The sequence below is a fragment of the Anastrepha obliqua genome, chromosome 3 (genome assembly GCF_027943255.1).
Source record: "Anastrepha obliqua isolate idAnaObli1 chromosome 3, idAnaObli1_1.0, whole genome shotgun sequence".
Classification (NCBI taxonomy): Eukaryota; Metazoa; Arthropoda; class Insecta; order Diptera; family Tephritidae; genus Anastrepha; species Anastrepha obliqua.
Genome location: NC_072894.1, coordinates 101,196,383 through 101,484,740, shown reverse-complemented (window position 1 = coordinate 101,484,740; position 288,358 = coordinate 101,196,383). Strand labels below are relative to the sequence as shown.

At 35.8% G+C, this 288,358-nt stretch overlaps 14 protein-coding genes across 21 annotated transcripts; 6 read left to right on the top strand and 8 right to left on the bottom strand.

Annotated features, from left to right (window-relative positions):
* Positions 1-58,914: 58,914 nt before the first annotated feature.
* On the bottom strand, positions 58,915-133,308 carry LOC129242136 (F-box/LRR-repeat protein 16). The gene is made up of 5 exons (XM_054878696.1): positions 132,753-133,308; positions 132,524-132,688; positions 102,335-104,324; positions 60,783-60,956; positions 58,915-59,040 (listed from the first exon to the last, which is right to left on the bottom strand). Exons 3-5 carry the CDS (start codon positions 103,640-103,642, stop codon positions 58,915-58,917), a joined length of 1,608 nt encoding a protein of 535 aa, XP_054734671.1. The 5' UTR covers positions 103,643-104,324; positions 132,524-132,688; positions 132,753-133,308.
* Positions 133,309-138,758: 5,450 nt separating this feature from the next.
* LOC129242527 (general transcription factor IIE subunit 1) lies at positions 138,759-140,820 on the top strand. The gene is made up of 4 exons (XM_054879214.1): positions 138,759-138,870; positions 139,250-139,944; positions 140,020-140,456; positions 140,530-140,820. The coding sequence occupies exons 2-4, from the start codon at positions 139,289-139,291 to the stop codon at positions 140,721-140,723; spliced, it is 1,287 nt and encodes a 428-aa protein (XP_054735189.1). The 5' UTR covers positions 138,759-138,870; positions 139,250-139,288; the 3' UTR covers positions 140,724-140,820.
* Positions 140,821-141,299: 479 nt separating this feature from the next.
* Positions 141,300-151,921, top strand: LOC129242525 (major facilitator superfamily domain-containing protein 6). 4 transcript variants are annotated; one of them, XM_054879212.1, is made up of 9 exons: positions 141,300-141,506; positions 141,956-142,201; positions 142,257-142,418; positions 142,495-142,664; positions 143,888-144,026; positions 145,674-146,523; positions 146,709-147,176; positions 147,252-147,444; positions 151,053-151,921. In XM_054879212.1, exons 4-9 carry the CDS (start codon positions 142,601-142,603, stop codon positions 151,124-151,126), a joined length of 1,788 nt encoding a protein of 595 aa, XP_054735187.1. In that variant the 5' UTR covers positions 141,300-141,506; positions 141,956-142,201; positions 142,257-142,418; positions 142,495-142,600; the 3' UTR covers positions 151,127-151,921. The 4 variants fall into 4 exon arrangements, with proteins under 4 accessions (XP_054735187.1, XP_054735186.1, XP_054735184.1 ...); XM_054879211.1 differs by lacking the exon at positions 151,053-151,921 and having other exon boundaries at positions 141,992-142,201; positions 147,252-148,472; XM_054879209.1 differs by lacking the exon at positions 151,053-151,921 and having other exon boundaries at positions 147,252-148,472.
* Positions 151,922-152,105: 184 nt separating this feature from the next.
* On the bottom strand, positions 152,106-157,014 carry LOC129242526 (biogenesis of lysosome-related organelles complex 1 subunit 6). Its single transcript, XM_054879213.1, has 5 exons — positions 156,861-157,014; positions 156,327-156,632; positions 156,181-156,265; positions 152,595-152,681; positions 152,106-152,461 (listed from the first exon to the last, which is right to left on the bottom strand). The coding sequence occupies exons 1-5, from the start codon at positions 156,884-156,886 to the stop codon at positions 152,315-152,317; spliced, it is 651 nt and encodes a 216-aa protein (XP_054735188.1). The 5' UTR covers positions 156,887-157,014; the 3' UTR covers positions 152,106-152,314.
* Positions 157,015-160,726: 3,712 nt separating this feature from the next.
* Positions 160,727-171,091, bottom strand: LOC129241403 (2-(3-amino-3-carboxypropyl)histidine synthase subunit 1). Of its 2 annotated transcripts, XM_054877692.1 has the most exons (3): positions 170,636-171,091; positions 170,191-170,387; positions 160,727-162,477 (listed from the first exon to the last, which is right to left on the bottom strand). In XM_054877692.1, exon 3 carries the CDS (start codon positions 162,471-162,473, stop codon positions 161,076-161,078), a length of 1,398 nt encoding a protein of 465 aa, XP_054733667.1. In that variant the 5' UTR covers positions 162,474-162,477; positions 170,191-170,387; positions 170,636-171,091; the 3' UTR covers positions 160,727-161,075. The 2 variants fall into 2 exon arrangements, with proteins under 2 accessions (XP_054733667.1, XP_054733666.1); XM_054877691.1 differs by having other exon boundaries at positions 170,191-171,091.
* A 2,580-nt stretch (positions 171,092-173,671) lies between these two features.
* Positions 173,672-176,347, bottom strand: LOC129241731 (dynein intermediate chain 3, ciliary). The gene is made up of 5 exons (XM_054878214.1): positions 175,277-176,347; positions 175,046-175,224; positions 174,683-174,920; positions 174,241-174,460; positions 173,672-174,162 (listed from the first exon to the last, which is right to left on the bottom strand). The coding sequence occupies exons 1-5, from the start codon at positions 176,345-176,347 to the stop codon at positions 174,113-174,115; spliced, it is 1,758 nt and encodes a 585-aa protein (XP_054734189.1). The 3' UTR covers positions 173,672-174,112.
* A 272-nt stretch (positions 176,348-176,619) lies between these two features.
* LOC129242516 (protein hold'em) lies at positions 176,620-180,835 on the top strand. The gene is made up of 3 exons (XM_054879195.1): positions 176,620-177,514; positions 180,176-180,329; positions 180,397-180,835. The coding sequence occupies exons 1-3, from the start codon at positions 176,620-176,622 to the stop codon at positions 180,782-180,784; spliced, it is 1,437 nt and encodes a 478-aa protein (XP_054735170.1). The 3' UTR covers positions 180,785-180,835.
* Positions 180,758-183,745, bottom strand: LOC129242515 (dynein intermediate chain 3, ciliary). Its single transcript, XM_054879194.1, has 2 exons — positions 182,037-183,745; positions 180,758-181,372 (listed from the first exon to the last, which is right to left on the bottom strand). The coding sequence occupies exons 1-2, from the start codon at positions 183,576-183,578 to the stop codon at positions 180,869-180,871; spliced, it is 2,046 nt and encodes a 681-aa protein (XP_054735169.1). The 5' UTR covers positions 183,579-183,745; the 3' UTR covers positions 180,758-180,868.
* Positions 183,746-197,229: 13,484 nt separating this feature from the next.
* LOC129241805 (F-box only protein 32) lies at positions 197,230-238,285 on the bottom strand. 3 transcript variants are annotated; one of them, XM_054878315.1, is made up of 6 exons: positions 237,978-238,285; positions 232,617-233,080; positions 204,293-204,576; positions 203,669-203,850; positions 198,253-198,345; positions 197,230-198,184 (listed from the first exon to the last, which is right to left on the bottom strand). In XM_054878315.1, the coding sequence occupies exons 2-6, from the start codon at positions 232,718-232,720 to the stop codon at positions 197,795-197,797; spliced, it is 1,053 nt and encodes a 350-aa protein (XP_054734290.1). In that variant the 5' UTR covers positions 232,721-233,080; positions 237,978-238,285; the 3' UTR covers positions 197,230-197,794. The 3 variants fall into 3 exon arrangements, with proteins under 3 accessions (XP_054734290.1, XP_054734293.1, XP_054734292.1); XM_054878318.1 differs by having other exon boundaries at positions 232,617-233,051; XM_054878317.1 differs by lacking the exon at positions 237,978-238,285 and adding an exon at positions 237,863-237,963.
* Positions 238,286-239,969: 1,684 nt separating this feature from the next.
* Positions 239,970-240,358, top strand: LOC129241124 (cytochrome c oxidase assembly factor 3, mitochondrial). Its single transcript, XM_054877304.1, has one exon. The coding sequence runs from the start codon at positions 240,084-240,086 to the stop codon at positions 240,354-240,356; it is 273 nt and encodes a 90-aa protein (XP_054733279.1). The 5' UTR covers positions 239,970-240,083; the 3' UTR covers positions 240,357-240,358.
* Positions 240,354-241,685, top strand: LOC129241121 (dimethyladenosine transferase 1, mitochondrial). 2 transcript variants are annotated; one of them, XM_054877301.1, is made up of 2 exons: positions 240,354-240,470; positions 240,531-241,685. In XM_054877301.1, the coding sequence occupies exon 2, from the start codon at positions 240,546-240,548 to the stop codon at positions 241,545-241,547; it is 1,002 nt and encodes a 333-aa protein (XP_054733276.1). In that variant the 5' UTR covers positions 240,354-240,470; positions 240,531-240,545; the 3' UTR covers positions 241,548-241,685. The 2 variants fall into 2 exon arrangements, with proteins under 2 accessions (XP_054733276.1, XP_054733277.1); XM_054877302.1 differs by having other exon boundaries at positions 240,358-240,470; positions 240,536-241,685.
* Positions 241,674-246,148, bottom strand: LOC129241123 (uncharacterized). Its single transcript, XM_054877303.1, has 3 exons — positions 246,000-246,148; positions 242,474-242,614; positions 241,674-242,419 (listed from the first exon to the last, which is right to left on the bottom strand). The coding sequence occupies exons 1-3, from the start codon at positions 246,046-246,048 to the stop codon at positions 242,109-242,111; spliced, it is 501 nt and encodes a 166-aa protein (XP_054733278.1). The 5' UTR covers positions 246,049-246,148; the 3' UTR covers positions 241,674-242,108.
* Positions 246,149-247,647: 1,499 nt separating this feature from the next.
* Positions 247,648-248,497, top strand: LOC129241186 (ribonuclease P protein subunit p29). Its single transcript, XM_054877394.1, has one exon. The coding sequence runs from the start codon at positions 247,756-247,758 to the stop codon at positions 248,380-248,382; it is 627 nt and encodes a 208-aa protein (XP_054733369.1). The 5' UTR covers positions 247,648-247,755; the 3' UTR covers positions 248,383-248,497.
* A 23,409-nt stretch (positions 248,498-271,906) lies between these two features.
* On the bottom strand, positions 271,907-277,382 carry LOC129242854 (uncharacterized). Its single transcript, XM_054879736.1, has 2 exons — positions 276,989-277,382; positions 271,907-272,595 (listed from the first exon to the last, which is right to left on the bottom strand). Exons 1-2 carry the CDS (start codon positions 277,095-277,097, stop codon positions 272,339-272,341), a joined length of 366 nt encoding a protein of 121 aa, XP_054735711.1. The 5' UTR covers positions 277,098-277,382; the 3' UTR covers positions 271,907-272,338.
* Positions 277,383-288,358: the final 10,976 nt, after the last annotated feature.

The following is a 288,358-nucleotide window of genomic DNA, read 5'->3' as shown; positions in this document are numbered from 1 at the left end:
AAGAAAGTCATTTATGAGTTTAATGCTAGGGTGATGAGAGATAGGTAATGTATATGTATGTATGTATGTAGCTGAATGATGATTGGATGTCGTGTGTAACCCATTAGCTCATTATTTTAATGAATCTTAACGACGACCACGTTTAAGCCATAAATGTATGGTAAAATGTGAAGTGTGTGTGAGAGATGGGATGTGTGTGTGTGGCCAGGCGTGGGAAAATGTAAAAGAAGTAAGACATGAAAGGTGCCTGAAGGGCAGGCGCAGTTAGATAATTCAATTGGATTTTATATGTAGGTGGAACATTTCTTAATAAAGCGATGTCAGAAAGGAGAAAAGAGGGGTAGTGTATGCGTGGTATGGAAGTGGGAGAGAAAGCTTATTATCTTATTATACAAATTAGTATTTAACAGGAAATTATCACATGTGCAGATAATAAAGTTGGCGACCATGCGAGGTTGTAATATAGGGTGGGCTATGTAAAATTTGCTTTTTGAATCGGCTATAAAACAAAAAACTAATCAATATTTTTTCAAACTTTTTCTTTTATTTTGAAGATTGAAACATTGTCATTTATGAATGAAAAATAATTCAAATAACTGCCACGACTGGCTTTACAGTAGGCTATTCGATCAACCCAATTTTAAGCACATTTTCGATTGTTTGGGCTCCAATTTTATGAATGCAACTTCGATTTCGTGTTTTAAAGCATCCATTGTCTCTGGATGGTTCGCATAGCATTTGTCCTTAACGGCTTCCCACAAAAAATAGGCCGCTCCGAGGCGGCCAATTGATATCGGAATTTCGGCTGATTATTCGGTTTTCAAAAACGGTAGCCAAAAGTTCAAGTGTAACTTTGGCAGTGTGAGAAGTTGCACCGTCCTGTTGAAACCAAATGTCGTCCATGTCATCCTCTTGAATTTTTGAAAACAACTCGTTGAGAATGTCACGGTAACGCTCGCCATTTACTGTAACCACAGCTCCTCGCTCATTTTCGAAAAAAAATGGCCCGATGATGCCGCCAGACCAAGAACCGCACCAAACAGTGAGTCGTTGTGGATGCATTTGCTTCTCTACAGTAACGTGTGGATTTTCTGAGCCCTAAATCCCACAATTTTGCTTATTGATGTAGCCATCGATGTGAAAATCAGAAAAGAAGAAGAAGACTTACCACTTTGGAAATAGGTTTTCAATATTTCCCAATTTTGTTCAAGCGTATGGCGTCCCATTTCGTAAATGTCAAACCTTTAAGTAAATTATAAACACATTTGACATGTCATTTGTGTTACCATTCTCAAAATAATAGGTGGTTCAAAAAGCAAACGCTATATGGCCCACCCTGTACATACATATTTATCAATGTGTGTATAGTAAATAAGTTTGCATGGGAAGTAAAGGAAGGGCCTGAGGTTATAAATTACTGCAAAGAAATTTAGTCGAGTGTGCTTTTGCATAAGGACGTAGGTTGATTGTTGCGTATCTATATATGTATATCGAAAAGTTTTTTTCCAACAACGGTGGTGACACTTGATTGGCATTGTCGAACTTTCAGTGGATCATAAAATTGGAATTTACCATTCAGGGGAAGCACAAAATTTGAGTAAAATTTAATATTACTCAGACAAAATTTTAATGTGCTCTACCATTAATATTAAAACTATGTTGAAAAACATTTAAAGTGAGGCGCATTTTAGAACATTTTTTTAGATATGTTTTTTTTTGTTTTTTCCCGAATTTTCAGAATTTGAACAATCGAATTTCTCGAATTTTTCTGAGCCTATTGAGCCAATTTTATAGCCCATTAAATTTTAACAAAATTAAAAAAGTGCAAGTTTCAATGACTATAAATCCTGTTAATTTTTTAAATTTTTGTTGCGCTGAGTTGTCAAGCATTTGCTTCCATACGAAGTCAAGTATGATACATGCCTGAATTTTTTTTGTGGAGGAAAAAGCCTAGCACCGTAAAAAAAATTACCAAAAATTAACAATATTAACAATACTCACTTGGAATTTGCACTTTGTTATATTAAACTTCAATGAACTATAAAACTGCGTATCCAAAAAAGTTCTAAAACCTTCAGATGATAGCAAAATGATAGAACAAGTTTATTTTCTTGGAAAACCTATTTTTATTTGGAAAACCTCCGAGTGTATTTCTGCTTGAAAAAGCTTCTCATAAAAAACCATATGCCGCTCGGAGGCGGCAAAAAACTGTAGGGCCCTCTATTTGAGGAACAACATCAAGACGCATTAAATTTTGAAGTGTACACTGCATTCATACCACAATCATATTGCGCGCAAGAGAGCATTGCTTCGAGAAGCATTTTCCAATAAGACTGACTTTACGAATTACCCAGCCGCAGGGCTCAATAAATTCATTCAAAAGTGTTTAGCCGCACCACACTGAGTGCGCTAACAAACCATATGAGCTACCAAGTTCCAATAAATAAAACGAAGGTAAACAAATCCACCCAGGTAACACTCACTCAAGCCTCGGTTTCCCCACTATCTCTAAACTAAGTTACCGTCACTACAGCAGCATTCCCAAAACATTTATGGGGGAAGTTTTTTCTGCTACATTATTTGAAATCTCTTTGAAGCTCAAGTAATTCTCCTCCAATATTTCTCCACTGTGCTGTCGCTTATTTAAATATATGGCACGAAATTTAAGTGCAATTCACGCCTTAATGACCTCTATATTGTGTAAAATATAAATAAGGATGAAGAAATAGGGCACTAAAGTGATGATAATACCATAAAAAACAGCCACACAATAAATTGTAAAGGAAGTTCAAAGAGCGGCATGGCACTTTTTGTCGGTCGTTAAATTTCAATTAAAATTCAATGAATTTTAAATGCAGTATCCAAAAGAAAAAAGAAAAAGCAGCCATGTGAAAAGAGCCACAAGTGCAGGAAACTACAAGTATATATAAGAGTAGATATAACAAATACATATAAACTATTTGCTACTGAAATATGCATGGGTACGCGCATACATTTGTACAAGCAATTGTAAAAAAATACAATCAAAATACTTTTACTTGTATTTAGCACAGCTGAAGAGACAAACTTGTATGGTGTCTGGCTTTAAGTTTTGACTATTACACTTTTGCCTTTGGCTTTTACACTCATACTTTTTTACACACTGTACAGGGTACTTCAAGTTCGAGTCTCTTTTTTCAGTACAAACTGGGAATTAATTATTTTATTTATTAATTTATATGAAATATAAATATAAAGAATTCCATTACAGTAGTAAGGCAACTAGCAGCTGGGGCTAGCGGCCAGCGGAATTCATTCTATTAGTGGACTTTTGGCAAAACCACTTCTGTGACTTTAACATGTTTTGCGTTAAGGTCAATAAATTCTGATTTGTCGTAGAAAAATTGTGTATTCTATTCAACTTTCATTACGAAATCCTTTATTTTTGTGTAAAATTTGTGCGCAAATGGATTAAAATGGATTTATGGTCGTACTTTAGCTCCTGGGCGATGCTACGACTACTAACTTGCAGGTACACTTCGATTATTTCTGTGATTTTATCGACATTATCGACATTTTCTTTAACATAAAAAATGCGTGAGCGGAACCGTCGATACCAAAACTGTTGTATGCTTTAATATTGACACTCAATTAAATACACGTGTTAAGCAGCGGTTTAAGTATAACATTTAGTTTAAGATTAATGTAAGAATGTAGGTAAATTTGAATATGTACACTTGTGTTCATAATAAAAGCAGCGGCACGAATTACGAAGATGTAGCTAATTTTTATTTATTTTTTACTTTAATTAACCAATTAGTTAATTTGTTTGTTTATGTTTTTCTATAAATGTACGGCATTTCATATCAAATATTATATAACTCGAAGTCCCAAATTGTATACAAAATTCAAAAAAAAGTTAAACGAAAAAATTTCAAAAAAGTAAGATATCTTTAAATGCTTAGGTTTCAGTAGAATCAACGGCGAGAGATTTTTGAAAGCAATAAAATAATGATCCAGGCATAATTTCTTAATAAAGTTTGAGGTAATCGTTAGCGAAAATTTAAAATTTTCAATGAAAAGTAGTTGTAACAAAAAGTTGTTGTACATCGACAATAAATTGTTTCATTTGAAAGTCATCAAATTAAAATTTTACGTTAAAAACGAGATAAATATTCTAGTTTTTCAATTAAAATGTATTTGTTTAATTTTAATTAATTTTTTAAAACTAATTTTTAATTATGTGGGGTTTTTAAAAATGGTTTAAAATATTTTTTTTTAATACTGCGCGTTTGTGAAGGGAAATCGAATCAGGAGATCAAATATCATCGACCAGTAAACATTGTGTATAAAATTTACAGAAAAGTGAATTTTTCGTATTTTGAAATACTAAAAATAAATACAATATAAAAAGAAGTATTAAACAAAATAATAGCTCCATTTTTTTGGCAATATAACAAATCTAGGACAGCGGCATCAAGAAAAAAATTAATTTGGGCCGTTCTAATAAATATGTAAATACAAATTTTTATTTCGAAATAAATGGTCTAAGCACAAGTATTTTAAAATTAAATAAATAAATGGCGCGAGCACTTCTGTTAGGCACTACGAGCTCCTCCTCCTATTTGTGGCGTTAGTGTGGTTGTTGTTGTTCCACAAATGGAAAAACCTACAGTTTCAAGCCGACTCCGAACGGCAAATATTTTTTTGTGAGAAGTGTTTTCATGGTGGAAATACGATCGAAAGTTTGTCATTGCCTGTCGAGTGGCTAACAAAATTAGAGAAAATAAATTCTCTATCATTTGATGTTTCATGCGCAAAGTGTATTTCAACTCCGGGATCTACCAAATGGTATTTATTCGGCGTTAATGAACGTCATATTCTATCAATTTTGTTAAATTATTTATTAGATTAAATTTTTAGGTGGCAACCTTATTCCTTAAACTATTCTGAAATATTTTAATTTTTCCCTCATAATATCATAACTTACTTTAACTGTTTATTATTTTAATTTTTCGGATAGGTGGCAACTCTACGTTTAAAAAAATTTTATTTTAATTTTTTATGTAAATTTTATAAATTTTAATTGTTCACTCATATTTCACATAAATTGTTAATTATTTGAAATTTTGTATTATTTTTATTTTTAAATATGTGGCAACGCCATTCAAAAATATGTATGGAGTAAAGCTTTCTCAAACTCCTCTCGATTCATGACAAAGTATTGGCCGCCAATTATTTATATATAATTATTTATTTCGTATTAAATGGAGTATAAAACCGCGGATTTTTTTCATTCCACCTGTGGCGCTCATATTCAGTTTTTCATCGAAAGTGAGACCCTACAGTTTCATCCCAACTCCGTGCTTTTTAGATGCCCCCTTTCCCTTGCATGTGCATAATTTTTTAGCTTCATATCCGTCATGTTGACATAGTGACCCTAGACCTGGGGGTTAATTGCCTGTACGTCACCTTTAACCTCCCTAGTTAGCGGCGGTCAACTCCTCCCTGAATAATAGTGATAAATAAGCTTTTGTACACAGCTCATATTGCAACTTCGCAATAGATATCAATAGCAATTATCAGCTCCACGTCACATAGGCAGAGCTTGGAGGAGACTAACAGGCGGTACGTTGTTGATAGTATCCAGACAAAATGAAAAACAAACACTAACCCACAACTAATACACATACATCAGGGACAGACAATGTAGCCAATATGTTGTAGGCAATTAAATATTATCCAAGTGCTGGAAGCACAACTTATCATCGTACACAATTTAGTTCATTTTATTACGCAACTTAAACTACTAACACACATAAATTGATACATTATAATGCCAAGGGATAAATATTGATATTTTTAACAACTCCTTGTTATTTACTTAGTTGAATGTCTTGCACGCACACACTGAGCTGTGCCTATACACGCGCTTCTGTTGCTTGCTATTTGTTGCATTCCATTAGCAGCGCAGCGAAACTTTACTACCATAGAATATACAAATGTATGTGCACACACACAGATGTGTCATTCATTATGGCTGCGCCTGTATGCGCGAGTATGTGTATTCATTAACAATTGCAATTCCGCTTGTTATGTACTTCACGTACTCAATTGCGCTCTAAGGCATGCACAGTTGTAGGTATTAAGTTTCAGCTAGTTAGTGTGCTTTTAGGCGTTACCTGCGTTGCAAAGTGACATGTGTGTACTTCCGCATAAGCCATGTTGAGTTTTGTACAATTTACATCCGTTTCCGACACAAATTGCGCTAACTACTGAGTCGGGAATTGGCTGACAGATTGAGTGAATGCATGCGTCGCCAGGCATTGAACGAACCAGTGGGAATTATGGGGGGAGAATAATATCTAAACAATGTTGGCGGAGTTTGACAGCATGTAGAGGCAGTTTCATTATATGAATGTGTGTGAAGGTATGTATGGATATGGATATTTGTGTATAGTAAGGATTGTGGAACAACATCAAGACGCATGCCACAAATAGGAGGAGGGGGAGTTTGACCAAACAGCAGTGCACGCAATTGTATGTTTTTTTTAAGGATTGAGTATATAAAAACAATGAAAATATTTGTTAATTCCTTGGAAAAAAGGCATATTTTAAAAATAGTTTTTGGCAATACTGGTAGTTTTAGTTTATTCAGTCACTTTTCACATATAGAAAATCAACATTTGAGCAAGCAACATTTGGCACTTTAGAAATGAAATGCCTCGTTACTTTGCTGAATGCACTTGAATAATTTCTCATTTGTTAATTCCAGTTGATCTCAACTACTACTACTACACTATTTTTTATATTTTCTTTAATACTTTGTACCATCACCATTTTTTTACTAAAAAACAAAAAAAAAGAAAAGTAATTGGCGCGTACACTTCTATTATGTTTTTGGTCGAGCTTCTCTTCCTATTTGTGGCGTGCGTCTTAATGTTGTTCCAAAAATGGAGGAAATAACACTTTTAAGCCGACTCCAAGCGGTTGATGGTTTTTTATGAGGAGCCTTTTCATGGCAGAAATACACTCGGAGGAGTGCCATTGTCTGCCTAGGGGCGACCGCTATTAGAAAAAACTTGTTCTTCATTTTGGTGTTTCACTGCGATTCGAACTTACGTTCTCTCTGAACTCCGAATGGTAGTCACGCACCAACCCGTATGGCTACTGTGGCCGCCGCAAATGAAGCTATACCAAATCAAAATAGAACAGTGAGCTATTTGAAACTTCGCCGTACTTCAAGCAAAGCTGACATTTGGCCTGATTTCATATATTTCAGTATTGCTCTATTCATATTTAGCCGTTATCGAAGACAAGCAAGTCCGCCTTGCGCCAGCAAAGTAACTTCTTAAAATTACGATGGCTGCATAGAGGGAGATTGGCCAGCTCTACTATAGCTGGAATGAACGGCATTTTCATAGTTGTGATATTCTAACAAAAATTTGCTTCCCAACCTAACTTTACTCTGTGTTACCTCACACCAAAAATGTAAAAAAAATAATTAAGTTATGAAAATTTGTTTTACCTATTTTAGTGTGCTGTTCCTTAATATCCTTTTTTACCTCTCGTATGATTTATATGCAGAAAGCAGCCCTTTCGTCGCCACTACGCTTTTGAGACTATAGCAATCACATACATTTCATGCACACGTATGTATGTATGAATAAATCTCCAACCACTTTACCGTGTATGTACACACACATTAACATATATAAAAATATGCATATACTTCTAGCATAATCCTATGAGGCCAACTCACACAATACTACGTGAGCTGGCTTAATTTCACTACATCCCTTTACTAAGTGTTACAAAAATAGAACACAAGCATCGAGTGACGCGCTTTGATTAAAAGTCGAGCCACATGTGTCCAAAGGCTGTAAGCAACGGAATGCATATATTTTATATATCATATAAATACATACATGCACATATATACATACATATATACACATATATTATATGTATAATTCACATGTAATTTCAGCAGCTGAAAGGCTTGTAGGTGTGAAAGTTTTTCACTTAAAAAATAGGTCCTGCCACGCGCCAGAGATTTACTATATTTACCCTACAAAAAATATCTTTCTGCAACAAGGCTGTTGAAAGTAAAAGCGAGTGCGAATAAAAGTGCGAAAGTGCAACGCAGCGTTTAACCTACAAATTCAAGTGCTGCGACATAAATATGGTAATATATATACATCTATATATATGTATATATGTATATGTATGTATGCATGTAAGTAGAAAGCCTGTCAGATTTAAACGCAGAGAGGGCTTCGCGGAATTCGTTTGATATGTGGCAGCTGTGTTCCCACTGCATACGCCTTAAAATTAAAAGTGAATTCTTGCTAAAATTTTTCCCAAAAAAAATAAGAAAAAATGTTTTGGTACCTAATTTCAGCAACTTCTTCGAATATTAAATCACAGAAAAGAGATGTCTGCTCAAGATGGGGTAATTTGTTCCGATGCCTAAGATTTGTGACCGTCAGATAGAGGTGTCCGTGAGGAGAGGTTACACTGTATATACCTATATGTAATTAGCGCTTACACCCTCTGTTGCGTGGTTCGAGCTCCTCCTCATCCTCCTATCTGTGTAATTGTAATGAAACAACTTGGGTCGACTTAACACTGTTTTTCGGCAAAGAACTAAATTGTTTGATTTTGTCGAAACATTTAATCAAATAATCAGTCCTAGGCGTAGCTTGGGTAACCAGCTTAATAAAAAAGCAACAAAACACCAAACATTTCGATGATAAACTAGAATTTATTGACAAAACCTGTGAAAGTCACATGAGTGAAAGTCCACAAATATTTATAATAATATATTTTTTTTTAATTATACCTCAGTAATTGTCTATGATATATGAGCTACACTTTTCGCGTAGCCATTAGATGCTGACTCGATGCGGACCAGCAAAAGTTTGACCCCGTTCCGTTCACGAGAAGACACAAACCGAGCGGGACATTAATTGAGTAGTTGACGAGGTTAAGTATTCACGCCAGAAGCTCGCTCCATTAACTGACTGACGAGCTCCGACGTAGACATAACAGCCATAGGACCGTACAGTACGCCCTTAGGTAGATTATTAACGACACTCACCCTGCATGCCGTTCTCGGAATTCAACCATCATTCAGAGCTGACCAAGACCTTCAGCTATCTCCATAAAGCTGCATTACCGTGCATTTTGATATTAAAGTAAGTTAAACTCTTACTTAATCAGAAATGATCTAGATATACCTAGCATAAGCGCGGCATGTGAAGGTACTCCGCATGACATCAACACCCTCTTCACATAAACACTTACCCCTATTCATCTAGCACATCTTTAACTTTGATCCCATTCTGTCGGAATAGCCTATTTCCTGGGTCTATCGTTAGCTGATATAATCGACGGCTGGTGGCTGCACCGTACTGGGCAGAGATTTGTAAACAGCTGCAAGCTCAACTGCAATAAGATAAAATATATGCACTTATGACACTCCGTTGGATTTCCTATCTCCATGTAAGTAAAGCCACATGAACCGTTTGGATCTACAGAAGGCAGGAAATGGGGTCTCAACTGAAAGTTGATAATAAAAATACTGCCATACTTCGGCTGAGCAAAGGAGGTTTGAGAGGTTAGTTTTTCTCCTTCATAAACTCGATGATAAATCTGCTCAAAGGTAAATGGCAAACGAGTATTCCTGAGTTAAAAGACGCCAATTTTGTGGTTCAATTACTAAAAAATCTGCTTTGCCAGAAGTTTTCTAGGTAGATTCTTAGACCGAGGTTGGAGATATGGATAAAAAAAAATTCTCAGAAATGCTGTATAAGTCACTTGACTACGGCGGTATTACCGGAAAGCAGTTTGCCGCAAAACTGGAGAAGCTGTTCTTCCTACAAGCAAAACAAAAAACACATTTTATGTGAATGTCCGATCGTGGCTGAGGCTAGAAGAGTATTAATAAACAAAAAAATAAACAAAGTGTAACTGATTCCATAAGCCGGTTAAGAATACGGCCACCGAGCGGCTCTTAACCTTTATTACCGAATATGAAGCTGCTTTGAGTACCGTTGGTTAGCGGTGAGATATCAGGACCCGAGAGATCGTCTGAGTCACTGTGTACATCTCAGATTACAGCGGTTGTCCACTATGAGATGCACTCAGGCTCATGGTCCTTTTCGAATATCTGATATTCACCTTGACAAATATAGGCCTGGTCATATTTCTACTCAATAGTAGTAACGTAGGCTTAGGTAAGATTAGGTTTTTGCGGCAGTCGATTTAGAATAGCCAACTCACTTAGACTATGTACACAGGTCCGTTGTGGTACCAGTGTCTAACAAGGGAACATCAGTGTTTATTCATCATTGGAAGCATTTAGATGCTCTTATGAAGCGTAGGATAGGTTTTAACCTAACACCAGATAGTTTCATAAGAGAATCAAATGAGTGTTTTCCTAAGAAACTTGCTCTATTCCTAGTTAAAGCTACACAATTGCAGAGGAAGTGCTCCACTATTTCTTCCTCTTCCTCGTCTCTACAACTTCTGCATGCACTCCTAGCCTAGAAGAGTGCCTACCTTCTAGACGTTCTCTCTCGAGAGGTTATGCAATTCGCTTGACCGTTTCTTATCTATTTGCCGCCAAATTAGCCTGATTATATTTTCTTCTCTCCATGACCTATTGGCCTTCTGGAGCAGTTTATTTTTTATCCCTAATTTGCAAGTTGCCATGGGAATTAAAACATTGCCTATGTTCTTAACCAGTAGAAGATTAGTACCGTTCCTGACTAGCTCATCGGTCTTGCAATTTCCTTTTATATTTGTATGTCCCGGAATTGCCTCCATTGATTTGAGGCCGCCTGGCTATCCGATAAGATATTTATCGTAGTTTTTGTTATGGCTTGCAAACAGATTTATTTTTCATAAATATGTGCATCTATATTTACATAAGTGGATATACGTATAAAAAGCGCTGTGATAATATACAAGGGCATTCGGTTTGTTTGAGTTGCTGCTTTTTGTTTTACTGCTGATGACGTGAAGTGAAGACAGTATAATTATAGTGATATCATAGAAACTGCTATGCGTTCTGTACTATACTCAAATGTACATTAGGGCATCAAAAGAAAAAAAACATAAAATTATTAAAATTATGCGCGTGGAAGCTGTAAAAGAGCAGAGGAAATAAATGTGAAATGAAAAAAGGGCAGCAAAAAATATTTATTGCTTTTTTTAATATAAGTATTCATATGTAGTGCCGACATTTTGTTCGTAATAAATATTTTATTGTAGTTAAAAAAAATGTCCATGAACGAGTCGAACTTGGCAATCACAGTCAAGTACCAAAGCGTGCAGCAAAGCACTTGTGTAGTACTCCGTCACGATGTTTCCGCATTGCAATAAGGGAAGCTGTGAAGCACAAGAAAAACATAATCGTGCAGAGTGGTACAAAATTAATCACCCTATCGGAAGCCTTATAATTTTTATAAGTGGCGTTGTCCGTTTTTCCATCACTCAAAATCATTTTTTTTTGTTTTTATTTAGTAAACAAGTTTTTCAAAAACAAAATTGGATGATTAATTTTGCTCCACCTTGTATATGGTTTTATATAGATATCAGCATAACCCTTTATAGAATAGTGACGTTTTGATCCAGAGACTAGGAATTGACTGAATTCTGACAGATTGAAACCGCCGATTGAATTACCGATCTTAGTTAAGTCAATGAGCCTTGCAAATTATAGTAGAATAGTTTTGTTACTGAATTTGAGGTTAAGTTTTAATTTCCAAATTTGCTTGTGGATATCTTAATAATAATATTTAAGAAATTTAAGCAATACGGCCGCCATAGCCGAATGGGTTGGTGCATTGTTTCGAATCTCCGTGCATGAAACAGAACAATGATAGAACAAGTTGTTTCTAATAGTGGTCGCCCTCGGCTGGTAATGGCAAATCGCGGGGGTATTTCTGCTATGAAAAAGCTTGACCGCTCGGAGTCGGCTTGAAATTGTAGGACCCTCCATTTATGGAACAACATCAAGACGCACGCCACAAATAGGTCGAGGAGCTCGGCAAAAAACCCAGAAAGGATATGCGCGCCAATTATATATATATATGGGGCATTCTTTCTGAACGTGAGACCCCCTGCCCCCAGAATAGATTTTGACGAAAAGAGGTCTATGAGGGCTTAAAATGTAGGTAATTATGTTTACTTTCGAAAGCAAAGTGGCACTTCTTGAAATTCAAAATGGCGGATCCAATATGGCGGATTCAATATGGCGCAATTTTGCAGTTCGTGCATCAGATTTATGCTATTTCGTGTTTTCTTTATTTATTTTTAAGTAAAATTGTTGCATTGGATTTAATTTTACATATTTCCAAGTTAATTATTTATTTTTATTGGTCACTGATTATTCATCACATTTTTTATCATCAGTTCATAGCATAAATCTGATGCACGAACTGCAAAATTGCGCCATATTGAATCCGCCATATTGGATCCGCCATTTTGAATTTCAAGAAGTGCCACTTTGCTTTCGAAAGTAAACATAATTACCTACATTTTAAGCCCTCATAGACCTCTTTTCGTCAAAATCTATTCTGGGGGCAGGGGGTCTCACGTTCAGAAAGAATGCCCCATATACATATATATATATGAATATATGTAGCTTCACTTGTGAATTTTAGGTAGATTAGAGAGAATGATTATTTACATTGCTTTTCAAAAATGTTTGAAAAAAATTTTTATAAATGCCATTTAAAAGTATAGATATATAAATCATTTCTGAATTCTTCCTTCAATAATTTAGTTATAGTAGTGATCCACTACGTTTTCAACAATAAGTTAAGTGAGCGTCGTTCATGAACGTTCATATGGGTGAAATTCTAGAATTAGAATTCTGATGGTGGCTGGCACCTAGTCGTCACCATTGAGGAAGTGAGTGTGACTGAAGTGGCTTCCTTGCCATTTGGAATAAATTAAACGTTTAGAACAGGCGGTCATTCCCATTAATGGCGCAAATGCATCCTATCATTCGAGCCTACTACAATTGCACGTACATTTTGAGGATTTAAATATTTAGGTATCCCAATCATTGAGCTCGCGAACGAACATAGTTTTTGTGTCTTCACATGTTGATGGCAATTTATGGTCATGCTTGGCAAGTGCAATTCGTAAGACCCATGCAATGCTGAATTTGTTGGATTCGATGAAGCTGGTTCTGTTCGTTCACTACGTGGATATTTTTGAAAAAATATCTTAGCTTACATCCTTGTAAGAATCAAATATTCCACAAATTCCAGAATTCCATTTATTGAATCATTTGCCTCGCATGTTGTGTAAGTGGATTGAAGCTGGATTGCGACTAAGTAAAACAGACGTATTTTAAATGCGAATAATCCTCGTGAGTCTCATATTACATCCCAGCAAAAAGTACTGTCTGATGTGGCTTATATGGCAAAAGTATATTACCACTGCGCCAAACATTGTCAAAATTGAAGCTGGAGCCAATTTAACGTTACTGGTAAGCACTACCCAAGCGTTTCATTGAGGTTTTAAGTTGTATTTGAAAAAAATATATGTATAAAAGTCTGCCGCCCCTGGCATTAATAAATTTAGGGAAATCTAAATTTGAAGGTAGATTTATTCTGACTCAGTGGAAAATATTTTAAAATACATTGCAGTTGCAGGCAAATTTCAAAAAAACAAAAAGAAAAAAATTGTTTGCCGGCCTACGTGGCGTATGATTTATGTGCTTCCTTTATGTAGGGAAATGTGTACAAATGCTGACGACATCTTTTTGAATCAATAGAAAAATGACCTACTAACATAATAACAATAAATTTTGCGATTTCTAACTGTTCAATGTGGGAAAAATTGAATTGATTGAGTGGCTTTTGTATTGAAAATGAAAAGGGAAGTGTGCGAGCTTAGAGCTGGGTGTGTAAATAAAGAAGAAGTGGTCTACTCGGTAATGCGATGCGAACAGAAATTTAGTATTTTGTATAGCAAAATCGCATTTAAATAAATTGTATGTAATATTTTTTTAGAAATATTGTATAAAAGAAGCTTAAATATATTGTCAATGTTTAGTTCGAATCCAGACAACTAATGTTTTTTGTTATACAAATTTCTTTCCCGTGGCATTGCCGAGTAGACCCCCTGAGGTGAGAGGTGAATGGAAATTGTGTAGGAAATGCTGAATGATATATGGAATTAGTGAAACTAGAATATGTAGGTGGTTGACTGAGTTACAGTGTTGAATTGGATAAGTAAGTGAAGCAGTTACTTTAAAAAACCTTACATTTTTAAAAGAGGCCACTGACTGGAAGGCTACGAAAATAGGAAAAATTATACACATTTTTGAAAAGATAAAAGTTGAAAGAAACAAAATACATTACGAAGAGAATCAATCAACCGCACATTGCAGTTAAACTATAAAAATTATTGGCAATAAAGTAGGTCAGGAACATACATTCGCAAATCTATTTGTGAAAGGTAACTTATGTAAATATGTCTCGACAGGAAATAAAAGATGGTTGCGTTGATTGGTTGATTTTATTTTGTTGAACAAAAAAGTGGTCTAGAAAAAATGGAGCATTTCCGCACCAATTACGCCAAAGCGCATACAAATTTAGGTTTTTCAAATATACTAGCACAAATTCTCTCGGCTTTCACGCGCTTGTATGTATGTGTGAGTATACAAAAAATGCGCAAAATGTTTGATGTAAAGTAAATTGCCGACTACACTAGGGAATATAGCAAATAGGGACACAAGAAGTAAACAATAGCGCATGAAAGAATGGCAAATCACTTGTACAGTTACTCAAAGCACTGATCGAGTGTGCGTGAAAAACGTGGCTTTTGCCACGGTGTACTGAATGCAGAGGTGTGGCCAACATCAGACACTTAACTGGCTCTTAGCGATTTTGAAGGAATCAGCTGATTAGCTGATAGAACCGTGCTTTCACAGTTGGCAGCGGTTTGGTTACCAAAAATAAAAACTGAAATTGTGTTGGTGAAATAAGAAAAAATCAACGTAGCCATCGCTCATGGCTCGGATCAATGCAAAGTTCATCTTTGTCCTTGTACCTGTGCAGTATAGTTACAAATAAGAGTGGCGCCGACGAAGACGTTTCTTCCCTAATTGTTAAGGCCAAAGGCACGTTTAGTATGGGCAGTACACGGCAGTCACGTCAAACCAGTCAATCTTCGAAAACCTGAAAATCTTCAAAATCTATTGATCCTTGTAAACAAGTGCTTGAGACGAATTCCAAAAATATGGTGGCTGTTCATACAACAAACGAAGAGCTCTAGGAGCGATCAAGCAATCAAGTATGTGCAAGCAATGAAATCAAGAACCGAAAATGGCAAAAGGCAAACACTTCGCAAAGGAAGAAACTATAATATATTGCACTAAAGTGGAACACGCAAGGATCCCTTCAGCTAGATGGTCCTGCTAAAACCGGGCGAGGAAATGTCAATAGCGAACTGAATGGCAATTTGTATCTATTCGCAGATAAGCAAAAATCATAGTTAGATTTAAGGGGACTCTCGTGCCCACTATGCTTCACTGGGAAAAGGGGATAGCAGTGAGAAAGTAAGTAAGTAGTACGAGCAACGACTGATTGGACGAGTGTATGCATATATGGGAAATGAGTGGGGCGAAATTCTGTTGCCGAATAACCGATGGCGTGGCAACCGAAGTTATTCTCCCAGTTTTGCTTCGGATGGCTATTCCCACAAGAATGATAGAAACAAGATTGCGCCCATCAGAGAGTGCGTGACGTCACATTAGTTGAGGTGTGCAGTGTTGCCAACCATTTGCTACTCGCAACAAATTTAGTGCTTTTTCATATATCAAAATGCGAACATTTTTAAGTTTGGTGTTTGTTTCTTATTTTTAATTTAAAGCTACCGATACTTCAAGTTAAAAAAAAATCTATATTATTAAATAAAAGAAATTTAAAAAAGGTCACTCTGAGAAGATTTTAGTGTTAATGAAAAATTGTTGGTTCTGAAAATTTAATTTTTTGCTTGTCTTAAGGTTATGCAAGAATATTAAATGTCCTTCTCTCAACTCTTCTTATTATTGAAAACCTTTTTACACATTTTAAAAAGCGTTTGAATTTACTGAATTAAAACCTTCAAGGTGTAATCGTTTATTCCGGTCTTCAGTCCTTAGTGGAGCATAGGACATCAAGAGGTGCATTCATAGTAAAAATAAGCAACAAAATACTACTGAAGAAACTATAACGGCATTTTTACAAAAGGAGTACCTTATCGTGTTACATAACCTCAAATATAGCAAAAAAGTAGTTCTCTTAACGAAAAACTCGTAAATTACATTAAACTCACACATACAAAGTTCTTTAAGTAATTCAATAAAAATTTGGTATTTTATTTTCTTTAAATGGGCATTTTAGTGCGTTTTTATATCCAAAGCTAGGCAACACTGCAGTGGCGAAAGAGAGATTTGACTACTGAAAGGAGAAGAACACCAACAATAACAATTAAAATTAGTAAAGCTAAATAAAACTGAGCGAATTACTGAACTAATTTAAAAAAAATGTATATTTTACAAAATTATAAACATTACATTTTAATTATCATAGAATAGGCTAGAAAAATGTCATGAAGAAAGAACGAAAACTCCGAGACTAAATAACAAAAAAGTACTCAATCAAGTTACGAAAATGGCAATCTGGTCATACTGGTACTAATACGACGTCACTCATTGCCAAATTCACTGAGAGCAAAGTAACGATACCACGATAGGCACCACATCATTATTCTTAAGTTTGTTCTTTTTACGTATGTTCTCCTTAATTTTTCATTTAAATAAGCGATTTTTTAGATTTTACCATTTTGAGGTATTGTGACCTCATGCGATCAATTTTATGGGTTAGTGATGCATCAACTGGTAAGCAGAAATAAGCAACTATTTGGTGTGAAAATGTCGTATTACATTTCAACAATTATTTGGAATTTTGAAGGTCAGATACTTTTTCCACTCTCTTATGAACTTATAAAAATTAATAATATTCTTATTTTAGATGAGGTTCGATTTCTACTACAAATTTAATAAAAAAGTTGGAATGTGATGCTGAAACGGTTGTGCTACTACCCCAGTAAGTATTTCTTGAAGAAAATTAGAAAATCTGTTATTACAAATTTTTGTTAGAAACATAGAAATAGCGCTGAGGGCAAAAAAGTGTTTTGAATCGACGAAAAGTAAAATAGTCAGCCATTTTAAGTTAGGTTTGTGTGAGAATGCTCATAAAATTTCTAGAACCACCGCTTTAAAATTATATTTGCAGTTAATTATCAACTTTATAAATATTAATTTCTTTTTGGTTCTTTAAAATGTTTCTGATTGTATTTCGGGATCACTCTTTTCCCTATTGACTATTTTCTTTTACTTGGAATTTAAAAATATATTTGCTTTCTACCAACTCTCGATAAATAATTTAAGCAACTATGCAAGTACACAATAGTAGCGCGACCTATGCAAACAAAGGTAACTAAGCAGCGAAAAACAAAAGCAAACAATAAAGAAGATAAAAACAAGCAGCGACTCAATGGGGTTTTGGATGTTTTCTGATTGCGCGTGGGCGAAAAAAGAAAATCCTTATTGAAAATTGCAGATTGTAAGCGAATGAATAGCACAATCGCACACACACATACATATAGAAGTACACACAAATATTAGCACAAGACTGAGCATCCGATTACTGAGCAAAGGATGCGTAAAAAACAAGGAAACTAAAAACGAACATAAAAGAATAAGAAAGAAAGGAAATCACAGATATGGTAGGTTTCTGGGCGTTTGATGGAAAAATAAAACGAAAGAAGCAAACAAAAAAAAATGTAAAAAAAACTAGGCACATGAAAGAGATTTCACAATAAAAATCGTCACCGCTGACGTATGAAATTGCAGTTGTCGCCATTGTGCGGCGTCGCTGAAGAAGAAAATTACAGGTTCACAATACCCAGTTATACTGACACATTTTTAACTATGCTTGCACATGTAAAGATTTTGAGTAGGCGGCTAACGATGCAAATGCCAGAATTTAGATAAAAAGCAGAAAAAACGTGAAAAGACTGTTCAATTATGTATGTATGAGAGGATATTCAACTAGGCAGGTAGTTGCAAACACTTTGAATGGAAGCAGCTGTGAGCAAATGGCGGTATATTTACTTTTTTGTTTTTTACTTTTTATACCCAATGGATAAATGCAGAAGGGCACTACAAATTTATTTGTGTATAGTTGCAAGTTTTTTTTTTATGGCTAGTATATATTAACATTTATATAAGTGCATATATTGCAGCAGTCTGCCAGCTCGAAAATTACGCTTGCATATCTTACTTTTCGAAATTTCCTCTGAGACAAGAACACGATTTTAATAAGCTGGGTATTAGGGCCAGGCCAGCCAGGCCAGTCTGGCTATTATTGATATTTGTATGTGGCATTGTCTTCAGCCTCTTCGACCAATCTTTTTCCCAATTTGGCGATTTGAAAGTCACTGCCATCTGTGAAACCTTTATGCTTTTCCATTTTGTTAGAATTAAAAAGTTTCCGATCAAACGGAATGATTGCTTAAAGAAACGATCTCTTTTCACAGCGCGAATAATGAAGGCTAACTGAGCGCCTCTATTCAAGTGAACCAAAAATCACGCACAATATTACAACTGCTTAAGCTTTACTGCTGCGAAATACTGTTAGATGGAATAATACGTTCACTTGAATTATCAGAAACCCTTGTGTTATTCGATCAAATACGATTGCTTTAATTACTGAACGCTAGGGATGCATCAACTTATTCGATTACGGTGGCCAATACGATAATATTAAGCCAAGAAAACTTTATTTATAATTATGTACTGGGCGCATCTGGCTAGCAAATTAACCTTGCTCAAAATAGGTGTCATTTGGAGTTTCACCACACATTTTGAGGACCAGAACTCAGCCGTTAACATCTGCCTCTCTCTCTTACAAACTCAATGACATGCAAGCAAGGAGCTTTTTCATAACAGAAATACACTCGGAGGTTTGCCATTGCCTGCCGAGGAGCGACCGCTATTAGAAAAATGTTTTTCTTAATTTTGGTGTTTAACCGAGATTCGAACCTACTTTCTCTCTGTGAATTTCGAATGGTAGTCACGCACCAACCCATTCAACTACGGCGGCTGATATAATCACAGTATAGCAAAACTTGTTATGGTTGATGGAATTTGTCGAAAGCTTCTGGTACGTCCGCTGTACTATCAATGGCTGCGTTCAGGTTAATGCATACAGTATGGGCGAGTTCGTAAATCTCCAAGAGCTCTCAAACATGGCCATCACAATCTTTCGTCAACAAATATCTCGCACCATCTGTAGAATATTCTGGCCGAGCACCATCAGCCACGAAGCGGCCATCGAATGGGAAACTCATCCTAATGCATAAGGTGGCGATGGACAGGAAACACGTTTAGAAAATCGCCAGACAGCATCACGAGTATGGCTCTGCACTGGAACCTACAAGAGAGCAGAAGTTGCGGTTGGCCAAAGAATACTTGCAGAAGGCCGATTCTGTGCGTGCCAGCAGATGCCGACATCTCATGGGACGGCGCAAAAACAACAGCCTAGAACCGGTGGAAGAGACTTGTCAAGGCCCTATGCGATGAGCGCAATGAGCACTTAAATCTCAACTATTGATCTACAAAGAATTCACACCGCTCCAGTTTCTGTCGTACGACTTTGAGTACTGGGTTAATGGAAGAAAAGAATGAAGTAAGTAAGTATTCTACATATTATTCTTTCTCGCTAGCAAACATTATATACGCTCTATAACTAAATATAATAGGTCTTTCAGACAAATTATAACCGAAACAGGGTATCCGATATGTCTGTCTGATGGCATCACATATACACCAAACTCTCTAAGAGGGAGCAAGGAAGTTGAGGTAGGGAGTGCGAAGATCTTTCTCTTTTTCTTTTATGAGTGGCTGCTATGCAAAAGTAGTTGCAACTGGTGCAGGCTTTTATAGCGCACTAACTCATGCCAGCAAGACGAGTAGATACACATTTTTTAGGGCATCGTACTTCAATTTTGGCACTAACGATTTTTCAACGAAATCAAAACTCATTAAGCAAGTCGTGTTAAGTAGCAACATCAATCAGTGTCCGATAGACATCATTTGAGTTATGGACTGTGGAAAGGTTTGCAAAAATTAAGTCGCCGCACGAGCAACCGGAGAGAATTCCGTGATGTTTGCTATAATTTCTTAATAGAATTAATAAACACGAGCAGTTATCACGCCTTTAGAATTTGAATTGGGCATAAATTTATAAAATAGTGAAATTCAGTCGCCTCGCATGCGATCTTCAGGTGATGACCAATAAGAGAGATAATGACAAGAGAGTATGTGAGCACTCAAAAGATAGAATTAATGGGTCATAATGGGCCTTACAGCTCTAATTTGGCAATTAATGATTTATTTTTGTTTCCGAACATCAAAAATAAAACGCGAAGTAAATGCCTGAAGAAGCTATTGAAGCCTAGAAACAGCTCGTTTTTGAGTTACCCACTTCTAAGTGGCAAAAGAGCTTTGAAAATTACTTCAAGCGCAGGCAGAAGTGTATTGCCATCCAAGGATAATATTTTGAAAAATAACAAAGCCATTTTTATGCATATTTTACAGTGTTTTCATTACTGGGCGCAAAAAACCGACCCTCGTGCTGTGCATACATCGATTTTCTCATGTGTAAGAAAAAATAGTTAAAATTTGTCGCACTCCGCTATGCAAACTAGCTAGCATTTTAACGTATCGAGAAAACATCTCAGCAGACAGTCATTCCTGGCAAATCTTAAACTTTTCAATAATAATTGAAATTTAAAAATAATAAAACCACAAACATATAAGTAATTTTCAAAACTGACTAATGGACCTAAGCACAAAACATCCGTACATTTTTCTTGCCAATAATTTAAATACATTTTTTTTAAACACAAGAGATTAAAGCGAAAATCAACTGCGGTGCGCCTGAGTAGAAATCAAGCAAGCGTGTTAGTCGCATTGACGAAAGACTCATCACTCACTGAAATTGCTGCTGCATCACTTTCAAACAGCTGATTAACATCCCACTCTGGCAGACAGACGAGCGTGCCACAATCTATTTTTATACGAGAAATACTATTTTCTCAAAATATTTATTTATTTATTCTCATTTGGCTTTTGTTGTTGCCAATTTGCAATTAAGACACATTTTTTTCAGCAACGACAGCGGGCGTAAGCTATCGCACTGAATAGGACACTGCACTGGTGCATTAATAGCAGCAGCAGACACCTCTGGCTCGACTATCACAGATGGTCTGGTTGAGTGATTGCGTTTGCTCGTCTTTCACTGTTCGTTTGATATACTTATCTTCATATATATATATATATATGTATATATATATATGTATTTTATAGTACGTGTGTGTATTTCTGTATATATATAAATGTAAACATGTGCGCCTTATCTTCGGGCAACAAGCTGCCCGTATCAAGGTGTGCGACATGTTTGCACATCTTTTACCCTTGAACTTATGCGCTCAGCTGAGTGGGTTGCGAAAAATATATTTTAATGGTTAGTTCGCTGACAGCAAATTAAATTATATACTATTGTATGAATTTACTAACTTGAAAGAAGCGTCTGATTTTGCGAGTATTTGTGTGGGAGTTAAGGCAGTTAAATTAGTGGGCTGATGATTTTGATTACTTAATTTGATTTATGAAAGTATTCCTTTAATTACAAGGCAAACAGTTGGGCTTAACTCTGATTATTAGTTGTTTATTTCCATTATTTGAACAAAAGTCCCGCATCTTCTTTTGTTTTGCTTCGCTTCTGCTAAGTAATTAGAAGTCGTTATTGAAAGCAATTTACTCTTTCGCAATAATACTAATGCACCCACTGATTGCTGTTAACATACATTAGGGCAGGTACAGTTTTTTTTTCGACAAAAATTCTATAAGTATAGTAAGAAAAAATGTTCTAAAGCTAATTTTTGAGTTAATATGAAGTCTTGGACAAAGTTAGTTTAAGTTGAGGCATAGATAGCCTGGGGTCTGAACGAGCATTTACAAGACCTGAACTACGCGGATAATGTATGCCTGATGGCGCACAAACATTCGTATATATCTTGAAAGTTGCAGGTGGTCAGCGCTTTTGCAGCTCAAACAGGGCTAAAAATCAATATTACCAAAAAAAAGAATGTATGTACATTAACACCAACAGAACGCAAGCTATTCAGTAGAAGTTATGAATTCTTCTGCCTCGGCAGTATTATCACAAAAAATGGTGGATCAGCAACAGATATTCGCAAACGCATATCAAAAGGACGTTCTGCCTTTGGTATGCTGCTATACTATATGGTTGTGAGACGTGGAACCTGAACATGTGCGACTTGCAAACATTGTAAACCTTTTTTAATCGCTGTCTACGCAAAATCATGCGGATATTCTGGCTTAAAATCATAAGTAACACTGACCCATGGGTTATTACTAAACAAATATCCATCGTCCCTGAAGCATAATGTCGCAAATGAAGGTGGATCGGCCATACACTGTGTAAGCCTCTGGACGGCATCACAAGAGCTGCGTTGGATTGGAGTCCCCAAGGGAGTCGCAGATGCGAAAGACCAGTCACACCTGGAGGCGAGATGTGGATGCAGAAGCGCAAAAAGCAGGCTATTCGTGGAGAGAAATGAAATTTTTAACTTCAATTAAATTATAATTTATTTTTTAAGGCCCTATGCACCACCTCGCAATCACGGGAAAATATAATTATGAGATGAAGAATAATATTGACCAAATTAGGAATATACATACAATAACTATGTATCCGCTTACATACAGGGTATCCAGTGGCAAGGTTGGGAATTAAAAGTTAATTAAAAAAGAATTACTAATGTGAAAAGTTTACTTCAATAACTATTTCAAAGAAGACAAGTGTAGATTTTATTCTTTTTATTTATTTCCTCTAAATGTGGACCATTACGTAGCACTTGGATTCGTTAGATACACTCTTCTAAGCTGGTCTCTGTACTCCATGCCACTCGCTGGAGAAGCTATGTCGGAATGCTCTTAACCTTGCAAATGCTGAGTTTATTTCATAGACTTTATTTTTGAGATATTCCCGTAGTGGTAAGATCAGGTGACGTGGTGAGATTGAGCGACGCCAGGATTTGCCACCGAAACGGCTTATTACTTTGTTAGGGAAGAAATAGGCAGTAACGCCATAACCAGCTTGGCCATGTATGGCGTGACACCACCTGCTGAGTACTGAAGGCAGGATGATATAACGCGGTTCTCTCTCCGCTCATACTGTCTGTGTTTAGAGGGAAACTTTAAACTTAAAACCGAATTGTGTCGCCGGACTTCCTGTATAAAATGTCTATGTACGTCATCTTTTTAAATGTAAATAAAAAAAACTTATAAAAGATATTTAAATTTTACATTGTTTAAAAAAATTACTTTAACTTTATTTCTAATCATAAATTTTTGATCTCTTTGCTTACTTACAATTAAAAACTTTTTTACAATTAGTTTGGTTTTAGTTTCGTCTTAACATCAATATAAGTTTTTCTGTAATTTGTATCTCTATCTCTATCCGTACTCGTATTTTATCTTTATTTCGTAATAATCAATGATATCTTCTTTTAAAGTGTGAGCGGCCGGGGCTCGATTTTGATGTTAGAGCCAGTGTATTTTTTTCTTAAAATTCTATATAGAATCCGAATCCCCTAAGAACGATGTCAAGAAAATTCATTCCATACAAGTTGGCCTCCCCTACTGTTCACGTCTATCCGACTAATACCACTTCATTACTTTAACAGTCTACATGCATTTGCAATTAGCCTTCTTTTCTATTCTTTACATAATCAATACAAATTTTTTCACTCATTTGTGTGATTGCTTGCTACTCTGCATTAATTCTTCTCGCAAATTGATTTTGTTTTCACCTGCAGTTGAAATTAAAAACAATACCAAAGTAGAGCACATGTCTGCCGATTTTTCTGAAAGCAGTCGAACTACTTTAATTAAAAGCGAAACAATTAATGTATTTGTAACTAAGAGGATGCAAGGAAAATTAGTTCAAAGTGATTCTATCGATTTAGCTCAATGAAAAGCTTTCCAACTTTACACTTTTTCACTGCTGTGACTCAGAACTATATATACTTCATGTAATTTTGTAATAGGTTACAGAACTAGTTACGAATATGACTAGAAAAAACCAGGGACCCAAAACAGTTGTAACATTTTTAAAAAGAAAAAGTTTAAGGAGAAACAAGTTTGATTACTTTCATAATAGGTTACCGAACTAGTTTTGAATGTGAGTACAAAAAACTAGAGACTCATATTTTTAAAAAGAAAATCATCAAGGCACATTTGTAGTAAGTTCACAAAAAGTTACCGTACTAGTTATGATTTTGAGTGGAGAAACGAAGGACCCAAATTAACCATTATCACATTTTAAAAAAGAAAAAAGTCAGAGACAAAATATGTTTGTAATTTAATAACAGATTACCGAACTAGGTTTGAATGTGGCTAGAAAAAACCAAGACCAAAAAAAAGAAGTTATAACATTTTTTATAAAAAAAATTTGTGGTGATTTCATAGCAAATTACCGAACTACTTATGAATGTCTCTAGAAGCATCAGGGCCTCAAAATAAACGTTATCACATTTCTGAAACAGAAAAATGTCAAAGACAAAAATTTGTGGTGATTTCAAAACAGGTTACCGAGTTAGTTATGAATGTGACTAGAAAAAACAATGGTTTCAAAATAAAAGTTATGACATTTTTTTAACAGAAAAAATTCAAAGTCAAAAAATTTGTTGTAATTTCACAACCAGTTACTGAACTAGTTTTGAAGGTGTCTAGAAAAAACCAGGTACCCTATATAACAGTTATCACTTTTTAAAAAGAAAAAAATTCAAAGGCAAAAAATTTGTTGTAATTTCTAACAGGTTACCGGACTAGTTATTAAAAGGACTAGAAAAAACCAGGTCCTCAAAATAAAAGTTATCACATTTCCCAATCAGAAAAAAGTCAAAGGCAAAAAATTTGTAGTTACAAATATGACTAGAAAAAATTAGGGGCTCAAAATAAGGGTTGTCACATTTTCCAAAAAATAAAACGCCATAGACAATTATATATTTCCGAAATCCAGAATTTAGAACGAATGTATTGGTACCAAATTTATTTAATATTGAACTGGAGGTCATTTTGTAAATTATTCAAGCCTTTTTATTTTCGCTGAAAAATATAAAATACATATTTTAACCGTTATTATTCGCCTAAAAAAATTAAAGTGAATTTTTAGTAGTAATTTGTTTTCAAATAAATTAAAGGTTAAAATATAAATTTTTTTTCTCGAAATTTTCACTATGAAAGTCACTGGAAAAAATGGTATTTAAAATGAAAAATAATGATGAATTTAATTTATTTTTATTCAAGTTTTTTTTCTTTTTTAATGTGATAAAAGAAAAACAAAAAATTGTGCACTGATTAAGCTTCAAGCAAAATATTTTTTAAATAATCGATAGATTTTTTTTGTATTTTTACGACTTTTTGCAATTCAATGATGGCTGAAATGCTGGCTTTGCAAAAAGATTTGCAATTCAATCAAAACTCATGCGGCAGAATTTTAATTTTTTTACTCTAACTCGCTTTTATGTTATGCGCGTGAATTAATTAAAAATGCAATTAGTAATACAAACTATATTCGAGGCATATGGACAAAATAAATATTACGCTTTTATATTTGTGACGAATGTAAGGCGGTATGTAAATACAAACACGAATATGAGGGTTGTGTATTCTTGAACTGCCTAACGTATGGACATTAAAAATAATTTTCAAAGCTTGCCAATGGAGCCAATAATGTCTTAAGATCAGAAAAATCACAATAAGCTCAGTTTTGTTAGATTGTCTCTTAAGTGTAATTTGAGAGTACTAAAGTAAGGAATTAGCCGCTGTTGATTTTTGTTTTTCAAATCATACGTTGTTTCACACTATTAACTATTTTATGTGCAAAACGTAGTTAGAGCGCAGAATTCCAATACCAAAATTCAACTTAAACGCCTAAAATAAGTCAAAACGGGAAGTGTCATGCGGTTTCATCCGTTTTGAGTGGTTTTGACCAAAACTTCTCCTACCAGTTGTGGTGTGGGATGTATGATTCATTTGAAGTTTTCCATAAATGAAGGCACCTACAGTTATATGCCCCCTCCGAACGGCAGATCATTTTTTATGTGAAACTTTTTCATACGCCTCCATGGCGTATGATGAACAATTTCTGCAAAGTCTTAATTCCCTATATATAAAATGTATACATAGCTTCCGCTGCCGTTGTGTGTATTTATGCGGAAGAGAAGTAACTGTTGAAGAATTATTTACAAAAAAATAAAAGTAAAAATTCTTGCTGCGAGTATACTTAGCATTATATGAGTTTTAAATAAACTTTTAATGAATTTCTGGAATGCAAGTGTGCTCGTGAAGCATGCTCGTAATGTTTCAACTGCCATGATTTGTGAATATAGTGAAAGGAAATGCGTAAAATTCAACTTAAAAAGAAGGCAAAGTATATGGGAAGAATAAAAGAAAAATATTCGCAAGAGTTATTATAGAGAAATGAGTTAACGAAAATTTAAATATAATGTGATGCAATTAGACTCTCCATGGAATGTATTTCTTTTTGACATTTTATATATTTTTAATTTAAATTTTTTTCTAAATTTATACTCCGTTATTTATCTTTATTACTCGAGTTATCTTCCCAACATTGTTGCCTACTTTAGCACTCGAAGTGCTTTAATTACTTAGTGATAATAATTTCGAAATCCAGGCTATAAGCCATGCAGTTGACATAGACATTATCATTTTAGTTCGAAGCTTACTTTCGAAATAAGAATAGGTGTCGCCCATTTGGGGCCCAATTTATAACAGCAGTGGCTCGAAAATTGAACGAGTTCAAACAAAATTCCTACGATTCGCTCTTCAGCCTTTTAATTTTTACGATTCGCTTCCGTCTTATGCTGCTATCACTAGGGAGAAGAGAAACCATTCAGTTGCAGAAGTTCATCTTTAAGTTGGTTTATGGATACACAGATTATGTTGAATTATTGAGCACACAAGTTTCAATGTCTCTTGCAAAATCTTACGTTTTCAGCTGTCATTTTATCTTAACACAGTTAAAGTTAGTTGTTAATCATTAGATTCAATCTTTAGAACATTTTCGGAATTTAATATCATCTTACCATCTCAAAAAGAATTGGTATTGAACTTTCATCATCAATTTAAGTATGATACATGAATGAACCATTTTATTCCTACGCTAAGTCACGTTATGGAACAACATCAAGATGCACGCCACAAATAGGAGGAGGAGCTCGGCCAAACACCCAAAAAGGGTGTAGGCACCAATTATATACATAAGTAATCAAGTAATGTATATATAACTTCTGCTCAAATATGAACGAGACGTTATCAATAAAACGGTCCGCAGATGACATATGGCAAAAATAAATTTTTAGTTTTTTGGTAGGATTGTTATAAGCTTACATGGCAAATTTCAGCGTGATATGTCACATAGTTTGTTTTCTGTGCTACTGTAAACAAGTCAAGCTCGAGTGTGTTCTTCGAATTCTCTTTTATGACTTCAATTGTCTCAAAATGTTTTCCACAGAGGGGCAACTTGAGCTTGGGAAACAGGAAAAACTCACATGGAGCCATATCAGGCGAATACGGTGCTTGCGGAACGATATTAACATTATTTTTGTTCAAATAATCGCGAACAAGACGTGATGTGTGAGCTGGTGCATTATCGTGATGCAAGAACCATGACTTGTTGTCCCACAATTCCTTCCTTTCAAGACGAATGTTCTTGCGCAAACGCTTTAAAACGTCTAAACAATATTCAGCGTTAACCGATCGGCCTTGCGGAAGGAACTCTGAGTGCACCTTCGTAATCGAAAAAAACAGTCAGCATAACCTTAATTTTTGAGCGACTTTGTCGTGGTTTTTTGGGTTAATGTACGGCCCTCTTTGAACGATTTGTACCACTGGAAAACACGTGCACGCGATAGAGCAGAGTCCCCATAGGTTGTCTGCAACATTTTTAAGGCGTCTGAAGCCGAAATTTTGGTTGGAATAACAAAATTTCAAACAAATTCTTTGTTCAACTTGAATTTCCATCGTTAAATTCGAAGAACCCACTCGAGCTTGACTTGTTTACAGTAGCACAGAAAACAAACTACGTGACATATCACGCTAAAATTTGCCATGAAAGCTTATAACAATCGTACCAAAAAACAAAAAAATTATTTTTGCCATATGTCATCCGCGGACTGTTTTATTGATAACGACTCGTTCATATTTGAGTAGAAGGTATATTTGTAATCTAAACTGTAATATACAGCCACCCTAAGTTATTAAGTATATCTGTAATCTTACGAATTGATTTTTATATCATAGAGGGAAATAAAGTAGAAATGAAGATTACTTTCCCATGCAACTTGGTTACTCAATGAGGATAAGAAACAATTTTAATTTTAATTTTAATTTTCATTTTAATTTTATTTTTAATTTTATTTTTAATTTTAATTTTAAGTTTAATTTTAATTTTAATTTTAATTTTAATTTTAATTTTAATTTTAATTTTAATTTTAATTTTAATTTTAATTTTAATTTTAATTTTAATTTTAATTTTAATTTTAAAAGCATACCTTGGCGCAAAATCTAATCATCATCCAATTTTGTTTTTGAATAACGTTTTTACTAAACAAAAAAAATTATAAGTTTGAATGATGGAAATCTTTATTCTAACCCATTTAGCGCTCCATTACTTGTCTTTTTGTATGCTGCAGCTGTCTAGTTCACAAGTATCAAATATGATTGACGTACACAGCTATTTGGAAATCTTATAAATCTTCCCATATTGTGATTAATTTTGCATCATCTTGTACAATCAGTCCGTGGTATCGAGGAAGAGGCCTGTGGTAAAAGAAATAAACTCCTATTTACTAGCACAAAATCATCAATTTCTCGCATAACTGTTTGAATGGATATATCCTTCTTTCATTTCCTGCCAACATATCTTACAATTTTTTAATTTAGTGCTTCATTTATTTTTTCTCCAATATATACATGCATAAATATATATATAATGATTTATTTCGCTCACTTTTTCATTTTCAAAATTTTGCATGGACTTGTGCCATAACATACATCTATAAGTATATAAGCATAATAAATCATATTGCGTTGACACTCATCAATTTTCCCACCAATTGTGCTTAACAGGCAAGCCAAATGTTGGTGAGGGGTAATAGGAAGTATAAGTTCATTGCCATGAACATTGTTCTACGATTACTCATCTTCCCACCTTTTTTCATACCTAAGCTGCTGTGGTTCTTGCCATGATTTGTTTAATTAAAAGCTTTACCGAGGTTGGCACAAACGAATAATGAGTGTGCATCTCACCTCACTGTTAATATTCTCTATTTCTTTCATTGTACTCTGCATTCATTTATTTTTTATTTTAGTTAAGTATGCGTGTTTCCCGCTAACTCTCTGCCTCTTTCTATCTCTCTCTGCTTACCGCACTGTAAACAAGCAGTCGACTCGCATTTGTCTGTACTTCCTTGATGTGCTATGATTAACATTAATTAATTCTGGTATTGCGCTGCTGAGTGCTTTGCATTGAGATTTCATTTTGTTTATTTGCTTTGACATTTCTTTTGTTTGCCTTTCTTCTTAAATGATGATATAAATTTCGGTTTTAATATTTGCCATCACTTTGATGTGCGCTCACAAATTTATTCACATGGCTTTAATTTGTTGTGAAGTTTTCGTAGAAAGGAAATGTTATTTACTTTTGTAACCGCATTTGTTATTTATATTGTAAATGTAATATAATTTAGTCATTAAATTCTTCAAATTTATGCAAGTTGCTCATGAGTTAGTAGTTTGTATGTTGATTGTATGTATCAACAAATAGGAGAATCGATTGATAGTTATCTCTCTAGACGGCGGCGTTATAAAGTTTGTTGACTATTTTACTGAGGCGAACCTATGAACAGATGCATTCCTGTTACAGTCGGTGTATGTATGTCACCAGAATGAACATAATTTATAACCAATTATGGATTGTAACTTCAGAAGTATTTGAATGCTTCACTTGTCAAATCGATTAGCTCCATTTTTTTAGTATTATTAAATTTTAATATCAAACACTTGATTAGCTTCTAACTGAACATATTGAAGCAAAATTTCTCTAATAATAAGTATTAACACCATTAAATGCCAAAAACTGTTTAACCATTCAGAAGTTAATCTGATTAATACCATACTTTACTTTGTTTAGATCATAATAAAAATCTACTTAATCCACTGCATTAGTTTTCCTATCCTAAGGAGACATCTGTAAGTTGTTCGTTTAAAAGCAATTTTTGTTGGCTGTTTGCTAATGTTATTTTGCGTAACCTTAACATTTAGCAACACTAAAAAAATAAGAAAATTATGTAATTTGTAAACATGAAGACCAGATTCAAAGTGAGCTTTTCTGAACCTAACACAAGGGTGCGCAAAATTAATCATCCAAATTTTCTTAATAAATTTTTTACTACTATACATAAAAAGAAATGATTTTGAGTAATGGAAAACGTTATTGGAAAACTGTTTGTATACCTTGAATGTCTAGTTCACAAGTATCAAATATGAATGACGTACGACGACATTTGCAAAAATTATAAATCTTGCGATAGGGTGATTAATTTTGCGCCACCTTGCACATGTGACACTGAGGCGGGATGATGCTAAAATTTCAATTCAGGAGCTTGAGCAGAGCTCTCCCGCCAATTCTCCTGCTTCCTTAGGCGGGGGAAAAATTATTATCTTTACATAGCCAGCAAACTGAGTTTGGCCAGCAAACACTAAGCTTCGATTTTTACTAAAAACCGTTACTGATACTGACAATTCAATTTTCACAATGAAATGCAGCCAAAAAATATTTCATTTGAGTACAAGAGCAATTACAAAGAAAATGTGCATGTAGAAATATTTTTGTTGTGAACTACTGAAAAACAATTGAAAGCAGAAAGTACTAAAAAATATCAAAAAATTTCGTTTATTAAAAACACCGAAGAGCAAAAACCAAAAAACAAAAAAAAAAACCGAATTGAGGAGGTTTGCATGTCCTATCAAAACAGCTAAGCTGCAGTGCAGTAGGGCTGACAGGGTGGTACGATTTTTGGCGCTGTCAGCTGCCAATTTGCAATGATTTTACTTTGTTTTGTGTTTTATTTATGTTTTACCTTTCCCCCACTTACATACTCGTATATTCTATTTGCAAATATCGAACATCAGATTTTGCCAGTTGATTACTGAGTGCCAACGCACTCGGCGGTCGCCTGCCAAATAACGTGACAAAACTCACAACGAAGATTTGCGCAAAGTAGTAAAAATTGTGCAATAGAGTGTTTTGGCATATGGCCAGCTCTCATTACAGCAAAGGTATGTGTGCATATGTATGAGAGTGTATATAAAAAAGATAGTTGATAGTTAGAAACTTTTGGTGGTATGAGTGTAAGTAAAATATTTGTTAAGGTTCTCTGAAGCCTAATTGAAATTGACTGCAGAATGCAAATAGAGAATAGAAAAATTTAATTTGAGAATGGAACTGAGTATGAAAAGTAAATAATGAGAAATATAAAATTTGTTCATTACTTTGTTGATAGTATGAAACTAGAATTTTACATTTATACTAATATTGTCTTTTTCGAGTAATTCCAAAATTCACTGTACATATAAGTACAAGGTGGCGCAAAATTAAGCTTCCGAAGTTGATTCTGAATTTAATGAATTTTTTGTAAATAATACTCGTTTTTTAAAATATTTCTTCTAAAAAATCACCTCAGATGATACAAGGTGGTACAAAATTAATAATTTGTAAATTAATTAAAAAAAAAAATTATAATTTTATATAAAATATATATTTTGATACAAGGATGATATAAGGTGGCGCAAAATTAATCATCCAAATTTGTTTAATAACTTTTTTTACTAAATAACAGCAAATGATTTTGAGTCAAATAATTATCCAATTTTATTTTTGAATAACAAACTTGATTTTGAGTGATGAAAATGTTTTTTTGACCTCTTCCCGCTTCATGGCTTATCTGCTTAAATAAATACTGCAGCTATGTAGTATAAAAATGCGAAATATGATTGACGTACGACGCTATTTGCAAAAATTATAAGTCTTCCGATGGGATGATTAATTTTGCGCCACCATATTTCCGCTGATTAAATTTGCTTTGGTTTGGTCCACAAAAAAACACAAAACAAATTCTTGATGCCATCCTCTAAATTGAATCTAAGGCTAAAAAAAAATGAGACACTTACTTTTTTATTTATTTTATTTAATATGTACACGCGCTACGAGAGCTTTGAAAATTGCCATTGAACTCCAAAGGGAAAAATACACTTTCCTTGAACTTTTTTTTAAAGTGTTTCTTGATCATCTTTTGGCACTACAGCTTTTTGTTAGCTTTGGTCTGCTGCACGTGGGATCTCCATACATCTCGATTGTTTGCGATTTCTTTTCGTCGGCCCATTTTGTTCCCAGTCTTTCTCTTGTTCTATTGTTGAACGCTCTGGCTACTACAATATTCTTCTGTGACCTCGTACCGTCCATTCTTGTTATATGTCCCAGCCGTCTTAATCGGTGCGCTTTGATGAAACGTATAACATTTTCACCATTTATAAGCTGGACTAGCTTGTTGTTCCACCATAACATCACCGCGACCTTTGATTGCTTCAAAACTTTTTCTGAGTATTTTTCGTTCGAAGGTTTGCAGTTTTGCTTTATCTGCTTCAATTAGCGTCCACGGTGCAGCTCTATAGCATAAGATGCTTCACAAATGTCTAAAAAATTATACCCATTGTTTTTTTCAATAAAATTAACTCTTTTTTTAATTTTCCTTCACAATTTTCTATGTTTCTTTAAAAAAAGTAACTATCTTTTATAAGAACTCCAAAACACCCGCCCGCATGGATAAATATTAAATAAAAAAATTAAAAAATTTATACTTAATTATTGTGCCCTTAAAACAAATTTTGGCGGTAACGTCAAGAAAAAAATAATGTTTTTGGTCCTTACTTGTCTATATATGTTTTCTACTTATTTCTTATATTTTACTTTTTTATGCAAATTCTTATGGTCTAAATTAGGTAAGCTAAGGTACGTAGGTAGGTGGAAGTGGCAGTCGATTTTTAAAGCAGTTCACTTAGACCAATGCCAATCCATTATGAAACCACAGTAGCAGTTTACCCCCTCCTCCACGTTAAAATATATTATTTTAAGTGCAAATCCATTGGTCTGGTAGACACTTATTTTCCTAAAGTCACCCAAGAACGATGAGCCAAAGTATCTAAACCTACCGATTTACGACGCAGAACAGTGACAGTGAAGATGTCTGACAAACTCTTTCTCCTCATCATAATTGCAGCTTCTGCAATAGTCGAAATGGTGCATTCAATCTTTGAGAATGTTGATTTATCTCAATAATTTATCTGCCTTACAATTCCCTGGTAGGCCACTATGCCCTGGGACCCATATCAAATGGATGTGGAAATATTCCACCATTTGTTAAAATATGTGCGGCATTTGTGAGTCTTGAGGGAATTAGTGCGAACCTCACCAATAGAGTTAAGGGGGTAGTATGGTTAATTCGGTGTAAAACAAGCATATTTTTCGAAATTTTTTTTGTCGACACAGTTGATTTATTCAAAATTTTAAAATTACTTCATTATAAAGTCATATTTAAAGAATATTGTGTGAAATTTTCATTGATTTTTATGAAGAAATGAGTTGGTGGCAGCGAATCTTCGCGGACGTCTCATAAAAAAGTTTTATTGCGGTGTCCCTCAGAACTCATTACTGGATCAACTAAAATCAAAAAACCAAATTGATTTCATCAGCTAATAAAGTTTCGCAGGTAACAACGTCGAATTTTTTTTTTTTTTTTTTTGTTTAATTTTTTAAAGCGCTTTGAAGTCAAAACACCGATTTTTCATAAAAAAAACTTGAAAACTTTGTTGTTTTAAAATATGACAAAATTTAAAAAAAAAAAACTCGACGTCATTACCTCGTGAATAAAGTAAAGAAACAAAAAAACCAAATTTGAAAAGAATCGGTGCAGTAGATATGAATCTACAGTGGACACCGACCGTAAAAAAGGCAAGTGTGAGAAAAACGCGTTTAAAGATTTTCGGCAGCGTGAAATCCGGTTGGAGAGGTAGATACTTAATCCTTTGTGTCTTTGTCAATTTTACTCTAATGCACTTCAAACTTTCACACAATAATCTTAAGATGTTATAGAATAATTAAAAAAAAAAAAAAAATGAAAAAAAAAAAAATACCATACTACCCCCTTAATCCCCGCTTGGCTATCAGAATAAATATAGTCATAGTTTTGCCTAACCAGGCATCTACCTGTGTGTGTACCAAATTATCAAAAGAGGATTTAAATTGCACTCAATGCAACTACTATAAATTGTGTTCCTCTCTGAAAGCCGATAGTTGAAAAATATAAAACAAAAACAATGCGTGAAATTTGTTTTTAATTACTGCCAGCAACTACTCAAGCCACCTCTTCACTATCAAATGCGTTTGTAACACTTATGGCATTTTAATTATTTACACGCTTCATTTCCTCGTAAATACTTCAGCGTTGAGTTCATTATGAGTCAAAAACAGAGCACATGCACATATTTGCCATTTACAAATGTACATTAGGGTGCATCACTTTCCGTGCCAAAAAAATTGGTACTGTTTTTCTAGCGGAATTATATGCAACATTTATTATACTGAAAGGCTACCGCTAAAATGTTTTGAAAAAATATTAAAATTTGAGCTGGATCGAATTGGAAGCACCACCAAAATTCCATTTTATTGATGCGGCTGATAAATTTTTTTAAACATTTTTATGTATTTCTTGTAAATTTAAGCTGTTCTACTAGGTAGCGCAAAATTAATACCCCTATCCGAAAATTTATAATTTTTGCTAATGACGTCATACCATTATAGTACAAACAGAGAAAAAATGAAACGCGCAAAAGACAAAATAAGGATTTTTATCACTCAAAATTATTTTATTTTTTGTCGTAATGAAAGTTATTCAAAAACATAATTGGGGACTCAGTTTACGCCACCTTGTATAATATGAGGTGATGGTTCAGGAAAAATATTTTATTTACGAAAAATTCGTTTTCTGTGAATGTCTTTACATCAGCCCAGCTCACGTATATCTTAGTGCGTTTGGGAAATATTTTGGCAAAGGCCTTAAAATATGTTAGATTTCAGGTGGCTAGATAGGTGAAATGGTTGAAGTACAAGTCTGGAACTCCCTGAGTAGCACTAAAGCGCCGTTTTGATATCATTATGAACTGTAGATGTAATGGAGAAAACTAATGGGACTTAAGTTGGCGTACTGTTTCAAGCTGTCGAAGAAAGGAGCGCCCAGTGACCTTAATAGTCTAGCTGCCAAATCTGGATATTTACAGAGAAAATGCTCAGCAGTCTCCTTCACTGAAAAATCCACACAGCTTCTGCAATGGTGGTTAAAAGGTCAACTTAGCTATTCCGCGTGTGCGCCAATCATCCAGTGACCGATAAACAGAGCTATGAGTTTGGAAATTGAATAGCGTGGAGTTCCGAAGACTTTTTGAGTCCTCCGTCTGTTGAACTGGGATCCACAGAGTTTTTGAAATAAATGAGAAAATGAAAAAATGGAGCTTCTGCCATCTTTTCTGCGCATTCCTGATAAAAAAGTTGTGCAATTCCCATTTAACAACCGTCAGGAGTATGCCGATGACTGGATAGGTGGTCCTAATCTGAGACCAATTCAGATTAGATTTCATGATTTGTGGTAGAAAAACAGCAATTATGTTTTTTGTAAAGCACCCAAATGTACACATATGGCTTGTTTGCCGGAAGAACTTCATAAAATAAAAATATATTGTAATAGAATGTTTAGCTAGGCATGCAGAAATGACAGTGGCTATTTACTTTGTTTTTGAGTGTAAAGTTCAAAAATATTTATTAGCTTTCATAAGAAAAACTACGTCTTTTTTACTAATCGAAAATATAAAATTTAAAACTTGCTTTTATCTAATTTTTAGTTTTTTTTTTTTGAGTTATGCCGCTCTTCCAATAAACGAGCGCTATGTAAATTTGTATGTATGTATGTACGTGCCTCCATTATCTGTATATACAAATGAAGGTTAACGTTTGCATGCAAAGTGTTGCTTAATTTTAATTTATTTACAAATATGCATTCATTTACAGTTAATTGCTGCCAAAATACATGCACACCTTTTGCCAGAAATAGCTGTATATGTATATACATACATACATAGAATGCAGTGTAACTCTTTGCAAGTCAACAGATTACTCATAATATGAGAAGATACACATGTACGTGTGTGCTCACTTATATTTCATGTAATTAATCGAAGGCAACCTCAGTTCATACATACATATGTTTACACTACTGCTCATTGCCATATATGCCGTTATATGCGAATTTTTGGGTATTTTATGCACGCCTGATTAATTAATGTGTATTACTCAATTTATTTCTGTGTGCATAATTACTATTAAATCACTTTCCTCACTTTAGCATTTTTTGCTTGCTTCAATTCCATTAAAATGCATTTAATGATGCATTTCTGCGCATACGGCAAGCGTAGATATTTCGTAGAGTATCACAAGGATTATTTCTGCATAAAACTCAATCACCTGACACACACTTATGTACGTGTTTATTGTATGTATACATGCATATATATCGAAGATTGGGTTGGCTACTAAAGAATTGCGGAGTTTGTTTAGAAAAAAAAAAACTTTATTCTGTAATGTATTGGCCATTTTCATCAATGATCTTTTGCCATCTGTCAGGCACCATCATAATCCCACGTTCATAAAACTTCTGGTTTTTATTAGCGAAAAACTGAATCAGGTACGATTTGACACCATCATCAGTATTGAAATTTTTACCATTCAAGGGGTTTTGTAAAGATCGAAACCAAAAGTAATCAGATGGTGCAAAGTCAGAACCATATGGTTGATGTGGCAAAACATCCCAACCGAGCTCCAATAATTTTTGCTGAGTGGCCAAAGATGTATGTGGCGTTGCATTGTCATAATAAAATACAATAATTTTTCGATTTGTCAATTCGGGCCGCTTTTCTTCAACTGCATTGTTTAATTTCATTAGTTGTTCAATGTAGACATCAGAATCGACCATTCGGTTGGGTGGTAAAAGTTCAAAGTAGACAATTCCTTTGCAATCCCACCAAACTGATAACAAAACGTTCTTTTTGTGTATATCAGCTTTTGATGTTGTTTGAGTTGGTTCACCTGGCCTGCTTCACGATCATTCCCGCTTGATATTGTTGTAAATAACCAATTTTTCATCGCCAGTTATCAGTCATTTTAAAAATGGATAATTTTCATTACGTTTCTTTAGCAAATCGCAGCTGTTAATACATTGCATTAAATGCGTTTCTTTCAGTTTGTGAGGAACCTATGTGTCGAGTAGCCAAGTTGTTTTAAGTGAATGCATCTGTGTGATACATGAAGCTTCTCTGCAATCTCACGTGTTGCACTGTGACGATCCGAATCAATTATTGCTTTGATTGGGGCGCCATCAATTTCAACAGAACGACTAGAGCGTTTTTCATCTTTGAGTGAAAAATCACCAAAATGAAATTTGGCAAACCAATTTCGACACTGCCGTTCTTTTAAGGCTTCGTCACTATAAACAGCACATAACTTTTTATGAGCTTGCGATGCGGTTTTCCCGTTGCGGAATTAAAAAAGCAAAATATGACGAAAATGTTCCTTTTGATTTTCCATTTTTCAATGAACGCCAAACGAAAACTAAGCAACCGACAAACAAATTTTTTTTACTGATTGACAGCTGAATTGCCAACTATCAAATAACAAAATGTGTTTTACTTCATTTTTCAACTGAAGCCATCTATGAGTGAAATGCGCAGTTACTTAGTTGCCAACCCAATAATTGACCAACCGTCTTTTGCTAGATGTCTTGGCCAAGGAGTGGCTCCAAATTTCGGTGTATGCCTTGATTTTTTCTAAAATAAAGGCTCTCACAGTTTTATGCCGCCTTCGAATGGTAGCTGGTTTTTATGAGAAGTTTATTCATAGCAGAAATGCACTCGGAGGTTTGCCATTGCAATAGCCCACTAAAGGGTGATCGCTACTAAAAAATACTACGTCCACGTGTATTGAACTCTGGACACAGCGCTTGGTAGTCGCGTACAAATACAACGCACAGACGACTATTTTAAGGTATACTTACATATGTATATAAATATAAATGACAATATGGCTATGAATTCATATATATAAGTTTTTATAAATTGCTTTTACGAGTCATTGCAGGCATTATAATGCATTTTATCATTCATTTACATACGGACAACAAATATCTGCACACAAATATATTCGTAATTACATTCTCACTACTAACAAATTACCAACCGCATTGCTGCCTTGCAGACCTGAGTTTATCTACCCGATTTATTTAATTGCAAAAGGTTGTAATCATCTTGCTTATGACATACAATTTGTATAATAATTTTTTATACACAAAAACAAATTGTTTAATGGGAGATAAAGGCAGTTTTTGTTAAAGATGGTATTATTTTAAGTTGCATTGCAATTAATTACGAAAAGTGAATGGGTTTTTTTTGTGCATTTAAACTCGTAGTGGTGTAAGCGAATTTCACCATTGCAGCATTACAGCGAAGCGTACAAGTTCAGAGGGGTACTTGTTGATGGGATTTTTTTAAGAGCCCATAGATGTATGTATATATATTAATCATCCAGAAATGCCCATCGTAGTGAGTGAAGGATACGCAAAGATAATAGATTTACCAGGTTTGACCAATCACTTTAGTGAGGACCAAATCACGAGGGGTTCGCCAGCCGCATTCTCATCAGATTAGTCAGATAACAACAAGATGAATGGATAATCAGAAAGCACAGGAAAACAGATACTATCTAACCCAGGTTCTCAGCGGACATGGTGGCTTTCTTGCATGCCTCCACCGTTTTAATATAGCAGACAATTCCACCTACGAGTAGATCAGAATGCCGAACACATTCCTTTTCATTACGCCAGATTTTATGAAGAGCGCTTTGAGCTCGCAAAAGTCTTCGGCGTCGTCCCTACACTATGTAGATATCTTTGTAATGCAAATGATGAACTCTAAAGAGAAAGGGAAGCAGTAAAAAGTTTGTCACAAGGATAAGAATAACACTCCCTCCACTGGTGTGACACAGGTGCTGTTTCTGACATTCTCGTTTAATCTGCCTTTGAAAAAAAAATCAGATGGCAACGAAAAATGGGCTGGCTGGCGAAGGCTGCGTTGATGTTTTTTTTTTGTATATCACTAACACAATCTTAGCACCACCCAAAATCTACAGTATAATTTCACACACTCTTCCAAATGCATATTTACATACTCGTCTAATGCAATACAGGAACTGCGGAAAAAAGAATGACAACGCCGTAAAGAAAAGAGACAAGTGACTACTCTTCAGAAGCTTTGCTCTGCAAAGCAATGCTTAAATGACGGTACCACAGGGCAAAATGAAAACTACAGAGGTTCGGAGTTCAGGGTTTAGTACGTAGGTGTACTGCTCTGCAAGTCTAGTTTAGTAAGATAATACTGACTGTGCGTGGTCACAAATGAGGTGTACCGTTAGTGAGCAGTATGAATGGGGCATGCCGTCTATGTTGACGGTATCTATGTTAGATTCCCCTCCAAAAAAAAAAAAATAAATAAAACAAACATACTCGTCCAATCATTTGTTATTCAAAAGGCAACGAGGTGACATTGTGTTGATTCATTGGATATGGGAATAACTTTCCGCCCTCGTAAAATAGGTGTTGCTGCTGATACTATTTTTGTGTGCGCTCTAGTAATATACTGATAACCTGAAGGTATATATATGAGGTCTCAATCGCAGTTGTTGACATTTGTATTAAACATAAATATCATTTTTTATCTGACGTCAAAACTGTCTACGTTCGTCCCGAAAACTTTTGTTTTCAGCATTTGCAGGAAGCCATGCTTCATTATTTCCTTTTAAAGAAAAGTGCAGCTGAAACGTGTCGTATATTAATTACATTTTTTTGTAATCTCGCTCCATCAAATAGAACTTGGTTTCGACGCTTCAAAAGTGGCAATTTCGACGTGATAAAGATCGCGAAGGAGCACCGAAAAAGTTCGAAGATACTCAACTACAACAATTATTGGATGAAGACTCATGTCGAATCCTTGATGATGTGTCTAAAGAGTTGAATGTTGGCAGATCAACCGTCAGTAAATGTTTGCACGCGATAGGAATGGTCCAGAAAGCAGGTAACTAGGTGCCACATCAATTGAAGGAAAGGGATATCGTTTGGTGACGCGTGAAATGCTTCTTGAACGGCAGAAAAGCAAAGGTTTTCTGCATCGCATCGTCACTGGTGATGAAAAGTGAATGTATTATGATAACCCTAAGCCTTCAAAATGTTGAAGCCTGACTGGGGGACCAGGCCCATCGACAGCGAAAAAAAAATCATGCTTCAAAGGTTATGTTGTGCATCTGATGGGGTCAGAAGGGTGTCTTCTATCATATTATGAACTCTTTAAACCATCTGCAACCATCAGTGGCGATCGTTACCGACTGCAGCTAATGCGTTTGAATCGAGTTCTCAAAGAAAAGCGTCCAAAATGGGACGGTAGCGATGACAAACTGATTTTGCTGCGTTGCTAAATCGGCCCAGAAACATTACCATCTGTTCCGATCAATGCAGTCAGCCCTTATTGGAGAGCGGTTAACTTCTTACGAGAGCATCGCAAACTGACTCAATGAATGGACCAAGTCAAAAGAGCTTGAATTTTTCGACAGAGGAATCCGTATGCTGCCTGAAAGATGGAGTAAAGTTGTAGCTTCTAATGGCACATACTTCACATAATATCAAGTATTATTTAATTACTTAAATAATGCATAACTTTGGCTAAAAAAGGACGGAAACTTATTCCCAATCCCCATTAAAAAAAAAAGCTTTTCCAATCACTTGCTGTTCAGACCGCAACGAAGCAACATTTCGAATATCACTAACACATTCTTAGTTTTTTCATAAACAAAGCGATTCACAATCCCTGCTCTGTCAGCCCAGCAGCTAATTCTGTCAAATGTGCTGAGAGCCGTCTGATATTGACTACACCATTAAAAATCGTTTCGCCATGGGTGATACCAGTCTCTCTATTACTCTGCTTCATGCATTTTTAGAACAAAACGAGACTCTGCTCAATTGTCACCCTTCATGTTGGAGTAGTTAGAAAATCGCAAAAGAATCACGTCATCTGAGATAACAGACATTCGGTATTTATGTATATTTATTCATCGAAAGGTTGGTACGAATATTACTCGGATATAAAGAGCATTTTTAAGATTAACAAAATTAAAAAAAATATTAGAATATGGTTTTTTAATAATCAGTGAAGAAAAATTGCTAAAATTCGGTAAAAGAGACAATTTGCGACCTTCCCCTACGAGTGAGAAATCCAAAGAACTTATTTATGTTTACGCAAATGAAAAAAATATATTGCATCTTAAATCATTTTAACTGATTTTTCCGCTCCTTGTACCGACTTTTTCCTATATTCAAATACCAAAACTCGTAAAAATCTTCTCCTTTAGTACCAGCAAAAACATTACTTAACTGAGCGTATAAGAGAAATAACTGTGTAAGGAATACAATCATCATTACAGAACTTCGCCCTTCTTGTGCTATCAAGCCGAACACACTCATGCCATCACTCATTTCTCATGTATATTCCATATGGCACGTGTGAATTCTCACCGTTATACAGTACGGATATCTAACAACACTGTCAACGACCTCTTGTTTTTAATTAACCTAAAAATCCACATTCGCCTCGAAATGCGAACGCACTCTCTTAACCTACCGAGGTATCCGCACACATGCTACGTATATATGCATGTATACTTGTACAAAGCCACAAAGCAATTCAAGAAGCCGACGGCAATCGAAACAGGTAGGCCTTACAAATGACCTGGGCTTGCAATGCTTCTATGTAAATATATGATTACAAATGTATGAATATGCGACAATCATTCTAGAATGCATATAAGTGTGTAACATTGTCTATTGCACGGCAAGGCAATTTTTATCACCCCAATGAGCAAAGCGATGTAACGCAAATTTAAGAGCTGCGTAATGAGTGAATGTTGCTCATACGCCATGTGGGCTTGCGAAACGACGAACGCCATGACAACATCTCCAGCGCCTGGCTGAGTATAAGAATTGTACACATTTTCATGTATGTGCATACACGCATATATACACATATAAATATAGGTAATTACATACACATTTTATGTTTTTTTTTTTTGCTTTTAGTTGCGTGTCACATTCAATCGCGGCGAATCAACACCAAAAAAGTTAAATTAATCAGTCAGTTCCTGTACTGTCTTTCTCTTTTGTTGCGCTGGTTGTTGGCAATTTTACGTCTTTCCTGTATTGTTCTTTCATGTGTTTTCATTTTTGCGCTGTTTATATATATAATATATACACAAGGAAACTATTTAAATACTCGTGACATAAGATAACAAAAGATAAGAAAAAAGACAGAATAAAATTTGCCATGAAAAAAACACAATTTGCTTAACGCCGGTACGTGTGCTTTGCATGACACCTTAGCTCAGCATACTAAATAGTTGACGACTAGCAAGCTCAATGACTCACTGACAGAATGACTGACTGGCTGAGTGCCTTGATGAGATATCGCGCAGCGTTGTAGTCACGCATTTTGCGGACGTTAACGTTCTAACAAAGCATCTGCTTGAGAATTTTCATTGCTTTTGAAGACAAACAAAGGTTTATTAGACGTTTTTCCCTCGCATAATCATTACAGTAAGTTGAGCAACATTTCCAGCCGTGATTTTTGTAAACATTTAATGACACTTTTATGATGACAAAGACATTTCGACTTGCGGCAAGGCGAGCGGATTGTAAGGGATTTTTAGGAATGTTAAAATCATGAATTTATAAGAAAATATGTAATGTGTCTTCAACTTTGTGTAAATCAACATTTTACAAAGCCACCAAAAGAATTTTTAGTACATACATATACACGAGTATGGATGTGTTGGTGTTTGCATGAAAAATTAATGAGCTTATGAACTGTACAAAGCGGAACGCATAATCCACATACAACAATTTGTTGAGTACTGTTATTTATTACTCGCAAAAACTTAGCATACTTTGTAGCGCAGCCGCTGATAAGAGCCATGCATTAAGCTCATAAATATATATTATTGTAGAATTTAGAAAGCTTTGCGAAATGCAAACATATTCACACAGGTAAAGAAAGTTTAAAGTGAAATATGCTTCATTCAGTAATAATTTAAAAGCATCAAATTTATAACCAATAAATCAAGCACAGTATTACGACTGCTGCACCTTTACTGCTACGAAAGACAGTTAGATGGAATGATATTTTGATGCATGTTTATTTTCGAGCAAAGTAGAGTCTTAACTTGAATTAGCAGAAAATCTTATATAACTAGATAAAATGCAGATGCCTTAAAAACCATTTCCTTCAATAAAAATTATTGCCTCTAATCAAATGAACTGTATATTAACAATATAACAGTGTACATTAATGCATAAATCAAAGGTGGCGCAAAATTAATACTCCAATTCTATTTTTGAATAATATTTTTATTGAGTAAAAGCGGTGGAAGTTTGTATTTTGACCTTTTGACCTTTTGGAACGATTGCTTGTCTATTTGTATCTGCAGCTGCCTATTTCTCAAGTCTTAAATAAAGGGTGTTCTGAATGGAGATACTTGGATTGGAGGTCAAACTAAATACATAATTGTTTTCAGTACACATTGACATTTCATCATGGAAAGTCTTACGCCTCAACAAAGTTTCCAAACAAAATGTATACGAAAATCGACTCTTTGTGGAAAAGTGTTCATCGCCCGCTCAGGCCAACTAGCAATGAGACCCAAATTTGGCTTTATGGCTATGTCAATAAACAAAATTCCATATTTGCGCTGAAGAGCAGCCCAAAGCCATTCAAGAATAGCCAAAACCACCGTTTGGGGCGGCTCATGGGCTGGAGGAATTATCGCACAGTGCGGCCGATTGCCGAAAAGCTGGCCAAAACTCAAAAAATTATGTAATTGATTCAAAATTTATTACTCGGGGGTTGTCGGGGTGGCTGATTAGGAATTTGATCTTAAAATTTTGAAAATCCACCCCCTTCCACCATTATTGGCCACCCCCTCACGTGAAATAGCGTATATTCTAGAACATTATCAAGATGCATGTTAATATATATGTTTTCGGGGTCGCTGATTACGAATTTGATCTTAAAATTTTGAAAATCCACCCCCTTCCACCCTTATTGGCCACCCCCTCACGTGAAATAGCGTATATTCTAGAACATAATCAAGATGCATATTAATTTATATGTTTTCGGGGTCGCTGATTACGAATTTGATCTTAAAATTTTGAAAATCCACCCCCTTCCACCCTTATTGGCCACCCCCTCACGTCAAATAGCGTATATTCTAGAACATAATCAAGATGCATGTAAATTTATATGTTTTCGGGGTCGCAAGGTAGCAAGTGGTAGCAGCTGAATCTTGTTTTATTCAGTAACCATTACTTTTTTGAGTAACCTTTAATAGGTTTCAAAGCAACATATGACGGCGTTGTATTATATTACTATACAGTTTGAAAACTCAAATTTTGTAAAAAAAATTGCAAAAAATGTATCTACGTATTGCTGCAGCTAAAAATTTTGTGTCGAGGTATTGATATGTACTAAAGATTTCTCGTATTTTACTAACCTTCCGAAGATGATCCATTTGGTTTTGTTCAATTTACTCCATTACAAAATCTTTCAAATGTGTACAACTTTCACTATTCATCGACAGTAATACGATGCTCGAACGAAGGCCACGTTGCGACTGAAAATACAGAGGATACTTAGGGTATAGGACGTTGCTATGAACGGTTTTCACTACTCAAGGCATTACTGTAGCCAGCCCAAAGACAAAAAAACTCTATCTAGAAACTTTTTTTTTCGACTTTTGGCCAGCTTTTTGGGAATCGGCCGCACTGTGTATCGGTCCATATTTCTTCAAAGACGAGGCTGGCGCCAATGTAACAGTGAATGACAAACGCAACCGGGCCATGATAAACCACTTTTTGATGCCAGATGCCAGAAATTGAATTCAGTGATCGCACAACATTTGCTTCCAACAAGACGACGCTACTTACCATACATCCCGTGAATTAACTGCGTCGTCGTTTCGGTGAGTAATTTATCTCTCGTTTCGGACCAGTGGATCGGCCACCAAGATTTTTATTTGTAAAGTCTAAATGCTTTGTAGATAAACCAGCCTCGATTGAATCATTGGAAGCTAAAATTACTAAAGTTATTCGCGAGATACCGACCGAAGTCATTCAAAACTGGTGTTTACGACGTAGTTACGGCCAACATTTGAAAGGCATTAACTTTAAAAAATAAGTGTTATGAATGGTCCTACACAAAAATAATAAAGATTGCCCAATCAATTTCAATTTTCGTTGTTTTATTTCAATTCAAAATTCGATAGCTCTCAATTGTTCACCCTTTTAAAGCAGTGTGCTTAATAACTATAACAGAGTGACTTACTGCCAAGTTTTGTCAATTTACTTTATATAACTGTCAACTTATTTTTTATAACTTAATCTGCGAAGTACTGTCTAAAGTAGGATTTTGCAATTCAAGGTGTGTGTGAAAATAAATATTTTTAGGAGACTGTCAAGTTTTTAAAATGCAAATGTTGAAATTTCGAAATTCTTGGATGTTTAAACCAAACTAGAATGTCAACAGGCCGTTTAAAAAGTTCGTGCAAAAACAAATTGGTTAATTGTTTGTGGTAAACCTCTTTTATTTTTCGACATAGTCTACTTTTAGGCAGGCAAATGAATGCAAAAAAAAAAATATGAACCGATTTGACTGAAAGTCGTTGTTTGTTCTTCCAAGCGATGCTACTAATTAAACATAACCCCAATACGTGCCAGTAGTGCTATCATTCTGACTTTTCACGGACTTTTCAAATGACTCTCGTATATAAATTAGATATTGTTTTAGTGCCTATCAGTATTTATACTAGACAACATTTCGATATAGAATAAAGCCAATGAGCAACCTTATGTTTGATTCCTCAGGTCTTACCTAAAGCTCTCTTACAGGCATAGAATGTTAGGTTCGCTTTCCTAACTCTTTCTAGATGTTTGACTTCCAAGTCAATTTCCTAGCTATGTTTAGTCCACAGTACTTGGTTTCTCCCGAAATCACAAGAGCTTCCCCCTTGAGCATAACTGGACTTAACTGAGCGATTCTGTTTATTTCTAGTGAACAATATGAGTTGCGTTTTGCTTGGATTCACTCCTAGACCACATTTTTCTGCCCAGCTAGAAAGTATATCTAGAGCATTTTGTATTAGGTCTCTTAATGTAGATACAAATTTACCAGAGACAGCAATAACAACATCATCGGCGTAAGCTATCACCTTACAGCCCACCGATTCCAGTATTAACAGAAGTTTATTTACAAGTGCGTTCTATAAAAATGGTGAGATCTTGCAATACACCTCTTTTACCTTGCGGTGTACCTCTACTCACCAATCTCCTGAGCACCGATTCTCCTAAATTCGCTTCAATGATTCTGTTATTTAGCATTTTATCAATGAAGCTTACCAACCCCAGTTCTAATCCAAAATCAGTGAGTTCTTCAGTGATGTCAGTTAGTTCAAATAAAATTCATTGATTTTCTTAATTCCACGAAAACTTTTCTGTCAGCTTGTGAATGACACAAGACCTTAACACAAAAATAATGCAGAGAATGCAAAAAAATATCATAACACAATAACCCGTAAAAAGTCAATCTATTTGTAAACCAACAACGTTACCAACATCCTTGAACTGGATTTTCTTGTTCAACTAAACTAATGCCACATGCCTATTTCGACTTCAACACCCATAATAGTAAACTATTTCAATCAATTGTGCTTGAAATACTCAAACAAGTATGAAATACAGAGGCTAAATGCAAATGAAAATACTTGAAATTTTGCGAGCTTCAAATTGGGCCAACGCCATTTCACAAAATTAATCGCTTTACGATGCACTTTGAATAAAAGCCAAATAGTTGGGTGCATGCAACTGACGCACACGTGCGCGCACAGATATTTGTTAGTTTGTAAATAATGAGTATGTGTGTGTAAGTATGTGTGCAAAAGCCATAAGCAGTTCAATAAACGAAGAAAGTGAATGACGCAAGTTGCGCACACGGAAATTTTAGTGGTAGGTATGAGAAAGAATTCTAGATTTCATTCTAGCTGCACTTTTATAAGTGGGGGCTTACGATGCGATAGCTATAAAGCATACACTTATGGTTTTATTAATTATGTGAAGTAAATGAACACAGGCTGCTTACGGTAGTTGAGGACATGCATACACTCTGTGGCTATAACTTTTCGACCCATTTTTTTTATTTTTGTCCTTTTCCAGATAAGTCATGGAGGACTAAACTTAACTAAAGAAATGAGTGCAGTTATGCAGTTATCGTCGCACACAGATGTAGAAATTTCTAATTTTCTTAAGTGCGCCTGTTCACGCATTCATAAGGATTGCCGCGCATTTTAAGCGTCAGTCGGTGATGCAGAATCTGTTGAAAGCACACTAAAAACACGAGCAAAGTTCTGACACTGTCCGTCCTGCAGAATTTATGCAACAAATACAAGCGAGCATTGATGAGGACCCTTCAAAATCTATGAGGGCTCTTGCGAAGAAACTTAATGCTTCTTATCCGCAGAGTTGCCCACGAAGATCTCCAATATAAGTCCTACGTTATGCGCAGAAAACAGTTTGAGTCGGAGCAAACATGATAACCGCGAGTTATCGAATCAAAACGCCTTCTAAATTAAGCACCCTGAAGCGCCTGAGATGTTATGGTTTTTCTGACGAAAAAAAAATTTACTAAGACGAAAAGACCAACGAGTGCAAGGAAAAGCTCTGAGCTTGACCTTCAGCGAGTTATAAAGGATATTAGTACTTCTCCAAACGAACTCTACACTGCGATTGGTGGTCTGCGAAGGTGGTCTCTGCCTATTAACTGCAGGGTCTCCAAAGCACTCTGACCAAAACTAAATCTTAAAAACACGAAATGTCTGCTTGGATTCAACAGATCAACAACCAGCGCCTACACAATTGTTATAACGGGTCACTGCATAATTGACACTCTAGCCAGTAGAATGGGTGTACCTCACAATGATTTCTGCAGGAGTTGTGGAGATGAAGAAGAAATTGTCCTGCAGTTCAAAGAAGTCGTGCCCGATATCTTGATAATTATTTCTTTTTTCTTTGAAGATCTGGGAAATTTGCAAAATGTTTTACTGGAGCGACTAGTTATCTTCTTAAGAAGGTCTAAGTGGTTTAGTCAGAAGATAAAAATCAAATGCAGATGCCACAATGGGTTTTAACGAAACCCAGTGCCTTGTGTTAGACAAACAACCTGGCTAATCTATCCTAAAAAACCAACCGCAGAAATAACAGATGGCTATGTACCAATCTTACAGAGATTTCTGTTGTCATGCCCACGATATTTCCAGCCACTGTTATGGTTGTTGTGAGCAACAAAGAACATGTCATGCCACCGCACTGCTTTACTCAAGGATTTCGAGTGAATTCTGCTACATATATCGAGGGTCTAGAGGTAGTAGTGAGACCCTGGATTGATAGTGTACGCGGTGACAGCCCATATCTGTTTCAACAAGACTCTGCTCCTTCACATAAAGTGAAGGCGATACAAGATTGGTTGGCTGGAAATTTCCATGGCCACATAACACCGAACTTTTGGCCGTCTAATTTCTTCGTATCCTTTGTTTGGCGCAATAATCACTTAAGCGATATATCCCAAGCTTAACAAAATGCATCAGTCGCTTCTTTCCTCTCCTTCTTCCTTTACTACCACCAGCTAATACCGCATAAAATTCTCTTAGAGATGGAGCATTTGTATCCATTCGGATGATATGACACAGCCAAGAAAGCTGCTGTATCTTTTTTCGCTGCACTATGTCTATGTCGTCGTAAAACTCATACAGCGCATCGTTCTTTCGCCTACGGTATCGCCGTCGCTAACGTGAAAAGTTTCCAAAAATCTTTCGCAGAATCTTTCTCTCAAACACTTTAACGGTCGCTTCACCGGATGCTGTCATCGTCCACGTTTCTGCGCCATGCGTTAGGACGGGCATGATGAGAGCCTTGCAGAGTATTAGTTTTGTTCGTCGAGGGAGGACTTTACTACTCACTTGTCTTCTTAGTCCAAAGTAGCACTTATTTGCAAGAGAGATTCTACGTTGGACTTCAAGGCTGACATTGTTATCGGTGTTAATGCTGGTTCCTAAATAAACGAAGTCTCGTACAACCTCGAGATCCTAACTGTCAACAGGGACGTATTTGATACTTATCCTTGAAAATTTCGACCTTTGCAACTTTAAAGCCCTTCCAAAAATTGAATGGAAAAGAAAATTAATAACGATCGTTTATCGCTAGAGCAATAACTTCAATTACGTAAACAGAACATTGGTGCTGTTTTGTTTTTGTAGCAGCACAAACATTCCCCATACAAGTACGGGAAATGCTGTTGGAGTGACAGCCCTTAGCCGGATATAAATCCTCGCCGTTCCGTTAACGTAGAATCGAGTATCGTGTGAATGAAACATTCGACGTCCTTTGTGCTGTTACAACCACACCAACTTTGAATAAATCAGTAGCTCCATGGTGAAGAATTCACACAATAACATTGTTTATCAACGGAACTTTTGCCCATTTAGAGTTCGTTGTAAAGTTCAAAAACCTCTATTGAAAATCCCCACCTGTTTCTGGGTGCAACAATTCACAGTTGCATGAGTAAAATTATAATCCCTTCAAGCACTTTTACATTGGACATAAAACTAGATGCATAGAAATCACAACAAACGACTCAATCACTATGTACGCATTTGGCAGAGTGCCTGTAATTATGCAATCAACAACTAAACACCCCTATAAATGAATTGGAGCTCTCGCTCCCAAACACACGGAAGCACTCGTGTTCGATTAGTTGCACTCGCTTGGCAGCTCTGTTGGCCATGATGCCGTCATCATCGGCAGCAGCAGTAGCAGTGGAAGCGGTAGTGGTGGCAACAAACCAACTACAACAACAACAATCATCACTTTCATGTTATACATGGTTAACCTTGCATACTTTTGTGCTGCAAAATAAATTGCAAAAAGTCAACGAATGGAAAAGGACAGCAGTGAAAAATGGTAAACAGGAAATGCGTTCGGTTGTCGGTTGTGTGTGTGTGTGTGTGTGTGTGAGGGCTGCTGCTGACGTGCATTATTGCATAGAATGATGTAGTCGGTTTGGAGTTGCTGCAACAGCGGGTGGTAAGTTGAGGTTTATGCAGGCGTGTCCAACTGTTAGAAGGAATACGTAGTGACAAAGAAGAGAAAGTGACTGAAAAAAACAACAAAATAAATAGAAAAATTGCTGCTGAATACGAGCATGTGTTGGCAAGCAAAGCGTTAACAACTTCATGGCGCAAGGTTAGCCATGTATTGCGCTTGTAAGTGTGTCATGCGCTGTCATCACGCCGACATGTCAGTTCAGGGAAATATGCATGCATATTAATATGGGCAAGTGCATGTGTGTGTGCGACAGGCGTTTGTGTATGGCGTTGTGCTTTGACTAATGCAAAATAAAGCTGTTACCCTTCATTTCTTCAATGTATGCATGCGTTGCTTTTCGAGCTTTCGATAAATTTGCCTCAATAATTTCTTAAATTCTCCGCACATGAGCGCGGGCGCCTTAAAGGCTGCTTGTTTTTTCGAATTTAGTTTTAATTGCACAAACTGCTTGATTGCAATTTTTACCTCACTTGACATGAGATGGTAAACAGAGGCGGTGCATAAGTAGGGAAGTTTGAGTGCAAAAGTGAGTAGTCCGACGAGTAGTCTAACGGAATATACCGGTAAGCTGTATACTGGATATACTTTTTTATAAGACCTCAATCGATGTTAAAGATATTAAAAAATAAATATTTAAATAATAACGGCGCAAAATTAATCACCCTATCAGAAGATTTATAATTTTTGCAAATGGCGTCATACGCCAATCATTTTTAGCACTTGTGAATGAGACAGCTGCAGTATGCAAACATATTAGCAATAGACCGCTTAAAGGTAAAAATAAAAATTACCACTACTCAAACTCATTTCTTTTACTTAGCAAAAAAATTATTACACCACTTTGTATATGATAAATCCAAATTTTAAATTTCGTGAAAAAAGTCAGCCAAATTTTATAGAAATTCATTATTTTTAATTGTAATTTCTAGCAAAAAATTTTGGTATGCTATTTTATAGCTTATTACATTTATGGAAAAAGTGGACAACACCGCTAGCAAGTAAAAGTTATCAAATATTTCACATTTTTTATAGATTTTTAAATATCGCATAAAAATCGAGACAAAGGTTTTCAGGTTTTGCCTTTTATGTAGTTATATGATGTACAATTTTTTTTTGTTCTTAGGTCAAATGCTTGGTAAATTACCCGAAGAAAATAAAGAAAAATTCGCTGAATTACCATTCTTCATTACCGGCTATTTTCATACTAATTACGAGGATATTTACAAAACCTGCTTTTCTGAATTAGTCACAGCCAAAAGTATTCTAAGAAACCTATCCATTCCTATGGCAGCCAGAACTATGTACATGCTTGAATGACGCGGGTTTTTCCGTACCAAGAGCTGCCACTCAAGTTAACTAACCTTGTCTAGTGCGCTGAACCTCAGCAAGAAACAAATCACAAAATTCGACTTCAATAATAAATTAATATTAATCATGTTATGGATTCACTATTATTGTTATTTTTTGCCTGTTTTTTTTAACATAAATTTATGAAACTTTTTTTTCAGAAACCCACTTTAGGACCTAAACTATTTTAATGAACTACAAGTAGTTTTATATTGAGCTCACGAAGTAAAAATACGAGAGTCTTAATTTATTTGCTATTTGAAAAATTCTTATAATAAATCATTTCAGCATACCCTCAAGCAAGTTTTCACATCCGCCAGCGAATACGCGCAGAAACGTAATATTTTTTGTGGCTTCTTTGTGCAACGAATAAACAACACTCAATCACGTAAATGCAATTACACATGCAATAATAACAATAAAAATTGTGTAATGTTTTTTTCAATTTCAGCCCTTTGATGCCCACCACTCATCAGGTCCCCACTCAACTGCACTCACCCACCCCATTCCCTTGAACAAACTCGATTTTTTGCACTTGATTCCCACTCCGTTCAGATAAGGCAGGTATTTCACAAGCTTTCCCCTCCACGAGATCGCCTCACTGTAATCATCTTTGTAACAATATTTTCCCCTTTTGATGGTTGCTTTGTTTCTGTTCCACCCTTCACCAATCCTTTTCATCCTTCTAATTGCATACAAACCTTGCGTGTTCATGATTTGCTGCCGCTTCTGCTATTCCTTCACATTCGAGACTTTTATTGCAGCTCAAAAGGCTGAGTAATTAAATTGATTACGCCTCTTTGAGTGCGAGTTTAATGCACTTTGCAGCCGCATTTGTCGCTCATCAGGCGCTTGACGGTCGGTACTCGTCAGCTTGTGTAGGCTGCTGAATGTCCGGCTCTTGGCGCCGCCTATGGTCTTAAGTGCAAGTTTGTTTGTGTGTATCGAGGTTTTTTAGTGTTTATTTTCAATACAATTCTACTTATACGAGTGTACTTTGTTTTTAGCTAATTTATTATATTTTTTATGTAACTAAAAGGAAATTGAATTTACCGCATAGTGGCATATGGACAGAATATGCAAGTAAATACGCAGCTAGTGGAACAGAGCGGAAGGTAATGCGGAAATATATTTCATATTCACACTTATTTACATTGAAGAGGAGGAGTTAATGGCTTAATGTTAGGATTACCCTGGAATATTTTAGTTATTTAAAGTCCAAGTTCGGCAGTACCAACGGTGATTTGAGGTTGGTTTTGTCCAGGATAATGCCCAAAGTAAGGTAAAAAAATAAATAATTCCGCTGAAAATTAAAAAGAACTGGTTTGGTGATGAATTTGAGGGATGACGATTTCTTTTCTGGAAATTAGAAAAAAAATATCAACTTCAACACCGTACAGTTACACTCTTCTTGGCCACTATTTTTTATTATTATTGGCTCTGCTCTAAAGTTATCGATATCTTAAAGAACAGTCGTAAATCAAACAAGGACTTGCCCAACGAGAAAGTGCCTTTTTCCGGAAGATTTTGCGCAGAAATAATCACTTTTACCTGCTTATTTAAGAAATTTTTGATTAAAAGAGCATTTTTTGTTTTGACAAAATATTAACATTTCTATAGAAATTCTGTAAAATAATTCTTCAAATAAAGTTAGGCTCATCCTGTTGTAGAAAACAGGTATATAAGTAAAAAAAAATATGAAAGCGGATTTACCGATTTCCTAATAACGATTAGTTTTACTTTATGATTTCCAGCAGGATTTGTACAAGCAAGGAACGTTATTCTCTTCTTACTCTTCTAATACCACAGAGCCGAAGTTTTTTTGGAGGGCTCAAGAGTTTTGGTGATGAATTTGAGGGACCAAAATAAACTAAATTCATCGGCATTGCATGTCTGCTATTTTTTCAAACGTAAATCCATAAATATTTTGTTAAATTTTACTAAAAATGGGTTGATCGAGTCACACTTTTTTAATAATTTTTCCCCGAAAATCTTCTCAAATCTCCGCCATCGTATTCCATGCCGAGTCCTGTTGAAACGTCCATGGCCTGCCACTTAAATATTTGTCTACCCACGGCTTCAAAGCAAGCTCCATAATACTTTCCCGCTAATATTTTGCATTTAGCAGACGATAAAAACGATTGGAGAACGCCCATCTGCGGTTACAGCGGCCCAAATCATTACCTGTGGCGGGTGCTGCCTCCTGGTGGTCAATCGATGACTAAAATTTTTGCATCAACGGTCGGTCAAATAAACCCTATCGTTTTGGGAGTTTACGAATTTCTCAGTTTGGAAAAATTTCTCGTCAGAAAACACAATGCTTGGAAATTGACCGATTTCGGCCAAGCAAAGCAACTCCTTCGCTCTCTCAAGTCTGACTTGTTGCTGCTTTGGTGTGAGATCATGCGCCTTTTGGATCTCGTAAAGTTTGACTTTGAGATCATTTTTCAGTATGCGGCGGATGCTGTGGTGGGATAATTTCAATTCTATCGCCGTTTGATTGACACTTCGTCAAGGATTTTGCTCAAGTCGCTCCTTCACTTTTTGAACCATTTCACGTAACGTTGCAGTCTTTTGATGACCACCTCCATGATGTTTTGCGATGCTACCAGTATCATTGTAACGAGTAATGGTGCGATAAACAAAAACTTTATTGACTTTAAGGTGCTCGACCTCACGAGCAATCAATGGTTGTGATTTTTTTGCTCATGCATCAGCTGCGCGAGCGGTCTAAAGTTGGTTACACTTCGAGTGTCCAATCCTGTCCAATATCGAGTTTCTTATATAATACATGATTATAGCCAAAACATCCAAGGAACTTTTTGCAAAACGATGTTTGTAAGTGTTTTCTGTGTGAGCTCTTTAATATGTTACACAAGATTTTGTAGTATATCACCAAAGACAGACCGGCATGATTAAACAACTGAAGTGCCCATATTTGCGAGGTCCAGAATCGAGGCAGCGCACTGGACTGTGGAGAAAATCGCGATAACAGCGAATAGAACTCTATAGGTTTATTTGACCCATCGAATTGCTCTCATGCACTATCAACCAGCTATAGTGGACACCTCTGCACAATTTTATCGCATCTTTTTCATTATTATTCATTTTCTTTATTATTAATTTTCCTTACTTTAGTATTCATTGGTTGACAACCTGACAACTGTTCAGAGTTCATAATCTACCGTGAAAGAAACTCACTATCGGGATTTGCAATAACTCCATTCAAATTAAAAGTTACAGTTACAACCAAATTGAAAAGCAAAACTCATATAAAATACATATTTACTTTACATTGCCTGCCAATTGCCAAAGCTGCAACTCACTGCCAGAAAGCCAGCCAAGTGCAAGTACAGGCGTTTGCTCTGGTAAGCGCTCCCCAGTTGCCAGTTACCCGTTACTAGTTGGCCCACCAGACGCCTTCCACATGCATTTCTTATACTTTTATACGCTAACGGCCGAAAGTGAATTTCTCGAATTTTGAGTTACTATTTTCGCTATTTTCGTATTGCTTTCACCATTTTGAAATTTACGAAGGAAAACTCTAATAAAAATTGCGGCAAACGGTGGCCACTGAAACATTGCGCCTGGGAATGCAGTTGCAGTAACTTTTATAAATTTATAATGCCTGCGATTGCATGGCATATACGAATGGGGTGTTTTTATGAGAGTGGTTTCATGGGCTTGCCGTTTTTGTCTCATCATCAACTGCACCAACAACTAACATCCGAAATTATTTTGTATTGCTTCATTTCAGTGTTGGAAATATTATATGAAAGTATGATGCAGCTTTTTTAAATCCCCTGCTGCTGCAACACTTGCGAAACTTTTCCTACATTTATTGTTGGGGTGAAAGTTTGTAGTTATGTAAATATGTGTGGATGTGTGTATGTGTAAGATTGTGTTTTCTTCTCGCTTTCTCAGTAGACGGATGAAGGCATTTTATTGGGCTTTGCAGTACATTTCTTCCTGACATGATTGTACATTTTAGTTATAAATATTCACTGACTTCCGCATATAAAATTTGATTTTCATTTTTTGCCAGGATTTGCAAAAGTTGCAAGTTGTTCTACCGGATTATGTAGCTTACTTAATTTCTTTGAGGCGAGTAAAAGCTTGAGTTAAACTTAAATTGAATAAAAAAGTTTTGTAGAAATGTATATCACAAATTAACCCTGACTGCATTTGAACTTGCAGTCAAAAGATATCTTTGGCACAGTTTCAATCCGCCAGTTTTGATGCCAGCATTTCGTTTTAGAGAAACTTGCTGAGGCTGCTGTAGTCGAGTGGGTTCAGGTATGACTACCCCGGCCATGAACACGAAGTTTTCTTTTTTGTTTTTTCTTTTTCGTAACCATTGCTATTCATTTTGAGAAGCGTTGCACAATTACCCCAAAATTAAGGTATACAAATGAGAGAACTGAACACCAAATGAAAGAAAACATTGTTTAACAGCGATCGCTTCTCGGGAGGCAATTTCAAACCTCTAAGTATAATTCTGCCAAGAAAAAGCTCCTCATAAAAAATATTTGCTGTTCAGAGTCTGCTTAAAACTGTAGGTCCCTCCATATGTAGAATAACATCATACGCACACCGAAGCAGGAGGGGAAGATTGGCCAAACACTCAAAAAGAGTGTAAGCGTCAATTATATATTTATTTATTATATATATTGGGTTCCAGAAAGCTGTGTGCACTATGGCTGCCGCATTAGCTAACAATGGGACAAATACACATTCGAATGCGACTTTCTCAGCAACATTTAGAGCGTTTTCGAAAGGATAAAGTAGATTTTGTGCGTTGCTTTACCACTATGGATGAGACTTGGGTCTGTCACCATGATCCTAAATCATAACAAGAAACTAAAGAGTGGTGTGAGCCAGGTTCTTCTGCTCCGAAACGAGTTCGTGTCCAGAAATCGGTCAAGAAGATGTTAACATCAGTGTTTTTGGGATGCGAAAGGAATTTAGTTTGTGGGTTATTTGCAAACTGGTAAAATAGTAAATTCTGAATATTATTTATACCTTTTGGACCAGTTGAAGGAAAAAATTGTAAAAAAGGCTCAGTTCGCAAAAGAGAAATAATATTTTTCATCAAGACAAAGGACACTATCACAAGATAATTTTGGCAATGGCTAAACTCCAAAGTTAGAATTGTTGTTGTCCCCAGTGACTTCCATATGTTTCTATACTTACAAAAAATTATGCACGGAAAGCTTTTTTTTATCAAATGACGAGGTCATAACAGCTGTGGAAGAGTATTTTGCAGATGGATGGGACATATTCTCACTTCAGAAATTATACTGAATATTAGTGCATTTCAAATCATAAAATTGTGTTTTCTTATCAAAACGTAAAACTTATTGAACAACCTAGTGAATTGAAAAAAATTTGTCAAAAATCAAAGCGATTTTTTAGTCACTTCGAGCTTGCACCTTGCTGTATTGAATATCAATGGGATAAAAAACTGCTTACTCGAAATTTTTCTAAAAATTCTGATTAAAACGTTTGAAAATTGATGATAGTTCATTGAGGCTTGTTTTTTTTTGGCTTGCACAATGTTTCAAATATAAATTCAAATAAGATAAAATAAATTTTCAAAACTTGTCAACAAGTCCCTGTGTTATACAGGGTTCTCCAATTAGAGGTGTTAGTTTACTATCAAAGAAAAATTATATTTTTTAATATAAATGATCGGATGTTTATTTCAGTATAAAGAGGAAGGTATGCCGTTAATAGTGGAAAATAACATCAAGCAAATAACCACCACGACCACGCTTACAGGACAATATCCTTTTCATGAAATTTTCCATAACCAAATTGCAAAGTGGCTGCTCTATGTCCTCGATAGCTTCGCGAATTCCATCTTTGAGGTCTTGAATCGACCCTGGGCTGTTGGCGTAGACCTTCTCTTTCATGTAACCCCAAAGAAAACAGTCACAAGGTGCTAAGTCGCAAGATCTCGGTGGTCAATTGTGATCACCTCTTCGAGAGATAACACGGCTCGGAAACTTTTGCCGTAAAAGATCAATGGTTTCGTTGCTTGTGTGGCACGTAGCGCCGTCTTGTTGAAAATAAACCTTGTCCAGATCAATACCATCCAATTCCGACCATAAAAAATCGTTAATCATCTCTCGATAGAGCAAACCACTCACCAATAACACCTGTTATTGGAAAACCCTTTAGTAATGAAACGCATACAGGATAACCGTCGAGTGCGGAACAAAGCAGATAAATAACATTGCACCAATGAGTGAATGTCTAATTTGTCACGTACAACTATAGGATCGCGTAGATCCATTTAGTGCTGCCAGCTCCAGCATTTTAAAATCATGCTGTGCACTTTAGGGTTTACAAGGAAGGAATCCTTGGTTTTGCAGTCAATACACTCAAAGTATACACGAAAAAGTATGAAAAATTGGCTTAGACGATGCAAAAGGTTTTAGCTGGAGACACGGCTCACTTTCTTAGGTCCAAAATAGCGGCTCCTCACTCCATAAAAAACCGAATTGTGCACATGATTTGCCTTTTCGAACAGATTATAAAGTTTTATAAGATTTCCTGAAAATGTCTTCAAAACTTCAAGATCTCACATAGCCTATATATTGTAAAATACTTAACCGATTCCATAAGTATCAATCCACAGGTAATTAAAAAACCTTTCGTTTGCTAATGCTTAATTGGATATATATATTTAATCTGATCTGTATGTTTTTATTTAATCTTTTAGGACCAAATACTCGACAGCCAAAATATGATTTTAAGATAACTAAAAATTCGTGCAAAGATGTCTTTAAGAAATAGCTAAAAAAGTCAGGATATTCATTCTTTTTATGAATGATCATGAACTCCAGCAGTAAAGAGGAAAATCATTAAACCAGGAAATTCTCATTAATTTTAAATTTTAATTTAACCTTTAATATTTTTATTTATTTAAAAATTTCACTCACCAATATTAACGATGCCGTGATTGGTTAATTCCCAACACGACTGCAGGCGGAGTATACTCAGGCTATGGCTTTGTTTCGGCGAGAAATAGCCCAGAGCCGCATCAGTGACGTGATAAGCCTGCGATGAGAAATTATGTGAATAAAAAAATTAGACTGAATTAAATTTTTTTTTATAAGATAAGCATAAGAAAATCAAGTTGTATGGCACAACTCATTTATTTGAAACAGGACTCCTTTTCAGACGAGTTATATCGAAACACTTAAGTGTTATATTGAAACATTGATGCAGTGGCGAGCATAACTAAGTACATTGAATTTTGTCATAATAAAGGGTATGTTTTAGGGTAACATAAATTCAATTAAGTGAACTAAATTCAATAGTATTGGTGGGCAACTAAGTTCCCGCTGTTTGTCAATAGATGCCGCCAGCATTGTGTGCTAGTCGATTCTAACATAACTTAAACGTCATAAACCAAGCTTAGACAGTTGGTAAACAAACTGCTTCGACACATTAGTGATTTTGTTTTGGTATCATTTACTTTTAGTTTTGAGAAAATGTCCGATTTTGTGCCGAATAATCGTCTTTTGCGGGAAGTGTTGATTTTCCTCTTTCATTCGAAAAAAACGGCGGCTGAAGCACATCGAGGGCTACAAAATTTTTATGGAGATGCTGCTTTAAGTGAAACAACATGCCGAGATTGGTGCCGTCACTTCAAAGACGGTGATTTTAATGCTGACGACCGTCCACGTGAAGGAAGGCCAAAAACCTCCGAAGACGCTGAATTGGGGACATTGATCAATAGGATCCGCGTCAAACGCAAGAATAGCTCGCCAATCCATTTCCAAGCGATTGCATGCTTTGGTAATGATTCAGAAACAAGGGAGTTGGGTTCCCTATGAGTTAAAACCAAGGGATGCTGAACGTCGTTTTTTCGCCTGTGAACAACTGCTCCAGCTGCAAAAAAGGAAGTGTTTTCTTCATCGCATCGTGACGGGTGATGAAAAATGGATTCATTACAGCAATTCAAAGAAAATAAAGTCATGGGGACTACCCGGTCATGCTTTTACGTCGTCGCCTCGGCCGAATATTCACTCTGCGAAGGTTATGCTATGTATTTGGTGGGACCAAGTTGATGTTATTTATTATGAACTGTTAAAACCAAGCGAAACCATCACTGGGGATCGATATCGACTTCAGTTGATGCGATTGAGCCGAGCACTGCGCGAGAAGCGGCCGCAATACGCGGAGAGGCATGAAAAAGTGATTCTACAGCATGACAACGCACGGCCTTATGTTGGCAAACCCGTTAAAACCTACTTGGATACACTGAAATGGGAAATCCTACCCCACCCGTCATATTCTCCAGATATTGAGATTCCGATTATTACCTGTTCCGATCGATGGTATACGGTCTAGCCGACCAGCAGTTCCATTCATATAAAGACATCAAAAAATGGCTTGATCCGTGGATAGCCTGAAAAGATGAACAGTTTTACCGCGACGGCATACGAGATCTACCAGAAATATGGGAAAAAGTAGTGACCAGCGATGGGCAATACTTTCTAGGATTCACTTGTAACCATTTTTTCAGAATAAAGTTGTATTTTCATTGAAAAAAAAAAAACAAGAACTTAGTTGCGCACCTAATAATTTTATTCGTTATTTGCTTAATTCGCTTAAATTTCATAAAAGTTGTACTACTCTTCGGCTTGCCAATATATAGCTTCACTTCCCCACTTTTCTAAAATTACTTTTTAGTTTGGCAAGTCACTGCATCATGTCTATCATGTCTAATAAGCTCACAACGTAATATTTTCATTAGCACTGATTTACAAAACTATTAATTTTTCATTGCTCACCTGCAGCGAAAATTCATACAGCGATGGCAGCAATTGCGCCACAGCACCCACTGCCTCATCGGCAATATTAATGCAATCCGCCAGCGATAGTGAGACAATGCGCGGCGTTAGGCAAGCCCACAGGCCAGCCTCGGTAACCTCATTGCAGCCGGCAAGCTCGAGTTCGAAGAGACTCTGTAAATAGATACGGACATACATAAAGATATATATATAAATATATATAAATAAATAAACAAGTGAGTATAGAAATGTATCAAATGCATGTAAAGGGTCTTTCAAAAGATGGGCCTAAGCGTTGGTTTAAAAAAAAAAACATGAAAAAATTTAGATTATTTCAAGTTTCGCTGGTCAGTGCCAGTCTTTTTTCTATCATCGAAAGAACCAGTTTCGTGAAATTTTTCACCAACCTTGCCAACTCATTCTTATGATTTTTTACACCAAAAGAATCACGAATTTCGTGATAAGTTGTACTTAAAGATCGAGCATTTTCATAATAAGTTTCAATAATTTTAATGAGTATTCTATAGTGTAAAATTTACTTGACAAATGCCAAAGATTACATAAAAACGTGTTCATTTTCGAAAAAATTTATAAATTATAGTTGGAATATTTTACGGTACTGCGTGATGAAAGGCGATCGCACTGCTTTTACAATGATATGAGGGAGAAATAATGAAATACATTCCCTTCCAACGATTTTTAAAGAAGTTGTTCGCATGCGCAATTCTAGGCAAGTATTTTTAAGGTAACAAAGAACTTTCACTACCACCTATTTCGAGTAGTTTGCGGCCCCGGTAGTCTAGCATAAGTGGAATAGCCTGCCATACCAGAGGTTGTGGGTTCGAATCTCACGTAAAGCGCGGTCCTCGCACTTTACCGAAAGTTTACCTACTTTCCCAGTTTCTTAAAAAAAAAAAACCAAAAAAATCTCACTCCTCAACCCCAAAAACCTTATCCTTCCAATCTTTACTCCGCGATATAGGCAGTGCATTAGTTGCATTGTGGCTGCTAAAACAAGCAAAAAACAACGAAAAAAGACACAGCAAGATGAAGCGGGCAGTCGTGGTAATAGCGCAGACACACCAAATTTAGCGAAGTCCTCAACCATCTGTGTGATCCTTCTACCTGAAAAATGTGAAACACAGATGGCGCTCTACACAATTAGAAGGCATTGTTCCTAAGCAACGACAGGTGGGCATTCGCACTATTAGCGGCAGGCTAATCACCTGCCAGAAAACAAAATAGATTTACGAAACCCATGCGAAACTGAGTCTTGTCGAGATCCTATGCTCCCGAGTGGAGTGAACACGGAAAAAAAATGTTAAGGGAGCTAAGAACATTCACTACCAGCTACTTCGAGTAGTAAATCTTAGACGCAGTCAAAGACAACAATGGCGAATGCCGCAGAAAACGGAACCATGAACTGCCCTAACTAATAAAAGGAGAGAATGTTTTGCGCTTTATCAAAGCCCTAAGAAACAGATGGCTAGGTGATGTCACGAAAATGGAGCCAACGAGAACTCAACGAAATATAATTGACGCTCAAGATCGAAATGAATTAATAAACTGGAAGATGATATGAGGAAACTCACATTAAAAAAATGGAAGGAATCAACCAAAGATTGAGTCAAATGGAGACATTTTGTTCAGCAGGTTGTAGCGCCAAACGATGATGATGACATTAAGCGTAAGCGAGAGCACGCCAACATATTTACATTTAATTAGCACAATTAATGTATTCTTAATTAACAAATTAATTACAAAGCTACAATTAAGGCACATAGAATTCCCTAGAAAAAATTGCGCTTTACGATATGAGCGGGGGTGTGAGTGGCTGCGAGTAATGAAAGGGTCATTAAAAGAGATAGCCTACGGCGGTAACCGACAGCCACATAAACTTGTGTGCACCAAGATTAATTAAAAAGCATTTATCTGCTCCACGATAGTGTTAATGTGCGGGTTTAAACAAAGTAGTACTACGCAAAGTTGTGCTACTAGCAAAGTCAGTGGCAAAAATCTAAGTAAAAAAATTAAACGCGAAAACCCCGCACTAAACAATTAAAGCATAAAAATAATGTTCTACCCAATTTCAGCATCAATTAACCTTAACCTAATTTTTTTTTATTTCACTAAGAAAAACTTTAAGCAAAACCACCAGCAGTAAGTAGTTACAATCACAACAACAACTGCACCACCATGGCAGCGCATTAGCATGTAATGCACGCAATTGAAAATTTTCACCGCGCTCGCAAGCACTGACCACCAATTGCTGTACCTGTATACCTGTTCATCTGTCTGTCTGCTGCTTCGTTTGGCTGTCAGCATGTTTGTGAAGCATCGATTAATGGTGCTTGCGTAGGAGTACGAGTGCCCCATGGCGTATACGCGCTACAAATTGTTCAACAAATTATTACTTACGCGCGTGCAAGCTAAGGAACAACCAAAACAAAGAAAGGAAGGTGAGTGCGGGTAAGCGTACGTGTAATAAACGAAACAAATTACCAAGTGAGGTCAGAGGCAAGCAGGCCAGGAAAGAGGCGTTAAAGTAACACAGGTGCACGCAAAATGGCAGGTAAAAGTATTTAGCGCAGACATTTCACATTCAAGCTTTTCCTCAGACTGAATATTTTTGAACGAAATGTGCTTATTGTAAACTAATTACATACATACTTCATATATTTTGAAAAATATTTTGGGGCCAAGGCACACGCAAATTTAAGTACAGTTTTGTCTGGATATAGTGAATGCATTGATATAGTCAACACTGAATTTTTTTACATGGAATACCTCTAAATAGTGAATGAAATGAAAAAAACAAACATTAAGCAGAAAGGAGCAAAGAATAGGCAAAATAATCAGAAATTAAATTAATTCTAATCTGGCATTAGCGTGAGTGTTTGGTTTTTTGTGAGTTCACACTACCTGGGGGTGGAAGTGTGCTATTTGACGTATTTAAAAAAATGCATAATGCTAATAAATGAATAGTTATTATGCTTAGGAATTTTTTTGTTTTTTTTTTAAAGGAAAAATCTGAAGTCAATGAAAAAATTGGAAAGTGCGGTAGTGTCTCATCTTTGGTAAACAATTTTTTGATAAAAGAGTCGTAATATTACATCTAATCAGACGATTTCAACATATAAGAAGAAGGCTCGTAGGAAAAGCAAGTATTTATTCCAATGACCTAATGGTCTCTTCCATTTATGTATACACACATTATTATTTTTGATTGGATGTTTGTGCACTGCGACCTGAATAGATCTATTGTGCAGCCATGTAGACTACTCGAACAGTTATAGGCTATTAGTAAATCCTAAAATGCTGTAGGCTTAATTTCTATCAGGAGGTTTGGATTTATGCCTCATTTTCCAGGTAATTTAGTCTGCGTCGTGCCACTGCTGGACAGTCGCATAGCACGTGTTTTGCTGTTTCTTGTGCCTCTTTGCTGAGTCTACAAGAATCGTTTTCTATCACACCTATCTTTTTCGTGGGATAATTAAGCTTACAATGTCCTGTTAGTAGTTCAGTGAACAAGTTTTATGTTCTTTCTGCTTAGGTTAAGGATTGCTTCTAATTAGCTTTATCCGTTCTGGATTTATGAGTCTTTTCGACTGCCGCATGCCCGATTGGGCTCTCCCGTAATCGATTAGGCCTCGTTGTTCCTGCTCACGTAGAAAGGCATTTTTGAAACTGTTATTTACCCCGCTGAAAGGTTCAGGACCTATGAAGGGAGTATTTGCCCCCTTTTTCGCAATTTCATCCCCTTCGTGCTCCTTATGTCCTGGAACCCCCATCAGGGTAACAAAGTTTCTTGAGGGTAGGGTGTTGAGGATTTTAAAACATGGAAAATTGAAGTGGTTCTTCCCGTTGCAACGGCTTTTTTTAAATGTGGTCCCACAACTCCAGTCCCGGCACTACCGTCTTCCATGTTGGACCCATCAGTAAACCACACCTGTGCGCCCTATTTTAGGAATATTTCATAACTTCTCCACTCACATTACATTTTAGGCAAATAAAACGAGTTTTTGAGTAAACAATATTAACCTCATTACAGTGAACAATCTGAAAGTATTGCATCTGAAATCTGCCGTAAGTAGTGCATTATATCCAGACGCGACTGTATATTATATGTGTATATGTATACATCTCAACTTATGTACTATATTCGGGTGCATCACCCTCCATACATAAAAAAAAAAAAACTGCTATCTTTTTCCATCGAAATTATAAAATCTATATATATAAATGTGAAAATCTGTCCCTATATTCGCTTAAAACTCGCGAACGGGCTCACCTATCCAAACCAAATTTTTAGGCTTTGTTTGGACTATTCAGTAGATGGTTTGTGTTTTAAAATTTTAAGAATCGGATACCAGGGCCTCGAGAAATAGGCCAAAACGTGAACCCGGGTAACCCTACAATATGGGTAGCAAATGGAAGCTGCTGATGATTCTATAGTATAGAGTATTTTTAATGCCCCTCCGTAACTAGGGTCTCGAGATATAGACCAAAACGTGGACCTGGATAACCCTAGGATGTGTTTGTACAATATGGGTAGCAAATGGAAGCTGCTGATGATTCTATAGTATAGAGTATTTTTAATGCCCCTCCGTAACTAGGGTCTCGAGATATAGACCAAAACGTGAACCTGGATAACCCTAGGATGTGTTTGAACCGGTACCTTACCTGTATATAGGTGACCACCACAATCAAATTTTAAAAAAGTACAGAAAAGGCTACTGTGACATCTTTAGAAAGTATGTTGAATGAAAAAAATCAACTAATTCAACTGTTTAAACATTTTACGAGTTCTATAAAGAAAACTTAATATGAAAAATTTCTTGCGATATAAAACAAACATTTTATGTATGGTGGTGCGAAGCCCACTGGGTGATGCTAGTTTTATATATAAAATAAAGTTAACTTTTTGTGTGTGTTCGCTAACCGGCCGTGTCTTTGCACCGAATTAAACCAAACTTACACACATTGTTAAGTAGGTATTGAAGATGGTTTACGTATAGTTTGGATGCCTATTGGTGGATAGGGCTCGAGATATAGGTCAAAACGTGGAACCGGGTAACCTTCGCATGTGTATGTACAATACGGGTATCAAATGGAAGCTGTTGGTGAATGCTTTAGTTCAGAGTATTTTTCATGCCGGTCCGTGACTAGGGTCTCGAGATAGAGAGCAACACGTGGACCCTAGAATGTGTTTGTACAATATGTATATCAAATGGAAGCTGTTGGTGAATGCTTTAGTTCAGAGTATCTTTCGTGCCGCTCCGTGACTAGGGTCTCCAGACAGAGACCAAAACGTGGACCCCAGAATGTGTTTGTACAATATGGATATCAAATTGAAGCTGTTGGTGAATGCTTTAGTTCAGAGTATTTTTCATGCCGCTCCGTGACTAGGGTGTCGAGATAGAGACCACAACGTGGACCTTAGAATGTGTTTGTACAATATGTATATCAAATGGAAGCTGTTGGTGAATGCTTTAGTTCAGAGTATTTTTCGTGCCGCTCCGTGACTGGGGTCGAGATAGACACCAAAATGTGGACCCGGGTAACCTCTTTGGTTGTGTATGTACAATATGGGTATCAAATGAAAGCTGTTGATAAGTGCTTTGATACGGGGTAATTTTCATACCTATTGATGACTAGGGTCTCGAAATATATGCCAAACTTTTTGTGTGTGTTCGCTAACCGGCTGTGTCTTTGCACCGAATTAAACCAAACTTACACACATTGCTAAGAAGGTATTGAAGATGGTTTCCGTATAGGGTTTGGTTTAATTCGGTTTTTAATGAACAAATGCTTTAGTTCAGAGTATTTTTCATGCCGCTCCGTGACTAGGGTCTCGAGATAGAGACCAAAACGTGGTATGAATAAAGAAATAAATAATGTGAGAATAAAGACATACATAATATGAAAACCATATCTTTTCTGTTCTAAACCATATCTATTCTATTTTAGTGTGCCCACCGAAGCGGGCCGGGTTTGCTAATTTATTATATTTATTTTAAGACATTCGCTAAGATATTTCAGAAAAAGCTGGGTCGGTTTCAAAAAATCAAAATCTCATTTTTATATATTAAAATAAAATACTTTTTAAAAATATTTTATTTTTGTAAAAGTCACCACAGATATTAGAAGAGTTCGAGCTTAAAAGGTCTGCATGAAAATATATAAAAATTGCAACGTGAGTATTAAAAGAATGCAATTTTCGAAAAAAATATCTTGAAGGAATGAAAACACCTCTCCAATTGGCGTATGCTGACTGATTATTTTCTGCCAATAATGAGAGAGCATTCTTTCTTCAGTTCATCCAGAGTGTATCCAAAAAAAATTTCTAAACCAAAAATCCGCATTTGGCTTCTTTGTAACTGCTATTGAAATAAACTTTTGTCACTAGAAGTTTTTTTTTAATTCTTAATTCTGTCTATATATATATAAATGTGTTCGTATTCTCTATTAATATTTTTTTGTAGGATTTTGCCGGACTCGACAATGCAAGAAAATCAGACAGCTCAAATCAGTTCTTTTAAAAACTAAAGATAATATATTCGAATAGAGCATTTTTTAGCGTAATAACAAAACCATAATGTGAACATTTCTACTCTGTTTAATCACAAACTAAAAAGTGTAAACAGAATGCAAGAAGTATTTAAAGCTAAAGTTTTGGAAAAACGATGGAAATGTATATAGGGAGTGGCGCTTAAAACCAACGGTATGCACAAGCTAACATACATACTAACATACCCATAAATTGTATAACTGTACAAAATAATAAAATATTACAGGTGTGCAAGTGTGTTACGAAATTTTATGAGAAAACGCCCCACACGTAATCCGCTTAAATAAAAGCTGAAAAAACTTTAGTTGAAAGCAATGGCAGCAGCTGATAATACTAATGGGCATTCGAAAGTTGAAATAAAACACAATATTTATGTTTAAAGTTGCAAATATGTTTCGTATTATAGTCTCAGTGGGACGTGCGATAGTTTTAATATGGACGGAACTCAGCATACCAGAGGTGATCACACTGAATTCGTTGCTTTTCTATTCGTTAATCGGTATTTTTATACCGCATATTTTGTTTTTATATAAAACTTTCACGCTACAAAATTATCAAGTATTAAATTTTATTGTTTGCTAGCTTGAAAATGTGCATGATCATATATTTTTTTTTATATAATGAGTCCGATTTTAATTTTTTCATATTTATTTAAATTTCTTAATAACAGTATTTTTATTATTGTAAATATTACATACATGCACTACTTCGCACAGTGGCAAAGAAAAATGATAGACGGCAGAATATTTTTCACCCCAAAAACAATACCCCTCAAAGGATCCACCAATACCAAGATTCGGTTATTGACTAATGAGTCGTGAACGACTTAATATAAACCAGTGCACCCAATTCAACATACTCGCAATACTTTTTACACGCGTGTTTAACATTTGCTAGTACTAGGCTATCGCTACCGGAACATTATAATGAAGATAGCAAAATACATGCAGGGGGATAATCGCCACCTCTGCATTACATGTCACCTGTCTTTCGTCAGTCGTTCAGAGATAGCTAAATACATGCAAGGGGGACTAAAATTAAGTAATTAAGAACGGAGAATAAATTTAATTATTTTTATATTATATTTATAAGGAAATACTTTTAGAAAAATTATTTAGGTTATTTGGGTAGGGCTATAACGGTAGGGTTCCTAACGTTACCTCTCATTTTTGGGCTATAAAAGAAAATATTAATTTTTTTGCTGTTTTTGGAGGACTCTAAAATAAATTGAGTATCATTTTAATACAAATCAATGTTAATAAAAAAACAAGCTTTGAACGATAAAATTATAATCTTACTACTTCAGTGATTACAAAAGAACTGAAAAATATAAAAAAAAACAATGCGCGAAAATAAAATAACCGATGATCTATTAAAGTTGTTCTCCAATTTTAAAATAAAATCTGGATGCAAGCTCAATCAAGTCGCATTGCATTCCACTCGTCTCCTATTCTTTGTACGGAAAGAAACAAATATGAACTAGCACAGGACAGACCCCTAGGACCTATTTTGGTATCTACAATGTAATGCTGCGGTGGCGATAGACTCCAGTTTGCAGTAAATACTACTTACAAAAAGACATTCACTAACGCGTGTAATGGAAATGGAAATGGGCGTAGGTAATACTTCTATATGGCGCAAAATGATTCATCCAATTTTCTGTTTAAACTAACTTAAAAATATTTTGAGTGATGTAAATCTTTATTGTAACTTTTACGCGGCTGTCTAGTTCACAAGTGAGAAATATGATTGCCGTGCGATGTCATTTGCAAAAATTATACATCTTGCCAAAACATTACCCGAAGGCAAGAATAGCTTTAACTCAAGTATTTTTCAGATGCTAAGTTAAAAGTATTAAATGCCCCTATGCCACAAAGAGTCTAGTGAATCGTACGAGTTTGCATTAGCCACATTAGCACAATACTCAATGAGGCAATGAGGTTTCTGATCACATGGACAATATGGAAAAGCAGTATGGCGTATGAGCTTCGAGAATAGGAAAACTTGAAAGTAGCTCGTTTCTTGGTAATCAACATCTACCAAATACAATGAAATACACGGTCGCTCCTCTTCAATAAAGGATAACAAACGAAACTCTGCGACCCGATTACATAGACATATTATATCTAAGTCAAATAACAAAAGCTGCACGGTTGTACTATACTTAGAATAAAAATTGTTCGCCTTCCGAACAGCTCTAAGGATTTCCGGGCTGAGTGCGTGACACTATGTACAAACAGCTCTCATACCTTATGACTAGCTGCTGCTCAAACGAATAGCATTGGTATATTTCCCAATTAGTTCGAGAACCGAAGACAATTTCATAATTCCGCGATTGAGGAAGTCCTCCACAGGCAATCAATAAAAAACGAAACTCATTTGCACAAACCTCTCTTGAGGCTGTTTCCCTACGATCAGTACAACTTTGCAAATGTTTTAAAAGATCATAAGTCTGGGTTTCCCGCTGAGTGCGATAGAACTTTCCATCCAAGATTGCCGAAAAAGCTGAGAAAGACCTAGAATTTTTTGATATTACACGATAGACTCCCTCTTCGCCTATTCTGGCCGATCCTGGTTGGTCGTCTACTTCAATCAGGCCAATAATGTGTGTAGATATTCGAATTGAGTGTTTGATCTGATGATTGGTGTTGGGTGGTTTCTTGCTCATTAAAAAAATTTTAAGCATTCGTTGCATGAAGAAAATGTACAAGGCCAAAACAATAATTGTCAAAAATCAAACCGATTTTTAATTATCGGAAACTTGCTCTTTATTATATCAAAATGCAATGGGCTATCTAACTGCATACTCGAAATTTTCCTAGAAACTCTAAATCGTTTGAAATTTTGATGAAAATTAGTAGATTTAAATTAAAGAAAATTTGCACAAATTTGAAACATCGATTTATATGGTTTTTATGGGGAATTAATTTTAATTTTATAAATTATTATTATTATTAATATTTCTTTATTAGTTATATATAACTTTTACATTTATAATTCATTTTACATTATTATTTTACATGATATAAAATTCCAAATTCATTTAATTTATATTTAATTTTATAAAATCCACTACAAGTTTTCTAAAGTGAAGCAAATTATTTTCATTTTTTATTACATCAGTTTTATCAGTTATATAAAAAATAAAGTCTCTGTGCTGTAGTTATGAAGCGCATAGTATGGTGAAAATTAATTATTTAATTTAAAAATATTTCTGCGCAAATGATCAGAATTTTTTGATTGACCAAATACAATTATTTTGATTTATTTTAAAATTTTGGAGGTTAGTGAGGCTAGTTTTATGAAAGTTTTTTAATTTGTCATATTATGGCGGTATAATTATGACGGGATGATCTGAGTATCATTTCATAATAATTTTAAAGTAATCATGGCCAATATTGAGGCATTTTAAGTGAAAATAACAACTTCGAAGGCTTGTGTAGGTGGGTTGATAGTTTATAAAGGGTGTTTTTTTTAGAGGTTAGGTTTTCAAGTTGGCACTACTTTTTTCGTAGATGGTCCTTTTGACAGCTGTCACTTGATTTATACTCAGTTTGGTTTGCCATTTCATAATGAATAGACTTACACCTGAACAACGTTTCCGAATCGTGCAAATTTATTACGAAAATAATGGTTCGGTTCGCGCGACGCATCGAAGAAAATTTTGTTCAGCGATGAAGCTCACTTTTGGTTGAATGCGTATGTCAATAAGCAAAATTGTCGCATTTGGAGTGAACATAATCCACAAGCCATTGCTGAGACGCCGTTACATCCTCAAAAAGTCACTGTTTGGTGTGCTCTATGGGCAGAGGGAATCATTGGTCCATATTTCTTTAAAAATGAAGCCGGCCATAATGTTACAGTCAATGGAGAGCGCTATAGAGCCATGATTAATGACTTTTTCGTGCCTGAATTGGACGATGTTGATGTGGCCACCTTTGGTTCCAACAATACGGCGCTACATGCCACACAGCCAACGCAACAATCGATTTATTGAAGGAAACTTTTGGTGAGCGCATTATCTCGCGCCGTGGACCTGTGGCGTGGCCTCCAAGATCGTGCGATATAACACCGCTGGACTATTTCTTGTGGGGCTATGTGAAGTCGCTTGTCTACGCAGATAAACCCGAGACGATTGACGTCTTGGAAGAGAATATGCGGCGCGTTATTGCTGACATACGGCCCCAATTGCTGCAAAAAGTGGTCGAAAATTTGGCCTCTCGGCTGGAATTTATTCGAGCCAGCCGCGGCGGCCACTTGCCCGAAATCACTTTTAAAACATAATGGCAAACCCTTATCTTTATAATAAAGCTAAATTCTTGGCCATAACATTAAATTATATACGTTTTATTTTATCTTGATAACCTAACCTCTAAAAAAAACACCCCTTAGCACTTAATTTACTCCTATTCTTCTTCTTCTTGATGGCGCCGCTTATGAGATTTTAGACGAGTTTAACAAAGCGCGCCAGTCGTTTCTCGTTGTGCTAACCGATGACAGTTGCACATACCAAGTGAAGTCAAATCTTTCTCCCATCTTTCCATAGCCGACCTTTTCAATTGTTACCACCAGCTGATACCGCATCAAATACTTTTAGAGCTGGAGCGTTTGTATCCATTTTGACTCCTCTACATTCTAATAAAGCGCATGCATGGTCTTCTGCACACCATAATAAAATCAAACCATGCATTTAAACAGCGACTTTAGGATTTTCCTTTATTGTTTCTATTTATTTTAAAATTTCTCTACTATTTTTAATATTTTTGTGTCATTAGTTTTATTCAATTTTTTACATTGAATTTCCCTTTTACGTGGGCAAGCGTTAAGCGTAAAAAACTATTTTTAAATTATATGTTCGTGTAAGTATGTAAGTATGCACATTCAAACAAACATTTGTTTGTTTTTATTATTATTTTTTTTTTTGTTACTTTATTTATCTATTTTCTGTGAATCTTTTGGCACTCACTTGATCGCTGACTTTTTAAAGATCATTAACATTTAATTTTGGCACAAATCGAATGTTAATTTCAAACTAATCAGCTGAATCACTCAAACACCCCCGATGCTGCCTCTAACATTCTCAACGTAATTTGGCATTTCTTCTGTGCGTTTGCCAATAAACGCACGGCTCATTAAAGCAACCCAAATGGTTGCACTCAAAGTGCATGAAATAATGGCAAAGCATCGGAATGTGAATAAATGAGCTACTTTTATGTGTGGTAATGTGTTTGAGAATCTATTTGAATTGGAGAGACTTTGCAGAATTTTTGACATTGTGGGTGTTAAGGGATTTCAACTATTTTCGACCTAAACAAAAAAAAATGCATGCTTGAAGAAGTTTATAACTCTATGAGAAAATTTTTGTTGTCACTTCATCTCAAGTTGAAAATTAGCTCTTTTTCAAATAATAATAACTATGCCGAGAATGCTCCGATTTGCACACGGTTTTTTTTGTATTTTGAAGCCAGTCTGATGAGGATGGCTTTTTTCAGCATAAAATGTGTTAAAAAATCGCGAAATTTATTTTCAAATTGCAACTAATCAAAAATGACTCAACAAATTGTAATACTGTTTTTTCGCTATAACACTTGGATATATTTAGAATCACTGCGCAATTACTAAATTTATTCATTTCTCCGTATTACTATAAACATTTTGAAAACAACCTTTTGAAAGTATAGGCTGGGCCTAATCAATATAAAATGGCATAAAATGTATTTAAATTCTTATTTTAATTTTTAATATATTTTCTTCCATAAAAAAATTATACATTTCTCATAATTTTAAAGAGTTCTACTTTAAGTTATTGTTTTCAATAAATCTGTAGTTATTATTTTCATTGAAAATTCTCTTGATTTCATCACTGTACAATTTTTCAATTTCCACTTTGACCGCAATACACTTCACCGCAGATTTATTTCGCTCAAATTTGCCAAATTTTGCGTTAAGCAGGGTAGGGCGGTCCACTTTATTTACTTGGCGAGAAAGACAACGAAGTCTACAAATTATTTGGTTCATATCGAATTGTCCCAAAAGCAGTGACCTTCTTGGCGCCTCCTTACGCATTGGCCAAGTTTAATATTTATAAGCCTTTAGAGTTGATGCCAACAGATTTGAGTGTGCACCAGTGTTGTTCCACATTTAATAATAAAGTGGCGATTTTCCGGGTAAATGCAGAAGCCATTGCTTCTTGAGTCGATTGGGTGGCAAATTAGGCAAAACATAGCATTGCATAGCAGAAAAGCGAAAGGAAAATTCCAATAGGCTTGTGGAGGGTCATTTAAAGCGTTTTAAATTTATAAGAGGTGTGTTTTTAGGGGTATGAAACTTTGTAAAGAAGTAAAGCGCATAAATATGATGCTAGGGGCTATGGGTTTATTTCATATTATTGGTACTAAAAAATGATTTCCGCCTGTAAGGAAAAGTAATATAGAATTCCAATTCACGACCATATCAGGTGCCATATATTAGCGGCAATAGCCCGGCGAATGTGGGCTCCCAGAGGGGTCAACTTAGATGGCTTATCGACGGAAGCGGTTTCACATATCTCCGTAGAAAATATTCTATTAGTATGTCACGACATTTTTGGAGAGGTGCATTAACAACTCAATTTATGCGAAATTATGCAGGATCAAGTGATGGAAAGCACTCGCTCTCAAAAAACCATTATAGATCATACGCTGTTAGAGGAGAGAAAAAGGAGAATACCGCGCAAAAGATGATCTGAAAACAATAGGAGTGAGAAACGGGCGGTCTTTAGCAAATGATAGAGAAGCCCGGAAGAGATTAATGGAGCAAGCCAAAACCCACCCTTGGTTGTAGCGCTGACTGATGATGATGACGAAATGTTTTGTCCAAAAAAATGCATCTATTTCCAAGTTTTATATTCGAGGGAAAAAATGAGCTGCTGGTTTCAACAAACGGGAGACAAATAATAATGTTTGTGGATTACAAATTCAAAAGCAACCAATAACTTTTTTTCGCAAAATTTAAAATAGAAAATATAACTTTTTCTGACATAAATACTAGTTTTAACCTAAATAATTAGAAAAAAATATTTAAAAAAATATGAGAAAAATATATAAATTAAATATAAATATTAAATTTTATTTTTATTAAATTTTTTTTATTTATTTGGTTTTTACTAAAAATTTTATTTTTATTTGAATTTAACTTAATTTTTTTTTTTTCATTTTATATTTTTATAAATTTTTATTTTTATTTATTTAATTTTTATTAAAAATTTTATTTTTATTTTAATTTAATTTGGTTTTTTTTTTGTTTTTACTTATATACACTTTTATTTTTATTTAAATTTGTTCTTTTTTAAATATATAAATTTTTATTATTTTTATTTAATTGGTTTTTATTAAATATTATATTTTTATTTAATTTATTTTTATCAAAAATTTTATTTTTATTTTAATTTAATTTTAATTTTTTTTCATTTATACCATTATTCCCAACATCGAATAAATTCCAGAATTTTTAAAATTAAAAAAAAAAATCAGTTTACTTCTTCTTCTTTTTACTTCAAATTACATCTGTTCACACAAATCATTATCGCAAATATAATGAACCCTCTCCACAGCATAATTTTACATATCAACGCCAACCAAAAAAATTTTATACATATGCAAGTGGCCAAACTGCTCACCTTAAATTTCCATCCCCACATGTATAGCCTTACAATTTCTCTGTGATATAAAACATTTTGCTGCAATCAATCACTGTAGTAAATACATTTACTTCAAATGTATGTGTATGTATATACACATATATATTGTGTATATTGACATACTATTTATGTGAATAGATTGATTTCGGCGGTGGGGTACACGTGGCGTATGCGTAACATGCAATTCTCCGCCACATGTCCGATATAAAAGAGATTTATGAAGTAAGTAAGTGAATTTTTTACTAGTTTTATTGCTTAATTATCTCGCTCATCGTTTCATTAAAAGCAAAAAAAAAAAACATATTAAAAGGCTCGTATATAAGTTTGGCGAGCAAATTTGTTGCTTGTGCAAACAATTTGTTGTCTTCGTGTTGATTACTTTACCCACAAATTGTGCTCTCCATATAATTACGTTGGCGCTGAAGGACGGAAAGGTTTTGCGAGCAATTTATTCAAGGTAGAGATATATTTACGCAGTTTCTCACTTCTCGAGTGACGATAGCTATGAAAAAATTGTTTTGGTTTGGAATTAAATTTCGAGCCACCGACCTTTTTAGTTACTAACCCTATTTAAATTAGTTACATGAAAGTATTTATTCAGCTATGCATATACAAAAGACATTCTTTTATCAGGGCTGACAATAAATCTGTTGATATCTGATAGTCCCAAAGTTTATTCGGTCAATGGTGCAAGCAAAAAGAAGTTTTTAACACAATTAAAGTTTTTTTCTTCATTTTCTTCTTAAGTTATTTAATTTTCATATATTTCTGAAGTTCGTTTTATTTATGATTTCCTCTACCTTTTCTATCTGAGTTTAATTTAGTTATGAAATTTGTTTGCAGTACTAATTTTAATGGTTCATTTATTGTGTTGCTCAATTTTTACAATTTTAAACGGTCAACAAAATATATACGGACATCAGGGAAAATACTCGTATATAAATTTATGCTACCAATCCCCCAAAAAAGTGCGCCGCGAAAATGTTTGAGATGAATCGATATATATAATATTAAAGCAAGAATACTTCCGAAACAATGCAAACGTTTCAGCAGAGCAGCAATTATGTTGTGGTGAGTATTTGAAATCTAATAGAAAGATAGTTGACTGTCGAGCAACAAACATAACAATAGTTAGTTGCGAAAAAGGCGAAAATTAGAAAGAGAATCAAAATTGATAGCAAAACTATTCAAGTCAAGGGGAAAAATAAAAAAAGTAGACAGGCGAAATGTCACCCAAAATCGTTGCTTGAATATGGGGTAACAATGCTGACAGTTGAAAATAACGCAAATGAGGAAATTAGTGATTTTGTGCGCTGAGAGCCAAGCTTTAACCGAAGCATATTACGCAATTTTATCTCTAAGGAAGTAGCCCCAGTTGGAAAAAGATTTTTGGTATTTGCTTTCAGAAATGTGTGTATATATTTTGTAGTTGATTGGATAAAAGTAGAAGGAGATTTATTTATTCATATTAAAGTAAGTTGACAGTTTAAATACTTTTGCCCAAAGTTTATTGAGCAGATGGTCTTGAGTATGCTTGTCCGGAAGATCTCACTTTGTTCGCTTACAAGTTATCCTTCTTTTCACTTTCTACACTTTTTTCTGAAACTTTTTATATAAACATATCTAATAATTCATGAAAACTTCAAGGATTTTTTTGTGATACAACTCGGTGTGCCTCCTTAAGAGAAACGCTTTTTTAATTTTTATGCAATTTGGCTTTACTTGCATTCCGATATTTTCCTGGCAAATTAAAACTTTATAAAATACTTGAAAACCAATATTTTTCTATAGTTTTGGATGATTTATATCGAAGTAACAGTCAATATGCTACGCCCAGAAATTTCATAATACAGCAGCCATCATTATCTATGCGATACATCTAATTAATTCCAATCCGATGCATTTAAGACCACTTCAACTACTAATGGTGTGTTTTACCATTCACCATCACCATCATTTGTACCTTTAATCCTGACATTTGTTTCGCTTGGCAAAAGCAATTTCACTTCTTCCTGTTTCCATTTAATTTCGAGTCATTTGCATTTACATTTTTATTCCGCACTCGGTTACGTTCTCTTTCGCCACCACATCGATATGGTTCTTCCCCTTTTCCGCACCTCACTTGTAATTCATTTCAGAACCACAGTTTTGTACAATGCAACTTGTGGAAAATACTTTTCGATGCAATGCATTTTGCGTCAGCTACTGAACTTATTATGTATTCATAGTACACACACATACGTATACACATTTGCGTCAATATTTTTTACTGCCTTCAATTTTTATTTGTTTCGCTATATTCCATTTTCGTATTTGCTCTTGCAGCCAATCGGAATTTCGATTCTGATTTTCAATTTCCAGTTTCGTTTTGCGTATAATAGAGATTTCCATTCGCTTTGTTTAGATGGCCCCTATTTGTAGGCCACACATTTTTTCCATTCTTTGGCTGGACACATATTCAGGTGCTCCATACAGATGTATGTGTGTATGAATGCGCTGACTCGGAGGATAACCCAGAAAAGCAACATATGGAAATTGAAATTTGAAAACAGGCGAGCCAAGAAGCACCGGAAGGATGGCAACTCCTAAAACACTCAGGCCTAAGAGCCCATTGTATTCGAAGCTCTGGGTTGAAGAACGGGCAAGGAGGAAAGGAGAGAGCTGACAGAGAGAAAGAGAGCTGACATAGATAGAATAGAGACAGATACAGAAATAGCTAGTCCTGTGAGAATTTTAGAGATTCTTTGGCAAATCTGTAAATAACTTACTGTTTGAAAGAACGAATTTTACTTATTCTCATGGCATTGGAACAAAAAATTCGTAGACTTACTTTAGCAAAGGCAGGACACTCACAGAGAAAATACTTAGTGCTATCCGGGTACTCTAAGTAAGACAGGCAAATATGTAGTCCTCATGGCTTATTCTGTGACAATACCGAGCATCTCCTGAACGTTTTCTACCAAATTTTAGAAGAAAGTTCGACAGTTGTCTGTTTCGGGTTTGTCACAAAACACTTTGCAGTTCTGCAGCGTTCTATACCGGATCATCGCTCTTTATGTTCTTTAATCGCTGATCCCGTTCATGATTCCTGTAGAACTGATTCCGATTATTGCAAATTCATCGACAATTTCATTTCCGTGAACACTGCGGGGTATTGGAACCCATATAAGTACAATCCTATTCCATCTTGCAACAGAATTAAGCTTTTTTTACATTCTTAAACATCTTCGAAACTTGATTTGCGTTCTCCAAAACCTTTCGTGCAGCCTGACTTTCATTAAAGAGTCCAATATCGTTTAAGTACCATACGTCTCCAGAACCTATTTCATTCTTGGGCACATCGGTAAATAAATTATGCGGCAAACCTCTTTGAATGCACTCTGGATTACTCTATTGCGTGAAAAAATTACCTTCCAAAAAGGGGGCGAAGAAATTTAAATATTGAACTTGGTTTGCTCACCTTCTCTTTTTTATTGAAATTCTTTAATTTAACTTCCTTTCACATCAAATTTCGATATTTCATAAATTGCCTGTTATTTGCTGCAAAGCTTTAGATATGTACATACATACGAGGACGTACGCATTGTTTGCATGTTACTAAGAAACATAGAACCTAAGCAATTATTTCGAGGAGCTTTTGTTTAAGCCTCTTACGTAAAGCACAAATTTGCAGGTAGTTAATTGGCATTTGCACAGCTTAATTGTTTTCTTAATGGTTCACAGATTTCAAATTTTTACTTTTACCTTTACAGCAACAAATATTAATTTCAACTAAAATGCAAAATTGCCAATTGAAGCGATGAAGAACAAATGTGTATGGACGACATCAGCAGTCTTCATATGAGCACACAAACAAACCTAGTAAAAAATTATTAGAAAAATAAAAATAAAAAAATGAAATTATTCTGCTAAGACGTAAGCCAATGCGAAGTGAAAATCCTAAAGTAATCTGGAGTGGTGGTTATGTCACGTTTGTACGTCTTTATGTTTTTAAAAGCCTTTTAATTTACTCCTTAAGTAAATAAATAAAAAAAATAAATAATTGGCGCGTACACTTCTCTTAGGTGTTTGGCCGAGCTCCTCCTCTTATTTGTGGTGTGTGTCTTGATGTTGTTCCACAAATGGAGGGACCTACAGTTTCAAGCCGACTACGAACGGCAGATATTTTTATGAGGAGATTTTTCATGGCAGAAATACACTCAGAGGTTTGCCATTGCCTGCCGAGGGGCGACCGCTGTTAGAAACACGTTTTTATTAATTTTGCTTTCACCGAGATTCGAACCAACGACCTCTCTGTGAATTCCGAATGGTAATCACGCACCAACCCATTCGGCTATGGCGGCCTACTCCTTAAGTAGTTTTATATAAAAGGTAAAGCGTCTTTCAAAAGACCGACATAGAAGTTGTTTTAAAATAAAACATGTAAAAATTTAGATTTTTTCAGGTTTCACTTGATAGATAGATAGATACTTTTTTTATTATGGAAATATATATAAATATCTTAAAAACCAATTTTAAAGAATATACGACAATGACCCGATTGTTTGTCTGTCGAAAAAACGCAATTAAATTGACATTGAAATCCTCATTTGTCCCAAATTCACCTGTCTATTTGTTAACTCTCTATGGCAAACCAAACAAGACTATTTCATGCGCCTGAACCAATTCTATACAATTTATTATTAAGGGGTTAGGGGTAGTCAGGGTTCCAAAAAACTATGATTTTCAATAATTTTTTGTTGCTAGTAAGTTGCTTTATTTTACAAAAATAAAAACATAGCATTAATACATCGAGTTTCGACTTGAATTTAGCGAAATTTCAACAAAAACAATTGATAACTGTAAAATTTATCGCTGCTTGTGTGGAGCCCGTTTCTCCAGATGTCCATTGCGGTAATCATCTGAAGCCTTTGGAGACTCATCTACAATCAATCGGACAAGAGAAATTAGTCTTATTAATAGACAATATTGTGTCTGATCGAAGCTTTTTTTTGTTCCAAAATTCAATGTGGTGACCTCAGGAAATATTTTTCAGATTTTCGAGAAAAAAAAAACGTGAATTAATTACAAAAAAAATCGAAATAAAAAAAATGCGTGTAGCGTAGTACATATAACAGAAGTGAAACTTTCAAGGCAGTCAAAGAAGGAGGGAGAGACCCGAGAGAGAATGAGAGAGAGAGAGATGAAGAAAGAATATATATCTAAATAAATTCACAACATTTGCAAAGGATAGAAATAGGCAACATTTACAAAAAAACGGAGAAGGGTCGACCGGAGTAGGTAAACGCCGGACACAAACCGTGGCAACCACGCGCACTGCTACGAGCGTTTATCACCCGCACAAACGCAGCGATTCCAGTACCGCAGCAATGGCACATATTACCACAAGGCAATACGAATAAGTCCGACGCCAGAATGGGTCGCACTTTATAGTACGCACAAGCACTGGCTAGTGGCAAACGGAAATAAGCGCCAAAAAATAGGCACCAAAAAACCGACAAAAAATTGGGACCAAAAAACGCCCCAAACAGTAGGCACCAAGGAAATATAATACCAAAAAGTAGGCACCAAAAATATATTTCCTACAAATTTGCACCAACAAACAAGCGGCAAAAAGTAGGCAGTGTTATTTCTCATTAGAAAAATAGCCTAAAGCGTATCTAAGATATATATAAGGTATTGCTCTCTCTCTGCTTTTCCTCTACGTTACATCTTTTTTCTCTCTCGCGGAACGAAAATGCCCAAAACGTTGCATGGCCTTGAAATTTTACTCCCCATTCTCGCTCGTCCATCGACGCCTAAGAAGGTTCACTTGAAAAATGCTTCGATCAGGAACGAGTGTTTTATGTTTTTCAAAAGCAGTATAAATGTTATTGAAATCTACTAAACGGGTTTTAAGTCTCAGTGATCACCAATTCAAAAAACATATAATAGTTTCGAGAAAAACGCATTTCAAGTTTTGCTATCGAGCTCCGGAGCGCCCGAGCGCCCTTTGTTAATTGTTGGATAACTCGGAAAGTACTTGTCGGATTCACTTGAAATTTTCACACAATATTTTTAAGATATTATACTTTAGGACATTTTTTAAAAATCTCTTAACTTCATCTTGGTCTAAGTAGAATTGCCCAAAGTACCGATATCTGATTTGTTTCAAAATAGGGCAACTCCTAAGAAGTGTGCTATGTTTAATTGGTTTATGTTACAAAGAGAGCAGTTTAAATTTTTTTGGCCTCCGAGATAAATTATCGCAGAGATTTTTTAATTTTGAACTAAGGCCTTATGAATATGTCTTAGGTGAAGTTGTAATGTATACAAATGACAATTTGGAAAGCCAGTTTCAAAAAGAACACAATAAGACGTTGTATTTGTAGGTAAGTTCAATATACATTTTAAAAAATGCAGCTGAGTGTTCTCTACTTCCTCAAATAGGTTTGGAACCCAAACTTGAGCGGCATAACCTTGTATTGCTCTTGTTATGCCAAAAAATATTCCATTTTGTTGATAATTTTATTTTATCTTTGGCCAGAAAAGTTCACCATGTATCGTTTATACTATTTTTTGCTACGCTGCTTCTATTTAAAACATGTTTTTTAAAGCTTAACTTTGGAGTCAAATTTCAATATTTTTATTCAATTAGCAAATATACGTGAAAAATTACATCATTTATATGCCCACCGCGTGTAAGTCTGCAGGTGACATCCGCCAAACAGTCGATTCATGAATGCGTAATTGGTGAGAAGGTTCTTCAGCAACACTTTGGGCTACAGCAGCAATATTCTCATTTCAGTTATCGGTCTGGCAGTCCTTTCTCTAACCTCGACAGCACCAGTTTCTTGCAATTTATTCACCAACTTTGGAAATTTCGACTCATTCGGACGATTATTTCTACTAAAAAAATCAGAAATTTTGTGATATTTTGTTCTTAAAGATCGACCATTTTCCCCTTGAAATTCGGCCTCGGAAGTAGAAATGGATTGGCCACACTCTACGTAAACCAAATGGAGACATTACCAAGGCAGCTTTAGGCTGGAGCCCGCAAGGAAGTCGCAGATGTGGCCGACCATCGAACACATGAAGGCGACTAGTAGAAACAGAAGAGCAACAGGCAGGCGGCAAGTAAAATTTCTAGCTTTACATAAATTTAATTGTAATTTGTTTATTGAGACCCTATACTCCGCCTTGGAACGGCAGGAATATATATATATGTATATATATGTAGAACAGGATTTAAATTAGGTTAGGTAGAAGGGTTTTGACGGTTTTTCCAGCAAATATAGATCTAAAATTAGCCTTATTGTAATACAATACGGATCCTATACTTTAATCCATCTTAAAGCAGATCTTTAAGTGAGCAAATTTGAGCCACATTAAGATCTCCAACGCTACAGCGCATTACGTTTCCGTAATTTTGTGTCACAATTTCAAGCAAATCAGTGGAAAACTGAAAGAATTTAGCGAAGGCAACTTGGAACTAGTGAGGCTTTAGGCTCATTCGACCAATTTTTTTTAACCGATTTTAGTGTGATATTGAATTTAGTATATTATTTGAACCTACTATACATATTTTTCCAAATATGCTTTAAAATATTTTCTTTTTTTTTGCAAATTGTTAAAAATTTGTTCCCCTGAAATACAGTTCAAAATACTAAAATATTTCGATCTCCTCTTTTTAGCAAAAGTTGTTTTTATTTTGCAAACTTAGAATCAAAGGTTTCCTTCGCAACGCCTGATTCGTACAGTTTTTTTTTTTTTTTGCCATAATTGGATGCTGTTGTACACATCGCACCATGTTGTTGTTGTGGCTGTATGACCAACATACATGCTGCAGACACAATCCTTGCCTGGATATAAATCCGAGTCGTTGGGTAACGCAGACCCGACTGCCATGGAAACGATTACATGATGATCTTTGTGCATGCATTTGTTAACTGGAAACTATTTCACTGAATTTTCAAGCTCCGTTAATTAGTGAAAAAATATTTTGTTTTCAGGTTTATTTAATTGTAATATATATATATATATATTTTTATAAATATAATATAATAATTTTGACAAGCCAATTTCCTAGTCACGTAAGAAATTAAAAAAAAGGTGGGAAATCACACTCACACGCGGATAAACAGCAGTGCGTTGACAATAGCGCAAGCAAGAGGCGAAAAAAAATTAAAAAAAAGATCTAAGCAACAAAATCAAGAAGCATAAAAAAATTTTTTTTTGGGTCATCCTAATATACATACATACATATACAATGACTAAGCGCGCGAAAGCTGTTGACAGCATAGCGTGCTCGTTCATTCCACTAATTTAGCCACAGCTCGCTTTTTTGTTGCTTTTATTGTTCTTTGCCCACGCGTGCCAGGCGAAAGTGAAAAAATCGTACACCACCAAATTCCACTTAAAATTTCCTATTGCTTACGTTGTTGCTATTCGATTTTTTGATTAAATTATTTTGTATTTTATTTTTCATTATTTTAAGTCTTTTTTTCTGTCACAAATCTGACAATAAATTGTGGCGGGCGTATGCACACACTAAATTCGCTGCAGTGTTGAGAATAGTCGTAGCACCAAATAAAAGAAAAATGAATTAGAAAGCGCAAAACACAATAACGAATTTCAAATGTAATTTCACGAATAAAATCACAATAAAACTCATACAATTAAGCGAAGAGTCAAAATGTGCATTCACGTTGACACATTTTTGCTACAAATGAAATATTTACGTACAAGGGTGGCTCACTGAGTTCCTGAATCGTTAAGCAAAAAACAGTCTATGCGGCAAAAAAGGGATTGAATTTAAGAAATATCTTCATTTTAGCTCGATACGCATCATCTTTCGTATATTAAATTTTAATATGAAATCCAAATAATGCAATTTTTTTAATAATTATGTTTCATCGGTGATGCCTCCTTTCGATCCAAAGCGGTTGCCGGCTTCACATGTAGGAAGTAGTAGCAGAGAACTTCTTCTGGAGTAGATGCTGAATGAGACTGTACTTCGTAATCTATAATAATTCATGCACTTTTTTTTTGCGACTGCGAATTGGTACACCGTGCCGTTGTCCATGTGGAAGAAAACATTTTTTTCGCCAAATGGGGCAAATTTTTGATTTAAATATGCATATATTCGATCTCTTCACTGTATAATAAATATGTAGATATGCGCCAGTGATGGTTTAACCCTTTTGAAGGGAATCGATGTCAAAGATGTTGGTTGTTGGTTGCATACCCAAAAACTGACCTAACCTTGTTGGTCGACAAAACCTCATTGGTTGTTGTTTCTGTTGTCGTAGCAGCTCATCAAGCCCTGCTAGTACGGTGTACTCAACGGTCATCATCGTCTATCTCATCTAACGGTAGGTCCTGAAAACGTGTTGCTTCAAAATGTTGAGTCCAGAGTGAGAGGGGTATTAGGTGAGTGAGTTTAAGAGGGAATGCGAATGGATGGTTAGTGTTATGCTGGGCACTTCCACATTCCGGACATATATTTAGTACATCGGGGGGTTTTTTCCGATACTCTTACTTTCGCAATATTTGAAGCCGTTGAACTGCCACTTGTGTTTCTTGGGAACGAAGTTTTAAAAATCTAATCTAAATTATTTTAAAGTATAATTGGAAATATGTACATGTAAAGCAGGCTCAAAAAAATATAATACTAAAATTTAAAAATCAGTTTAAGAAAACAATCAGTCAGATCAGCTTAAAGCCTCACTACTACCCAATTGCTTTGGCTAAATTCATGCAGTCAAAGTTGTTCATGCAAAAAAATGTGGTAAATGAGCCTAAAGCCCCACTAGTACCAAGATGCAAATATTCAAATGCTTATCTTCTTTATTTTGAATGAATTGGGTTTCTGTCCAGTAATCGATATCTGGTCGTTGTAAAACAAAAATAAAAAACTTGTTGATTTAACGCGTTGCGCTGTTACCTGTTCTAATTTTCATTGATTTAATAATCACCCTCGTACATAGTTGTATTTGTATACGATCAGGTGAAAACTCATTTTCATTTCATATTTCTATGGAATTTTCACAAAACGAATTAAGTGACTTTAATTGGTTTCCTTTTTAAGGTCAATAAATTCTGATCTACCATAGAACAATTTACAATTTTATTCAAATTGTATTCTAATAGTTCCCTAAGCTGGGGCTATGATGGGATATTCCCTGCCATGCTGTGGAACACTCGAGAAACGAACGATTCCGTGGCTGGAGATCTTTTTCAAAAAAAGTCTTATGCTAGGGCACATTCCAAAAAGCTGGAGGAGGGTTAAGCGGATTAATTGATTAAATATTTCGGTGAAAGCAAGCAGTTTGGTGTTATGCATAAAAAATGTACTAAGTTGATTTAAGTTGTTTTATCAGTAATTCACAGATATAGGTATATGTTTTGTTGATTTATTTGCTGTCTGTTTGAAATTTTGTTTTTGTGCTATTTTTAACGCATCGTAAATATTTTAGTACGCGCTACTAAAATTAAGAATTATAAATTTGAACTATTTTTTCAAGGGTGGCGAAATTCTTTGATTTAATATTATACGTACATATATACCTGAATATATAGAAATATCTACTAACTGTGTGTTCGTTTGGGACCATTTCTGAAAATAAAATTATTTTGTTACTTTTATTTATTTATTAATAAAGTTTTTGAATTGCCAGATTCTTACAGCAGCAATTAGTGGTGAGAAAAGGCATGAGATGGTTTACTAAGATGTCATACAGCCAGGAAATATCAACGTCTAAAGAATTGAAAATAAATTTAATTCAGCGCATGCAGCGTGATAGGACCATTCACACCATAGTTAGAGCTGGGGCAACCACTATTTATGGTTTTAAATTGTCGAAGATTCTTGTAACGAACAATAAATTTTATTTTATTAAGAGAGGATAATTAATAGTGCCAGAAATGATGCTAACAACAAATCAACAAGAGAGGATAGATCGTCTACTTTCAGGTATTTTAATTTAATCAGTGAACATCGAGAATCTTACGGCAATCGACGGCAACTCAATTTTCCCAAGCCTATAAGAAATGTTTTTTTGATGATTAGGTATAAGAAATTAAATAATTTTTTTTTTTTAATATTTCTTCTTTATTTTTCACAAACAACACAACAATCCATTATAACCTCATCGTTTTTTCTTTGAATATATCTTTTTATTGTAAAGGGCCTTCCAAAAAACACGCCTGGAAGCTGTTTTATAGAGTTACATACGACCAGATTTTTTTAAAAACTCGATCTTTTTTTTGATATTTCAAAGGTAGAATATCTTAAGAATATACTGTGAAATTTTCAAAATTCCCAATATTATGGCTTCTACAGCCCATTAACCAGGTCCGCGTGCTCCTGTACTTAAAACTTTAAACTCGTTTTTCTCGAAACTACTTTTTCCGGGACGGTCTGCATGATAACTCAAACAGTTTTTAATATGCGGTTTTTTAAATATTCGAAAGTATTTTCTCTATAAATTTGATTTTTGATATTTTTATTAAAAAATGTTATTAAAATAATTAAAGTGTGACATTTATGACGTAAATGCCGTAAATTGCAAAATTTTCGAAATTCAAAAATCCGGCTCGACAAACTATAACTACAACTTTATTTTACAAGAATTTTTTTTACTTTTTACAGATCCATCAAGATTTGAAGGAGAAATAATACAGACCGTGGGGAAATTTTTTTCATTGTTCTTTGAGTTATTTGATTTTTTGTATAATAATTTTTGTAAAGAAAAATTAAAATACATCTTATATACAAAATAAAGTCAACTTTTTGTGTGTGTTCGCTAACCGGCCATGTCTTTGCACCGAATTAAACCAAACTTACACACATTGTTAAGTAGGTATTGAAGATGGTTTACGTATAGTTTGGATGCCTATTGGTGGATAGGGCTCGAGATATAGGTCAAAACGTGGACCCGGGTAACCTTCGGATGTGTATGTACAATATGGGTATCAAATGGAAGCTGTTGGTGAATGCTTTAGTACAGAGTATTTTTCATGCCGCTCCGTGACTAGGGCCTCGAGATAGAGACCAAAACGTGGAGCCTAGAATGTGTTTGTACAATATGGATATCAAATTGAAGCTGTTGGTGAATGCTTTAGTTCAGAGTATTTTTCATGCCGCTCCGTGACTGAGGTCTCGAGATATAGGTCAAAATGTGGACCCAGGTAACCTTCGGATGTGTATGTACAATATGGGTATCAAATGGAAGCTGTTGGTGAATGCTTTAGTTCAGAGTATTTTTCATGCCGCTTCGTGACTGAGGTCTCGAGATATAGGTCAACACGTGGACCCAGGTAACCTTCGGATGTGTATGTACAATATGGGTATCAAATGGAAGCTGTTGGTGAATGCTTTAGTTCAGAGTATTTTTCATGCCGCTCCGTGACTAGGGTCTCGAGATAGAGACCAAAACGTGGTATTGAATAAAGAAATAAATAATATGAGAATTAAAAATAAATAATATGAAAACCATATCTTTTCTGTTCTAAACCATATCTATTCTATTTTAGTGTGCCCAGCGAAGCGGACCGGGTTTGCTAGTTTTTTTATAAAGTTTAAGTACTAATATTTATAATAAATACTGTATACAATTTTTTTATATTTATTTCTATTGTTATTCTTTCCAAACAAAAAAATCATGTAAAATTTAGATTCTGTCGGATTTCACTACTCTTTTTCAAAATGTGAAAGATTACATCATTTTAATGTCCACCTTGAGCACGTCTACAGGTGAATGTCGAGTTATAGATGTTGAAAATTGTTCAGCAACGCTTTTCGCTACAGCAGCGATTTTCTCAACAGAACATCTAGGTATGGTTCTGTCAGTCCTTTTTCTGTACTCGACAGAACCAGCTGTTTGAAATCTTTCTTTGACACAGAACCAGCTTTTTGAAAGTAATCTTTGAATTGTCGACTCATTCGGACACTACTATTGACATCTAGGTATGACTTTTGAAAGGCCTTCGCTATTCAGCACATCTCTTCGAAAAGCCATATAAGTAATCCTCTTGAAAGCGGCACAGACGTAAGGAAAATGTGACACAATCTCATACTCCGCAAGTGACATTCAAGGAAGTTTGTGTATGTCACTCACATTCTGCTGCTTGAGACATAACAAATTAGCAGTCAGCAATTGCAGTTTGTTTCTCACAATTCCAGCTGCCCAATTGGAGTTGACAACTTGCCAGATCATCTGAGGTTGAGCGCAGATTGAATTTGGCCCACCCGCACCGCCTAGTTACCCTAAAGTTATCATTTCGTTTATTTCAAGCCTAAAATATAATTCCCGTTTTTACAGACCATTTAGAGCTAATATGAGCTACAGATGATTATTAATCCTCTATCCAGCAGACTATAAATAATCGTCAAAAAATCATGTAAAATTCATATAACGTTAATTGTGGTACGCTAAAAACGAAGTCTATTTTACATTACCTGTCTTTGTTCACTCGCCAGGTAACAAAAACGGTAGACCGTCTACAGACGGTCTTTCTGGATTAAGAGTAAAAATTAAAGCAAAGTAATTTTAAATTCAATACAATAAGAGGAAGTTTTTATTGTTCATTTCACGGTATAATGCTAGATACCATCTAAAATTAAATGTGAATGATTATTTCACTGTGATGAAGAATTGAATTTTTGAAGAAATTTCTGCAATGTTTGGTCACTTTTTCACAAACGAAAAGATGAAATTTTTCAACTGTAATTTTTTCGACTGATATCAATGACGTCCATTACTAAACTGACGATAAACATCAAAATGAAACAAATGAACACTATAAATGATTTGGAATGGTTCCGTCATAGCCGTTTCAAGGCAGCCATGCCAGCTCACACGAAAAAGAAAATTCCATATAGAACCAAGGAGGGTTTCATGATGACCGTCTGTAAACGGTCTTACTGGATATAGGGTTAAATAAATTAAAAAAAAGAGTTTAGAAATTTATAAAATTCATTCTTTGCAACCGAAAAGTCAAGCAGGATAGAACTCGAGACATCATTGAATGCTCTTAGAGCGCGGGCAATCATTAATTGAACTGTTCACCCATTTTTTGACCGTTGCATAGATTGCAGAAGGAAAGACGGCTATAACTGGTTGAAGTCTAAAGAAAAGAAAGGCTGGCCTTCTCTGGTCAAAAGATTAGATATTTTATTTCCAGGATCTATTATGTGAGCTGGTGCCAGAAGTCAAAAAGTTTTACTATGTGTACCAATTATGATAGCCTGCAACTAAATTTCGAACTACTTCTTTTGCATCTTTACACATTGGCGACGGCGTGTATCGCGGGCCATGGAACGATGAGCTGTAAGAGCTTTTTGACGACGTAGAGAAGTGCAGCGAATGAAGATCCAGTTGGCTAGGTCATGCTGTTGGAATGGATATAAATGCTCCGTCTCTGAAAGTATTCGATGCGGTGCCAGCTGATGGTAGCAGAGAAAGAGAAAAACCTTCTTTGGGTTGGAAAAATCAGGGGCAGAAATACTTGGTCTCACTTGGTGTGTCAACTAGCGTCGGTTAATACGAAAAAGAAATGACTGGCGCGCTTTGTTAAATATTAAATAAATAATTGGCGCCCACACTTCTGTTAGGTGTTTGGCCGAGCTCCACCTCCTATTTGTGGCGTGCGGTAGATTGAGATTGATAGCAGAGGTTGAGGGGTCTACAGTTTCAGCCAACTCCGAACGGCAAATGGTTTTTTGTGAGTAGCTTTTTCATGACAAAAATACATTCGGAGGCTTACCATTGTTTGTCAAGGGTCGACCGCTTTTAGAATACAAGTATTGACTATTATTGTATAAAAATATAGTTTATTAAGGCCATATTAATACCGGTTACAAACTTTGTGATTTGTGAGAATTCGATAAATTTGCATAAAAATTCCAAACTTTTTTATCAGTATTTGAAATGAAAAATAGATATAGCTTATTACATTTTAGTATGACTCACTCTTCTCGTTGATTTATCACAATTTTTTGCTTTGATGGTGTTGCGTTTTTTCTCCATATAACGAATAAACGAAATTATCTCACAAATTTGCAATGGAATATATACAATTTTTTAATTTAATAAATTAATAAATCGCTGTTAATGGCTCAATTACTGCTTTGCTTTCACTGTAGGTACTTAAAATTATGTCACGATGTAGTAGTGACAACATAAAGCTTTTCCCATAAATGTCGGGGAGCTATTGCTGAATTAACAATTCTTGGCCAAAGAAATCTATAATTTTAAGTATTCTGTATACCTTGGCTTGGAATACTTTGACTTTTGAATACTCTAAAAGAAAAGTGAAGATTTTCACTAATATCATCAAAATATTCTCATCTCTTGAACCGGACAAAATTGTGATGCCATCAGTAAAGATTTTGAAATTTATAATACTCGATGACAGCAAACTTTGCAATAACTTACATATCACTGAGCAATGCAAGATTAATGCAAACAGACAAAAATGTGTCGCTTTCATCAAAATAAGTCAACTCAAATCTAGTTTCCACAAAAAAAAAATATAAAAAAACAACATTAAGAAGTCCAAAACAAAAAAGTGCCAAGCTTTCAATATTTTCGCAAGCCAAATATTGCTGTTGAATTCATACTTATGAAACAAACAAAAAAAAAAAATCAATGAAAAGCCATCCTCACCGCACGCAACAACTGCTCTCCCCCACAACGAATGTAACAAAAAATAGAAATATCGAAGTATTTGTAACAGGCATATGAATGTTGCAAATCCTTGTAAACACATTTCAAATTCACAAGCAAACATGTTAGCGCAAAGTGGGCTTACACAAAAGTGAAGAAAGGAAAAAAGTGGGTATGTGAAGTGGAAAAAAGAATATTGCTGGAAAGAACTGATTCCGTCATATTGCCTGACATTTTGCAATTTCAGTTTGAATTTGAATTTTGCTGACTGTTGCTGGGCTAAATAAAGCTTTACTATTTTTTCAACGCAACCTCATATTTCTGTTGCTGGCTGCCATTTGAGTGCCCAGCGAACAACCTTCTATTTCGCCTACTAATACTCCCTAAGCCTTGATTTGTCAACTAATTTACATTTTGTGACATTTTCTTCAATTATGGCTGTTATTATTGGGTATATATGTACTTACTTCTACTGCCATGAACCACTCGTCCCGCCCGAAATTATTCTCAGCCGTCGCTCCAAACTCATTGTTGGTTGAGAATTTTTTTATTTCACTTATTTTGTACTAAAAGATGGTAGTGAAAAAGTGTGCGGAACAGCCCACATGAGAATCGTGCGTTGCTGTACTGAGCAAAAACAAAAAAAGTATAGAAAAATATCAACTTTGTGAGTTTTTATGTGCTTGAGTTTTCAGTTCATTTGCTATTCTGCTGACACTTAAGATCGAAAATCGATTTCACTTTTGGTTGCTCTTTAAATTTGCCGTTTAAATTATTTTCTCTTCTTTGTGTACTTTCTTATATCTATCTAAGCGTAGATGACATCTTTCGTTGCGCATAATTACATGTCTGTCTTTCATAATAAAAGTAGGTGCCTTTCAGATGATTGCGAAATATCAAAGTTTATTTTATTACTAAAATAAAATTTGCATTTTAAACAATTCAACAACGAATAAACCCATCTTTTATGCCTTTAGGAAGCATTCAAGTGGAGATTGACATTGCTGTTTGACGCGCTGCGACGTAAAAAAAAAATTAAAGGTAATAAAGGAGAACTTTCGTGAAAAAATAATGAATAAGTAGATGCACAATTAGCGCTTAAACCCTTTTTGTGCGTGTTTTTCCTTCTTCTGGTGTGCGTTTTGATGTTGTTTCAGTTGCAAGGTGATGGTTTTCTATGAAGAGCTTTTCAGGGCAAAAATATACTCGCAGGTGTGTTATTACCTACCGAGGGGCCATCGCTTTTAGAAAAAAATTGTTTCTATCATTTCATATTTCATACCCGAAGATTGGAGTCCAGGCAAATCGAATGGTAGTCATACACGAACCCAGAGAGGGGGTGCTCCGTTGGTACTTTCTGACAATGTGAAGTACCTAGGTCTGATCCTTGACAGTTTTTTTTTTGGCGGTAAGGTTGGGTTAAAAATTCCTTCGCACCACATAGTAACCGTCGCTACTACGTGTGTGGTGATTCCACTAAAAATATCCTCCTCTTCTCTTGGATTTTTCCCTCCACCCCGGGACTGCTTGCGCATTGCTTCGAGGTAGAGGGCCAAGACGGCGTCCTAAGAAGGACTCACCCTGCGTCCAGGGTCGCCTGTTTTTAGAAGCCTATACTCAATGCTCTTCGGCATAACTTTCCATTTCGTGCATCTTTTTTCGGATAATATCCTCCACAAAATTTGCATCGGCATTCCATTTTTCTTCGTCTATCATCATTTTCTCGATAATTTCTTCAGATGTAAGTACACCAATAGCTCGTTACAGACCTGTTCTCTCTACGTTCCACCTCTCGCATTTAAAGAAGGTGTGCTCCGCATCATCATACTCAGTATCTCCATACATGCAGTTTAGTTGGCTCACTTTTCCCATTCGCCACAGATACTTGCGAAAGGACCCATGTCCGGACAAAAACTGTGTGAGGTAATAGTTAACCTCGCCATGCTTTCTTTCTACCTACTTTTTTAGATCGGATATTAGTCTCGCTGTCCATCTACCACACCGTTTAGAGTTCCATCTTGCCTGCCAAAGTGTGAGCGTTTGAACTCTAATATCGGAGAAATGTGGTACTGGAATTCCTGTGTCTTTTGCCTCCCATCGCCGTTTGCGCTCTTGCGCTAGAATATCTATAGGGATGGTTCCGCTGATAACTAACCCCGCTGCTTCAGATACTGTTCTGTATGACGAAGCCACTTTGAGAGCGCAGGTGCGTTGCACAGATTGCAGAGTTTTCCGCCGGCATTGCACCCGAGTGGATGACATCAATTAAAAAGGTCTGCACTCATTGGAATCAGTGAGGCGCTTCGAACTACTCCTACTCTAACGCTTAATGTAATGTTAAATGTGGTACCTGGAGACATCGCCGGCAGATCGCAGGCATCGCAGATATGGGCACTCAAGCATCCTTAAAAACTTTGAGTTCATCCCCCGTCGACGGATCAGTGTGCGCCCTCGCTTAGTCCAAGCGGAACTTTCTCCACCCATATTCCATCAAGGGAGGAGTGGACCGGGGGCAGCACCTGGGGACAGGGCCTCCGTAACCTATTCACGGATGGTTCGAAATTGGACGGTAGGGTTGGAGGAGGAGTATTCTGCAAAGGCTCCCCTCAAACTCAAATTCAGGTTACCGGATCTCTGTAGTGTTTTCCAAGCGGAGGTATCCGCAAATAAGGAAGCAGTGGATTGGTTGCTTAGTTGAAATTACCGTTAAGTAAGTAAATATTTGCTCCGATAGCCAAGCGGCAATTAGGGCCCTAGGCTCTATTATGGTACACTTCAAACTGGTCCGGGATTGCCTGGTCTCACTTTCGATTGTATCAGAATTCTTCGACATAAGGATAATATGGATACCTGGCATTCCTGGGACCTGAAAGGTAGTGTGCCCGCAAAAGGAGAGGATCGGGATCCTCTCGACAACCTGCGCTCCACTCCTGGAAGAATGTGTATTGCACCAACTCAGCGAGCTGGACAAGTACACGAACGTGTGAGGTCTGGCCACGTTTGGATCGGAGGCGTTCGAGGGATGTTTTGCGGATGACAAAATCTCAGCTCTCAAATTTTGTGGGCATCCTCACGGAGCACTATCCGCGGGGCATACATGCCGTGAGACTCGAAATTACTTCGAGTCCTTTTTGCGTCAGCTGTATGGAGGATGAAGTGGAATCATCTGGTTACGTAGCCCCGCTCTCGCGGGACTAAGATTTAAGTATCTTGCGGACATAGCAGGGCTTTATATCAAAAATCTGATGAACTTCAACAGCAACATGAAACGGCTAACACAGCCGCAAATTAGTCACCGTTCATAGTCCGCATATGGGCTAGTGTACTCAAAGATTTTGATTCATTATGAAATAATCTCCAATTCAGCTACTAAATCAGGTAATAGGTTTTGAAATTTTTTTCCGACCCTTCCAAAGTAAAAAAAACATGTACTAAAGCCATCTTAAGAAAAAATCTTCATTATAATTCAACAAAACCTCAATTAGCACATTATAAGCTCAATCAAAAATTATCAATGGGTTATGCATGAATATAGTCGCATAAATTACGTTGACATTTAAAAAAATATATACGAATTAGTGAGTTGGGCGCCAATAAATTATAAAAAATCAATCCCCAGTCAAATTGCAATAAATGTTACTCATACGCCCTGTCGTGTTATACATATATTATAAGCTGCCACAAAATTGAATATAAGAAAGAGTTTTAATTGTAATATATATATATAGTTTTAATTGTACATTGGAGTGCGCAAGTCTCTTAAAAATAAACGGCTATGAATCTGCAATGTAAACTCTATTTATATGCCAAATACCAAGTGAATTTATAACAGTTTATTTGTTTATTTATCTATCATCTATGATATATAATATGAAGAATTTAACGTCGTAATTTCCCTGCCTTGCGGCACCAACCATCAATGGAACTGTCAACTAATTGCGTGAATGATGAGCTAACTGACAGGATGTTTGACATAACGCTACTTACATTCCTACTTACGTTAGTATGACATATCAAACACTGCAAACAAATGAGCAGAAAACTGCTGTTATTGTATAAATGCAAGCGCAAAAGTAATCATGCATATCCGAACAGATGCCCTTCATTTATGAGGAGCTGTGTGCGTATGTTTTTGCACGCCAAGTAGTTATTTGACAAATTGCTGCCTGCGGCACTAATACTTATCACAACTTACAAACACATAAGCGCATATGTACTTGTATTAGTTTGCATGGATATTCACCGAGCCTAGTATCTACATAAATATTTATATGCATTGCATTCATTGCTCTTTGAACCGGAGCGTATCTTCCGGGCGTTCATATGTTCATGTTAGTATATGTTTGGGGCACATTTTGTGCAAATATGTATGTTTGTGCAGAGATAAGGCCAATGTCAGAGCTGCTTGTTTTGTTGACAGATATTGTGCATACATAGAGCAGCTTGTCATTAAGTACAAATTTTCCTGAAACTTTCTAATGCCAACTTAGGCTGACAATTTAAGCTGCTTTTCAGTTTTGTGTAAAGGTTGAGCGTTGAAGGCAACTAAGTGCCATTGTTACTGAAAAAAAAAATTATATGAAAAACAAACAGCCGCTTATGTGCGAAAAATTGGATATAAAAGGAAATGAAAGAATACATTGCACCTTCTTGTATCTGTACCCTCTTCTCAGTGGCCTACTCTTATCATCCTGTCAGGGAAAGTAAACTCTAAGCTTAGAACAAATTTGTTGTTTTACTAATTTCTATTTTTTCTAAATATCAATTGTTACAAAAGAGCTTGGATTTTCGAGTTTTTTTAATTAAATTTTTGTACGAGGAGAATTTTTAATACCAAGACTGATGACGGCAGCTGCTTCTGATAACGATGGATTCTGGTGACTGGTGTCAGAGTACTATAGGATGTGACAGCGATTCAGCGACACAGCCATAGTTGCTCGCACAATTTATTTTAAAACCGTTCAATTGCCGGCATGTGTCGATGATATTTACTATACATCATCGGCCTTAGCCATCGCGCTGTTAGTTCTGCCTTTCCTAAACTAAAGAAAGAATTAAAGCGAATGGGCCTCGTGGTGAACGAGGACGAGGCGAAATTAAAGGATGAGAGATTACCAGGTTTGGCAAATCTGCTATGGTGATAAACAAAATTGTGAGAACAACTTCGGCTGCCACGTCACCAAGGATTCGGCAGTAGAATTCCATCCGCTCTTTTCTCACGTATTCATACACTCGTCCAATAAGTATATCACCAACACAATCCCCAAAACAAACCGCTGTCATGACCCTGGCGACGTCAGCCAATCAGCTGATTCTTTCAAATTCGCTGAGAGCCGGTTAACGGTCTGATATTGGACACACCTTCTGGTTTCTTTTCACAATAGACGAAGTACGTTCAACGTTCCGGTAACGTAGAACCGATTACCGAGGGATCATCCAGTCACTATTGAGAGATATGATTTTGAGGTTGCAAAAATTTTGTTTATCCAGGATCCAGCATAAATACCGATAATAATGCCAGCCTTGAAGTCTCTTGTGTAGTAGAGTCCTCTCTCGACGAACAAAACTAAAGCTTTATATGTCTCCCATTATGCCCAAGCTGGTGTATGCCGCAAACACTTCCACGATGATAATATTCGAAGAAACGTCCGTTGGAGAGCTTGAGCGAAATATTCTTTGAAAGATTTTTGAACGTTGCACGTTGACGATGGCGAGTATCGTAGGCGATGGAATAGTGAGCCGTAGAACTTAACGACCATATAGATATAGTGCAGCAAATAAAGATCAAATAGCTTTGTTGGCTCCGAATGGATGCAAACGCTCCGGCTGTGAAAGTATTCAATGTGTTACCAGCTGATGGTAATAGAGGAAGAGGAGCAGAGAAGGGCCTGGGTTCACTTGGTGTGTCCAACTGATGCCGACTTGCATGAGAAAGAATGGACTGGTGTACTTCGTTAAACTCTGCCAATATCGCTTAAGCGGCTATTGCATCAAACAAGGAGAAGAAGAATAATATATTTGGTTTTTTTTTTAACAAATAATTATATTCAACCTTATCTGGAATTCTATGTAAATAAATCATTCCTACATATTTCAATATATTACAGAAATAAAATTGGAACATTTTTGGATTGCGTTAAAATTTATGTGAATAATTCATTCACGATAAATCTGATTTACTCTTATCCAGATTAGGTTTTTATTCTCACTTAGCGTAAACAACTTTTTGCGAATAAACTATGCCCGGGAGCTTTCGTTATTATTTCCCTTTTTAATATATTTAACAATTATAATTTTTTTAGCCCATTGTAGCATCTGAAGTCTGAGACTAAATGAACTAAAAAATCATGCGATGTATTGAGCGTTTCGTGGAAAGGTGCATACAAAGCAGAAAATTTTCTTTTACCGAATACACCTTGCAATCTCAAACTACAAACTAACCATAAAATCTCTATAAGTTAGTATCAGGACTCTCATGCACACTCTGTGTGTGTGTCTTAAAAGGATGAAAGGAAAATTACTGCAGCACAAACTCGTACCACTAAACAACAAAAAATCTGTACAACATTTAGCGGCGTCCGGAAATGCTGGCCTTCGCTCGAGCGTTGCTGCCATCCAACCGTCCAAGGGGGTTTCCGGTACATTTGCAGTATATTGGTGCTGTTTTTGAAGGCCCCTTAGTTGCTGTTATTATTACAGTGATTGTGAGTAATATCCAGTGGTGGCTTCCGGTGATATTGTGAGTAAAATTTCAATGCGTATTATTGTAAAATGCAGTAATGTCTATGTATGTTTTTGTGAGTATTTGCAAGTGTACACTCAAGTGGGCACACAAGAATACAAACTAATATTTGGTTAAAACTGTTGATACGCAAATATTTACAAGCTCGCTGGTTTCTGCGTCAATCGTTGTTGGCGACTTGTATTTACTGTATATTCGTGTGCATACAGATGTCCATGTGTTTATGTGGGTGTGTGTCTGCTTGTTAATGTTGTAGTGTTAGCATTTGGTGGTCGATGGCTCGACCTCGCGGCCAAAGTAGCGCGTGACAGGCCGCCAAACATGTTGACCTATTAAATTATGCGCCGACATGCCATGAAGCAGCGCAGACACACATACATATAATTGTATGTACATATCTATTCGCAATTATATGAACGATTGACGTTAAATATGCATTTCGCTAAGTAAGACGACCCAGTCAGTAGTTAGGAAATTACACTTTGCAGCAAACAAAAAACGACAAGAATGCGCTGTAACTATTGTATTTAGAATGCGGAAGAGCTGTAGATTGGATTGGTACAATTGCGGTTTTAATTCTAAAAGTAAATTTTTTTTTGTAGTGTATTTGAAGTTTTCCTCATTTTATCTCAATTTATAGGAAAGAAACTCATATAAAACTAATATACTTCATAATCAGTGTTGTTAGCCCAACAACCCGGTCCGGGTCTTCGCTTGCTGTAACATTTGTCTCCAGTTTGATTTATACTTCGCTTGAGTTCTCCAACAACGTATACCCAATAACTCAGCGTCCCAATTTACGCCATTCAACCATCGGAGTTTTAGTCTTCTTTGACCTCTACTTCTTCCGGACGTACCCAGTAGGATTTTCTTCGTTGGGTATGCTTCGTCTGCCCCCATAATGTAACTAGCTCATCGTAGACGGTTAAGCTTTATTGTCGTGACAGATGTTTATACAGCCTTTGAAGCTCGTGATTGAATCCTATTCTGCAAATGCCGTTTTCGCAAACAGCACCAAATATTTTTCGTAGGATTTTATGCTCAAAAACGTTGAGTTTTGCTTATCGGCCTTGTTGAGTGCCCAAATTTCTCAGGAATCCCAGTACCACGCCTCTTCGATATTAGAATTCAAACGCTCACACTTTGGTCGACAAGATAGAACTCTAAACGGTAGGGTAGATGGACAGTGAGACTAATACCCGATCTAAAAAAGTGGGCAGAAAGAAAGCACGGTGGGGTTAACTAACACCTCACACGGTTTTTGTCCGAAAGAGGTGGAACATAGAGAGAACAACTCTGCAACGAGCTATTGGCATATTTACAACTGAAGAAATAATCGAGAAAATGATGATAGACGAAGAAAAATGGAATGCCGTCGCAAATTTCGTGGAAGATATTATCCGAAAAAAGAAGCGTGAAATAGAAACTTATGCTGAAGAGCATTGAACATAGATTTCTCAAAACAGGCGACCCTGGACGTAGCAGCGACGGTTACTATATGGCGCGAAGACCGTTTTAACCCAACCTCACCGCAAAAAAAAAAGTTTCACTAGCGTACATAAATAATTATGCGATAAGTGTCTTCCAAGAATGCGGCGTTTTAGGTGTTTTTGTAACGCAAAGTAGCATTAGTTCGCTGAAGCTATTTTTTGATCAATTTCAGTCGTTATGTTGTTTTTATTGTCAATTTTGATGCCGAGATATTTGAATTCCTACACAATTTAAAAAATGTAGGGTCCTATTTTAAGACTTTGGCCGATGTTTTGTACTGCTTGTCCTTGTGGTGATGACACCATTGCCTTCGTCTTGGCAAGTGATAATCTCTTGGTAAGTGATAATCCCATTCTTCTTCTTCCGATCCACGCTCTTTCACATTTAACTTGCCATTAAAAATCTTTTTTACTATTTCGTACCACATCCCTACTTCCTTGGTGATCGATAAATATATATTATGATATCGAACTTTTGGATTTCTTAGATTTCTTCAGTCACGGCGGGCAAGAAATCTGCATTCGCCTCAACAAAAGCATATGTACGGCCTTAGTATGTCAAATTATGCATTAAACTAATATTTCAGGGAAACTCTACAGGTGGAAGGAAACAGGGAAAACTCGTAATGTGTTTAATATAATTGACCTTTTAATAAGAACTAAAGCATGAATTAGTCTGAAATTTTATTTGAAGTTGTGTGATGGTTCATAGTACAATTTCGGTGAATGTGAATTTCATCAAAAAAGTCAAGTGTTATCACAAATATTTTCTCATTGACCGACCCTCGTATAAACGCATAAAACACCATATATACTTGTATATAAGTATATGGCCACCGGCACTGAATTATTTCAAGTTGATGGCACATACTCGTGATTCAGCCAAATAAGCAGCAAGTAATTATGTACTTCAAATTGCAGCAGGCTCATAGAGTGCCTGAAAATATACATAGGTACATTTGCTTGTCCCGTCTGTCGAAAGGTCAAAGAACTATGATAGCTGCCATGCGGCAAATATTTCGGGAACTTTACGATTAACTTCTCCCAACCCATTCCACACTCATTTCCAGCACACTTCAGCTCAACAACTACTTTAAAACACGCATTCGCATTATTAGTTTACCTACGCAAATACTAAATACTTTTTGAAGCAAACAGAAGAAGAATCTAAGGTAAAATCCAATCTGTTTTGACGTTTGCGGCCCTTTGTAATAATTGACGCCCACTCTCAATCATCCTTGAGTGGATTGAATTTTATCTTAGCCATAAATATTTTGTAGTCTTCTAATTTTGTCTTCTGAGTAATTTATTGGGACTCCTGCCATTTCTCAAGGAAGCATATAGGAACCTCTGCTGCTTGTCATCATCTACATATCTATTATATGCGAACGACCTCAAGATATACTTTGCAATTAGAGGTTTGCAGGATTTCATTGTTCTTCAAGCTGAGCGAGATAAGCTGCGGACCTGGTGCACTCGAAATCATTTGTTTCAGAATGTGTATAAATTATCCCATATTGCTTAAATAATACCATTATGGTTATGGGCGTAGGAGTATATTTTGGCACGAAACTAAGCTTGATCACGAACATTAGTGGCACTGTGGCAGTTCTAGCTATGTGCCACTTAACAGCCGATCTGTTTCTAGCAATTTGATGATTTAATAGATGTCCTTAGTCAGACATAAACTTGATTATGCCGCCTTTATTTGGAGACCGACTCATACTACTCAGATTAGATGCATGAAATGAATTCTCCCTATTCGAATAAGAATCTCGATGCCTTAGATATTAAACTTAAAACCTTTGCATAGTGGATTTTCCTTTCTTGCGTGCAGTTGCGTACTTCGTCTGTGTCCCAGTATTTGATGTACGAGTAAAATTCTGCCAAATTTGATCCTTTGAGTGGAGTCCAATCTACATAAATGATGTTCCTGATTTGGACCATTCCTTGGACCTTATAAAGCTGCCCATAGCTTTCATGAGATTATTTTTAGATATCAATTAAGAAGATTTGTCTTATAATCAGCAAAATTTTATTCATTTGACTTCATAAATAAATAAATTTGGCAAAAAACGCCTTTCTAACCTTTTTTTCTCTGGAGTTTATATTTCTTCACAATTCCTCAATGGTTGACAAAGAGGTTATCGTGAAACAGGATTCAGAGACGAGAGGCAGATGGATAGCGAGACTTATACCAAACATAGAGAAATGGTATGACAGGCAGTTGGGAAACTTTTAAATTACTTACACGCTATCTGGACACGGGTATTTTCGAAAATAACTAAACAAAATAAGGAAAACGGAAACCACTGAACGCATCTACGGAGATGTACTTATTGGTGATGGAAACTAGATCGCGAAGCTGTCAAAGGCAGTCGGATCTCTTAAGAGCAGACAACATCATCGATAAAACGGTAAAAAGCGGAAAATTGGCAACTTGAGAACTTGAGCGAATCCAGCGCGCCAAAAAACTTGGTATGGACAGAGATGCTTAACCGACATGCTAACCTTAGCATACCTATCTAATCAGAATATGCCCCAATAGCATGATTTTGGCCTCAAAACTGGCTATCCTGAACACAGGGTGCATTCGCTGAAACGCTACCGTAGTTCCGGGGCAGCGGGAACATCCAGAAGACGCAGCACATGATGTACTTGGAAGTGCGAAGGCGTTTAAAACCCTACCTCACCGACACGAAAACAAAACAAAAAACAAAAAAAGTAAAATGACATACAAAAAAATAAACAACGGTAACTAAATTCAAATTAAAAAATGGACTCATACTCTTCATATTTTTTAATACCTATGGAAACTTCAAGAAAAGTCGTAGAAGTTATTCTTTCCAGGCACAAATTAAAGTTAAGTTTTTCGGTGCTTAGTCTTTTGAACAAATAGTATCTTGCCTACCACTACAGACATGTCGACTTGGGTATCCAGATGATACTATTCCTAGCTTCTAGGCATAGACTTGGAAACTGGCCTGGATCCAAATGGCTTTAAGTCTCTTCTGCCCCACGATACGCTCACGCCCACTTCGAATTTTTAAGCTCATATTGAAGATTCATAGAGTTTAACCGAACTAGGAATATCATTAACGGCTACAGTCAAGGAACACTCGATCTGAGAACAAATCTGACAACGATTCAGTCTCAACACGTCATAAGCCATGTACTTTAGATGTAAAAATTGGGAATGCTTATCTCGTTGTCGCAGATTGAGATAATATAAATTTTATATTGCTTTATTGCTAACCTGCTGGAAGAATTCGATGGCTAAAGTAGGTATGAGCAAGCATCAGACCTTATAGTCTACTGAACTCAAATTTACTTAGAAGTAAAGTCTTATTTATCACTTTCAACTTCAAGAACCCTGCTTTAACTCAATTAATAACATAATTTTTTAGTGCACATCACTCACCTGTAGATGATCCAGCAGCGCCTCTAGTCCCCGATCACTGATCGACGAACAGCGTAAACTCAACGAATGTATATGCTTCGAGGCCAAAGGGAATGAGTGTACCACGTCCAGTGCGTCCTCATCGGAGGCGCCAACCAACGCGAGCGCATGAAAACCGCGACGTATTAACGAGTTATACAACTTCACACGATCACAGCTCGGTATTTGACGCAACTCGCGACATTGCAATGTCGGCAATAGGCCCGACCAATAACGCGGACTGCGATAGAGTATATCGCGCCATTTCATGCACACCTGCGCCAAAGTGCGACGCTCATATGACGAAAAATAAAGGAAAAATCGATTCAAAAAACGATCGTCGAGTAGCAGCGCCTCAATGCTTGTGATGGGAGGCGGGTGTTTGTGTAGTATCAGCGCAGACTGTGTAACGGCAGCGGCCAGTTGTGAAGCGTTTGAAGCGCCGCCAGCAGCGCCCGTCGGCAAAACACCAGTTACGACTCCGCCACCGCCACCTGCATATGGATGATGTAGATGCGGATTGGGTAATTGTTTGCGTAACTGAAGTGGTGTACCACCACTCACCGATTGATTTGCAACCGATTTTTGTGCCGCTACAAGACCCATTGTATTAAATTGTGGCTGGCCGGGTATGGTGATGTTCATTTGCTTGGCGATCGAGTTGACAGTGGGCGCCGGTGGTGCGCCAAGTGGATGGCCAAGCACAGGCGATGGAGCACCCATCATATTGGAATTAGAATTCACCAGCGTCGAGCTGGCAATCTGCGACTGCAATGGATGTTGTGACGGTGGCGGTGGCGACGCCGAAGTTTGCTGCGAATGTTGATGCGGGTGTGATGGCTGCTGTGCTTGTGGCTGTGCCGGCTGCTGTTGCTGTATATTGCCGCCTGCGCCGACAATGCCGACACTGTGTGTGAGAGTGGGACTTGCGGGCGCGGATAAGCCACCGGTGGGTGTGTGCGTGCCGCTGCCGCTGCCACTACCACTGCGTGTAGGCTTATCGGGTGTGGCGGCTGTGTTGCTAGTCGAATTATTACTCGCGTTGCTAGTGTTACTGTTGTTGTTGCTGCTGCTGCTGCTACCGCCACAGAGCGCATTTGTAACGCGTTCCATTACTGAAGTTTTGCCGCTACCGCCACCAGACGAAGAAGAGGATTGTGTAGAGGAGGACGAGGACGAATTGGAACCACTGCCATGATGGTGCTTCGAACGCAGCCCAAGGCCATTAATGCGTTTCGAAAGTTCAGCGGATGCACGTTCGACCACGCCCTGCGCCGATATCGAGGACATGGTATGCTGGAATAAATGCACTTTGAGGCGCGCGTTTTACCGACCACAGGAAGAAGAGCACAACTGAATATTAAATTTGACTTGAACACTGTATACTTTATGAAGGTTTTCAGTTGAGCTGCGCACGCTGCTCTCGCTACCACCACCGCACTACGCGCAAATAGCAACTACGTTTCTAAACCTACGGCAAGCAACTGATGGGGCCAAAGGCGCGCTCATTAAACACCGTTTTCTTTCATATAATTCTAGTATATTTAATACACTTTTTATTTGAGCTTCTGTCTTTTTCTTAGTTGTATTCTTTTCTTGTTTCTTGCGCTCCTTCGCGTTGCTTTGCTAACTCTTTTATTCTCGCAACTCTGAATAGTTTTAATAGCCTTCAAACGCTCAGCCGTAATCCAATTTCATATTCTACCAGTTCACATGCATGCAACGTATATTTTCTTTATTATTTTCTAACCTCCACGAATGGCATGCAACACGCTCTTTTAGCTCACTATTTCTGCATGTAAATATTGTGCCTTTCCATGCAGCACACGTTCATTGCATTCTCCAACAATTTGTTCAACTTTTGCTGTACTTTTCCGTAACCTTTTCCAAAAAACAAATATGTACAAGCATTAGGATGCAGCTGCTATTGTATTTACGTAGAGCGTTTTCGCATCCAATTTATTTAAGTGTCCTTGAAATAAATAGAAAGAATAAAATAAGTAGAAATTTTATTACGGACTCAATAAAAAGGACATAAGTTTGGTATAAGTGTGTTAGTAAGGATTATATAAAGTTAGAGAAAGTTGCTCTATTTGTGCTTCTTGCAAAATCTGAAAACAAATTACTCAGTCGTTGTATTGCTGTTGCATCTTAAGAGGCTTTTGGGTAGAGGCAGGAGAGAATAGAGACGGACTTTTTGTAAACAAATAGTAAAGGATCTTTTTGATACATTAGTGGTGACTAAAATAAAGGGCGGTCGGATAGCAATAATAGTTGATTTCATTGCCCATTGAAAGCTCCACACATGCTCCTGCAAATCTATGGGGACTCAAGCCACAATTCGTGCTGTGGATGTGCAACGCAGAGGTTTTACCAATTTGTGCGTATGGATGCCTAGTTTGGTGGGAAGCTCTTTGGAAGGACTATAATATCACTAAACTGGGGGGGGGGTGCAAAGGACTTCATGCATTGGCAGCATCACCGAAGCATGTAAAACCTGCCCAAGTGCTGCCCTAAGTGTCGTTTTGCACTTACTTCCCATCGACTTTTACGTTATTTCCATCGCTGCTCAAAGTGCAATCAGGGTAAAGGAGGTTGGCCTCTGGAGGCAATCTCTCAAGGGACATGGTAGCATTTTTCGTCAGTTAACACCGTATTTCTCTGAGTTTCATAGAGATCTCTCTATCCGCAAACTAAAGCTTTAGGGTTGTGCTAAGGTAATCTTTCTATGTAGGCAGGTTTGGAACGAAGGGAAAATCTGCACCGAAGCTGGTCTCGCTGTCTTCGCTGAAGGCTACAAGATGGTATCGGGAATCGGGTCAGGGGTTTTCTCTGAATCAGCCATTTTATCTATTTCCTTAAAATTGCCGAATACTGCTAGTGTTTTTCGGGCAAAAGTCTTTGCAATCGTGCAAGCATGGAAAATGCTTATGGAAAGTGGGAACGAGGGAGATATTAACATTTTTTCGATAGTCAAGCCGCGTTCAAGACTCTAACGACGCCATAGTGCAGAACGAAACTAGTAAACTCCTGTAAGGAGGAGATCAAATCTCTTGGATGTGCAGGTAACATTTCTCTGATCTGAGTTCCAGGACATAGGAACATAGAGGGCAATAAAATTGCTGATGAGCTTGTCAGGAAGGAGACTGAATTGGCCTCAGACACCTCCTACCCGGTCATCGGTATGCCCCTGGCAGTTGTTAAAGGGAAACTGTACAAATTATTTCTCAGGCAAGCGCAGAAAATATGGAGCTCTATTTCTATATGTGCTACTTCGAAAACTCTTTGGCCCCAGTACAAAAGACGGAGAGCTCAGAAAGTTCTTTGGACTCCTCGCCATTCAATTTCCAAGCTCTTAGCAGTGTTTAGCGGTCATTGAACGATCGGCAAACACGCGGTAAAGCTAGATTTACCAGTTCCCCCAGAAACTGTGGGGACCTTTTAGAGAAGAAGACTGTTGAGCATTTTCTCTGTAAATGTGTGGTTTTGGCAGCTAGCTCCTTTCTTCGACAGCTTGGGGCAGTGCGCCAACTTAAATCCCATCAATCGTCTCCATTATATCAACAGCTCTGGCTGGCTGTAGTTATCTACCTGTTGGAGGTCCCATAATGGTATCAAAACGGCCTTTAGTGGTACTTGACGAGTGCCAGACTAGCACTTCAACCATTTCACCTACCTACCTCCAATTGCTATGTTTCACAAATTATTTAAAAAATACTATCAAAATGTATTTCCTGTTTTCTGAGTTTCTCCGAGTTGTTGGCTACAGCAATTATAGGCAAACTCTTTTTGACTTAGGTTCGCCAAAAAAGAAAAGACCGGTCATTGTGACTTACTAAGAAGGAATTCTGCGTCTTATTTGTCCTAGCTATGCATTTTCATAGATCCGTACCCTATTCCTGCCTGTGTCAGCTGTTTTTGTTTTTAATTATAAATGTAGCTCCCCCTTAATCCCTCCTAGTGAATTGAGAGGTGCTTAAGCTTAATTAATAAAGGTTTCAACTCTGGCAGTCCATTTGACTGTAGTCTACGCAAAGACTGTAGTCTAAGATGCAAATTGAATGTATTTTCCTTGTCATGCCAATTTGGATCAGTAATTAATTTCTTTATTATTTGTGGTTTTATCTGCATACCCCAATAGGAGAGTTCAATAACTTTCTCGCATCCATTTCTCAAAGCTAATTAGTTTTTTCACAATGAAAAGTAAGGTCAATTTTGGGCCGGAATGCCTCTTCGCTCTTCGCTCGCTACATAGGGGATATCCTTTTCAAAAAAGTAGGAGCTGGGCAAAATTACAGCTCAAACTTCTTAGATAATTTTATTGAGGAATATTTTGGCGGAATAACTGGATAAATAAAAATGGTTGAACTCAATCTTTCAGAACATACTACCTCTGTAGACAGGCAGGTTAAGGCTTTGGGATTAACTCGAAATGAAATTGAAAATATAAGAAACATAGATAGAAAGCAAAAGGAAAAGAACCAGACAGAAGGGAAAAGGACGAAGCAGGTTTGAATTAGAGGATGACGACCAACTGTGCCTATTTATGTTCGTATTAACCGCTTCAAGCTACTGGTGAATTTCACCATATTTGTGATATTTAAACTCGAAATATCCGCAGGTGTAGCGAAAACGAGAGCCCAGATGTCTAAGTCTTTCCCCGACGAGAGCAGGGTAACTGAGAAGAAGCTGCTTAGAAAGAACTTGAGGTAACCCGAAGTCTCAGCGCATGGACACCTTATGGAAAATGTCCAGTAAGGATACTTACAAAATTTGAGAGCTGCGGCTTTGTTAGCCTTAGAAGTTCCCTCGAGCTCCACCGATCTACCCGTGGCCAGAAGGAACTTTATCTACCATCGACCCTAGTAGGTGCCGAGATAAAAAAGTGTTTCAGAAAATAAGGATGGAGATAAGTGTGCGAGGAAAAAATTTGCGACAAGGTAAGGGGGCACGGCTGGAAGCATAAAATACCCACCCAGTAGCTAGTTCAGCTACTACAACCGATAAAATTATCTGAGTACTTGCAGAGTATTATGCTTATGTAACTATTGAGGCCCTCAAAGATATATATACGGCTTCCTGAATATCTGTTCAAGGCAGCCGGGTTAAGAGCCCGGCAAAAGGATTTCTGTAGGAGATGTAGAAGAGATGGAGCCCTGCGTAAGGATCCCTATAGGAGACGAAGAATAGTACAATTAGTACAGAATGTAGATGCCCTGTATTTGAAGTATCTGGGAATTCACTTTTTTGAGAATTTGAAGAGTTAAGACTCAATCTCACTGTAGGAGCTGATTGAATTCATTAAGAGATCTGAAAAATTTAAGGGCATGTTCTAACTTGATTTTCAGTGGACTTCTGTGGCCACCGAGTGAACACTTTATAAAAGTCCGTTTAACTGAATTTGGCCCCGTGATACTTATTTATGGCAGTGGCACTTATTAGTGGAAGTGTCCAGATTTGAAAATCCGAGTGATTCATCCAAATTATAAAAAGTGTTTTGTAATAACGGTCAAACTTTCGAGTGTATTTCTGTCATGAAAAAAGTCTTAATAAAAAACAATTATCTCAATTATCTCTCAGCGGCGGCTTAAAACTGTACGTCCCTGCATTTGGAGAAAGAGCACGACCAAACATCCAATAATGGGTATATTCAGGAATACCTTTAAGAAAAAACATATTTAACTCATTGGGTTTTGATTTCATGTATTCAGCAATGCATGCCATAAATATTAATAAATTCCCATTACCGTTAAGCAATAAACAAAATTGTATTTTATTTCATCTAATTTCAAATCTTAAAGAAAGTATACACTATCCACACTTTCGCGTCATTTCTTGGCATTGTAAACATTTACGAGTAGAAAATTAAAATCACAATACAAAGAAAATATAGGTAGCAAGGTAAAGGAGTCATAAAATTGTGTTGTTGTTGTGGAAAGTGAATTCAAATCATAAAACTACGTGGGCCAAAACAAAAAGCAGGACAGTGGAAAAATTTCATAAATATGTATAAATAAATGGAAGTGCAAAGCTACCATGAACGACGCAATAGGATAGAAAATGCTAGCGTTTCGCAACCTTTAAGTCACTTGCAGTTGGAAGAAAGTAATATCGAAGGAAAAACTGTAACATTGTTTCATTCTTTTCAATGCAAATCTCATTATGTCAATATTTATGGACCATGAAGTTGAACAGCTGCTCGAACAAACAACTGCAAAGCTATGGCGCTAACGTCGTCTGTACCCTATATTGTGCTACGCCTTTCAAGGTGTTCCTGCACTCACAGAGAAGTCGACAAATATTACCGTTCAAGTTTTTATTTTCTCGCTAAATTTGCGCATATTACTCAGTGTGCCATATTTTCTGTCTTGACTCTTTCTTTTACCATGATTTTCATTGCGCTGCCTATGACTGTTAATTAGTACTGCGTACTGTTGGCAACTGTTGTTGTAGCAAAATAATGGAAGTAATAAACTTTAACGGAAATTACAAAAAGTGGCAATTACTGGTTGTACCAAAGAATTTTATTGCTTAAGCTTTGGCCAGAGAGGAAAATAAAAATGTTTTTCTCTTGAACAAAATATTTAATGTTTGTGCTCACATAAATAAATCTACAAGATTTGAGACCTTCTTATGTAACTAATGAATAAGGGAATGTTTGTGGCAGCAATTAGAGTCAGTAAGTGGCAAGAATTTTTTTTTTTTTTTTGCTAATTTGTACAGTTGCAAAGATTTAGAAATGGTATTTTTCACCAAAATATTGGCTAAGTGGTTAAGTTTCGCAGGGCGCACTAGCTGAAGATAGAGGAAGAGCATGCAGTTACTTTACGTTGGAAAGGCTGATTTTTGTGAACCTTCGAAAATTACTTAATTATTTTTTACATTATTTTGAAAGTTATTTTTTACGTAAATAAAATGCTATTTTTGAGCTACTTTGAACGGCATAATTTTGTGGTAAAATTTAATGGACTATAAAACTGTATATCCACAATTTTTCTAAAAATGCTGATTATGAAATTTAACGCGATTAGATCGTCTTTGAAAAGGACTAATTCCGTTTCGTTGTGTAAAAATTTCAAGAATTCACTGACTGTAATCAATCGTCTGCCTAAGAGAGCTGACTTATTTTTATCCAAAGTTTCCCATTTACTTTTATTTAACTGAAACAAAATGAAGTCTCAAACAAAAGCAAAGCTGGAACTCTCGCTCACAAATTATCTGTTATTTAGGATCCAAGCATCACCTTACCCTACGATTTGTTTGTTAAGAAAAACGAAAAGCTGGTATGGGGTAATATTCAAGTACATGATGGAACCATTCATCTGCGCAAAAACCAGACATTCATAATTTTAATTGCCTCGTTAAAGTGCAATCCACAACCTGCTAGTTGACCAACTGCATAGGCTAGTGCTATGCAGTGAAATTAAAAGCAGTTCTACTAAGAACAACAGTAGCTGCCTTTTAAATTCAGCCTCGATGCCGACGAACCATTTTACCTAACAAATTACAATCACTCCACTGTACTAAGCCGTTGCTGGTATATGAATATGTAAAATTCCCATTTCCTTTTGAATGTTTTCCATCGACACCGCGTTAAAAGCCGAAAGTCACTACAGTCACTACTGTTCGTATGGAAAGAGGGCAAATAAGCATAGTGCAGAAAACTAAATAAATAATATTTCATAAAGTTCATTGCACTGCCGCTCAACGCCGCCTGGCTGCCGTGTGGTATGGGTAACCTCAAAAGCAATGCTTGACTGTGACTACCTCAAAAGTTTTTGTGTTGCTGGGCCGTTAAAACCAACCATGGAGCCACTTAACCAAATTGCAATATTATCATTGGTTGAAAATCTTAAATAAATACAAAGCGACAGACGTTGAAAGAGATACAGATATACTTATTATTAACGTTTTTGCAATGATGAAAAGATAGGCGGCAGATGCAAAGGTAAGTGAGTTATTAAGTCCATTATGTAAAAGGTGGAAGAGAAATGACGGAAAAGAACGTAAAAAGGCATGTAAGTAATAAAGTGACGTGGGCGAAAAAAAATAAAAAAATAAAAATATATCAGGAAATTGAATGAGGTAATCTACGACATATACATACAAGTACATATCGGCTTTCGGCTGGAAGAACTACATAACACAAAAATTTTAAAATTCAAGCAAACTTCTTTAAGGTTTCCTATTTCAAAAACAATTTGAAAGTTAAGACACATTTTAATCTAATGAAATATTGTGAATAAATATAGCCACGATTTTTTTACACAGCAAATAAGCGATATTTTAAATTCATATAATAACAAAATGATCTAGACGGCGGCCGCTGAAGCCAATTGGGCAGGCACGTGACTACCTTTCAGTAATGCTGAGATTCCAAACCGCGACCCCGAAACAGCAAAATGATAGGAAAAGTATTTTCTAAAAGCGGCCGGCAGTCGCAAGCTTCCGAGTGTATTTCTGCCATGAAAAAGCTTCTCATGAATAACCATCTGCCGCTCGGAGGCGGCATAAAACAAAGGCTGTAAGCACCAATTATTGTTATTATTATAAGAAAATATAAGAAAAGGGCCTAGTGATAATTTTTATTAATTTGGATCAGAATATAATTTTGTCATGAATCGAGAGTAGTTTGAGAAAGCTTAAATTCGTACATGTTTTCGGATGGCGTTGTCACACATTTAAAAATAAAAAAACTAAAATACAACATTTTAGCGAAATAATAAAAATTGGCATCGACCAAAAGTTTGAGAAAATCTTAATGAATTGGGTTGCCACGTATCTAAAATATTGCAATTAAGTAAAAAATGTTGGTAAAATATTAAAATGTAGGTATCGCGCCAAAGATGAAACAAATTTTAGTTTTAACGAATGAATTAATAAGCAGTTTAAGTAAATTATGATATTACGAGGGGTGCCTTTTATATTTCATTGGCAACCCTGGTGTTGCAATCTGGCAACTGACAGCTGTATCGCAAAGTTTGACATTTTTTGGCTTTTACGTACTCAGAACGTTTGGTATTAGCGCTATTTGTGTTGTTTACAGTAACTTAAAAGATTCATCTCGGTCCAAAAATGAAATTAAATCGTGAACATTTTCGTGCGAATATTTTTTACAACTTTCAACGTGGATTAACTCAGCAACATTGCATGGATGAACTTAATTCATTTTTTGGCGATGAAGCTCCATCAAGGACCAGTGTTTATTGATGGTATGGTGAATTCAATCGTGGTCGTAGTTCTCTCCAAGACGAATTTCGTGAAGGTGGTCCAAAATCAGTTGCTGTTCCGAAAACCATTGATGATGTGCGCGAACTGATATTGCAAGATCGTCATGTGACCTATCGTGAGATTGAGACAATCTTAGGCATTAGTGGGACCAGCATACATTCAATATTGCATAAACATTTGACTGTCAAAAAAAATTTGTTCGCGTTGGATCCCACACAATTTGTCAATCGCTCAAAAAAAGGCTCGTGTCGATTGGTCGAAGGAAATGCTCAAAAAATACGATCGCGGGGCTTCGAAACACGTCTATGACATCGTGACAGGTGATGAATCATGGATTTACGCGTATGAGCCCGAAAGTAAACAGCAGTCGACTGTATGGTTGTTTCAAGATCAGCCAAATCCAACAAAAGTTGTTCGCACGTGAAGCACTTCCAAGCAAATGGTCGCCTGTCGCCTGGACATGTCGCAACCGTACCACTAGAACCACGCAGAACAGTAAATTCTGAGTGGTACACAACCTTTTGTTTGCCAGTTGTCTTCCAAGAAATAGGAAAACCAATCGCCAAAGACGGATCACTCTTCACCAGGACAATGCGAGCTCTCACACATCGGCTCAAACAACTGCATTTTTGAGCACCCAAAACATCGAATTAAAGGGTCATCCGCCGTATAGTCCTGACTTGGCACCGAATGACTTCTTTTCATTCCCGTACGTAAAAAACAAACTGAGAGGTCAACGTTTTTCGACACCTGAAGAAGCGTTTGCGGCATTCAGAATGCATGTTTTGGAGGTACCTCATTCAGAGTGGCGAAAGTGCTTCGACAATTGGTTCAAACGCATGCAAAAGTGTATAGAACTTCATGGAGAATATTTTGAAAAACAATAAAGTGATTTTCGATGATTAAAATTTGTTTTTGTTCTCTAATCCCGAAATATAAAAGGCACCCCTCGTATGAGGGGAAAATTAAAATATTTCAGAATAGTTGAAGGAATAGAGTTGCCGCCTAAAAATGTAATAGAATAAATAATTTAAGGGAACAGATACCTGTAAAATTTCGAAAAAAACATTTTTTTTTTCATAAAATGTTAATACAGGGCGGGCCAAATAAGACCTACTAATGTTAAACACAAAAAACTTTTGCAATAATCATTCATTTTACACCACATAATGTTTCTGGTTGAAGGCTCAGTATTTTGTCTCGAATATTCACAATCTACAGTTTTGTTTGTTGACATTACCATTTAAATGGAAATGCGCTTCATCCGATATATACTCTGCGTTAGAACAATTGATCGCTGACAAGAATAGAAGAACTCGAAAATTTTAACGCGTTGTATTGTACTGTAGGGTTCCATAATAAATTTCCAACAATTCAATTATAACCTACAAAAAGAGAAAAATAAATATGTCAAAAAATAAAAAAGTTATTTGTGCTTAACATTAGTAGGTGTTATTTGGCCCACCCTGTATAATCTTTTAAAACTATGTCAACAAATTTTTAGAACGTAAATTAAAGTATTTCTTACATTATAAATCGTCAGCCGTGACGACTCTATTCTTTGCGTTCGAGAGTCAAAACTATATTTTTCGAATTGGAGTACACGATAACTCGAAAAGTTATTGACCGATCTCCCTGAAATTTTGCACACTTTTTTTTTATGATACTTTCTATGTGTTTCAAGTTTTCGAAAACTTTTCAAAAAAGTAATTTTTTTGAAGCAAAAATATATTTTTATGAGGAGCTTTTTCATGGCAGAAATACACTCGGAGGTTTGCCATTGCCTGCCGAGGGGCGACCGCTATTAGAAAAATGTTTTTTATTAATTTTGGTGTCACCGAGATTCGAACCGACGTTCTCCTGTGAATTCCGAATGGTAATCACGCACCAACCCATTCGGCTACGGCGGCCGCCTTATGATTATGATTAATTATGACATTAATAAACAAAAAATGTTTGGTTTTTTGTATTCAGGTCACTGACGCCGATGCTACAATGCTTGCCGATTGAGAAGCCCCGCTGCGACCTTCCTGGAAGAATTGAGTGTACATCCGCCATTTTAAATGATTAAAATAAAAACAAATTTTTTTAATTATTTTAATGTATAAGTAAACTGTATGCCAATTTTGAAAAAAAAATATTGGCTTCTTCATTTTAAATAATTTTAATGAAAATCAAGGAAAATATGGCCGTTTACAGGTATCTGTCCCCCTCATCGTCGCCGAATAAAATAACATTTGGTAGATCCCGGACTTTAAATACACTTTGCACATGAAACGTCAAATGGTAGAGAATTTATTTTCTCTAGTTTTGTTGGCCACTCTACAGGCAATGGCAAGCCTCTGAATGAATTCTCTTCTTTTTCTTCTTGATTGGCGCGATAACCGCTTACGCGATTTTGCAGTTTCAATGAATCCCTTTATTAAAAAACCTTCTCATAGAAAGCGTTTCGAGGCGGCAGGCAATCACAAACCTCTGAATGTATTTCTGTCAGTGGAAAAGTTTGCCATACAAATTTTCTATGGCTCAAAGATGGCAAAGACCTTCTATTTGTGGTATAACATCTAAACGAGCATCAAAAACAATTGGAGAAATTCGGAAAAACCATTGACAATGTCTTTACATATATACATATAAGTGCATATTTGCATATACTCATATACATGTACATATATACATACATATGCAAGTATAGATATGCATCTCTTTTTGCTACATAGATTTTTGCTATGACCAAAACAGACATCTACTATAATATTTTTTATTCACCCCTACCAACAACGTTTGAAAACTTACCATCGGGCTTCTTTTCACAATTTTTCTGTAAATCTGCTGCTTTATAGGTAACTTTGTACGTTACATAGCGATATTTTACAAACTTCTATTTCAATTTTCTTTCAAAAATTTAAATTATTCAAAAAGAAAATTTGAACTATTTTTATAGAGAACTCAAAAATTTAATGTTCAACCTTTTTTTAATTTTAGAACAAATGAGGGAACAAAAGGCGAATCATTAGACCAAGAAAATTGTTTCTTTTTTGGGGTAATTCTAATATATTTATTTCAATGTCGGCATTAAAAGAATAATACTTTTATCTAGAATTGCTATTGCATATGGATGCCTATACATTTTTCAATCAAATATTTTATTTAATTTTTTAAAATGTTAAGAACATTTGAAATTTTAAATTAACTAAAATTGAAAAAATAATAAACGCCTTCTCGAACGAGAAATCTCAGCTTCAAATAACGACGACTTAAAAAAAATTTATCAGGAGATTCAAATTAGAACTTCTGTCCAGAAAGCAAAACACAAATACAGGTATGTTGACAAATTTGTAGATGAAAATGGTATTTTCAACTAAGCAACTACCAACAACCAAATTTGGCCTGCAATTCCAATTGCCTGCGGTTTTTAGCCCGCCTTTTTCTTCATGTTTTCTTTGGATTTTGCAAAACTCTAAATTTTAAATATATTATTCAACGAGACGAGGAAGCACACATGTACTATTAACTAGTAAAAAAATAGTGGTTATTTATCCAGCTGTGCGCTTCCTGATGTAATTTTCACAAATATACGTAGTCAAATGACCAGAAACATAAAAGAAGCACACTTAAGTATGCGTTATCTAAATTCGTGGCTTCGAGTATGTCTACATAACTGGCCACACAATTAACCTGCACCACCTTTTAGCACACAGCTGCGCCATCAGTGTTAGTTAAGCTCTGAAAAAATCACCTGCATATCTAAAGCGTAACAAAACGATTTCACATTTTCGGAAACCAATCACCACTTAACTGTTCACATTAGACGATAAGCCACAGAAAAGTTTGTGCAACCACTGCGCTGCATTTCAACCCGGCCAGACACCTACCATCCAGTGTAGATACTTGCCTTACGTTTGCTTGCCCTCCATTATGCTTTCAATACCTATTCCATTTGTTTGTTTAACAACTAGAGCTGGTCTAATCTGCTACAGTGGCTGCTGGACTTCAATGTTCAATTGGCTAAAAGACTGAATCAATGAATGAATGATTGACGCGTACATATAAACTATATTGACAATCCTCCATAGAATCCCACTAGCGCCAATTTTCGGAAAAATCTCCTTTTTCCACAGTTTCTGTTTTATCAGCATCTTCAGTATCAACCGGATCAGAACTGAACCAAATTCAAGAGCTAAGCCCAACGGGTTTGTTTGTTTATTTATTTCACTGTTGGCTTGTGGTGTTCAAAGGCATGATCTATTGCCACGAAGTCATCAGTAGTTACTGTTGATTAGGAAAAAATGCCCCTCCATTGCATATATGTGCATATGTATATACAGCCATGGCCAAAATAATAGAAGACCGATATTTTCAGCAGTTTTGACTGCTTTGATTTTGATTGTTTTTTTAATTCTAAAATTTGTCTTTTAAATATTGTTGGTATTCTACGAAAAATATTATATTTATGTAAATATTTTATAAATTTTAAAATATTTTATTTATAAGTTTCAAACTTGGTACAAAATTTGTAAAAACTCGAAAATTTTTCATTTCATTTTTTAATGGAAATTTGCATATGCAGTTTTATTCCATTGAATCATAAGTGAACTGGTTGGAGTACGAACCTAGTGCTGACCACCAAGAGCCATTTTCATACCACACAGCCAGTCAGAGCTGTTGATAAGCTGGAGAAGATTGATGGGATTTAGGTTGGCGCACTGCCCTAAGCTGTCGAACAAAGGAGCACCCAGTGACCTAAATCGCATGTTGAGCTATTAAACCCGGCTTTTTACAAAAAAATGCTCAACAGTCTGCTTCTTTGAATGGCCCCACAGCTTCTGCAATGGAGCTTATATGGTAACCCTAGCTTTCCTGCGCGTGTGCCGATCGTCCAAGGACCGGTAAACACATCTACGAGTTTGGAAACTGAATCGCATGGAGTCCCCAGAACTTGCTGAGTCCTCCGTACTGGGGCCAAAGGGTTTTCGAGACAGCACATGTAGAAATGGAGCCCCATTTTTTCTGCGCTTTCCTGAGAAGTATGTTATGCAATTCCCATTTAACAACCATCAGGGGGATGAGGATGACCGGATAGGAGATCTCTGAGACCAATTCAGTCCCCTTCCTGGCAAGCTCATCAGCAACTTCAATACCCTCTATGTTCCTATGTCCTGGAGCTCAGATCAGAGAAATGTTACCTAGACCTGTCAGCGGATGCAGATGACCGGATAGGAAGTCTCTGAGACCAATTCAGTCCCCTTCCTGGCAAGCTCATCATCAATTTCATTTCCCTCTATTTTCTTATGTTCTTATGTGATCGCTGCTTGACTGTTGGAAAAAATGTTAATATCTCCCTCGCGCGCCCACGTTCCCCAAGTATTGCAGGATCGCAACACTAGCAGTATTCAGCAATTTTAAGGAAATAGATAAATTGGCTGATTTAGAGAAAACCTCTGCTCCGATTCCCGATTTCATCTTGTAGCTGTCAGTGAAGACAGAGGTACCAGCTTCGGCGCAGATTTCCTCCTCGTTACAATCTTGCCTACTTAGAAAGATTGAAACTCTAGTTTGCGGATAGATGGATCTGTCCCAAGCTCGGAGAAATACGGAGCTAACTGCCCAAAAATGCTACCATGTTCCTTAGGAGATTGCCTCCATAGGCCAACCGCCTTTAACCTGATTGCACTTTGAGCAGCGATGGAAATAGCATAGAAGTCGGTGGGAAGTAAGCGCAAAAGGCATTAAGACGGAAATGTATAAATATTATTAGTGCACAGAAAGAAAAATAAGGTAACAAATTCAATTACTCAAAATAAAAAAATAAAAAAAACCAAATATAATTCAAAGATAACTCTTCCGGTAAAGAGGTTGCTCTGGCGCTAAAAGGAGCAAAACAAACTTCTCGCTGACAACAAGCAAGGAACACCCAGCATATTGGAACATACGTCAGCATTGTCAGCTATAACTAGGAAAATAACACTTGCTGAAAGGTTGAATTTTGAACTTAGAAAGCAGAACTCTCTCTCGATGAACGAAAGTTGCACTTTACCAGTCTCTTCCCCTTTTATACGTTACAGAAATGTGAACGATATCAAAGATAAACAGGCACTCGAAACAAATTTGAGAATTTTATTACTCAAAATTTATGGCCATGTGCGCGTTGGTACTAAAATGGAATGGTAAACTTTTCGGGCTTTATAATGGCATCGACATACTTGTATATATTAAAACGCATAAAATCACAATAACTTTATTCGCTTTTTCATAAAAAAATTTTTTTATGAGTAAGTCAATTCTTATTGCGTGCATTTTTCGTTTTTATGATAATCTTTTTTCAATCAAAAGTTTGTTGCCATCTTTTAAGTAGCGACTACTGTTTGAAAAACTTTTTATGATTTGAGAACTTCTTGTCCAAATCGAACTCATGTTCTACAAACATAAGCCAACAAGTCAAGTGTGAATATGCGCGCATCAGAATGTATACAGACTCATTTTAATGAAAATAACTTTCTTCACTATGACAATAAAGTTTCATAAGTGCGGTACTCTTCTTAATGCTTACTTTTATACGAACATAATTCAAGTTTATTTACTTGTTCCACACAAAGCCATTACGCATTTCTTCCAAATAGAAGAGTAAACAAAATGAAATAATAATCAACTAACCCGGCTACCTAAGTAAATTTGATTTTCATTACTCTGGGTCAGTACCTCGTCTACTCATGTATGTTCTAGTATGAATCCCAACACGTTCGAAAAAGTTGAACTACATAGTTCAGCAAACACTTTGACAATTGCCCCTCTAACCGCCCAAATGGTTAAAAGAGTATACAAAGTATGCCATATACGCTTTTGTGCAATACAACCACACTAATACTCACATAGCTTTACCCCACGACTGAGTGACTAAGTGCAAATAAAAGGAAGAAACCAATGTAAAGACACTACAGATTTTCTTGGTAAAAACAGATGAATGACTCTGTATTTATGTGCTTAGCTCAGTCCACATAAGCTCGTCAATCAACTGCCACGAAATCCTTCAGTGTAAGTAGCTTCTGCTGATGTTTTAAGGGAATTGAACACTAAAGCTGAGCTGAAGAATACACCAACTCGTCTGAATGGTAAAGCATTGGCGAACGAGTGATAGTATGGTAAAAGTAGGGCGTAGAAAAATTGCGAGAAGGATTTAGAACAAACACAAGTAAATTGACTGCCAGGGGCATGCGGCTATAAATGCGAGTGTCCCAAAATTTTTCAAACAACTTTATTTCCACTTGCTCTACTTTTTCTTTGAAAGAATGTATTGGCCTCTACGCCCGGCTGGAATTGTTTGTGCTTGGACAGTGCCTGTGGGGCCGTCTACATTGGTAGATTTTCGAATAAGCAGTAAATGTTGTGGACTATCGTAAACTCTCTATTTTACGTAAATGTGTCTCAGTTATGTTTTTTTTTTTGTCGGGACAACTAGCAAATACAGCACTCAGATACAATTAAGTCCATTGTACTGCACTCGGATTCTCTTTTCATTTTCTTTAAATCTACCCGACCTCCGAAGAAATCTGAGTAGATCTTGTGGTGCCAAGGAGTCAAGGTGGTTTTTAATACATCAGTGCCAAAGGCTTCAAACCTGATTCGAGCGAAGGCGGGGCAGACGCACATGCAGTGGTGCGCCGTCTCATCCTCCTCTTTACAAGCTGGGCAGAGTACACTGCCTGAGATGCCTACCTTTTCCATGTGCTTCGCCCACAGAAAGTGGCCCGTCATTAGTCCAACCAGCTGTCTGCAGTCCCTTCTACTTAATGACAGGAAGATTTGCGACAGTCTGTCGGACATGATCGGTAACATCAGTTTAGTCCATCTGCAGCCTCTCTCAGCCTGCCGCTCTCTTGTGGGTTCTCAGTTATTAGTTTTATCTATTTGTGCCTTATACGAGTGGATTCAGACACAAATGAATTTGGACACATTTTTCTTAGTCGATTAACTAAGGCGACCGACAAGTAAGTAACGGAATGGGTTGATGCGTGTCTACCATTTGAAAGTGCACAGTTTTGAACCCCCTAGCACAGAATGCCAATTGACAGAAAAAGTGTTTTTTCTAATCACGGTCTCACCTCGACAGACACTGCTAAGCCTTCGAATGCATTTTGCCCAAGCAAAAGCTCCTCATAAAAACCATCTGCCGTGAAAAAATGGGGCGTACATATCCAAGAATGATATGCGGCCGAAGCCGAATGGGTTGAACCCGCGTTCGAAAATCATTGTGTTCGAAACATTAAGTAAATACAAAAAATTATCTAAATAGCGATCGCACCTCGGTAAGCTATGGTATAGTTCCAATAACAATTCTGTCTTGAAAAAAACTTCTTAAAAATGTTAGCTGTGTCACCTGTCTTATATTCAAGGGCAAGCTTTGCCGAATACCATGCAAAATATGTCTGGCCACAGCTGATATCTGTTGGGAAGAGTTATTTCTTTGATTTTGCCACTTTCCGCCTTTGTTTTCGGAGAAATTTTTTGGCACTCTTGTTGTCTGATAAAATTTGGAGTTAAGTTCATGCAAACCAGTAAATCAAATTTTGCACATTAACAGATTTCTGTGCCTCTTTTTTTTTTTTTAAATATGTAAGTATGTATTTGTTCTTTCTCTTCTTTAACCCAAATTTTCATAGCTTGCATCTTAATCGAATACGAAGTGATTTTTCGAACTGTGCCTTTCGATGCAGTAGAGATGCCGTACTTACCGTCGTGGCATCTTCAGAAAGGATGTCAAATTAATTGCCCCTGTTGAAACCACTTCAGAGTAAGAGCTGTTGCTTGTTTAGACAGTATTGTTATGCATTTCATGGCAGTTTTCAGATGGGTCACATGCTATTTATTTTTGGCAGTCTTGACTCCTTTAGCGCATTTCTCGGATTACAAAATCGCTATTTATGGAATCAATCAATAGCTGGATACTGACTCCTTCCTTGAAATTTGAATTTGAAATATACAGGGTGTTTTGTTACCGACTTGAAATACTTGAAATTTATAATCTGCAGTTAATTTAATGACGAAGGAGACCTAAAAATGGGGCCCAACTCGAATGTCCTAGGATTGGCATGAAATCAAATGCTTACATAAAAAAGGTTCTTTCGAAAGCCAATCAAATTACTTACATAACAGATAATCTTCAAAATTATTTTGGTGTTTCGATCGAACACTTAAAAGAGCGGAAAACTAAAACAATTAGAAATTAGTTTATATAAATTATAAAAAATGTTTATATAAATTATAAAACAAAATTTATATAAAATATAAAAACAAAATTTTATATAAGTTATAAAAGCATTATATATAAATTTTAAATTAAAAAAAGAGTTATATAAATTGTAAAAAAAATGTATATAAATTATTTATTATAAAAAATGATATACATTTAAAAAAAAAGTTTATACAAATTATAAAAATAATTTTATATAAATTAAAAAAAAATATACATATGTAAATTATAAACTATAAAAAAAATTATATAAATTACAACAAAAAATATACATATATAAATTATAAATTAAAAAATATATATGTAATATATATGAGTTATAAAAAAGTTATATATAAATTATCAAAAACAAAATTAAATTAAAAAAAAATTATATAAATTATGAAAAAATGTATATAAATTATAAAAAATATTGTGTATACATTATAAAAAAAATTATAAATAAATTATAAAACAAATTATAAAAAAATTGTATATAAATTAAACTGTATACATTATTTTCGGCTACGCTATTTATTGAAAAACAAAATCAAAGTTTTAACCTGCAACTACTTTGATATTTATTCATGCATTTCCTTATTTATTTATTTATCAGTGTCAAGAAACTTTCTGAAAGTCCAAAGAATAAAATCTCTAGCTTAGGATGCATCAACCTATAATATAATAAATAAATAATTGGCGCTTACACCCTTTTTTGTGTTTGACCGAGCTCCTCCTCCTATTTGTGACCTACAGTTTTAAGCCGACTCTGAAAGGCAGATATTTTCTATGAGGGGATTTTTCAAGGCGGATAATAAAAGTACACTCGGAGGCTTACCCTTACCTGCGGACGGGCGACTACTATTAGAAAGAAATTTTTTATCATTTTGGTGTTTCATGCACGGAGATTCGAATCTACGCACTTCCAAATGATAGTCACGCACAAACCCACTCGGCTACTGCGATCTCCTAGGGCGCATCAATCTACATACACAAAAAATTATCGGTACTATATTTCCATCAATATTATAAAACTTAAGACTTCCGCCAAAATATTTCGGAAAAATACTAAGTATTTATATGAGCTCGACTGACTTCAAAATAAATCCAAAATTCTCATTACTTTGATGGCGTGTATAAAATTTTTCCTAACTAAGAGGTAACTTTTTCTATGAGGCACCCTAGTACATAGTGTTTGTGTCAGTAACTAAAAAACTGTTTGTATTCGCATATCTACGAGTTGTGCATCTATTTTCGGCCACGTCATTCGCAAATCTTCACAATTCTAACCACGTTGTCAAGCCAAAACAATGAAATGATTTTCAAACGAAATCCTCTTATAGCCATTTTAACCCATTGCCTGCCCACTTTAGCTAGTAGACAAGCATTGTTATTACAACACAAAATAGACAGCTAAGCAAAAGCGATTGCATAATAATACAATTAAGTAGCCTAAGGAGGAAGAAATACGATTTTAACGCATCTGTTTGAGCAACCGGCAAAGGGATATAAACGCGAGACATGGAAAACTTTTGGTACAAACTCAAAACTTTAGGCTGCACAAGCAACAAAGAAGACAAGAAGGCGACAAAGTAAATAACGGTTGAAACAAAGTAGCATAACATAAATTGAAGTGAGCAGCAATGTCGAAAAGGAATCTATGGAAAACAGGCGAAAATCGAAAGCACGAGATTTATGCCACAGCCAACTTTTTGTTTCTGAAAAACAACCTCACCTTATCAAAGGAATAAAGTTCAAGTTATACACGTAAAAGAATATGCGAGCACACATTTACCCTTATTCAAGCAAATACACACACACATATATATTATGTCCATGCATACATATACAATAATAAAGACATGGCCGTTTAATACCGCTGTAGTGGTGCTTTCGTTGGTAGGAAAATCGATATTTCAAACAATAAGGCAGAGTGGTGTGACATACAAAAGCCATACAGCGACAGTTATAGCAACAAAAATATTGAATGTAAGAGTATAAATAACGATAGTGTGGAGCAGCTGAATAGATTGTCCCAAGATTAATGCTTCTGCTTACAAGAATAGGAAATAATAGCTTTTCTAAAAATATATTGAAAAATGTAAATTGAAAATGCAGACATATAGTTTTAGTAATATTTTTTTTTTAATAAATAAATAATAAATAAAATAATAGTTAAAATAATAATAGGATAATAAATTTTTAGTAATAAATAAATAAATAATAAATAAAATAATAATAAAAATAAAAGGTAAATAAATAAAATAATTATTTTAAATAAATAATATAAGAAAAATAAATAATAAATAAATTAATATTATAATTAAAATTTATTTATTTTATTTTATTTAGTTTTTTTCCTTGTTCACTCCTCTCGGAAGCATAGCTCCTCGGCAAGACTCTTCCATAGTACATGGTTCTATACTCTTGTTTTTGCACCGTCCCATGAGATGTCGGCATCTGCTAGTTCGCGCAACATCGACCTTCTCCAAGTGTTTTTTGGTCGACCGCGACCACTGCTCCCTTCTCGTTATCGTTGAAAGTGAGTTTACGTGTAAAGTTAATATGGTATAAGCCCTAATATACGTAAAAATTACATTTCATTTTTCGAGGGCATTAATGGAACATTTTTTCGAATCCTAAAAATGTCACTTAATCCAATTCTTTATGTCCCAAATGTAACATAGGGCCTCTAAAATAGGTTATGCTCGTCTACGAATGGAAATTTCTATATCTTCTATTTTATTTGCCTTATAGGCGAAAGTGTTTCTCCATAATCCTTTGAGCCTATTTTTACTACTTTTCTAAAGTTCTAACTATTTTAAACCATGTGTTTCTCCATATTCCGTTGAGCCTTCTTTCGGCAGTAATTTCAGTTGTTGGTATGGAATCCTCTGACCATCACAAAAGTTTTATTTTCTTTGTGAATTTTTTCAATAAATTAATACGGTTTTTATTTTATTATAAATTCTGAAGTAATTTTTTAAACTCTTATTTAAGTACCTACGTCATAATAATTTTACAAGCCTGATAATCCATAATCCAGTAGACTCAATTCAAGAATGATAGATTACCAGGTTTGGTCATCAGCGGTGTTGAAAAGCCACCGGGGACTTGGCAGCAGAGTTCTGCCTGCTTATTTCACACGTTCACTAAGTCGTTGTCATTGTACAGATTCATAAGAAAAAACCTTCTCAGCTGGTTGTCAAAAAATCCCCACAACTGAGATCACCATTAGGTGCAGTAAAGAATACTATTCCCCCAAAATATCTCCGAATCGCGGATTGTAGACGGAGAGATCAGAAGAAACGAAGACAAAATTAGCAGAACGTTATGGCCCACCAATCGCCCAGCAATCGTCAACATTGATAAACTGAAACGACGAGACGCTTGGAGACTAGGGCAGTCATAACTGGCTTTTGGTCTGTAGGAGAAAAAGCAGCCAAAATGGGTATCCCTTACAACACATACCGTCATAGTTATAAACACCCGGAGGAAAAGGAAAAAATCTTTCATTTCCTCTGTGAATGCCCTGCCCTATGGAAGGACAGCAACTTAACCCTGTACCTGCAACAACTGTCTGGCTTTGATGTCAACAACCTAATAAGATTCTTAAACCATACATCCATTCTGTGTCTTTTTAGTCTACTCATGCTGTAAATAACTCATAAACAAATTGGTAACGAGGATATGGCAGCAAAATGGTGCGGAAGCGCTAGTTGGATTCTGAATGAATCACCTCTTTAACCAAGCAACCGAGATCACCCGATTCCAAAACGTTTTTTTATGTATCCTGGTTGCATAAAGAATTATTAATATTATTTCATAGAAAATCGTACCAAAAAGTCTAAAACATTACTTACAAATTCAGATAATTCTCAATAAAAAGCATTATTAGATATAGCTAAGAAATATATTAAAAGTATTTTTATTACAAATTTTCCAAGCCAAAGAATTTATTTTGCATTTTTTTTCTATTACTTCAAATGTTACCATGAAAATTCTAATTTAACTTAGCAACCCCGCCAATACGCTCAAGCAAGAAAACCAACCAAGACCACTCACACTATCCCACACTTGGGTGCCTGTGAAAAAATAGGAAGAAGAAGAGTGGTTTTACTTGTATTTTTTACACTGTGGGCGAAGGTTATGTTGCGTTTTTTCGTATATCATCAACACTATCTCAGTTTTTTTGTAAACAAACCCCTGTTATGACCCTGATTATGTCCGCGAATCAGCTCATCCCTTCAAAATCGCTGAGTGCCGGTTAACGATCTGATCTTGGCCACACCTCTAAAAATCGGTTCACCATGGATTCAATATCCACTGTTCTCTCGACATATTTACAGCTACGATAGACCAAAATCTTTGTCATTTGGGAACGAGACGATGTAATACAGGGCGAGTCCATCCATGTATACACAGATGGCTCAAAGCTCGAGGGCAGGGTTGGTGGAGGTGTATACTCCAAGTATCTGTGGATCTTCTTTAGTTTTCGGCTCCGCGACTACTGTAGTGTCTTTCTGGCTGAACTGATGACGGTGTGTGCGATATCCGGAAATAATATATACATTTTCACTGATAGCCAAGCGGCTATAAAGTCCCTCACAAAACAGTCGACAACCTACAAGGTAGCCATGGAATGCCGCTCAAAGGTAACATGGGTTCCTGGCCATCACGACATTGAGGGTAACTGTAGAGCCCGTGAACTAACGAGACTCGGAACGAACTTGACTGATGAGTACATAGACAATGACATAGGGATACCCTAAAAAACGTGTAAGCTACTCATCTTTGAAGAAATTGTAAGGACAGCAAACGAAATATGGGGTAATGAAGCCACCTGCAAAATCGCTCGTCAACTATGGCCGACTCTAAATACTAAAATCGCAGAATCTCTGCTAAGCCGAAATAAACACAGTCTTAGCACACTCTCCCGGGGCACTGCCTAATAGATAGACACCCTCAAAGAATGGGTGTGCAAACACATGACTTCTGTAGAAGTTGTCTAGATAAGGACAAGGAAGAGACAATCTCCTACTGTGCCACTGTCCTGCTCTATCCAGACGGAGGTTTATTATTCTGGGTATAAAATTTTTTAATGAGTTGGAAGATCTCAGTTCTTTAGAAATCAGAGATATTCTAAAATTTTTGAAAAGCACACACTGGTTTTAGGAGAGAGAGGGACAACCTCCCCACGCGACATCACAATGGGCTATGAGCCTGAGTGTGCCCCACAGGACAACCGCTTCAACCTAACCTAACCCAGACACTGAGCTATGCTTTTAACAAAACTAATAAACCCTCAAAAAACAAACGCACATTAGTCAAAACAGTCAAAATATTGAGATGTTATCATTTTTGACTGTATGTAAATCCTTTTAGTGAATAAAGGAGGTTCCTCCCTAGTATCATCAGTATGTTGCTTTTGGCAATTTGGATGACTAATGCAAATCTGTATTTCTGTGTTTATATACAAATGCACGTACTTATGTGGTATATTTAATATTCTATGGAGTTAAATATGAAAATACCCACACGTGTTTCCATTTTCCGTCTCTAACAAAGAATACTGAAGCACTTCTATAGCGACAGTTGGCACTAAAAGTGCGTGTGGAAAATCGTTTAAATACTAATACAGGGTGATGCAATAGCAATTCAGATTTTCTTTTATAAATAAAGCACAACAAAATTTGTCGAAATGTCTATGTTTCTTTTTATTATTTCATCTTTTTTAGTCTACGTCATTTATGTATGAATGAAACGCACACCACGACTTCTCTGTCAATACATAGGATGCCCATATCAAAATGTTCAAAGACTTGTTGGCATAGTTTGGGCTGTATATCATTTATAAAGCATAAATTCATACAGCCAATGATTTCAGGTTTGCTTAAATATTTGAGTATCAAAAAGCTATGTTCAAGGTGGTGACGCTTATAATTGATGACAAAGGCAATCGTTTGAAAACTACTAAAGAACACTTGGCTATTTTCAATTACAATCCGAATGAGTGTTTGCACCACTTCAGAACTGTGAGTGAAATATAAACTCATCACCAATGGGCAATACAAAAAAGACGATGCCTGGACGAGACGGTAATATTTTCGTGGAGATTCCAAGTCGAAAAATGTTAAGGTAGGCCTGTCGGCCAACAATTTTTTTCAGAAAGCGAGGATTCACTCACATCCATTACCTTGAAAATGTTAAAGGGATTACTGTTGAATGTGTCCACGTAGACACAACTCATATATTTGCCTCCAATGCAAAAATTACCACATTTTACGAGAAGAAAAGTCCCTCATACAGTTCGCTGTCGCCATGGCGAAATTTCAGGAAGTAAATCACTCCCATACTTTCCAGATTGAGCCCATGGAGCCACTTCCTTTTTCTAAACATGAAGAAATTATTCGACTGTAAGAGATTTAGAAAGCACCAAAAAATTTAGAAAAGGCTGGCTGAACTACAACGAGCTGAAAGTAGACCATTTGCAAGAATGAAATGTTTTCTGACGCTCTTTATTCTAATATTCAGGGACTTATTGCCGACTCCTTAGTGACACCAGGCCGATAAAAAATATCTGCCGTTCGGAATCGGCCTGAAACTGTAAGTTGCTTCATTTGTAGAACAACATCAAGGCGCACACCACAAATAGCAGGAGGAGCTCGGCCAAACACCCAAAAAGGGTGTACGTGCCAATTATATATATATGTATGTATAAAATGTTAAATCTAGTAATTAATCGAAGGAATAGCAAACTAAGTTTTATTGACAAAATGGCGGTTTCTCCAAAACAAAAAAATCGATTTAAACCAAAATCTCTGCCTTAAATTGTTTACAAAAAAAATATTTATCGGTGAGATTTAATTACGATTAATTACTAAAAAATATATTTAAGAAGTTCGTGTTAAAATTTGAGACTAATCGGTGTAGTCGTTTTCGAGTAATGTTGGTAACCGACTTTGAGAAAAATGCGTTTAAAGTTGAAAAGCACTTTCAAGCACTTTGAAACGTCTTTTCAAATTTGCGTGTAACTCCGAAAATATTCACCAGAATGATATTCAATTTTTTGGTGTGTACTCTTAAATATATGTACATTAAGAAAAAAAATTAAAAAAAATCGATTTTTTGAAAATGCTAACTGTATATAACCTCTTAAGTGGTATCTCAGGCTACAGTGGCCTGTAAAGTAACTAGTTAGAAGTTTTAAGTCTACTCTGCCGAGTGAAAGTAGCTTATCGGAAATCCCTCTATCCGGCGATAGGAATTGTTTCACTTGTCGCTGACCGATAGAATTCCGCCAGTATTAAACGAACTTCTTCTCCTTCCATCTCCTGAGAAGTTCAGAGATCTTTGTAAGTACGCAGAAAAGCTCAGGACCAATTAGTACTCGTACACCAACTCATGCGCCTACGGCGGTCCCTACGGCGCTATCTTTTCTAAGGAGATCGGTTATTGACCAAGTTCTCCTAAAACTCGTTTTGAATGCCATACGAAGAAGAAGAAATATTTTATTGATAGCCATATAAAATATGAATATGTTAAGGATAAAGCGGAAGTGTAACAGATAAGGGCTAGAATTGCAGTACTCTTAGGGTTCATTATGCATATATTATTATGTATGGGTGAGAGTTGAACACTTATAATACGAATTTTATTCAAATGTTTACTACTTGCAAATATTGCTAATATACTTATATATAAGTGCATACGTATGTAAGTGGAATCGAGAAGAAAATAGCCAATTTGTTTTACCTTATTTCCATACTTCCAAGGCAAAACAGGCAGACAGAACTTGGGCAATGAACGATTTACTATTTTTCTAAAGTTCAAACTATTTTTAAACCATGATTTTACTTCCCTTTCAAGGTATATAGCAAATGACATCACGACCTCTGGATACACACTTAGAAGGGAATAATTATATGTGTATGTATACTAGCTTACATATGTATGTGTGTGTATGCAAATGCGCTTGAACAAAACATGTTTATATGTGTGTATACAGCATAACAGGATTATTTATTAGTAGTGAGCAAAAATAAAATAATCTCTTATAAGTATGGCAGATACCCTACAGGGAAAATTATTGGTTGTGAATTAGAAAACTACAGCGCAACCAGTTAGTGTTCTATCTTCTTCCACGTTATATGTATTTATATAGGTTCCTTTCAAGCATAGGGTGTTAAATTTGGAGCATAAAAGTGCGTTCACATATGCAGTAATTAGCAATAAATCCACAAAATTAATCTACCCGTTCACATATGGCAGAGTAGCTGCAAAATTGACAATCAGCTATCAAAACTGTTTTGAAAAATTTTTCTTCATAGAAATTGGTTTGGCGGAATATTTTAGTATTTTTGGTTTATTTAATTGCTATTAACTATGAGAAGGTAAGGCAAAGAGAAGGAATAGTTAATTTAATTGGGCAATTTCGCTTTTTAATTACGGATGTGGAGTGAGGCTCGAAAAAGTGGATAATCCGTCTAAGACGTCTTTTCCAAGTTAGCAAATGGTATTTTTTAACGCCGTGATGTCCTACGAAATGTCAATTGTCCGCCAATGCATCAGCAAAATTCATTGTAAAATATTATATTTCATAGCAAAAGGGTATACTGAACATCTGTTTTCTTAAGGGGTTATATACGAGTTTTCAAATTTTCATATTTTTTTTTTGTGTTTTTTCTTAATGTACATATATTTAAGAATAGAAACAGAAAATTTATTAATTATTTATTAAGTTTTGGAAAATTCGCTTTTTTTCGGACTTCTAACGGTATATAACGCCTTAAAATTAATTGAAAAAAAATGGGTCAGTGTAAAATAGATCCTAACAAAAATAAAACAATTCGATTTGGGCTGAAGAGCAACCCGAAGCCATTCAAGAACAACCATTACATCCATTGAAAACAACCGTTTAGTGCAGCCTATGGGCTGGAGGAATCATCGAAATTTATCTCTCGCCTTGGGCCACTGGATTAACCACAAAGATCGTTTGGGATGATATACACCATTGGCCATTTATTCGTGGGAGTATGTAAAGTCTAAATGCTTTGTGGATAAACCAGCTTCGATTGAAGCATTGAAGCCAACATTTTCCCCCCCTCCACTTGGGAACATAGGGCTTCAACAAAACATTTAAAACTTATTCTGTTAACCGCTGTTCTCTTGACATCCCACGTTTGGTTAACTGTTTCTAGTTCACGAAGGTTAGAATGCCTCCAAGTATTTCGTGGGTCGTCTGTGTCCTTGTGGGTTCCATTCCAATGCGGTTCTACTATTGCTTTCCCTGTCCTTTCTGAGGATGTACCCGATCCATCGCCATTTACACCACTTATCATCCTTTGGATTGGATCTTGCTCGGTGATCTGCCACAAGTCCGTATTTCGGATAGTGTTCGGCCAAAAAACTTTACATATTATCCATTTATTTGTGAAGCTCTGTAGTTTCTGCGTAATACTTATTGACACCAGCCACGTTTCACTGGCATATAATAGTGCGGATTTTACACATGAGTTGAATACTCTTGTTTTAGTTTTCGGCGAGATTTGTCCATGTTTCCAAATTGTCTGTAACCGTCCAAAGGTTGACCTAGCTTCGATTGAGGCATTGGAGTCAACAAAACTAAAGTAAAGTTATTTACGAGATACCGACCGAAGTCTTCCAGTGAATCATTCAAAATTGTTGTTTATGGATGGCCGAATTACGGCGCAGTTGCCGCCAACATTTGAAAGGCATTAACTTTAAAAAATAAATGTCATGACTGGTTCTACACAAAAACAATAAAGAATGCACATTCAATTTGAATTATCGTTGTCTTATTTCAATTTAAAATCCGACACCTCTAAATTAACCACCCTTTATAAATTCGAAATCAGTACAGTAAATTCGAAATCAGTTACAATATAGTATTATTTTTATTACTATTATTTTATTAGGTACTTAGAGGTAGTCAGAGGGCCGAAAAATGATGATTTTCAATAATTTGTTTAATTATTTTACAAAAACAAAAACATAGCATTAATACATTGAGTTTCGACTTGACTTTAGCAAAATTCCAAACACCAAAAAATTAATAATTGTAAAAGTTATCGCTGTTTGTATGTAGCCCGTTTCTCCAGAAGTCCCTTGCGGTGATCATCACAAGTCCTTGGAGATTTATCTAATATCAATCGGACCAGAGAAATTAGTTTTATTAATAGATAATATTGAGCTTGATCGAAGCTTTAACAATGTGGCGGCCTCAGGAAATATTTTTCAGATTTTCGAGAAAAAGAAAAAAAAAATAAAAATTTTTGCAAAAAAATCCTTTGATCAGACACGATTTGTTTTGTGCCAAAGTGATTTTCCTCGATCTCTGTAAAAATTGACATTCCTTAATGAAGTTTTCAGTGCAATTCAGCAAATAAAGCAACTTCTTCTTTGGCTATAGAATGTCGCAGCATAAAATTTATAAAATAAATAGCGTAAGATATTATGTTTTAAGAAAATAAAAAAAAATTTTTTTGGAAAATTCTGACTACACCTAACCCCTTAAGGGGTTAGGTGGGTTACAGAGGTTCAAAAAAAAGGGTATTTTTACTATTTTTTTTTAATATATACAATCATATATTTTATTTAAACAATTCAGCATATCAAAGATATATATTTAAACAGTATTTTGTGAAATTTTTATTTAAAAATTCCGAAAACTCAGCCGTTGGTACCTCATCTCCCTTAACGTCTCACAAAAAAATGCTCTTGCCGTGGACAGCATAACTCATTATTGGTTCATTTAAATTAAAAAAACCAAAAATATTTCGTTAGTACATGGATAAATCTCGTTACTGGACGAAGGAAAAAAAATAAAATTTAATTTGAATTTTTGACAGACTTTGAACAAAAAAACACATTTTTTGGTCAAATTTTCTTCATGTGTTGGCTCGAAAAAATTAGTTGTAATAAAAATAAAAAAAAATCCTTCGTTCAATAACTTGATAATGTTATTCCAAAGATGTGTGCAAAATTTGAACAAAATCGCTTCATAACTTTTCGAGAAATCGTGTCCACCGACTTAAAAAATCGAGTTTTGAGATAAACGCGTATGCCTGCGAAACGCTGCACTGGCATGGCCTGATGGGCGGAACTTCTGAAGGGTCTATCTCGTAGAATTTTACTCGGATCAATTTGAAATTTTAGGAGAATATTTTAAACATATTATACTATTTAATAAGACAAAAAAAATCGATTTTTTGTAATTTTCAAACCCACCTAACTAACCCCTTAATATAAATGCCATCGACTCGTTAAATACGAAAAATGAAAAATATGAGGAAAAAAGATACTTTACAATATGCATATACCTATTTACCTATTACAAATAATTAATTGAATGTATGTATGTAGGTTTTTTTGATGATGACAATGAATGCGTAAAATATTTCAAATCATAAATCTTATTTAGCTTCATTCTACAATAGAATAAAATTTTTTGTATATCCTCTGCTAATAATTTTTATAATAATCTTTAATAGAGTGTAGGGATTTGTAGAGCCAAAGTGATTTTCCTCGATCTCTGTAAAAATTGACATTCCTTAATGAAGTTTTCAGTGCAATTCAGCAAATAAAGCAACTTCTTGTTTGGCTATAGAATGTCGCAGCATTAAATTTATAAAATAAATAGCGTGCGTTCGCAAATTTCACATACATAAAGCGGACCATATTTCTTAACATACTTTTACGTAGTGCCGTTTGTCACCGTTGTTGTTGTTGCTGCTGCTACCGCTGCCGCCTCTGTTGCGCACACAATGAAGACAATAAAAATGTTTTCAAATTTTTTCACATAAACACTTTAATTAATAATTTCTATCGTTGGCTACTGTTTACTGTTCCTCTTGGCGCTGGCAGAATAGGTAAATTTTACGCATGAAAATAAAAAAATCAATTTTTAAACAACAGACAGACCTTCGCTGCTGTTAATAACACTATTCGGCAATGCGCTGCGCTGCGCTGCTCTTCACATTTTCACCAACCAACCAACCAACTGGCCTTTCCACCCCGAAAAACAATTGTTGGGTTTTCTTTCTAACTTTCCCCACGAGACCGCACCGCACCGCGCCACTCTTGCACCAACTTCGATATTCGTTAAGGGCGTCCGTTTCCTTTTGTGTAATGAATTCAATGTATTTTATATCACTTAAAATAACGCGAGTTCCAATTGAATAAAGTACCCACAAATTCGCAGAAGCGTTTTTGGCTGCGCTTTTGATTTCCGCTTTCCGCTTTAATTAACGGCAACAATCTGCCACCTACAATTTTCTTTATCGCAGTGAAGAAATTGCCGAATTTTGTACTCTTTTTTACTTTGTGTCATAACAATTTTTTATTTAATTATTTCTTATTTTTTGTCACTTTCAGCTATTGGCGAACTGACTGACTCCGAATGTCTTGGCGCACGTCTTGAAACTGCATTCAAAATATTCTTTATTGGCGTGAAAGACAAAATTTCGAAACACAAATAAATGAACCGAAGTGAGACCATACATATGCATACATATGTACATATATGTTCGAAAGAGCAAAGTAGCAAATACTCACTCATGACGCATGCGCAATGCATTTGTTGTTATTTTCAAATTTTACGCGTTTGCGTATAAATTACTCCCCTAACGTCACTGCCTCACACACAGGTGTATTTAATTGGATTTGAGTTCGGAAAGAGCAACCCTGTGCATGATGTGTTTGCTAGGCGGATGTTTAGATTCGCTTTAGTTGTATTAGTGCTTTTGAGCGGCCATGTGAACTTGTTGTTTGGCTTGTGTGGTGACAAGTACAAGTGCTCACGTTGAGCACCAGAAAACTTGCGCAGACTTTTTGTATGAAAAATGGCGTGAATTGAGAGAGTGGTTGTTCGAAAATCGCGCACTTTAACAGATATTTTAGGGGAAAAGTGCTGCTCATTTGACAAATTTGTATTAAAGCGGATTTTGAATAGAAAACTAAAATGTAATTCATAGTTAATGATTTTATTTTTTTTAAATTAATTAGGTAATATGCATGCATACAGACGTACATGAATAAGTATATAAATATATATATATATATATACATATATACAGGGTGAACGATATGAAGTGTTACCTATTCAAACACCATAACTTTTTTGTGCTTGTGATGTCTTATAAACAATATATTGAACTGTCAGTAGAACAATTTTGACGTTAATGTCATGAGCTGTTTTACAAATACAAGCAGTATGAAGTTGGTAACATATATATATACAGAGTGGGCCAAATAAGACCCTACAGCACAACACAACGCGTTAAAATTATCGAGTTTTTCTATTCTTGTCGAAGATCAATTGTTTTAACGCAGCGTAAATATCGCATGAAGCGCATTTCCATTTAATTGGTTATGTCAACAAACAAAACTGTAGATTGTGGGGCTCTGAAAATCCAAGGGCAACACACCAACATCCGTTGCACCCATCTAAATGTGCTGTTTGGTACGGTGTTATGGCCACTAGAGTTATCGATCCATATTTCTTCGAAAATGAGGATGAAACGCCGGAATCGATTTCAGGAGCTTCTTACAGAACATTGATTGAAAACTTTTTGTGGTCAATGGCGGAGCAGTATCCTAATTTGTGGTTTCCACAAGATGGAGCAACTGCGCATACTGTTAGGCAAACTATGGACTTACTGCGTGACATTAGTAGGTCTTATTTGGCCCACCCTGTATATATATACATATGTACGCACGTACATTAGGCGTAGTAAATAAATGTTTGAATTTTGGCGACTCTCTCTCTCTCTCCGCCCATGTGCTTATACACTACCATAAACTCCGAAACCGCTAAATGAATTAATCCTTGCAGTTGTGACGGGACACATGTGTCACAACATTTGTTTATGCAATATTATTGCATATCCATTGCATTAAATATATATAAATAGAAGCCACAACAGCGTTTTTTAATTTCATGAAAATAATAGGCAATGATTCTCAGGAGAAAAAAGTCCTCTCTCGACCACAGAACTAACACTTTATAAGTATCTCATCATGCCCCGTGGGGCGTCCCTTGAAGAGTTTGAGCTAAAGATTCTGTGGAAGATTTTTGAGCCGCTGCACTTTGGCGACGACGAGTATGGTAGGCGATGGAATGGAGTACTGTATGAGTTTTACGACGGCCTAGACATAGTGAAACGAATAAAGATCCAGAGACCTTGTTGGCTGGATCGTGTCGTGCAAATGGATACAAACGGTGCGTCTCCGAAAATATTCGATGCGATAATGGAAGAGAATGGCCTCCTCGACGTTGGTAAGATAGGTGGAGAAGCACTTGACTTCACTTGGTGGTCTAACTGACCCCGGTTAGCACGAGAAAGAAATAACTTATTAAACTCGGTTATTTTATTAAAGTCGCTTATGCGGTTATCGCGCCAACCAAGAAGAGAATAGCAGTTTTTCGTTTTTTTATTAGCCTCAATCTAACTTCTTCTTGCTTTGGAAAATAAATTTAATTTGAACTTTAAAAATGTAAATCTTCAATCTTAATATGAAATTCACCAAAATTGTTACAACTAATCCTGATGTGGCATGTGAACTTAAGGGGGGAAGCTGGTCTAGAGCGCAAAAAATGGGCATATTTTATGAATTTATTTTGACTCAACAAAGGAATCAATCGAAAATCTGTGAAATAGGTTTAATAATATAGCTTTCATGGTACAAATACAAAATTTTTCGTCTGAATTAATTTCAAAATGGCCGCTGTCCAGCAGTTCTCCTAAGGCGCCTTTTTTTCTAGTGGGTCCATTGTCCTGGATCAAAAAATAAAATTTTTTTAGTTTCTATATAACAACAGAAAGAGACGTACGTAGGATTTTTTCGATATTTTGTTTTTTCGCGAAATGGTGCACGTTTGAACAAAAAGTTACAATTTTCACTATAAAGAACGACATAAAATTGTTGATTAAAAAAAAACTATGTAATATAAATAAAAAATCCTACGTACGTCTCCGGAGAAAGGTATTTCGAATGTATTGTCAAAATTTCGTAAGAATCGGTAAAGATTTGTTCGAGTTATGTCTTCGGCCAGTTTAAAAAAAGTGATTTCGAGAAAAACGCGTTTAAAGTTGTAAGTAGCGTTCGGGGCATACCTGCGAGGCACTGCCGTCGAATGAAAAATTTGAGCATTTAGACATTTTTGCTGGCATCCCTCATTTGGTATATTATTTCTAAGACCCTAAAGCACCTTTTAAGACAAAAAAAAATTTTTCGATTTTTTCAAAATTCTAGATCAGCTTCCCCCCTTAAAGACTATTCATTTGGCGGATGCCATTTAACTCAGTTTCATATCGGGCTAGCGGGGTGTATTAACGTGTACTGATACACAAATATGGAGTCCACCATATCCACCGTATCCATATTTCATATCCATGCAAAATTACTTTTTCAAACGTTTTGACCAATGATTTTGATTTGGAACTGCTGATTGAGGCCGATTTTCTGCCAAATCATCATGGCAAGTTACACGATTGAACAGTACGTTCAAATGATAAAACTTTATTATCAAACTGAGTGTTCATTAAAGCCATTTTATTCCATTTCAACATCTACCCGCCCTTATTGAAAAACCCTTTAGTTAAAAAAACAAAACTACTACTACTGATTATGATAAGGAAAAAAACAAAAAAATTTATTTAAAAGTAATTTTTTGAAGTCTTGTAAAAGTTTCGTAAAGTCAACTACCGCCATAGTTAACCACACAACTCGAATTGGAGTAGCTACCGTCTGGAATTTGTTTACATTCAACTTGCAGAGCGCTCATACCAATATACCTACAAATATGTGTGTACAAATACACACAGGTATTCGGAGTCAAAAGCAACTCTCACCCACCTATTCAAGGAGAAAGTCAATTCTCTGTATATTACAATACTCACCGCAATGGAATTATTTACTCACCTATTTCCTAAGGGAACTTTTGTTTCCGTTCGCCTTGCTCAGAGACATACACGCACACATACATACAACTGCATGAGTATGACTTCAACTTGCATGAATAATGCACCCCAGACTCAATGACGCCTACGTCTAGCCCATTTAATATTTACTCAAGCGAGTATGAGTGGACAGAAAAACAGACAATTGTTCACCAATACAAGTTGTGCTCACACATGCAAGTATACAAATAATATATGCAGATGTATTTAGGCGTTGCTTCGAAGTTTCATACACCAATGCCGATGTGTTTATACTAAGTGCATAAGAATGTGCGTATGTAGTGTATGTTCAATGCAATTTTGCAGTTTGCTGGAATTGCTTGAAAGTAATTGTTGTATATGCGCCTTTAAGTATGCAATGCAAAGACACGATTTCTACAAAGGGAATCAGTCCATGTTGTGCCTTTGTAATGGCATTTTTCCGAGATCAGTTCTATTAAAGGTTTTTTAACCATTTTTATTTTTTTTTTTTATTTCTTGAATTTGTGAAATTCCATTGCTAAACTGAACTTTAGCAGCGTGGCGAGCTAACCTCTTTTTCATATATGTGACCTGGTCTATGAAAAGGTACCTTACGTGTCAAAAAATCATTTTTCACTTTTTTGTTGATTCGAATAGTGTGTGAAAGACTCTTTAAAATGGTGAAAACCAGAAAGTCATAATTTGTTTAAAAGTTTGTTAAAATTAAAAAAAAAGAAAAGTACAAATACCAAAAAGACTGAAAAGTTTAAACTTTAACTGCTGTTTTCTCGAAAACTTGTTTTCGCACGTAAGGTACCTTTTCGTAGACCAGGTCACATATTTCGGCGTGTGTTTTTTTTTATTTTTTAGACTTACTGTGTTTCTTTTCAACCAAATTTCTGATGTTTACTTCATATATGTATTGTTATTGTATATTCCTATTTGTTATTGTATGTATTAATATTTGTCTTCGTTAACTCACAAGAAATTTTGGTTCTGTTAGTCAGGGGATTGTAATTTTCCATAGCTTAGTCACTGGTTATAATGGAAGGAACAGAACGGAAGGCAACAGAGTTAACTGTCACTCAATTGTCTACTGAATGGAAACTTTTTGCATACCTTCTTACATCCAGGCATAAGCCAGCATAAGCGCTGATTATAATGCAAGGAACGGGGCGAGGCACAACGGACCAAAATGGAAACGAAATTAAGCCAGTTACAATGGTACGTTTCATTCCGTAACATTTGCAATAGTTGTCAAAATTTGTGTGTACTTAATTTACTATTACAGCGAACAAATGCGTACAGAGCTGAAGTAAAAGGAACTGTTCACGGGATATACATATGTATTTATTTGTGTAAATGAAATGTCTACTGAAGAAGATTTTTTGTTTGTATTTTATGTTTTAATCTAATCTTTATATTTCTAAATGATACAAATAACGCATACGCGTGAACGACGTTGGTGCGCTCGATGTTTCATTCGGGTAGCCTCGTTGCCTGTCGTTGCTTCTGAACGCCGCAAATTCTAACCAATTACATAGGGATTGCCCAACGATACATGTCTTCCTGTTCTGAAATAGTATGCAAATATTTTATTTATATCTTTCTACGCAGATAACTTACCAATAGCCCTAACTTCGTTGGTTATTTCCCGGCAATCAAGGCAGCATAGGCGCTTCTTGGCTGTATCATGCAGAAAATCATGACAACGTACCACATCATTCCATTTCTCATCAAAATTACTCATATTGCTGAATAATTTAGTTTTTCATTTCTTCCTTAATGTAACCCTGTGCTGGAACTGTGAGTTGCCGTGAACACTGCCAAGTGTCAAACTCACATGTAGCAATTTTAATAGCAAACGCACTTTCCGTGACAGCACCATGCCTTTGCAACACCCTGTCTACGGCAACGGCATATTCGCGTTTCGTGTTGTGCATTTAATTAAATTTTTCCTACTTTTAATCTACCAATCCAAGCAAATTTACCATCACCAGAAGCACAATGTATTGCTTCACTACGATCTTATGAAATTCGATCTGGAAACATATCGTAAACGTGCAATTTTGAGGACGAAAAATTCACGGCACCATTTGGGAACATCGACGAGCGAGGTAAGTTTCACAAATTTTCTTTGTTTTCACCCGAATGCGCGCGTCACAGAACTAAAATTTTGTTCGGATTCCACCTCCCTTGCGTGTTGCTAAGCGGTGTGAAATATATTGCTAGTGGTTGTGTAGCAACATGTTGGTGAATCGATGGTGAATTTGGATGCGCAGACGCGGAACACATGTTTCAAATAACAGTGTCGGGGATGTGTAAGGTCAAAGAGGTGCTCGACCTCCTGAGAATTATGGGAATTTGTTAAAATAATGGAAAATGTGTTGTTATTTATTGTGAAATAGTAAAAAACAAAAACATTGATTGTGGGTTTTAGGAGGTTAATAATATTTAAAATAATTCTGAAGTATTTTCCCGTTTTTGTTCTTTCAGTCAAAATTTAAAGCTGTCAAATTTCACTCTCCCTGAATAATGGCCAATGCCACCGAAACTAAGTATGTCACCGAAGTACCAAGCAGTCTTAAACAATTGGCGCGTCTTGTTGTACGCGGCTTCTACTCCATCGAAGATGCGCTAATCATTGACATGTTGGTGCGCAATCCTTGCATGAAAGAAGATGACATTGCAGAGTTGTTGCGATTCGAAAAAAAACAAATGCGCGCACGCATCTCAACATTGCGCAATGACAAATTCATACAGATTCGTTTAAAAATGGAGACTGGACCTGATGGCAAAGCACAAAAGGTCAACTACTATTTCATTAATTATAAGACATTTGTGAATGTTGTCAAATATAAATTGGATCTTATGCGTAAGCGTATGGAAACAGAAGAACGTGATGCTACCAGTCGTGCCAGCTTCAAATGTACAAACTGCGATAAAACGTTCACTGATCTCGAAGCCGATCAATTGTTTGATTTTACTACAGGCGAATTTCGTTGTACGTACTGTGGCAGCCCTGTGGAGGAGGATAGTTCTGCGATGCCAAAGAAAGACTCACGCTTAATGCTAGCGCGATTTAATGAACAATTGCAACCGCTATATGATCTCCTACGAGAAGTAGAAGGCATTAAGCTTGCACCAGAAATACTTGAACCCGAGCCAGTGGATATAGACACGATACGAGGGTATGTATGAACTCTGTAAAAGGAAAGAATATAAAGTATTGCCTCTTATATAATTTTAAATTCTTGTCTCTTTAGCATCGCAAAACCACTATCCCAGCGTACCGATGGGCAGCAATGGTCTGGCGAGGCAACACGTAATCAAGGATTTGCTGTCGAGGAAACACGCGTTGATATTAGTATTGGTGGCGAAATACAGGAAGCTGTTACAGAACGTAAAGCTCGTCCTGTTTGGATGACGGAAAGTACGGTCATAACGGAGGACAATCATGATGCCACGGATGCCATTCTCAACGAAGCTGCACAATCATCCACGCAGCATACGATAAGTGTTGGCGGCTCAACAAATAACCGTAGTAAAAAGGAGAATGAAGATATCATGTCAGTGTTGCTTCAGCACGAAAAGCAAACAAATCAAAAAGATGCGCAAACGAAAGGTCTTAAATATGGATCGCCGAATGCGGACTCTAGTGATTCTAGTGATGATGACAATGATATAGATAATACGAAAATACGTGAGTGGAACAAAATAAGCAATTTATATGCAAAAAGAACTATTGGAATAATAATTTTCTCGTATACTTGCAGCCAAAGTTGATTACAACAATTTTATCAATTCCGAATCGGAAGAAGATGATGATGATGTTCCTACGGTGCATGTTGCCGGACGGCCACATCCAATTGATCAAATAAATGATGAACTTATAGCCCAAATGACACAACAAGAAAAAGAAAACTATATACATGTTTATCAGCAGCACTACAGTCATATTTACGATTGAAATGCAAATTGTATGAACTGGCATGTAGTTGGGCTGCTAAGTTTTGGATTGTATATTTTACTAGTTCAATCTTATTTCAATTTCAATTATATTGCAACTTATTTGGTTTTTTTTTTTATGTGCTGTTGAAGTTCATAATATTTGGCTTCATGATATCAGAAGTAAAATAATACACTTTCTGCATATAAAAATTGATATGAGCGATTTTATTTAAAGCCACGCCGGTTTAATTATATGCAGACAATATTAAGTTACTGAAAAATGAATCTTATAATAAGTTGAAAATTATATACAAACTTAAACATTATAGACGTGTGAATATGCACTGAAACCTTTTTGCATGAGTTGTAATATATTAGATTTAATAAAATTACAAAACTTATAAAGTCGAAAAAATATTTTTTGTTGTCAATTTCAAAGTTTTATGGAAGTGAACCTTTCAGCAACGGCTCTGATTTTTCGTGTTGGATATTGACAACAGCAACATGTTTTGTGCTGCGCTGTAACATTTGTGCCCAACACGCATTCTAGCAACATAGCATCTGATTCAATGACATTTCAATCATTTTTGACATTTCAGCATTTTTAATTGCCCACGATCGTTATTGCATTTCGTGGAATCAAAAGGCATTGTATTAGTATCGGAGTGAAACGCTGTTAGTTTTAAATTTGATTAATATTTTTAATAGTTATATTGAAATGGTGAAAGGCACGGCATAAACTGCAAAAAGAAAATAAATTCGAGCTTTGCAAGTAATCTGAAGTATGAAGCGAGAAGTAGATGTGAGTATAGAAGTATAATTTATATAAAGAAAGAGGGAAGGAAGTGCGGAGATCGTCGTGTGAAAAATGTGCAATTCAAAGCATGGGATGAGTTATGTATGTAAGTTTAAATGAAAAATTCGGTAATTTAAAGTTACAACGAATCAGCAATGAAAAGTGACTCGGATGTAATTAAAAATGCTTTGTTTTCCTACGTAATTATTATAGTTGTTGTGATGCAATAAAATATGACCTAGTAACTGTTGGCTAATATTGTTCGAGTGATAGACTTTAGCCGGGCATAAGTTTGGGTCGTTTTGTAATGTAGCCACGAATGTCGATGGAACGATGATTATAAGAGTAATTTTGTGTAACAATTCAGAGACATAAAACTTATCAAGTAATGGGAAACTTCAATAAATGGCGCTATGCAATCATCTTAACATTTTATTGCATTTATTTTATTGCAGCTGATCAGCTGTTAACGATTGATATTCAAATTACAGCAACTGTAGTAACAAGTGCAAAGTGCATTCTGTTGCGCCACATGTTTAGCATTTCAACGCAATATCAATCAATTTGACACGGCGCAGAGATAGCACAACGACATAAGGCCTACCATAAAAACAAGAAAAGAATCTAAACGGCGCGGAAAGTGCGCCCGTCAGCAAATACAGATTTGGAACAGTAAACACACGACTATCGTTCGCTGTTGGGTAAATAAATTAAAAATAGTGTACTCAGCAATAAAATTCTGAAATTTGCTTACAGGATTTGTTTCGCTGTCTTATGGCCCAACACGACAGCGCATTGATATTAACAAGTATTTAATATAGTGATGATTAGAGGTCGAGAGTGGAGTATATATTAATATATACGCGCTAATCACTTTTGCTTCCATAAACATACATTGAAGAAATTGTGTTATCAGCAGTAAGTCTTAGACTAAAGTGATACTTTAATTTATTGTTGTATGCACCACTTAAATAGATTATGTTTTGAAAAATAGAAATCACTTCCGCGGCTAAGATTTACGTGCGCGATTGCTTGAAAGGCATTGAAGAGCTGTACGTCAGTAACAATTACCGTGTGGAAGGCGATAAAGTAGAGTGACAATGGGGCTGAAAATTGACAAGGAGCTACTGCCGATGAAGGCGCATTATTTCTTCTTTAATGCAGGTATGAAATTTGACACGAATTTTCTTCAAAGTTAATCATACATCTATATAAACGTATCCGTCATAAGCTGGTCACAAACAGGACACAATTCCCAGGAATTTTTGCCTAGCCCATAGCACACACATTGTACACAAAGCCATAAACCATCATTTCGTTGCGATCGTCGTACTGTTGACATGCGAAACAAAAAAGCGGATGACGCGATTGCTCTTGCAGTTATTCACATTTGTATTAAGAAAAAAACGTGTTTTGTATAATTCACTTTTTATTTGCCATAATGATGGCTCATTTTAGAAACATTATAAATTCTTCTAACATTTTTTTATTAAACTTGTAATTTTTCCGCTTACTCTTATCTCGACGACGGTCAGTAAAAAATTTAGAAAAAAAACTAGCAACAAGATAAATGAAAATTCTTAATTACTTTGGATTTGTGCCCGCTTTTTGCCATACACAATGGATTTGCTTCAAACTGCAACAAATCGCTGCGAGTTGTACCCTGTTTGTTGCTAGCTATAGGGGTCTATCTGTTTGCAAGTGATAAAAGCATATTCGAAGTTTTGAGACTAGTACAAACTGGTACTAAAATGCACATTGTAAAACATTCAAACATACCTATTAGTTTAATATTGAATAATCAACTATTTTTTATCGCTGAAATGGAGATGCGTTACAATATAACGATAACTACTTTAATTTAATTAATTGGTGCGCTTGGCCATCATTCAATTTATGAACTATGCGTTATCTTTCGCACACTGAAGCTGCAATTAGTGGTATCGTACCGAAGACATAACCGTAGCCATACCAATCCGCTGTAATCATAATCTATTGAATTTTGGTTTCCGCCGTAACCGTAAGCAGCTGTGAAATACTTCACGTTTGTCTTGATATTTGCGATAAAAATTTTAATAATATATTAAAAATAATCAACGGAAAAATTAATTGATCTACTGGAAAATTATCCGTGTTTTTATGTCAAAATGGTTTATGCCAAAATGGCTATGGTATTATGGCTATGGCACCACTAGTTGCAGCTTTAAACACTTAAAAACAAAACAAAAACCTCAAACATTTTTTTTATTTCATACGTTAAATTCCCATTTATTTTATTTCTTCATTTGTCTGCGGGTTCTATTAAAAATTAATTGGCGTTTTGAACTTGTCATCAATACGACGCACTTCTTTCCTTTTTATAATTTCCAATTGTTGGTTTCTTTCAGGAACATCGCCGGTAATGCCTTTCATGCCCACATTGGCACGTCAATTGGGCTTCTCCACAGTGGTGATAGGTATTATGTATACAATTTTGCCGATTGTTGGCATGCTGGCGAAGCCGATATTTGGATTTGTTGCTGATCGGTATGTAAAGAACAGTTATGTACATATTATATTATCAATAACAATTGGTTGTCAATGTTTTTATGGGTATTGCTTTATGCTGTCACAACAACAATATTGTGCTTATATTGCTACTACGAATATCCATGTAATTGTTGTTGTTGTAGCTGAAGTGACGGTTCTTGGCGGGATATATAGCAAGTTCCGGTCGTCCCGGTAACGTTGAACCGACTGTCGGAGGAACGACATCTATGCAATACAATCAGCTTTTATTGCAATAACATAAAATTTTTCCCAAACATTTAGAAAATGTTGTTTGGCTACTGCGAGGGTTAGGGTAGGTTTGACAGCCGCATCGCACACAGAGACAGCGATGGCACTTGGAACACGAAATGGGTCCGTTGTGAGCCGAAGGGACTGGGCTACATTTCCCTTTCCATAGTGAACTATCCTGAGCTTTTGACAAGGTATAAACGGTTGTTGACATCTAAAGTGTATAGATTATCTATATTCATAGTAGTATCTTAAATATCGGTTCCTGCTTCTGGTTAGAGCCGGGTATGTGCAAAAAAGGTGTTGAATTGTTTCCAACACCTCTGCATTTCTGCAGCTACGACAGAAATCATGCATGTAAACGCCTAATCTGCTTGCATGATTTCCTATGAGAAAATGTCCTTTTAGGTCCCCTACTATGGTCTTAATTTGAAGTCTATTCAATTTTATAATATTATTGGACAGACGTAGATTTAGCCTAGGCATTATTTGCTTAGCAATTTCCCAGGTATTGGCACTAATACATCTTTGATTTACCTTGATTTGGCCACTGCGAATGTCGAAGAAAAAAAGGTGCCGAGTTTGAGTCAAACTGAGTCTGTCAAACCGGAGGGGACTTCACTTCGAAGCTCAACAGTAGGAGCATTAGGTCTTCCAGCCCTCTATATAAATGTCGACGAATAGTGCTGTTATGTTGGGTATATTGGTAGAAAAACGAGTAAAGTTTTTTTGAGAACTAGTTATTCATATATTTACTGTAGAAGAAGCACCAGGACAAATTACACTGTATCTGTTTCAAATTAGCTTGAATTAGGATGCTCTCACTACAGTCCAGTCCGAAAAATTGGCACTGAATTCTTATTGTTAAGTCATTCGAAAGTTATTCATTATATTTTAATGGATACCTGGCAATGGCCTCGGTCGGAAAAAACACCGTCTGCAATATATTTTTGTTGTTGTGTTTGCAACATCATAAAAATTTACTAAAAATGTTTGAGGAATACTGGAAACGAGAGTCTTTGACTAGATGTGTTTGTTGTTGTTGTAGCAGCATAAGCATTCCCCATACATATACGGGAATGCTGCTGAAGTGACAGTCCTTAGCCGAATATAAATATGGGTCGTTCCGATTAGGTAGAACCGACTGTCGTGGGAACGTCATTGACCGGATATAAATACGCGGTTCTACATAGCTGCCGCGACAGCTGATTTTACGTACTGGAATGATTTTGGTTTTACCTGACCAAGGACTGCCGCTCCAGTAGTACGCTGAACCTCAGCAAAATAAAACCGATTTACTTAGATTTTGCAATCGAATAATCGAGATGCTTTGACCTTCCTTACTTTTATTTATTATACCTACACTTAGCATAAAAACTTTCAACTTTCTTTCAGTTATCAACGTCATCGCACACTTTTCCTCATCGGCGAAGTACTCACCGCATTGGCCTTCTTCTTCATACAATTCACTCCGACCATTCCACAAGCTCTGCCCACTGTAGAGTTTCATTGTCACGGTGGTGTATCCGATCTGAAATACTCTTCCGAATTTGATAAGTGCATACAACATAATCTTGAAAGTTACTATGGCACGCGCGTTCTAAGCTGCGATTTGTATTGCCAAGCAGATCCAGCGCAATGGGACTATGTATGCGAAAACTGGCTACATAACAACATCAACGGCAGCAACATCAGTAATATAACATGTCCAGAACGCAATAATCCGCAATTAAATTTTACCACATTTGTCAATATGAGCGAAATTTTGATTGAGAATGACCAACTCTTCTTCATCATACCACACGATCGTGGCCAATTGAATGGAGAAAATATTACGCTCAATTGTCCGCGTGCTGACCCACAATTCAATACAAGTTGCCTTATAGAATGCAATGATGAATATTTCCAAAGCCAATTGACATCAAGTACGGCGATTAAGAATAGTGAAGTGACGGGCATGTATCAATTTTGGTATTTTTTCATCTTACTTATTTTGAGCTGGGTTGGAATGGCAGTGGTGGTAAGCATTGGTGATGCCATATGCTTTTCGATATTAGGCGAACGCCATCACTTATATGGAAATCAACGTTTGTGCGGCTCTATTGGCTTTGGTGTATTTTCCATAATTGCTGGTGTGCTGGTAGATAAAATGTCAGGTGGTAGTGCCACTAAAGACTACACAATCGTGTTTTGGATGACTTTGGTGATAATGGGTTTCGATTTATTCGCCTCCACAAAATTAAAGGTAAGCAAGAAGCAAATAAGTTGTGTTATGTAAGTTGAGGTTATGTACTGATAATCTGTAAAATTTGAAAATAATCTCTACTGCACAGAATAACACACCTCAACGTCTTCGTATACACATATGCGTGTACACATAATTTTCAGTTTCATAATCTTAGTTTTGCATTTCTTTGCCTACATTTCTAGAACACCCAAACTCATCTCTCACAAAATATTGCCAAAGATGTCGGTCAAATTTTCCTTTCCGTTCGTTGTGTCATATTTTTCATTTGGTGCGTTTCAATTGGTCTTTGTACGGCGCTCGTTTGGAACTTCCTCTTAATGCATTTGGATGAATTAGGCGAAAAACTAGAAGGCTGCCAAAACTCCATAAAAACACTTGAAGGCATTGCCATGGGCATACAATGCTTTGGTGGCGAATTACCCTTCTTTTTCCTCTCCGGTTGGATTTTGAGAAAGATCGGTCATATAAATGCCATGAGTTTGGTGCTATTCGCCTTCGGTGTACGTTTCACACTCTACTATTTGCTGGTGAATCCATGGTATGTTCTACCCATTGAACTTTTAAATGGCGTCACATTCGGTATTTTCTACTCGACAATGGCGTCTTATACAAGTATTGTAGCGCCACCGGGCACAGAGGCGACTATGCAGGTAAGTGATTGTGCACATTGGCTGCACATTACAATTTCCAATTGTTTACATTTTCAACTTAAATTGAACTTACAGGGCCTAGTCGGTGCTATCTTTGAAGGTTTAGGCGTCTCTTTGGGCAGCCTTATCGCGGGCAATCTCTTCGCCGATTTGGGCGGTAGCGAAACATTCTTAATTTTCGGAATTTTCTCCTTTACAGTATTCGTCGTACATTTATGTGTGCAATGGTATTTGCAGTACAGTGGGCGAGGTGGTACTGGTGCAAATGGTAAGCAAAAGGATACTAATAGTGTTGCGCAGGAAGTGAAAGATTTATCGCCAGAAAATTATAAATTATGGACTGTGTCTGCAATAACGCCTAATGGCGCAAATACTGAGTTTTCAGATGTCGATTTGAGCTCATTTGAGGGGAGGGCTATTTAAAGAGGTTCGAAAAAAATGGTTACTTAAAAGAGGCAACTGAAATCGGTATTTTAGCATACGTTTGTTTGTAGGCGCAGCCATTACTTCTATTAGCGATGTATATTTTTTCATATATATTTAAAAAATGGGTTGTATTTTTGCAAATATTTTGTTTTTATCCTATTTTATATCATATGCCAAGCATATCAATTTAAGTTCGCCGCTATTTACTATTAGAACTCAGTGATAGTTTTTTTCTAAAAAAACAGCTATTTCTAAAATAGTAAAAAATTTGAATGGCCAGTTTATATTCAAAGCGTTTGTTATTTTTATAAATAAAATTCAAGTGCATACAGCATAAGTTAATTGCATTATACATTTAATTGCATACCTAAATAACTAAAATTAAAAAAATTAATTCCACTGTCATGAAAAAATGTGAGAAATTTAACGTTTGGCCATCTTAGCGACCAAATTTGATATTCTACCGAAGCTCCTTGCAGGTAATTTCAATTTTTTTTCTATTATTCAGTATTTGCATGCAAAATTTGTGCTAAATTCTTCAGACTATTAGATTATTAGTTTATTAGAACATTTCACTTTCTTCGTTATTGAAATGCTATTTGCAAAGTTGTGTATAAGTAAAATAGCTGCATTTTTAAGTTTTGTATAACCTAGGATTTTATTTTAAAAATAGAAGTAATTTTGTACCAACTAAAAACTTAAGTCTAGATTGAGTTCTAAGTAGTTGTCTATTTAAAATACGCAAGTTCAGAATATAAATTGAATGAGGACTTATTTAACATTTGTAAGCCACACTTCCTGAATGGTATACTAGACTGCAACTAGTGATCATTTGATCCTAGACACGGTTTCAACTTCAGTCTTGAAAACATCAAAAAAACTAAAATAAAAAAAAAAATTAAAATAAACAAAAAAAAAAAATAAAAATAAAATAAAAAAAATAAATAAATAAATAAAAAAATAAAATAAAAAACTCGATGAATAAATTAAAAAAAAAATTAAATTAAAAAAAAAAATTAATTAAAAAAAAAAAATTAAATTAAAAAAATAAGTCTTTCAAAGGTGCAGACAAAAAAATGCTAATGCACAACTGAAACTTTTACTGCAAGCCTCTTCATTTGTAGGAATAGAACTCGTTACAACAAGCTCAAAGCGATGACAAAATAATATATATAAAATTCTATTGCGAAAAATCAAGGTGATATGCGAACGTCCACGATTTTTTCAACTATATGACCAAAAAGATTTTCTTGACAGATTTCGAAGATTTAATAAGCAAATTAAGTCGAATATTATTAGTTTCATTCAAGGCGCATTTATTAAAGGGGGTGGCTCTAGACCAATAACAATATTTAGTACGTTTGATTGTCACGGCAGGGTATTGGCGAAGTAGAAAAAAAAACTAATTCGCCTTGTTTTATTCTGCACTGACAGCTACATGACACAGCGAAAGAAAAACAAAAAACAAATCAGCCGATTTACCAACATCACCTTTAATAGATTCGCCTTGGTTTCATAAATTTTTTTAACAACATAACATAATTTCTCGCGGAGCGCAATTTACTCTACTCTTGCTTTTTAGAAAATTATTGATATTTGCCGCGGCAAACCTCCGGTCTTATTTTTGGCATGAAAAAGCTCTTTATAACAAACCATCTGCCGTGCGGAGTCGGCTTAAAACTTTAGGCCCCTCCATTTGTGGAACAGCATCACAATGTAAGCCACAAATATGAGGTGGACCTCGGCGAAACACCCAAAAATGATTATATTTGTTTTATTGCATTTTGACAAATGTTAAAATATATAAACGAAGCATTTTGCTGCGATGCTACCATATTTTTTAACGGGTTACGGGTAGTCAGAGGCTCGAAAAAATGATGATTTTCAATAATTTTTGTTTTTTGCTAGTCAGTTGCTTTATTTTACAAAAATAAAACATAGCATTAATACATCAAGTTTCGACTTGACTTTAGCAAAATTAAAAAAAATACTAATAATTGCAAAAGTTATCGCTGTTTGTGTGGAGCCCGTTTATGCAGAAGTCCCTTGCGGTGATCATCACAAGCCCTTGGAGATTCATCTAATATCAATCGGATCAGAGAAATTAGTTTTATTAATAGATAATCTTGTGTCTGATCGAAGTTTTTTTTTCAAAATTAACAGTATCGCGAGAAATATTTTTCAGATTTTCGAGAAAAAAAAACCGAAAAATAATTGTTTAAAAATCCGAAATTTTTGAAAAAAAAATCCCTCGATCAGGCCATAGTTTTTTATGTTTTTCAAACGCAGTATAAATGTTATTGAAATCTACCAAGCTGTTTTTAAGTAACAGTGATCATCAATAACTCGAAAAGTATTTGCCGGATTCACTTCAAATTTTCACATAATATTTTTAAGATACTATACTTTAAAAATCCAATTTTTTTTTTTTGAAAATTCTATTTTTTTGTTTTTTTTTTTTAATTCAGACTACCCCTAACCCCTTAAATAAATATTTTGAAACGCAAATTTGAAAGAAATCTGTTAAAACACTACAATATTAGCATTATCAGCACTAAATAATTGCTTTCACCTTGTAATCATGCACATAATAAAAATTTGTGCATTAAAAATGCAGTAACAAAAATAATCACACGTTTGGCGGCGAGTTGCTTATGACAAAATTTGTCATATAATTAAATTTTGCCTTATAACTAAATTTTCAACAGGCTCAACATGTCAATGCGACTTTTCAAAAATAATAATAAAAAAGTAAAAAAAAGTACTTCTTTGCTGTTAATATCATCAAAACGGATTTAATTTTTCCCGCCTTTCTCACTTTTCTTATATGCAACCTTTATAAGGGAGTGTCAAAATTCTAATGTCATAAGTGAGCAAACCTCGTAAAAACAACAAACTGCTTCTACAAATTTTCAATTTCTGATTTCCGTTGTCATTTACCAATTTTGAAATTACTGCTTATGGATTGCAATTGTTAGACTACAAATTATAACAACAAAATAATAATACGTAAATAAGCAATCTACTATTACTGAGGTAGCGCATGCACTTACAAATTTCGTATAACAATTTAGCTTCTCAGCAATTGTAGTTGAAAATAAAGAATTCAAGTCGCTTTGCTGTTCGTGCCACACTGCTATTCTTATCATTTTATTTTGTGGCAAATAGGCAGTGGCAGTGTCATTCAATTTTATCTACTTGTAAATTTTACAAATTTATTGCATGCAAATGAGGCTTCACCGCTTACAATACGTTAATTTACTCAGATCTATGTAAGCATATTGCCACCCTTGGATATTGTAAACTCTATCAACGTATATATTTTTTTATTTCATTTCATTTTAGTCACCTTGTGTGTCTGTGCATTTGAACTTTGCATTTTGAACTTACCTTAATTTCTTATTTATTTATTTTTGTTTATTTTTTCTACCTGATATTGACACATTTCAGGCACTGTGAAATATTTGACACCCAACGATGCGATGTATATGCTGAACGAGCAAGAATACAACGTTGTCCTATAAGTGAATGATTTCGACATACATATATAAAAGAAAACTTGTCACCGGCCAACAGCACTATAACACACGTCTGTTCTCTGCTGATCTTACACGTGCGTGCAGCCGATCTGTAGCTGCGATAACTCCGGCTTAAGCGTGCGACAGCTGCCCAGCCCTCTCTTGCTTTGATGTTCCATTCTTACCATGAGCTGTGAACTTTTTTGCGTACATTACATTCTAGACAGATAACTACGCACACATAGAACTATAGAAGTGTGGAGTTACTTACAAGTAGTTATTACAAAAACAAAGTTTTTATGTTAATTGAATAGTTTTAAATGTATACGATAGAGATATACATACCTACATATGTAAATTTGTGTGTGGTATTTTGGTTGCGTTGAGCTGCAGAGGCATTCATTTTACACAAACAATAATTGCTAGCAGATTTTAGTCAAACTATTTTTAATAGCTACAAATGCACAAATTAGTATACTAATTAGTTGTATTTTATGCAGTTTATCAATCGAAACGATTGCTTGCTTACTCCAATTACTATAAAAAATATATAAAAGCAACCTGAACGCTGTTTGTGCGTCTCGTGTCTCATATTTAGTTGAATTTTGTCCCATATTAGAAATACTCTATGTGTATTATCAGTTAAGCTAGATTTCACTCTACATATAAAGGGTGACGGTGTCATGCAGGTTGATACGATTACATATTTATAAAGTCAACTTTGTTTTAAAATTATTAATTAGTTTTCTATGTGTGTGTGTGTATGCATTTTTTTAATATATGTAGTACAGTTAATTATTTCGCTGTGTTCTTTTGTAGTTGCTTAAATATTTGTACTTTATACCTCTTATTTGTTCAAAACCAAAGCATGGAAGCATAGTGCTCAAACATTAATCACAAAACGTTTAAAAAGAAAAGTATTCTTGTTTTTTTAATAATTACATAAAATGTATAGTTCACATGCATTATTTACAAATTAAGCAAATTGTATCCGCATAGTTGTGTACGTATTTTATTTTTAACCTTTAAGGGCATTCATCATCTTCTTTTTTAATTCTTTTGAATTTATGTATATTTAATATATAAAATATAATATATAAAAATCTACTTTTTATTGACTAAAACAATATGCAAGTCTTTCAATATTCAATATCAGCATTCCGAAAATTCTAGCAAATACACTTTTGATTCGTTCTACTGCGTTTGATGTGACGTTTGTGTCTGTAGCTGTTGCTGCTGCTGCTGCTGTTGCTTGCCTATTAGGGCTTCTTCTTGCTGTTGTTTTTGTAATTTGCGTTGCAGCTCTTTTTGTTTGCAGGCCTGCACGTTGCGTGCGCGTTTCTAGTTAAGTAAAGGATTTTTTTTTATTTCTTTTATTACTATTTAGGAAACTCCCATATTATTATTAGTATGTTGCTTATCGTTGCTTACCGCTATCGCAAAGTTATAAAATACATATTCGTATTTCAATTACCTTCAAAACTTTGGTGCGCTGGTAAATGCTCTGCATTTGTTTTTTAATCTTCACCAATTTCTCGCGATATATTTTCACATTGTTCATCTGAAATTAATCAAAAGTGTGAAAACACTAAAGTAATAAAGAGTGAATAGCCTACTAAAAGCGATTTTATTAAGATAAGTGTGAGGGCAATAAAAGTTAATTGCTTACATTACATTGTTGTAGATATAATAATTTGTGATACGATAACTGCTGCGATATTTAGATAGCGCAACAATTCAGCTTAAATCCAGTATCGTCGTTCTACAAAGTATGCGAGCTTTTTTATGTATTACAGCAATACCAAGTACACAGAAATAATTCTCATGGCAGGAGGGGGGAATGTAAACTTTGTATACTAACATTTCTGTTCTTTTTGTTTTTTAACTTTTTACTACACAGTCCAGGTTCTGCTAATCAGAGCACATCAGAATCTAAATCGCATAAAAAAAAACAGGGTGGCGTATTTTTGTTTTTTTGTGCAGAGCTGAGTAGGTACAATTTCAAAGCGGAAAAAGAGAAAGAATAATTTAAATTTTATTTGGAATTAAGGACTAATACAGTTGAATTTTCAAAAAATATATATTTTTTTCTTAATGTACAAATATTTAAGAGTACACACAAAAAATTTAATGTCGTTCCGGTGAATATTTTCGCAGTTACACGCAAATTTGAAAAGGCGTTTCAGAGAATTTTTATCCTATGCAAAGTGCTTTTCAAACAAAAATGGCTAAACCGATTAGTCTTAATTTTTAAAACGAGCTTCTTAAATATTATATATTTTTTTGGTAATTAATCGAAGATTTTTTCTCACCGATAAATATTTTTTTTTAACAATTTAGGGCTGAAATATTGGTCAAAAATCGAAAATTGTTAAAATAAATAAAATATATTTTTTAGTAATTGATCGAAGATTTTTTCTTACCGATAAATATATATGTACATATATATTTTTTAAAACAATTTAAGGCCGAAATTTTGGTCGAAAATAGATTTTTTTGTTTTTGAGAAACCGTCATTTTGTCAAAAAAAATTTATTTTGCTTATTCCTTCGATTAATTACTAGATTTAACATTACTTTAACGAAATCTGTTTGGTTTTTAATTTCTGAGGATCCAGCTCAGAGATATAGTGGTCACCGCAAAACGGTGAGGAGCTACCGGAGATCAGCTGTAGCTCCTTTCCAAATAAATATTTTTGCTAATACTAAGTCTTAAAATACCGTTAAAAGGTAACATAATATGTGTACAAATTTTTAGATCAATAAATTTAAACGTTTTCTCAAAAAAAAAATTCTGGAAAATTCACTTTTTTCGTCCTCTTAACTGTATATAACCCTTTAAAAAACGTTTGGGTTTTTAAAGTATCACCAATATAAAAAGTCAATTAAAAAAATTAAATGTGACAAATTTTACAATGCATACGGCGAGAACAAATTCGCAGAAAAAACTTCCGTTATTTTTGCTTTTGTCGTTGTTGTTGTTGTAGCAGCATAAACATTCCTCGTGCATATACGAGGAACGCTACTGAAGTAACAGTCCTTGGCCGGGTATAAATCCGGGTCGTTCCGGTTACGCAGAGCCGACTGTCGTGGGAACGTATGCTTTTGTTCGTATGCATTGTTTACTCATAAATTATACTCAATTTCTTGGCAAATTTCACATGTTAACATTGGAGTGGGGAGCTAAGGAACATCGCATTGCACTGACTTACAAAACTGTGCAAACTGCATTACAAAAGTGTTGTAAAAGTGCAAGTGAAATTTGCGAATTGCTGAAATATTTGATCTTACGCGAATGTTTGTTTACCGCACGATCAATCGCTTTTCCTAAACGTCTGCAGTGACAGACAGAAAAAGAAGTCGTCGACCTCAGGTGGTTCGAACTAGTGCAGCTATAAAAGTCGCTCGAGAAAAAATTCCCTGAAATCCACTTAGAAAGCAGATGCCCATGTGTAGGGAAATGTATGTATCGACCATATCCAGTCAAGACTAATTAGAGATGATCTCCACATGAAAGCCTTCCGTCGCTCAACTGGTCATCTTTTGACAACCCGCTTCAAGAAAATTAGACTCGTAAGATGCAAGTAGTGATCAACGGCCATGAAAATATTCAGATGCAGAGAGTCTTGGACATTCTTTGGTTCGAGCAGCGACGTCGATATCCATGGAAATCATGCGTGCTGCAATAACTGAATAGCCCATTCGGCTGAAGGCTTGTGTAAATGCAAATGGTGACCATTAAAATTAAAATTAATTTGTTTTTTAATATTTACATGAATCAAAACAACTAACTTCATTAAAAAAAAGTATTATAATTTCATATCTATAACGGACTTAACATGTAACAGAAGTTACGGCAGTACTAAGTACATATTTGGATATGCAAATGTTTATGGTATTGTTTTAATTCTTTGCCTTAAAATAAACAAATGTAATGAGCAACATGGACACCGCGAAAGAAAAAAGAAAAAACAAATCAGCTGATTTACCGATGCCGTATTTAAGAGATTCGCCTTGATTAGAACTTGCCGTTTTTTTATAAAAACATTGAAAAAGTAAAATTCAATTATGTATGGATTGATGTAACGGCTGGTATTTTTGAAAAATTTTAAATTTAGTGTAGTAACCAAAACAAACTATCATTGCCACTGAATTTAGGGCTGGTTTAACTATTGTTAACCAAGAAAAAATTGATATACAAGGTGGCACAAAAGTAATCATCCAATTTTGTATTTGAATACATTTTTTACTAAATAAAAAGGCCAGCAATGCCAAAACATGTAAGAATGTTTTATGCTATAACAACAACAAAAACGATTCTATAGGATACCTTAAGTAACAAAAAAATTTTTACATATATAAGGCGGGCATATGGAGACATGGGTAAAGGAATGCAGGTTAAGTTCGCACATGCGTATTTTGACAGGATAATAAAGAGGTGAACCTACTATCTAGTATATATATTTATTGTTGCATCTTGTTGTTTCACAAATGGAGTGTCCCACAGTTTTAAATCGACTCCGAACGGCAGATATTTTTTTTTTTATAATGAGCTCTTTCATGGCAGAAATACCCTCTGAGGCTTGCCATTGCCTGTCGAGGGGGGAACGCTATTAGAAAAAACGTTTTTCTTCACTTTAGTGTTTCGCCGAGATTCGAGACTAAGGGGCATAATTTTTCACTGTAACGTGGGTTTCACGAGACAGTTGAAAATCCTGCTTGTGTGCTATGGATTGTGGTTTGAGATAGGACTCAACGACATTCAGCTCAGATTTTAGAGCTCGTGAAGCTGCTCTACGTTCCGTAAATATTATTACCTACTGCCAACCTCTGAAGAAATGTTGTATGTTTATACAACAACAAAACAGATTTGCCATTAACTCCGTAAAAAAAATGTAGTTTTTTGATGACACATTCAAGTTCTACAATTGTAACTACACCAGCAACGGTCGTTAAACTCCATGGGAAGCATTCATTGAAATTCTAATATCATCTAATATCACAACGGAAACATTTTTGTTTTCTTGTAACCGTACAATTTAGACTTCTACGAATACTTACCATTTCATGCAACTTTGCCGTTTCAGCATTATCTAATTTGAATTTCTCTGCCGACAAATCAATGTATATTTTGTTCTGTTTACCACTATAAGAAAACAATGGAAAACTGAGTAAACTTTCAAAAATTCACATCTCATGCAACTTACATAAGTTCTTTCAGCTGGCCTCGCGCTTTTGCTAGCGGTGGCTCGAAAATTTGTAATAAACCTACTGTCAACTGTTTGGTTACCAATGAATCAGTTGTTTGTTTTGTTATTGGCATACGATTAGCATTGTAATCGTCAGTATTGTTGTTTTTGGCAAAATCATTTAACGGTGGTGCGTTGGTTATGTTCCCTTGTGCTACGGCCATCCCATTTCCATTTGAGCTATTTTTATCCAGCGTCAAGGGAAGTTGCGGCAAATCATCAGGCCTCGGTTGCTGACCTTCCACTTCCACATCATTAATAATACTGAAATTAATACAGTTGTTATTATTGCAATCACCTGCTTCAACATGTCTGGTGAAATGTTATCGGTAGTAAGAGGCGCATGGTGTTCATAAACTGGTTTATGACCCATATTTGTATGCCTTCGCTTGTTGCAATCGTTCGTTAGAATTGTACCACTTGTAGCTGTCGACCCTTCTCGCAATGAATGTGAAACTCCTTGCGGTTGAATTGCGTGAATGTGTCATTTACCTTTCCAAATTGCTACTTTTCAACATTTTTGCTTAAAAGTGACACTAAAACATTTATTTTTTATTACACTGGATTATTTCTAACTTAATTAAGCACTGAATATTCAACAAACAAATGCAAAATTTTACGAAAGACAGAGCAATACGAAAAAATGTGAAGAGAGAGAAAAAACCAAAACAAAGATCAGCGCTGCCAGACTACCAAATATTTTTATCAAGTTTCAGTAATCTTTGTGAATGAATGCTCATTTGGACGTTTTTACCGGAAACGGAAATTCATCCGTTGAAATCAAATTGTAGAAAGTTGATATTTAGCAGTTATAACGGTAACTGTTCAAAAAATTTTCTTCGTTCGCAAATATTAATTGCATAATCAGTGAATTAATCGAAATATAACTAAAAATACTTGATTATTCCTGTGTTTCTCAAACTATGGTACGCCTACCATCAGTGAGCGTGATGTGGTACTTTAGCAGATAAAAACGGCTAAGAAAGTGAATGATTGCTGAATTTTATTAAAAAAGCAGAACTACTATATTTTTTTAATTTATTCATAAAGTTAATATGCACGTAATGTTCGTGATGTACAATTACAGAGCCAGAATATTTGTATTCATACTTATACATATAAGGGGTTAGGGGTAGTCAGAGGCCCGAAAAAATTATTATTTTCAATAATTTTTTTTTTTTTTGCTAGTCAATTACTTTATTATACTAAAAAACCATAGCTCTAATACATCATGTTTCGACTTGACTTTAGCAAAATTTGAAAAAACCAAATTATAATAATAATTGTAAAAATTATCGCTGTTTGTGTGGAGCCCATTTCTCCATAAGTACCTTGAGGTGATCGCCACAATATGGCGGCATCAGGAAATATTTTTCAGATTTTCGAGAAAAAAACCGACTATTAATTGTTTAAAAAAATCGAAATTTTTGAAAAAAACCAATTCTTCAATCAGGCACGAGTTTTTTATGTTTTTCAAAAGCAGTATAAATTTTATTGAAATCTACCAAGCGAAACATTGTTTTGAGAAAAACGCATTTAAAGTTTTGCTATCGATTTATGTAGAGTTATACGAATTATTTAATTACTTACACTGTGTCATCTACTCCTGGGCTATACAATAGTTTTTCAGCCGATTTGCTGTTGTCTACGTAGCATTCTACCTTCTCGAGGATTATCGCTATCCACTTTCATACGTGCAGCATCCAGCTACTTGCTCTCGAACGCTCCGGAGAGCCCGAGCGCCTTTTGCTAATTGTTGAATATCTCGAAAAGTATTTGTCGGATTCGATTCAAATTTTCACACAATTTTTGTAAGATATTATACATTAAGAAAATTTAAAAAAATCCAATGTTTTGAAAATTCTGACTACCCCTAAGCCCATAATCTGAATCTGATGAAAGACATAATGAAAGCTACGTCATTCTGCGCATAAAATCAGGGTATGCAGAGGTAGCCAAGTGGTTCCAAAGAGCAATCATTGTTGGGGAATGTAAGTTAAGGCCGAACTCCGTTGCAAGATAAAATGGGCTTAAACTTGGATGAATGCCGAAAGACTGTGGTGTTCAAAGCAATGAACTTGATGACAAATTGGCGACCTGCGATGCTTTGGAGCGTCCGGTTGAACAGAATTCAATTTTAGAGCCAAGCGTAGCAGATACAGTCGGGTGCAACAAGGGTTGCATTAATAAAGCGCCTGGGAATCGTTGGTGCAGGACCGGCACCTGCAAACCAGTTAAGTGTCAAGGTGGTAGTAAAATTCCTTATCAGGTATGGATGGCATATGGTCACCGTAGGCATCATCGGTGATCCTCTGTGTACATTTTGTTTCGATGGATGATAGTACATAACCAGCCCTATCATAGAATCCGTCGTAGAAAACCTTCGAATACGAAAAAGTTGTAATCGCGGGTTCCATGTGAACACGAAAAAATTGCTGCCAAACTCAAATGTCAAACTTTGATATTTCGACAATAGCTCACTTCAATGTAAACAAGACAATTTAGCAAATAATCTATAATTTTTTTTGTCAAGTTAGTTGAATTTTCAAATTAAAGTGCATTCATTGATATGTGCGGCTGTGTTAATGGAGAAGGAAAGTGAGAGAAGCAAACCGAGTGGCAGAATTGAGCGAAAAATATGAGAGATGCAAGCAACCCTCTCAATATGGACGAACCAATGTAAGTGCTCGCCTTTTTGTTAAAGAAAAAAGTTACTTAAATACGGTTTAAAACAGGTTTATCAAAAATTACCGGTTAAATAAAGCCGCATTTACGTACGTTTGGAGTTTTATTGAAGACAGCGCAAGCTCAGCGAGGTCGTCGTCCATAGCTCCAGTTCTCCGAATATCCTGTTTTACCGTTTCTTGTGAAGGGAGGCTATCAGCACGGAGTCGGCAAAGATTTCGACGTGCCAATGGGCACGAAATTTAGTTATGTACAATACTAAGAGACGTATTGGTGTCACTACAAACACGATTGTCCTCAGTGGCTAAATCTCGACATGAGTGTCAATGAAAAACGGCAAAGCAAGTTGGAATTCTATCAAAAAATATAGATTTCCTGGCATAATTTGGTGTGTGGATAGGACGCACATAAAAATAATTCCTCCCACTAAAGAAAAATTTCTCTAGTACAACAACTACATCAAGTTTGGCCTATTAGCGCATAGGACAGATGTTGAGTTTCATGTTTCTATGGGAGATGGTGAGTGGTCTCCGATAACGAGAGCTCTTGAAACTGTTAACTACCCCCGAAAGGACCTAATTTTATACCCGTCAGGTATCTATTTGGACAATCCCTGTAGTAGTATCCCAGGAAAAGCTGCTTGCAGAGTATTAAAAGTAAAGTGCTTCTTTTATGCGAAGCTAAAGACAAACAGCTACAGCCAGGACAAAACGAACAGACATCTACTGGACCAGACAGTGTTTAGACAGACAATAAACGGCATTCATCGGGAGACCGTCACCATCTTCCTAAGCTACCGACCACCGAATGCCGTAATCGGAGTCCAACCACCATCTACAGCAAATGAAGAGCTCCAGCTTCCCCGTGAGACCGGCATAACACCGGCGCAATTGTGTTCTGGATACTATAGCAGGTTAAACTCCTACCTTTCCAGAATTGACCCCGACATACCAAACATATGTACTGCATGTGAAGGCACCCCGCACGACACCAACCACCTTTTCACATGCCCCTCAAAACCCACTTATCTAATCTCCCTCTGGACCCAACCTGTCGAAACAGCAAGTTTCCCGGGCATACCTTTAGATGAATTAGACAAAGACGGCCGGTGATATACACTACACAGGGCTTCGTTCCCACGACAGTCGGTTCTACGCAACCGGAACGACCCGGATTTATATCCGGCCAAGGACTGTCACTTCACCAGCATTCCTCGTATATACATGGGGAATGTTTATCCTGATACAACAAAAACAACAACTACACAGGGCTTAGTATTGCTGCTACAATAACAACAACAGCTACAACAACCGTTCCCCCGATAGTCGGTTCTGCGTTACCGGCACGAACCAGATTTACTCCAGGAGTTGGAGTATTCTGGCGAAATGAGAAAATAAACAGTAGCAGCTAAATATTTTTGATGCAATGTTGACAGGAGCTGCGTTTAAGCGTTCTTTCAAACCCCGTCTTAAAATTGGAGCTGCATAATTTGTAATTTCGAAAACGGGGAAACAATATTACAAACCATTAAAAACTATATATGTATTTATATCTTTTAATTTAATTTTTTTTATTCGGCATTGACATACATACATATTGTATAATATTGTAGTTATTGTATATTTACATTCAATACAAAAATATAACACCATAACTTCTTTTTTCGATAAATAAAAACTTACTGAGCATTAAATAAATGAAACTAAACTAAAGCAAAACTCTACGATATACTCACAACTTAATATGCATACATACAGAACTAAATATTAAAATGAAAAAAATTAAATTAAAAACCTATAAAGCATGTTAATATGTTGAAGAAATCTATGTATAAAGAAAATCAAAACATTTATAAAAATTATTTATAGTCTAAATTTTATAGACTTTAGATAAGTCATTTTTGTTCTTCTTCCCTATCTAATAGAAAGCAAATTACAAGCACTGGCTTATAACTCTCCGCTAAATTAATTAAACCTAAGCTAAGTAATCACGTCACTTCAGTTTAACTGCGCTATCTCCTACTTATCCCTTTTTGAAGTCCAAAATGTCTTCTATCGTAGCCGCCCGTGCTGCATCGTTGTCATCCTTTTCTAGTTCGGCGCGCACACAGCGACCACAACACGCTTCGGATGGTTTATTGTCGCATTCGCCCACAGCTGGTGGTTTGAAATTTGGCGTCCATGGTCCAAGACTCCCGCTGGCATAAAAATCCATGGGATATGCATTACCTTTTGGTGCAGTGTTATGTGGAGTAAATTCCACATCTTCCAGCACCACAGACAATTCGTAGGGATTGAGCAGCGGCTTGGCAAATGCCGAACCCCAATCAATAGAAAGACGTGGACAAGCGATCTGCACGAATGCATCAATGTCGTTAAAGAGCGCCAATTTCTGTGGAAAGATCTCGGAGAGCAATATTGTTGTTGTGGCATAGCCTTTGGCATGCAAACGTTTTTCGAGAAATCGATGCACCCGACTACTGCCTTGTCTTCCCAAAGTACCGACTATTATGCCGAACTTCTTGGCCGCTTTGGCGCGCTCGATTTCGCGGTAACGGAAGCTCTGCATAACGCGATGATCATATTCTTCGATGGTGAACTTCTTCTCATAGGGATCGTATTTGTATGCCTTCAAAGAAGGATTCGCAATCATGGCTGACTCCAAATGGAAACGTCCATCGCCTAGATAAATTAGTTTCTTAGTACTGGCTGGCAATTCGGGCGAAGTGCAACCTAATATTTCGCCTGGGCTTAAGGGTTTGGCTTGAGGCACAATCACATCATAGCCAGCTGATTTCAGTTCAGCGGATGCCGCTTGTAATGTAGTTACAAATTGTATAGTGCTCACTAGTGCTATTTGACCATCAGTTGGTTTGAAATTCAATTTTATCGATTCGATGAAATGCAAGGGATCGATTTTGATATCGACAAAAACATACAGCACTTTGATATCGCTCGTTTGATCAACTGGTATCAAACAGCTGTGACCATAATGCACCAGCAATTCTGCACCCAAAGCCTTAGCTGTATAATCGTCGACACAACAGGCGCCGTACGTAACATCCCCCATGATGACGGTGTCAGCGTCGGTAAAACGTTGAATTATATCGCTTATAATCATTGAATACATGAGCAAGCCCTCGGGCAACTGCAACGCCACACGCTTAGCTTTCATTTCACGTATGCGCCAGATGGTTTTGTGCAACTCAAAGTTGTAGTTGGAGGGCAAACGATCAATGGCCTTCTGCAGTACTGGATCATCAAGTAAAGATTGTGGAATGCGATTGATTCGTGCTTTTGGCTTAAACACCTTTTTCGGTTTAGCCCGTACCACTACGATTTCATTGTTGGTTGATGGTGCGGTGATGGTTGGATTTGGTGATGCTAAGCCCACGCTGATGGGTTGGATTACATCCAACATTGTGCTAAAAGAAGAAATAAAAAATAAAACTTTAGTTAGAATCATAAGAATTTGGTAGTACTACTTAGAAATTTAGCTTATTTTTATTGCTTTTTCGAATTTTTTCTTGAATTTGATTACTACTCCAAAAGGTAAGTTGCTGCTTAACCTTTTGCTATTTAATTAACATAATTATATATATAAATATACGCATACGATACAAGCAACAATCCGAGGACGAAGAGGAATTGGCTGGCGAAAATGATTTGGCTTGACAACTTCAAATGGTGGGTAGATCTCAAAACAATAGGTGAACTACTAGAGGCAGCGAGAAACAGACAGGAACAGACAACCGTATGACTAAGATTAAAATAGCGTTTGTATGAAGAAGATAAAATAATTATATAAAATAGATTTGTGCCATAAGAAAATTAGCCATAACCAACCAGAAATAAAAATCAAGAGCGTAAGCAAAAGTCCTATCTCAAAAGTAAGAATCTCACAAAAAAAAATGTCAATGAATGAAAAATTTGAAAGCATTGGAAAAATAAGTTAGAAGACTAACCAATGGGTTCGCGTGTAAGTAAATTCGAATTGAAAGTACAATCATGGAAGGAAAGCAGAAGCGGCATGTTAAATGTAATCGCAAATTGTAAAGTTCCACAGCAAAGAGTGAAAAATCACATTGAAATTAAAATTAAGAGAAGCACAAATCTGCTGACAAAGGCACAATACATTGGGTTGTTCCGAAAGTATAATAGTTTTGTTCTTTCCCGACAGAGGATTTTATAATATTTTTTCACAGCTAACTTCACACCTACGTCTCAATGTCATTATATGTTTTGACAGCTGATATAGCAAGGCTTGTCTGTTAATAAGTTCAATTGATATTACGGAGTAGTTTTTGGTTGGTGCCCTTTTAAATATGGAGAGCAATAAGCAGCATTTTCGTCATATTTTACTTTTTTACTATAGAAAAGGTAAAAATGCGAATCAAGCCAAAAAGAAATTCACCAATGTGTATGGAGAAGATGTGTTAACAACACGCCAGTGCAAGAACTGGTTTGCAAAATTTCGATCCGGCAATTTTGATGTCGAAGGTGAACTAAGTTCTGGAAGGCCGGTTGAAGCTGATAAAGATGCGATAAAGGCATTAGTCAATGCACACCGGCGAATAACAACACGTAAGATCGGTGAGAGGTTAAATTTTTCGAATTCAACTGTTTGTGACCACCTGAAAGGCCTGGGTTTAACCTCGAAACTCGATTATACGAAGATCATCTTTCATTTTCACCGCAAAAAAACGAAATTACTTTCCGAACAACTTAATATGATTTCAGAACCGTACGCCATGCTGAAATGCATAAAAATTGGCAACTTTCTACTTTTGCTGTACGGCAAGATAAGTGCGGCGAAAGTGACAACTGTTTAAAGAATAACAATTTTGTATCACACGAATTTGTATCGGTATATTGTTGTACGGAAGTGAAACATGGATGGTCTCCAACGCCATCACACAGAGGCTATAATCTTTCGTCAACAAATGCCTCCGCATCGTCTGCAGAATATTCTGGCCAAACACTATCAGTAATGACGCACTGTGGAGATTAATGAATGGGGAACCCATCCTGAGGCAAATCAAATGCGGAAAGTGGCGATGGATAGGTCACACGTTGAGAAAACTACTAGATAGCATCACGAGAATGGCACTGGGCTGGAACCCGCAAGGGAGCAGAGGTTGCGGTCGATCAAAATTTTATCGGTGGTTATTATATCAAATTAAATGCAACATATAAATGGAATATAACTTGATTAAGGCAATTCAAATTTTCAATAAAACCTTGAAAGAGTATAGAAAAATGACGGGCCTAACAAAGTGGTCCTGAAAAATTAATGTGCGTTCCGATCTCGAAGTTATGGTCGCATCCACCGTCTACGACTACCAAAACTATATAATATTTATTTGCTTTAACGACAAGACCATCTTCTTTTTTTGTTTATATGCAGCACTACTTTCATTGTGGCATCACGGTACGTTTTACTGGTCACGACAGTCAAATGCGTTGCCGCAACGGCAGCCCTATTAGGCGAGTGACTTCGTCAATTTTCACATTGCCACGAGAAGCACAACTTGCGACTGTGATTAATTACTTTTAGTTGATAATTTTTGTATTTTCAAAGCAACCTTGCCTATTAAGTCCAGGTTTGGATTCTCAAAAAGATCACCTTTCGCGCGCATAGTCCCGAATTGATGTCCTGATTTAAGCATTAGGTCAGGAGCAAATTCTTGCTCATAAAAACACCCTTTTGAAAACGAATAGTTTTTCCTACAAATTTTACTGCACCTCTACTTTTACTCAAAATTACTAGATTAAGCAACGCAGTGTCTTACTAAGCCCGTCGAATTGTCAAAGGCGAACGTGAAAAGTTGTTTACTGAGCGCAGAGCTTTCATTTTTTAATTATGATTTCAGATCACGTTTTCGTCATGGATACTTGTTGCTGCTCTATTTCCAGCACAAAATAAACGTTTCTCACGCATTGAACCATCATTTTGCTGTCTCAACTTTTTGTTACTGGCACTTTTTTTAGTGTAACTGCGCGCTGGATTGTGATCATTTATAATAACTAAATACTATTATAAATTATTGTATAACGAAAAGAACTCTGGCCATTTATCCCATTTACCTCTGGCTATTTATTTATTTGTTCTCTCAGACAATGTGAACAAATTTTTCTAAGGTAGCCTTTGGTAAATAATAAGAAAAATAAACCAGATACGAAATAAAACTGTATAAAGAAAATACAGTACTTATGAAAATTCCAATTACACAGGCCTGCGAAATTTAACTTTTTTCAGTTTCTAGAATGGCTGTACTTGTTTCTTGTAGTTTTTTATGCGCTGAAAACGAATCTGACCTTCAAAATGCTCCATCACGTCAGGATTTTTGGTAAATGAAGCCTAAAAGGTAAAAAAATGGTCATTTTAGCCATTTTTGATAATTTTTTTTGGGATAGAAATTTTTTTTTTTCAATTTTCGACGAAAAGGTCGCATAGTACAACTCTTTAGCTTTTTTTAAATTATTGTACGATTTTTAAAAAAAAAGTTATGACATTTTGAAATTAACAGTTTCAGTTACGTATACGTTGGGTATAACGTCTATTGGCTTAACTGAAACTGTTAATTTCAAAATGTCATAACTTTTTTTTTTAAAATCGTACAATAATTTTAAAAAATGGATTTTAAAGCTAAAGAGTTGTACTATGCGACCTTTTCGTCGAAAATTGAAAAAAAAAAATTATACATTGATATGCTGTGTAGGGCCTTAGTATGGTGGGCTGTGACAAGAAAGCGGAAAGGATTCAGCGACTCGCTGCTCTGTGCATAACAAAAGCGATGGAAACCACTCCAACGGCGGCGCTGCATATAATACTCCGTACTTTAATTGGGAGAGAAAGTTTCGTACTACAATTGATGAGAAGGGATGGCACAAAGGCATGAAGGCTGGCCATAAGACTTTTCACATTTACACAGACGGCTCTAAAACTTTGGACGGAGTGGGAGCGGGCATTTACTGCTCAAAACTAGGGATTAGACAGCCTATCAAGCTGCCAGACCACAGCAGTATTTTTCAAGCGGAAGTTTTTTTTGTGGGGAGAGCCGCGGAGCTAGCCTACACAAGAACAAGAAAGAACTCAACAATTTATATATACGTAGACAGTCAAGCGGCAATAAAAGCAATAAGCTCATATTGCATTAAGTCCAAAAATGTTCCACGAAGCAGGGATACCATAGAAAGGCTAGCCACAAATAGAAGGCTGCACATCTATTGGGTACCTGGTCGCAAAGGTATTATGAGAAACGAAAAAGCGAGTGGAAGGTAGGTGGACTAATCTGACCACATGCAAAACAGCATAAATCATGTGTAAATCAAAGTACAAAAAACTGACTCAATTCGTGCTTACGCTCTACGGTATGCTGACAGGTTATAATCTATTGGCTGCACATGCTAGCAACGACAAATGCAGGGAATGCAGAGAGGATGTTGAGGAAACTTTAGGACACCTTCTGTGTTTTTGTCTGGCATTATTAAAAACGGCACTGTTTGAGGGTCTCAAAAGCAGATCTCTCAGCTCTGCTTAGATTCGCCAAAAGCGTTGACATCCTACAAGATGTGTACTTTCAGTATTCATAGAGGTCAGTCTCCATTTGGTATAGCTATAGTCGAAAAGGCCTATGCGTGCCTTAATGCAAACCAGGCTAACCTAACATTTTAAGTGTCGGTGCTATTAGGAAATGCATATAAATTTAACTATCGTCTTCTGTTTTGTTACTAATGAAATAATATACACTTTAAGTATCATATATTTAAAATCCATTTATTTACTATTTATAATAGATAGGAGAGCTTCTCAAACAATACTCATCCAATTTTTTCGAGTTATGTTGTTGCAAACTAATAAATGTCTAAATTCCGATATTCCGTAGCAGTAGTCACGAGATCCCGAAAATACGGGAAGCGTGAAAATTAAAAAAAAAAATTTGCATCCCTAGTGTAACACTGAAAAATAAATTTCCTTTTTTAATGCCTTTATTAATTTGCTGACTTTTAAACTAAATGACGTACACATTTCCGAAAGAGCTTGCACAGTGTTATTCAAAACAGGTTTATTAAGGGGTGTGCGGCTCGCCATTTATTGAAAGCAAACAATCGATGAATCACAGATGTCTAATAATAATATGACGCTAAGTAATTTGAAGTTGTAATTCAACACCGATCTGTACACACAGTTGTGTTATTATCGGGGAAATTTTAAATATAATATCTTAATGAAGTGCAAGTAAATTCTTTTTTTAAACTCTTTGGGCAGCAGTGGTTTAAAATTTTAACACAAAGTTATATTAGCACGAAAAAAAGGTAGTGAATCGTTTTAAGTCGTTTTTGGAGTAATGCAAAAATACAGCTGCTTGTTAAGCATTTTTGCTGTTATTCGATTGGCTAGTAAATGGGCAGCGAAAGCGTAGTGAAAAAAGATATAATTCGTGTTTGCTCTTTGTAAATGTTTAGTAAAACGGGGCTAAAAAATTATTTAAAAAAAAAAAACTATCAAGTTTTATTAAAATCAAAACAATATTTAAATAAAATAAAACTATGTGTCATTTTAATATGTATATATTTTCTGGTCATATTTCAGGTGGGTTTATATTTGAAAGATGTCTGGTGTTTTTGTTTTTTGTTCGAAAACTAGGTTGAAGCATATTTTGGATCTCGCTGTTAAATTAAATTTTGCGCCAAGAAGGGAGCTCTGCAAAAGCTGATAAACGAGGTAGTCTGAAGATTTCTAGTCGTCATTATTGTTACAATTATGGTCATTGTTATTATTATTGTGGTAGGCATGGAAATCTCCCAGTCAAGCTGTACAAATTCAGCCCACTTTTGTTCGTATAACAACGTAAAACATACCAATAACCGTCGAAGAACCGTCAAACGCGTAATGCCGACTTAAGGGGTTATATGCAGTTAGAATTAAAAAAAAAATCGATTTTTTTGTATTTTTTTTCTTAATGCACATATATTTAAGAACACACACAGAAAATTTAATATCGTTCCATTGAATATTTTCGAAGTTACACCCAATTTTGAAAAGGCGTTTCAGAATGCTTGAAAGTACAAGGTCTGACTTTAACGGCGTTTTTCTCAAAATGGTGTTTTCAAAGTCGGTGACCAACATTACTCGAAAACGGCTAAGCCGATTAGTCTCATATTTCAACGCGTGCTTCTTAAGTATATTTTTTAGTAATTAATCGAAGATTTTTTCTCACCGATAAATATATATACATATATTTTTTTTAAATAAGTTAAGACCGAAATTTTGGTTAAAAATCGGTTTTTTATTTTGAGAAACCGCCATTTTGTCAAAAAAATTTATTTTGCTTATTCCTTCGACTAATTACTATATTTAACATTTTAACGAAAACCGTTTGATTCTTAAATTTCAGAGGATCCAATTCAGAGGCATAGTGGCCACCGCAAAACGTATTTTTTGAAAGGAACCCCCGAGGATCAGCTGTAACTCCTTTCCAAATAAATATTTTTACTAATACCAAGTCTTAAAATACAGTTAAAAGATAAGGTAATATTTTGAAATTTGTCTATTTTTCGGCCTTCTAACTGCATATAGCACCTTAAGAGGCCTCCTTCACTATATTGACGATTTTTTTATTATCATGTCTTATCAATTTTTCATCAGAAGTGAAAACTTAAAGAAACTGTACAAAGTTTCGGGGTTCAGCTTAGCGAAAGAGCCAAAGAACATGCAACTTAAATGGCAGTTAAAGTAAAGATCTCCTAGCATCTGTTCAGCAGTTTTCCCCGTATTTGTATGGGGAATGCTTATGCTGCTGCAACAAGTGACGGTTATGAAAGGTCATATAGGATCAGGACCTAAACGACGGAAGCGGGATTCCTACACGAAATTCTCAGTACGAATTCGTGCAAACTATGCGCGCAAGTATTACAAAATTTGATATTAGATAAATTTTTACTAAATAATGCAAGTTTTCAAAACCCTATGATCGATATAGGTACTCAATTTTAAATCCATTTAACCGCAACTGGCGTACTTCACTTTTTACACAACATAATGTGTAGTAGAAATAATAAAACTATAAACCAATCAAAATATGTTTAATGCAAACAATAAAAAGGAAAAGTAACAGCGAACACGGAAATGAATCCATTATCCGCCTTTCTAATTTAAGTTGAACATTTTTTGCTAATCATCAAAAGGTCAAAATACTATATTTGTTTATATTAGTGCGTATCACGGAGTGTTTACAGAATCAGTGTTTACTGCGTATTTAAGAACTTTCACAAATAAATATGCATATACATATATGTACATACATACATACATACATACATACATACGTATGTTCAAGAAATATTTAAAAAAAAAATTATATTATGCTAGACATTAACACTGATCGGCAATAATCGTTAAAATTATCACTTGCGCAATATTATAAAATTAATAAAACAAACAAGCAAATGCTAAACTGGCTTGCAAAATGTACTTGCATATGTACATATGTATGTATGTATGTTCGTACATCATAATGGGGTGGCCTACGTGAGCAGTGTACATTAGGCAAAGGCTGCTTCCAGGGCACGCCGAAATAAAAGGTAGAATTCCAGACAAGATATATACATACATACATACAAACATTTTATATAAGCGCAGCCAAAAACTTAAGGGCGTTGCAGCAAAGTTAAAAGTGAATGCAAGCAACTTATTAAGTGGAATGCATAATATCGGGGAAGTACGCCGGCAATCAAATAAAAAAGGGCTCGTCATAACGCTCGTGTAAACATATACATACATATGTATAAATAACTATTTATATACAAACTTATGCTTGCAAACTCTTTTATATACGTTTTAATACAAATTAGAGCAAAATTTATGGTTAAGTCATGCTGAACTAACTAGTTAGTAACCAGAGAAATCGTATTTTAGTGCTTGCTCAATATAAATACTAGACATCGCTAAGTTATTATGCAAACAAAACGACCTGAAAGAATATCTCTCGGATGTACAGAATACATATGTATGTACATGTGTACACATACACATGAGCATGCAAATACGTTTGTACGAGTATGCGCGCATAAAAAAACAAAAACCTTGATATTTTTAGTGAAATTGATGTCAAGCATCTTTTCGCAACACCTACCTTGGTATTCTTTTTTTGTTGCTGCTTTATAATTGTTTATTTGTTATCTTGGCTTGTCGCAAACTTCGAGATGTTAGTTTTTTATTTGAATATTTATGTATATGTATTATTTGTCTGATGCAATTTCTTCTACACAAACTCGGATACACTTTGTTTCATTGAACTCTTCTCAAGTTTTATATTTTGTCTTGTTTTTGCTGCTTATAATTATTTCAGAAATCAAAAAAAAATATTAAATGTAAATATTAGTCTCTAAACACAGAACGATGAAGTCATTTCCGTTTGTATCAGTCAAAGTATTATTTTATAAGCCTTTAAGTTTTCGTATTAATTTTGCAGTTGCAGAATTATTTGTGTTTCACAACTGAATCAACTTTATCACAGTTTAGAAATGTGTAATTTATTCAATCATAAATGCACTTCACCGAAAATACTTTACACCAACTTCAGCTAAAAACACACGTCTGATTTAGTCCGCTTTGCTGCACCGATTGACTGGTCTTTCTTTGGTTCGTTTAGTTGGTAGGTTTTTTGTTTACCCCCACTGTCTTTGCATTTGCCTTTTTTCAAATCGCACGTGTTGTTGCTTTATTGTTGTAGACAAAGGTTTGGCAACCATTGACACATGTTCATGAGTCACGTAGGCACCTGAAGACGTAGCAACAACAAGAAACAACTTGTAGCATCAGCTGCTTACATTTGGCACAACCAAGCTAATGAAATAACTTGAACTCAATGATACAGCACTGTCCCGGAAGAATTGTATAATTTTTCATTCAGTGACAACTTTTTGCAGTTTAATTTGTAGTGGATTTGGTGATTTCTATAAGTACTTCGCGGAGTATTGTCAAAATTAGCACAAAACGAGGTAATGATTATAAAACGTGTGTCAAAACTAGCTGTCACTTTTTGTTGGCTGATAAGCACACAGTGTTGGTTAATGAAATAAAAAGCGCATATATGAGAATCCTTCAGGGTTGCACTCATTTAGTGATTTAGTGATTTTAAAAAGTAAAATGACACAAAATTATTTAGTATTTAGTGTCCATTTTAATACTTTTTTACGTTCACATATGCACATCCACAAAATTAATCTACTCGTTTACATATGGCAGATTACCTGCAAAATTGACAAACAGCTGTCAATACTGTTGTGAAAGGTTTTTCTTCATAGAAATTATCTTAGTGGAATATTTTAATGTTTTTGAGTTGTTTAATTATTATTAACGATATGGAGAAAAGTCAAGGAGAAGGAATAGCTAATTTAATTGCAGCAGTTGGAGGAAATCCGTAAACGACGTTTACTGAGGTTTCAAAAAACTATGGCAGCAATACGCATTCGAAATTCGATATTAAATATTATATTAAGTAATATAAGAGGATAAGTTTTTGCAGAATTATTATGAACAAATAAACTTTGTCCTATTGAATTATGTAATTCCTCATAAGTTTATTTTTTACTTTTGTTAAATACAAACTGTTATGGAAAACATTTAGTACTTTTAGTAGAGTAAAATGCGTTTTTTCGAGTTTTGATGGTTTCTGAAACTCAAAAATTGGCACCACTGGTTGTATTAGTCTTACGCAGCGTGGGGACTGTAAACATTTTTTTAGTAATAGATAAGTCTTAAAAATTGTGGCAGATTCCAAAACAATGCTGTAATTTCATGTGTAGGCAATAAAAGGCGAAATTTTTAAATTTATCACATCTTTTATTAGCTTATTAAAAGTATAAAACTTCAAGTACGACAAAAGAAGATAATAAAAAAATTGTGCAACTTAGCTGTTAATTATATTGAGGTAGTTACGTATATTGAACTTTATAATTTCTTACGATTCAGCCATAGAAGGGAATCGAAAGTAAATCAAATTTTTGGTAATACATGTCGCACATGTTTGTCGGAACAGGTACTACTTGTGCGAGATTTTAAGCGTCTGGTGATGGTTAGAAAGTTTAGACGATAATTGTAAAAATGAGTGATAGATTACCAGCATTAGAGGTGTACTACCTAGCAGACCGTTATTCGGCTCTGAGCGAATTTTTACAGATATGCCGTCGTCATTCGTTTTGTGTTTCATTAAGCTAAAGCTAAATTTTGTAAAATACAAAACGAATAACGTAGAATTCAAAGTTCCTCACAATTTTTTTCACCATACTTAACGAGCAAACCTTGTATTTATCATCCTTGGATTACTAGGTTTGCTATTTAGCTAAGGTGAAAAAGAAAATTGTGAGGGGAACTTTGAATATAACGTTACTTGGGGTTTCGACAGCCGAATTCTGCGCGGTCATTTCACATGTATTCACACACCCGTCCAATCAACCGTTAACCAGACGGCAACGAAATATCATTGGTTATTTTTCTTAGTATATCACAAACACAATCTCAGGTTTTTTATATACACACCTCAAGTGACGTCCGCCCATCAGCTGATTCTGTCAAATTCACTCAGAGCTGAATAACGGTCTGTTAAAGAGTTCACCTTTGAAGTCTTTTCACCATGAATAATTTTCACTTCAGTACCATTTGGGGAGAATGTCTTATGTTGGCAGAACCTCAACAACAGCGACAGAATCATGTAAAATTTAAGCATTTCTTAAGCATTTTCTAATTATCTATTTCGTAGCGCAAAAAAAGGGGAATACCAAGCATTTTTTGGTTAATTTTTCATCCGGCACCGAACTTTGTATACATTTTAATTAACCATATATTTAATTTTAATAAGTTGATAAGTAATTGTTAATATTTTTCAATTTTTTTCGAAAATAAAGCTCAATTATATTAGCATGGGTAAGGATAAAGTACAGATTGACCTCTAAGTATGTTAACTTAGTCATAGAAAAGAACAATATTTTAAAAGTGTTTTTGGTAAATATCCTTTGATCAGTAAACAAATTTAAAAAATTTAAATTTTAAATTTGCTTTCTCGAATTATTAATACTGGGGCTAATACACCTCCCTTTTGACTTTTTTGATGCATTTTTCCATTTGATAGATAATAACCCATTAATTTTGTAATCAAATAACAGTTCTTTCCCATACAGATGTTTAAATTTATTTCTCTGTCTAATTTCATTCGCAGTAGAATTAAAGAAATATTACTATTTTCATTTTATAAGAATAAAATTAAGAAAACTTAACGAAATATGTAACATAATTCATAAAAATACCTATTATACAATTAACAACATAACATTTTCTTTCCTTATAATACGTTCACATATAAGTAGATGATCTACTTTTTCGCGCTTAGCTTAAAATCCGTAATTAAAAAGCGCGATTTCCCATACAAAATTTCTCTCCTAAAATCCCAGATAATAACGATACTTATTGACATACAACCCTGTGTTTTCTGTGTTATCGATAATTATTATTACGAATGCAAGGAGAAACATCAAAATAAAAACTAAATAAAATCGATGCCGGCAAAGCAAACATTTTTGTTAAATATTGTTAATTAGGGATTTATTTTACAGAAAAAAGCGTTTGTCCATAAACGTTTTGCCCTCTTATTACTTACTATAAAATGTAATATCGAATTTTGAATGCGTATTACTGCGTATTTTTTGCAACCTCAGTAAACGTCGCATACGGATTTCCTCCAACTGTTTATTATTAGCAGCCAATTAATTGCGCAATTAAATTAGCTATTCCTTCTCCTTGTATTTTCTTCGTATCATTAATAATAATTAAAGAAACCACCACAAAAACACCGAAATATTCCTCCAAAAATCTCTCAAAGCAGTATTGACAGCTGATTGTTGATTTTGCAGGTAATCTGCCATATGTGAACGGGTAGATTAATTTCGTGGATTTATAGGTGATTAATGCATATGTGAACGTATTATTAGTAGACCAAATTTATCTATAAACTTTTCTAGTTTGAACGCAAACTAAATGTTTGGAATTTTTATAATTATTTAGGTCCTCGCGCTATCTATTTCAGACGCTTCAGCTTCCTCCGCATCCTCTATAATTGGAAAAGAAATACGATAACCTGTTATTTTAATTCACAAATCGGAAGAAAAAACGTTTATTGATCACCTACGCTTGTTGCCAGGAATACGTCGTAAACGTTCCTGTTCTACGGCTGCAAAATACTCAGCTGCCGCTTGTTCACAAGCATCTTTAAATGGAGCAACATTTACACGACCATTGAGCATTGTTAGGTCACCTTGGTCCTGGCCTTGATTAGTCTTTACTTTCAGCTTAATCTCTCTCGATTTGGCTTCCAAAATTTTTTCGCGTCTATTTTCACGCTCGAACATCTAAAATATTTATATTGTAAGTAAATTTTGTTAATGTGAAATTAAAAAATATTTTATTATTTGTAGATATTTACAAATATAGCATATACATATACATACATATTGACAATTATTTTTTTTTTTTTTGATTTATAGTTATGAATACGAGTATTTTGCGAAATTTACAGAAAGGCGCAAAATACTTATTAAAAAAGGAGAAAAAATTTCATTAATTTTACTCACCGCTGTTAGCAATGGTTTGTCATTCTTCGCCGACATTACCATATTATCCGACACCTCAATGAGAAAAGTGGCACCCAGTTTACTGCCGCAGCTAACGAATTTTCCATTTTCATTAGTACGCACACAATGCAGTGGTTCATCGCATACTTTAACCGTCAGCACTGGTTGATTTTGTTGTTGCAACAGGTCCCATGTATCGAGCACGCCATCCATGCGAGTTATAAAGAATTGGGATACCCTGAAAACATGAACATTTTCAGTTTGAAAACTGATTATCTCTACAATTTTATTTTGCTTTTTTTAACCCTGAAAATTTTAGTTTAACGAAGGATTATTTCTATAATTTTTTTTCAGATACTTTACTTTGTGTAACTCCAAGCACCATCGGTCAACATAGCATCGCTGTTTTTAGTCCAAATTATAGAGCTCTCGCGACAATCTTCAGACCATATGCGCGCACACCAATCACCTACAGTTAGGAAATTCTTTACAAATGCAGGATTACGAGTTATGGCATATACTGGACCCAAATGGCACATCATCTGAAAGGAAGAAATCTTAGAAAACCAGATTCATTTTGTAGTTAAGTCATACCCTAATCTGTATCTTCTCCATGGGAGTTTTGCCTTTACGATTGCACGAGAAAAGCATACCCATTTCTGTGCCAGCCATAAAACGCGTTGGTATAGTTGTTTCGTACTCCAATACAGAAACACCAAACGAACGACCCAAATCTTGTTCGTCAGTACGCACTGGATCCATTAGTAGTTTATCCAACGGTTCACTCAATTTTCGTGTATCCCACCACAACACTTGCCCATCTGAGCCACCGGAAAAGAATTCTGTGCCACTCTTTGAATTGTTCCACAGCACTGAATTAACCGGATCACGATGGCATATCTCACGTTCGCTTATCATTACCGGATATTTGCCATGTCGTGTATCCCAAGCAGCCACCTGGCCATTGTACATGCCACTAACCAAACTTGTCGGATCCTTCTGATTATATTCCAAACATACACACGGTACTTTGGGTTCGAGTGTGAGAAAAGGTTCATTGGGATTTTCGATTTCCCAAATATATGAATTACTGCGTTGACCAGTTTTATCACCTTGAAATTTCATATCACAATGACTAACAGCCATTTTAATAGCGCCATCCGGCGACCATGAAAGGTGCGTGACAGGCACTTTAATAAGATTGGGATCACGATACACATTAACGGTGCGTGAACGGCACGGTTCGGGCAATGGCGCTGGATCTAGATGCTCAAAATAGTTTTCATAAATATTCACTGCATTATTTTGGTGTATATAATGTTCCATTGGCTTAGTGAGATTCATTACTTGTGTTATATAATTTTCATCCTTCTCAATTTTGCGCTTATAACGCACTGTTTGCTCCGGATCGGACATAGCAATATCTTTGGGCCATCCACCTTCGTTATGTGTGATGCCCACATGTTTGTATGTAGCGCGTTCGGTGTTGGCTTGACTCAGCGCCATTTGTCGGGTAAATTGTGTTGCACGATCCACAGGATTCTTGAGTATATAGTTCTTCGCATGCTCCTGTGAAGAATTTTCGGAAAAGATTACTTCATCTTTGTCCTTAAATTGTGTATGGGAGCCAAATGTGCGCCGCTCTTTCTTAAAGGTGTATTCCATTTTGCGCGCTTTTGTGTATTTCCAAAAAAGTTCAGCAAGAGATAAATTTGTATGCCAACTAACAGCAACTAAATGAGTTTAACTGTTAAATCGATATTAAAGTGTCAGCAGTAGTAACGTGGTAACCTTCATGCATATAATTTCACCTTTCAGGTTTTTTGAAAACTTGGCAGCACAGCTCTAACGGCTAATTCTCAAAAGCATATTTTCCGTATCCGCTATCGCCACAAAAAATTTGGTTAGGTGTTTTATTATACAAAATTACTATAAAAATGGCAGGTGTTTTACCGAAAAAAATATCTGAAATCGACGAAGATATTAAAAATGCGTTAATTACTGCCATTGTCCTCACCAAAACTACGCCGAATAGCTTTCTCAAACGCGGCTCACCCGAGTATCGTGGCGTTATATCGTTTACGTTACGCGACTCAAAACGGCACATCATCAATTGCAAAGTTTGGGGCACCAAAGAGCAAGTCGCCGAATATAATCGCAAAGTGAAAATTTACGACGTAATCGATGTCATCGCACCGAGTGTTGTGCCCACATTAATATATGAAAAATCCACGTTGGCGAACAATGTACGTTTTCAGCCCCTACCTACAGTGCCATTTACATTGGTGTTGAACGATGGGCAGGGACGATTGGACAAACACGACTATCGAGACATGAACGCCTTATGTGATTTACATAATTTACGCCGCGTCCCACACAAGCCACTCTGTAGTGCACTCAAATTGCAGGATGTACGTTGCAGCATGAAAGAAAATAATTCAGAGCAATTTGTCGATTTGCTGGTTTTGGTGGCTGCCCACCGACCTATCAAGGAGGTGCGCAGTAAACGTAGTGGTGAAGTTCTACACTGTCTTGAATTAATTGTCATTGATGGCAGCTACGCTGATGGTGTTGTGCTGAGTATTTGCCAGTCAGATTGGATACAGCGCGCACAGCAATATTGGGAAAGTATGCGCACAGTTTTACATTTGATAGAGGTGAAGTTGGGTTATTCAGAATTTTACAAAAGTACAACGTTATCCTTTACCGGACGCACATTGGCCTATGAGAATCCAATAGGGGAAGAAGTGGATGCATTAATGAAGTTTGCGGAGACTGCGTCCAGCAAGTCTTGGGATTCGTTGGCCTTCACAATTAATAATATGCCGGATGGTAAGAAAAGTGGGAAGAAAATCGTTAGTTGGTTGGTTTAACATGAAACTCAAATATCTCTTTTAATATATTTACCTCGTAATAATACTTAACATAAGCACAGATGCATACATATCGCACCCTAAATACAAAAGGGGCACAACTCAAAATTTTCCACACTCGAGCTTGACTTGTTTACAGTAGCACATAAAACAAACTATGTGACATATCACGCTGAAATTTGCCATGTAAGCTTATAACAGTCCTACCAAAAAAAAAAAATTTTATTTTTGCCATATGTCATCCGTGGACCGTTTTATTGATAACGTCTCGTTCATATTTGAGCTTCTGCTCATTTTGAGTTGTGACCCTTTTGTATTTAGGGTGCGATATGTATATGGTACATATGCGAATGGGCTCGAAAGGTAATGTTTTGCAGATTGAAGTTGTTATCCTTTAATGAAATGTTATTTGAAAATCAAAATGGGGTTTATTTAAAAAAAAAGGGTAGTGATTAAATAACAGCGAAAAGGTGTTTTTAATGATGAAGAATTCTTTGAAATGAAGGTAAAAACGCAGCAATGCCGGCGCATAAATAGTCATGACTCTGCCATAAAACTCGAAATGCATTCCAAAAACTTCGCAACTATTTCATACAACAGTTGATTGATGAGAAGATGCCACATGACTTAACATTTAAATATTTATTGATCCTGTTACTATATTTCCATCTGTTACTCCACATAAACGGAACGCAACCATGAAATTTTTAAAATGAAAGATTGCTGGTGAAGAAAAGCGGAAAAGTGGAAAAGGCGATATTGACGCCAAATTAATGCCATGGCTAGAAGTAATTGCAAATTGCAAATTAGGTGCATGAGTTCCTATCGCTTGACCCAATGATTGATTGATTTCGTCTGTCGTCCAATAATGTGATTGCAGCAAAGCGTTTAAGCCATTCGTAGGCAGCTGTTTTCTTTAGAGTAACATTAGCGAAACAGTTTCCCAAGATTTCTAAGGTTTTCGCACCTTTAAATACATTTTAACGCAAAATTTAATACAAACTCGTTGTTGCAATTTCAAATACATTTTAAAAACTGTAAAAAATCGAAAAAAAACGCGCAGAGGTTCATTAACTCAAGACAGTGTAATAGCCTTGGTAGACAGTGGCATTAATCGGGACTAACGGCTTAATTCAGAATTATTTCAGAAATGAAGTGCAACTAATGCATATTGACAACTAGACTCTATTCACATCATTTAAACTAATAAGGGTAGTTTCCGATTGCCGAAAAATGACAGTTAATAGCTTCTACTCAAATATGAACAAAACGGTGTCAATAAAACGGTCCGCGGATGACATATGGCAAAAATAAATTTTTTGTTTTTTGGTAGGACTGTTATAAGCTTACATGGCAAATTTCAGCGTAATATGTCACATAGTTTGTTTTCTGTGCTACTGTAAACAAGTCAAGCTCGAGTGTGTTCTTCGAATTCTCTTTTATGACTTCAATTGTCTCAAAATGTTTTCCACGGAGCGGCAACTTGAACTTGGGAAACAAGAAAAAGTCACATGGAGCCATATCAGGCGAATACGGTGCTTGCGGAACGATATTAACATTATTTTTGTTCAAATAATCGCGAACAAGACGTGATGTGTGAGCTGGTGCATTATCGTGATGCAAGAACCATGACTTGTTGTCTCACAATTCCTTCCTTTTAAGACGAATGTTCTCGCGCAAACGCTTTAAAACGTCTAAATAATATTCAGCGTTAACCGATCGGCCTTGCGGAAGGAACTCCGAGTGCACCACACCTTCGTAATCGAAAAAAACAGTCAGCATAACCTGACCCTCTTTGCACGATTTGTACCACTGGAAAACACGTGCACGCGATAGAGCAGAGTCCCCATAGGTTGTCTGCAACATTTTTAAGGCGTCTGAAGCCGAAATTTTGTTGGAATAACAAAATTTCAAACAAATTCTTTGTTCAACTTGAATTTCCATCGTTAAATTCGAAGAACACACTCGAGCTTGACTTGTTTACAGTAGCACAGAAAACAAACTATGTGACATATCACGCTGAAATTTGCCATGTAAGCTTATAACAGTCCTACCAAAAAACAAAAAATTTATTTTTGCCATATGTCATCCGCGGACCATTTTATTGATACCGTCTCATTCATATTTGAGTAGAAGTTATCTATTGTGAATGAAAAATAATGAAACTTTTGAAGAGAAGGACGCGATGCTAGTTTGCACTGACACGTTCGAAATTACATTAATTTTTTTTTTATATTTTGGAGCAGTTTAAGATTTTTTTTAAATAAACAATTATTTCTTAGTATTTATATAAACCAGGTAATACCCGTATTTGTTGCCTGCGGTTCATATTTTACTGACAAAACTATCCAATAACCCAATCAGCGCAACAGCCGTCTGTTACACTACATTTTAACCAGAATTAACCGCGCCGGTTATCCTGATTAACGCCGCCGTCTGTCTAGGCTATAACGTTTGAAGCAATTGGAATAAAATTTTGGCAAGAATGTTCATCACAGAAATAGAACTCAAAAAAGAAATAGCACTCAAATCGATTGACTTAGAGCGTCAACTGGTGGTTGTTCAGGGAACTTTTTGATATTATCTTCTACTACACTACCTTCCCTTCCCGTATTTCTAGGCAATCAAATTACAACACAAATGACTGTAAAGCAGGTGTATGCTCGCGCAGAGGGACACCTCAAAGATGATACAGAGCAATTCACAGCCGTTCTTTATGCTATGCTAACTCATTTTGATTTTGATGGCACGGGACAGGTCTTAAGCCGCAGATGGTAAGCGAAAAATCGAATGAATAAATATAAAACACAGATTCATTTACAATGCTTAACTTCTACACAGCAAATCCTGTACGGCTTTACTTACGCGCAATCAAACCATTTGTCAATCAACACGATGCCAATTGGCCTTTTCACTTAACCACGACGGTGAGAAATTCGAATATTTCTTCAATATAAACGTGCAGTTCAGCGATCACACTGGCACTTTGTTAGAAGCACGTCTTTCTGGTGCTATAGCCGAACGTGTGCTGTTACTTACGGCGCAGGAGTATCAAACTTTAGGTGACCAGCAAAAGGAAGAATACAAATGGAAATACCTAATGAATCACTTTGAGGTGAAGCTAATTGTGCGAAAAGCGAGTGCTGTGCGACGGCAAATGAGTGTGCTCGTGGTGGATATGAAAGCTGTGGAAATACCGGAATTAGCAGCAAAGATGTGCGTATTTTAATATCATCCCACATGTCGCACATAATACATACAAGTAAATAAAATATGAGTTGATACAACGAAAAAATGTTACAAAATATTTATATTAATCATCTGCCATACGTTTCAAGACTTTTATTTTTAAAGCAGTAGCTGCTGCTTCTTTTGTTTGAGGGACAGCTCCGAAATCTGCAGTAGCATCTCCAAAAACTGCAGTAGCGCCGACTTTACCAGCAGCACCAGCTAGTCCACCAGAAGCTTGGAGGGCATTCTCTTCTGCAGTGAGTGTCGCTAAGGCAGCGTCGCTTAGAGGTTCTTCGACATTCTCGAAAACAGTACGCTCCATTACAAATTGACGTTCTTGTCTCTTCTTATCTATATCGAATATACCGTCCCTGAACATTTTCAACATGTCCTTGAATTCCGTGTCATTTTCGATAATCTGCAAAAACTGATCTGGATCTTCGGGATCAAGTTGTTCTAGCAACTCTAATTCAGCTTCACGGAGTTTGGCTTGCTCGGCTTCATACATGGACGTTTTACGTTTAAGCTTAATTTCTTCAACACGGCCTTCCAACAATTTGGAGCGCAGTAGCTCACGTTCGAAAAGCTAAAATTGGAATGGATTGAAATGAATTAAATTCAAAATTAAAGGAAATAAATTCTGTTGTGATTTCTTTGTATAAAGTGAAGACTGTTTAGACCAAATTAACAGCCCTGTTTTGACTAAATTCAACCCCCAAAATATGAGACTGGAATATCAAAGCGCTGGCCGAAGTTCTGAATAGCTTCCTACAATACAAAAATTTAAGCAGCTCTAGACTAAGTAGGTAGGTGAAATGGTTGACGTACCAGTCTGGCACTCCTGAAGTAGCACTGAAGCGCCGTTTTGATACCATTATGAGACCGCCAACAGGCAGATATCTACAGTCAGCCAGAGCTGTTGATATAATGGAGAAGATTGATTGGATTTAGGTTGGCGCACTGCGCCAGACTGTCGAAGAAAGGAGCGCCCAGTGACCTTAATCGTCTAGCTGCCAAGCCAGAACATTTACAGAGAAAGTGCTCAGCAGTCTCCTTCTCTGAAAGGTCACACAACTTCTGCAATGGGGGTTAGATGGTAACCCTAGCTTTTCCGCGTGTGTGCCGATCGTCCAGTGCCCGGTAAACAGAGCTACGAGTTTGGAGCTCTAGACTAGTTTGGTAAATTCTTTATTCTTCTTTCTCCTCCCTCCCACCTTTTAACAATGATGTTTTGATGATGCCTCACTTACCGCCATTAACAAAGCTTTATCCTTAGCTGCGCTCTGCTTCAAAGCTGTATCCAATTCGAAAAGTTGTATATCACCATTTTCCAACCCCACCGCTAAATATTTGCCATCTGCTCGAAATTTCATATACCTTATGGCGCATTTTAACTTCAATGTGAATATCGGTTTTCGTTGATGCAACAAAATGTCCCAAAAGTCCACTTCACCTTTTGCATCACCCGTAACAAAAAGCGAGCAACGAGTTGGGCTCCAAGTGCCACACAACATTTCATGCTTTTTCTTCATTAGTAGGGTCGTGGGTGCACCTTTACACTCCTCTGCCCAGATTTTTACACACCAATCTGCGGCAATTAGGAAATTCTTCACAAAGAACGGATTGCGTTCAATGGTGCGTATCGGCCCCGAGAAGAGGCGATAGTTAGAAAGCAACACTTCGGTCGGCAACATACCTTTACGATTGCCAATAAAGACGTAACCCTGATCGCTGGCAATAATGTAACGAACCGGTATGGTATACTCAAACTCCAACACTGTAACTCCATGTGCTCGCTCACGCTTTTGCTCATCGGTTGGCAAAGGATCTATCAAAATTTCTTGTAATGGCGCATCCAGATTGCGTCCATCCCAATATTTCACTGAACCATCAAATGAACCGGTGTAAAATTCAGAATTCGATTTGGAATGCACCCAACATAAAGCAGCTGCTGCCGAACGATGTGCACCTTCCAATGGAGAAACTTTCAGTGCGTTTCCGCCATTACGAGCATCCCAAAGCCCCACTATGCCTGACTCCAAGCCGGCTGCTATAAATAAATCGTCACGGGGACAGAAATGTGCACAACGTACTGGCTCTGTCGACTCGAGCACTACCTCTGGGTGCAGAGCATTAATTTGATTCCAAACATAGAAGGAATTACGATTTAACTTATCGTCATCTGTCGCTTTCACATTTTTGGAAGGCTGTTGTACCGGCGGAAGCGGTTTGAAATTGGTGGGTTGTGATAAAAATTTCCTCAACTCGCTCGGCATCCAGTCTAAAATGGTGATCGGCCGTGCAGGTGTTTGCGGATCATGAAATATATTACATTGGCGCGCCTCGAACGGCATGCGTATGTCTTGGCCCAATTCAGGTGGTAGATCAACGAAAAACTCCTGATAGATATTTATAGCACTATTTTGCGCCGCCACATCCATTGACGAATGTATTATATGAGTTACTTGAATTCCCCAATTATCTTCGCGTTCGATCTTCTTGCGGTAACGCAACGTCGACTCTTCATCGTTTATATTAACTTCGCGGGGCCATCCACCTTCATAGTGATACATGCCGTGCTCCGCATATGTGACATTCTCCGTCTCCACCCAACTATAAGCCATTTGATCGCTCAACTGCGTGCTGCGATTCATTGGATTACGTAGAATATAGGATGTGCGAGTACGTTGACTGGGCTGAATGCTGAGCATGAGCTGCGTACGATCGCTTAATAAAGGCTGGCGTCCAAAGCGACGACGCTCACGCGAATAGATATATTGATTATGATACATTGCAACAGCACAAGAGGATGACTTGGTTTAGAGAGTAGGAAAATGGTCTTAAAGATGCGGTGGTTTGTATAAAAAAATAATGCCAAAATATATTCTACGAGTATTGCTGGCGGGTGAAAAAAAACTAAACAATTTTGGAAAAATTTGAGTACAAATCAGTAGTGAGTTTTTTTTTTGGCATTCGATATGGACCAAAATTGAGTATATGTAAATATGTAAGTAGAAAGTGCGAGTTGAAAATCGATGAATAGGTAAATCAGACTTCCGAAATACTTTCTAATAACGGCAGGCAATGTCACATCTTAAGTATTAAAACCTGTGAAAAGGCTTCTTTTGAGTTCATATTTTGAAAAATTTGAAACGATTATTTGGCCAAGGGCAGAAACGTATCAAATGTGCGCTTATGCTGTCACCTCGACGTCGGTCCAAAGCATCAATGACTTTTTAGTAATGATGAATACTTAACTTAAGATTTTTCGCAATTCTTAATTGAGCGGAAATGAAACTATCTGTATCTGTCGTCTAGCCATCGGACTCCCTATGCCTGTTATGGATGTGTCCTACATAAAACATACAAAGCTGCAGGTCGATTTGTTGTGAAATACGTCGCCTTTGTGTGGTGGTCCATAGAAAATATCCATTTACTATAAATTCCGTACCGTAAATGAGCGAAATTTTAAATCATATCTCTCAGTGAGAGATAGCAGTGCTTCGTTCAACACCAGGGGTCAAATTATAGCTCGACTGTTCTAATGATATCCTATTTGGAACATCGCCGAGATGACTCTCGGCAACGATTGAGCTTAGACAATCATTAGAAAGCAGAGCGGTGATATTTTATTTCCTTCGAATCAAAATGAATTCTGATTCCAACTGGAGTGCAGTGATGCGAGTCTTGTACCAACAATGTCATCTCGTTGGACGACTGTCAGCCATCGAATAGTTAGAACGACCTCACCACGAAGGACAACTCTGCCCGCAACTATGGATGTTATGGCTGAATGCATTGCAGTATACTGGATCCAAAAGTAGAGCTAAAAGATGATTTGCACTTCGACCTAAAGAGTTTTTGTGTCCAAAGAAAGACATATAGGTTATCAATTTAGGGGTATCGGATATTCAATTGAAATAAAACAACGAAAGTTCAAATTGATTGGGCAATCTTTATTATTTTTGTGTAGAATTACATTTATTTTTTTAAAGAAACTCCCTTGCAAATATTGGCGTCAACTGTGTCGCAAATCAGCCATCCATAACCACCAATTTTGAATTACTGGCTGGAGGACTTTGGTCGGTATCTTGTTAATAACTTTAGTTGTCTCAATCGAAGCTGGTTTATCCATAAAACATTTATACTTTACATACCGCCACGAATAAAACTCCAAAGGTTTGACATCACATGATCTTACTGGCCAATTGACCGGATCTGAGGCGAGAGAGAAATTGCTCACCCAAAACGACGACGCAGTAAATCCATTGTTTCAAGGGCTGTATGGGAAGTAGCGTCGTCTTGTTGGAATCAAATGTTGTGCAATCGCAGGCTTTGATTGCCAGCATCAAAAAGTCCTTTATCATGGCGTGATAGCGTTCGCCATTCAATGTTAAGGGGTTAGGTGGGTTTCAAAATTTCAAAAAATCGATTTATTTTTTTTTGTCTTATTAAATAGTATAATATGTTTAAAATATTCTCCTAAAATTTCAAATTGATCCGAGTAAAATTCTACGAGATAGACCCTTCAGAAGTTCCGCCCATCAGGCCATGTCAGTGCAGCGTTTCGTTTTTAAACGCGTTTATCTCAAAACTCGATTTTTTAAGTCGGTGGACACGATTTCTCGAAAAGTTATGAAGCGATTTTGTTCAAATTTTGCACACATCTTTGGAATAACATTATCTCGTGCTTGAACGAAGGCATGAAGGGTGCAAATTCTACTCAAAATAAGGGTTTTTTGTTTTCAACGCCGCCAAAAATGTAATTTTTGTTTTTTTTTTTCCTTCGTCCAAGTACGAGTTTGAAACATCTACTAACAGAAAATTTTTTGTTTTTGAATTTCAGATGAATCTGTCATGAGTTATCCTGACTACGCCGAGAGAACTTTTTTTTGAGGGGTCATAGGAGACGACGTGTCCACGCCTTAATTTTCAAAATTTTTCAATGAAAATTTCACAAACTACTTATAAAATATGTATCTTTTATGTGTTAAATTGATGGAATGAAATATTCTGTTGATTAAATAAAAAAAAAATTCATAAAAATGTACCTATTTTGAGCTTTTGAAACCCACCTAACCCCTTAAATTGGCGCCAGCCTCGTCTTTGAAGAAATATGGGCCAAAGATTCCTCATGCCCATAGGCCGCAACAAACGGTTGTTTTTAACGAATGTAATAGCTGTTCTTGAATGTTTTCGGGTTGCTCTTCATCCCATATACGGCAATTTGCTTATTGACGTAGCTATAAAGCCAAAAATGGGTCTCATCGCTATAAGTTGGCATTAGCGCGCGATGAACTCTTTTCACAGAGCGTCGATTTTCGTAATACAATTTTACGATTTGTAAACGATTTGAAGAGCGAAAGCCTCTCCATGCTAAAATGTCAATGAGTACTGAAAAAAATTATGTATTTAATTTGATAGTAGTCACGCGTGATCTGTCAAAATAACCCTATTGCAAAAGGTACTTCCAATCAGATCACCATTTATCATCCTACGGGGAGCTACTGCAAGACCCCACCCACCTTCTCAATTGCCGGTTGTATTCGAGCAGTCTAATAACAGATGATGAAATCAACCAGAGAGGACAATCAATTAAACAGCTTAGGTGTAACTTGCGGCTACAGAAGCAACAAGAAATCTTATATATAAAATAAAGTCAACTTTTTGTGTGTGTTCGCTAACCGGCCGTGTCTTTGCACCGAATTAAACCAAACTTACACACATTGTTAAAAAGGTATTGAAGATGGTTTCCGTATAGTTTGGATACCTATTGGTGGATAGGGTTCGAGATATAGGTCAAAACGTGGACCCGGGTAACCTTTGGATGTGTATGTACAATATGGGTATCAAGTGGAAGCTTTTGGCGAATGCTTTAGTTCAGAGTATTTTTCATGCCGCTCTGTGACTAGGGTCTCGAGATAGAGACCAAAACGTGGACCCAGGTAACCCTAGAATGTGTTTGTACAATATGGATATCAAATTGAAGCTGTTGGTGAATGCTTTAGTACAGAGTATTTTTCATGCCGCTCCGTAACTGGGGTCTCGCGATATAGGTCAAAACGTTGACCCGGGTATCCTTTGGTTGTGGATATACAATATGGGTCAAATGAAAGCTGTTGATAAGTGCTTTAATACGGGGTAATTTTCATACCTATTGATGACTAGGGTCTCGAAATATATGTCAAAACGTGGATCCGCCGTGTCTTTGCCCAGCGAAGCGGGCCGGGTTTGCTAGTATCATATAAAACTTTCGCGTAGTGCGAAGGGCATTGGCGCATCTCTTGCCGCTGGCATAAAATATTGAAATGTTAAGAAAGGTTGCCTTCTTAATGCGTATACGTCGGGGATGTTGCTCTTATGAACTCTTCAGAATGTCACTAATTTTGAAACGATGAGCAGTGAGTTGAGCTTGCGCCTGAACTTTACGGAGACTTCGATATAGTGGAACGTTTGAAGACCTATCATCATTCGGTACAGACCACTGATGATTGCGGGCCTCATGCGAGTTTAAGAGGAAGTTAGAAGAGAAGCGGCTTGGTTGCCATTTTGTTGCGAATCTAAGCCGAATTAAATTCCAGTTTGTTTACCATCAAAACCCACAACCCATAAAATTACTCATTAAACATTCAAATATAATTTTATTCTCTGCTCTTTTTTGCATTATCTGTATATGTATGTGTATGCAATATACAAATATGTATGTATGCATATTAAAATTTTAACAGAATAAAATATGCGGAAACGGCTTCAAATTTACAACAATTAGTTAAACATTCCATGGTTTAAATTAAAGATTTTTTACTCGTGTTTAATATTATATGTAAATTATAGTTTTAAGAACTTTTACGTCTAAATTTATATTATTCGGAATTGTCACAAATTTAATAGTCCATCTGGTTTCTCATAAAATGATACTCAAATTAATGTAAATATGCAATTTTCATTGTTAAATTCCCTAAGTCTTCATACAGGAGCCTCTTCGGACGGTCTGGGGACAAACCATGAGCATGCTCAGACGAGGACCCTTTCTTATTTGTGGAATGGACGAACCTAGAATTTTATGCTGCCTCCAAATGGCAGATATTTTTTATGAGGAGCTTTTTCATGGCAAAAATCCACTCGGAGGTTTGCCATTGACTGCCGAGGTGCCGCCGCCAATAGAAAAAATTGGCGTTTCGAACCAGTGATTTCCAACCTGTGCTCTTTCGAACGGTAGCCACACACCAAGCCTTTCGGCCACCGTAGCGCCTTACAGGGAGTGCTATCCTTAGATAGCTAGATTTGATTGGAGGTTTGCACTTCGTCTTCATGGTTTTTTGTACCTTCTGCTCATCATAGTACCTCATCCAAACCCAGTTCTCTTATTAAACTTAAGATAGAGCTGGGTTGAGCTAAGCGTTTATGCCTTTCTGCCGACTGAAATTGGTCGATATGTCTCTAGCTTCTACGCGCTTAAATGCTGCATTCCAAGCGAAGGTGCATTGGAGTCTTAGGGGATTGGTCGCAGAAACGAAAATAGTCAGTGGGCTAAATAAAAATCCTGTGCAGATGACTGCGCAGTCAGCAACGATCTGTGCGAATGAACGTGAGCATTCTCAGTTTATCCTTATGGAGGGTTATGAGCTTCCTAAACCTCTTTTGATTGTAGCCCCTTCAATAAGGATTTCGCTTGGCGTAGCCCCATAATATGATGACAGGCAACCTTCCTTAGCCTTGGCTCATCACTGCTAAAATTCCCCTTGATGGTGTGTTGTCCCATAGCAAGGAAGGGCGTGGGTCCTCGGGTCCATAATATGATGACAGCCAACCTCCCTTAACCTTTGCTCTTCACTCCTAAGATTCTCCTTGATGGTGAGTTGTCCCATAAGGGTTCGGGTCCATTATTAATGAGGCCGCAGCCTCTTTTACCAATGCGTCCTCTACTTCGTTCCCAGTTATACCCTCTGTGTCCTGAAAGCCGGCTGTGACCCAACAAATTTAGTTTCTCAATACATTCAAGAACCGAGGGGGGTTGTACCCACTCAGGATGACTTAATTGCCACCTGACTCTCACTCGGAATGGCAATTCGTTCATTCCGGGGATTCCTGTCTAAATTTATCTATACACATAGACGGTGGCTTCCACCTTCGCTTGGGAGATGCTTGGAAAACTACCCATTGGCACAGAACGCTTGGTTCTGGAATCATATATTTCAGTGCCTATGCCTATTGGTGTTTTCAAGCCATCTGTATATTACTTTAGGGATCACTCTTGGAGTTTACTTTAAAATTCAGGTGTACTCCAGTTTACCTTGTCGCCCAGTTCAATTCTGAAGTTTCTTTCAAATTTATTGACTTTTGTGATATTATCCTTTAGTAGCTGCGTAAGTGGGAGCTGCAGACTCAGCAGACTTCGCAGACTGCAAATGAGCTATATATTTGATGTTATGAAAGCTTCAGTATGTTCTTCGCTACTCGAGTGTTCACTAAAGGAGTTGATCTAACTTTCTAATCATCTAATGAAAACCTAGCGAGGCTTGCATGCCTGGACGTGATTCACTAAGTTCTGGCTGAGATTATATTTCGTGCACTTTGTCTTCTTTCTTAATCTTGTACAGATTAGCGGTGTGCTATCGGAGAGATTATAGGCATTCTTAAACCAATTTCAAGATATTTGTTGCCGAGTCTTTAAAGCACTGCTGGCCCTCACTTGAAGCCAAAAAAGCTGAGGTCGCCTGAACAGACTTATGCGTGGCGGATGCCACTGAGTACTGATACCTTTACAATACTATGTACTCATATACAGGGGGACTAACAAAAGTTCGGTAAGCCGATGGTATATTTTATTTTTATGAAAATTTAAAAATTACGCTAGCTTTATTATAGTCTAACGATGTCTTAATTTAAAATTTTAGAAAAACCGCAGTAGTCACGCATGGGCAAAAGAAAATGCGGCCTCGTGACAAATAAGAACCGAACCGTTCCTAGTTATGGGACAACACACCATCAAGAAACCATGAAATAATTGATGCAATCTCAGTAGAAATTCTGCCAGTGACGCAGAAGGAAATTCACTACTCAATACTCTATGGCTTTCGACGTCAACTCAAGTCTGAGGAAATTTTCAATGAGTTGCAAACTGCATATGAAACGGTCACTCTATTTCTTAAGACTATTTGTAAGTGGTATCAAAGGCACAAAAGACCATGAGGTCGAAGTGCAAACCTCAAATCAATCAAGTGGTACCAAAGATTCCAGCCTCGACATTTTTCTGTCCACCACAGATGCCGCGAGGACGGCCAAATCATGATAAATGTGGCTCTGGTTAAGCGAAAAGTTTATGGAGGTCTACGAATGGCAAAGGAGACGCGATTTTGAGAATTGTGTTCAACAGTGGATTTACAGATTAGAAAAATTTATTGAAATCAATGGTATATAATTAATGGTATGAAATAAATGGTGATATGGGAAGATGAAAAATAAAGAAAATTAAATTGTATCCTTTTTTCAATTCATTCCACTGAACTTTCCTAAGTCGTCCCGTACTTAATTAATACTAATTGTTTGCCGCTATTTACAACTAAGAATTCAGCAAATCAAGCTAAATTTTTTTGCTAAACTTTTTGAAATTTGTTGTGTTTTCTAAATATTACTTATTTCTTTGGTTTTTTGTTTTGCTAGAAATGCTTTGCTGAAAAATATTGTAGTTTTTTTTTAATTGTAGTATTTATAACTTGCTTTTGTATATTAGTTTGGGGAAAAAGATATCCATTATTTTTGCGGTCAACTTCGATTATTCCTGTGATTTTATCGACATTTTCTTTAACATCAAAAATGCCTGAACGGAATCGACGAAACCAAAGTTGCGCGAAATTAGTTGTTACAGCAACGGCACCATGAACACCATTAACAATTTCAGCGGCCTGACTTGCATTTTTGCCTTTTCACCTTCATCTAAGAAGAACTGTAAAATTACCCGAATTTTCTTTTTGTTCACTTCCATTGCTTACGCCCTGTAACTCACAACTGAATGGAAGTGTGAGAACACACAAATAAAAGTATCGTACGGGAACACATAGGCATAGGTCTATCGTTGTGATCACACTGATTTCATTCTTCACTTTATTCACAATTCAATTTAACGTCGTTATTCATTCTAACAAAGAGATTATTCGAGGAGCCTTCTTGCAACTGCAAGATAACAAATGAGAGTTCCTTTTAAGTTATAAGTTTTATCTTAGCACTCTTGAAATTCATAAGAAATAACGCGTGTTAAGTTTAATATAAAAATATATGTGGGGTTTTATTCCTCCACAGAACCAACAAAAAAACAGGAAAAGAATTTTGTTAGTGTGAAATGTCATCTTGACAACGAGCATAAACTTTCAAGTGTTTGATCGATACTTTACGAGATTTCGATCACTACAACCATCTACCGAGAAAATAATGGATTTCTTTGAGAAATGAAAAACTAAAAAAAATTAAATGGCGCATAATTTCTTACTCCAAATATTTTCTATCGACTGGAGAAGTGCTGCGCCATTGTGGAATAAGATCAAACAAATTCTCATTTGCAAAGAAAACTACATTCAGCCTTTTTATTGCTTTGAAAATTTCAACATGAATGCCGTATATTGTTTTTGTTTTTTTTTATGATACCACCAATTTCTTACTACGCTCTAATGCTTGTAAATATAGTCATATATGTGTGTATGCATTTATTTTTTTGCGCACAGGTGTGTTTGTATGCATTTATAAGAATATTTTGTATGAAAGAACATTCTTTTCAGCTTTGTTTTGGAAATTCTCAAAATACGTTTCTTTGTAGCTCATCATTTACGGTAGGGTTGTATGTATGTACGTCAATTTGTTATGCAGTTTAACTTATTTTCATTTTCTTAATTATTTTTATTTCTTCTATTTTTCAGTTTTCGTTTGCGATAACATTAGCATTAGCTTAAGAGTTGTTTTTCGTAAATTCTTGTTTATTTGTTCAATTTTATCTAAATCACATTTCTTAGAGTTTTTTGAGTTTCAGAATAGTTGAGTTGTTGTCTGGGTTAGAAAAAATAACTGGTGTATTTACATGTATGTATTTGACAAGTAAAAAAGCAGATAGTTTTAGTTTGGCTTATAAAAATTGTAATTTAGGTTGAATTGTGGGGTTATATACAGTTAGAATTTTCAAAAACTCGATTTTTTATTATTATTTTTTTTTCTTAATGTACAAATATTTAAGAATACACACAGAAAATTTAATATCGTTCCGGTAAATGTTTTCGAAGTTACACGCAAATTTGAAAAGGCGTTTCAGTGTGCTTGAAAGTACAAGGCCGGAGAGACAGCGCGTTTTCTCCAAAATGGAGTTTTCAAAGTCGGTGACCAAAATTACTCGAAAATGGCTAAACCAATAAGTCTCAAATTTTTACACTAGCTTTTAAAAATATTTTTTTCTTTTATAAATAATTTAAGGCCGAAATTTTGGCCAAAACTCGATTTTTTTTAGAAACCGCCATTTTGCCAAAAAACTTATTTTGTTTATTCCTTCGATTAATTACTAGATTTAACATTACTTTAACGAAATCTGTTTGGTTGTTTCATTTCAGAGGATCCTGTTCAGAGATATAGTGGTCACCGCAAAACTTCTTCTCTGAGAGGAGCTCCCGGAGATCAGCTGTAGCTCTTTTCCAAATAAATATTTTTACTAATACTAAATCTTAAAATGGGTAAAGAAAGCAGAACTCGCTTTATATGCCTGTAAACGTATGCTGGAAAGAAGATAGAGTCTTCAACCCAAGTATCCATTATGGTTGTATAAGGCGGTTATACGACCAATTTTAACGTATGGCTCGGTAGTTTGGTGGAAAGCTGTAGAGAGAGAATACAACATCAAATTACTTAGCAGAATACAAAGATCAGCCTGTGCAATAACAGTCGGTGTGATCAGACCATGTCCTAGGGAGGCCCTGAACGCTCTGACACGCGTTATTCCGGTAGATCTAATATACATATCAAGAAGATGGCAACAATGAGTGCATTTAGGTTAAATGAAGCGGGTCGCTGTAAGGAAAGAACTCATGGCCATGCCAGTCTATTACTGCGACAAGCCCAGTATACCTCGAAGAGGACTGACTACATCGTCCCGACAGTGACATTCAGTAGAAATTTTGTCAATCTCTTTCCATCTCGGAAATAATGGAACAAGGGATTCTCACTAAACAAGCTCGACAGTACAGTCTATACAGATGGCAGTAAAATGGATTGTGGTTTTGGAGCTAGTATATATTCTCATAACCTTAAAATTGAAAGATCTGTGCGTCTCTCTAATGCTTGCAGTGTCTTTCAGGCGGAAGTACTGGCAATTGGGGAAGCTTGTAGGCTACTAATCGCAGATCCCTCTTTTAAGGGTAATATCGCTATTCTTTCGGATAGCCAAGCTGCAATCCAGGCACTGGATTCAGCTACAACAACCTCTAAAGTGGTGGAGCAAAGCAAGAATAGCCTCACCACCTTGAGCGAAAACCATAAAGTTACCTTAATCTGGGTCCCGGGAGATCGGAGCATCGAAGGTAATGAAAAAGCGGATGAACTGACAAGAAGGAGATCTGCCATGAATAACGCCCTTGCAGAAGTGGTATTCACACCACTAGGTGTAGCCAAGAGTGCAATTTCCCTAAAATACCTCCGAATCGCAGATTGTAGATGGAGAGACCAGACGAAATGCAAAATTAGCAGAACGTTATGGCCCACCTACAACCTTAAGCAATCGTCAACATTGATAAATATGAAACGACGGGATGCCTGGAGACTAACGGCAGTCATAACTGGATTTTGGTCTGTGGGAGAACAAGCAGCCAAAATGGGCATCCCTCACAACACATACTGTCACAGTTGTAAACAATCGGAGAAAAAGGAAACAATCTTCCATTTCCTCTGCGAATGCCCTGCTCTATGGAAGGACAGAATGTTAACCCTGGGTAAACCGCTGTTCGAGAGTCTGGAACAGCTGTCTGGCTTAGATGTCAACAACCTGATAAGGTTCCGGAACCGCACAGACTGGATATAGTCATGCTGTAAATAACTGATAAACAAGTTCGTAACGAGGATGTGGCAACAAAATGGTGCGGAAGCGCTAGTTGGATTCTGAAAGAATTACCACTTAAACCAACTAACCAACCAAGTCTTAAAATACAGTTAAAAGATAACATAATATGTGTTCAAATTTTTAGATCAATAAATTTTAAAGGTTTTTTCAGAAAATATTCTGGAAACTTCGCTTTTTTCAGCCTTCTAACCGTATATAACCCCTTGTCTGGCTGCAAAAATTAAATGACAATATTTTTGGAATATTCTTTGCTTTTAAGGTGCATTCTAAAATACCTACAACTGAAAGAACTAAGTATTATTTTTTAAATTTTGGAGCTATTTGTGAGGTTATCATAACTTCAGGCAGTTTTATTTGAAGTGAAATAATTTAAAAAAATGTGTAATTTCAATAATAAGCAGGCATTTTTTTTTGCTGTAAAATCAACTTATTTGCAAGAAATGGAAACTGTGAATCTTTTGTGGCAGTTTTATTTCATTTTTTCGAGAAATATAAGTATGTCATAATCAAAAAAAAAAAAAGACCAGCTCCGATTTACACAGGGAAACATTTGGAAGGATGACATATTGTTCGTTGGAGAAGACAGACGGTGAAGAGAGAGGGTTTTTGTACTTCTCACAGAGAACGTACATGAATGAATTATACATCTTCTGTATATATTTATTTGCGATGAAATATAAATGTAGAACTTTTAACTGATCTACGCAAATTAAAGACACCATTTCGGGAAATCTTACGACAAGCAAAATTTTCAGGTGACGCATATTTCGTTAGCTTCATTATTTGTGTGTCACATAGAGATAATCTTTTGAATGGATTTACGTTCTCTGCTTCTTATTCGTATTGTCAAACTTAAAGAAGTAAACGCCAAAAGCAACAACTGTTGCCGAAAACAATTTTGCCCGTGTGACCGCGCATGAAACATCAAAGGAGAATTTCAGTGTCTCTCTTCCATAAGTCTCTGTGTGTAAATGGGGGCATATAAACCAAATATATCAACAAAAATATTGGAAATTGTTTAGTCATATATTTGAAATGCTAATTTTTTTAAGTTTATTAAAAAAATATAGCTCAGGATCTAACAAAAAGAGCATAAATTATACCACTAGATTTTTTGAAAACCTTAAATGAAAATAGTTAAAGTGAAATTTTTTTAAAGCTAGTTTTTATTTAAAAGAACAAATATAGCTCAGGTTCTACCTCCAGAATTTTGAAAACCTTAAATGAAAAGACTTAGTGAAATTTTTTTAAAGCTATTTTTTACTAATTTTGTAAATAACTTAAAAATAATAGCTATAAATAAATTTTAATTTTTTTTTTGAAATCTTGTTGCCAGTAATATGTATTAAAGTTTTGAATTTTGAAAGTCAATTCGCATGTAATTTTTAAGTAAAATGTTTCAGAATCTACCATAAACCCATTCTTTCTCAGTTGATTACTGCTTGAGAATTTTTTGACCAATGCTTCCCAATTGAGTGGGAATTTCAAAACCAAAGAAAATATTGGAAAAAACTAATGTGTAAAAACAAAGTATTGCTTTGGGAAAAATATGCAAACCAAAAAATATTCGAAAATCAAACAAAAATATATTTTAACAAAACCCCCAAAAAACGTCAAAAATAAAAACCCCAAAAAAAAAAAATTAATGCATTGAAAAAAAATATATATATAAACACAAAAGAATTTACGAAATGAAAAGAAATTTAAATTCGGCAAAACATACAAACCAAAAATATTAGAGAATTAGAAAATATGCATTTATTTATTATAAAAAAATATATATGTAGAATATAAATATAAATATATATATATATATATATATATATTACGTATTGGGGCAAAAAAAAACAAACCAAAAAATATTAAAAAATCAAAAACAAGTAACAAAAAATATAAATAAAAAATATGCATAATTAAAAATTAAAAAAATTTCGCGCAACATCGACCTTCTTCAAGTGCTTTTTTGGTCGACCGCGACCTTTGCTCCCTTGCGGGTTCCGGTCCAGTGCCATTCTCGTGATGCTATCAGGTGGTTTTCTCAACGTGTGACCTATCCATCGCTACTTTCTGCGTTTGATTTGCCTAAGGATGGGTTCTTCATTCGTTAATGCAAAGTATACAAGACCTAAAAAATTTACAAAATCAGAAAAGAAGGCAGACGAAAATATGGGTAAAACTAAAAAAAAGAAACAGAAAATATTGTAAGTCCAAAAAGTTATTTCAACAAAACCTAAACCTAAACCAAAAAAAAAAAAAACAAAAAAAAAAACATTACAATGGGTGGAAAAATTACAAAATCAAAAAAAAAAAAAATAACAATTGTGCATGGAAAAATAGAAAAAGTATAGCTATTTCAAAAAACCAAAAACAAAATGGTATACTACAAAAATATATATATATACATATTAGGCCGGGTCGATTTGTGGGGAGGCAAAAAAATCGCCCATTGCTCTGTGAAAATAATATTCTAGGGATCAAAATAAGAAACTTTGCCGAAGGAACCATACCTCTAGCACGAATTCTGATGTCCCCCAATTTGGGTCGAAGGAGAAATATATAGGACCAAATAAATATAAAAAATAAATAAAAAAGAACAGAAATTCCAATATTGTGCATTGAGAAATATATACAATAAAAAGAAAAAAAAATTACCTGCAAAGCAAAAAACAGAAATATTGAATTGGAAAAATATAAAAATAAAAAATAAATTATACTTTTTTCCGGATGGTGTAGATTCTTCACTATATTTCAAAGAAAAAACGTTAATCAAATACAACAAAATTTACAAAATCAATAGAAAAAAATGTACATTGTATATTTCAAATAATATAAAATAAAATTGCGTAGCCAAAATATAAAAAAGCCAAAAAGAAAAACAAACAAAAAAGTTACAAAACCAAAAATAAGGTATTGCAAAAATAAATAAAAAATAATCAAAAAACTTTAAAAAGACAAAAAGTATATAGGACCAAATAAATATACAAAATTAAAAGCAGATAATACGTACATAAAAATTAAAAAAATGTACCCGTAAAGCAAAAAACAAAAATATTACATTGGGAAAAATATAAAAATGAAAAATAAATCCTATACTTTTTTTCCGGATGGTATAGGTTCTTCACTATATTTCAAAATGATTAAATGAAACAATGTAAAAAACAAACAAAAAATAAAACGGAAAACAACCACCTGTACTCTGTTCAAAATACTAAAATATTACCCGTAAAGGAAAAAAATCATAATCTGTTGCTTTAAAAGTAATTTTAATGTAATTTTATTAATGAATTTTTTCTTCAAACCTATTTTCATATTAATTTTGAGTTTAAAATAATATAAAGTGAAAGTTAAACACAAAATTTATTATTGAAACGTGTATTTTGTTTTTATTGTTGTAATGCATACTTTTGATTTATAGTCTAAAATGTAGGAATAATTCAGCCAAGTTAACGTTCTATAATTTCTAGCGAGCTTACGAAACTAAAAAAATCAAAACAAAATTCATTCACGAAATTGTTGTATAAAATATATGGATAAAATCGTAAAAAAATTCACAATTTGCTGAAGCCTTCACTAAGTAGATGAATTTATAATAGGTTTCATATATATTTTTATATTTATATATATATATTTTTTTTTTCAATTTATCACTACAATTTGTTGCCTTGTTTAATAAATTTTACGCACTTAAATATTTTATTTAATTTTTTTTCTTTTTTCTATGCTAAGCAGTTTCTCTTTATCCATAAATATACACATGCGGATGGCGCATAGCTCAATCATCATAGCGCACCAGTTTTCCAGCTGCCTTCAGTATATATACCACATACATAATTATCATTTACATCATCAACAAAACCAATACCCTAAATACTTTTCTCCCTCGCTTCCCTCCTTCCCTCTTTTAGTGTCTTAGAACCCTATTTACAAAGAGAAATACTTTAGAAATTGTGCCGGTGGCACTGGTTGTGCCACCACCAATTGGCCACCACCCGCCGCATCTTCCAACCGCTGCTTATAGTCGGGCATTTCATCGGCAATACATGGATGACCTTCCGATGGCCAAAATAAACAGGAACATATGCGACACAGTTCCAGCACTTCGGCAAATTGATAGTCATCATTAACGCCGTAGGTGCGTCTCAATTGATGATACATTTTTTTCCAGTCCTTTACCTCGTTCATTAGTTTGAGATTGTTAAGATCGAGTATTAAATTTATTTGATATTGTTTGAAGTGAAAGCGACAAAGTTCGCGCCAAATGCGTTGTTCTGAGACCAGAGTGGCCATAGTTTGCCAAGCGTTGGCGGAGGCCTAAACGAATAGGAGACAAAAGTGTTGAGTTGGGTGTAGTTTGTATTTTATATTTACTTTATACTCACTTCGAGGTCCTTATGATCGGCTATGCGTAAAATAATCTCACGTATGCATTCCTCGGGTAAGTCATGCAATTTTGGACGTATTTCTGGGCCGGGCTGGAAAACAGAAATTCATACTTATGTATTCAACTGGTTGATTAAAACAAAAAAAAAATAAAAACAATTTAGAATCTTATAACAATATATTCGATTTTAGATTCCCAAGTACAAGGTGGCACAAAATTAATCATCTGATTTTGTTTTTCAATGACTTTTTTACTAAGAAAAAAATAATAATGCTCACTGATGGAAATCTTTATTTTGACCTTTGCGTGCTCCTAAATTAACATGGCTTCCCAAAAAAACTTGAAAAGTGAAGGCCTCTCGATATGACCTTATAACAGAAGAAGTAGTGAAACAACTCCCAGAGGAAGGCCTCACTTTCCTTACGTATATATATAGGAGGTGCATTCAAAAAGTATCGCGTATTTTGTGTTTTTTCAAAAATTATTTATTTATTCATTAATATCTATTTTGTACCCTTCAAAGTAATCCCCATTAGATATTATGCTCTTGTGCCAACGTTTTTTCCAATCTTCGAAGCACTTCAAAAAATCATTTTTTTCTTGTTCAGTCCCTCCTTCGATGCCGTCTTTATCTCGTCAATCCTAGCGTCGTCCCTTCATGGGCCTCTTCAGTTTCGGGAACAAGAAAAAGTCTCAGGGGGCTAGATCTGAGGAATACGGTGGCTGTGGCATCATTAGTGTGTTGTTTTGGGCCAAAAAGTCGCGCACAAGCAACGACGTATGAGCAGGGGCGTTATCGGGATGCAAGAGACAATTTTTGATCTTCCACAAATCCGGGCGTTTCTGGCGGATTGCTTCACGCAAATTGCTCATAACTTGCAGGTAATATTCCTTATTGACCGTTTTACCCTGTGGCAAGAACTCACGATGCACAACGCCCCTGCAATCGAAGAAAACGGTAAGCAAAACTTTTACATTCGACCGAACTTGGCGCGCTTTTTTCAGTCTTGGTTCGTGCGGCAGCTTCCATTGAGATGATTGAGCATTGGTTTCTACGTCATAACCATGAACCCACGATTAGTCACCAGTTATGACCCTCTGGTGCAAATTTGGGCCGTCGCGGACAGAGTCCAATATTCATTAGCAATGTTCTTGCGATGCTGCTTTTGGTCGAAATTGAGCAGTTTTGCGGCGACCGTCTCATGCCCAAATCATTGAAAAAAAAATCAAATGGCACGAGCCAATCGATATGTTTAGGTCCTCAGTAACTTCTCTAACGGTGATTCGACCACTGACCAATACCATTTTCTTCACTTCATCAATTTTTTCGTCTGTTGTTGAGGTGGTCGGGCGTCCGACACGCTTTTCGTCGCTCACATCATCTCGGCCTTCTGAGAACATTTTGGACCACCGATAAACGTTGATTTGATCCAAAGTAGCTTCTACGTAAGACACAGTCAATATTCGGAATGCATTCGCGCACTTAATTTCGTTTTTCACATAAAATTTGATACAGGTTCTTTGATCCATCTTTTTGAAAAGGTAAAAAGGGAAGACGAGCCGAAACACATGCAAAAAAAGCAGCTTTCAACAATTAACTGAACATTCAAAATGGCCGAACTCGTCGGCATGAGTGATAGACACGAGTACCAACATATCGCCACAAAAAAATCGAAATTCGAATATACGTAACCTGCGAAAATTCAAAATTCGCGATACTTTTTGAACACATCTCGTAATTCTATTATATTACCTGGTTTTGTTTCATCTCAATGGAAAGTAGCTCGAGTAAAAATAATCCTCAAACCAGGAAAAAGCACTGAACAAGTCGAATCATATAGGTCCATCAGCCTCTAGCCTATTGCCTCTAAAGTAATGGAATCCTCTTTCCTCAAAAGAATGATGTCTATAATTGAAGAATGAACTATAATCCCAAATCACCAAATCGGTTTCAGAAAAAAATAAAAGACACCCTACCAATAAACTATTATTTATTATAATTATCTTAAAAGGGTGATTTTTTAAGAGCTATAGGAAAGTTCTTCAAAATAACACACGTAAAATTCAGAAAAATGCATGAAATTTTTATTTGAATCTATAGTAAAATCCATATAATTTAATCTTTGAAGATTATTTCATGCAAATGTTGACCGCGACGGCGCTTCAAATGGTCCATCCGCTTAGTCCAATTTTGGCAAACTCTTTCCAATGTTTTGGCCGGTATCTCACATATAAATGCTTTAATGTTGTCTTCCAATGCGTTGGATATCATTTCACGGTAGCGCTCACCATTCACAGTTACGTTACGATTCGCAACATCTTTGAAGAAGTACAGTCCAATGATACCTCCAGTCCATAAACCGCACCAAACTGTGACCTTTTCTGGATACATTGGTAGCTCTTGCAATTCTTCTGGCTGATCTTCACTCCAAAATCCACAATTATGCTTATTCACGTACCCATTGATCCAAAAATGAGCTTCGTTGCTGAACACAGTGTTTCGATAAAAAAGTGGATCTTCGGCCAACTTTCCAAGAGCCCATTCCCCAAAAATTCTGCGTTGGGGTAGGTGGTTCGGCTTCAATTCTTGCACCAGCTATATTATGAAAGGCTTCACACCTAAATCCTTTCGCAACATTTTCCACGTTGTTGAGTAACAGCTAACAGAGGCCCAATTGCTGCGAACGGCGACGAATCGATAATTGATGGCCATCATTAACACTGGCCGATACAGCTGCGATATTTTCTTCAGTTCGCACTCTACGTAAGCGTGTTGGTGGTTTGATGTCCAATAAAGTAAATTTGGTTCTAAATTTAGTCACAATAGCTCGAATAGCCGCTTCAGTGGGTCGATTAAGGGGGTATTCTAGTCTAGAAATTTGAAAAAATCGAAAATTTTTTTTTTTCAAAATTTGATAGTTTAACTATTCAAAAATATCTCCCTAAAAGGATTTTTCAAAATTCGAATTATTTTCGAAGCTACAACTATTTTAGTGACGTGGCAGCTAAGCTGGTTTGAGCGGACGGCGAACTTCAAACGTGTTTTTCTCGAAACTACTTCTTTCGATACGGTCGGCACGATATCTCAAGTTCTAATCAACCGATTTGCTTGAAATTTGTCATGAATATTCCTTAAATATATCTCTATCGTATGAAGCTCGAAAAACTGGAAATTTCAATTTTTTAATATGTGTAAACAATTCGAGAAAGCTTAAAAATAAGAGAAAAATTGACCTCAATTTTTTGAGTAGCCGCCATTTTATGGGAAAATTTTTTTTTTTCCATTTTTTCTGGTTCATACGATAATGACATTCGAATTGTATTTTTTGTATTGTATTGTATTAAGAATTTGTATTGTATTAAGAATTTGTATTTTTTTTTTTTTTTTCAGATGACCACAAGGGTAGAAATCGTGACGACGGGGACACTGCCTTTTTTTTCCCCCTTCCACTTCAAGGACGCATAACTCCATGAAAATTCATTTTTTTTTTTTTCAAATTTATTTTGTGTGCTCCTAATATATGAATAAATAAATGATAAAAAAATGTATCGTAAAAATATCAATAGCTTTTTTTTTATTCATCGTCAAAAAATGCTCGAAATTCTGGCCTCTAGACTAGAATACCCCCTTAGAGTGACCATAAAATGGAAGAAGCGCGCGATAAACTTTCTTAACAGAGCACGCATTTTTATAATAAAATTCAATGATTTGCAAGCGTTGTTCGTTTGTAAGATGATTCATCGTTAAATTATAGACCAAACTGAAGATGTTTGAGAGTGACACAAAACACGAAACGTGCGTCAGCTGTTTAAACCAACTGTTTAAAAATTATAATAGCTAAAAAATCACCCGTTATCTATTGAGACCTACCGCGCAAACCAATATTTCTTTGTCAACAAGGCAAAGAACAGTCTGAATTAAGCAAAAGTTCAGCTGGTGTACCCCAGGGGAGTATTATGGCACCAGCTTCTGCAGAAACAGTAGTTGGAATCTTCGCGGATGACACTGCCGTACTCATAATTGACTCCCACTACCATGTGGACTCCCAAAAACTCTAGTACTTGATAAAATAACTCACTGATTGAAGGAGTGGCGCATTAAGCCAAACGAGCCACAATTTTCCCAAATCACTTTTCCACTAAATCGTACAACTTCTTAATTGAAGAAATAAGAAAATATGCCAACACACGACTTCAATCGCACTCAAACCCTCTTGACACAGGAATAGTTGCAAATTCCACAACCGGACTCAAGAGAAAATCTACAAGAGACCTCATATGTTATAATAATATTATATATTAGTCTAAGTTATTATCATATTTATCACCAAAAATATCCTTTTTTTCTCTTAAATGAATTAAATGGCTTTATGTAAAAATATTGCTAATGTTTAAAAAACAAATCGCAATAAAGTGGATTAAAAAAATTTAAATGTCCGCCATAAGCACCTTTACAGGTAAAATCCGCCAAACGGTCAATTCAAGAATACCTAATTGTTGAGAACATCAAGGTATCGATGTTGAAGGTTGCTAAGCAACACTTTGCGCTACAGCAGCAATATTCTCAGTTTTTGGTCTGGCAGTCCTTTCTCTATCCTCAACAGAACCAGTTTCTTGAAATTTTTTCACCAGCCTTTGAATTACCGACCTCATTGGGATGATTTTTTCTACAAAAAAATTACGAATTTTGCGATATGTTGTTCTTAAAGATCGCCCATTTTCATAATAAGTTTCAATAATTTTAACGGGTGACAAATGACAAATGACAAATGTTAAAAGTAATATCCGCCAACCGTCATACGGACTCGTGTTGCTTGGGTAAGAGGAAGAAAATGGTGAGATTTCAAATTCAAGTTTTTGGTTAAACATTTACGAGATCTAATGGCAAAGTGTTGGCATTTCTTAAGTTAATTTGTTTGCACTATTATTGAAAATCCCCGTACTTGGCAAATACTGTGCCAATTTGTACTACGTAAAAAAGTTCTTCAAACAAAAATAAAAAAACTTATTAGGTTCACCCTGTCAGAAGCACAGAAGTACAGAGAATATGAGGGAATTTCGAAAAACAATTTTTTTGGTTGTCCACTTTACACAAAATGAACCAGTTTAAAATGTATCGAATGCCTGCTACTATAACGAAATAGGTGTGAATATCCCAATCCCATTATTTTTCTTTCTCCGAATGAAGTCAATCAAATGGTTAATCATAGCTAAAGATTGCGTTTAAAAATGCAACATCGATTTCCTGCTGCACTTCCGCTAAACTCAATTTTCACACTCCGTGGGTGCAAGCAGCAAAAAATTTAAAGCCAAATAAAACTACATTTTCCCTGTACCAACTGCAAGTTTATTCCTGCTTCCCATATACAAATACAACACAAACAGCATTCAACTGAAAATATAGTAAAACTCACCTCTTTAATTTCGATTTGACTAGCAACGGTTTGTATGCGTTTTATAGTCTCGATGTGCTCTTGCCAGAGATTGGTGCTGCCCAATGGTTTCCCCCAACACTTTTGGCTCTCCTGCGAGACGATATCTTGCAGCTGTATGACCAGGCCACGCAACACATTCAAATGCTGTTGGCTGTCATTGACTGATAAGCGAAACAGCAAAAAATGGTAAATGGCGAATGGTCAGTCAGTTCGTTGGTTGGTTGGTTGTTGAACGAGGCGATGTTGTACGAGTTACCGGTTTTTATGATATTCGCACGTACACCGGTGATGTTGTGAAGTGAATGGTCCATTATTAGTTTAGCAAGAGCAAATAAAGAGGCATTACAAGTGTAGGAAATTTCGAAAACATAATAAAATTAGCGACAATTAAAAACTCATAAATCGTTTGCGCAAACTAGTTTGAGCAAAAGTGTTACAACAACTGTACATAGCAGCTATAGGTGAACAGAAGCCTCACTAATTCATTTGGTTAGCGGAAATAGATGCCATATTTGGTTGCATACTCTTTCGATTGCCACTAATTCACACTCTATATATGCACATATATATGCATATGTCTGTATGTATTTTTATTTTGCTTACCATGTGTGGCCACATCTTCAACAATTTGCATCAGCACCCGTTGCGCACTTCCCGACAAATTGACAATACCCTTGTGGGATACCAACAATCGCAGCAGTGCACAAATATAGTGGAAACGTTTGTGATTGCGCAGTGAAGTCCGAAAGTCGAGACGTCGCACAACTTCGCCAAGCCCATTGAAACCGGCGATTTCGCGTGTACAACGCACGGTTATGTGGCAGTGTGGTGGGACGATAACCTCATCTGAGTCTTCATCAAAACTGTCGTCCGAATTGGATGGAAGTCTAGAAAGAGAGAGAGAGAGAGAGAGAGAGAGAGAAGGAATGCATTAAGTTATCTCCAATATAAAAGTATTATTTTAATGGGTGTTGCAAGACATTTTCTAAGAAGGCATTAGAAACTCTAGAAACCATTCAGGCTACTATCTACTGCAAATATTATATTTAGATAAAGTATTAATCGTTTATCTAGGAACCAGTATTAACACTGATAACAATGTCAGCCTTCAAGTCCAACGGAGAATATCTCTAGTGCTATTTCGGACTAAGTAGGCAATTGAGTGGTAAAGTCCTTTCTTGATGAACAAAACTAACACTCTACAAGCTCTCATTACAGCTGTCCTAACGTATGGCGCAGAAGCGTGAACGATAACAACAGCCGATGAAGCGACGATTGGAATGTTTGAGAAAAAAATTTTGCGCAAGATTTTTGGACCTTTGCAGGTTGGTGACGGCGAACATCAAAGGCGATGGAATAATGGATACAAATGTACCAGCAATGTTAGCAGGGCAAGAGGAAGACCTCCTCTGCGTTGGAAAGAGTGAAGGAAAGTGGAGAAGGACTTGGCTTCACTTGGTTGGTTAGCACGAGAAAAAAACGACTGGCGCGCTTTGTTAAACTCGGCCAAAATCGCCTAAGCGGTTATCGCGTCAATCAAGAAGAAGTACATATAATATTAGAGTGCCTCAGCAGCAAAAGGTGCAGTTTTTCCACAGGAAATATTAAATTTATTATATTCTAAGACTCTCCAGAAGAATTCAATAAAATTATAAGATTTACCCGAGCTGAACCGATTTGAAAATATGTACCTCCAGAAATGCCGATATTTATAAATAAAATTAGTTTCTAAAAATATTTAGTACAAAAATTACCTCAGATGATAGAGTTCATGCTTAAAAGTCTACACAAAAATTTTTAAAACTTTTTCCAACGGAATCAAAATAATGAGCGTTTTGGAAGTACTTTCAAACCCGGTCAGCTCACGTAAATTTTAATATTTTTTCGAAATTATTTGTGGAAATTCTTTAAATATAATAAGTTTTATAGATCTGATGGAAAACCAGTACGGTTTCTCTTTTTTGTTTTTTTTTTTCTTATATGGAGAGTGACGCACCCTACTGTGCATATGGTCAACGAGCGATGCTTTCACAACATCCCTATTCACTCAGCAGACTAGGGCGTTGTGTGCACGCGATTCTAAGTGTAGACGCATTTTAATATTTAGCGTGGCGAGTGTGTATACGAAATGAAAGAACTAAAAATAAATTGAAATATTTATAAAAAAAAACAGCAATAAACAGAAAGAAGGTAAATGAACGCCTGATGCCACTATATTGAGTGATTTATGTGCAACATTTGTTGCATTGCAATGTGTTGCATGTTGACCATAGGTGACAGACAGTGTGGCAGTAAGGCGCTTTTTAGCATTGCCTTTACTGGATGAGATTTTGTTGGTATAGTGAGTAATTTATTGGCATTGACATGTGATTGGTATGTGGAGATTTGTGGAGATTTGCGCACACTAAAAGGATAACAATAGTTTACAAAAACAAAAAAAGAAAGAGGAACTAGAGTATCCAATTGGTAAGTAAAATCGGTCGCTGAGTTCGAAAATTCGAATTCTTGCTGAACATTTTTATAAAAGATGTTATTAATGAAGTCTGTGAATTGCCGTATATACGCATATACATAAATATATATATGTATCTTTGGGATTAAATATAAATCTAGAACTTTTACATCATAGCATCTACGAAAATTAAAGACGCCATTTCTGCAGACTGTACGACTAGCAAAAATTTCAGGCCACGCATATTTCGTTAGCTTTATTATTTGTGTGCCACATAGACATAATCTTTTGACACAAATATGGTTCGCATTCAAAGTAAATACTTTTGGCTAATAGTGAGTCAAAATATCAGAATCTCGTGCACTGTTCATCCTCGAATTAACAGAAATGAGGTTAAACACATTTTTAAATTTTTTTCACAAAAGTGATGGAATTGTAAAAAATCTCTAACAAAACGTACTAAAACCATATATCATATAAGTCCACATTTGCTAGCCCGATTTGCATAAATGGGGTATCGTTTCAAAGGCCTAAGAGACAGATAGTAGTTCATTTTACTTATACTCATAACTTTTCAAGCAAAAGTTTTTTTTATTAATTTTTTAAAATATTTTTTTTAAATGTTACTTTTTTAATTTTCAACACATCATTTCATGTTCACAAATGTATAAACTATACAAAATTTAACGATTAAACTATAAAACTTAAAAAATTAAAAATATACCTTTTAAATGAGGTATTTCCAGAGAAGAAGTCTCAAAGGCTTCAGGAGTTATGACATATCATAGGCATAAACAAAAAAACAATCTTCCAATTTAAAATTTATTGCCAATAAATTTTAACTCTTTTTCTAGAGTTTTCCTTGATAAAGTATAGTCATAGGTCCATTATTATTATTTTTTATTCCTTAATTATTTCCCTTGGGAGCATAGGGCTTCAACAAAACATTTTAATCTTATTCTGTTAACCGCTCTTCTCTTTACGATATCCCACGTTTGGTTAACTGTTTCTAGTTCACGAAGGTTAGAACGGCTCCAAGTATTTCGTGGACGACCGGGTCGTCTGTGTAGGTTTCATCCCAATGCTGTTCTGCTATTGCTTCCCCTGCCCTTTCTGAGAGTGTGCCCGATCCATCCCCATTTACGACCACTTATCACCTTTTCGATTGGATCTTGCCAAACAACTTTACATATTATATTATCCGAAGACATTTATTTGTGAAGCATTGTAGTTTTTGCGCAATGCTTCTCGACACCAGCCACGTTTCACTGCCATATAATAGTGTAGATTTTCCGCATGCGTTGAATACTCTTGTTTTAGTTTTCTGCGAGATTGGTATATTTTTTCAAACTGGTTGTAGCCTCCAAAAGCTGATCTAGCTTTACGCAGACGGGTTTCTCCGCCTTCTTCAGCTCCACCATTACTTGAAATTATGCTACCGAGATAACAGAAACTTTCAACATACTGACTACTTCTCCCTCGATTACAATATTGTTGGGATTTGTATTGTTGATTCGCATTGCGACCGTTTTCTTGCTTTTTATTTTCAGACTAACGTTTCGTGCAGCGGTGACTAGAAAATCTATTTTGGCCTGAAAGCAGGCCATATCGTCAGCATAGTCGAGGTCATGCAGTTGGCAGGATAGCGTCCAAGTGATGCCTTGGCTCCTTTTTTTCAACATACTGCATCACTTCATCATGTGTGACCGCGAAAAGAAGTGTCGTCAGTGGGCAGCCCTCTTTCACGCCGGATGTTGTTCTAAATGGAGTGCTTGTGGCGCCATTGTGGAGAACTGTTAGTTCTGCAGTACAGTGGAGTGCCTTTATATCCGGCACAAGTTTTGTAGGAACTCCTTTTCTTCCTAGGGAAGACCATATGGCAGTGTGCTTGTGTATCAAAAGCCTTCTGGAAATCAATGAACACCATATAAAGTGGGGAGTTCCATTCTAAAGATTGTTCAATAATTAACCTCCATTAGTATGTTTTTGCAAACTTTCGAGCTTGTGAGCTGATTGCTGACGATTAATGTACGAGTATATTCTTACTATTGTAGTAAACAGAGGACGTAATAAAAGTTAAAATTTCATTTTTTATTTTTTTTTTGCTTGGACAAAAATTAAATCTTAAATTTGATTTTTACTTTGTTATTTAATATATAATTCAAAATCTGACTTTCCTTTTTCCATCGAAAATAAAAGTCAAATCTTTGCCCTTATCAAACATACTACTGTGTCCAAAAAATAAGGTGACATTTGATTTTAAACTGCGCGCTTTGAAGGATTAGGAGAATTCTTTTTTCTTTTAGGTTGGTAGTACTGTGAGTGACATCTATGTCAAATTTCATGTGAAATATTCATTTACTGTTTGAGATACGCGTCGTTTTGTGAGCTGCTAAAAGTGAGTTTCTCGTTTTTTGCAATGTCGAAATTTGTTGAGCAAAGAATTTGCATTAAATTTTGTTTGCGGAATCAATTTTCGGATACGTTGAGGATGGTGCAGAAAGCCTTTGGTGATGAGGCTATGTCTAAAAAAAATGTTTACAAGTGGTATAGTGAGTTCCAAGCCGGTGAACGTGTCGAAGACGAAGAGCGTCCTGGGCGACCATCAACCTCAACTGACGAAGCTCAGATCCAACAAATCAAAGATTTGGTGTTGAAAAACCGTCGATTAACGATTAGAGACCTTGCTGATGATGTTGGCATATCGAAAGGCTCAGTCAATACCATTTTGAAGGATGTTTTGGGCCTCAAGCGCGTCAAATCTCGACTGGTACCGAAAGCATTGAATTTTTTGGACTCGTAATTCGTGATCATTTCATCAAAAACTCAACCCATATCGTTCCGCAACCACCGTATTCACCTGATCTGGCACCGTGCGACTTCTGGCTGTTCAGCAGGCTCAAAAGACCGCTCCGGGGACACCGTTTTGACACGATAGAGGAGATTCAAGCCGCAACGAAGACGGAACTGAAGGCCATCCCGGAAAGTGACTACAACCAGTGTTTCGAAAATTGGAAAAAACGTTGGCATAAGTGCATTGTGTCGGGAGGGGATTACTTTGAAGGGGATGAAATTGATTTGGAAGAATAAATAAAGAATTTTCAAAATAAATACAATGTCACCTTATTTTTTGGACACAGGTAAAAGGTAAAATTTCATTCCTATTTTAAAGGCAAAAATAAAATTAAAATGCGTAAAATCGGTAAAAATTGGACAAAATGGAAGGAGTAGTTTTTAATAGTATTTTTTATTAATATTATTAAAACATGATGTATTGTTATGTCAATGGCAAACCTCCAAGTATATTTCGCCATGAAAAATCTCTTTATAAAAAACTATCTGCATTTCGGTGTCGGCTTAAGCTGTCGGCCTCCATTTGTAGAACAACATCAAGGCGCTCACCACAAAGAGGGCCAAATACCCTATAAAGAGTGTAAGCGCCAATTATATATGTACAGGGTTGGCCATATTAAACTGACCCATGTGATTATTAAAAAAATATGGAAAAAGAAACATTTTTTTGTGTTTCATTGTGAAAAACATTTAATTTAGTTCAAGGGGATTCGTTTACATCACTTTTTGAATATGATATCGCGCAAGTGGTCGCCCTTAGCTCGTATAGCGTAATGTGCCCGTTTTTCGGCGTTTTCCATAGTTTTGGCCAGCGTCTCGGCCGATATGGCGGCTATTTCCCGTCGGATATTGGCCTTAAGTGCGCCTAGTGTCTTTGGCTTGTTGACGTAAACCTTAGATTTCAAATTACAGTAAAAAGTTATAGGGTTACTCAATGGGTCAGTTTAATATGGCCAACCCTGTATATACCTATATTGATATAAACATGAAAACTGATATTTTTGATCAAAAAAATAAAAGTAAAGTTTTAGCTATTATATTTGACCGAAAAAATGCAAGTCAAGTTTTAGCTTTCATTTTTGACCGATAAAATGCAAGTCAAATTTAAGGCATAATTTTTGACCGGAAAAATTAAAATTTAGTTGTTATTTTTTATTGAAAATAGTACAGTTTGCTCTCGCTTAACTTTTTCTTGTAGCAGAAACATAAAAAATTAGGCTTTTGAACAAATTTGTATATCACCGCTGCAGATAAACCAAAGAATTTCGTTAAAACCTCACTCACTTTTTATTCCATTTCTACCTACACTTTGGGAAAAAGCTATATATGAAAAATTCAAACTTATTTAAATAAAAGTGCGACGAATTATGAGCATTGTTTCATTACAACGCATTTCTTCAATCGATACTAAATTAATATATAAATTGTAAGCTGCGTGCAACAAATACGCGGAATATTAGTTTCAGGCCACTGCCAAATGGATGGCAATCAAAAATGTGCGACACTTGCGTGGACTAGTGCTCATGAGGCCAACATCCCTTAATGGGAAATCTTATTACACAAAATGTGATGGCAAAAACACCAACTAAATTACACTTAAAGTGTCAATCGACCATCGACGCCATTAACGCAGTAGGGCAAGGACATTTGCGACAAGCTGCGGGAGCTGAATAGATATACTCGTACATATATACTTGTAAGTACGCACACAAGTACGTGTTTGCAGCAGTATTAAACATCAATTGAGAGCAAAACCTTTGCATGCTTCTAATACCGAAAAACTTTAAGTTTAAGCAGGGAAAGGTGCATGGAGTAATTGCAGCAGAGATATACAAACATAGAAGTATATTCATTAGCAGTTAAGGACTTTCTCTGAGGTGCATGTGTAAGCATAATGTGCCTATGTATGTATTATGCCAGCGCCTTGAGTTGCACCAAGCATTTGCCTAACACTGTTAGTACGAGTAATGCGCCAATTGTCCTTGATACTGACATACATATGGATGCACATTAATGTGAGTCGCCTTCCGTAGAAAAAATGGGTACTGGTTTCATTGAGATTATAAAATTTATTATATTTTAAGATGTCCGCCAAAATATTTCGGAAAGATATTCACATTTCCCTGAGCCACATCGATTTAAAGTACCTAAAAAGATGGAATTTCTTGTAAATAAAATTAGTTTCTAAAAATATTTTTTTTGTCTTAGAAGCCCAAATCGTTCAAAATTTAATTTCCCTTAAGGGGTTACATATGTCCAGAATTTTCCAAAAACTGATTTTTTTACATATTATTATTTTTTATAGTTTTAGACGTATTTCTGTGGAAGTCAATTGTAAAAATTCCCCATATATACAAAGTTATGGTAGAAAATGTAACTGCAGGTAGCTGTCCCTCGTTTGAGGCAGCTGGCCGGTACTTTCGGAGCCTTTCAGTCTCTCGGTTTTTTTGTTGTTTTAAAGGATGCATAGGGACATCTATAAAACATTATGAGAGTGTGTGTAGGTTAGACGTAAGTTAACAAAATAAATTTAAAAATTCGTGCGCGACCTCGAGCGAAATGCACTTGGAAGTTTAAACTCGTTTTTCTCGAAACTACTTTTTCCGGCACGGTCTGCATGATAACTCACACAGTTTTTAATATTTTTGATACGTTTTTTTTTGTAAAATAAAGTGTTTTTTTTATAGATTTGATTTTTGATATTTTTATAAACATAATTAAAGTGTGACATTTAAGACGTAAAACGCATACTTTTTTTTAAATGCCGTAAATTGCAAGATTTTTCGAAATTTAAAAATCCGGCTCGACAGACAATAACTACAACTTTATTTTACAAAAATTTTTTTACATTTTACAGATCCATCAACATTTCAAGGAGAAATGATGCAAAAATGAAATTTTTCATTGTACTTTGGGTCACGTAGTTTTTATATACAAATTTTTGTAAAGAAAAATGAAAATAAAAATTTTTAAACAAAGTATACTAATAAACAAAGTATACAATTTTTGTATATTTATTTCTATTGTTATCCCTTTCTAAAATCAGTTTTTCTTTTAGCGCATTTTTGGGGCTGCTGGACGTATGTAACCCCTTAAACTTATCTTCCATCAAAAAGTTACTAATAACATACAAAATCTAGGCCCTATGCTCCCGGGTTGAGTGAAAAAGGAAACAACCTACGGAGAACCTAAGGAGGAGCTTTTTCATGGCAGAAATACCCTCGGAGATTTGCCATTGCCTGCCAAGGGGCGACCGCTATTGGAAAAAAACTTGTTCTTCACTTTTTGATGTTTTACGGAGATTTGAACCTACGTTCTCTCTGAATTCCGAATGGTACTTACGCATCAACCCATTCGACTACGGCGGACGTTAAATAAGCAAAATTTTTCCGACCGACTTTTTGGAATGAAATTTCGAAAACAATTTTTATTTTTCGGGTAGTAAGTTATGATATTCCTTTGACATAATAATATGATGGCGCATCGGTTAGCTTCTTTAAACACCGCTAAATATTTTTATCACCAGTTTGAATCGCTTTTTCAAGAGTAGCGCAGCTAATACATCCCACGAAAAAATTATAAGACCAACTAAGTTTCTTTTTTTTATTAGTTTTAGGCTAACAATTTTTGTTTTTAATATTTAAAATTTTATTGGAAAATATTTAAAAAATATCTAGAAATAAGCACACATTTCACGAGACTCAAATTAACCATTAAGAAAAGTAAAATTTATAGTACGAAAAAAGTTAAGACCAATGCCTTTATATTGCAAATAAACAAATTATAAATCTTGGGATTAGATTAGATTAGATTTCTGGGCGGTTGGACAAGTCCAAGCTCTCAGTCAGAATACCATTGAACTACACTAGGATAGATTTCAGTAGAAAGTATAGAGAGATAGGAAAGATAATATATCGCAACCTAATATCCTAAGTCATACTCAAGACAGGATAGGCATATCGGACTGTAGATGACCTCCATGGCAGCCATATGCGGACCACAGGCGTTGTGCTCTGTAATTACACCCACCAGTACTCTCAATTCCTTTCTGCTGAGTTTTAGGAGAAAGGTCACTATTTTCCAGTTTGGTTCTTTCACAAAGCACTTGGGTACTTTGCAGGAGTTCAACCCAGACCTACGTCCTTTATGGGTAGACCTCATGAAGTCGTCAATCCATAGTTGAATCGATGCAGAATTGACACCTAGAAAGTGTTCAGAGCCTAGTGGCATATTTGCAGAGCCTTTATTAGCAAATTTATGAGCTAACTCGTTCTCTGCAAGACCACAATGTCCAGGCACCCAAACAAGACTAACTTTGTTGGGTTTTGCAACACTGTTCAGTTTTGTCTTACATTCACCGGCTAACTTCGAAGAGCAGCGTGGGTTAGCAAGTGTTTTCAGTGCAGCTTTTCTGGCACTACCAATTCCAGTATGACACGTTCAAGATGGCATAGACTTCCGTAAGGAATACCGTGGCCATCTGTCCTGTGGCATAGGAGTACTTAGCGTCTTCGTTTAAGTACCATCCAGATGGTTTTGGATGTGTCGGTGTAGAAAGTGTGCTGATATCCCGTTAATGGGTTCTCTGGACTTAACCATTGATCTCTATCTCTATCTCTGCCGAAGCTAACAAAAAGCACTTGTACAATGGCAACGAGAACAGTGTGCACCGCTCCGACAACTGGTGGCATATCTGACAGTGGCCAGTGCTTTCTTCATTTTCTCAGATTCCGTTTAACTTGAGCCTGTACGCGGCCTTCATCGCTTCCTTTCGAATTTGAAGATCTAGAGTTTGCAAGTTCAGAACGGCATTAAGGGCATCAGAAGATGTCGTACTCATGGCACCTGTGATACCCAAGCATACACTTCTCCGTAGCCTGTTTAGGATTTTTACTGTGGAATTAACCATTGTAGCCTTCCACCATACTACAGAGGCATATCTAGTAATGGGTATAATCGGGGCGATGTACAATCAGTGTACTATCGCCGATCTTAGATTCCATGTCTTGCCAAAGATTCTCTTCCACTGCCAGAAAACTTTTAGTGTCCGATAGACCTTCTGCTCGACGTGCGTCTTCCAGGTAAGCTTACTATCTAGTATTACTCCTAAGTGTTTAAATTCTTGGGGTTAGTTTATAATTTGGAGCTTTGTGTTGGATCCTGCTTTCATTATATTTTCCTGAAGTTCTCGAGGCATCGATTTGATTATGTTTTTTATAATAAAATATTTTGATAAATTTTTGACCATTCGGCATTAATCACACTTCTAAGGATTTTACCGCTATCAAAATATCTTCCATTTTTAGAAACCTAATGACCCTAATCTACATACATTCCCATATGCATATACATATTCTTGTGTATGTGTGTGTATCGATAAGTAATGAGCGCGTCAAATGCTCTTCACTCACGCCATTTTATTTTCCACTCGTGCATTGTGCATTCAAGAATTCACCTCTTCAGGCTGACTTTCACTTTCGCTTACGCCTTTCATAGCGCAAAGCAATTGGCATTTAGCGACACTTCAACAAATTTTTAATTGGTCTAACTTTCCCCCCCCCCCCCCCCCCCCGCATTTCTAACTAATCAGTGCCATCAACCAATAATTCATTCGTACTGACTAGTTGAAAGCAATGAAAATACTTGGAAAGGGGCAGAGCAAAGATAATTACCTTTTCCAGCTTCTTACATATGTATGTATGTGTAAGTTTTCCACATTTCCCTTCTTCATCTCTGATTTTATTAAAAGCAAATAGGTATGGCAAATTTGCCAACTTCTACGCTCTAATGCAGGTCGAGTCGATTCATCATGGACCCAGTTGCAGAAACGGCACAAGCCATCACAGCTGGGGCAACCACCAAGCGACAACTGACTGTCGAGGTTCAAAGGACATTAGCCAATAATAACGAGCATTGAGGATGAGCAACAACAGTATGCATGTATGTACATTAATTTATAGAGTAAAAAAAATCTATAACAAGATTTAAACTAGTTTTGCGAATTGTATATAGTGAAATAGAAGGATGGAGGAAAGTTCGATAGGTATAGCATGGAAAAGCAGGTCAAATGATAAGGTTAAGTGGATGGAGAGTATTGCGGGTCAAAGAGTAACCTACAAAACGCTATGGGTATACAAATACTTATGTACTTAGATACGTGCTGTAGGGATATAGACGCCTGTGCAACGAGGTCGGAAGGAAAATAATATTTAGTTGGCAAGCAATAAATACTCAATTCGTGTAAAGTACATACATTTTATGTTTGTAAGTTATGTGTATGAAATGTATACTTATATATAAATATAAAATTAAATACTTAAACTTTTATAATTTTTTTTTTAATTTTTAAAGCAAATGAGCCTGCAGTTTTACTGCCATATGTAATATCGTACTTTGAAAGGTTGGTTGAGAAGTATAAAAAACGACACCTATTCAACAGTAGAGCAGTCAAAATTTGTATGACATTTTAATGCCTGATCTTTTATTTGAATACTCAAAAAATACTTACAAAGTATTTGAAGCTGAATGCCCCAGTGTATTTCTTTACAACGGAGGGCACCGAATATAGTGTAGTCATACAAATTTTTGTTTTCGAAGATTTATCAGCAATAGAAACTCATAAAATTATAGGTTAAAAGTGTTAAAGGAAACTGCTGCTTGTTCTCCAACTATGCATCGATGAATTTTTGTGATTAACTCTTTTGCATCACCGCTCAAAATGCGCGCGGTGCTCAAAATACAGGGTGGCTGATGAATTTTGCTACATTAAGAAACTCAAATAACTTTTTTTTTGTGTATGGAATTCATTTATTTTTTTTTTCAAGTTGAAGCCCATTAAATTTTATTAAATGTAGCTTAACTAGTTTTAAAAATAATTGAATTTAAATGCCCCCCATGCTCGTTGACACAAGTGCGGCATCTTAGTAAAAAGTTGTTCATTGCTGCTTTGAGAGTTGCGACAGGAATAGCCGCAATTGTTGCCCGAATGGATTGCTTTTGTTCATCCAAATTTGTTGGCTTTGTTTTATAAACTTCTTGTTTACATAAACCCCACAAGAAAAAGTCAGGTGCAGTAAGGTCAGGCGACCTGGGGGGCCAACGAAATTCGGAGTTTCTTGAAATCAGTTTATTGGGAAATTTTCGTCGCAACTCTGTCATAACAGTCTGGGCTATGTGAGACGTTGTCCCATCTTGTTGAAACCACACAGAGTTGAAAGGAATTCTCTTTCGGCGTAGTTCTGGATAGAAAAATTCTTTCAGCATTTTCAAATAACGGTCTCCAGTAACCGTAACGGTGTGACCATTATCTTCAAAAAAATAAGGCCCGACAATACAGCGTGAAGAAACCGCACACCACACTGTCACGCGAAGAGGATGCAATTCCGTCTCGTGGAGTATCTGTGGGTTAGAAGTACTCCATATTCGACAATTTTGTTTGTTCACATTGCCGTTTAAATCGAAATGGGCCTCATCAGACATGAAAAGGCAGTTTAACATGTTTTGGTCTTCTTCCACCATTGCAGGATCTTCTGCCAAAATTTCAAGCGGATCGGCAAGTCTGCTGCATTCAGTTTGTTAACCATTTGAATTTTGTAGGGAAATAAGTCTAAATCTTTGTGCATTATTGACTGTCGGCTGACACCAAGTTGAGCAGATAAGCTTCTTGTTGAAACCCTTTGATTGCTTTGTATAGCTGCAGCTACATCAGCGATCGTTTCCTCCGTCCGAACTGGTGGGTTTCGATGATAAGGCCTTCTTGCGACTGTTCCTTGCTCAGCAAAATTATTCACCAGTCTCATTATGGTCCATCTGCTCGGGGGATCGCCGCCAAACATCCGCCTGTACTCTCCCTGTACCAAAACTACGGACTCCAGTGCGTGATAGCGGCGGACTATCCAAATTCTTGTTTGCGTGTCCCAGTTATCCATTTTAATAAATTTTAAAGATCAATCTGCAAATTAAAACAAAAATTGAACAGATAACTTAAAAAGAAAAAAAGTTATTCAATTTTTTTTGGTAGCGGCTGTACTTTACGCCTATAATACCTTGCGTCGGCAAGACTTTTACTGTTTGTTCTAATGAATAAAAAAAATGTTACAGGACTACCAAAATTATTTATTTTTCTCAAACTTTAATAAAAAAAGTATTTATTGCGGAATATTCCGTTCTTGGCGAGAGTTTTTGTTTGCGTATAATTCCGTCGAATTGCGGTTTTGAATTTGACACTCTAAAAATTGGTTTTTGTTTTAGTTTTTTCTGTTTTTTTTTTTTTTTTACTGAAACACCACTACTGGTGCCAAGAAAAAAGATTTGCCGGAATACCTTTCTTAAATTCTCAACCTGTCCTTCTGAGACAATAAACATTTTTTTAGCTACATTCACAGTGCCTTACGGCTGAGAGAAATTACAGCTGTTCTGTAGTAAAAACTGTAGCAAACCATGCTCTTATTAGATTAGGTTAAGTTATGTTATATGGTTGCCCAAATTCGTCTGTTGTAATGCCCTACCAAGGAGAAAAGGGAAGCATAAAAGGAGGAAAAGCCAAAAGTGCTGAAAGGCCCATCTGTTTTGGCATTAGGTAAGATTTTGTATATGAATACTTGTATGTATCTATGTATGAATGTATGTATGGATCTATTTGATATTCCATAATATTTGAATTTATTCATACCATTTATTCTTGTTAAGCTCGAGTACATTAATGTGTGTCATTTTGATTTTGAACTGACCTATTTTACTTTTTGCTTATGTATGTATGTGTTTATATGTTATAACCTATGTACGCATATGCATTAGGGTGCCTCAGGAAAAAGATTTGCAGTTTTTTTCAAAATTATATAACTTATTATAATTATTTTAAGACATATGCCAAAGAATTTCGGTAACATATAAAGATTTACGTAGGCTGAAGCGATTTGCAAATATCTACTAAAACCGTGTTTTTTATAAATAATAGTTTTTTTAATTTTTTAGGAAAAATCTCCCCAATTGTTGGTGAAGAGCTTAGGCTAAAGAGTTCTGTAATTTAAAATTTTTTTTTTTCACTGCAATCAAAATAATGAGATTTGTATGCTAGTTGAGCCTTTGTTTTTTAAAGAAAACCTGAAAAACTCAACTAAATCTTAAATTTGGAAAATATTTTATATATGTACATATATATAGAATTGGCGCGTACACCCTTTTTGGGTGTTTGGCCGAGCTCCTCCTCCTATTTGTGGTGTGCGTATTGATGTTGTTCCACAAATGGAGGGACTTACAGTTTCAGGCCGGCTCCGAACAGCAGAAATACACTCGACTTTTTCATGGCAGAAATACACTCGGAGGTTTGCCATTGCCTACCGAGGGGCGGCCGTTTTTTAAAAATTGTTTTCTTAATTTTGGTGTTTCACCGAGATTCGAACCAACGTTCTCTCTGTGAATTCCGAATGCTAGTCACGCACCAACCCATTCGGCTAGGGCGGGAAATATTACTTCGGGGAAAAATAAACCCATTATTTTCTCGGTAGATGACTCTAGTGGTTGATATCTCGTAAAGTATCGATCAAACAATTTAAAGTTTATGCTCGTGTTCAAGATGACATTTTACACTAAAACAATTCTTTTGCTGTTTTTTTTTTGTTTGTTCCATTCAGATGTGAGTTACAGGGTGTAAACAATAGAAGTCAACAAAGAGAAAATTCGGGTAATTTTACAGTTTTTCTTAATTGAGGGCGAAAAGGCAAAAATGCAAGCAAGGCCGCTGAAATTGTGAATGGTGTTTATGGTGTCGATACTTTAACAGCGAATTATGTGTAATTTTGTTTTCATCGATTCCGTGATAAAATCACAGAAATAATCGAAATTGAGCGACATTTTAGTAGTCGTTGCATCGCCCAGGAGCTAAAGATCGACCATAAATGTTTTGCAAAAAAGTTTTTTTTTTAATTAGTTTTATTTTTAAAGACTGGGGCTTAAGAGAAATTTTCAAATGGGTACGGCTGAAGAAATATTTTGGCGGAAGTCTTAGAATATAATACATTTTATAATTTCAATGGAAAAATAGTACCAATTTGTTTGTACGTCCCTAATGTATGCATATACGAGTACATTTAAATTTTTCCAAATTTGAAATATTCGAAAATATTAGGAAATTGGTAATAAATTTGAATTGCATGTAGTTTCTTCTCATAGAAACTTCATTTCTTGCTGTGGCATGCGCATTTGTTTGGCTATTGTAATCTATTTTGGGCTCCAAGCTCACATAAATTGAGTGCTGATGAATAAAATTCTATTTGGAATGTATGTAAGCACACATAACGGCATTTGTACGTATGTAAGGGGGTAAGTGAGTAGGAAAAATTGCAGCTTTATCTCGCCTTAAAACTCTTAGCCGAAAAGCGAGAAAAGTTGTATTATAAATTTACGAGACAAGTTGACATTTTTGTTCAACTCGTTGACTAAAATAGAAGGTACTCAGTTTTATAAGAGTATTCCAAAATTACACAAAAATTTTAGTGGAACAAAATTTAAAGTTGGTTTAAAAGCAAAGAGAGGTAAAACCGGAAGTAAAATTAATACAAATTAGCAAAAATGGCACAATAATTTAAAATTTGTGTTTTATTTTTCCATTATTTTTTATTGTTTACAAGCGAAGGGGGTTAGGGGTTACTGCTACAACAACAACAACGGGGCTAGGGGTGGTCAGAATTAAAAAAAAATTGGATTTTTTTGAATTTTCTTAAAGTACTGTGTGAAAATTTGAAGTGAATCCGACAAATACTTTTCGAGTTATTCAACAATTAACAAAGGGTGCTCGGGCGCTTCGGAGCTCGATAGCAAAACTTTAAATGCATTTTTTTTTTTCAAAACTATGTTTTTTCAACTGGTGATCACTGTAACTTAAAAACCACTTGGTAGATTTCAAAAAAATGTACATACATGTGCTACATACAAACAGCGATAACTTTTACAATTATTAATTTTTTTTTTTAATTTTGCTAAAGTCAAGTCGAAGCATGATGATATTAATGTAATGTTTTTATTTTTGTAAAATAAAGCAATTGAGTAGCAAAAAAATTATTGAAAATCATAATTTTTTCGGGCCTCTGACTACCCTAACCCCTTAAAAATTAATCACCCAATCGGAAGATTTATAATTTTTGCAAATGGCGTCGTAAGTCAATAGAGAGCGTAAAGATCAAAATAAAGATTACCATCACTCAAAATCATTTTTTTTTTATCAGTAAAAGGTTTATCCAAACAAATGATAAATTTTTCACCACCTGAAAATAAATATATTTACTTTTATATCATATTTACATATAATAAAGTTACTTTTTGGAGCCTTTTCAACCTTCACTTCTTTTTAAACTCATAGTTATGCAAACTGTAAATGAACTTGAAAGTTTGCAACAACAAAAAATGCAAAAATCGAAAGTTGCAGTTGCAATCGTATTCGGTATTTAAAGGTCATACCATATTACAGAGGCTCGATTTTACGCAACACGCACACAACCTCACACACACTGAGAGTGAAAGAGCATACGAGTCACTCTACTCGCTTTTCAATGTCCTTTGCGAGCAAACAGACTCTGCAGCTGCAATTCACCCACCCAAACTTGCCACCCATTAAATTGTTGCATTGCCACATATGTAAGTACAGAAATGTGTCCATCTGCGCGTGCCAGCATATTAGTGAAATTGTTTTTGCTGATAATGCTGTTGGTGTTGTTATTGCTGTTGTCCTTAGTTGGCAATGGTTTTGTTTGCGCTGTTGCACGAAGGACGACAATATGCAATAGCAAAATGGGCAACAAGCAACTATTGCTTTATTTTATACTATGAATTTGTGTATATAAATATATGTGTGCGTGTGCGCTCTAGTAAATCCGTAGTTTACTACATTTGTATGTATTTCTCTTATAATTACATACATACGCATATATGTATGTATGCAAGTGCATAGCTAAATATCTGTTTTGTGGTGCCATCTGCATTTCCCTGTGGTTTTTGTTGCTGTTGCTGCTCCCAGGACGTTTACGAAGGAATTCGGTCAAGTTTATCCGATAGAGGCACCCTGTTGTAAATGAAGGTGGATTTGCAGACTACATCATTCATTTCTCATTGCCACATTTTGAGCCAAAATAAATTACTTTTTCTTTCCGCTTGATTAAGTAACTAATCCACTGCCTTCATATTGCAGCACGTTTTTAATTTATTAGATATTAAACGATATCATACAGTAAATTTAGAAGCTATATTAGGTCGCAACGCATAGTGAGTTTAAATGAGATCTATTTGATGCATCTGAGCACTTCTTGGCGCTTCTTATTCCATATCTTAAGTGACTGAAAAATTCCATTGCTTGACAAAGGGCGACCGCCATTAGAAAAAACTTTTTCTTCATTTTGGTCTTTAACCGAGATTCGAACCTACGTTCTCTCTGAATTCCGAATGGTAGTCACGCACCAAACTATTCGGCTACGCAGCCGCGAGCAACCAGCTAGCAACGATAGTTTTTCCAATTATTATTGCTGCGCAACTAAGTTCCCGCTGTTTGTCAATAGATGCCGCCAGCAGTGTGTGCTAGTCGATTTTAAATAACCTAAACGTCATAAACAAAGCTTAGACGATGCTTTCCATTTCAATTCAACCGGGTTATTCGGGTCAGGTTCTTCGATTTCGATGTAACTCAAATATGTTGCTCTCTGGTCAAAATAATTAGACACGTATTTTTTTGTTCGCCCGAAAAAAAATTTTTCAAGATTTATCGGCAATTTTGTTTTTCGGCTCAAAATCGATTTTTTTTAATTATATAAGAATTTTTTTTTTTTGCATGCTTTGAGAATGATTCAGAATCAAGGGAGTTGGGTTCCTTATGAGTTAAAACCAAGGGATGTTGAACGTCGTTTTTTCGCCTGTGAACAACTGCTCCAGGGGCAAAAAAGGAAGTGTTTTCTTCATCGCATTGTGACGGGTGATGAAAAATGGATTCATTACAGCAATCCAAAGAAAAGAAAGTCATGGGAACTGCCTGGTCATGCTTCTACGTAGTCGTCTCGGCCGAATATTCACGCTGAGAAGGTTATGCGATGTATTTGGTGGGACCAAGTTGGTGTTATTAATTATGAACTGTTAAAACCAAGCGAAACCATCACTGGCGATCGACTTTAATTGATGCGATTGAGTCGAGCGCTTGTAATAATTTTTTCAGAATAAAGTTGTATTTTCATCAAAACTTAGTTGCGCACCTAATATATTTCAGCACCTGTTAAAGATACTAATGACATCCAGCAGTAAAAAAAATATTATTGCCATTTAAAAAGGCTTATCGAAGGCCCATTTTTCGATTAGCAGCTATGCCAGCAAACAAAATGGCCATTATTGGAGGAAACAAACTCCACACATTTTCCATCAAACAACAAGGCATCGATAAGCATTGACTGCTTGGTGCGGTTTATGGCTTGCACCTTTACCATCAATGATTCTCGTTAAAGTGTGATGTTAATCGACTTTTTGTGATCAAAGCTCGACAACATCGATATATACGAGCTGTGGTTTCTATGAGATGCTGCGACATGCCATACAAGCGGGGTAACGCTCGAAGTTGTGAAGGAGAAATTTGACGGTTGAGTCAATTCACGACGAGTGATCATCAATTAGTCGCCACAATCATGCGACTTGACTCAATTATTTTCTCTGGAGCTATATATTAAGTCCTTAGTCCTTTCGCTTGCTTATAAGGTAATCATTTTGTACGAGCTCGAGTCACATATTTGTTTTTTTCGTGCTGCTAATTTCTTGCATATTAGATTTTGCATGATCACCTTGTGATAAAAAAGGAGTTTTGTTTTCACGTTGGATTCCATACAATGCAAAAAACAACATCTAAGCGCGATTGGACAAAGTGCATCGAAAATTATTATAGTTCCAACGAATGCAAAAGTATATTGATCATCATGGGGAATATTTTGAAAAGCAATAAAACCGTTTATTTTTCCATTATTACTTTTTGATTGCCCCTAATAATTTAACCTTCGCTTGCTTATTAATTTTGCTTTGCAAATTTTACGCTTTCGCAATGATAACGGCTTTCTGCATTCATAAGAACCATTAAATATTCTTATCTGTTTTATTTTGCAAATCGTAAACGTTTCTGCTGTTTACGCTCCATACTTAAACAGGTATTTTCCAATGAACGAAATTACTTCCTTCATGCTTGCTGCACCTTTTAATTGATAACAACAACTCGAAGTTTACTACGCACAACCTCAGCTTACTGAGTCACACTTGCTCGGGTTGGCGTAGCGACGCTATTTTATTTTACATGCCAGCGCTGCTTTCTTCAATAGTACCGTTGTAACGCTGACACCTGTCAATGTTGCTACTCGTATGCCCAGCTGGTGTTCACCCATTAGCGCTCAGGTGCGTTGCTCAACATATGAAGTATTTAGTTGCATACATATAAATAAGTGGGTACGTACATAACTCTTTTATTTAGTAGATGCATTTGTCAATATGGATTTATGCATTTAAGGCTGTTGTTGTTGAAATTAATTTTGTTTCATCTGATTTGTATGCATCAGTGCTAACAATACATTACATAGAACATAATTCCAGTTCCAGACACCACTAAAAATTTTAGTTTTTGTAGCATTACTTTTCTACTTGAGAATGTTTGGATAACACAGGAATACACAGTTTTGTACCTGAGTAACCAAAGTCTGTTCATAAAGTAATTTTTTATGCTAATTCCGAATCGGGAGTTTATTTTTCCCTAATTCATCAATTTTTCGAGATAATTGAATTGAAGATTTTTTACAATTTTCAACCAAACAAGGCGCATTTCTTAAAGGTGGTTGCTCTAGAACAGCAACAATGTTTTGTACGTTTGATTGTCAAAGCAAAGCATTGACAAAGCAGAAAACAAAGAAAGAATTTGCCTTGTTTCGTTCCAGGCTGACAGCCACATGGACTCGGCGAAAGCAAAATAAATCAGCTGATTTACCGATACCACCCAAGAATGACAGAATAACGATTACGCTTTCCGAATTCGCCGTGTCGTAAGAGGGGATGAATAAACAAAAAAAAAGAAAAAGGAACTACTTGATTAGAGGAAGAGTAGACGAAAACAATGGAAACAACCAAACACAAGAAATTATACACACACCTACATACTTTCTTGTTATGGCGTCTTCCGCATAAAAACCCAAACAAACTGCATTATTTATATTCATTTGTGCTTTAACAATTTAACACGCGACACTTCGTTTTCATCAGTTTGATTAGTTTAAATCTCACAAATCACAATATTACCAATCCATTCACTGAATTTTCACAAACATGCGAATCCTCCTACTTTTGTTTGTTTTGTTCATTGACTTGTCAAAATCGCGAAAAATAGAGTAACTGGCGCCACCTGAGTTTTCGTTTTCGTTTATTTCGAGTCTAAAACGTAATTATTGTGTTTACAGACCACTTAGATCTAATATTAGCTTAAATTACTATAGATATATTAATATTAAATAAATTATAAATTTATAAAATTCATTCTTAGAAACCGAAAAGTCAAGCGGAATAGAACTCGAGATCTCATTGAATTCTCTTAAAGCGCGGGCAATAGGAGCATTACGAGCATAATTCGTGTTACGAAATTTAAGATGAAATGGGTAAGTATTGCGTAGAGATCTAGTAGGAATATGAAAGTGAATGCAACGTAATAAGCATGAACAGTCAATTTTGTCTTTTAATTACACTAAAAACAAAAGACAGTGAAAGTATAAACCATCTGATCTCTAGAGACTTTAAGTTAATTAAAACCAAACGAGTTATTCAATTCGCCTTGGATTTTAGCTTTAATAGATTCGCTTTGCACCAAGCATAGAAATTTTATTTAATAATCAATCAATATTGAGACATAAAGGGTTGTGTAACTTTTTCGTTTTTATTCCTGTATCTCTGTTTCACGTAATAATTATAATCCTTTCAATTCTCTGCAAACCTTGCTACAAGCGCACGCCCGGCTCGTCGCTCATATCACCTGAATTTAATGAAATTTAAGTAACTGTACGAGCAGCTTTCCTTTTGTAACTCAGCAACAGTACCGCGTCAATTTTCCCATAGTTGTCACTTTTCCGATATTCAAAGAAGTTATGAACGATGCTCCTGAAAGATGCCCATGGTGGCTGTGGTTGTTAATGTCGCGCAAAGTTGTTGTAAGCCAAAAAGTTCCTTACTGCCAGGCCCAACGAAAATCTCCTCTTTTTTTGGCGTAAGAAATCTTGAGAAACAGACGAGTTAAGTACTGAAAAACCCTGATAATTTTTTATGAGAATCTGTAGTCTTCTGTACCGCTACCACCAAGGTAAAAGTTCGGAGCCGGCGGCCAAAAGATGTGTATTTTTATGGGCCTAACGTAGTATCAAATGCAAGTGGTTAAAATTTTTCCGTTCTGTAAATATTACGTAGGTAATAAAAATGAATAAAAAATAAAAACCTAAAGTCAATCATGTATACCTACATGATTGGTGAAACTCAGAACGATCGTTCAGGGCTGTCATTATTGTGGGTAGTATTCACAACGTTCTGTCTAGTGGTTCATTAAAAAATGTATATGTAATTCTATGATTCCCTCAAACGCATTTTCCGGAAGAGAAATTAAACATTTCACTGCAATGAAAAACCCCTCGACTTTGTTACATAAAACGTTTGCGTATAATTCCCCCATTCAAGTAAATTGGCATTGTAGAAGTGACAGGCCGGCACCGCCATTGTGTAATAGTAGAGATTATGCAAAAAGAAAATAGAAAAAACACACAAAAACAAAAAAAAATTACTACCTGTCAGTTAAACAAAAATGCATTGCCACTAGCTGCACCAGTCGGTTCCAGCTGATTGCAGCAAAGCCAGCTGAATAAGCAGTCGCCACAGCCCGGAAGACAGTTATGTATAGTACAATGTGTACACATGCAATGGCAAGCATTATAGGAATAATGGAAAAGTCTTGCCGCTTTATTTTTTCCTACTGTTTTTTTTGCTTTGTTTTGCTGCGGTTCGTAAGCGTGTTAAACCCCATGACAGACTGGCAGATATTGAGGCATGCGAAATACCATAATCCATTACGAGTGTTCGCCAAGCCTCCAAGTGATAGTGGCTTAATTTGATGCCGACAAATATTCACACACAAGCATACACACATACTAGTGCATATGTATACATTAAAATATTTCTACAAAGTCAATAAATCTGTCATTTTATTACCCTTACCATGCCAGTTCGCAACTAAGCAACTTTTCCTTTATGCCTGTTGGCGCTCATCGTGCGGTGTAAAAGGCGGCACCCGAATCGCCCCTGCGAAATAAGTGAAATATTTACATTTGTAGTTACACGCGAATTGGGGCTCGCCGCTCGCTTTGTCTGCTGTAATATTTTTCTTTTATTAACATTTCGAAGTCTTGCCTTTTATGCTCAGCCTATCAGACCGTTTTGATTTGCATTTCATGAGGTTGTAAATATTATTGCAGATAAAAGATGTTAAGGAAGGAATGCGCAAATTTAAGAACTGAAATAATGGGTGGCTATGAATTCAAAAATAACTAGAGCAATTAACTTTAATACAAGTTTGCTAACCTATCACCAACGCCTTCTTATAAAGCGGTTTCACTATATATTCATGTGCATACAGTGGCGATCATTGTTTACCATATATTAATTTAAGCTTTAGTATTAGTAATCTATTTGAGTTGTACTTTAATCGATGAAAAAAACAATAAATAAATAAATTTTTTTTTTTATTAATACTTTTATTTGCAATCTATTCTAAGAACAATAAGCAAATTATATAACATTGTGGTTATTTGACATGTATTATTGATCTCCAGTGAAAACAATAATAATATACTTGTATGTAATACATATATTTATACCAAGCTAAGGCTATACATGTGATAACGTTATATGAATAAATAAATAAAACTAAAAATATCGCTGCATATCGCTAAATTTTGACTAGTTATTTTTATTAATATATATAATTTTTTTTTAGGTTTTTTAAAAAATGTAGTCCATACTATAGCCAAACCACTTAGCTCAAACTAAAGGGTTTTCCAATAAGAAGTGTTATTCCCGTAAAAGATCAATAGTTTCGTTGCTTGTGTCGCACGTAGCTCGGTCTTGTTGAAAATAAACGTTGTCCAGATCAAAACCATCCAATTTATCATCTTTTGATAGCGCAGTCCATTCACCGTAACTGTTGCTCCAGCTTCATTTTTGAAAAAGTAAGGTCAAATGACTCCGCCGGACCATAAACCGCACCAAACAGTCACACGTTGAGGATAGAAAGACTTTTCAATATTAACTCTTGGATTTTCTGAGCCCCAGATCCGACAATTTTGCTTGTTGACGAAGCCACCGAGGTGCAAATGGGCCTCATCACTCAGATGATTTTTCGATGGAATTCCGGATAATTTTCATGCATTTCAACGACCCAATGAGCAAAGACACGTCGTTGTTGATGATCGGCTGGCTTGAGTTCTTGTGTTAACTGGACTTTATAAGCCTTAAGACCCAAATTTTTATGCAAAATACGGTGTACTGACGTTTGTGGAATGCCTAATTCCAAAGACCGACGAGGAATGGACAAAACTGGGTTTTCTTCGCATTCGTTAAATGAAAAAAAAAATGCATAACACTATACAAAAAAAAAGTTATCAAAAATCAACGTAAATTTGCATACTCAGATTTTTTCAAAAAACCCTGACACCAAAAAGTTTGAAATTTTAATGAAAGCTTTTCTATCATTTTTTTTTTTTTGTTTTGTATAAACTTTGAAACTTTATGCCATATGGCTATTTTTGCAATACGAACTATATTTTTGTAAACAAATTAAAAACAAAAATGATAAAAAAATGGTCTAAACTTTGCATTATCCTACTACTCCTTTTCTATTCAGTGTCAGGTCACTATGGAGTATACGAAAATTAGACATCTAATCATTTGGCTAGCCTCCCAATACATAGTTGAAATACTCTCTCCATCTATGATTGACCCTTCACTTCATGTAGATTAGTTCTTGGACTGGAACGTAGTCTAACGTAGTGAAATGGCTGGCTAATCAATTTTCTTCTTTGGTCTGTGGAATAATTTCTCTGCGTGTTGAAACCAGAAGACTTAGGACTAAGAATCAATCAAACAATTCGCAGGAATAAATAGGTAAAGAATTGCGCACACTCCTCTGTTCGGTGTTTGGCCGAGCTCCTCCTCTCATTTGTGACGTGTACCTTGATGTTGATCATCAAATGGAGAGACCTACAGTTTTAAGCCGACTCCGAACAGCAGCTATTTTTTTATGATGAGCTTTTTTTAATGGCAGAAATACACTCGGAGGTTTGCCATTGCCTGCCGAGGGGCGACCGCTATTAGAAAAAACTTTTTCTTCATTTTGGTATTTCACCGAGATTCGAAATGAACTCCGAATGGTAGTCACGCACCAACCCATTCGGCTACGGTTTTTATTATTGCACGGCCTTTTCAAATGACTCTCGTATTAAACTTACATAAAAATGTGTACTCCTCTACTGGTTAATAGTTGTTGCTTTCAATCCTTTCAAACAACCTGTGCAATAATTTTCGCTCTCCAAATTTATTTAGGCCATGAAGAAATTGCGAATTGAATTGCTTAGTAGCTGGTTTTTGAATCTGCTGTACGAGTATCTCTGGTACTTGATTTTACGTCATTTTTACGTATCATTTGAGCGATCGATATAATCAGAAGTTGTGCTAAAAAAAGTTGCAAAAATGTAAAACGCACTGAAGCAAACTTTGATAAGTTTTGGTTTTTGTTCGCTTTATTTTCGCACATAGATATCAATCACAAGTAAATAAATAAAAAAATGGTAATAAAACTGACGAAAAGTCTATCTACATAGTGTTATTGTCCGTCGCTATTATCAAGGTGAAAGGTGTGAACATGACTCATGCCTGATTATACTAAATACAATACTCGTATTATCTCTCATTTATGGATAGAGTGTCGTAAATTGCGAAATAACCAGAAGAACTTGGAAAAGAAGTTGTAAACAATAGATCAGGTGCTTGCAAAAACAAAAACAAAAAAAAACATCTTAAGACTCCCAAGCAGCAGACAAAGAAACAACGAATGATTTAAGCCTAACACTGTCACAAAAAAGCTATTTGAATTTCAGTAGTTAAACAATGGTGCTGCGACTTAGTTTGTTAGTCAGTTGCACTCGTAGATGTTGCAGATTGGTTTGAGTGTTACGCTAAGATTGCAAGAGAGTTGTTAACTACCAACCATTTCGTCGTCCATTTGCCATTGCATATACGCCATTAAAATCTTTATCGTGCCACAGTTTTATTGCTGACTTATTGTTATTGTGCTCCTGCTATTTCCGTTACGCACGTAACCTCTTCCTCAATGCACTTTGCACGCAGTGCGGCAAAAGTTTATAATTGCTCTTTCCACCTTCTACACACTTACCGTTGTGAAGATTGAGTGAAGTAGCAGAAGGTTAATTAATCATTCTGATTGATAAACTACAATTTGTGGGAGCTAAAGCTAAACGCTTGGGGAAAACTTATAAGCCAAATTATTGTTATTAATTAAACAGGCCGACAAGAAATTTTACTAAAAACCAACTTTTAGAAAGATTTGAATTTGTTTGAATAGTTTTTTTTTTAATAAGATATTGAATTTAAAAAATTTTTAATTTTCTGCAATTTTTGTAAAATATTTTTATATTTTTGAATATTGATAAATTTATAAACTAAAATATATTTAAATGCGATATTTCGACGAATAGAAAACTCAATGGCATTTGAAAGAAGAAGATTTTTCCTTTAAGATAGTGTATGTAGTTACAAAAAAGAGGTCAGGATGCTACATAACCTCAAATGTAAGCCAAATCGCCTGTTTTGCTCTTTTAGGGCTAGTACTGACTTCACAGCTGTGAAATTTTGCCAGCAACATGGATTTGGCGTGCCATGAAATATTGCTAGCAACATTCATTGTCAAATGAAAAGAAACATCAAATTTATGAGCATCACGACGGAAGCAATTGGCAAATTTTGATAAGAAATATCTTTTTAAATATGTAAATTAAAATACAGATATTATTAACAGCACTGAAGGCCCTAGTAGATAGTCTGCTAATTATACTAGGTCTATATTGTATATATCCCCTATAAATAATATATATTGACACGAAAATATAAACAAGATTTACTTTCACTCTTTGAGAAGGCGTTTCGCTTAAAAATGCCATGTCTTCGGGGTATTCGAACTCAGGCATTTTACTCGCAAACGAACTGGCAGTTTTCACTCAATTTTAAATGACATGCGACTTTTAAATAGGTGTGGAAAAATGTTGCTGGCATGTTGCGTGGTGTTTTCAGAGCATAAATTGAGTACTACATAGTTTGCCGTGAGTGTGCCTGAATACAATTTATACGGATTTTGACTGCCATTTCACGTGAAAATCGAACCTGGTACTATACTTTAGTTTAAAATATTTCAGATTAGACTAATTATGGCACCGGATTTTATTCCAACACGACGAAAATCTTTGGAAAAATATACTCTGGTTTGGAGTAAAATATATGGTCACAATTTTTTCGGGCTGTGTTCTTACAACTTAGTAGTTTTCATTCTCAAGCTGTACGTAATATGTTAGTGCACAGGGTAACTTTATTCACGCAACGGTTCTTAGCATCGAGATGGATATTGATACATATTTGCAAAACAAAATATTCGGAATGATGAACGCCATCGATTTAGCCTAGTCCGTGTGACCGCATCAAATTGAGGTGGCCCGACGAAAATCGGACTCAAGTAGCATTAGAGTGGTTAGTAAGCAATTGCAGTTTGAATAAAATTCGAGAAAGTTTTATTATTCAGCAACGACCAAGGAGGGGTAGTTAAAAATAGAGGTATGGGATAACCTCAAAATAAAAAATAACATTTAAAAATTCCGCGAAATGTACCCAATAGGCACGCCATTGAAAATTAGTAAAGGAAATTATTATTGATATATTCTTTTAAACAATTTTCTGAGTGCTCAGAATTTATGTGGCTAAAAGGGTATTTTTCTATCACAAACATAATTCTGAGACTAATCAGACAAAACGGACTCATTTCGAACACTTTTGGAGTCATAAATTCTGAGCTGAAAGAATAAAATAAAAATAAGAATTCTGATACTTTTCTGACTCTAAAATGGTATGCATTTCAAAAAAATACAAGCAAATGCGAATGGAATGGTTAAACAGCAATACATAAATATTTAGTTTTGCAAAATTATTCTCTTGATGTGTTTAACTTTAGCATCAACATATTGCCGGCAAAGGCATTAAAAATTTAATATTTTTAATATACATTGAGATGTACTGTCAATATGCAATAAGTTCTGGAAATATCTTCTCGAGGTTGAATTGCATCGATTGAAAACGCCGTCTACTAAAAAAAACATTTTTTTGGTTACACACAGGAGCAAGAACTATTTGACCTGCATGAGGATCTAAAGTATAATACATAACTCTAACCTTGCACTAATTCGCAATTTAAATTAAAATACACTTGAAAGTTACTCATACCACCTGGTGGCAACACAGGTCCTGTACTTCATCGGAAATGCAAAAAATGTTTTTAATTTATAAAAGTGAAACTTATAAACATACGATGTATATTAAGCAATATAATAATATACATTTATATTTATAGATATCTGTATTATAGAGTTTTTTTAACTAATCAGAATTTACGGGCCTTGCTCCTGTAATAGGTGTGGTATGAGTGACTTTCAAATGCATTGTGAATGGAATTGCGAATTGTTCTGGAAGAACTTGTGTATGCACGAGTATTATGTTTAGCTCCTTCTTTTATATATATAAGCGCGGCTTATGAGTGCCCAGATGTGTTGTGTAGAGTACTCACTTAATATAAAAAATGGTCGAGCATTCGTTATATGGAGAAAATCGACAAAAGCGCAAGGATGAGATTAGGTTAGGTGAAGTGGCTGTCCTTCGACGCCCCTAGGCCAATTGTAAGCACTATGCGATACCAGCAGAACTATCTTATCCTCACACTACTTGGTCTTCTCTAAACCATTGTTTGACCTATAAAAAGCTGGCTATATTAGCTAGTTTGAGATTCGCAACAATCTGCAAAACGAGGCCGAGCAAAACCGAAAAAAATTGTGAAAAATCAATGCAATTTTTAAGCCGCTTCAAATTTACACTTTTTTATATATAAAATTTGAATGGACTATAAAACTGTATGGTCGAAATTTCTCTAAAATTTTTGGAAGTTTTGATGAAAATTGGTTGATTTTTTTTAATTTGCACAAAGTTTGAAACTTGGATTTATGTAGTTTTTGTATGAGGATGAATTATATTTATAATATTTTCAGAAAAAAATATTACAAATTTAATAAGAAACAAATAAATTGCCAAATAATCAATAAGTCTCCGTGACATAAATATGAACCACATGGCAGTTCACGTAATTATCAGCATTTTTTGCGAAAATTCAGCCAGAAATGGTCTAGTGATATACAGTTGTGTAAATATAATTGCTTCAATGAGTTAAGACAATAATCATCTTTGTTTAAAGTTTTAGCTTTAACTCACCTCTTACGTTTGCCGCACTCGAGCACCTTTTTGCAAACCCAGCCTTCATCGGTTTTGACCCATGCTTCACCGGGTGAACGCCAGTCTCTCGAATAGAATGGCATTTTAAATATTTTATATACAACTACTTCTCACAGATGCTCTAATTTTTTGTTGCTGCTGCTGCTGTTGCTGTCCTTGCTGCAGTTGTTGCAGCTTATGTACGGAATTTTTGTTGCTTGCTTTAATTAATTTGCTGAATTTGCTTATCAAATTTTTTAATCGAATACAAATTACAATTCAATTTAAAGTTTTTTTTGTTTCGAAACACTTATTATAATAGTTCTTGCTTGCTTTAGGTTTTTGTCTTTATTTGGAATTTAAATTAAATCTGTTTTAATTTGCTTTGTTTTTTTGTTTCGTTCGGACGGTTTTACAGTTCCACACATACGATTGCTATTTTTATTTCGCTCGTTTATTTATGACTGAAAACGTTGAAATTTTAATTGCAATTATTGTGCCATTCTCAAATCGTATTTGGTGCGCTTGTATGTGTGTGTACACATGCGTGTATGTTTTGTTGGTATTTGTGCATGCACTCATCTAGCTGTTGTTGCGAAATGGCCCAGTAATTTATTGTATGGTAGAGGCATGGAAGTGGTAGGTATATGAATGCATCCGTCACCCTTTCAAGCCCACATTCACCCACCCATTGTCATAATCATCCATCATTTGCGTGGGTAAATGATTTTAATGCAATTCACTGATTCCCCAGTAATTGCTGTTGATGGCAATAATGAGGTGGAATAAAGGGAACGGTCGATGAGTAGCATTAAAATTTATTACAAAATTTCCAGAAAAAAGAGGAAATTTCAATTGTAAGTTTCTGATTTTAGAAATAATTTCGGTAAATAAAAATGAGAATTCAAATAAGCGGAAAATATTTGAGTACTAATTTCTCTTGTCCGATTGAATTTAGATGAATCTCCAAGGACTTGTGATGATCACCGCAAGGGACTTCTGGAGAAACGGGCTCCACACAAACAGCGATAACTTTTACAATTATTAATATTTTCTTTTGAAATTGCTAAATTCAAGGCGAAACATGACGTTTTAATGATATGTTTTTATTTTTATAAAATAATTAAACAAATTATTGAAAATCATCAGTTTTTCGGGACTCTGACTACCCCTAACCCCTTAAGGGAAAGCTGAAAGATATAGGTATTTTTTCAAGACCCGTAGATTTTAGGGAAAATTATTTAAACTTTTGTGCATTTGCTTTAAAAAAATGTTTAAATAAGTGCATCATATCGCAGGCCAAGGCTCGCAAAAAGCTGTAGACCCAAATGATGATGATCTCAAGAATGTTGTGCAAAAATTTCAAATCGAGCGGAGTAAAATTAACGAAGTTGTGAGTTTTTCAGCGTACGTTGGGTCTATACCTTAACTCGACTTGAAAGAGGTTTTCTGAAGCTTGTTATTTTTCATTTATAGTTCATGTAGGATCGAATTCAAAAATCAGTGCACCAAACGTTTTGAAATCATGCCAGTTCTGCTTGAAATGATTAATCAGGGACTCCTGGGAAATTTGTTTATAATTATTAATCTTTCAAAAAAAAATTAGCTTTCATGTGTTATGAAAAATTTTAAAATCGAAAGAACTTTTCACAAAGTTATTTCAATAAACATCTCCTTTAACAAATGAATTTAATTTTTTTTTTTGTTTCTGATGATTTTATTGCGAGTTATGATGTGCACCGAAAAACCACTTTATACCGAGGCGCATTCGAAGATTCACTGTTACTCGCTCAATTTTCAATATTTTGCAATGAAAATTTAGCAAAGTATTATTCAAATATTGCCCTAGAATATGGAAATATTAATATGAGTGATTACTTTTAATTTTTCCTCTGAGCGATAATAAATTAGTACTAAAAATTGAAATTTTTTGATTGAAACAGAAAAGGGCCACAAAATCCTAAAAGATATACCTACATCTTGAGTAGATCACCTTTGTGGCACAAATTTTGGTTATAGGAATATTTTGGCCATAAGAATCCATATATGGAATTAAATTTCTGATGAAAATATGATTGCCTTTTTTATTTTAGGATAGAATTTCTCGAGAATAATTTTTGTGGCACATTCGAATCCCTATCTTCTCTCTTCTCGAATAAGTTTGGCCTCTGTTTAAGTAAAAATACCTTTTGTAGGACATTTGAGGACTAAAATATTTTACGAAGATATTTGTCAAAAAATTTAAGTGGCGGCTACCATTAGCGTGGTAATGACCGAAGTAATTGGAAATCATTTTTATGCATAAAAGTTTTACTTTCTATTCTGGCCAATACAAAATTCCGACCGATTTTATGGTAAATCTATAGAATATGACAAGATTATTGTTAGAACAACAAACATTGCGTACAAAAGAGTTAAAGAATTAGATTGGAAACAAGCATACATATGCCAAAAGTTAATGGAGAGCGTGCCACGCTCTTCTATTAATATTTAAGGACACAAACTTTTAAATTAATTGAACTAAAAATTTTTTTTAATTATAATTTTTTTATTACCCATTGTTTTATTTTTTTTTTTTAATTAAACATTTTTTTTCTTCAAGAGAATGCATTCGGTAAGTTTTTAATTTTAAATTTTTGTTTTAAGAAAATGTATTAGGTAAATTTTCCCACCAGAAAAATTTGCTTAAATGGGTTCCTTCACATTAATAAGAAAAAATCTAAAAATAGTGAACTGCCTTTGCACCAAACTTGGCAGCAAAGCAGCCAAATCATTAACTTTAACTTTGAAAACAAAGAACACTAATGTTGTGCCACCAGATCACTGGCCAAGCGAGCAGTTGCACAAATTCACTTTATGCCTTTAAGCTAAATACACACAAGGCAACCGTTGAAGCAACGGTTGCAGCAACGTGTTGCCTTTGTTTAAGAAACACGTTGCGACCGTTGCTTCAATCTCAGTATTGTGTATAACTGTGGTGCAGGAAAGGTACAAGCGGAAGATACGTAAAATTAAATTTTTTAAGGGGTTAGGGGTAGTCAGAGGCCCGAAAAAATGATGATTTTCACGATTTTTTTTTGCTACTTAATTAATTTATTTAACAAAAATAAAAACATAGCATAAAAACATCATGTTTTAACTTGACTTCACCAAAATTTCAAAAAAAAAAATTAATAATTGCAAAAGTTATCGCTGTTTGTGTGAAGCCCGTTTCTCCAGAAGTCCTTTGCGGTGAACATCACAAGTCCTTGCAGATTCATCTAAAACCAATCGGACAAGAAAAATTAGTTTTATTAATAGATAATCTTGTGCCTGATCGAAGCTTTTTTTTTCAAAATGAACAAAATGGCGGCCTCAGAAAATTTTTTCCAGATTTTAGAGCAAAAAACCAACAGTTAATTGTTAAAAAAAAATCGAAATTTTTGAAAAAAAAAAATCCTTCGATCAGGCACAAGTTTTTTATGTTTTTCAAAAGCTGTATAAATTTTATTGAAATCTACGTAGCGGTTTTTAAGTTACAGTGTTCACCAGTTTGAAAAACATAGTTTTGAGAAAAACGCATTTAAAGTTTTGCTATCGGCTCCGGAGCGGCCGAGCGCCCTTTGTTAATTGTTGAATAACTTGAAAAGTATTTGTCGGATTCACTTCAAATTTTTACACAATATTTTTAAAACATTATACTTTAAGAAAATGCAAAAAAAAAAATCAATTTTTTGAAAATTCTGACTACCCCTAACCCCTTAAATGATCGACGAAATGCGTAAAATTACTTCTCTTATTATAATTGACGAACTTTTGTACGAAAATGAGGAAGAAGAGATGCAACAAAAGAAGAGAAAAAAAATCTGGTCCAAAAATTGGCTTTTAAAAAAATCGAGTTTTCGAACGAGAGGCTGCTGAAAGAACTGAAGGAAAATGAGCCAGCGGACTATAAAAATTACATGAGGATGGACGAAGCCCTGTTTAGAAAATTATTGGACTTCGTAAAGGCCAAAATAACGAAACAAGATACTATAATGAGAGAGGCAATATCAGCAGAAGTTAGACTGGCAATAACTTTGCGGTATCTTGCAACAGGAAACGCTTTAGCGGAATTGAAATTTTTATCAATTTTATTGTATTCATTTTTTAATTGTTCGTATGCTTTTTTTCTAAAATTTTTATTTTTATATTTCTCACTACTTATATCCCACAGCTCTCTCAAATTTTTATATTCGTTAATAAAATTAACATAATTTTCATTATTTTCAATTGCCATTTGTTCCTTTTTCACTTTATTTTACTCCGCACGAACCTTCTTCTTTGCTTGTGTTCAACGAACTGAACGAGTAAAAGCAGTAAACAATGATACACACGAAGCAACGGTTGCAGCAACCTATCCCAAAAATCAAATTTATTTGATATTTCAGGCAACGGTTGCAGCAACACGAAAATCATTTGGCAACACAGCTACACACGAGGCAACGGTTGCTTCAACATGGCCGTGTTGCTGCAACGGTTGCCTGGTGTGTATTTAGCTTTATGTACATATGTATGTATGCATGCCCGCCTGCAATATTGTGGATCTCGTGGTATTTTTTTGTGTTTTTTTTTTTTGGTGGGTGAAAAGAGAGAGAGACAAAGACGTGAATATATTGGAATGCTCGCGCTATTGAAGTAGCACTTGATTCTCTTTTATTTTGTTTTGTTGTCTTACTATTCGTTTGTTGTTATTGCCAATTTCGAAATTGTGTGGTACACAGCTGATTTCAGCGTTTACAGTTTCTATAAGCTTTCTGTTTTGTCTACATCGACTATATCTTTTTTTGTTGCTACTTGCAATGCTTGTTGTTGTACTCCATGTTTTTTACACATTATCTGCTTTGCTTTGCTCTTTCGCAGCAACAGAGCGCAGTACAACAAATTAAATGCAAGTGGAAATTGAATATTCAAGCGCGCATAATTATAAATGTGTGTTCAAATTCATACATACCAATGTATGGCCATTGGTACAAATTATACAGAAAATGCAATCAAAAGCAAAGAGGTAAGATTTTTAAGCGTCGTAAATTTACACGTTGTGTTTTTTATAGCATATTTCCCTCACGATTGTTTAACCATATTTCATTCCCTGAGATGCTCTCTGAAAATAATACTCCCTTTAATAGAACTGTAGTAAAATACCCAAACAAAAAAAAGCAAAAACACTTTAATTTCGCACGATTGATTTTTGAAAGGCATCCACTTCAATAATATCCAGCACTCACTTAGAATTGGGAAATCGTTCAAATGTATATTTGTATGTACTTATGAAATCACAGAAATGCACAATATTTGCTTTGTATGCTATTTTCAAAGTTTTACTATTCACTATTTTTTTACCTTTCGTTTTTTATGCGTTTTGGTAGGTATGTATGTACATATATATGTGGCAGTACAGCAGTATACAACAAAAATTGCGCATCAGCAACAAATGCCTTTATATTTTTTCCAACACTTCGATTTGATTGAAGAAATATTTTATTTTTAAATTAACTTCGCTTTTCTTGATCAGCAATTAATGTTCTTCATGAGCCGAGTCACAAAAGTGAACTGAGCGTAACGAACAGGAAAAGTCAATGCAGCCATTATGAGCTCCATTGCGTTCGGATTGGGTACGGGAAGGGGGAGGTAGGCGTATTGAAAGTTCAGTAAATAACAACACGGAAGTGCAATATGTGCGTTGCCAGCTAATGCGACGAAGAGTGTTTACAAGAAAAACACTTATGGGAAAACAGAGAAGTTCTCGAGTTTCATGAAATAAATTAAAAAATGTTGTATAACCTTTGCAGAGAGTATTAATGATATTAATTTATAACTTACAAAAAATGCTAATACACTTCTGTGTTCCAAAATAAGCAGTTTAGACTTACTAGGTTGGGCAATAAGTTTTGTGATTCGATAAGAGAGACTAAATTATTATTATTATTTTGTTGTTTGTTATGCTGGTACACGCTTCATATGAATGTCCGTGAATTTTCATTTCAATCTGTCAATTCATTCTTTGTTTACAACCCATTTAGTATCGTCGTGTCACAGTATTTTCTACAATGGAAATAATTAAGTACCGCGCAGTGATTGAGTTTTTGTTTTTGGTAATTTAATTTATGAACGAATGTTGAAAGTGTATGGAAACCTTTCGCCATCAATTAGTACAGCACAAAGACAGGTTGCTGAATTTAAAAGTAGTGGTATAAGCCATGAAGACGATTCACATCAAGGACGTCCAAAAACAGCAACAACACCAGAAATCGTAGAAAAAATACAGGATATCGTATTTGAAAATCGTTGAGTGCATCTCATTAGGCAGTGTAAGCAATATGTTGACTGAACTATTGGGTTTCAGAAAGCTGTGTGCACAATGACTGCCACATTCGCTAACAATGGAACAAAGACAAATCCGAATGCTACTTTCTCAGCAACATTTAGACGTTTTCGAAAGGATAAAGTAAATTTTGTGCGTTGCTTTCACACTATGGATCAGACTTGGGTATATCACCATGATTCTAAATCAAACCAAGAGGCTAAAGAGTGGTGTGAAACTGATTTTTCTGCTTCTTAACGAAGTCGCGTGCATAAATCGGCCAAGAAGCTGTTTGTTGGGATGTTCACTTTTCTTTGGGATGCGAAAGGAATGTTGCTTGGGGATTACTTGCAAACTGGTGAAACAATGAATGCTGAATGTTATTTTAACCTTTTAGACTAGCTGAAGGAAAAATTCGTAAAAAAATACCCAGCTTTCAAAAGATAATAAAATGTGTTTCATCAGGACAAAACACCATGTCACAAGAGCAATTTGACAATGGCTAAAATCTATAAATTGAAAAGCGATTTGTTGACGCAACCACCGAATTCGCCAGAGTTGGCTCCTAACGACCTCCATCTGTTGCCAAACCTTCGACAGTCGGTTCTACGTAACCGGAACGACCCGGATTTATATCCGGCCAAGGACTTTCACTTCAGCAGTATTCCCAGTATATGTATGGGGATTGTGTATGCTGCTACAACAACAAAAACAAACCTAAAAAAAATGCATGCGTGTCAAGCGTTTTTAACAAACAGCAGTGGAAGCATATTTTGTAGCCGGTCCAGATTCTCACTTCAGGGATAGAATTCATAAACTGGCATCTCGTTAGAACAACTGTATTGGTGTTTAGTGAGACTTTATGTATTTCAAACCACAAAATTGTGTTTTTCTTATCGAAGCGTAAAATATATTGAACAACCTAGTATTTCCTGTACATATTCGCATTAATAATCATTATACTCAATATAAATTCTGTGTGTCACCCTGCTTTTGCCACCTAACCTATTTTTTACAACGAATGTGTCAGAATCAGATGTTTGGCGTGAACAAGAATTGCGATAAGTAAAAGTACATTTTTCATGTAGTGAAAATAAATTTTTAATTATTAAAAAATATACATTTTCGCAATCAACGAAAGTAACATGTCCGCCACTCCCGATGGTCAATCGTCTAAAATTAAGTACACTGGTGATGCACCGAAGTTGGGCAAAGCGCAACTTGAGTTTATGAAAATCATCGAGCAGCAGAATTTGGTGCGTGTTGAAAAATTGCAGCGCTTGCGAAGAAATAATCTTATCACGGCCGGTGTGCTAGGAGCATCTGTATTGGGCATATACGCCTACTCAATACTATCAGTGCGGCAAGAGGATTTTCTGGATGATTTTGAAGAACCTAAAAAGATTTCTAAACAGTAAACGTTAGTTACATAAAGTTGTGTCTAGTTTTAGAGCATATACACCAAAAGCAAGTGTGAAGTTTACGTTGTTGTGTAATTGCTATTATCATTAGAATTTAACATTAAATATAAGGTGAGTTTAACTGCTTCCTTACATTCTTACATTTTCTATATTATTTTAATTTTTATGTAGTTTAGCGGCAGCAAGATGTCTAATGCTACTGCACGTGTCCTCGCCAGCGGCGCGCGTCTGCCACCCATGCCTACCATACGCGACCTGGTCAAACTCTACAAATTGCAAGCAATCAAACACATGAGTCAGAATTTTCTTATGGACGAACGTCTAACCGATAAAATTGTGAAGAGTGCTGGACGTATTGATGCAAAAGATACGGTTTTGGAGGTTGGCCCAGGTCCGGGTGGCATTACGCGTTCAATTTTGCGACGTGAACCCGGTCGTTTAGTACTCGTCGAAAAGGATGCTCGTTTTATGGCCACACTAGAGTTGTTAAAGGAATGTGCGCGTCCACTGCATACAGAAGTCGACATCTTTCAAGGTGATATATTGCGTTTTGATATAGAAAAGCATGTGCCAATATCTGAGCATCGTTTGCACTTAATTGGTAATCTACCCTTTGCCATCTCAACACGTCTCCTTATAAATTGGCTAAAGGATCTGTCATTACGACGCGGTGCTTTCCGGCGTCCAGACACGGCCATGACACTGACTTTTCAAAAAGAAGTGGCTGTACGTATTTGTGCCCCACTTGGTGATGATCAACGATGCCGTCTGTCAATTATGTCGCAAATATGGACACAACCGTTTCTGAAGTTCGTCATACCAGGAAAAGCGTTCGTGCCTAAGCCAGATGTAGATGTAGGCGTTGTGAAGATTGTACCACTAAAGCAACCAAAGACCGATCTGCCTTTTGAGCTAGTTGAACGTGTGTTGCGCCACATATTCAATATGCGCCAGAAGTATTGTCGACGCGGCTATAGCACACTTTTTCCGCCCGAAGAGCGTGAGGAAATTACTGATATGCTTTTCGAGTTGGCCGACGTAGATCCAACAGTAAGACCCTTCGAATTATCGGTGGATGAATGTTTGCGTTTGGCGACAGTATATGCAGGCTACAAAGACAAACATCCTGAAGTGGCAGACTATGATTACCGGGCAAGAAAGAAGCCGCTAGATGATTGTTTAGTATGACATTAAAAATAGCAGTAGATACGATATTAATTTTTGCTTGAAAAAAATATCCCTCCTGAGTTAAGAAATTTAAACTTTGCGTTGCTTGTTTTCATAATAAAATGTTTTACTTAAAATACATGCATGTTATCTATAAAATGCCGATTTATTTATTCGAATGGATGGACACATGTAATTATACAATTACTTTACAGAGCTACCCTTATTTATTAATGTAAACATACATTTTAATTGGAGATATCAGTGTAAAATCCTGATCCTTGATAAATTGAATCAATGGCGAATGTAATTACTGCTATAAAATCTAAAAGTATAAAAAATTTGCACTTGGACGGAATGCATTACAGTGTCTATTTGTCTTCTGAATACTTAGTGTGCATATATCTTTTTTGATTCTCTAAATTGTATAAGTTATTCGAATATCTTTGAATTTACCCATTTGGCAGTTATGTTCTCTCTCTTACGGTTTGGAATAGTGGCAAAGGCACTTCTGGGATATGTATATAATTTAACATTGCGATTACTAATTCACTTTTTTGTTTGCTGTACTATACGAGACTTTCAACTTATTAAACTAATGTGGGACATAAATTTGCTTGTCAAAAGTAATATAATGCTTAGGCTCCCCAGCAGAGCCATCGAATTGGTAACTGATATTTCAGCACCGTTGCAGCGGTGGTCGAGGAAGCAGAAACAAAATGTGACATCGCTAAAGTAATCACGTTTAACATCGTGCTCCTTTATTGTATGGTTGACGTAGTGTGCCAATCGCACATCTTTGGCAGCGGGTCGGCAACCTTCGTACTTATCGGCGGGTATGTCAGTACGGAAACTAAGCGCACTCAGGCAGTCACGCGTTATTGTCTCTTGAGCTGCAATTCGATTTGGTTTAATATTAGAAGACAAATTAATGCATGTATACGTACCTCCACGCTTCTCAATCACTTTGACGCATATATCATTACTTTCAGGACATTGCTCGCCGAGAAAACCTATTCCGCGCCAATTAAATTTCTCGGCACAACCTGGAGTGGCCGAGGTGCAACGATAGCACCATATTGCTGAACCTTTAGTTTGAAAAAAAAAAATGGATTTTTATTAAAATGAGTTTATTGATATTTCAGAAGGCTAGCAAGAAAAAATAGATGCTCTTTCTGATACGTTGCAAGGCGAATTGAGTTATACAGGTGGCTTCTTCCCATAACAGTTATTTGATTGACAAGTCAAACAATACAAAACAAACAAAAAGAGGAGAAATTACATGTTTACGAAAATTCAGTGAATGGCTTGGTAATATTGTGATTTGAGACTTAAACTAAACCAAGAAATGAAAACGAAGTGCCGCATGTTAAATTGTGAAAGTACGAAATAATATGAACAAAATACAAAGAACAGCGTGTATCTTAACAACAGGAGCGCTTAGCACCAGTCCTACTAGAGCGCTTAATGTGCTAACTCATCTTGAACCCTGCAACTCATGAAATAAAACCTGGATTATTTCAATAGAAATACTCAACCACTTCAACAACAACCAATTAATATAATTGAAAATGCAGTTTTTTGCGTTTTTATGCGGAAGACGCCATGGTAATAAAGTGTGTCTGTGTGTGTGTGCGTATAATTCCTTATGCTTGATTGTTTCCATTGCTTTCGCCTATTCTTCCTCTTCACGAACAAGTAATTTTGTTGTAACTGCACTTGGAATCCATCTGGTGCTGCCGCGACAGTCGGTTCTAAGTTACCGGAATGTATATCCGGCCAAGGACTATAACTCCAGCAGCACTACCGAAACAATTATGAGGAATGTTTATGCTGCTACACCAACAACAACCAAACTGGTGGCTTATTCCTCATTCTGGACTGACTTCTCCAGCCGAAGCTTTGAATGAAAATGTGGGATGCACTTCGACCGCATTGTGCCCTTTACTTATAACAATTGTTCACCCAAACACAACACTCTCAATAAACTTAAGATTGAGCTGGGTTAGGCTGAGCGCATGTGTCGAATGTGGCGGAGATAAATAATCCTTCTCGCTATAGTATCACATTCGAGAAGAAGGTGTGTAGGAGTTTCCAGCGATTGGCCACAGAAGCGGTAGAAGTCAGGCGAACATATTCCAAGCCTGTGCAGACTAGTGGCGCAAACTGCAGTGACCTGTGAAAATGCAATTTTCTGTGAGGCTTATGAGTTGCCTGAACCTCCTTTGATTATACTTAGGCACCTGGGCAAGTGGCAACTTCAGGCTCCATTCCATGCTCTTGGATGAGATCACTTTTCCTTTACACAAAACCTTCCCTAGTCATATTACGCAGGGTGCGATTGGCACATTGTTGAATAACAGTGATGTACACATATGCTAAGCGATAAAGATTAATCAGTACTGCCGGTACTGTCGAAAAGGTGGTCAGCGATACCCACGTAACCGTCCCATACATTATCATTCGTATATTATTATCATGGTATGCATCCATCTTAGGTATCATGGGCTACAACCGCAGAATTTTTCTGCTAAACGTTTGCATACCATGAGAAATTTTCTTTGAACAAGGTTTGGCATCCAGAATAAGGCCAAGGTACTTCGTCGACCATTCCAAAAGCAATCTCGACTATATTATCTCTATTTAGCCACAGGTTTGTGGAACCTTGCCGCAAGTGGGGCTGAGGTAGTTACCTCGCAGAACTTCCTATAGCGACCCCTCTTTGCTTTCCTAATCCTTTTACTATATTTGGTTAAAATACTAGCATATTCATGTCAGCACACACTGCGGTTGGCCTTACTAAGTTGCCTTCACACCCCCCTCCGAAGCGCGGAGTCCCTTTGGCCACCGTGACATGCTTGTTTTTGTTGTTGTTGTAGCAGCATAAACATTCCTCACGCATATAGGCGGAATGCTGCTGAAGTGACAGTCCTTGACCGGATATAAATCCGGGTCGTTCCGGTAACGTAGAACCGACTGTTGTGGAAACGACTGGCTTTTTTTGTATTTTGGTTTGGTGTCAGGGCAACTACACTGGAAGGCCGATGCTTTGCACTTTAAAATCCTTGTTGTTGTTGCCATAACATATTTACATTCCCCTCAATAAATTTCAGAAAATATTGCTGAAGAGATAGTCCTTGGTGTGGTGTAACGGAAACGTAGATAAGACTTTTCAGATCCCCTTAATTGTTGCAATGAAGTAAAATATTTCTTGAAAACTTTTTTTTTTTTTTTTGTGCTTTGATGAAGTTGGCGGGAATGACTTCCACAAATCGCCAGGGTTTTCAACGTAGGGAGATTACTGGTGTGTATGTAGAAATATTTACTTTAAAATGTGATATTAGCATCATGAATAAAAGCAATTAATGACGTGATGGGGTGTATGATTTGTGGTTGAGTGCAAATTTAAATGCGGATTCAAAGTCTTTATGGGTGTTGAATATGTGATATTTGGATCTTAGATGAGTAAGGAGGTTGCAATCAAAAGTTTGGTGTGTGTAGGAGTCGGTGTCGTCGCATCTGCAGAGTGGTGTGTTTACAACTTTAATTTTGTGCAAGTACACATTGTCATAGGTATGACCTACGATGATTCTATTGCACAATTTGATATCTGGAACGTCAAGGTTGAGACCTTTAAACCATGGTTTAGATGGAATTTTGTTAGTCAGTTTGTGATAGAGGTTGGGATTATTTTGTGAGAACTCATTAAACCTGTGAAACCACTCCCTGTAGATGTTTATTTTGATATTTCTGAGTGCTTCATCAACCGTGAAATTTACTTCTAATGGCAGCCCTGTGTCGACGGCCTCTTTTGCAATTGAGTCAGCTTTTTCATTTATTTGTATACCAGAGTGGCCCGGCGTCCAAATAATGTGTACATTTTGAAGCTTGTACTCTAGGACTCTGCGATTTAGTAGGCCAGCGCAATAGTTGTTTGAGTTATCTTTTGCTAAGATTTTGCAAGCGGTTAGACTATCAGTAAAGATTGCAAGGCTTTCTTCATTGTGCCCATGAGCTATGTCAGTAGCCTTCTGGATGGACCAGAGTTCCCCAAAGTAGACGAAGTTGTAAGGTCTATTCGGAATTTGTGTTCTGTCTCTCTAAGTACATCAAAAACAGCACAGCCAACGGCCTGATGGCCTACAGAAGCATCGGTTGCCAATATGCTAAAGCCATTCCTCTTATACCGATTTATCTTTTGAGCAAATATAGCTTTCATTTCAGGCGCGGATACCTGATTTTTGACGTTGGGGAGCGTCTTTAGATCAACTTTTAAACCTTTATGTCTGGCGATGGGATCGGGACATTTGGCATTTAAGAAGACACCTGAGAATTTTTGAAAGACAAGGTTATAACTTGTCTTGAAAACTTTGGCTCATTAAATCCAAGTAATCTCTAAACCAAAGCAAGTTAAATTTACAAGCACTAAGTGTACACTTAACAATTAAGTTATTTTGCGCCTATTCGGCTTACCTTCACGTACGGCCAGTAATGCCAAGAATATTAGAGTATAAAATGACATTATAGGCACTATTTTTATAAATTAATTGATGCTTAAATGGTTAATAACTGCGAATTAAAAGTAACAATTCTGCGTCATAATAGAAAACAAAGATGTGTTATAATTCAACAACGCCCAAGAGTGAGTTGACAGCTAAAACGTCATCCTCTTATTTAAGCTGCCATCGTATTTTTAATCTTTTCTGGCACAATAGGCAGAGTTCCCACGCGTTTCTTTTTCTAAACAAGTCGAACACAAAGAGTCATTTACTTCGTTTTGACCAAGGCGAATTTATTACAGGTGACAGCAAACACATATAAGTAAAACCCTACATGTATTTGTTGTTGCGTTTGGTGAAACCATCACGTCAAAATCAGCAAGCAAATGTAAACATACGAATGTAAACATACAAATACATACAAACGAAGCATATCATTTTGACGTAAGCCATACCTACGGTGAAAGATTCAGCTGGGTGAATGCTGTCACCTTAATAAATCCACCTTGGTTTTGACGCAAAGTCCAAACTCGAATGCTTGCCACAATGAGCACTCTGTCAGCGAAAACTCTAAGTTGAAAATGCATAAATTTTTGAAAAAAATTGTAATTAATTATTTATATGTAAATATATGTAGGATAAATGCAGTAAGGCAGCTCGCAGCAGGGGCTATCGTTTTTTGCAATAATTTTATTTGTTTACTTCTGATGATTGTCGACGCTTGCGGAAAGATAAGAGTTGCCCGGCTGTGAACGTTTGTTCCTGTTGTACATGTATAACGGAATTATATACCTAACATTTTGAGCGATATACCTATGGTAAGAGGAGAACACTTGTCTCTTACGTGTATTAAATAATGTCAATCTAATATTTTAAAGTCATATTGGTATATTATTCTCTATTTTAATTATAATTTGGGAAGTTGTTGTTGTTGGTATATTATTCTCTATTTTAATTATAATTTGGGAAGTTGTTGTTGTAGCTGCATAAACAATTCCCATACATATACTGGGAATGCTGCTGAAGTGACCGTCCTTGGCCAGATATAAATCTAGGACGTTCCAATTACGTAGAACCGACTGTCGTGGGAACGTGGAAAGTAAACACCTCGATTTGCGAAGTTGACAAATTTCGTTCAACATTTTGGAAGCCGTTAATTATTACAAAAGCGTTCAATATGTTATTCGAATTAACTATTTTTTCGAAGATTGCTAAATTGTTAGCATCCTTTAGATTCTTTATACAAAAAATATTTGTCATGGATAGAGAATTTCGTATGGATAAAAGTGTTTAGAATTTCATTAATAGCTAAATGCTGTAAATGCATGGCCTATTCACAAATAACTTTCTTTTTACTTCGATTCTACCGCGATTTACTATGAAACGCCTCTGATCTAGCCAGTTACGTCAAATGATTTCCGAAATTTATTGTCTTCGAAAAATCGTATAGAGTGACCAAGACAATGAGAGACTTGTGAATATAGTATATGTATATACTGCTCATGCCTTTACACATTTTTCTTGTGTAAACGCCAAATTAGACAAGAAATAAGCGAAAATATGTGGCAGTTTTTTTCGCAACCAAATCTCAACTGGCAATACCGAAAGTATAAACAAATTCAACAGCTGGTGGCTCACATTTCTGTGTTGTCTTAAATTTCTCTTATTATTGAACTATTGAATTATAAAACTGCTGTTTTTTATATCTTGATATAAACAGTTAACACAAAATGGATAACTCTCTGGCTCCACTCCAAGAATTACTCACAGACATGGTGGTAGCGACTAATCGCGCCGGGGTGAACATCAACTCCGAACACATAACCATGTTGTCTGGAACTAAAAGTAAGAAACAGCTTAGCCGCAAACGTACCACCGGAAAGACTTCCACACTAACGCGGCGCGAATATGCACGTTTGGGTCTCCACACATTACCCACCCGTCAAATGCTGTATGAAGAAGCACTACCGCTACATCGACTTTGGAAAGGTTATATGCGTGAACATTTGGGACTGCGTAAAGGTGATACTGTGCCAGCAGTGCATGAGCCAAGTTACGATGCCTTCAGCAAATTGCTTGTGAAAACTGATTTGCATGGTGCCATAGTGCATGTGGCGGAGTCTAAGTCTTCTACACTTGTGGGCTTAAGCGGTATTGTGGTATTGGATACGAAAAATATGCTCAAGCTATTGGGTAAGGATAACCGCATAAGATCTGTGCCGAAGACTGAATGCGTTTTCAAAATGCGATTTGGAAATATGGAATTTACGATTTTTGGCAAACATTTAGCTTTGAGACCGGCGGAGCGGAGTGTAAAGAAGATAAAAAACTTTATTGAACCGTTCGAATTGGAATGAGATTAGGGTAAAATATATTTTGTATAAAAAAACTGAATAGCTTTTAAGATTGCACTAAATAAAAAAAAAACTAACTTCGTATTTTACAGATTAATTATGTTAATTGATTTGTAAGACATAAACAATACCTTTTAAATATTGTGCATATTTAAATATAATCAATAGCAAATATTAAATTTAAAGTTATCATTTCTTCACTTGGTCTCTGCCATCATTACCATTGAACATGTTCCTCTGTCGCATAGCTGTCCAATGTGACGTTACCGGGGAAAGTTTATAAGTTTATGCTGTTACAACAACGAAAACGTTCCATTGACAGTCATTTACTCGCTATTAGAAAGGCGCTGATTTACAACTGGCAAAGGTCTGTGATTTCAGAAGCATTTCCCAAAAATATATAGCAAATGGTGTGCAAAGAACTGTTGTTATTCTGTTGGTGTTGTGACAGCATAAAACATTTTCCATGTCATTTTCGTAGTGCTCATCGCAGACGAGGGGCTCTAGCTGCCTCGTGTGAGCCGCATTATTCTGGAACAATAACATTTTGGATATTGGAGCAGGTTACATTCTCACTTATCCAGAATCGACCTATGTAATAGTTAGATGGAATACCCGTCGAAGATGGATGTCTTCGCTGCTCTAGACAGCGTTTTATGAACTGCGGGAACAACAATTACATTCTCATATTGTACATTTTTGGGAGTGCTGCTAAAGTGGCAGTGCGCGGCTGAAAATAATTCTTATTTGTATAAACGTTCAGAAGATCGCACAGATAATTCTCATCGCACCGTTTCAGTCCCGGTGAGAGAGAGAGAGAGACAGGGAGAGAGAGAGGAGAGGGCAAATCCGAGTTAGGCTAGATTTATATGCGCGTTTACAGAGCAAAGACCTTTAATTGCAATATACATTTTACGGGATCCATGCAGATGGGGATGCGAGAACGGGAGTAGCAAGTCCTTATGAGTATTTTTTATTGGGGGAAAGAAAGAGATTCCAAGCAATAAGAGCCGCCTTTGTAGGTGGGGTTTCCATATTTCAGGGATTATAAGTGATCATCTACGATTTGAAGACTACGACAAGATATTATATTACCGCTGTGCCGAAATGTGTCGAGGTGCCGCGTTTCGCTGCTGTGGGTGTCATCGTTCATGGCACAGAACGTCGGTCTGTTTTGATAGTTCGATTTGCTAAATTTTTTTCACTCCAGAAACTAACTTTATGGCGTCGTATCACTGCCGGATAATTCACGAAGATTTTTTAAAGGCGTGGACAAACAAGGACGTTAGTTTAATCTAAGGACATACTACTGCAAAAATGAAGATGGTTCACTCTTAACGAAAAAAAAGAGGTTGTGTGTAAAGTCGGTTTACTGACGATAGTTTAACGTGACAACGTCATAAGAAAATATTGATGGAATGGTTGCAATTTTCAAAACAAAATTTTAATTTTATTTGTTTGATAGATATTTTGTATGGATATAGAGGAGGAGGTAAATGGAATTGCAATGGAATAGGTCAAGTTACATTTACACAAACGTGAAAAATGACGAAACATTTATCAAATTCATGAAAGATATCTTCAATTTCGATTTTGCATCAGACGTTAATAAGTCAACAACACTAAGAGGCACCATCATCGATTTGCCTTTTTCAAGACACTTTACACTCGAAACACTCCCTTTCATTTCCTACTTTTTCTATCATCGTCCTATTCTCAACAGAGAAATGGTTTATTACCATGCGCACAGGAAGAAGGCATATGCAAGTATGTGAATTTATATACAAATGCGCAAATACATACATATATATGTTCACTCAAGTAGGACAGAGCCAGATGTCGAACGTTGCCGAACGCGGGGGCCGATTGTGCTCTTTGTCGTTCGTTCCGCGCTCTCGCTTGCAGTTCAAGCACATTAGCTTACATTTGCTTGCGTACGGAATAGATTCGTATATTTGATATGTCCATATGACTTTTATGCATCTTTACATATAGATTTGTTCTTTTTGAAAATTGCGCGAAATTGTGTATGTATATGCATGTTTATATACATATATTAGTATACAACATATCTTATAAGGTATATGGTAAATATTACCATACATTTTTTCCTTCATATAGGTATAATAAAAAAATTAATAATAATAACATTAAAACAACAGGTATTATTAACAAACTTGGTTTTATTTTAAATTCTTCAAGTGAATCAAATTAATAATAATCAATAAGAAGGCATATGCAAATACAAATACGTGAATTTATATATGTACATATACGCATATACATACATACATATATACGCTCACTTAAGTAGGAGAGAGCAAGATGTCGAACGTTGCCGTTCGTTTGCTTTGTTCGTTCCGCGCTTTCGCTTGCAGTTCATTCAAGGTAACGGCAATGAGCAAGGTAACGACAAATGAGCAAGGTAACGACACATATTTTCGTGCGTGCAGCCTGTTAAATCGAATTATAAGACGTTATCACGTCAAAAAAAATCCTGTGATTTTGACGAGATCTCAGCAGAGCTCTTTAAGCACATGAGTAATAAAAACCTTCTTACCATATATCAGTTGGTTTACAAAATTTGGAATGAAAAACGCATGCCAAAGATGTGGGAAATTGGAATAATTTGTCCTCTATATAAAAAATGAGACATATTGATCTGTGAAAACTACAGCATTTACAAAATATTTTTAAATATTCTAAGCGCTAGACTTAAACCGCATGTTAAACGCATCATTGGTAGCTACTAGGCTGGCTTTCAAGAGAGAAGATCAACGATTGACCAAATTTTCGTACTAAGACAGATTTTAGAAAAGTCTCGCGAATACGACATGACGACGTATCATCTTTTCATAGACTTCAAAGCAGCTTTCGATAGCATAATTAGGAACCAGCTCTTCTTAGCGATGGCAGAATTCGGTATTCCCGATAAGTTAATATGTTTGAGGCGCTCGACCATGCAAAATGTAAGGAATGTAGTAAGAGTTCCGAACAATCCGTCGCGAGTGCTCGCCACCTTGAACGGACTTCGGCGAGGGGATAGGCTCTCATGTCTCCTCTTTAATAGTGCCCCTGAAAAGGTTATCAGGGACTCTGCTGTAAACACAAAGGGAACTATTTTGTTTAAATCTGTTCAATTGCTGGCTTACGCGGCCGACATAGACATAATCGCATGCTCGCTGCCGAGTTTGAAAGAAGCCTTCGCAAGTATTGAGAGAGCAGCAAAATGTATGGGTTTAGAAATAAACGAAGCCAAAACTAAAGCGCTAATGTGGGTCAAATACAGGGTGGCTGATGAAAGCCGCTACCAAAAAAAAAATTGAATAAATTTTTTTCTTTTTAAGTTATCTGTTCCATTTTTGTTTTAATTTGCAGATTGATCTTTAAAATTTATTAAAATGGATAACTGGGACACGCAAACAAGAATTTGGATAGTCCGCCGCTATCACGCACTGGAGTCCGTAGTTTTGGTACAGAGAGAGTACAGGCGGATGTTTGGCGGCGATCCCCCGACCAGATGGACCATAATGAGACTGGTGAATAATTTTGCTGAGCAAGGAACAGTCGCAAGAAGGCCTTATCATCGAAACCCACCAGTTCGGACGGAGGAAACGATCGCTGCTGTAGCTGCAGCTATACAAAGCAATCCAAGGGTTTCAACAAGAAGCTTATCTGCTCAACTTGGTGTCAGCCGACAGTCTTTGCAAACAATAATGCACAAAGATTTAGACTTATTTCCCTACAAAACTCAAATGGTTAACAAACTGAATGCAGCAGACTTGCCGATTCGCTTGGAATTTTGCCAGAAGATCCTGCAAATGGTGGAAGAAGACCAAAACATGTTAAACTGCCTCTTCATGTCTGATGAGGCCCATTTCGATTTAAACGGCAATGTGAACAAACAAAATTGTCGAATATGGAGTACTTCTAACCCACAGATACTCCACGAGACGGAATTGCGTCCTCTTCGCGTGACAGTGTGGTGTGCGGTTTCTTCACGCTGTATTGTCGGGCCTTATTTTTTCGAAGAAAATGGTCACACCGTTACGGTTACTGGAGACCGTTATTTGAAAATGCTGAAAGAATTTTTCTATCCAGAACTACGCCGATAGAGAATTCCTTTCAACTCTGTGTGGTTTCAACAAGATGGGGCAACGTCTCACATAGCCCAGACTGTTATGACAGAGTTGCGACGAAAATTTCCCAATAAACTGATTTCAAGAAACTCCGAATTTCGTTGGCCCCCCAGGTCGCCTGACCTTACTGCACCTGACTTTTTCTTGTGGGGTTTATGTAAACAAGAAGTTTATAAAACAAAGCCAACAAATTTGGATGAACTAAAACAATCCATTCGGGCAACAATTGCGGCTATTCCTGTCGCAACTCTCAAAGCAGCAATGAACAACTTTTTACTAAGATGCCGCACTTGTGTGAACGAGCATGGGGGGCATTTAAATTCAATTATTTTTAAAACTACAATAGTTAAGCTACATTTAATAAAATTTAATGACCTTCAACTTGGAAAAAAAATAAATGAATTCCATACACTAAAAAAAAAGTTATTTGAGTTTCTTAATATAGCAAAATTCATCAGCCACCCTGTACTAAAATTCGGTGACTATGGTTTCGAAGTAGTGAAGGAATTTAAATACTTTGGTATAATCATTAATCATGACAACAACAATTTCTGTTGAAATAGGCCACAGAATCCTTATGGTCAACCGCTGATATTTTTCGCTGTGCCAACACCTAAAGAATCGCCTTCTAGACAGAAAAACAAATATTTCACTGTATAGCTCAATTATTACATATTTCCATCTTGCATACGGTAGTGAAACGACACACAGAGGTGCAGATAAACAGAAGCTGCTGATTTTCGAGTTCAGCGAAGAGATTTTAGCACGATATACGACAAAGGCAAGTGGCGGAAACGCTACAATCATGAACACGAAAATCTGCTGTTTCGACAGGTTGGGTCCAGAGGGAGAGGGGGGTTAGATGAGTCTGATTAAGGGGGCATGTGAAGAGTTGGTTAGTGTCGTGCGGGGTACCTTCACCAGTAAATTAAAGGCGAAAAGATGGCTCAATGACAGTCTAATGAGAAAAAAACGTTATAGTCCTGTGGCAGGCTATTAATTTAGTGATGGACTACAGAAAATAGGATTCAACGGCTTAAACAGAGCTCGATCGCAGAAATACCATCCTTTGAGCGAAAAAATGCGGTATCTGATAGGATGATGAAGGAATGAAATTGGTGCCTAGTTCATGTTGTTGTTGTTTTTCAAAGTATCACTTTTTGCCAAGAGTTTTTAGTGGTTGACTTCATCGAAAAAACATGTTTTCTTGATCTCTAGTTTGATTGCCACGCTAAAAACACATAATGGGTTCACCTATCTATGAAGGGCTTAATAATACTGCTACAACAACTAAAACTAACCTAAGTGCCAAACTACTTTCCCGCTAACTCTTTTAATGCATTCTCTCAATGAATGTTGGTTTTTTATGGATGAATGACCACCTGAGTTCGATAGCTTTACAAGCCTCTTTCAGATATTTGAAACAAGTGTATACCGGGGGTGGATTGCGTGGGAATTTAAATTCAAGACATCATTACAATTCAATTGTAAGATGTGCCCTGCATAAATTATTTTATTGGCAATTAGTGACGACGTGAGAAAAGTCAGATGCACCCTCAGACGATTACTTGCGAAAACTTATCCGATGTTTGTGTGGATTCACATGTGTTCATAACAAAACTTATATATTTACATACTTACATACATACATACGTACACACAAAATATTTTAAATATTCAACTGTTATACATATCTCCATACGCATACAACAAAAAATTAGAAGCGCCATAAAACATTCGCAAAAGAAATTGTATTATACGAAATTGGTTTATAGTCTTTGAATATAAAATGAAATGAAAAGAAATGACCATAAAAATGCCAATAAATCAATCGGAGATTCGCTGAGCGGAAATTCCTTTTAAGCATGGAATATTTACGAACAAAATTTCTCACAAATATATTTATACACAATGTGTATGTATGTATGTGCGTATTTTGAAATTTTTGGATTAATCCCATTTTTCCACTCTTCCATCGTATTTTGCATTCTAGACATAACTTCGCAAATAAAATGTAACACATTTGAACCAAGCCTTGTGTACATACATATGTATCTATGTATACAGTGACGGACATAAATAAAAATAAAATTTGAGTTAAAAAATCAAGTTTCAATTTTTGTTTTGCACAGTTCTTTTATATGTTTAAAAAGTTAATACTTCGTTGGAAGGCCTTTTACGGCCTTTACGGCTTTCACTCTATTCGGCATTGAGTGCACTAATTTTTTCGTAAATTCTTCGCCAATATTTAGCCATTTTTCTTTTAATGCTGCTTTCAATTCAGGCTCCATGGAAATCGCACATTTTCTGACTCGTCGTTCCAATTCCTTCCCCAAGTGCTCAATAGGATTTGGATCCAGAGACTGTGGGGGGTGCGGCGGAATATGTGTCGTGTGATAAGCAAGCCACATCTTTACAGCATACGCCATTTGCTTAGGGTCATTTTCATGCTGAAATGTGAAAGAGCTGGTAGATTCAACTGATCTGCATTTTTTTTTGAGATTTTCTTTCAATATGTTTAAATAAACTAATTTGTCCATTAGATCTTCAATAAATAAAAGCTCCTCCACCCCTGCAGCAGACATGCAACCCCAAACCATTAGTCCTCCACCACCGTAATTCACACTTGGTTATAGATTTTTTGCAGCGCAAGCTGTGTTACGTTTTCGCCACACAGTTATGCGGACGTCTGAAGGAAAAATATTACATTTGCTTTCATTTGAAAACAATACATTGTCCCAGTAGCTAAAGGACTGGTTTCCTTTTCTTTTGGTTGGTTACAGATATAAAGGGCTTGCGCTTAGCCACACATGCTTTGTATCCAGGCTGATGCAGTACTCGTCTTACTGTTTTGGCATGAACTCCTTTGCCACAATCTTTTTTTAGCTCCGCCGCGATCTGGATCATTTTTCACTTTTCGCACAATTTGCGATCGCTCTCGGTCTGTTAACTTGTGCGGATGACCACTTCGTGGCGAACTTGTGAAATTTGTTTGCTCGTTGAAGCGGTTAACATTGGTGCGAATGGTGAAACGTCGATCCATCATTTCTGCAATCTCCGCAAACGAGTTTCCTTTTTTATGTAAATACAGATGCTTTCCATTTCAATTCAACCGGGCTATTCGGGTCATGTTCTTCGATTTCGATGTAACTTAAATATGTTGCTCTCTGGTCAAAATAATGAGACACGTATTTTTTTGTTCGCCCGAAAAAAATTTTTTTCAAGAGTTATCGGCAATTTTGTTTTTCGCCTCAAACTCGATTTTTTTTAATTATATAAGAAAAAATTTTTTTTAAATGCCCATAACTTAGTCAAAAATGAACCGATTTTAATAATTCTGGGTTCAAAATGATCGTAATTACTTACACAAGCGACTTCATGTAGAAACAATGGCAAAAAAGTAGTTGAAAATTTTTTATTTAGTAAAAAAGAAAAAAAATTTAAATTTTTTCAAAATTCAATATTTCAAAAAGTGTATTTTTTTTTTTTATAACTTTTTCCAAATCAAGAAAACATGTCAAAAAAACTTTATGTGTAGGCCATTTATAATCTCATATACAGCTGTTGTCAGCTGATTAGAAACGCTCCCTTTTGATCAACGCTTGATGAGCATAATATTAAACTGTTTAAATTTACCGTTATTTTTTCGCTTAAAATCATTTGCATTGCTTTTGTTACTCTATTTACTACCCAATGCGCCTAGTTTTGTAGTTGTGAAATTGAAGTACCGTTAATATTATCCAACGCAGTGGATGGGTTACTTAATTCAAGGTAAATAAAGTGAGACAAGTAATTAGAAACAGTTGTTCAATGGAAGCATATTCGGCAAGTTGTCTTATTTTAATAGTAATATAATCGACTTTTTGGTATGTATATATTTTAAATTGGTTGTTTAAAAGCAACTAAAATATTCGTCTTCAAGATGTGTAATGGGAAAAAGCAGCATCTGTACACCTGCCCTGCGGAGCTCCATTTTTTACCTTCGTAAAGCTGGAAAGTCATACAGTGAAATTTCTAAGCAAGTCAAATGCTAAAAAAAATGGTTTTTAACGCCTTAAAGCATATCCAACTTTTTAAGACTGTTGACAATGTTCCACGTAAGAAAAGGCCCCGGAAAACTTCAGCAGAAATTGACCGCAAGATAGCAATCATCTCCAAAAGAGACCCAAAAAAGACTTCCACTGACATCCAACGGGAAATTCAGGATCAATATAATTTCGAAATATCCAAGAGGACAATTGCTCGGCGTCTGGTCGAATCTGGACTGCCCCTTCTAACCAAGATACAAAGGAGACGGCGAGTAGTCTTTGCGAGATCCCATTGGTCATGGACTTCAAATCAATGGAAATATATCGTTTGGAGCGATGAAACCAAGATGAATGGCATAGGCCCAGATGATAGAAGGTATGTTCGACGGCCAATCAACCAAGAATTCAATCCTCGCTACGTTTCATGGGTAGTGAAGCATTGTGGAGGATCAATCATGGTATGGGGATGTTTCTGGTGGAATGGTGTTGGCCCAATCCATAGGATTGATGGAATTTTAAATAAGGAGAAATACGTCGATATACTAAAAAATGTAATGTTGCCGTGGGCTGAGGAAAATTTGCCTGTTATATGGAAGTTTCAACAGGATAATGATCCAAAGCACAGGGCAAAGTTGACGAAACAGTTTTTCGACGAAAATTCCATCAATGTTTTGGAATGGCTATCATCCAGTCCGGACTTAAACCCAATAGAGCATCTCTGGGGTGACGTTAAAAAGGCCGTGAGTGCCAAAAATATCCCAAATATGGATGTCCTTTTTGCCGAAGTAAAAACGGCATGGCAAGCAATACTTGTGGCGCGCTGTCAGAATCTCATTACATCAATGCGCAATCGATGTGAGGCAGTGTTAAAGCAAAAGGGTTATGGAACCAAATACTAACATAATCTTTATGTTGATCTGGTAATACATTACTGTTTCTAATTAGTTGCCCTATCCAAATCGTGCATTTCACATGCTTTAAAAAAAATATATATATTATATTTAATAAAGAATTGCGATTAAATTGTTTTCCACTAGTTTTTAAGTTTATCATATGTTTAAATAAAATTGGCAAAAAGTTATGAAAATACGTGTTTAAAAGGAAAATGGAAAATTTATTTTGAAATAAGTGTCGTTTCTAATTAGCTGTCAACAGCTGTATGTATGCATTATAAGTTTATAGGTATCGTTTCATATAAACGAGTACCTACACTTGGGCTCACACAATTAAATAATTTTTTTGTTGTTGCAATATTCGCAATATTTTTCATGCAACATTTTTTTGTTAATTTTTTATCTAAATATAGTGAATTTTGTAATAAAGGCCTTAATATCAAAGTAGTGTAATCATAAGAATTAAATGAATTTCAAAAATTTGTTATCCAAATTTTCAGCTTTTTTACAGGATCTTGAGAAAACTTCTAGGAATGTAGTTTTATAACCCATACAAATTTCTTTTCTTCACTTTCTTTCATATTAGATTCTTTATGAGATTTGCACTACGATCTCATGGCCTTTTGTGCCTTTTACTTTGTGAATTTTGAATACATGGTCCAAAAACAAAAAAAATTATATTCGCCCAAATTTATCACCCATCTTTTCAGACTAACCATTATTTTTTTTGTTTTGCTCAGCCTCAAAATTTCTCCAAAAATTTACCCACGCAATCCCCTAAACTGGTTAGAAATATAAATAATAATTTTTTTCTTTCATTTTTATTTAAAAATGAAATACCTATAAATACCGCAATAAACAAATACTCTTACATATTTATTAGCCCAAGCGGTAGTGACAGTATCATTAATTTTAATTACGATCTTAGATAGGTAAACAACTTTTTCCCAAAAATTATAAACAAATAAGAGTAGCTTAGTCGTATTATTTTTGGAAGAACATCTCCTTTAAATTTATTTTTTTACTTTTATAATTTTAGTTTCATTGTGTTGAGATTTCTCCAAAATTATTCAAGTAAAGTTCGCAAATAAATTAAAAAGTTATAGCTTAAAGTATGTAACAGGGGATCAGATTGGACGTACTTTTTCCAATAAGGTTATTTTCACAGATCATGCGTGACTATTGTCAAATTAAGTACATTTTTTCCAGTTTTCGTTGAAATTTCATCTTGGAAAGACTGAGGCGTAAGTCTCAACATTTACAAATCGTAAAATTGTATTACAAAAATCGATGCTCTGTGAAAAGTGTTCATCGCGCACTCAGGCCAACCAATCTCAGTGATGAGGCCCATTTTTGGCTGAATGGCTACGTCAATAAGCAAAATTCCATATTTGCGCTGAAGACCAACTCGAAGCCATTCAAGAGCAGTCATTACTTCCATTGAAAACAACCGTTTGATGCGGTCATGTGCTGGAGGAATCATCGGCCCATATTTCTTCAAAGGCGAGGCTGGCGCTAATGTAACAGTCAATGGCGAACGCTATCGCGCCATAATAAATGGGCTTTTGATACCGAAAATTGAAGACCGTGATCGCACAATATTTGGTTCCAACAAGACGGCGCTACTTGCCATACAGCCCTTGAAACAATGGATTTACTGCGTCGTCGTTTCGGTGAGTAATTTATCTCTCGTCGCGGACCGGTGGAGTGTCCACCAAGATCGTATGGTATCACATTTTTGGAATTTTATTTGTGGACAAACCAGCTTCGATTGAGGCATTGGAAGCCAAAATTACTGAAGTAAAGTTATTCACGAGATACCGACCGAAGTCCTCCAGCGAGTCATTCAAAATTGGTGTTCACAGCGCAGTTGCAGCCAGCATTTGAAAGGGCTTATCTTTAAAAATAAATGTCATGAATGGTTCTACACAAAAATAATAAAGATTGCTCAATCAATTTGAATTCTCGTTGTTTTATTTCAAAGTAATCCGGCAAGACGCTAACCACCTCTTGCATGCCCACTCAAACGCACTGATGCAACACCCTTCTCACTCTTTGGTCCCACCGTATCAAAACAGCACGTTTTATAGATGAGATTGACGACAATAACTTCTGGTTTTCCCGCTCTAGACAGGAATCTTTAAGATGAGACTTCAATAATAACAAGAACAACATAAAACATAAGAACAAACATAAAATTAAAGTACTTAATGTCTGGCGGTCCAGCAAAATTAAATAGTTCTTCGGTACTAACTTGTTTTGTTACAAAAACAACAGCAAAGTCAACCATCGTCAAACCAGCGTGGACAAAAGGGGTCAAACTGCAAGGTAAAAGTCAATGTCACACCAATTCCCACTGTTAACAAGCCCAAAGTTTTTGGTGTAACCTTCGACAAGGTCCTCGAATCGCTTGCCGGCAGCACTTGGGGCAAGGACAAAGAATTGTTGCTATCGACATTTAAAGCAATTGCCCGGCCGGTTCTATACTACGCTGCGCCTGTCTGGTCACCTGGAACCAGTGATACACAGTGGATAAAGCTCCCGACTTGCCAAAACACTGCTATCCGGACAGCGACGGGTTGCCTCCTGATGTCCCCTGTAATGGAGCACAATAAACTGCTCAGCAAGCAGTTCCCGTTAGGGTGTTACTGCAGGTTTCAACCTTGCAGACATCTGCTTGAGCCAGAGCCGCCTTCCAGGTACGTCAGGAGACACCTCCTAAATTACGGCGACGAGATCCAGGAAAAAACTAGCAGACATTTTCCGGACCAGACAGTGTTTAGACAGACAATTTATCGGGAGACCGTCACCACTTTCTTAATTAAGCTCCCGACCACCGAATGCCGTAGTCGGAGTCCAACCACCACCTATTGCAGATGAAGAGCTCCAACTTCCCCGTGAGACACGCGTAACACTGGCACAATTACGCTCTGAATACTGTAACAGGTTAAACTCCTACTTATCCAGAATTTGCCCTGAAATTCCAAACATATGTCCGGCATGTGAAGGCACCGCGCACGACACCAACCATCATTTCACATGCCCCGTAAAACCCACTCATCTAACACCCTTCTCACACTGGACCCAACCTGCCGAAACAGCATGTTTCCTGGGCCTGCAATAGATTTACAACGATTTACCTAGCTCCCTAATGCTAGCCTCTAATTTCTAATTTCTGCATGTTTTTCTAAAATAATTTTCTGTTTTGGGTTGTGACGTTCTTTCAGCAAACGAGCGAAATATATTTATTGATTTCATATGGGCGTGAATTGGATGAAAATCTATTATTTACAAGAATTGAATAAACGCAACGTAAATGCCCATTGTATATCTTAAGGGGCACTGGGAAATATTTGCTATTTTAGTTTCTATAAACTTTTACGTTCTTGTCATGCACTTATTAACTGAAAAATCTCCAAGTAAAACTTGCGCAGTATAATTTTTTATAAAGGTAATGGTAATGGTTGTACGGTTTAGTCTAATGCATTCATGCACTGCGACCAGATTGATCTATTGTGCACCCCTAATTACTTAAGCGGTTAGAATTAAAAAAAAAATTGAATTTGTTTTGCATTTTCTTAAAGTCTAATATCTTAAAAATATTATGTGGAAATTTGAAGTGAATCCGACAAATACTTTTCGAGTTATTCAACAATTAACAAAGGGCGCTCGGGCGCTCCGGCCCGAAAGCAAAACTTTAAATGCATTTTTTTCAAAACTATGTTTTTTGAACTGGTGATCACTGTAACTTAAAAATCGCTTGGCAGATTTCAATAACATTTATTCTGCTTTTGAAAAACATAAGAAACTCGCGCCTGATCCAAGGATTTTCTTTCCAAAAATTTCGATTTTTTTAAACAATTAATTGTCGGTTTTTTTCTCAAAAATCTGAAAAATATTTCCTGAGGGCGCCATATTGTTAACTTTGAAACAAAATCTTTTCCGATTGGTTTTAGATGGATGTCCAAGGACTTGTGTTGATCAGCGCAAGGGACTTCTGAAGAAACTGGTCCACACAAACAGCGATAACTTTTAAAATTATTAATTTTTTTTTTGAAATTTTGCTAAAGTCAAGTCGAAACTCGGTGTATTAATACTATGTTTTTATTTTTGTAAAATAAAGCAACTGAGTAGCAAAACTAATTATTGAAAATCATCATTTATTCGGGCCTCTGACTACGCTTAACCCCTTGAAATTCGTACTTGCTCGTTGCGGTGAAAAAAGGGAAGGAGCGCACAATGAAAAGATTTAATGGAGAAAGAATTTTTATTCACTGCAGCAATTTATGGACCATAAAAAGCTAAATATATATTTTCTAATTTTAGAATCTTCACTTTCACAAGCCTTTCAAATGTCGCACCAATTATTATCCCACAAATTATTATGCGATTATGCATAAAATGGCAATGCCACTGCTGCTAGAGTGCACTGACGGTCAAGGCTGACTTGCAGTGATGGCGTCGCAAATAATTTCACAAAATCGTAATATACTTTGGCCGCAATTTGTCGAACAGCTAAACCGCTAAAAAGACAAAAGACATCCCACAAATATGAAATCAACTACGCGCAGTTAGAACTCGGCGCGTTAATTTAGAGCACCGCATTTTGATGACACAGCGATTGACAAGTTTTGCCATAAATTCTTGCTCTAAAACAAACAGTAAACAAAAATACAAAAAATTACAAAGAAACAACAAAACACCAAACAATTTATTAAACAATAGAAGAAAACAAAACAACACTCATTAAAATCCAAAAATACAGTAAGGCAATTTTTTTTCAAAGCCTATAATTTTTTGTCCGCCGGCAGCCGGTGCTTATAGCATCGTTGTTTGCGCTGTGCTGTTTTAAAATGGTTTGCCGGGTAATTGCGCGAGATGCGCTGGGTTTGCCCCAATGCTGCCGGCGGCCCTGAACGCTATGAAAGAGGCCAATATCCGCTACAAACTAGTCCAGTATTTTTTTGCTTTTGTTTTCTTATCTATTTGCGTAATTAGCGTTTTTGACTACTCTCTACATTTTTAACTAATTTTTTTTTGTTGCGTTTTTGTGTGTTGACCATTTGGCGGCGCGCCATTGTTTTCATTGTTGTTTCAACTTCTTCTGCTTCTTCTTCTTTGGTTTTATATGCTTCATTTCAATAAATTTGAATTTTCGTAATCTATTTTGTTTTGCGCGTCGCCGCCGGTTGGGCATTTTGGCGTCACTGAGACGGCGACTTTCACGAACTTGTTTTCTTTTTTTTTTGGTTTTGTCTTTTGGAATCATTAGATGACGTAAATTTAAATTAGTCTGCTTCGATAAATGTTTTGTTTAAAAACAAGTAGCAATAATAGCCAATGGCTATAAAGAATTTGGATAAACAAAATAATATACCAAAATCAGTAAAAATAAAGCAAATAATTTGTTGAAAAAACCCAAAACAAGAGCCACCAAAAATGTAAACATTACCAAAATTTGTATCTATGTGTGCGTGTGTGTTAGAAGCTCATTAAGACGAGATGATTATGAGAGATGGTGCAGGTAATTGCCGACACACTGTGTAAGAACAACAACAACAAAAGGGTAGAAATTGGCAAAAGCCGCAACGAAATGAGATGAACGTGGCCAAATTTGGACATATCTCAAGCAGACATATCAGCAGATGTGTGTTTGTTGTATAGTTACTGTTACTCTTAGACGTTGTTAGATATTTGCTATTGTTGTCGTTGTTGTGGTTGTTTCTTTTGCCAGCGATATCGATCAAAACATCCATTTAAGCGTTGAACTGGGAATTCCCAAAAGGCTAAGCAAATTTGCATTAACGGCGCCGGTTCATTTTGCCGCTTCCATTTTTTAGTTTTTAGTTTTTAGTTTTTTTTATTATTTATTTTGTGTACTTTGACTTGCACGCTATCGCATTGACCTTTTTTTTGCTGGCAGCTTGATGACGGGGCGTTTTTTCTTTCGCACTTCTTCTTCTATCAACATTTTTAATACTTGGTTATAATCATTTTGTTAGCCAAATTCTTCTATTCTCAGCAATACTTCCAAAAAATTTACTTGGCGTTATGTATTAAAAAAGTGGTAGTTAAAAAGTTATGTGGTTAAAAAATTGCTTAGTTTTTCTGCCATTTGTAATATTTTTTTTTTACTTTTTTCTCATTCGTCCATTTCTTAAATACTTTTGTTTCGGTTCAAGCAACCGCATGAATTTCATCGAGTAATTTGCTAACTGAAATCTTGAAGGCATACCACACCTTCCAAAAAAGTTGTTTTTGTTTACGTTCGATTGGATTACAGTGGGCGCGAGATTAGAAAGTGGGTAAACCACCTCATAAATCTTTACCACCAAATTTTGGGTGTTGATTATCGCACGCTTTACACCTTTGCAAATGTAACATTTCTGCTCAATAAATAAATTCGAATTTTATTTATGTATATCCTTTTTAGCAAATATTAATTTTTAATTTATATGACAAAAAAATGTTACTTTTGATCTCGCATGCCATTTTGCGCAGGCCCAGGTTGGTCGCTTAAGTCTTTTACGCGTACACCTTACAATAAATGCAAGGCTTCTGCTCAATAAATAGCACCTCACATTATTTATGCAAATCCATTTTCGGCAAATACAAAAATCTAATTTATTTAACTAGTAAATAATATATTTTGGCCACGCTTACTATTTTGCGCAAGTCAAGTTTGCCGCTTAAGTCTTTAATTTTGGTGGCAAATCAAGCGGGCAATTTTGCGTTGCTTGTTTTGTTGTATCAGCTTTTAAGTAATCAAAACATTTTTTTAATATCCCATTTAATTTTTGACTATAATATTATATATACATAAATAATCTGCTTTGACTTCTAAAAAGTGATTTATCAGGCTGTTTGAGGCTTATGCTAATTGCAACAAATTTTTGCTGTTCTTAGTCTTAGTTCATTATTTAGAACTGTCAAATTAATGCTTGGCATACTTGCTTATGCATAAATTCCAACGCCACGTGCCTATTGTGCAGAGAAAGGTCTACAATTAAGGAGCTCAATGAAGTTTTTTGAAGAAAACTGAACAAAAAAATGTTAAAATTTTTTATAGATCTAACTTTAAACAAATAAATACCAAAAGCAACTCGTTAGGTGTCGTGTCACAGTTAGAGCAAGACTGATTGCTGAAATCTAAATTCCATATGTAAATGTCAATATGTGAATCAAGAATCATGGACACTTTAATCTGAAAGTAATACAAAGGCTTCAAACTACAAGCACCTCATATTTAAAAAAAATGTTTAAGGTTAAAATTGTTTTTATTTTATACGAGGATGACCATTTATATGTAGTTATGTATATCTATCATTAATCAATGCTCCTTGTGGGAGTTTTCATTTAGTTGAGAGACTGAGTTCAATTTTTGACCAATAAAAGATTCACTTATATCCCTAAGCAACATGAATTTAATTCGAACTTCATCTTCTCTGGTCTAGGTAAACCTGCTTTCTTCCGAAGTCCAGCGCTATATCTCTTAAGTAAAACATTTTAAATTTTACTTTAATGTGAGTATTTACGTTTTATCTTTATCTTTGCTTTCTTATTTTTAATTTAATTTTTATCTCTATCTCTATCTCTATCGCTATCTCTGTCTCTATCTCTATCTCTATCTCTATCTCTATCTCTATCTCTATCTCTATCTCTATCTCTATCTCTATCTCTATCTCTATCTCTATCTCTATCTCTATCTCTATCTCTATCTCTATCTCTATCTCTATCTCTATCTCTATCTCTATCTCTATCTCTATCTCTATCTCTATCTCTATCTCTATCTCTATCTCTATCTCTATCTCTATCTCTATCTCTATCTCTATCTCTATCTCTATCTCTATCTCTATCTCTATCTCTATCTCTATCTCTATCTCTATCTCTATCTCTATCTCTATCTCTATCTCTATCTCTATCTCTATCTCTATCTCTATCTCTATCTCTATCTCTATCTCTATCTCTATCTCTATCTCTATCTCTATCTCTATCTCTATCTCTATCTCTATCTCTATCGCTATCTCTATCGCTATCTCTATCTCTATCTCTCCATCTATATCTATTGCAGATGATCTGGCAGGGCTCCTATTTTAAGTATGATACAATTCTAAGTTGTATTTTTTTTAAAACCAAATTTGCATTCATTTGCTTACTAGCTTTTCTATGTATGATGGGTTCAGTAGGCTATTGTACTACTGTGTGAGGTAAAGTATTAATTATCTTTTGTTTCTGGTACAATTACAGCAAGTACAGCACTCAGACAACATTAAGTCTATTGTACTGCACTCGGGTTTCCTTTCTAATTTTCTTTAAATCTACCCGATCTCCGAAGAAATCTGAGTAGATCTTGTGGTGTCAAGGAGCCAAGGTGGTCGCTTCTTAACCAAAGACCTCAAACTGATGCGAGAGAAGGCCGGGCAGAAGCACAGAAAATTGTCCCCATCTCATCCTCCTCTCCACAAGCTGGGCAGAGTGCACTGCCTGAGCTCCCGGACATGCTAAGTAATATGATTTTTGTTCAACTGCAGCCTCTCTCAGCCTGCCAAGCTAACTTGTGGGTTGAAGTAGTCCGTGTACTAACCGTGGCTTTGATGCCTGTGGAAGGGAGGGACAGAATGAACCCCGCGCGAAAGAAGTTGGCCTCAGAGCCCATCCTAGCTAAAGGGTCAGAGGTCTCGTTACGCGCAATACCCACAAGTCCCGGGATCCATGGCAGCATCAGGATATTATGTCTACCGACATAATATAGTTCAGCCTAGATTTAGAGGATCCAACTGCCCTTGAAGTGGTTGGAGGGTTGTGTAAGGCCATGAGCGCAGCTTTAGTGTCGCTGCAGACACATGCAGATCTGCCTCACTACCTGATTTTCATAACAAAGTTCTTTGTTCGCTTGAAACACAAATTCGTCCATTCCAAGATCAAAGTGTAGTTTTGTCCCGCTGGGGTCCACGTAGACACCAGAGCCAGAACCTTCTTCAATCCTGGAGCCATCCGTGGGCTGGGCTCATTTTGTTTGAGTATAACCACAATTGAACCTCTGGCAGCACCACACTGTCTCCCTTATCAAGTACGATTCCTGATGGCTTGGCGAGGATCTGTCTGTTGATGCCTTCTGTTGTTGTCACAGGGCCCGTACCAATACCCTTTGTGTTTCAGTTGTTGATGAAAACATCAAGTGGTGGTAGACTACCCAGAGAATCTAATGGCGGGCCTAAAGTAGGCGGAAAAGCTCTGGTGCAACAGATGGCCACAATGCGTTGTAGTCTCGATAAGTCGCTTCTCACTCCCACGAAAGAGAGTCTACTCATCCAGACCATTGATGCATACGTGATAATAGGTCTTATCATAGCTGTGTAGATCCATAGAATCTTGCTAGGAGAAAGACCCCACGTTTTTCCAAAGACACCCTGGCATTGCCAGAAGGCTGTCAGTGCCTAGGATGGATTTGTTTCAACGTGTGACTTCAATTATCAGATTTGTTTCAATTATACAAAAAAAAAAAAACGCCGAGTCAGTTAAACTTAAGATTACGAATCTGTCTGTATTCTATTTTTCTGGACCAGATGTTCTCAACATTTTTTGCTTTTATGTTTGTCATTTTAGTGTCGCTACAGTTTTATTAAAAAATCGCTTAACAATAATAATAAAAGTTTTCAAAGTCTCTTTCTGATTAATAAATTTAATTGTCTATCATTTAATTTAATTTGTTTATCAATCCATTATAAGGTCACTTTTACTGGATCAAAATTGTTTTTCGCGTGAGTTTGAAGAAACAACAAAAAACTAAAATTCAAGAGGTGTTGAGGTTAAAGATAATCATAAAATAGAGGTATTTTGTAATATTTTTTTAAATATTTTGCGTAAAATAGTTGTTATATACTTGTAAATACGTAGTTACATTCACATATAAATAATTTGTTTTAGTCTTTGTGAGTTTTTGCGTCAGCGACTTCCACTTTTTTTTTTTTACTTATTTAAACCAAAAACTAATTTTAATAAAATCTGACAATGAATGTGATTTACCAAAAACAAAGGGTTAAATAAATATAAAAAACAAAAAAATAATAATATTACAAAAAAACAAAAAAAAAACATTGGGCACAAGGCACAATTTTGTTTGTAAACAAATTTTGTTTTGGTGCACAACGAACCCAAAATTAGCTATTTGTTATGCGAAGAGTTATTTTTGCCGATACTTTTTTCCATTTTCTTGCTTTGTTTTGTATCACAAAGTCTTTTGACATTTAGGAATCGAACTATTTCAATTTAACTGCGTCAATTATCTGCTACCGATTTGAAGGGAAGTCAATGAATTATTTAAATCAGACAACAAAGTCGTCATCAGTTTGTGATCAAAACAAGGAATTACGCATTTCGCAGGCATTTCACGAACTGAAAGTTAAGAAAGTGGATTGTTTTGTATGAGAGCTGCTTTGAGATACCATCAATGGCCAAATTTTATTATTTTATTACACTAAAAAAATAATAAAATTCCACTAAAAAATGAATGACTAAAATAAATACGAAAACAAGATTTTGCAATAGATGGCGCCAGCGGCTAGCGATTGTAAAAAATTTTACAACACAAATGTCAGGTGACAAACTGGGGGGCATCTGTGAAAAAGTTTTCATAATCGACATCTGAGCCAAGGCGAATCTATTAAAGTCCATGTGGCTGTCAAGGAGAATTCATTATTTGCTTTCTAGTTTTCCAATACTTTGCTTTGACAATTAAACGTACAGAACATTGTTGTTGGCCTAGTGCCACCACCTTTAATGAATGCACCTTGATCGGAGCTAAATAAATGTTATTTGTGTGAAGTGCAACTTTTTAATTCTTTTTTATTATGTCAACCAACTTTGAAGTTTCTTTTGGTAAGAAAAATATCTCGCACATGATTTCGATGCTACAAAAGTGGCGCTTCAGATGTGGGCGATTAAGAAAGTTTAAAAAGTAGAATGAAATTGTGGAGTCATGACCGATGTTTAGCAATGTTTCTCATTCTTTGATACCCTGGGAAGTGATCGGAAACCTTTGAAATAAGCTGCCCTACCAACATAGGCCGCGAAACGACGAATGGAGACAGAACAGCGGTTTGCTAATTCAAAGCGAAAAGAAAACATGGACACACCAAATAAATGCTTTTATATCTCATTTCATTTTAAGCGGCGTTTGTGGCTAGTGATGAATACTCTTTTCAAGAAAAGAAAAAACTTTGTAGCCATTTATCATAATAAAGCTTCAAACTTTGGGAAAAACACCTACTATTTTTTGAAGCAATCATATTATATAAAAAATTCCCGAAGAAATGATTTTGTTACAATTATTAAAACTAATTAATTTTTTTTATTTCTTCAATGAATGCTATTGTATTACAACTCTATTTTTGGACTCATTTACCTGGACTCATTTACCAATGCTATGGTATAATCACAAATTACTTTTTCTCGCTAAGTCATGCTGAGGTTAGCATTTGCTTTCATTTCTAACTTTGTTTGCCTGCTTATAGACATTCATCACGCGAACTTTGAACCGCGAAATGGAAATGCAAATTAATACAATTTTTTATTTGATTTCTTTGAATGCGTAGAAATAAACTTAAGAAAAAGTGTGTGTAGCGTAGTACACATAACAGAAGTGATACTTTCAAGGCAGAGAAAGACAGAAAGAGAGACCTGAGAGAGAATGAGAGAGAGAGAAAAAGAATATACATCTAAACAATTTCACAACAGTTGCAGAGAATACAATAGACAAAAATTTACAGAAAAAGGGAAAAGAGTCGACCGTATCAACAAACAAACAAGGTCCAAAAAGTAGGCAGTGTTATTTCTCACTATAAATTAGCAATCACAAGGAAAAACTCAGGAAAAATAGCCTAAAGTGTATCTAAGATATATATAAGGTATAGCGCTCTCTCTTCACTCTCTCCTTTTCTTTTTTCTCTCTCGCGGAACGAAAATGCCCACAACGTTGCATGTCCTTGAAATTTTACTTTTCATTCTCGCTCGTCCATCGACGCCTAAGAAGTTTCACTAAAAAAAAAAATAATAAATAAATAATTGGCGCGTACATTTCTGTTAGGTGTTTGGTCGAAATTTATAAGTAGTAAGTAAACTTTGCTTCAGAGATATATGATATTTTTGCCAACGGTTACATTTACTGAAAGCTATTAAAGAGAACACTAGCGAAAATGCTGTTGAATGAATTAATCGACTATTCTCTTTTGTTTGAGAAAGAGTAGGTTAGGTTAGGTTGGGTTGTAGCCATTGTGATGCCGCGTGAGAATCTTTAAAAGCTATCTGATTTGCTCAGTGCTGAGGTCTTCTTATTCATTGAAAAATTGTCTACCTAAAATGGTAAATCTTCATGTCTGCCTACTAGGCAGTGCTTCGTTATAACGAAAATCAGTATGCTAAAACTATTCTTATTACTTAGTAATTAACGTAAGTTACTTAGTAATTGTTGGGGGTTTCTGTAGGCAGTATAATATCCACTGAGAATAGTGCGGAAAAGGTTATTATGGAACTCACCACAAATAAATTTCCAAAGAAAAATGCGACTGTTTAAATCAAAAGTCAGCTCAGTTCTGCTTTATGGGTGTGAGACCTGGCTTTTAACCGGCCATCTAAGCGGAAAAACTCAAAGTTTTGTAAACAGATCTCTCTGGTGTGTTCTCAAGTTGTGGTGGCTTAATTTCATCAGCAACGATAATATACATAAAAAGCTCAACTTGAAAGCAATGGTTAACTCTAACAAATGAAGAAAATAGGGATGGAGCGGCGACACACTGCGAAATAAAGGTACGGAAGTCTGCCGACAAGTTCCTGATTGAAACCCCAAGGAAGCCGTAAGCGGAGCTGCCGTAAGACTACAAAGAGGAGGTCGTTACAAAAAAAATCAGTGAATTTGGCAAAACGTGGAATAACTTAAGATTGATAGCGAAAAACAGGACCATATGGAAATGCTTATCAAGGCGGTATGCTTTAATGAAAAATAAAGAAAATGATATGATTTATTATAGCGCAGCCAAACGAAAGAATTCAAAAAAGGGTGTTTACTTTGCGTCCAATTGGAAGAAGAAAAAAAGGTGCCGACAAAGAAAGAGATGACTTGATGGTGTAGAAGCAGATTTAAAAGCGATGAACTTTCATAATTGGAAAAATGGGGCAAGAGATAGACTGAATTGGAGGAGGATTGTTGATGAAGCTATGGTCCACCACAGACTGTAAAGCTAAGAGACAGAGAGAGAGAGAGAAAGAAATTGATGATGCTTTTTTGCTGTTTAATGGCTGTGCACTTCCGAATGGTAGTCACGCACCAAGCCATTCGGCTGCGGCGGCCGCTGAAATAGAATTTTGTAATACAGAAATTTTATAAACAACATTTGATTTTGAGTCAGAATATTGTACAATACGAAGATCATTAAAAACTACTTAATTGTTTGTCTTTTTTATTTTTCGCCATAGTCTCCTTTTAGGCGTATACACTTCGTCCACTGCTGTTCTAGTTTGTTGATTCATTTCGAATAATATGATTGTTGCAAGTCTGAAAACTATAGCCTTTCGTTTCTGCAATCACTTCCTCGTGTGAATAAAACTTTTTACGCCCAGGCATTTCTGCAATATGGGGAACAAATAGTAATCCGAGGGATCTGGGAGAGCCAATTTTGGAATATGGAGGAGCTTCGAAACGAGTTGGAGCACTATTTGCACTAATTTTTGGGGCCACAACTGCTGAGGCGTGAGCTGATGCATTGAGGAGATGGAAAATGAAAATCACTCGACTTCTTCGATTCAAACGAATGCCAAGCATAAAGAAATATACTGATTTGGCTGAAACTTGGTATGTCTTCTTCCAAGAGATGCTACTAACTAAGCATAACCTCAATGTGCACCAGTAATGCCATTTCTCTGACTTTACACGGATTTTTCAAACGGCTTGACAAAATTTGTACGATTTTTATCCAACTCTTTTGAGATACAACTTGGCCTTCCAAAGCGGTAGTTTGTTGTTCTTTTTTCTTGCTTTCTTCTAAATTTTCTTTTTTCTATTTTTTTTATCTATTTTTTATTTATTTTTTTTATGTTTAGAGAGACATAATCCCTAAGAAAATACAACAAAACGCATTTTATTTATATTTAATAATTTATTTGTATTTTATTTTCTGGTTTTTTAATTTAACTTCTTTCTCCGAAACTTAAAAAACAAATACTAAAATAATTATAATTAACCTTTATTACTAAATAGGCAAGCAAATAACGCAGGCCGTCAATTACTGAGTTGAGAATTTTAATTTACAAAATTTTACAATTAACTTAAATTATTTATTAATACACTACATTCAAAACACATTCAGACAAAATAAATTTAATAGAAATTAAGAAGGCAAAAGTAATTGATTTTAATAAAAAAAAACTAAACAAATTTTAAAAATATTTAAAAAAGAACTAAACAAACTACACAAAATATAAAAACAAAAGTAAATAATAATTATTTAAAAAAAGTAAGAAGTAGGTGAAAAACGAGTATTTACAGTTTGATTTGTTTTGATTTTGATTTTGTTTTTTGTTTTTTCAATAAATAATCTTACGCACTAATGAAGTTCAAAATGAGCGGAAATAGTTAAAATAACAAAAATATAAAATTAATTAAAATCTTCAAAGAACACTCATTCAGTAAAGACACGTTCCTTAGGCGATTCACACACTTAAAAATAGTACTTTGTAGTTGTAATTGTAGTTAAAGGTAGTAATGGTAAATAAAAGCATAAAATCACGTTTTTGCGCCACACGCCGTCGTATGGCGTGCGGCACTTGAGTATTATTTTTGTTTGTTTGCTTGCGCATTGCTGCTGCTGCTGTTGGTTGTGGTTGTGGTGGTATTGGTGTACAGCCTCTACAGCGACACAATGAACTCCTTGCCAGTCTTGAAATCGGTACACTTGAATTGTGGACAACACTTGGGGAATGACCAATTAGGATCGGTAGGCAACTCCTCACAGCCGGGCATTTCCACGTAGGGGCAGGTTTCAATGTTGATTGTTTGTGCTTGTATGTTACATGTCATAACTGCGCATATGCCCTTCGGCTTGTACTCCTTGTTGGGCAGCATAGCACGACGGGTGATTTTATCAAAGCACTTGCCATGATGCGCTAAAGAGAGGGTAAACAGAAAAAAAAAAACGAGAGAGAGCGGAAGTTAATAAATTGTTTTATTACTCATGCAATAAATATGCATGTACAGTGTATTATATTATATTATGTGTGTGTGTGTATGCAGGTATTGATTGCGTTGTAATTTATTATTATTATTGTTGCTCAATGGCTTTTGTTTTCATTGTAGTCAATGTCGTTGCTTGGCTTGTGTTGTTGTGCGTGCTTAACACATGATGAGGAAGTAATTATATTTAATATAAGAAAAGCAAAAAAAAAAAGTAAAAAAGAGAAAAATACAAAAAGCATAAAAAAGGTGTAATGCTTAATGTATTTGCGTGCGAATTTTGCATGCCGGTTTGCTGCTGATGAGCTATATGACATTGGGTGCACAGTGCACATACACTGGCTGTACGCGTGTGTGCGTAGGCGTCACAGACTGCACAATGGATGTCTGAGCAGGAAGTGCTTCCTTTTGGGTTACTGTGTGCATATCCACTTTAGGTGGATATACAATTTTGCGTGCGTTTGTGTTACAAAACAAAAGAAAAAGATTTAAGTAACAAACTTGCCGCTTGAAGGTTGCTGCTCAACGCAATTAACTGCACGCATGTGAAATATTTTTGTATACAATATGTATATAAATATTCTCCTTTTGTCAATCTCGTATGAGGCGAAAAAAAGACTTAAGATACGAACTTGGTAGTGGGAAATTTTAGTTTATTTGCTTTTAATTGCCTTAATGAATGGGTACTATGGTAAATATGGCAGAAATATTTTAATACAATATATCACTTGAAAATAAGTATTCATAAGCAACAATTTGTCATTAATAATAATTTATTTAATAGCTTCAAAGCTGTAGGGAATTGTTTACCAAGCGTAGCGCTGAAAACGGTTGCTAATTCCTAATGAATTGTTTACAACTACAAAAGTTATTTTGTATATGTTTTTTTGGAATCCCGCCATTTTATATGTTGAATGAATTCGCTATATATGGCTACCTAAACCCCATAGTTATTTGTTTGTATGGCTTAAATAGTTTTGTTGCGCAAAAATTGGCTATTAAATTTAATTAAATTACTTCATTAAAATGTTATTAGCGCTTACGCTGAATAATAGCATTTAAAAGCATAAAATTGTTTTTAATAAGTTAAATAAGTTTTTATCTCTTATTCAAGTTTTGCACTAGTTTTATTAATTTAAGTTTTTTTTCGTTACTTTTACGAGAATTTTAGGAAATTTTTGCGATCTTGAATAATTAAATTTTGTATAGTTAAATTTATGTGGCACTCTAATGGAGGAGTTGCAACACAAACTTGTTTTAAATATGCGTACAATTGAACATTTGCTTTTGAAACGCTGAATGACATATACAAATATTTTTTTTTTAATTTTCCAAAAGCGCGTTAGTCAAGTGCAAGGAATGTAAGTTGTAAGTTTCGCAAATTTTACTTTTAAGGCTATAGCGCGATATTCATAGCCCCAATGAGACGTTTCAGTAAAACACCTTTTATGGGCGTGTTTATACGACTATCTACAAACAAAAAGGAGACTATAAAGTAGCTAAAATAAGGCAATTTAAGTGCAAAAAAAAAGAGAAACAAGTAAAAATTTGTAATTTTATGACGAAAAATTTTAAAAATATAAATAAAAAAGCAAAGTCTAAAAATGACGGAAAAAATACTTTGCTGCTGTGCAAAAATCAATGCTTAATTTCTTAAAATATTTTGATTACTCATTATAAAAAGCCACAGCTTCATTTAATTTGCCACAAAGTTCATTAAGCGAAAATGTCGCAAAAATTAAAAATACAGCACAAAAAACAAAATCCATTAGCTGAATTATAAAAAGCGATAGAGCAATAAGAACGTGACTCGCTGCCCGTTGTAGTCGTCCGCCACGCTAGCATATGAGTTCAATGCTATTTTTAAATGCATGTATTTGCGCATGCGTTAAATGCTGGAAATAAACGCCAAGTGTAGCAGTGCAAAAATAAAGGAAGGAATGCTTTGAAACACTTAGCGCACAATTAGCACGAAATATTAAAAACTATGCAGTTGCGGCATTGATGAATAAATAAACGTGTCTTTATTTTTATAAAAAAAAATATTTTATATAAGAAAAAAATTTTGAAAAAAACCAGAAAAAAACTATTTCAAAAAAACCAGAAATATTTTTTTGAAGAAAATCATAACAAAAATTAGAAATTAATTAAAATTAAGAATGCAAAAAATTAAATATTGAATTAATTTCAAAAAATTAGTTAATGTATTTAGACTTCTTTAATGCACAAACATTAAAATCCAGTCCTTAAAAAATAAAAAAAAGTAAAATTGTAAAAATAAAAAAATTGCATAAAATCTCATGCGTTGAAAGAGCAAGCATCTAAATATGTTACGAAATTCATTAAAAAAGATTTTTGAGTTTAAAAAACAAGTTTTCCCAAACGACCTTCAGCTTCCAGGCGTCTCGCTGTCGCCACAAAAATATTTATTTAGCTTAGCGTAGCCAGTTGGTGTATTTGAGGCAATAAAAATCAGCAAAAACAATACAAAAAATATATTATTTATTTAAACAATATAGCAACAACGAAAAAGCCGGAAAAAACAACAAGCAACTTTAGATATGAGAAGCGTTACATATTTGTTGTTGTATGCTAATAAGTTAGCACTGCTACTGCGACTTAAGAAAGCTATTTGCTCTGACATAGAAATAACAATATTTTTTAGGCAAATAGTTTAGACATTTTTTTCACAAAGATGAGCAAAAAAGTGGTCGCAATTTACTAATTTTGTATTTAATGGTTAAATACTTCGTCCACGTTTTTTTTGCTGTTTTTGTTTTTGCTTATTCTACACGCAGCCTAAGTGTTGCTTTACCGGTTCTTGTTTACTCGCTTATCGTTTATCACTTGAACGCTTTGACGTCAGCTCCAGCAACTACTACCACTACAGCTGCCATCGCAAGCCAGTCAGTCAAGCATAAAATATGTACACAAAAAAATGTTGCTAAAATAAACAATGAAGAGCTGAAATTGTTTTTGTTTTTACTGACGTCAAATGCAAATTTTTTGGTGTACTCAAAAATTATATGTATGTATTTATATATGTATGTATGTATGCATGCATATACTACATATAGAAATGATTCATTGCATAGCGTAAGTTAAGTTGACCAAAACAGTACCAATTTAAATATGAGCAAAACGAAAAAGTGGGAATTTTTATTTTCAGTTCCGTTCTACATATTTGAAATGAGGTCGTGCTGTGGGTTTTTACTGCATTTCTATTACGAGGCGACAGAAATTGAGCGAAGCGCGCTGTGAGTGCCAATATTTTGATTGGAAGAATGCGTTTTTTTTTTTGTTTTTGATTAGTCAACAGAACGAACCGGTAAATTTATTTAGGGTGAAAAAAATCAAGGCATGATTAAAAAAAAAAAAATAAAAAAAAAAAAATGTAAAAAATTAAAGTCAAGGATGCTACAAGGCGTTGTTTGCTGACAAAATGTGTATCTTGTTGGAAATAATTAACAAATGTTGGTTTATGTGAGAAAATTATGCTTTGCTCAATGTATTTTAATTGAGTGTGTCAAGGAGAACTACTTAAGATGTGGATCAATTTGTAGTATGTGTGGGGGAAAAAGGCATTTAAATCTGTGCATGCATGTAAATAAATTAAGCTCAATGTAGTAAAGAAAGGCGCAGAAACAAAATGCTTTAAAAATAAATGGGAAATAAAATCTAATTTTTGCTTTTGTTTTCTTTCTTTACATTAAAAATTGTTTTTTTTTTTAATTTTCAACAATTTTTTATTGAATTTGCGCGAAATATTTCACATTCTGAGTGCTACTAATTGCTGCTAATATACTTTTCACTTCCAAGCCGCTTTGATTTCTTATTCTGCTCTCCTTAAAATGAAAGACTTAAGCAACGAACCCGATTTGTTGGCGTTAACGAAATCAACTCTATAATAAATCTAATAATGCTATTAAAGCGTAATAAAGTCGAAATGAACAACCACAAACATTAAAATGTATAGCAGTATTAGCAAATGCGTGCATAAATATTTTTTAACTGTTACAAAAATTTTAGACATCCGTTTTTAAGCAGCGATTTACATTTTCTTAGCACTCAGAACTATGAAATTTCGTAAAATGTTTCTATAAAGATTTGTTGCTTAACCAAAACTAAGAATTTAAATAATGCTGACTAAGGATTTAAATATTTCTTTATATACAGTAAATTAGTGTATAACTCATATAGTGATTTCTACCTCTATATTTGATTTTTTTTTGTGTTTTTGTTAGAAATTCACAGTTATGCATACACACACTCAACAAATACTCTTTGCACATATTATTTTTCTTAGCACTCTGCTAGTTTACTCACCAGGATGGAAGGCAGCAGGTTGTGTGAATACCGCAGCATTGGTTTTACTTATGCAGCTGATAGCAATCACAGCAACAACGAAGATTAAACACACTTTTAGTGAGCACATTTTGTTTGCAATGTAGATTTTTTGTTGTAAAAAGTTGACTTTAAATAGCAAATGGCTTGAGCAACTATCTTTAATAATGCGCGCACACTTTACTGTAGTTTTTTTTTGTTTGCTTTTTGAAACAAAGTTTTTCAACTAATACAACCAAAATTTATTTTTCAATACACAATTTTGCTTTTTAAATTTGTTAAAAATATAGTATGTCAATACTTTTTTGAATTTCTGCTAATTATATTTTAGCTTTTACTAACTTTTAGTTCAATGTCTTGATCCGTTTACGTTGAGATCGAGTTTTCAACTGAATTTCACATTTAGCCGGCGCTCGTATTTAAACCAAATGCCCGCACTCTCTATGCTGATTAGTACTACTAATAGTTGTTGTTGGTAAGTATTGCCTTTGCATGGTATTTTATATTTTGCTTATTATCGCACACCGGCAAAGTCCGAATACGAATACGAATATTTTGCACGTAAGCAAGCACGCCGAAGTGATTGAGCACATGAGCGTCCAACGTAGAGCGAGCGAGAAAGGTAAAAACAAAGCTGATTTGGTGGAAAAAATTGAGAAATAATAATAAAAAAAAAATGAGCGCAACTTGTGACGTGCTGTTGTTGATGAGCTTGGTAAATAAAATTCCAGCTCAACAAAAAAAGAAATGAGCTAAAAAATGACAAGAAATGTGGCCTTTCTGACGTGCAGAATACGCCTTCGTTAAATACATGCAAATATAAATCAGCTAAATGGACATATTTTTAATACGAACACACAAAGGTGAAGTTGGTGGGCAAAGTTGATGAAACCAAAAAAGCAAAAAAAAAAACAATACTTATTTAGAAATATACATACAAATGTTTACGTAAAAAAGAACAATTTTGGGGAGACGAAATTTTGGAGCGATTAAGCAAGTTTGGCCAAACGTAGTTATAATATTTTACGCACTTAATATTTGAAATAATTTTCTACAACTTAAGGGGATGGGTGGTAAAATAAATAGCGATAGAATAGTGTTAGCGTATTTAGTCAATTTCTGTACCGGAGGCGAAGCGTTTTCGAAATAGCACACGAAGAAATGCCGCTCCATATCTTCTGCGCTTTCCTGTTGTGCTATTCCCCTTTAATAACAGTCAGGAGGATGCCTATAACTGGGCAGAAGCCCTCTGAGATCAACTCAGTCGATCCCTTCCTTGCAAGCTCATAAGCAATTTCATTTCTCAGCTATGTTTCGATGTCCTGGAACCCGCATCAGAGAAATGTTACCAGCACACCTAAGAGATTTGACCTCCTTCTTACAGAAGTTCATTAGTTTAGGCGTCGTCAGAGCATTGATCGTAGCTTGGAAAAAGTGTTGATATTTCCATCGCTCCCGAGTTCCCTAAGCATTTTGCATGCCTGCAGGATCGCAAAGACTTCTGCCCGAAAAGCACTTCCAGAATTTGGTAATTTTAAGGAAATAGATAAACTGACTGATTTAGATAAAACCTCTGTTTCCATCTTGGAGCTGTCAGTGAAGACAGAGGTACAGATTTTCCCCTCGTTCCAATCTTGCCTACTTGAAAAGATTGCCCTGACAGGAATCTCAATCCCCAATTTGCTGATAGATGATCTTTCCTAGGTTCAGAGAAATACGGTGTTAACTACTCAAAAATGCTACTATGCCCCTTGAGAATTTGTCTCCAGAGGTTAGACTCCTTTAAACTGATTGCATTTTGAGCAGCGATGGAAATAACGCAAAAGTAAATGGGAAAATGGCATGACTGCAAAATAGTTATATGAAAAAACAGAGCAGCTACTTATAATGTGGAATGAATAACTTTTGGGGAGGTTTCAAAGTCAAACGGCTTGTTTTTGGTTTACATTCAATGACGGATTTATGGAAAACGAAACCGTCAAGCACGCGCTGGTGTCTGGCCAGCTTGAATACATCAGCAGGACAAACACCTGGGTAAACATATTTTATTAGAGGGGAAAATAAGGCACAACAAAGTAGTGCAAATACTAAAATTTATTGAGGAAGTTGAGCTCAGGAAAAGGCACCGAGCTCATGAAGAGGCCTTAATAGATCTTGCAGCTCTTAGTGCTAAGTCCGCTCATAATATTAATAACAAGAATGTAATGAAGTATTAGAAATCACTAGCAAAGACTTTGACCTACATCATAAGAGATTTTTTTTTGGTTTCCTTGTTCACTCCTCTCGGGAGCATAGGGCCTCGACAAAACTCAGTCATGCGTTGGTTGCGTTAATCTATTTTGATTTCTGACAGGGTAGGTGATTAGCCTGCCACTACCAGTCCCAAACTTAGGAACAACCCCTTCTTATTGCTTGGAGCGCCATCTGTGTTTCACATTTTTCTACCAGAAGGATCGCACAGATGGTTGAGGACTTCGCTAAAGTTGATGTGTCTGTGCTATTACCGCGATTGCCCACTTCCTCTTGCTGGCGCCACTGATGCAATGTGTAACTGTGTATTTTTCTTTGTTTTTTGGTTGTTTTAGCAGCCACAATGCAAATAATGCGCTGAATTTTGTGCGGGAGTATGGATGGAAAGGATAATTTTTTTTTAGAAACAGGGAAAGTAGGTAAATATGGACCGTGCTTCACGTGGGATACGAGCCCTCAACCTCTGGGATGGCAGGTTAGTGCACTTACACTAGACTATCGAGGCCGCAGGCATTTAAACCCCACTCATTTGACCCTGTTTTTTTATTTTTGCGGATGATTGAGTTGAAAGTGTCTAATGCATCATCAAAGCTGTCGTCGCAGCAATGGTATGTCCAGAGACTAAAAAACTCCCCCTCGTTTGGAAACGTCACCCACTGTGGAACCGCTTTCGCTTAGAGTGGCGTTCCATCTTCTTCATTACAAAAATGTATGTGTCTGCGTTCAGGTCCCGCTTTTTTATCCGAAGAATTCTTTCGGCAAAACCATTGATGATCTCCCACGTTTCCTCGCTACTTAGCATCTTGTCGATTACATTTTCAGTGGTTATGTACCCGACTGCATGCTCCAGAGTTATATGTTCTTGTTCAGTTGTAGTCAAAATGCGTCGTTGAAGGTTTACCAAAATTTGATGATCTGAAAATGGACTGTGCAGCAGCGTTAAGGCCTAGGCAGTTGGAGATGTTTTTCTTTCTGCAAATAGCAGATGATCACACGATTCAGTGCACCTCGATCTGTGTGGTTCTATGAAAATCGTATCAAAGAGTGGAAATAAGTACTTTTTAGTAACTACTGACGATTATAATTATTCAAGAAAAGCTTTTATTTATTTTTTTACACTGGAATACTCACTCTTGTGTGAGTTTTTAAAATGTTTGGGAAAGAAATTGAGCTAAGTAAAGGAAAAGTAGCTGAAATTGTATGGTATAAAATGTGAAAATAATCTGTAAAATTAAAAGGCAGTGCAGAAGTCGTAAGGACTAAAGGACTAAGAAAATTAGTAAACAGTTCAAACAGTTTTCAAAATATTCTACATATTATTCTAACTGACTGCCCGTTAGTGCCGTACAATGGGCATACGATTCTTGTTTGTTTCTCCATACACAACTTGTTGGTTATTTGCCATTTATCACTGCCTCCGTGGCATTTACGAATTTTAATAATTTATTCGCATTGTTTATTCTATCACATTTTAAGTTCTTTACGAGTTCGCCAATTTCCATAACTAATGCTTTGAAGCCGGTTAACTATATTTTCTTTTCTTTCTACTCGTTTAAATATTTTTATAAAAAATTAAAAGCATTCGCAGCACAATCGACGTGACTTGGCATGTATTGCGGATTTTACGCATAAAATAACAGCAGAAATGAACATACACACATACATCCGAGTAGGTACATATTCAAATTATTTTGCTATTGTACATATTTTTGTAACCAATTATTATCCAAATGAAATTTTGCTTACTAATTTTTCTAAGAAACTAATTTTGCTATTTTGATTATTTGAATGTTTCTGCTTTTTTTTTTTAATTTTCGCTTATGTTCACAATTTCTCCCTGTTTCCATTCACAGTGCTCCCAATTCAATTGACTGACCAGCAAAATATCCATTCTTGGCCAATACTCAACGACTTCACATCGCATTCAAATCATTTTTAATTGACTTAACATGGCGATATCTCGATTACACAGCACTTTAACGTTGCTGCATCATTTTGCATGGCGTGGGAGTGTAGACACGTACAAGGCAGCGTCAGGCGCGGCGACGATCGGCTGCGGAACACCTACATACACAAGCGCGCGCACGCCCACAAAAAATTAGCGTCACTCAGCTGACTATAAATGGCCGCGTTCGACACACTCAATTAACGCTCTAACCAACCATTAATAGCAAGACAATTGTTAATCACGGCTTTAAAGCGATTTATGCGTGATTAAATTGCAATACAGTAATTTAATTGAAGATTTTATATAAAGAAGATGATGTGTGAATGTGTCTAACAGTGAAGGTGTAAGATCCTATCGGCAGTCGCACTTTTTATAGCATATTTTGCATACTGCGATGGCTTACATGCAAATGTAAACACATCCGCCTCGAATGATTAGACATGTAATTGTATTGAGATTTGAACCTCGTCTAATACAAGTAATACAAAAATAGAATAAATGTGCAATATTGTACGCATGCTTCACAACTACAAAACAACAACATTTTCTGCAATCATATTGTTGCATACAACAGGATAACATCGGCACGATATTACACGATATTTGAAAGCGTTCGGCAAAGTGAGAGAACAACCGTGAAAAAACAAAATTTAACTATGTTTACTGCCAGAATCAGCTAACATTAGTTGACTAAAGTGAAGTAAAATACTTACCTACATTAAACTCTTGTATGTATGTACGTATGCATTTATGTATTTATTTATATACAATAACTAATTACAATTGATTAAAATCGCAATTAAATAATAAGCCACCTGTTGCCGGCTAGCGGCTTTTCTCTACATATATAATATCTACTCTCACATATCACTACTCTCGACTACACTACACACAAGAATGATAGAAAGAAGATTGCGCCCATCAGAGAGTACGTGACGTCACGTTTGCTGAGTTGTGCAGTATTGCCAACCATTTACTCTTCGCAATAAATTTAGTGCTTTTTTATACCGAAAGTGCGGAAATTTTGAAGTTTCGTGTTTGTTTCTTTTTTTTTAATTTAAAGCTACCGAAACTTTAGGCTAAAAAAAAACTGTATTATTATACAAAAGAAGGTTAAAAAAGGCCACTCTGAGAATATTTTAGTGCTAATGAAAATGTTTTTACTCTTATAAAATTTGATAATTTGAAAGTGCAAATTTAATTTTTGGACCCCTTTTAGGGTATGCAAAAATATTAAATGCCCCTCTCTCAACTCTTCTTAAGATTGAAAACCTACACATTTTAAAAAGCCTTTGAATTTACTGAATGCGAATTAAAACCATAGAGGTGTAATCGTTTCTTCCGGGCATCAATCCTTAGTGAGACATAGGAGTTATATTCATTGTAAAAATAAACAACGAAATACCAGAAAATACTAAAAAACCCATACTGACACTTTTGCAAAAAGAGTACCTTGTCTAGTTACGTAACTTCAAATATAGCAAAAAAGTCGTTCCCTTAACAAAAGAGTCTCGCTTAGCAAAAAAAAACTCATACATTAAATTGTACATAAGCATAACACATTTATTTAAAAAAACGCACATTTTAAAGACAATTTGTCACGCATACAAAGCTCTTTAAGTGATTCAATAAAAATTTGTTGGGTTATTTTCTTTGAATGGGCATTTTTGTGCATTTTTATATCCAAAGCTAGGCAACACTGCAGTAGCGAGAGAAATTTGACTGCTGAAAGCAGAAGAACACCAACAACGCCTGCAATCGCGGGCAATGCCACCAGATGTTAAAAAAAAAGTAAAGCTAAATAAAACTGAGTGAATTATTTAAATAATTATTAAAAAATATATATTTTACAAAATTATAAACATGACATTTTAATTAGAACAGCTAGAAAAATGTCATGAAGAAAGAACTAAAACTCCCAGACAAAAAATAATAAAAATAACAAAAAAAAATGCTAAATCAAGTTACGAAAATGGTAATCTGGCCATACTGGAGCTAAAATCACGTAACTAGTTGTCAAATTCGCTGAGCGCAAAGTAACGGGACCACGATAGGCGCCATCTCATTATTCTTTCCATCATGCACTACACAATGTATAAAAATGTAGGAATTTTTTTTGAAAGAGCGTCACTCAGATTTTAACATTTTTTCCCCCGTTGGAAAGCTTATGGGTCGTAGATAGTTTGTGTTCAACATTAATTTTAGCATGGTGTTGCCCTTTGTTTGCATTTACAAAAAGGGAATTTATTAAAAAGTTAGACACAAATATTAAAGTATGGGTATCAAGGTAAATATTTTTAAGAAACAAGGATCGTTTAAGTTGATTAATATCTTAATAATCCATGTCAAAGGTCGTAATAAATCAATTTCAAGGAAATTTTCCCAAGTTATTTCCAGCTTTTGGGCCAGATGAATTTTTCAGCTCACTGAAAAAAGAACAAATATGGTAAGGCCATAAGTGAAAACGTTATAGTAAATAAATTTTACACCTTACAGCTCCTCACAGGTAGTATTGCAAAGGCGGTGGATTTTGTAGCTGGCGTACTGTTTTTGTTTTTTAGCGGTACAATTTTGGATTTTTTAATAATGTCTTGTAAAAGATATTATCTAATCGATTCTATGAGAATAGGAAAAGTTATTTACTACTTTTTAGTCCATTTATGGAAACGTGGTATAATTTTTTTTTTATTTTGTTTTTTTAATTTTTGTTTTGTTAAAGATGTATTGGAATTATTTTCTAATATAATTTAGAAATTAAAATAAATAAAAAAATTTAAATCCTCATATAGTAGGTTGGGCAACGACTCGCGTTTGCGAAAAAAATTATTGAAGCAACCATTTCCACTGATTGCCTCAAAGACAAATCTGTTTTAGTTGCCCGAATTCCAATTATTCCACCAGATTACACTTGCATACTCAATTGACTTCAATTTACGATTAGTTTGTGTTTTTCAAAGGCAATTAGTCCATATTTTAAAGGAGCATATGTTGATCTACGTACCGTCTGCTTCTCCCACGGTAAGTAGGTCAAACGATTTATTCACTTCCGTTATCGATAATAAATCTTAAAATATGTTATCAATAACTATATGTACTCACATACTTTGAATTAAAACAAAAAATGTCAGCTAAAAACAGAAATTGTTTTTTCCCCATTTTAAGAATTTAATGTAGGTAAGTATTTTACTTAACCCCAGAGAACTAATGTTAGCCGATTCGACTAGCATAGTTTATATTTCGTTATTTGTATATATATATATATTTCTGTTATTCTCTCACTTTGCCGAATGCTTTCTAATATCGTGTAAGCTCCGTTGCCGATGTTATCCTGTTGTGTGCAGTAATATCATTGCAGAAAATGTTGTTGTTTTGTACTTGTGCAGCTCGTAGCAGTCGATTTGATTAATAATTTACATTTATGTAACATTCAGCCTTCTGTTTAGCAACATTTTATTCTCCACTTAGAGGTAAAGTGCTTGTGTTTTTTGTGCTTTTGCTATTTCAGCATAGAAAAATCAGTTTGAAAAAAGTTAACAGATAATTTTATAAAAACAAAACGCAGAATGATCATGGATGTACATTAGGGCGGGTCGATTTAAAAATCGCTCATTGCTCTGTAAAAATCGTATTCTAGGGATCAAAATAAGAAAATTTGCCGAAGGAACCATACCTCTAAAACAAATTCTGATGTCCCCCAAATTGGGTCGAACGAAAAGTCCCACTTTGACCCATTTCGAGTGCTCCAATCGAGTCCAAATGTATGACCGACCCCCATTAACTTTGGACGGCCGATCCACCCATGCCAGTGGCACACCCCCTGGAACTCCCCTGGAGGGTTCCCCATACAATCATTTCAAAATATCACCATTTTTGGCCTTTACATGAGAAAAGAAACTAAAAAGTTCGACCCAAATTGGGGGGCATCAGAATTCGTTTTAGAGGTATGGTTCCTTCGGCAAAGTTTCTTATTTTGATCCCTAGAATATGATTTTCACAGAGCAATGGGCGATTTTTTTGCCTCCCCACAAATCGACCCGGCCTAATGTACATAGTATATTTGCAGAGCGCAATAAATGTACTTATAAATATATGTGGAGAGCGCAAAGTTGAAGTCTGCAAAATTTGCGCTTAAAACGAAAAACGTATTATTTTTTAAGCTCAATGTATTTCTTTTTTCAAATTTATATTGTTTTGTTTTTAAATGATTTTGTTCTAGCGAAATTTTGTTTGCTTATGCCTTTATTTACTTTTTGTTACACCTGATCACAAAAGAGTATTATTTGCAAAAGAATTTTTTTAAAATTAATTTCGAAAAGTTGATGTAAGAACAAAAAAGCAAAACTTTTATTTTGGTATACTTAGAATGAATAAAAAAAATGTATTAAATATATTTGTTAATGGTTGATGCCAGAGAACCGAAAAAATTACTGTTAATTACATGTTAGTCGAATCGATTAAAAATAAAAATTAGCATTATTTTCTAGTGTTAATGTATTTCCCTTCAATACCAGCTAGTAAAACTATAAATTCTACGTACTTATGTATTTAAAAGGTATTCAATCATAAATTCCGCTCAGTACCGCTCAATAAGAACTTCAGATGTTTCAAATTCTTCGCTCACTTTTTTTTATTTACCTGCAGAAGCGATGACATGATGACTGCTATTTAACATGACGGCGAGCGGATATGCAAATACATATAATATAAATATACCGTTGAATGTATGCATATGTGTATTATTTTGAGTACTAATAAATTTATATCATGCCGAGTATGTCACTCGACTGAAAATGAGAGTGTAAAATCAATTATCTACGCATATTCGTACTTCTACCGTTTAACGATATTTACGCATTTGCTAAAAAGACTATGAAAAATAAAATTTAAAAAATGTATAAAAATATTCGCCAATCACGTGCAGGTCGTTGACTTACAAAACGAAAATAAATTTACACAATTGTCACAAGTATGCACACATACTTAACAAAAAAAAAGGAATATTTTAAGTGACAACTCACATTAAATATTTGTTCTTTTTTGTATAATCTGTACATTCCGTTGTAATTCACTGCCCTTTCCGATTTTGCCGGACCTTTGGCGTTGATTAATTTTCGTAAGTACTCGTAAATCCGCTATTCAACCTTTGAGGTCATCATCAATTTCAAGATTACACTAAACTAATCAGTATTCAATATAATATTGGCGCCAGACACCATTGTTGTGATTTTAATTAACTGTTTGCATGTATTAGATTTTTGTTTACATTTCAGTTAGGTTTTAGCATAAAATTTATTAGATAATGAAATAATTTGCTAGAACTCTATTCAACGTCTAAATAAATTTGGTGTTTTTATTTGACTAGTGGCAATTTAAAATCACATTTTATGCTTTTCGAAATTATGTGAAAATTGCTTGCGAGATGGGCCATACATATGTATATATGTAAATGCATGTAGTAGAGATGTGAAACACTAGCGATTGTATATGTAATCGATAGTTATCGCTACCTTTGGTCATAGTATCGATAAAGGATACAAATGCAGATAAGAGAAACAGTTACCAGAGCTATTGGATTTTATACAACAACTAAATATTTATCACATCCGTGGTTTTAGTCGCAATGTAGACCCACAATAAATTATTATTAGGCCAACCTTTCTACGTATCTCTTTGAACACTGAGGTCTGTAGCGTTAAAAAGTATTTTGCCACAGTAATTTTGTGCTCGGTTAAAATTGTTTGCTTAACCCATTAATGCTCACACATGAAACGGGTTAAGATAGGTGACTGAAATTATCACCAAGTATTTGTGTTGATGTTAAACGGTTCATTTCCATTTTTCAAAAAAATATCTCAAAAGATGTGGGCGTGGCAAAGCGTATGATATATCATACATAAGCGTATTCGGAGAGCTACTTCTATGAAAATAAAACTTCAATATATGCATTGGTTTTGAATTCAAATCAACATTTTATTTATAAAGTGACATATAATATATCTATACATTTTTAAATTTCTTAGTTATTTGATAAGTCAGTTACATGATATTTGTAAACACAGTTATCTGGGTGCAATTCGAAACTACCTTTCATGCATATAAGTTTCGTACACTTGCCACAAAATTTGCATCGGCGTTGAATTCTTGAGTTATTTACGAAGTGCTTGACTCCATCGTATCTAGTTTCGTTTTTTCGTTTCCTCTTTCGTGCTGAAACTGCACGAAGTTCTACTGGTTTTGAAAGAATGTTTACCAAAATAAGGCTCCATCGATTCATCTACAGAAAATGAAGTTCCAAATGGTTTTCCAAGCTCTTTAAATTTTGTATTTAAATGATCCATAATAGGCTCTGCTTTGAATGCTTTATTATTCACTACAATTTGTGTATTATTATTGAAATGAAGGTACCGATGTATTTTTTTTGAATTTATTCCGCGCCATTGAACCTGCCACTAAATGGTTGTACACATCACTTTCTGTCCCCCAGTACATCCGAATAGCTGGTACTTAAAAATGCAACTAATAAATTTATCAGGTAATCAAGTGAAATTATGGTTGAGAATAGTCACTTTGTTGTACCCACCCCATATGTGTACAATTCCTCAAGATTTAGGGTCACCGCCTCTTATCCTTTGTTTACAGCGTATTTTATAGTCTGTACTTGTATATATTTCATAAAATCGTGATCAAAAATTAGTTTAAAAAGTTGTAATGGATTTAAATCGTTATTCAAAATATCTGCTACAATATCCGGAGTGTGAACGCGTATTTTGTGTTTGTGCCTTCTCTTGTTTTTAGTTCTATTTTGGATCACTTTCGACGAATTGTGGGTTTTTTCTTTTTCCTTTGAGTAGAAGTCACTGACCGCGAGGTTTTTGAATTGATCACATCATTAAAAAACTGTACATTATCCACTTCTGAATTGGCAATTTTTATCGCGCATGGCCTTTTTAGAACCCCACGGCCCAAGTCGCCCAGTATACCTTCATCGTTCTCATCTGCATCATCGCAATCGGATAACTCTTGTTCTTCAGGTGGAAATAAATTCACATCGATTGAATTGGCATTTCTGATGTCGTCTATAATAATTGCATTATCGTCCTCATTCAGATCTTCGAGCCATCCAATTATGTCCTCAGTTGTTGCTTGTCTATAAA

Bases quoted from the DNA above. Each gene is read 5' to 3' on its own strand.
- LOC129242136 (XM_054878696.1), bottom strand. From the start codon at position 103,642: ATGTCCTCGATATCGGCGCAGGGCGTGGTCGAACGTGCATCCGCTGAA. The intron at 60,957-102,334 runs GTGAGTGATGTG...ATCTATTTACAG, and splicing joins CGCTGCTGGATCATCTACAG to AGTCTCTTCGAACTCGAGCT. The intron at 59,041-60,782 runs GTGAGCAATGAA...TTCTCATCGCAG, and splicing joins TGTATGAATTTTCGCTGCAG to GCTTATCACGTCACTGATGC.
- LOC129242527 (XM_054879214.1), top strand. From the start codon at position 139,289: ATGGCCAATGCCACCGAAACTAAGTATGTCACCGAAGTACCAAGCAGT. The intron at 139,945-140,019 runs GTATGTATGAAC...TTGTCTCTTTAG, and splicing joins GATATAGACACGATACGAGG to CATCGCAAAACCACTATCCC. The intron at 140,457-140,529 runs GTGAGTGGAACA...GTATACTTGCAG, and splicing joins TATAGATAATACGAAAATAC to CCAAAGTTGATTACAACAAT.
- LOC129242525 (XM_054879211.1), top strand. From the start codon at position 142,601: ATGGGGCTGAAAATTGACAAGGAGCTACTGCCGATGAAGGCGCATTAT. The intron at 142,665-143,887 runs GTATGAAATTTG...GGTTTCTTTCAG, and splicing joins TTATTTCTTCTTTAATGCAG to GAACATCGCCGGTAATGCCT. The intron at 147,177-147,251 runs GTAAGTGATTGT...TTGAACTTACAG, and splicing joins GCACAGAGGCGACTATGCAG to GGCCTAGTCGGTGCTATCTT.
- LOC129242526 (XM_054879213.1), bottom strand. From the start codon at position 156,886: ATGTTGAAAAGTAGCAATTTGGAAAG. The intron at 156,266-156,326 runs GTAAGTTGCATG...GTTTTCTTATAG, and splicing joins GGCCAGCTGAAAGAACTTAT to TGGTAAACAGAACAAAATAT. The intron at 152,682-156,180 runs GTAAGTATTCGT...GATTAATTTCAG, and splicing joins CGGCAAAGTTGCATGAAATG to ATGAACAATGTGAAAATATA.
- LOC129241403 (XM_054877691.1), bottom strand. From the start codon at position 162,473: ATGTTGGATGTAATCCAACCCATCAGCGTGGGCTTAGCATCACCAAAT.
- LOC129241731 (XM_054878214.1), bottom strand. From the start codon at position 176,347: ATGGAATACACCTTTAAGAAAGAGCGGCGCACATTTGGCTCCCATACA. The intron at 174,921-175,045 runs GTAAAGTATCTG...TCATGTTTTCAG, and splicing joins GGTGCTTGGAGTTACACAAA to GGTATCCCAATTCTTTATAA. The intron at 174,163-174,240 runs GTAGGTGATCAA...TTCCAATTATAG, and splicing joins ACGTATTCCTGGCAACAAGC to AGGATGCGGAGGAAGCTGAA.
- LOC129242516 (XM_054879195.1), top strand. From the start codon at position 176,620: ATGGCAGGTGTTTTACCGAAAAAAATATCTGAAATCGACGAAGATATT. The intron at 177,515-180,175 runs GTAAGAAAAGTG...CCGTATTTCTAG, and splicing joins AATTAATAATATGCCGGATG to GCAATCAAATTACAACACAA. The intron at 180,330-180,396 runs GTAAGCGAAAAA...ACTTCTACACAG, and splicing joins CAGGTCTTAAGCCGCAGATG to CAAATCCTGTACGGCTTTAC.
- LOC129242515 (XM_054879194.1), bottom strand. From the start codon at position 183,578: ATGTATCATAATCAATATATCTATTCGCGTGAGCGTCGTCGCTTTGGA. The intron at 181,373-182,036 runs GTAAGTGAGGCA...TTCCAATTTTAG, and splicing joins ATAAAGCTTTGTTAATGGCG to CTTTTCGAACGTGAGCTACT.
- LOC129241805 (XM_054878315.1), bottom strand. From the start codon at position 232,720: ATGCCATTCTATTCGAGAGACTGGCGTTCACCCGGTGAAGCATGGGTC. The intron at 203,851-204,292 runs GTAAGCAAAATA...TTCGCTTATCAG, and splicing joins TGAAGATGTGGCCACACATG to TCAATGACAGCCAACAGCAT. The intron at 198,185-198,252 runs GTGAGTATAAAG...CTATTCGTTTAG, and splicing joins CCGATCATAAGGACCTCGAA to GCCTCCGCCAACGCTTGGCA.
- LOC129241124 (XM_054877304.1), top strand. From the start codon at position 240,084: ATGTCCGCCACTCCCGATGGTCAATCGTCTAAAATTAAGTACACTGGT.
- LOC129241121 (XM_054877301.1), top strand. From the start codon at position 240,546: ATGTCTAATGCTACTGCACGTGTCCTCGCCAGCGGCGCGCGTCTGCCA.
- LOC129241123 (XM_054877303.1), bottom strand. From the start codon at position 246,048: ATGTCATTTTATACTCTAATATTCTTGGCATTACTGGCCGTACGTGAA. The intron at 242,615-245,999 runs GTAAGCCGAATA...TTCAAACTAAAG, and splicing joins ATTACTGGCCGTACGTGAAG to GTTCAGCAATATGGTGCTAT. The intron at 242,420-242,473 runs GTACGTATACAT...ATCGAATTGCAG, and splicing joins AGTGATTGAGAAGCGTGGAG to CTCAAGAGACAATAACGCGT.
- LOC129241186 (XM_054877394.1), top strand. From the start codon at position 247,756: ATGGATAACTCTCTGGCTCCACTCCAAGAATTACTCACAGACATGGTG.
- LOC129242854 (XM_054879736.1), bottom strand. From the start codon at position 277,097: ATGTGCTCACTAAAAGTGTGTTTAATCTTCGTTGTTGCTGTGATTGCT. The intron at 272,596-276,988 runs GTGAGTAAACTA...CCCTCTCTTTAG, and splicing joins ACCTGCTGCCTTCCATCCTG to CGCATCATGGCAAGTGCTTT.